Raw genomic sequence first — 243793 nt, forward strand, 5'->3', positions numbered from 1 at the left:
TGGAGGCTCCCATTAAAAACAATGTGAGGATGTGAGGAGCCATCAACATGTGACGTCATCGTCAGCGACTTCCGGTAAAGGCAGAGCTTTTCTGTTAGCAACCGAAAGTTGTGAACTTTATTGTGGATGATCTCTACTAAATCCTTTCAGCAAAAATATGGCAATATTGCGAAATGATCAAGTATGACACATAGAATGGACCTGCTATCCCCGTTTAAATAAAAAAATCTCATTTCAGTAGGTCTTTAAACCATGTTTTGGATTGACTTTTTTAAAATTTCAACATTTGCAGCCGACCACAGACCTCAGTGGATCGTACAAGTTAATACAGTGGTCGTAAAGACAAATGGTGCGTTCCATTTCTACTTTGAAGTTGGAATTTCTGCGTTACTAGTCGGAAGTTCAACTGGAGCGCCCCTTGAGGTCGGATTTCCGACTCGGAAAGTCAGAGCATTCTCACCACACCTGAGTTTGTTTCAAAGATGTCTGGTCTGAATGTAAACATCCGTTATTTCCAGTTCTGGTTATTTTTTGTCGCAGTAAATCCCCCACATGCAACGTATTGCTGTATGTTTATATATGGTAATGTCACTAGTTTAGACTGCATTTATTTATTGTGGTATATACGCTGTACATCGCTAGCTATTGTGGCCGTGTTTTCTAACCGTGTTTGAAAGTTGTACAATGTACATATTTTCACATAATTTGTTTGCATTAAGACAAGGCAAGCGCAAAAATAGCTTTTGTGGATGTGGCCATTTTGGATTTCCGACATCGTAACTGGAAAGCTCACTACTCGGGCGTGACGTCATTCCCAGCTCCGACTTCCCACTTTCTAGGTAAATGGAAAGCAGCTACAGGTCTTCCTGAGCATTAGCACTAGCAGACCAGCGTTGGCAGACGTATGAAAACTATAGTATTTGTGCAATAGTTTGTACCTTGTGGTATTTAAAATATAATCTAAGCAAATGAAGTGCTTTGTTAATAATAGCAACATAATAAAAGGTGATGGGATATGTTGTATTCTTAGTGCTATGGAGGTTTAACAGTCATATTGAGTCATGCAACTAAAAATGAGTCAGACTCGAGGCATAAATTTGGTGACTTTGGACTTAACTTGACAATGTCATCAGAGATCTGTGGCCCAACTTGTACTTTGACAGTAATGAATCGGGATATGATTCTTTAGTTTCGTCCGATGCCTTGAAAATCATTTTGGTAACTGTGATTAGGACATTTGTCCCTGTCGGTTTTAAACAAGTTTATTTTGAAGAGGAATCAAGTCAATCCTTAATGTGTCCGGGGCAGGAATGGAGATGTTCACACATAATTTGCATATTAGTGGAATCGTCAAAGTCAAAGCAACTTTATGGATTATTGTATAACTTCAAATTTTCACTTATTTGAGTGGATTATTATTTTTAGCCTGTGAATTAATGGATCACTATGAGGACGGTAGATGAAGCGCCTTAGCAGTGGTCGTGAGCTAAGTGGCGTTCTAAATGGGTTGTACTTGTGTAGCGCTTTTCTACCTTCAAGGTACTCAAAGTGCTTTGACACTACTTCCACATTTACCCATTCACACACACATTCACACACTGATGGAGGGAGCGCCATGCAAGGCGCTAACCAGCACCCATCAGGACCAATGGTGAAGTGTCTTGCTCAGGACACAACGGACGTGACGAGATTGGTACTAGATGGGGATTGAACTAGGGACCCTCGGGTTGCACACGGCCACTCTTCCACTGCGCCACGCCGTCACCATATAACTCTTATTAGCGTGTGTGACTTTGAGGGACAGTTCAGGTGTTACGTCTTCGGGGGAGCATAGCTGCGCTGGTAGCGTTCCTTCCGAGGCAGAGGACAAGCAGGAGTAGTGTGCAGGTAAGATTATCCTTTTAAATACATTTTTGTAGGACAAAAATTTCAAAACTGAGGATGCTAGCAAGCGTGGAGCTAAAAAAAAAAAGTAACCAAGGGTAAAAAACGAGGAATTCTGGTGTGTACAAAATTCACTAGAGCGAGGAGAAAAAACAGGGGAACGTAAATTTTTTCTATAACAAACATTGACCCAGTAACTAAAGTCGGATGACAGAAAACTAAAGGGGAGTGATTAACCAAAACATCTGGTGGGAACAGTAATTGGTAAACACAGACAGGTGAGAATCAGTGCCCATGGAAACCGACAGTAAAATAGGGAAAAAGGGAGCACCCAGGAAACAGATGAAAACAGGAAAAACTCCCAAACATAAATCATGCCATGACCCAGGTAACGGGTCATGACATCAGGATGAATTGTGGTGTTACAAACTTGTGTGGTGTTGCTTCCTATCTGTAAATATTACAAGTTGATTTGTTGTTGTGGTTGATATTTTTTCTCCCTCCTTTACAAACTGGATTGCTGTTTTCCAGAGGAGATGGTGTTTCTGCCTTCTCTTCTGCTCGGGTGTTAGCAAGTGTCATGAGCACCTTGTCATGGAGCCATCTTTACTTTCCGTGAATAGGTGCTGTTTTACATCTGTGCCATGTGCCAAAAATCTTGCATATGGGTCCTCTCTAATACCCCAGTTGTGCAAGTTTGAGTTGCAAGTGTGTTATACACAGATCTTAGCAAGAAAGAAGTGTGGAAAGGCTCTAGTCTTTATAGGTCCGACCAGGTGATCTTCTGAGTGAGTTCCCATTTGGTTCAGGCTCCTTGTGAACTTAACTCCACTGCCCTTAACCACTGTCTTTCCTCCTCCAGGTTCCGTACCTTCTCCTGGCTATTCTGACACTGGTACCTGCTTTCCTCCATTGTTGAAAATATGAAGTTCCAAGACCCTGTCTTCCAATGCATGGGGCTGCAATGATGTTACGTAGCTTCAGGGTGTCTTTATCTTGTGCAACTGATGTGTCAGCTGCTCATTTGCATTCTAATCTTTCGATGACGCTTGCACGTCTGATTAGCTCGTCCCGGGAGTCTCTGTACGCCATGTCAAATAGGAAGTTGGAGTTGCCCTGATTTTATGGAGGGACCTAATCCAGTGAAGTTTAGAGGTATTCCCAACCACCATTGATATTCCTCTTCACATCTTCTACGTTTGTCATTGTAACCGCATACATGGTCAGAATCCACATGAGTCTTGGTTAGGCAGCCCGTGTTGATGAACCCATACCTTAAGCTAACCCGGGAGCCCCGATTTTTTTTATCCTCTTTAGCCATTCTTTTTGCTCTTCTGTTGTAGCAACGTTCTTGTCAGTAAGTGAGTTATCAAACCACTTACCAAGGCAATTGTTTGGATACTTCTCTATTGATGGAATCACTTCCCATTGCAAATGCATCTTGAACCTGTTGGTCAGTTTTGTGTTCCTGATCACCATGCTCCTGGATTTATTTGTCTTAAACTTTATTCCGGCCTACAAAGCCATGTGATCCACCCACCTCGCCACCATATATAGGTTGTGGTCGTCACGGTAAGGTCGTCCATGTAACCTCTTATTGGGGGTTGTTTTATGCCAGAATTCATTTTTGGGAACCTGGCTTCTTTCTTTGCAGCCTTTATTAAAAGGTTCATTCCCATGACGATCAGGATTGGGGCTGCCAGTTACAATGCCCTTTTAGAGACTTTGCTACTGAGTTGTAAAGTTGGCTGTCTTGAGTTGTAACCGGATTCCACTTAAATAGCTGGTAATGATTTACTTGTTGTGCTGAGGGATGTAGTAGCATTTTAATGCTGTGTGGATTAGAGTGTTAGGGCTTGATCGGTAGGCATCAGCCAATCCAACCAGATAATAGTCAGATTTCGTGAGATGGCTTTGGCCTCCCAGATCATCTGACTGGGAAATCCAGTATGGTCCTGGCATCCAGAGAAGCCTGTTATTCCACACGTTTTATGGACATCAGTTTCAATGTACCCATTCTCTGTCATCCACTTGGCCAGCATAGAAAATAAGATCTTGCCTTCTACACATGGAAGTGAGATTGTTTTGGACCATTAAATAGTTGTGGGGTTGTCTTCCTTTGGTATGAAGCAGCCCTCTGTCTTTTCCCAGTATGATGGAAAGCTCCCCTTTCTTCACACACTCGGATATAGCTTCCACAGCATCCGCAGGAGTTTTGGGCATGTCTTGTATACCTTGTAGGGCAGTAGTTCTCAATTGGGGGTACTTGAAAGTATGCCAAGGGGTACGTGAGATTTTTTTTTCAAATATTCTAAAAATAGCAACAGTTCAAAAATCCTTTATAAATATATTTATTGAATAATACTTCAACAAAATATGAATGTAAGTTCATAAACTGGGGAAAAAAATACAACAGTGTTGACAGCTAGATTTTTTGTGGAGATGTTCTATAAATATTGATATTAAAGATTAATTTTTTTGTGAAGAAATGTTTAGAATTAAAGCGCTTGCTGAAATCAGATTTTCTTATTTAAACAGGGATAGCAGGTCCACGGTGGAAGCATCCGACGGTCAGGGGCGGCCGGTGGGAGGAGGTAAGACAGTCGCAGCTGCCTCTTTGACAGGTGCAGGAGGAACGACGCAAGCTCTCCGCTCATGTCTATGTACGGTAAGAGCCGACTTATTACCACAATTTTCTCACCGAAACCTGCCGGTTGACATGTGGTAGGGAACCATGTTCGCTTGACCGCTCTGTTCCATAATAAAGCTTCACCGTCATCTTTTGGGAATGGAAACAAGGAAACACCGGCCGTGTTTGTGTTGCTAAAGGCGGCCGCAATACACCTCTTCCCACCTACATCTTTTTTCTTTGAGGTCTCCATTATGATTTGAACAAATTGCAAAAGATTCAGCAACACAGGTGTCCATAATACTGTGGAATTATGCGATGAAAAGAGACGACCTATAGCTGTGAACGGTGCTGGACCAAAATGTCCTCTACAATGCATGACGTCACGCGCATGCGTCATCATACCGCAAAGTTTTAGCATGATACTTCCGCGCAAAATTTAAAATTGCAATTTAGTAAACTAACCCGGGCATATTGGCATATGTTGCAATGTTAAGATTTCATCATTGATATATAAACTATCAGACTGCGTGGTCGGTAGTAGTGGGTTTCAGTGTGAATGTGAGTGTGAATGTTGTCCGTCTATCTGTGTTGGCCCTGCGATGAGGTGGCGACTTGTCCAGGGTGTACCCCGCCTTCCGCCTGATTGTAGCTGAGATAGGCGCCAGCGCCCCCCGCGACCCCAAAAGGGAATAAGCGGTAGAAAATGAATGGATGGATGGATAGATTAGATTAGATAGTACTTTATTTATTCCTTCAGGAGAGTTCCTTCAGGAAAATTAAAATCTTCAGCACAATCCCATTCTAGATCAGACAAACATTACAGGGAGACAGAACAGGATTGCTGACGGGTCTGCCGGCTTCCAGCGCCCCTTACAAAAAAGGTGAGATACTGGTAAACAAGAGGGGGGGAATGGGAAAAAAAAATAAAAGATGAAAATAAAATAAATTTAAAAAATCGGTCTAAGCCTGGGCCCTGGAGAGGGGGTCCAGACTGAGGGCAAGGGGAAAAAAAACAACTCATAGCCATAGTACACATCCCTCTCACATGTGTGTAAGAGGGAAACATCAAAGAACACAAAGGACATGAAAGACATTAAAGCAGCGGATGCAAGCAGTCACTTCTACATACAGCTATGAATAAAAAGTAAAAGAAACATACACTGTGGTGGCCTCTACGGTGTTCCACGCCATTGTCCGCTGGGGTGGGGGGAGCATTGCCAGAGACAGAAGCAGACCCAACAAAGCAACCAAGAGAGCCGACTCCACTCTCGGTTGCCAACCAACTCTCGGCCAGTGTCCAGTCCGCATGGGTGAGCGAGGATACGTCCAAAGAGACCGAGGTGTCCGACACCTGCTCACCGGCGCTCAGTGCCAGCTCCGCAGTCCTGTCTCTTCATCCGCATCTCCTCCAGTCTCTCCAAACTGACTCTGGTGTGGCAGAGACCCAGCAGCTGGTCTCCATAGCCTATAGGCTCCCGGGAGGCAGGTCCAGAAGTCCACAAAAAAAGCACCGCAGAGGTCACGAAAAAAGCACCGCAGAGGTCACGAAAGTGCCACCCCTTGTCACACAGTCCTATAGGGTCCCAGACCAAAAGGCAAAAACATATAATAACCCATGAAAACAAGAGGGAAAAACAAAATGATGACACAAGAGCACAGAGCTACTGCCAAGAGCAGCCACTACAGCGGCGCCATCTTGGAAAAAAAAAATGTAGGCCTTTAAGTTCATGAATCCAGATGGATCTCTATTACAATCCCAAAAGAGGGCACTTGAAGTTGATGATTACTTCTATGGATAGAAATATTTATTTATAATTGAATCACTTTTTTATTTTTCAACAAGTTTTTGGTTATCTTATATCTTTTTTTCCAAATAGTTCAAGAAAGACCACTACAAATGAGCAATATTTTGCACTGTTAATAAATCAGTGCAAAATAAATCAGAAACTGATGACATAGTGCTATATTTGATTTCTTTATCTCTCTTTTTTTTTTTTTTTTTCACCAAAAATGCTTTTCTCTGACTAGGGGGTACTTGAATTTAAAACATGTTCACAGGTGGGTACATCACTGAAAAAAGGTTGAGAACCACTGTTGTAGGGTATATCACCTGGGCCGTAGGCAGATCCCACTCGGGATGGGAATCAAAAACTGGTTCTGAACAAAGGGTATCAATTACTTGAAATCCCTTGCCAATTTTTCAAACGACTCCCTTGGCGATGCCAGTGGTTGGGAACTGAGGTGGGTAGTAACGCGCTACATTTACTCCGTTACATCTACTTGAGTAACTTATGGTATAAATTGTACTTCTAAGAGTAGTTTTAATGCAACATACTTTTACTTTTACTTGAGTATATTTATAGAGAAGAAACACTACTTTTACTCCGCTCCATTTATCTACAATCAGCTCGCTACTCGCTACTGATTTTTATCGATCTGGTAATGCACGCTTTGTTTTGTTTTGTCAGACGGACCTTCAAAGTAGGATCCATCACATGCCTGCGTTTCACCAATCAAATGCAGTCACTGATGACGTTTGACTCCGTTTCACCAATCAAATGCAGTCACTGGTGAGGTTTGACTCCGTTTCACCAATCAAACAGCCGGGCGGTCACATTTAATCATGCACACTTTTTTATTTTTTTTTTATAAACCTTTATTTTTAAATTTCAACATTTACAAACAGTTGAAAATGATAATCAAAGTAAGAACAAAAACAGTATAAAAAACGTCCAAAACAGCGCCAGGGGGTTGTAAATTCAAAGTTACTAAAATAGAATGCAAAAAATCTATATATATAAAATAAACAGTGCAAAACTATAGGCTCACTCAATCTCAGTAAAAAACTTAAATCTGGAACACAGCTTCGTTTTCACAGCTTTTTGGTTGTTACAGGTAAAGTTTTAATGTAGAGTTCTAAATCTTTTTTAAAGGCACAAAAAACAGGTCGGGTATTTAAAAACTTACATTTATGAATATACAACTTAGCCAATATTAGAATGAGGTTACAAAGGTAAAATTCATTTTAAAAATGTTTTTCAATACAGTGTAAAACCAAATATATATTATTTAATGTATATTAGTTGCTAAAGAGATATTCCTGGCTCTGAATTTGTTCATTGCTACTTCTATGTTTTTGTGCATTACTTGTTGCCATCATCATTAAACGAACAGGTTACTCATTAGTTACTCAGTACTTGAGTATTTTTTTCACAACATACGGTACTTTTTATTTTTACTATAGTAAATATTTGGGTGACTAATCCTTACTTTTACTTGAGTAATATATCTCTAAAGTAACAGTACTCTTACTTGAGTACAATCTCTGGCCTCTACCCACCTCTGGTTGGGAATGTCATTATGCAATGTGCGCACCCTGGCAGAACAAAGTTTGGCTACATTTTACAAGAAAAAAATTTCAGCTATACTTGTAAAAATTGCAAGGTTGCTATTTCATCAAGAGCAGGACATGCTGAAATGTTGGCGACACAGCATGCAATGACTACAAATGAAAGTTGCGTTTTTGAACTGCGTCAATCTCATTCCAGCAGCAGTAACACAAGCACGTCATGTACCGTAAATGCAACAGGTACTAACTTACCACCTATCAACACAAGCACGTCATGTGCCGTAAATACAACAGGTACTAACTTACCGCCTATTACGTTAGTGCTGGTATTTGTTAAATTGAAATGAATGTTTTCTCATTTTGCTGAACAAGACGAGAGACAAATTCTGACTGGCTCCGACACGGCCAGTAAGTGTTCGCTCTAGTTCATGTCTTTCGCCTGGCTCTAACTTCTCCTGTCACCACAGAAGGAAATACCTAATATAGGCAGGACAGAGGACAGACAAAGAGTGAGTAAGTTTGTGGTCAAAAGCTTCCAACCACATTTTCCCTCAGTCATTTACATTATACAGTTGAAACACATATAATTTGAATATGGTGTATAAGTCCATTCATGTCAGCAATTTAACTTCAAATGTGAAATTAAAATGTGATATAAAATCATGCAAAGTGAGATATTTCAACCATTTATTTATTATAATTTTGATGATCATAGCTTACAGTTTTTGAAGACCCCTCATTTTCTGATATTTTCAATTCAAGGTTTTCATGAGATGTAAGTCATAATGATCAAAATTACATCAAAAGAAGGCTTGAAATATCTTGAATTGCATGTTGTGTATATAATAGTTTCGCCTTGTGAATCTAAACAAACCAGTATTTATATCATATCTATATCATATCATATTTTAAGTTCACCAGTATATTTTCTGGGGAGGTGACACCAGATTTCTAAGTTTTGAAAATGTTACTAAATGTTAATATCTTGCGTGATTTCCACACCTGTTTTATTTTGTAAAATTTTACAGAAGAATATTGTGTTTATTTTTAAAAGTTGTTTTTTTGTACACTAAGTGCCTCTTAAAACCTTGGCTTTGTAAGGCCATGTTACCTTCAAACTAAACAAAATTGATGCTAATCCACATTTTTATTTTTATTTTCCAAATAAGAGTTGATAAGAGAACCAATAAGGAACAGAATTGTTCGGTGGAATCAAAAGTGGAATCTGAAATGGAAAAATCATTTCAATTCCCATCCCTAATCACCACTTCTAGGACTTCCCTCAAAGATGCTTCACTGGTGTTGAGCCTTTTTTCCAGGAATTTTTTGCTGTTGATGTTTTGGTTGGTGTTCAAGACCTGGTTTCTGGAGATGTCATTGTGAGTCTTCCTTAAAAACGCCTCAACATCTTCTCTGGGGCTGGTCAGTCTTCCGAATTTTGCTTCACCCAGCAGTGATTTGGTCAATCAGAATGTTTTTTTTTTTTTGTTAACTGATCTTCTGTACTCCCCGTCCTTCCTCTTCTTCCGAGGGCTTTCAGCTCTTTGAAGTCTGCAGATTATTGATGCCCTCTTTTCATCATATAAGGCTCCTTTGAATTTCTTGGTGAGCATTCTGATTTCTCCCCGCAAACGATGGATTTGCCTTTCTCTTCTACTGGGCAAGTGTGCAGATTATTCTGTTTATTTTCTGCTCCGTGTTCCCTGTTAGTTTAGCTTTGGGTATTTTGTTGAGATCTTGGTGGAATTTTGGTTCCATTCCTTGTTGTTCCTTGTTGGGCTATTATATTAGCTCTCTTCCAGGGTGGGGTTGGCTCTCTGGGGTGGTATCAGGTGGTTCCTGCCAAAGTTTTGAGGTGACACAGGTGCTAAAAGATCTCTAGTGCTGCAAGTGATTCTTTTCTGGAGTTCTCTTGTGTCTCACCAGGTGCTACTGCTGTGCGCTGCACCTGTGATCCCTTCTTGCCAGAGTTGGTTCTGCTTTGGTGTATCTTAAGCCCTCTTGTTTTCTTGCAGGTGTTTCCGCAGTGTCACTTTATTTACAACGCCTCTCTAGTCAATGTTGTTTTGGTGAGCCTCATCTATGTCGATAAATCATTTCGGGCCTTTACCGTTGTGTCCATACTATTGAGTCTCTCATCCTGCACCCCCCCCCCCCCCCCCCCCCCCTCGAGTGACTGTGGTGGTATTGCTCTGTATTACTTTATCAAGCTTGCGTTGGTGCCCTCTTGCGAGTGCTTTGCCAGAGGTTGCTAACCTCCTACACCCATCAAAGATTGTGATTGGAGACTTCAACAGCCACTGCGCACAATGGGGATATGCTAATAACAACGCAGATGGCGATGCATTGGAGGCATGGGCAGAAATAAACCAGCTAAATCGGATCCGTGATGTCAAACAACCAAAGTCATTCAACAGCAGGCGGAAAGCAGGATACAACCCTGATATAGTGTTTGTCAGTCATAACATCACCAGAGTCAGCAAGAAGCAGGTATTGGAGCCCCTGCCAAAAACCCAACCCCGTCCCATTGGCATTACAGTCAACGCTGCAATCACCCCACTGTCCCATTCTGGAGAAGATTCAACTTCGGGAAAGCGAACTGGCCTAGCTTCCAAGAAGACCTCAAAAGGAAGATTGCCTATCTCCCAGCGGACCTCAAAAGCTATGATAACTTCACTAAGCTCGTGCACCAGGCAGCCCGAAAGAACATCCCAAGAAGCTGCCGCACTCAATACATACCTGGACTTGATACCCATAGCAGCAAACTATATGAGCAATACCAACAGCTTTATGAATCGGACCCCTTTGCTGAAAGCACCATCGAAGTAGGTGAGATCCTCATGACTTCCCTATCAGAATGGCGCCAAAGGAAATGGCAAGACCTGATGGAGACAACTGATATGGCGAAAAACAGAAAAAAAGGCATGGAGCCTGATTGAAAAATCCACAACGACCCGTCAACACAGCAACAGCATACCACCACTGCCAACCAAGTTGCTCATCAGCTGCTGCTCAATGGAAAATCTAAAACTAAACAGCCAAGACTAACGGTAAACCAACTTCAGTACTCCTAAACCACCGGACTGACTGAGCCGTTCTCCCCTGAAGACCTAAATACCAGCATCAATGCCCTTAAGACCGGTAAAGCCGACAAGTGTCCAAAGTGCCAAGACAAAATGTTCACTAAAGAGATCAAACCCTTTGGATCCTCGACTTAATGAACAACTGAATGCTGACAAGAACCATCCCAAAGCTCTGGAGAAAAAACAGAATTATAGCTCTTCTCAAACCGTGAAAAAGATCCATCACATGCAAAAAGTTTCTGCCCAATCTCCCTGCTATTTCACCCATATAAACTCTGAGCCTAAACCTCAACAGGCTGGCCCCAGCTGCTGAACCTGCCATCATCCCCCAACAAGCTGGATTCCGACCTGGCAAATCCACAACAAGCCAACTTCTGAATCTCACCCAACATATTGAGGATGGGTTTCAGAATGGACTGGTAACAGGTGCCGTCTTTGTCGATCTGTCTGCCGCGTATGACCCAGCACTGAACAGCACCTGCCGCTTGATCACTGGTTGCTTGAAGCCTACCAACCTGAACAACCTACATCTCCTCACTGGTATTGCCCCTGCAGATATGAGATGGGAAATTGCCAGCCGAGTAGAGTTCACAAAAGCTACCAGTGATGAACGCCACCTCCTCTATAGACGTGAACCCTCAGCCCAATGTCTGAAGTCAAGGAGAAGCTTCCTTAGCAATGTCCAGCCCCTAATAACATCTCGAGAAGAAACTAGACTCCAGGTATGGACACAAAGACTAGAGAAAGACCCCCCTCCTATTGACATGGGAATCCCCCCTTCTGAAGAAGACACTAAACCGCCTGAGAACAGGAACAGGGCAATCAAAAGTTGCTATGCCAGATGGGGCTACGAATCCGGCCCAACCACCTGCGAATGCGGAGCAGAGGACCATGCGAAGCAGCACTGCCTTGTCTGTCTTCTGTTACCCAACCAGTGCAGCTTAAAATAACTCCCAGAGTTCTTTTAAGCTGCAGAAGACTTTTAAGATGCAAAAAAATGTGTAAAGAAATGGGAATCACATGCTTCAAAGACACAAAAAGAAAAAGAGGCACTATAGAGAGCCTACTGACCAACTGCATCTCTGTCTGGACTGGAGCCTGCAGTGCCTCAGACTCGAAGTGTCTGAAGAGAGTGGTGAAGACAACGGAAAAGATCATCAGGATTCCTCTTCCTCCTATCCAGGAGATCGCAAAAAGCCGTTGCCTGACCAGGGCTCAGAAAATCTGAAGAGACTCCTCCCACCCCAACCAAAGACTGTTTTCACTGCTGTATTCTAGAAAGAGGTTCCGCAGCCTCCGTAGCAGAACCTCCAGGTTCTGTAACAGCTTCTTCCCTCAGGCCATAAGACTCTTAAAAACGGATAACTTGCTGGAATATAAAGATAATATAGCATATTGTTCTTTTATCCTGCACTACCATGAGCTAATGCAACACAATTTTGTTCATATCTGTACTGTAAAGTTCAAATTTGAATGACAATAAAAAAGGAAGTCTAAGTCTAAGAAGTCTAAGAGACATATACTGTACGTAAAAAATAAAAAAATAACTTAAAAAAATATATATATTCTGTCGAATTTTTACAAAATCATATGTTGAAATTACACAATAATACAACATTTAATAACATTCGATATTAACTCAAATGCTGCGATGAGGTGGCGACTTGTCCAGGGTGTACACCGCCTTCCGCCCGATTGTAGCTGAGATAGGCACCAGCGCCCCCCGCGACTCCAAAGGGAATAAGCGGTAGAAAAATGGATTGATGGATGGATTAACTCATATGCAAAGTGAAATATGTCAAACCTCCAAACCATCCCCTCGGCTATAACGCAAACAACTCCCAGACTGGACTGATGAGTGCAGCCGCCTCCTGCATGTTCACCAATAGGTGATCTTCAGGGAAGAAGGCGATGAGTCTGCAAAGGCACTCCTACAGAAGTCCTACAGACCCATCTGCTGCTCTGCGTCTTACAGTATTTTAAAATATTGGACTAGATGATCCATAGCCGAGCCAGTAGTGGACCTACAAGTCCAAAGAGAACAAGCCGGTTTTATTCGCGAACGGTTAACGGTTGACCAAAGGACACTGCTCTCTCAATATATTGAGGACAGCATCCAGCAAAAAAAGAAGGCAAGAGTACTGTTGCTGGATATTACAGCTGCCTGTAACCCCCTCTTGGACCGTGGTCTCCAACTAAAGCTACTAAAAACCATCCCAGACTGACATACAGCGAAGTTCATCAAGGAAATGCTGATGAACCGCAGCTTTACCATACAGCCCAGCAATGGACAACTGCCTCAGGAGGCTGAAGAATATACTTTTAACATACGTCTGTCCCCGCAGCGATGTTGTTTAACATACACATCGATGATCCACCAGAGACATCTCGGGAATATGGTTACCTGGCCATCGTGATGCGTCTACCAATATGGTACAAACCCCGTTTCCATATGAGTTGGGAAATTGTGTTAGATGTAAATATAAACGGAATACAATGATTTGCAAATCATATTCAACCCATATTCAGTTGAATATGCTACAAAGACAACATATTTGATGTTCAAACTGATAAACCTTTTTTTTTGCAAATAATCATTAACTTTAAAATTTGATGCCCGCAACATGTGACAAAGAAGTTGGGAAAGGTGCCAATAAACACTGATACAGTTGAGGAATGCTCATCAAACACTTATTTGGAACATCCCACAGGTGTGATGGCTAATTGGGAACATGTGGGTGCCATGGTTGGGTATAAAAGCAGCTTCCATGAAATGCTAAGTAACTTACAAACAAGGATGAGGCGAGGGTCACCAATTTGTAAGATAATTGTCGAACAGTGTTAGAACAACATTTCTCAACGAGCTATTGCAAGGAATTTAGGGATTTTACCATCTACGGTCCGCAAAATCATCAAAAGGTTCAGAGAATCTGGAGAAATCCCTGCACGTAAGCGATGATATTACAGACCTTTGATCCCTCAGATGGTACTGTATCAAAAACCGACATCAGTGTGTAAAGGATCTCACCACATGGGCTCAGGAACACTTCATAAAACCACTGTCAGTAACTACAGTTGGTTGCTACATCTGTAAGTGCAAGTTGAAGCTCTACTATGCAATGCGAAAGCCATTTATCAACAACAACCAGAAACGCCGCCGGCTTCGCTGGGCCCGAACTCATCTAAGATGGACTGATACAAAGTGGAAAAGTGTTCTGTGGTCTGTCGAGTCCACATTTCAAATTATATTTGGAAACTGTGGACGATGTGTCCTCCGGAACAAAGAGGAAAATAACCATCCGGATTGTTATAGGCGCTAAGTTCAAAAGCCTGCACCTTTGATGGTATGAGGGTGTATTAGTGCCCAAGGCATGGGTAATTTACACATCTGTGAAGGCACCATTAATGCTGAATGGTCCATACAGGTTTTGGAGCAACATATGTTGTCATCCAAGCAAGGTTATCATGGACGCCCCTGCTTATTTCAGCAAAACTCTTTTACTACGAAGCATGGCTATCTCCCAGTAGTAAAAGAGTGCGGGTACTTTCCTGGCCCGCCTGCAGTCCAGACATGTCTCCCATTGAAAATGTGTGCCGCATTATGAAGCGTAAAATACGACAGCGGAGACCCCAGACTGTTGAACGACTGAAGCGCTACATAAAACAAGAATGGGAAAGAATTCCACTTTCAAAGCTTCAACAATTAGTTTCCTCAGTTCCCAAACCTTTATTGAGTTTTGTTAAAAGAAAATGTGATGTAACACAGTGGTGAACATACCCCTTCCCAACTACTGTACTTTGGAACATGTTACAGCCATGAAATACTAAGTTAATTATTATTTACCAAAAAAAAATAGGTTTATGAGTTTGAACATCAAATATGTTGTCTTTGTAGTGCATTCAATTGAATATGATTTGAAAAGGATTTGCAAATCATTGTGTTCTGTATATTTACATCCAACACAATTTCCCAACTCACATGTAAACGGGGTTTGTAGACCATGGATGATGGCCTAAACCAGGTCATGTGCATCCTGGCATCCTATCTGGGCAAGTAGCGCATACACCTACCTCAGCAAGACATCGTCAGCAAGACAGTGTCAGCAGCTTACCATCTTAACAACAGCGAAGCAAAAACGATACTGGATGCATCCTTTAACACCAAGCACCATACATTTCAACAAGTCCTGCAGTACCTTAATGTATGCCTGGATAGGTCACTCTCTCCTTCAAACAACACCTTAAAGAAGTGACAGCCAAAGTGTCATCAAGGGTCTCACTAGTTTGACGTCTTGCCGGTACTAGCTGGGGTGCATCCGCCAAAGTGTTTCAAATCTCCACGCAAGCTCTGATCTTATCCGCAGATAAATACTGTGCCCTAGCGTGGTGCAGAGGGTTGCATGCCAGGAAGGTCAACATTACCATAAACAACCCTCTTTGGACCATAACTGGCTGCCTGAAGGCCAAGGGCAGGGGAAAGGCGTCAAAGTCTGTGTCCAGGTGGGAGCTTGAAATCCAAGCGGCAGCCAGGGAACCAGAGGGAATACGGATAGACGAGACACAGCTTGTGACCCGGAAACGGAGATAGGCTGCTGGAAAACGACAAGGGAACACGAGACAAATGAACATGGAGGGGGAGAAAACAGAGAGAGTGTGTGCATAGAGCTTGATGAGTTGATTTACTGTACTGGAACAGATTGCTACGTTCTGGCCCGGATTGCAGGTTTGCACTGGCTTAAGAAGGCACGGAAGCTCATTAGGAACAGGTGTTTGGATTGCTGATTGAGCCGATTGAATGCAGCCACCTGCTGCAGCCGGATTGGCACGCGTCTAGCATGCGCTTGGAGGTGCGCCCAGCGCAGCGCGCAGATGGATGCGCACTGGGGTGCGCCGGGGTCGTGACATCACACGCTACACACCAACTGATAGTAGATGCAATATTATAGTTTGCACACGCTGTTTAGCGTATTTTATTTGAATCTTAGTAGATTGGATCCTAAGTGTGTTATTCTGTGCGCTTAAGGAATAAAATGCACATCTTCCTTATTAAAGACTTGCTTAAAAGGGCAAATAGTTTTGCACATAGCCCTATTGCACATATAGTTAGCATTAACAAATGTGTTTATGCATAGAAAATTGCACCAGAAAAGCATACATATGTGTACCTATGTATGAAGTATTGTACTTTCTGCCTTGCTCTTGGTGAAGGCGGTCACATTTTTTTCTCCTCCCGTCTTCTCCCTGCTTGCTCTCTTTGTCTTGTCCTGTCTACACTTTTTTAAAGGCTCTTTCTCTACGCTGTCCTCCAAATCTAAACATCAGACATGGAATTGATTTGCTGGACTCTCGACTCAATTGAAAAAAATCTTTTCGACGAGGGAAAGAGGTTCTGGGGAGCCTGGATGCCCTGATGGAACTATTGCTGCGGGGTACATGAGAGATTCCTGGGAGAAATGGAGAATCATGTGCCTCTCAGTCCTTTCCATCGAGGACGTGGAGAATATCTACCTATTTGGAACTGTGATCGGAGGGCACCTGCTGATTGGGCTGGGCATTGCTCTGGTTTATCGTCAAATTCAAGGAACCCAAAGGCTGTTTGTCGAAATGGAAGGCTTGGGTCGAGCTGTGGGATTACAGACTGTGGCGATTTCTGAACTGAATCACAAGATGGATCACATCATGGAAAAGCTTGTTGAAATGGGAAAAATTGAATAATAGAGCAGCCAGCATGAACGAATAGAACAGAAAAGCCATTGAAATGTCTGCTCGCCTGGAAAAACAAAAATCCTAATCTACGATTTGACTCCCTCGGATGGCCTTGACGCTGCAAACAGAAGCTGTTCTGAAAACATCCCCCAAGGACTACTCAATGATGGATGCTTTTAAACTCCCTCCCTCCTCAACGACACCTGGGAGTCGAACTTTGCTTGCAATGCATGCAGAACGGCCCCAGGCCTATGGACACAACATCACTACACCCAAGACATTGAGCATATACACACACCCCACACCTTCACCACAGCTTGATTCCCCTTTCTCGGTGATGGACGGTTGTGTAGCTCTTTTTAGCGGCAGCTGGCCACCATGGCTCCAACCCCCCCCCCCCCGTATTACGTATTTTGCTCATCTTAAGCATATGGCGGCGTATTAATTTCACAGATGTATCACAATGTTTACATTTTGTAAACATTAAGCAGCAGTGTTGGTAAGTCGATTGAGGTGCTGGGACCACAATAGCTGAAAAAAACAAGCGTTTTGTCAATAACAAATCTCTAAAGAACACATTTTACACAGAAATTAGGCTATTTTCAGGAAAAAGTAAATCATGCCTGCGTACAATATCACAACAAATGGCAATCATATGGTTATTGTCAAAGTTAGTTTGTAACGAACCCCAAGATGCAGAGATGGAGGCAGGCATGGTTTAGGAAAATATGATTTAATAAAGATACTAAAACAAGAACAAACCAAAGGGGTAGAACAAAAAGCGCGCACGAGGCGGGTAACCAACTAAGAGAGCTAGCATGGGAGCTAGAAAACAAAAGGAACTTAGCATGGAAGCTACCTAAAACAAAAACGGCCTAGCGTGGAAGCTAGCGGGTAGCAAGCAGGAAAACAGAAGTCGTACTTGTAATACGAAAACAAACTGGAAGCAGGGAAAAAAAAACAGTAAGCTACAAACATCTAACAAATATAGCTTACCGCTACGCTGCATAGACACGACATGGCACGACAAGACAGGAGCGACAATGCCGAAGGAACAATACATGACAATAATCCAGCTCTGACTGGATGGGAAGACAAGTCTAAATAGGAGTGGGCTGATTGACACCAGGTGTGGCCAGGTGCCAATCAGCCGCAGCTAAGGGGACACACCGCTGACAGGAACTAAAGACATGAAATACTACACGCACACACACAGGAAAAACTAAAACACAAACAAACTGTCAGGGGCAAGCCTGACAGTTATTGTCCGTACTATCAGAAAACAAAAACAAAAAGGAACTACAACCAACGCTAGTAATGGTTATACTGTTGAAAATAAGTAGAGCATGTTTAGCAGCCTAATTTTGCGTCCAAAATTAAAGAGTTAAGTTAAGTTAAAGTACCAATGATTGTCACACACACACTGGGTGTGGTGAAATGTGTCCTCTGCATTTGACCCATCCCAAGAGGAGACATTTTACCAAAGTATGCCAATCGGCTACTGTTTCAAATGTTTCAGATTGCCATATAACTTTGTGCATGTAGTCCACAATATGCAAACACGAATGAGGAATTATTTTATCATGTGTTTTGGCTGTCTCCATACGTTTCACATTGCCATGACAGCCGTGCTAATGTTGGAACCCATTCCCTCAGCTAATCAGTGTATTGAGAACAAAATAGGCACTGACACCACCCATATCCACATAGCTTTTATTTGTCAAAAATATAGTTTCCCTGGTCAGTTCAATGACAGATCGACATACAGGCTAACGGAAATATATTTCCCCCGTTAGCCAATATGCCAATGTGTCATTGACCAGGCTAGCATGCTAAGCATTTCTTGCATGAACATACTAGCTTTGTTAGACAAGATCATAGCCTGTATTCGACAATATAGTGTCCATACAAAATGTCCATTTCCATTTATTACAAATCATAAGAAAACATAAATTCTTTACTTCCCTATGAAAGAGGAAATTAGCAAGTTTGGCATCAGATGAAAAATTATTCTCCGCTTTCAATCGTCACCATCTTTCAAAAGCATCCCCGATAAAATCCTCGTTTTGTGCTTGGCTTTGTCATTAATAGGTTGAAATTTAATTTTTAAATGAGCATATCCCGGCTGAGCTACTGTTATCAGTTATAGAGATATTTGAAAATAATATGATTTATTAATGCATTTTGACATATCAGAGCCATTTAATGCCATCCATCCATCCATTTTATACCGCTTAATCCTTTTGGGGTCGCGGGGGGTGCTGGTGCCTATTTCAGCTACAATCGGGCGGAAGGCGGAATACACCCTGGACAAGTCGCAACGTCATCGCAGGGCCAACACAGATAGACAGACAACATTCACACTCACATTCACACACTAGGGCCAATTTTTGTGTTGCCAATCAGCCTATCCCCAGGTGCATGTCTTTGGAGGTGGGAGGAAGCCGGAGTACCCGGAGGGAACCCACGCATTCACGGGGAGGACATGCATACTTCACACAGAAAGATCCCGAGCCCGAGATTGAACCCAGGACTACTCAGGACCTTCGTATTGTGAGGCAGACGCACTAACCCCTCTGCCACCGTGAAGCCCAGCCATTTAATGATTTACATTAAATTATTACAATGGCTCCTTTAAAACAAATGTCACAGAGAACAACAGACTTCCGTTGCTCACCCCATGTACAAGCCACGCCCATCTAAAAAAACTCATCTTCAAACCACTACTTCAGCATGACAACTATCATGGAGGCCATAGCAAAAATATGACCAATTGAGCATGGGGGCTGTGCAGTTTTTTGCGTGGGATTGTCTGTGTGGACTACGCAGAGTCAGGTTAGAGCGGGCGGGCGCTGGCTTTGTTCCGTAGGGGATGGACTAGTGTGGCGTCATGTCGGTCAGGTGTGGTGCGGCTGTTCGCCCGGTTTGCATTTTTTTGGGAAGGTTCTGGAGTGTTTGCAGATTTAAGTCGGGAAGGATAGACAGTCCTAATAACTATAGATTATGTTATTTGGTGCCATCTTAAAGGGGAACATAATCACAATTTCTGAAGGGTTTTCCTTGCCCACATAAGGGCAAGGAAAACTCACACCTAGTGGGACGTCAGTGACAATGATGACCCAGTGGGACGTCGGTGACAATGATGACTATGAGAACCTTGGAGAAGACGAAAGCAATGGATGTCGAGCGGGTCTAACATGATACTGTGAAAGTTCAATCCATAGTGGATCCAACACAGCCCCGAGAGTCCAGTCCACAGCGGATCCAACACAGCAGCGAGAGTCCCCTCCACAGCGGAGCCAGCAGGAAACCATCCCAAGTGGAGGCGGATCAGCAGCGCAGAGATGTCCCAAGCGGATACACAGGGGGGAAGAAATTTACAAGCATGCTAGCTGTTTCACTGTTAGCATGCTGAGATTTTATGTTAGCATCTTATCTAATGTGATACATTAGCAGCTAATTTTTTTGGTTGTGTTGCTTTGCAACCTCTTGAAGTATGCTAGCTCTTCTAACAACACCAACATTTAGCATTTCAAGATATATACTACATTTCAGTCCAGCTTATGCTCTTCCCCTCTCAAACAATTTTAACCTTTAATCTATTTCAACTTTCAAACCATTTCTACATTCCACTAGTATTTCAATTTAGCGCCAGCTCTTCAACATTCAAACCTATTCATTATTCAAACCATTTGAACATTTAAACGATTTCAACATTCAAATTATTTCTACATTCATCCTACATTTCATTAGCATTTCAGTCCAGCATCAGTTCTTCAACATTCAAAGCATCCATCCATCCATCCATCCATCCATCCATTTCTACCGCTTATTCCCTTTTGGGGTCGCGGGGGGCGCTGGCGCCTATCTCAGCTACAATCGGGCGGAAGGCGGGGTACACCCATTCACACTACATTCCATCAGCATTTCAGTTCAACACCCATTCACACTACATTCCATCAGCATTTCAGTTCAACTTCAGCATTGGAGCGTTTACCCCCAATTCCTTGAAGAATTGTCTTATCTCGTTATTATTATTTTAAATTATCAACAGTGCTATAATTGGTATTTTTATTGCTCCATTTGCCAGGAGTTGTGCAATAATGTTCATTGTCATTTATGTGTTATTACCATCTACTTCACAAACTGCTTCCTTGCTATAATTTTCCATATTATATTTGTACAAATCATATTTGCTGATTGTAGTGAAGACTATGACTGGTTTAATATGGATTAGCAATCACTGCAGGGTGTCGGATCAGGACAGCAATTATGCATTCAGGTGAGTGCAGGAGAAATAATAGATTGTCCAAGTCCAGATTTGCAGTTTAAATTGTCTATTGAAGACATGTATGAGTGTTATGTGTGTGTGGCTTGCTATCATACTTGCCAACCCTTCCGGATTTTACAGGGAGACTCCCGAAATTCAGCACCTCTCCCGAAAACCTCCCGGGACAAATTTTCTCCCGAAAATCTCCCGAAATTCAGGCGATGCTGTAGGCCACGCCCCCTCCAGCTCCAAGCGGACCTGAGTGACGTGTCGACAGTCTGTTTTCACGCCCGCTTTCCCACAGTATAAAGTGCGTGTCTGCCCAATGACGATATAGCTGTGGTTAGAAAAATAGTGACAGAGAATAGAACAAAGATGGACATTTCAACCCTTAACTCAACAATGAGTAGATGAGTGTTATGTGTGTGTATATGTGTAAATAAACACTGAAGTTCAAGTATTTCTTTTATTTATTTCTATATATATGTATATATATATATATATATATATATATTTAATATATATATATTAAATATTTTACTCTTAACCACGCCCCAACCACGCCCCAACCACGCCCCACGCTCCACCCCCGACCACGCCCCCCCCCATATGGGGCGGGCGTGGTCCCCCCCCATATGGCGTGGTTAAGAGTAAAATATTTTATATATATATATATATATATATATATATATATATATATATATATATATATGGCGTGGTTAAGAGTAAAATATTATATATATATATATATATATATATATATATATATATATATATATATATATATATATATATATATATATATATGGCGTGGTTAAGAGTAAAATATTTTTTATATATATATAAATGGGGGGGGGGGGCGTGGTCGGGGGTGGAGCGTGGGGCGTGGTTGGGGCGTGGTTAAGAGTAAAATATTTAATATATATATATTAAATATATATATATACATATATATATATATATATATATATATATATATAAATAAATAAAAGAAATACTTGAACTTCAGTGTTTATTTACACATATACACACACATAACACTCATCTACTCATTGTTGAGTTAAGGGTTGAAATGTCCATCTTTGTTCTATTCTCTGTCACTATTTTTCTAACCACAGCTAGATTCTCTGGCAGAGAATAAGTCTAACAAATCTCCTAGCAATTATGGACAACACCTCCCACCCACTACACTCGGACCTTGCGGAGAGAATAAGCACGTTTGGTGGAAGGTTCAGACTCCCAAAATGTAACACAGAACGACACAGGAGGTCCTTCATACCGACAGCCATCAGACTGTGTAATGCATATGTTCCTTGACTGCACTTAAATGTAGAATATATGTAGAATATATTCATATTATTTATATATTATATATACAATATATTACATATATATATTATATTATTTATTATTATTGTTTATTGTGAGCGAACTGTGGTGCTGAATTAAATAAAGTACATTCTATTCTACATTCTATTCTATTCTATGTACAGTAGATGGCAGTATTGTCGTTTTTAAGAGTGTCACAAGTTCACAACATTGGAGCTTACGGCAGACGAACTGCTTTACGGTAGACGAAAATGTGACTGCTGTTGTTGTGTGTTATTACTGGGCTGGGTGTTGCGTCACATTCGGTCTGCATCTTCCTCCTCTGCGGTTCCACCCAGAGGGCCCGCTGACAGCGCACCTGGACACGCCCCCGCGCTCGTCAAGTGGACCGCGCCCACTCTCCGCCGCAGCTGGCCGCAGTCCACACCTGTGACTGATGACGTGAGCTGCTTAAAGGACCAGTGGACCCAGGGATCCTGGCGGGAACTTAGTTCTCTGTTGAAGTACAGTAAGCGATCATCCTGCATTATGCAAATCCTGTTTTCCTTGTGTTCAGTCTCTCCGTGGTTCTCAGTGTCTTTTCCCGTGTCCCCGCAGAACTCTCCGTCACCTGCAAAGTGAGCTGTGCCTCTCACTCTTCCCCGGATCTCCTTTGTCCTCGGGTTGCTTCCTTCGTCCCTCGACTCCTCGCTTCCTTGCACGGACTACCCTGCCTGTCTTGCCCTTATTGGACTGCATCGCGTCTCTCAACACGCACCTCCAACACTTTGGTAAGACATTCCAGTTAACTTACACACATAGCCTCACACCACATACACTTTTGAATCTATAGTTCACATTCCATTCTCTTAGTTCGTTTTCTATTGTTTGATTATTATAGATATGTGATTTAACATTTATATATATATATTAAATCTCTGTACACTACTGCCACCTGGTGTCCGTTTGCCGTCACGTCCTTAGTAAACCATAACAGTAAGTTCCCGCCAAAATTATATATAGGACCTGACGGCTGTTTTTTTTTTTTTTTTTTTTTTTTTCTCTTTTGCTCGTCCCCCAGTGACTTTAGCTCAGCCCCAGTGACTTTTTTCCCCCTTCCTCCTCCCTTTTTGTCCCTCTTTGGATGTCTTTTTCTTTTTCCTCCACCATGGACAATGTTTATAGCCCTCAACACTCTCTCAAGGGACTGTTTGATTTCAATACAGGGAAGGAGGAATTTTCTCGTTGCCTGAACACCCTCTTCCCACCCTTTGTTCCTAAGCCAGCAGGAAGCGTCAGGCATCCGCTTTCGGAAGGGGGGGATAGTACTGGTGGCTGTGCTGGTGTGGGGGCGCAGCGGCACCCAGACAGGCAAACACCTTCCAGACCTATACCATCAGTCTTTCATTTTAGTACTGGTGGCTGTGCTAATGTGGTAGCACAGCTGCAACCAGACAGACTTACCCCTGCCAGAGATATCCCACCTATCTTCCGCTTTTCCCAGCCGCAGCCACCAGTCCCCTGGCTAGCCTCTGAGCTAGCGCCTGTCCACGAGCTAGCACCTGTCCCTAGGCTAGCCTGTGAGCTAGCACCCGTACCCAGGCTGGCCCCCTCATCTCCACCCGCTCCCAGCCTGGCCCTGACCTCCGCCCCTCGGCCGGCAGCCCTGACCGCTGCCCCTCGGCCTGCAGCGCCGACTTCAGCACCTCGGCCAGCTCCTCAGCTGCTCTCCTCGTCTCCGTCTCCAATGACGCCTGCCGCTTCCACGCCGCCGATGACGTCCGCCTATTCCTCTACGCCTCAGACGACGTCTTCTGCTGCTTCCACGCCTCCGACGTCACCTCCTCGTTTCTGGCGAGATGCGCCACGGCGCCATTCGTGTCCGCCTCCACGACGGCCAAGATGGTGGCTGTTCCTTGGTCGCCCGCCTCGCCGGCCTCAGCGACGTTCTACTCGCCGCCGCCACCAGACTCGTCCCCGGTGGATTCGGGGACACCTGGGCTGGCGACCCACCACCAGTTCGCCCCTCCACCCTCCCTTGACTTTTGTTCCTGTTTTTGGGGGGGGGGGTTCGACCTCCAGGACATCTGGAATCTGTCCATAGAGGGGGGATACTGTTGCGTCACATTCGGTCTGCATCTTCCTCCGCTGCGGTTCCACCCAGAGGGCCCGCTGACAGCGCACCCGGACACGCCCCCGCGCTCGTCAAGTGGACCGCGCCCACTCTCCGCCGCAGCTGGCCGCAGTCCACACCTGTGACTGATGACGTGAGCTGCTTAAAGGACCAGTGGACCCAGGGATCCTGGCGGGAACTTAGTTCTCTGTTGAAGTACAGTAAGCGATCATCCTGCATTATGCAAATCCTGTTTTCCTTGTGTTCAGTCTCTCCGTGGTTCTCAGTGTCTTTTCCCGTGTCCCCGCAGAACTCTCCGTCACCTGCAAAGTGAGCTGTGCATCTCACTCTTCCCCGGATCTCCTTCCTTCTCGGGTTGCTTCCTTCGTCCCTCGACTCCTCGCTTCCTTGCACGGACTACCCTGCCTGTCTTGCCCTTATTGGACTGCATCGCGTCTCTCAACACGCACCTCCAACACTTTGGTAAGACACTCCAGTTAACTTACACACAGAGCCTCACACCACATACACTTTTGAATCTATAGTTCACATTCCATTCCCTTAGTTCGTTTTCTATTGTTTGATTATTATAGATATGTGATTTAACATTTATATATATATATTAAATCTCTGTACACTACTGCCACCTGGTGTCCGTGTGCCGTCACGTCCTTAGTAAACCATAACACTGGGAGGACTTTAATGAAACTGCCTAACAATAAACCCACATAAGAAACAAAGAACTCGCCCTTGATCATTCTACAGTTATAACGTCATTGGGCAGACACGCTCTTTATACTGTGGGAAAGCGGGCGTGAAAACAGACTGTCGACACGTCACTCAAGTCCGCTTGGAGCTGGAGGGGGCGTGGCCTCTAGTCTCGCCTGAATATCAGGAGATTTTCGGGAGAGGCGCTGAATTTCGGGAGTTTCCCGGAAAATCCGGGAGGGTTGGCAAGTATGCATTACTTTCAAAACTTGCTGATGCAATGGTGCGTTCAAAGCCCCCGCCAATCAATCAAAAAGGTCATCCAACAAACGAGATTTCTCTACAGAATCTCTTCTCTGGTCAACAAAAGCACCATGAAGATTCTAGCGGGAACTCTCATTCAACCCTATTTCGATTACGCTTGCACATCTTGGTAACCCAGCACCTCCCAACCCTCAAATCAAGACTCCAAACATCCCAGAACAAGCTAATCAGGTTACTTCTAGACCTCCACCCCAGATCACACCTCACTTCTACCCACTTCTCCAAAGTGGGTTGGCTCAGGGAAGAAGATAGAGTAAAACAACTTGCACTGAGCCTAGTCTAAAAAAAATCTGCTACTCCTCCCTGATACCGAAATACATGTCAAACTACTTCCAAAACGTAAATGACCGCCATAACCACAACACCAGGGGGAGCTCCACAAACCATGTTAAACCCAAATTCGATCTAACAAAGGTCTTAACTCATTCTCCTTATATGCCACATCAATATGAAATGCTCTCCCAACAGGCATAACAGAAAGTGCATCTCTATCCTCCTTCAAAACCGTACCACAAGAACACCTCCAGGCAACTACAATCCTACAGTAGACTAACACCCTCCCCAACCACATACCACCTCCCCGGATCGTAAATAAAAACATTTAAATAATCAAATGTATATACTTGTTCTTATACTTTATGAACTCACTATGTTCACTGCTCGCTGTACATATCCTGCCAAGTCAGACCTACACTGTTTGAATGTCCATTTCTCAGATGATGCAATTGTTGACTGAAGTGCTGGTATCAACCAAACATAAGCCCCCCCCCCCCCACCCCCCGCCCCGCCTTATTCCACCCCAGGATTGTAAATAATGTAAATAACTCAATGTATATACTCTGATGATTAACTTGTGTGACTGTATTATGCTGATAGTATATATTTGTACAATTGATGAACGTGGACCCCGACTTAAACAAGTTGAAAAACTTATTTGGGTGTTACCATTTAGTGGTCAATTGTACGGAACATGTACTGTACTGTGCAATCTACTGATAAAAGTTTCAATCAAACAATCAATCCAGTGTAGTAAAAGTGAACTACACTCAAGCAACCCAATGACATAAAAAAACAAGCGTTAACGAGACAGTCTTTTGTACACAGATGTTTTTTTGTTGTTGTCTGTCTGTCTTATCCCCCTATTGTCGACGCAATTTCCCCCTCTATTTTCCTTTTTTTCTCTTTCTATCCCCTCTTGCTTTGGTCTGACTGCACCAAACCTTAAATAAATCCATTTAATAAAGTCAAATAAATATAAGGCAACAAAAGAAGTATCCCACATTTGTCTTTTGTAAAGTGTATCCGTACAGCAGATATGGGCATCTACATCAACTATATGACTTGCAATATGACAGGGCCAAAAAAAACAGCTATTAACAATATAAAACAGAGGGCCTAAAATAACATTTATTAAGCCACAAATACATTGATTGTAAAAAAAAAAAAAGTGCATAAATGACAAGGAGGCATGCAGCATTGCTAACAGTTGCTTTATTTATGATATTCCTCCAAATTATTTATAATACAGTACCTTAAAACAGTGGTTCTCAAATGGGGGTACGCGTACCCCTGGGGGTACTTGAAGGTATGCCAAGGGGTACGTGAGATTTTTTTTTTTTTAAATATTCTAAAAAAAACAACAATTCAAAAATCCTTTATAAATATATTTATTGAATAATACTCCGGCTTCACGGTGGCAGAGGGGTTAGTGCGTCTGCCTCACAATACGAAGGTCCTGCAGTCCTGGGTTCAATCCCAGGCTCGGGATCTTTCTGTGTGGAGTTTGCATGTTCTACCCGTGACTGCGTGGGTTCCCTCCGGGTACTCCGGCTTCCTCCCACCTCCAAAGACATGCACCTGGGGATAGGTTGATTGGCAACACTAAATTGGCCATAGTGTGTGAATGTGAGTGTGAATGTTGTCTGTCTATCTGTGTTGGCCCTGCGATGAAGTGGGGATTTGTCCAGGGTGTACGCCGTCTTGCGCCCGATTGTAGCTGAGATAGGCGCCAGCGACCCCAAAAAGGGAATAAGCGGTAAAAAATGGATGGATGGATGGAATAATACTTCAACAAAATATGAATGTAAGTTCATAAACTGTGAAAATAAATGCAACAATACAATATTCAGTGTTGACAGCTAAATTTATTGTGGATATGTTCCATAAATATTGATGTTAAAGATTTCTTTTTTTTTTTGTGAAGAACTGTTTAGAATTAAGTTCATGAATTCAGATGGATCTCTATTACAATACCCAAAGAGGGCACTTTAAGTTGATGATTACTTCTATGTGTAGAAATCTTTCTTTAGAATTGAATCACTTGTTTATTTTTCAACAAGTTTTAAGTTATTTTTATATATTTTTTTCCAAATAGTTCAAGAAAGACCACTACAAATGAGTAATATTTTGCACTGTTATAAAATGTAATAAATCAGAAACGGATGACATAGTGCGGTATTTTACTTCTTTATCTCTTTTTTCAACCAAAAATGCTTTGCTCTGATTAGGGCGTACTTGAATTAAAAAAAATGTTCAGAGGGGGTACATCACTGAAAAAAGGTTGGGAACCACTGCCTTAATACATGATTAACATTTGAAAATGAAAAATGACTGTTCAGTGCAGCAGTTATTCCACGCCGCACCAGTAAGGGCGCTGCTCTGAAATTGGTAGCTTTTCTCCAACAGCGCTGTAAGTTTATTTAAAGTTAAAACTGTGGTATAAATTATACCATGCACAGTGTGTCGTGATCATTCTTACTATAGCAGATGATCCAGACCAAAGTCTACCCGGGTATGAACCATCATTTTCCGAGTTAATACGAAACTGTGTTCCTCCTTCTACGATAATCATTTCTCATCTGGCAACAATGCAGGAGCCAGTCACCTTACCGGTGTCTTCTTTTTCTCTGCTGGGATTGCACTCAACCTGACAGCCGTAAAAGCGGCGAGTGCTTTATAAAAGAAAATGGCTACAAAACGAGGGGATAAACGGAACATTGACGGCTCGGCTGTGTCGAAGGAGGAACTGGTCGCTAATGCTAAGGACTCCACTGCACTGAACGGTAAATTATATGCCATGTAAAGGCTAACTATCACACACACTCTGGTCACAGGGGGGGAATGTACGTCCACCCGCATGGAGAGTTTACCAGGAATTAAGATGTATTTAGATTTCAATGTTGGAACACAACATGCCAGTTAAATGGAGCTAACCACCTGTTTAAAAGCGTGGTTAGCTTAGCATAAGAAAAAAAACAACCTGTCATTTTGCAATGTAGCTAGCGTGTAGCTGTCACGTGATTATCCTGGCTAAAGAGCATTGTGAAATATCGTCATTAGCTCACGTTCAGTAAACAAAATACTTTTAAATGATTGATTCCATTCAAATACTTTGCTCAAGCTGCCATTCAGATACTAAGCTGCATCTGTCTATTACAGTGGTTCTTAACCTTGTTGGAGGTACCGAACTCCATTAGTTTCATATGCGCATTCACCGAACCCTCTTAGTGAAAAATAAAATGTTTTTTTTATTTCAAGACAAAGTTATGTGTTTTTGCTAACACTTCAGTATGGAGAACATATTCTAAGTAACAAAGACTTAATTTAGAAGTTTTTGGACACTAGGGGAACATATTCTAAGTACCAAAGACTTAATTTGGAGTTATTTGGTTAGGGTTAGCCGGTTAGGGTTATAATAAGGCAATGCCGAATAGGGCATTAATAAGTACTTAATAATGACTAGTTAAGAGCCAATATGTTACTAATTTGCATGTTAATAAGCCACTAATTAATGGTGAATATGTTCCCATACTAAAGTGTTTCCATGTTTTTTTACTGGTGCACAAAATGAACCGTGCGTGAACATCACCTTGTTCAAAGAACAAAACCAACACAGTGCGTAAACTCACAACAAATAACACACCTGCAAATCAGTGTGACTTCTGCTGTTGCCGTATCCGTAATACCCTAATAGGGAGAAGTTTTTATTGACACGATGAATCAGGTGTGTTTTGACCTCCGCCGAACCCCTGATGCCGACTTACCGAACCCCTAGGGTTTGATCGAACCCAGGTTAAGGACCGCTGGTCTATTATCTTGTGATTTACAGTATTTGTTAGTGTGCGGTAATTGGGGTTGCCAACTCCCTGAAGAAATAAAAGAGGACATCCATCCATCCATCCATTTCCTACTGCTTGTCCCTTTTGGGGTCGCAGGTGGTTGCTGGAGCCTATCTCAGCTGCATTTGGGCGGAAGGCATCGTACACCCTGGACAAGTTTCCACATCATCGCAGGGCCGCTTTACATAGTAAAACACAATATCTAAGTTACATTTAAGCCAGTGTGGGTGGCACTGGGAGCAGATGGGTAAAGTGTCTTGCCCAAGGACACAACGGCAGTGACTAGGATGGTGAGAGCGGGAATCGAACATGGAACCCTCAAGTTGCTGGCACGGCCAATCTACCAACAGAGCTATACCGCCCCAATAATATAACTGTTGCTGTGTCAGCATTGCAGCAGTCAGTACATGACGTGTAAGAGGAGAATCAGATCCATCTATAAATTAGTGGTGTCGATATCAAGGCTAGTATCAGAATATGATTGACACTAGAGTGATTAGGGCGATATTATTTTTTTCTGAAAATAATTTTTCTGTTGTTTTTGTTGATGTTTACAAATTCAGGTAGTAATTCCCTGGACACAGAGGGACTTTGAGGTAAAAAACCCCCGAAATTTTGTGTAAGAAAAGCAAAAAATTAACCAGTTTAGTGTAAATGTACCGTTAATACATGTGATCAATATCGGTATTGGTGTCTGTCGATCTCATTCCTCGGTGATCAGCAGCTTAAAACTTAGATCAGGAGATCCGTAGTGTACTGAATTCATGGACGTGTTATCAGGACATTGCTTTAGATCAGTGTTTTTCAACCACTGTGTCACCTGTGTCACGACACACTAGTGTGCCGTGAGGTAGTCTGTTGTGCCGTGGGAGATTATGTCATTTCAGCTATTTGGGTTAAAAATAATTTTTGCAAACCAGTAACTATAGTCTGCAAATAATGTGCCGTTGTTGAGTGACCGTGCTGTCTAGTCGACATGATTTTTTTTTTTTGCCTTTTTTATTTGTGAAAGGAGTGTCATGCTGTCTGGAAATGGTAAATGCAGACGACTGGACTCTTATTCAGAAGAGTCCATGGACTTTGCATTGATTAAACCTTATATGACATGTTGACTGACAGTCTACACTAATATACAGTTCTGTCTCAGAAAATTTGTATATTGTGATAAAGTCCTTTATTTTCTGTAATGCAACTAAAAACATGAAAATGTCATACATTCTGGATTCATTACACATCAACTGAAATATTGCAAGCCTTTTATTATTTTAATTTTGCTGATTATGGCAAACAGCTTAATGCACTCGATACTTGGTTGGGAATCCTTTTGCACGAATTACTGCATCAATGCGGTGTGGCATGGAGGCAATCAGCCTTTGGCATTGCTTCAATAGCGACCTTGAGCTCATTTGTATTACTGGGTCTGGTGTAGGGCTTGGCGATATGGCATTTTTTTAATATCTCGATATTTTAGGCCATATTGCAATACACGATACATATCTCGATATTTTGCCTTAACCTTGAATGAACACTTGATGCATATAATCACAGCAGTATGATGATTTTTTGTGTCTACATTAAAACATTCTTGTTTATACTGCATTAATATATGCTCATTTTAAACTTTCATGCAGAGAAGGAAATCACAACTAAGCCAATTGACCAAAAGTGTTTTTATTAAACAGTTATTAAACAGTGGCACAAATATTCATGTCATTCCCAAAACAGAAAGTGCAAGATTGTCAGAGACATTTTAGGTGTCAAATACAAATGAGCTGCATAATAAGAAATCAAATAGTATTCGTCCTTCGCTATGTGGTAGGTTACTACGGACATTTGTAAATTCTGTTGTTGACTATTTTTTTTATACGGTGTTTATCTGGAAATGTTTGCCTCGGCATTTTGATGGTGTGGGCGTGTGGCACCGAATGGAGATGTTGACATGCGGAATTTCAAACACTCTTCATTCTCTAGCAGGTGACTTTTCAAATGACGCTACTTATTAGCAATGATGCTACTTTTTACAGCAACGCTTCAGCACCACACTTGACAAATTACGGTTGTCTGTTCGACATACTCCCACTTGAAGCCAAACCACCGCCAGATGATGGACTCCTTGCTGTTTTTCTTGGGAATTTATTCTTCCTTCATTCGCACCTTTTTTCTCTCGTATTACCACTCGCATGGCTCCGCTAGCATCACAGCTAACGTTACCCACGCTCCTAGCTCTCTGCTCCGCGAGGGCGTATGCGTATGTGACGTATGTAAGAAAGTGCGCTTGTCTGTGAGAAGGAGAGACAGGAAAGAGCAAGAAGAGCCTGTAATGTAATGCCTGCAGCTAAAAGAAACTGCTTGAGAACGTATACTGGAATATCACGATATAGTTATTTTCTATATCGCACAGAGACAAACCCGCGATATATCGTGTATATTGATATATTGCCCAGCCCTAGTCTGGTGTCTTTCAGCTTCTTCACAATACCGCACAAATTCTCTATGGAGTTCAGGTTAGGGGAGTTGGCAATCCAATCGAGGACAGTAATACCATGGTCAGTACACCAGTTACTGGTGGTTTTGGCACTGTGGGCAGGTGCCAGATCATGCTGGAAAATGAAATCATCATCTCCATAGAGCTTTTCAACAGATACATCTACAATAGCCGTATTCCCATGGTCAAGCCACTCGTGATTACGTCGTGACGAACCTGATTTTCGCGACCGTTGAACGGGATAGTCCTACACACACACGTTCACACAAACGTACACAAACACACACAGGATCACAGTCAATATAGGCGGATTATTCAATGCAGGATTATACCCAGCATCGTTGCTTACCTATTGTTTATTACTGCAGTATCTTGTATCAGACAATTCCGCCATGTTCAATCAAGATAAAAATGCTAACCGCTGATCACCGCGATCGAACTCAAATTAATCACTATCATGATCATGAAATCGCCCAGCCCTAATCGGACCTCCTTAGTTATCTGCCCAAGACCTTAAGGGCTTTACTATGGATGGTATATTGTAAGGCATCCCAACAAATTGGGCAGAGTCCCCCTTCCAGGGCAAAGACAAAGGCAGGAGGACGGGGACAGGGTGGCTCTGTGGGTAGAACGGCCATGCCAGCAACCTCAAGCGTTCATTGTTTGATCTCCAGCTTCTGCCATCCTGGTCACGTCCGTTGTGTCCTTGAGCAAGACACTTCATCCTTGCTCCTGATGGGTTGCGGTTAGTGTCTTGCATGGCAGCTCCAACCATTAGTGTGTGAATGTGTGTATGGATGGGTGAATGTGGGAATAGTGTCAGAACGCTTTGAGTACTGCTATACAAGTATAAACCATTTACCATTTGGTTGGATCAGCTGTTCTACTGATGTCAACACCAGAGGGACCTTTTGGTTTGGCTCTGTAGATATTTTCTGTCTGTAGTTTGACCCAATAGCAGACAAGAGAGTGGTCTGTGTCGCAAACTGTGCTATGAAAGCTCCAGGTTTGGGTTTGTGTCGAATGTCGTCGGTTCGTTCAATGAGCAGGTATACCTGGTTCCGGTGACCAGGTCGTGGGTGTTTACGAGAGACCTTGTGATGAGGTTTAGTCGAGAAGCATGAGTTTGTGATGCAGAGATTGTGATATGTGCAGAACTCAGGAAGACGTTACCCATTCTCGTTTTATATTTTGATATGTGCAGAAATCATGGAGACGTTGCCCATTCTCGTTCTTTTGACCAATTCCATGAAAACCCAAGCATTATGGCCAGGACATGTGGTCTATGCCAACCCTTGTATTGAAGGCAAAGCTGCTCTTGTTCGGGATTTTTTTTTTACTTCGATGTCAAGCTTATTGTAGAATGTGTCCTTTATTTCTTTGGAGTAACTGTGTGTTGGTGTATATCCACACACCATATGAACAGATTTCATGGTTGTTTAGGCAGAGAGTTAATATCTTCTCTGAACCACTTGTAGGTGGTACTCTTGCGCTCAGTAGGGTTTTCTTTACTGTGAACGGCGAAGCCTACTCCATTCCCCTGTTTCAGTAGGAGGGTTGCCCTGCCAGAAAAAGATGTAGTCCCTTTCTGTTAGTGAGCCTGATGAATAGAATTGGGTTTCCTGAAGTTTTGAAATGTCATTTTTTTCTCTTCAGGAGTTTGTTGTTAATGACGACACTCTTTCAAGCATCATTGACGTCAAGGTGCTTATCGGTCAGCCTGTCATATTTATAACTTTCCAGCATCCCAGGCGTAATGCTGGAGTCGTTGCTTGATAGGTTTTGTTTGTTTAGCTTGGTGCGCAAATTTACAGCCCACTTGTCAGAATAAATCCATAAGCTTCATGCACCTAATGATGGGTTGTGGCAGGACAGCGCCTAACTGGCTGGGGGCTGCCAAGCGGGTGGTTGTTGTCCAATAAAATGAAGCATCTCTTTCACCGTTGGAGGCAGCCCCTCGCGCCCAACTTTAGGCAGTCCATGTAGTATGTTTTAAAATCCTGTGTTGCCCAGGCAACAGGGCTCCCCCCTCTGACTCCCTGTCATGACCCAAAGGAATGGAGAACCAATACATTTGGTGTCAATTCAACCACAGTAGTTGCCAGAACAATGCTCTTCGCATTGTCAGAGGCGGGTGTTGTATTTAACCCATAGATGGGGCAGTGGTTAGTGGGTGCCAGGTCGTGTCCACATGCTGCTCCGAGATCCCCTGCAGTTTAGCCTTGGATCGCAAGATTCCAGTTTCCTTGTGTGGCCTTGCAGGAATATTGGTGGTGGAGAGGTTTAGAACCAGCAGGATGAAATGTACTCTATTTGCTTGTCTTTTAATCCCCGCAATGAGGGTTAGCCACTGGCAGTAGCTGCAAGCAGAGCGTACAAGCAGGAGCCACGTGTAGGATAGTGCATGCGGCTTCTTCTTTAACTACAAGCACCTCAACTTGCAGTTCTACCTACCGCACGGGGGCCTCACACTTGGTCCCCTGTCTTTTTCCTAAATAATGCAACCCCTACTAGTGTGTTTTTGCTGTTATTGTTATACATGCAGCCCAAATTGTCAAGTCATCTTTATTTTTGCTGCTACAATTCACAGGGGAAGTTATCTCAAGACGTTGAGCACTCTCCTCCATAAAGTAAAAGCCTTCATGTGCAAGCATTTGAGCGAGGAAAAAAACTCAAACCGAGCCCTTGACTGTGGGGCAGCTGTCCAGTTAAATCACACACTCAACAATAAGTTTCATCATGACTAAGAAGAGAAGCTTATACTATTTTGTAACCATGGAGTAAACACTGTTTTTGTCTCATAACGTATAAAAACAAAATAATTGAGTAATAATTGCCCACGGTAAAGACTTAATGCAAATTCTTCTTTTCTTTGCTCACAGACAGTTGCCCTGCTGCTGGAGGCTCAGCACGTATGTCTCTCCTCATTCTACTGGCTGTTTTCACCTGCTCAGCCTCAGTTATGTATCTGGTCTATAGGAACTTCCCGGAGCTTCCCGAGTAAGTAGTTTCATGTTGTCATGGTAACCCATCAATCAATCAATCAATGTTTACTTATATAGCCCTAAATCACTAGTGTCTCAAAGGGCTGCACAAACCACCACGACATCCTCGGTAGGCCCACATAAGGGCAAGGAAAACTCACACCCAGTGGGACATCGGTGACAATAATGACCCAGTGGGACGTCGGTGACAATAATGACTATGAGAACCTTAGAGAGGAGGAAAGCAATGGATGTCGAGCGGGTCTAACATGATACTGTGAAAGTTCAATCCACAATGGATCCAACACAGTCGCGAGAGTCCAGTCCAAAGCGGATCCAACACAGCAGCGAGAGTCCCGTTCACAGCGGAGCCAGCAGGAAACCATCCCAAGCGGAGGCGGATCAGCAGCGCAGAGATGTCCCCAGCCGATACACAGGCAAGCAGTACATGGCCACCGGATCGGACCGGACCCCCTCCACAGGGGAGAGTGGGACATAGAAGAAAAAGAAAAGAAACAGCAGATCAACTGGTCTAAAAAGGGAGTCTATTTAAAGGCTAGAGTATACAAATGAGTTTTAAGGTGAGACTTAAATGCTTCTACTGAGGTGGCATCTCGAACTGTTACCGGGAGGGCATTCCAGAGTACTGGAGCCCGAACGGAAAACGCTCTATAGCCCGCAGACTTTTTTTGGGCTTTGGGAATCACTAACAAGCCGGAGTCCTTTGAACGCAGATTTCTTGCCGGGACATATGGTACAATACAATCGGCAAGATAGGATGGAGCTAGACCGTGTAGTATTTTATACGTAAGTAGTAAAACCTTAAAGTCACATCTTAAGTGCACAGGAAGCCAGTGCAGGTGAGCCAGTACAGGCGTAATGTGATCAAACTTTCTTGTTCTTGTCAAAAGTCTAGCAGCCGCATTTTGTACCAACTGTAATCTTTTAATGCTAGACATGGGGAGACCCGAAAATAATACGTTACAGTAGTCGAGGCGAGACGTAACAAACGCATGGATAATGATCTCAGCGTCTTTAGTGGACAGAATGGAGCGAATTTTAGCGATATTACGGAGATGAAAGAAGGCCGTTTTAGTAACGCTTTTAATGTGTGCCTCAAAGGAGAGAGTTGGGTCGAAGATAATACCCAGATTCTTTACCGTGTCGCCTTGTTTAATTGTTTGGTTGTCAAATGTTAGAGTTGTATTATTAAATAGAGTTCGGTGTCTAGCAGGACCGATAATCAGCATTTCCGTTTTTTTGGCATTAAGTTGCAAAAAGTTAGCGGACATCCATTGTTTAATTTCATTAAGACACGCCTCCAGCTGACTACAATCCGGCGTGTTGGTCAGCTTTAGGGGCATGTAGAGTTGGGTGTCATCAGCATAACAGTGAAAGCTAACACCGTATTTGCGTATGATGTCACCTAACGGCAGCATGTAGATGCTGAAGAGTGCAGGGCCAAGGACCGAACCCTGGGGAACTCCACACGTTACCTTAACGTAGTCCGAGGTCACATTGTTATGGGAGACACACTGCATCCTATCAGTAAGATAAGAGTTAAACCAAGACAGGGCTAAGTCTGACATACCAATTCGTGTTTTGATACGTTCTAATAAAATATTATGATCGACGGTATCGAAAGCAGCGCTAAGATCGAGGAGCAGCAACATAGATGACGCATCAGAATCCATCGTTAGCAATAGATCATTAGTCATTTTTGCGAGGGCTGTCTCCGTGGAGTGATTTGCTCTGAAACCGGATTGAAAGGTTTCACATAGATTGTTAGACGCTAAGTGTTCATTTAACTGCTCCGCAACAATTTTTTCAAGGATTTTTGAAATAAAGGGAAGGAGAGACACCGGTCGGTAGTTTACCATGAGGTCAGGATCGAGGTTAGGTCTTTTAAGAAGAGGATGAATAACCGCTTTTTTGAATGCTTGGGGAACAGTGCCCGAGGAGAGTGATAAGTTTATAATATTTAGCTATACACTGCAGTGGATTTGTAGTGAGATGTTGTGGCCCTGTGACCTATAACGTGTCCTACATATATTGTTTTGTGCACTTTCTCTTTAAGCAGGTGACACAAATAAGGTTGGTTAGAATGTAGCACATCCAAACAGGAAGACTGGCATGAACTTTAAAACAATATTGTCACTAGTGAATGAAAGGGCCTGATTTTTTAAAATCTACAAATATATAATTACCCGGGCTTTCAAACGACTGAAATACACGAAAACAATACATTGTTAACTAAAAATTAATCGTGATTCTTAGCAGATACATATAATATTTCATCAATAATTAAGTATCCCAATTTTCAAGTTTTTAAAATTACCGAATGATTTGTTTGCTGTAAAGACATATTTAATAAACATTATGTTTTTTGAAACAGCTCAACTCAAACTGGACTTAAACACACTTTTAATGACAATAAAAAGAAAGACCTGCAGTGCGTTGGTGTATCCCCGACAGAATTGTAATTCCTCAGTAGGAGCACTTGCTTACAGAGAAGAGGAGCTACTATTCTGTTTTCAGATACCAGTTTAGCGCATTAATAACACAAAATGCGGACCGTTCCGATCATGGTCTGATTGTCAGAGATATATGTTAATGTGATTAATATTTTTCCCTGAAAAAATGCTTATTATATTCTGTACATTACATGTTGTACAAGTTCATATTATTCGTATCGCTGCATGACAAAGTTGTAACCTTCTCCAGGGTTTCCTTTAGATGCTAAGATACCTGTGGTGGTGGGTGTGCGGTTAGGGACGTGGTCATCATGACATCTTTGTATAGTCTGCATAATTTGCTGTAATGATATGATTTTCTTTAAAAAGGCGAAAAAATGTATACAGAACATTTATTTAAAACAGATGTAATTGTTATTAAGTAGTATTAACATTAACACATATCAAATTATCGGCCCATTTCTAAATGACCTTTTCTGTCCAAAATTTTGGAGAAATGTGTTTTGGTGCAACTGCAGCCTTTTTTAGATGAAAATGGCACTTACTATCGATGTCAGTCTGGATACAAAGCTTTGCACAGTACTGAATCTGAACTTTTAAAGGTTTTCAATGATTTGTTTAATGTCTGATTCTGGAAGCTCTGCCATTTTTGTGCTTTTAGATCTTACAGCTGCCTTTGACACAGTCGACCTCACAATTCTTTTAGAGCGCCTGAGAGACTGTGGGCATTAGAGGGAATGCGTTAGAGTGGTTCAGATCCTACCTGTCAGAAAGGTCCTTCTCTGTCAGGCTGTCGGACGCCACCTCTTCTTCTGCTCCGCTTTACTGTGGTGTCCCCCAGGGATCTATTCTAAGCCCCATCCTGTTCGCTCTTTATCTCCTCCCTCTTGGAGAGATTTTTAGGAGGCATGGAGTGTCATATCAATTTTATGCGGACGACTTACAAATTTATATGCCGATTTCAAAAGGCCACGGCCCCCTGATACCCCTTCTCAACTGTCTATGTGACGTCAAGGCTTTGTTAGTCCAGAATTTTTAAATAATGAATGAGGGAAAAACTGAAATTTTAGTTTTCGGTCCAGCCCTAACTGACTTGGGACCATTGCAAAATTATGTGCGTCCCAAGGTCACCAGCCTTGGCGTCACTATAGGCAGTGCTTTTAAACTTGACAAACAAGTCAATCGTGTTTTTATCATCTTCGCCTTTTAGCTAAGGTAAAACCGTTTTTATCTTTTAACCTTTTTGAACAAGTCGTGCATGCTTTTATTTTAAGTCGCCTGGACTACTGCAATGCACTTTATGCTGGCAGTAGCCAAAAAGCTCTCTCCCGGTTACAGTTAGTCCAGAACGCGGCAGCATGACTTTTAACAGGGGCCAGGAAATGCCAGCATATAACCCCAATCCTTGAGAGTTTTCACTGGCTCCCTGTTAATTTTAGCATTGATTTTAAAATATTGCTCTTTGCTATTAAAGCTGTACATGGACTTGCACCTCATTATATCTCAGACCTCATCCAAATTTACAATCCTGCGCGCGCTCTGAGGTCCGAGACTCAGCTCCAGCTCGTGGTGCCCAAGACCAAACTTAAAACCAGGGGAGACAGGGCCTTCTGTGAGGTCGGCCCTAAACTCTGGAACACTCTGCCCCTCCATATTCGAACTGCTCCTACAGTGGAGTGTTTTAAGTCTTTTTTAAGACCCATTTTTATTCTCTGGCTTTTAACACTACGTGAGTTGTGTGGTCCTCTTTTGCCCTTTGTGTTTTAAAATTTTGTTTTCCATTTACTGTTTTATTTGGTTTCACCCATAAAATCGTTTTGAATCACATTTATTTTATATTGGTTTTATATGTATTTATTTAAATTTTTTGTTTTTATTCAGTCATTGGTGGAGCTTAGGGTTGTATTTGAATGTTGTCTTTAATATTTTTTTGCAGCACTTTGGATACATTTTGTTGTTTAAATGAGCTATATAAATAAAGTGGTTAGGATTGGATATCAGGGTTTCCTGCAGTGCCTTGTTGTTAAGGTGACCACCTTAACAACAAAGAGCCCCTGCCTAAACTAAAGTCTTAATTTTGTTATTTTTGTAAAAAACAAATAAAATAAATTAGGAAAAATATTTATTTTAATTTTTGAGTCTGAATGTTGTCTGTCTATCTGTGTTGGCCCTGCGATGAGGTGGCGACTTGTCCAGGGTGTACCCCGCCTTCCGCCCGATTGTAGCTGAGATAGGCGCCAGCGCCCCCCGCAACCCTAAAAGGGAATAAGCATTAGAAATGGATGGATGGATGGATTTATTTTAATTTTTTAAATTTTTAATTTATTTATTTTTTGTCCTGTCCAGCTTCTCAGGTAAATCATATATCAGCTGTTCAGATTTAGTTTACAAAATAAAATAGAATAGAAAGTACTTTATTGATCCCTGGGGGAAATTCAGCACCACAGTTCACTCACAATAAACAATAATAATAATAAGTAATATTTGACATATATTTTATATATAATACAGTTGTGATCAAAATTATTCAACCCCCACACAATTTTGGTGTTTTAGCAAGTAGGACATTTATTCCGTATTTTGTTTATTGTCATATCAAATAAAGATGCATTAAATAGACGAATGCAAAATGAATTACAATATTATATTTTGTAACATACCAAACAGTGTCATTTCTCTTGAAATATCTCATTGACAAAATTGTTCAACCCCTTGAAGATCATAACTCTTAAGAACAGAATTTGAATAAGGTCTTTTCAATCAGGTGTTGAAAACACCTGTAGATGTGATTAGAACCATAACGAGCAACAATTAAACTGATTGAAAAAGACTGTGACGCTCAGCTTCTTGTAGATGGTCAATGGTGTATTTTCAACATGGTTAAGTCCAGGGAGTGGTCAAAGAAGTCAAGAGAGGAGGTAATTTCTCTTCATAAGAAAGGATATGGATATGAGAAAATAGCAAAGACATTACACATTCCAAGAGACACAGTTGGGAGCATAATTTGCAAGTTTAAAGCTAAAGGCACAGCGGAAACACTACCTGGGCGTGGTAGAAAGAGGATGCTGTGTGGAACTGCTGTCTGGTATTTGAAGTGTACAGTGGTGAAAAACAGCTGAGGAACTACAACACAACATTGCAGAGGGGGGAACGCAGGTTTCATCCCAGACAATAAGGCGCACACTACGAGATGAAGGCCTCCATGCCAGAACTCCCAGGCGCACCCACTTCTGACTACAAGGCACAAGAGAAATAGACTCCAGTATGCCAAAAATCATCTGGACAAACCTCAAAGGTTTTGGGAAACTGTTCTATGGAGTGATGAGAAAAAACTGGAACTCTTTGGGCCTATGAATCAACGTTATGTCTGGAGGAGAAAAAAATGAAGCTTACAAAGAGAAGAACACCTTGCCTACTGTTAAGCATTGTGGGGGGGTCAATCATGCTCTGGGGCTGTTTCTCTGCCTCAGGTACCGGGAATCTCCAGCGCGTTCAGGGGATTATGAATTCTATTTCCTACCAGGATATAATAGCTGCAAATGTCATGAAGTCAGTGACGAAGCTGAGGCTTGGGAGACGTTGGACCTTCTAACAGGACAACGATCCCAAGCATACCTCCAAATCAACATCGGAGTGGTTGCAGAAGAAGGGCTGGAAGACTCTGGAATGGCCTTCACAGTCGCCAGACCTAAATCCTATAGAAAACCTGTGGTGGGACTTAAAGAAGGCAGTTGCAGCAAGCAAGCCCAAGAATATGAATGAACTGGAGGCCTTTGCCCAAGAGGAATGGGCTAAAATACCTGTAGATCGTTGCAAGAAGCTTGTGTCCGGTTATGTATCACGTTTGAAGGATGTAATTACTGCCAAAGGGTGTTCTACTAAGTACTAAAGATGCATGTAACTAGGGGGTTGAATAATTTTCTCAATGAGATATTAGGAAAAATTTCCTTTTTTGGTATTTCGTAAAATACAGTGTTACAATTTAAGTTGCATTTGTCTATTTGACACATTTTTATTTGATATGACTATAAACAAAATACGGAATAAATGTCCAACTTGCTAAAACACCAAAATTGTGTGGGGGTTGAATAATTTTGATCACAACTGTACATTAATCATTAGTAATGTAGCAGCCTAGTTTTGAATGGCAGGGTCCCTGCTATCACATGTTGATAAAAATATAACATCTACATAATAAAAATCAACTACAGGCTTCCCAAATGCTGTAATAAATTAAGCATGATGTGTTGAGCATATGTCAGCATGTGGTCAGACTTTTGAGAGACACCACCTTAACTAACAAATATTCTGGGGGAAACACTGAATGTTATATCATATTGTTTTGCTCTATGTTTAATTGTTACTGTTTTTTGTACATTGTACTTTGTTGAGAATTTCTCAAGTGTCGAGACTTATAGTGACTTTTTCTTTATTAAAGACGTATTGCAACAAATCTAGCATTATTTTCATTTTTTTTTATAGACTGTACTCGTGTTTAGAGAGTCTACTTCTGTCCCTCGATGTCCCTGACGAAAAACCAGCTACAGCGAGCATAACGTCACACTCGCTTTGTACTGCTGCTCCAGTTGAACTTTCTGTCCGTAAAAGCCACCACTGTCCTCTTAATATTTACACGTTTTGTAGATCACTGTTCGCGGGATATCTGCGATACACCCAAGTTACGTCTACATCGCAGACATGCTGACTATGCTCCAGGCAATCGTGTGCGTCTTGTTTGTCACAACTTCCAGTTTCAACAGTGCTGTTTTCAGTGATCAGTGTTTTTTCCGGCAGCCGAATTTCGGTCCATCAGTAGTCAATGCTGTTATCACCCATCCATCCATCCATGTTCTGCTGCTTGTCCCTTCTCGGGGTCGTGGGGGTGCTGCACTCTATCTCAGCTGCACTCGAGTGGAAGACGGGTTACAACCTGGACAAGTCGCCACCTCATTGCAGGGCCAACACAGATAGACAGACAACATTAACACACTAGGCCCAATTTAGTGTTGCCAATCAACCTATCCACTGGTGCATGTCTTTGGAAGTGGGAGGAAGCCAGGGTACCTGGAGGAAGCCCACGCAGTCACGTGGAGAACAGGGGCGTCGCCAGACATATTTCACTGGGGCACGTGCCCCACTGTTGATCTGCAGTGCCCCAGTAAAAATTTCACCAATAAAAAAAAACGCTTCAGAGTTTTAAATCGACATAACATAGACAACAGCGCACATACTACTTAGTATGGTAATTGATTGCTACTGTATTCACTCCACGAAACAATGAGCACATGGCTACTTAATATGGTAATTTATTCACGTGTGGATCGAGACCTGGTTGAGAGAGAGAGAGAGAGAGAGGCGATGCGAATCACTGCGTGAGGTAGGTAACGTTAGCCAACAACAATTTGTTAATTACATTATTTTGATTTTGATTTGACTCAAACTGTAACTCCTAGATGGATATCAGAAAGTTATTCGCCCACAGCAGGGAAAAAGAAGCGAGGAATGAGCGATGTAAGTGAAGTCCTAGCTAGCTAAGCAACATCATTGTCTCAAGTAGATGCTAAGTTAGCTAACGTTATTCCTTGTATCAAGACAAACATATTCATTTGCTGTACGAGCTGTCGGGGGAATTTCCAATCAACATGAAAAATCATGTTGGTTATTGTCCGCTGGTTCTGCATCAATGATGATTTGGAGTAAGCATGTGTGAGTTGAGTGCTTCTCAAATGGTTTATCTTCAGGAAGAAAAACATTTTTCCATATCATCAAGTCGTGAGTCAATTTTTAAATCATTCAAGTTTATTTCACAGAAAAATAGCACAGTAGACTTGTCTTGTTAATCGGTGTGACTTTGACTAAATAATCTTGTTTTGTCACTAGAAAAATGGCTACAGCTAAAGCATCTGGTTTTGTTTCCAGAAAAAATAGTAACATTTCTGTATTTGTTTTCAGAAAGATGGCTGAAAATATCGGGTTTTGTTGCCCCATTTAAATTTTAAAAAAATATATATTTCCATGTCTGTCCTGAGTCCTCCTCCAACTTGTTAGTCGGTTTGCCTTCTGCTAAAATACCCACTAATAGTCACTAGAAAAATGGCAAAAAATATCTGGTTTTGTTGCCACAATTTGATTTTTTTGTCCCTTAACTTTTTTTTTTCCATGCACACATCTGACTGCGACTCACTGAAAATGACGCACAATCCACTTTTATGTCACGACCCACCAGTTGGGAACCACTGGTCAACTGTATAACAGTTACTGTAATATTTCCATGTCCGTCCAGAGCAGGGGTGGGGAACCTATGGCTCTAGAGCCAGATGTGGCTCTTTTGATGACTGCATCTGGCTCTCAAATACATCTGAGGTGACATTACTTAACACGATTAGTAATGACTAATTCCGCCAGTAATCGGTGTTAAAAATAACGTTTATCATATAAAACATTCTTATGCATTTTAATCTATCCATCCGTTTTCAACCGCACCTGTTCAATCAGTCACATCAATGGTAAGAAGTCCATTCATCTATTCTCTACCGCTTGTCCCTTTTGGGGTCGCGGGGGTTGCTGGAGCCTATCTCAGCTGCATTTGGGCTGAAGGTGGTGTACACCCTGAACAAGTCACCACCTCATCGCAAGGCCAACACAGATAGACAGACGACATTCACACTCACATTCACACACTAGGGCCCATTTAGTGTTGCCAAAGAAGTATTTTATTTATTATTGATTAGCTTCAGAATAAAAATGATATAAAATATAAGACTTATACTCTAAAAATGTAGGTCTTACTTAAAAAATGCATGCATTTAGTTGTATTCAGTTTTAAAACATATGATACGGCTCTCACGGTAATACACTTTAAAAAATTTGGCTTTCATGGCTCTCTCAGCCAAAAAGGTTCCGGCCCCCTGGTCCAGAGTGATTTACCACTTTGCAAAAATGCAAACGAGACGTTACAGTTTACTTCTCAGAAAATGATTCCCTGAACAGACACACAACAGTTGTTCATTTATTCTACTACTGTGGCTTTATTGTTTTGTGTATATTTTATAGTTTAGTGTATCCGAAATAGGATTAGCCACATTGCCATAAATGGAAATTAAATAATATAAAAGAACCCAGAAATGTAGGGGTGCTTTATTTTTTGTTGTACTTTTGTAGATGTTAAATTTGTTTAAACTTGTTAAATTTGATGTTAAATTTTTGCTTTTACCAGTAGCAGTTTAGAAGTCTGGAGTAAAAAAGTGCACAAGTAGGTCAAATGCATTAGTTAATTTCAGGTGGCTAATCAAAGATCCATACAACATAATCTGATATGATATCACAGTTTAAAGCACTATTTATGTATTTTTTTATGATAAGTGCTAAAAATGTTTTTGCTTGCGCGCTTTGCACGCTCACATGAATTATTTGTGCCCCAGGTGTGCCCCAGTACAGTATTAGGTCTAGTGACGCCCCTGGTGGAGAACATGCAAACTCCACACAGAACGACCTCGAGCTCGGGATCGAACCCAGGACCTTGGTATTGTGAGGCACACATAACCCCTGTCGCACCGTGTTGCCCCAGCTGTTAACATAAGATTCTCAGTATAAGTTCAAAATAGCGAGCATTGGATTTTTGGCTACAATGCATTTTATTAATTGAAATAGTTTTCACATACAAAACCCAAATTTTTTATGGTCTGGTGGTCATGATTTTGCCGTGGCGGAGCGCCACGTTCAGTTACATTAGGGGAAACCCTGTTCTTTGATTATTAATAAAGCGTAATATGATGTACATTTTGTGATTATATAACAAACCCCGTTTCCATATGAGTTGGGAAATTGTGTTAAATGTAAATATAAACGGAATACAATGATTTGCAAATCCTTTTCAACCCATATTCAATTGAATGTATTACAAAGACAAGATATTTGATGTTCAAACTCATCAACTTTATTTTTTTTTTGCAAATAATTAACTTAGAATTTCATGGCTGCAACACGTGCCAAAGTAGTTGGGAAAGGGCATGTTCACCACTGTGTTACATCACCTTTTCTTTTAACAACACTCAATAAATGTTTGGGAACTGAGGAAACTAATTGTTGAAGCTTTGAAAGTGGAATTCTTTCCCATTCTTGTTTTATGTAAACAACCTTGTGCCAACATATCTCTCCGACCTCCTGCAGCCTTACTGCCCCCCTCGATCCCTAAGATCAGCCGATCAGCTGCTACTGACGGTCCCTGACACAAGGCTGAAGCTTAGAGGTGACAGAGCTTTCGCCGCTGCTGCTCCCAAGCTCTGGAACGACCTACCGCTGAGTGTTGGACAAGCCTCCTCTCTTCCTGTTTTTAAATCTCTCTTAAAAACATACTTTTATTCCTTGGCTTTTAACACTGAGTGATATCCATCCTGCTATGGCGCCCGATTATACACCTGCTGTGAACCTGTTTTTATGTTTTATTTATTTATTTTTTATCATTTTCTGTTTGTGTTGTGTTGTTTGCTCGGTCCTCGTATTATCTTTTAACCTGCCCATTGTACAGCACTTTGGCTACCCCTGTGATAAATTTTAAATGTGCTTTATAAATAAAGTTGATTTGATTTGATTTATGTAGAGCTTCAGTCGTTCAACAGTATTTTACGCTTCATAATGCGCCACAAATTTCGATGGCATACAGGTCTGGACTGCAGGCGGGCCAGGAAAGTACCCGCACTAATTTACTACGAAACCACGCTGTTGTAACACGTGGCTTGGCATTGTCTAGCTGAAATAAGCAGGGGCGTCCATGATAACGTTGCTTGGATTAGAACATATGTTGCTCCAAAACCTGTATGGACAATTCGGCATTAATGGTGCCTTCACAGATGTGTAAGTTACCCATGCCTTGGGCACTAATACACCCCCATACCATCACAGATGCTGGCTTTTGAACTTCGCGCCTATAACAATCCGGATGGTTATTTTCCTCTTTGTTCAGGAGGACACGACGTCCACAGTTTCCAAATATAATTTGAAATGTGGACTCGTTAGACCATAGAACAACTTTCCACTTTGCATCAGTTCATTTTAGATGAGCTCGGGCCCAGCAAAGCCGGCGGCGTTCCTTGGTGTTGTTGATAAATGGGTTTCGCTTTGCATAGCAGAGTTTTACCTTGCACTTACAGATGTAGCAACCAACTGTAGTTACTGACAGTGGTTTTATGAAGTGTTCCTAAACCCATGTGGTGATATCCTTTACACACTGATGTCTGTTTTTGATGCAGTACCGCCTGAGAGATCAACGGTCCGTATTATCATCGCTTATGTGCAGTGATTTCTTCAGATTCTCTGAACCTTTTAATGATTTTACGGACCGTAGATAGTAAAATTCCTAAATTCCTTGCAATAGTTCGTTGAGAAATGTTGCTCTAAACTGTTGGACAATTTGCTTACAAATTGGTGACCCCCGCCTCATCCTTGTTTTTGAATTACTTAGCATTTCATGGAAGCTGCTTTTATATCCAGTCATGGCACCCACCTGTTCCCAATTAGCCTGCACACCTGTGGGATGTTCCAAATAAGTGTTTAATGAGAATTCCTCAACGTTATCAGTATTTATTGCCACCTTTCCCAACTTCTTTGTCACGTGTTGCTGGCATCAAATTCTAAAGTTCATGATTATTTGCAAAAAAAAAAAAAAATGTTTATCAGTTTGAACATCAAATATGTTGTATTCGTAGCATATTTAACTAATTATGGGTTGAAAATTATTTGCAAATCATTGTATTCCGTTTATATTTACATCTAACACAATTTCCCAACTCATATGGAAACGGGGTTTGTACAAAACATATTTTTGTATTGTAAGCCATTTTTTAATTTCGTGAGTGCAGTTGGACAGCATGTGACGCTTTTATTTTGAAGCTGGAAATGTAAGATTGGTTGAAGAAGAGGTGTCTCGAAATGTTTTGACGGCCGACAAAAAAATTTGTCTTTCCTTTCCGCTGAGCTTGTATCCCATCTCACTAAACCAGTTGCAGTAACAATCTACCGTATTTTCCGGACTATAAGTCGCAGTTTTTTTTCATAGTTTATACTCAGAGCGACTTATGTGGGAAATTATTAACACATTACCATAAAATATCTAATAATGTTATTTGGCTCATTCACGTAAGAAAGAAGACGTATAAGATTTAATCGGATTTAGCGATTAGGCGTGACAGATTGTTTGGTAAACGTATAGCATGTTCTATATGTTATAGTTATTTGAATGACTCTTACCATAATATGTTAGGTTAACATACCAGGCACTTTCTCAGTTGGTTATTTATGCATCATATAACGTACACTTATTCAGCCTGTTGTTCACGATCCATCATTCAATGGAATGATGGATGGATGGATGAAAGCTCAATGCAATCGTGGATGAAAATGGTTTTCTCTTGTCAGGAGAATGATTTGCCATGGCTTTAGACCTGGACTTTCCATAATGTACTATTTTTTTTTGTTCTATTGTTTTGGCTATTTTTTCCTGCTTGTTGCTCAACAGTAACTGAGCGCAGATTATGAAATTGACATGCAAGTAGTTTTTTGCACTTTATATGTTCTTTATTGCTGCAATAACTATGACAACTTGTGGTATTTTTCAAAATTTTTTTATTGTATTACTTAGTTATCATTTAACTTGTATGATTGAAGTATTTCAATCACCTGTCTGTTTAACTTAAATGTCACAAAGATTCCATAAAAATGAATAGGCTTTCTTTTTTCTTTTAAAAAATTTTTTGCATATTGTTCATTTTTTTACGTACTGGTTTAGGCACCAATTCGGGCACCATTTCACTACCAGCACTGTTTTTAAAGAGACCATAGGGTACTAGTATTTCTTAAAATGTAAGTGTCACCATCTGTGCTTTTGGAAGCCACAGCTAGTTTGTATTTTATTGATGTTGTGAAATGTTCTTTTTTTTTTTAGTGATGAAATGGAGAAAATCAAGATCCCGAAAGACATGGATGATGCTAAAGCGTTGGGAACCGTGTTATCCAAATACAAAGACACTTACTACAGCCAGGTGTTGCTGGCCTACTTTGCAACATATGTTTTGTATCCTCTGGAAAAAAGTCAATTAATTGCAATCCATTTGTTACCCTTTTGTACCATTTTCCTTATTATGTAATATGGCAACACAGTTATGTCATGAAATCTGTGCAAGTCTGTATAATGTTTGATATCGTTAACATACAATTTACCTTAACACCTCGTTCAGCCTACAGACCTTTGCAATACCTGGATCCATTTTCCTCAGCATCCTGTCTGGATATCTTTACCCATTCCCCCTAGCTCTTTTCTTAGTCTGCCTGGTGAGTAAAACATATTCCTAGTATACTATAATTTTCTTTTTGGATTACTTTTAAACCCATGTTACTGGGTAACAATGGATCTATTTAATAGGTCATATTGTGTGTGTTTGGTGAATTTTAGATCTTAACAAGCAGTAATGTATTTTTTGGAAAGTTTCTGCAGATTATATAGTATTGTAAAGGTTTGACAAATGTATTCCTTTTTTCATTATCAAACAGCTGAGGGAACTAATTTTCCAATCTTCACAATAAGTTGTAACTACACTGTTTACAGTAGAACACAAAAGTAAATTTCAGCAATTAAACTTCAAATGTGAACCTTATATTTGATATAAACTCATTACGTACGAATTGAAATATGTCAAGCTTTTATTTGTTATAATTTTGATCATCATGATTTACAGTTTTTGAAAAACCAACATTTTCTGACATTTACTATTTGAGGTTTTCATAGGCTGTCAGCCATAATCATCAAAATTATATAACAAAAAAAGAGATTTTTGAATTAATCCTTATTCTTATTTTTAGCGATTCTTAATAGTTAAAAAAAAAATTTAAAATCTAATTTAAAAAAATATTAAAGTCGTGGTCAAATATTTACATAAACTCATGGCTGTCTTGAGTTTCCAATAATTTCTTTAACTATTATTTTTTGGTGATAGAGTGATTGGAGCACATACTTGTTTGTCACAAAAAACATTCATGAAGTTTGGTTATTTTATTAATTTATTAGGGGTCTACTGAAAATGTGACCAAATCTGCTGATTCAAAAGTATACATAAAGCAACATGCATTATTAATTTTTGTCAAGTAGAAAAGTTACAATCAAATTAAATTAGCTTCATGGCATGGCTTCTTAACTTCATGTGAGTGATTATGATTGACGGCACCTGTTGACCTCTCTGAGCCCATTTAAATAGGGCTCATGTGATGCAATCATTAGACTCGGTTAAAATTGCAACAATGGGAAAGTCAAAGGAACTCGGCACAGATCTGAAAAAACTAATCATCGACTTGAAGTCAGGAAAGTAACTTGGAGCCATTTCAAAGCAGTTTAAGGTCCCAAGAGCAACTATGCAGACAATTGTTCGTAAGTATAACGTGCATGGCACAGTTTTGTCATTGCCACGATCAGGAAGAAAACACAACCTATCACCTGCTGCTGAGAGAAAATTGGTCAGGATGATCAAGAGTCTACCAAGAACCACCAAAAAGCAAGTCTGCAATGAATTGGAAAGTGCTCGAACACAGGTGTCAGTGTCCACAGTCAAGGGATAGGCTACCATTTAAGAAGGAAGCCCTTGCACCAGAAGTGACACCTTAAGGCTCATCTAAAGTTTGCTGCTGATCACATGGACAAAGATAAGACCTTCTGGAGGAAAGTTCTGTGGTCAGATGAAACAAAAATTGAGGTGTTTGGCCACAATACCCAGCAAGATGTTTGGAGGAGAAAAGGTGAGGATTACTTTCAATCCCAGTAACACCACACCTACTGTCAAGCATGGTGGCGGAATTATTACACTCTGAGCCTGTTTTTCTGCCAATGGAACTGGTGCTTTACAGAGAGTGGATGGGACAATGAAAAAGGAGGATTAAAGTTTAAAAAAAGTTCAAGTACCAATGATTGTCACACACACACTAGGTAGGTGTGGTGAAAAGAACCTCTGCATTTTACCCATCCCCTTGTTCACCCCCTAGGAGGTGAGGGGAGCAGTGAGCAGCAGTGGTGGCTGCACCCTGAATCATTGTGGTGATTTAACACCCAAATTTCAACCCTTGATGCTGAGTGCCAAGCAGGGAGGTAATGGGTCCCATTTTTATAGTCTTTACTATGACTCGGTCGGGGTTTGAATTCACGACCTACCGATCTCAGGGCGGATACTCTAACCACAAGGCCACTGAGCAGGTTACCTCCAAATTCTTCAGGACAACCTAAGATCATCAGCTGGGCGCAGTTGGATATTCCAACAGGACAATGACCCCAAAAACACGTCAAACGTGGTAAAGCACACAACACCGTGCAGCAAAGCGTGCGAAGAGGCGTGCTCGCCAAGCCACCCCTGCTCCCCCCCAGCACCTCCTTCACATGTCCGGTCTGTAACCACAACTGTGGATACAGGATCGGACTGCTCAAACATCAGCAGACTCACAAATAAAAGAAGAATGTCATCATTGAATCGATGGACAACCATAAGCAAGTAAACAGTGTGTATGTGTGTGTGTGTGTGTGTGTGTGTGTGTGTGTGTGTGTGTGTGTGTGTGTGTGTGTGTATATATATATATATATATATATATATATCTGAATTTAATCGAATCGTGTGGTGCCCAAAGATTCACAGTCCTATTATGATCTTATGTCATATATTAGTTTTACCTTGTAAATCTAATTGCTGGTCCTGAATAAACAAAGCTTTGCACCAGTTTCTATGTACAGTTGGGATCAAAATTATTCAACCCCCACACAATTTTGGTGTTTTAGCAAGTTGGACATTTATTCCGTATTTTGTTTATTGTCATATCAAATAAAGATGCGTTTAATAGACAAATGCAATAAGAATTACAACATTATATTTTGTAACATACCAAACAGTGTCATTTCTCTTAATATCTCATTGACAAAATTATTCAACCCCTTGAAGATCATAACTCTTAAGAACAGAATTTGAATAAGGTCTTTTCAATCAGGTGTTGAAAACACCTGTAGATGTGATTAGAACCATAACGAGCAACAATTAAACTGATTGAAAAAGACTGTGACGCTCAGCTTCTTGTAGATGGTCAATGGTGTATTTGCAACATGGTGAAGTCCAGGGAGTGGTCAAAGAAGTCAAGAGAGGAGGTAATTTTCTTCATAAGAAAAGATATGGATATAAGAAAATAGCATAGACATTACACATTCCAAGAGAACACAGTTGGGAGCATAATTTGCAAGTTTAAAGCTAAAGGCACAGTGGAAACACTACCTGGGCGTGGTAGAAAGAGGATGCTGTGTGCATACAGTGGTGAAAAACCCCCGGGTAACAGCTGAGGAACTACAACAGGACATTGCAGAGGGGGGAAGGCAGGTTTCGTCCCAGACAATAAGGCGGGCACTACGAGACGAAGGCCTCCATGCCAAAACTCCCAGGCGCAACCCACTTCTGACTACCAGGCACAAGAGAAATAGACTCCAGTATGCTAAAAATCATCTGGACAAATCCCAAAGGTTTTGGGAAACTGTTCAATGGAGTGATGAGACAAAACTGGAACTCTTTGGGCCTATGAATCAACGTTATGTCTGGAGGAGAAAAAATGAAGCTTACAAAGAGAAGAACACCTTTCCTACTGTTAAGTATGGTGGGGGGTCAATCATGCTCTGGGGCTGTTTCTCTGCCTCAGGTACCGCGAATCTCCAGCGCGTTCAAGGCATTGTGAATTCTATTTCCTACCAGGATATATTAGCTGCAAATGTCATGAAGTCAGTGACTAAGCTGAGGCTTGGGAGACGTTGGACCTTCCAACAGGACAACGATCCCAAGCATACCTCCAAATCAACATCAGAGTGGTTGCAGAAGAAGGGCTGGAAGACTCTGGAGTGGCCTTCACAGTCGCCAGACCTAAATCCTATAGAAAACCTGTGGTGGGACTTGAAGAAGGCAGTTGCAGCAAACAAGCCCAAGAATATGAATGAACTGGAGGCCTTTGCCCAAGAGGAATGGGCTAAAATACCTGTAGATTGTTGCAAGAAGCTTGTGTCCGGTTATGTATCACGTTTGAAGGATGTAATTACTGCCAAAGGGTGTTCTACTAAGTACTAAAGATGCATGTAACTAGGTGGTTGAATAATTTTATCAATGAGATATTAAGAAAAATGTCCTTTTTTGGTATTTTGTAAAATACAGTGTTACAATTTAAGTTGCATTTGTCTATTTGACACATCTTTATTTGATATGACTATAAACAAAATACGGAATAAATGTCCAACTCGCTAAAACACCAAAATTGTGTGGGTGTTGAATAATTTGGATCACAACTGTATTTAGTACCACCTGTAATTGTGTTTTCAATGCATTCAGAAATACTTGGCGAAAAATGCAGCTGTCACTCTATTTTTGTTTCATGACAGTGCTCTGGTTTGGGGGCTTCCTTTTGCTACATGCTGTCCTACTTGGTAGGCCGACCCATGGTCTACAAATATCTCACAGAAAAAGCCCAAAAGTGGTCCCACCAGGTAAGGAAAATCACTATTCAAATGGATTTGAAGGAACATTTTAAAGCCAGGTATATTAAATTTTCGTACAAGACCTGCTGAATAGGCCAGCATTGAAACGGAATTGGAAACAACATTCAGTTTTCCTAATGTAATCGGGGCTACCTACTTCACACACATTATTATAAAAGTGCCATCATATAAAACATATGTACAAGTCAAAATGAAACATTTTCACTCAATTATTGTTCAGATCATATTTGATGCGCAAATGCAATGAAGCGACATTGTAGCAATGTGGTTTGGTTCAACATCTAAATAACATCATTGTTTGGAACAGTCTTCAACAGTGTTCGCCATTTGTGGCTAGTACATTTATTTATGTACCGTATTTATCGGACTATAGAGCGCACCGGTTTATAAGCCACACCCACTAATACATATATATATATATATATATATATATATATATATATATATATATATATATATATATATTAGTCGGACAGGACTATAAACCGCAGATTTATATGTTGTGAAATTAATTATTTACACAGAAAGATATTGTAAATGTTTATTTACATACCTAAATTATTTCCAAACTGTGTCTTTAATACGGCAGTAAAATGACTGATCAAACAAAACAGAAGTCATCGTCATGGACCCACTAATTGCGGAAGCTAACTCTCAATCACCTAGACAGACTCAATAGCTGTGTCCCAATTCAGGGTCTGCATTCTTCGAAGGACCCAACCTATGCGGTCAACAAAGCGTGGGTCCTAGCGAGAGTCCTCCAGCTGTGGCTTGAGCGAAATTAATAAGGACAGTCTGCCTATGGGACACTTCCCGGTCACGTCACTTGTCCCCGCCCTTACATTTACGTCACGAATCTGCTGCTCAGTTGCATAAGGTTAGAAAATGGCTAACTTAATAGAAGAATGTCGAATCATTTTGTGTTCTCTTGGTCCTTTACCTTATTTTTTTTAATAGCTACCGGCACCGTCAGATTTTCCTGCGGTTAGAGACGACCGATCATGGAGATGTGTCACGTGTTGACAAGCATTCCAAAGCTGTTGTTCCTAATTATTAGTTAATGATGGATTTATTTTCATGCTGGTTGAAGTAGAACATGTACCTCACAGTCTATCTATACAGCAACACCACACAATCTTACTTTATTTACATGGGATTCACAATTGATGTACTGGTAATTTTCTAATTTTGTCAATTTGGTTGCATTATAGCCAGTAATAGTAAATATTGGGATAGCATAACATTATTATTATCATATAATTACTTTCAATGAAGGCAGAGAAAATTAATCACTACAGTTTCAGTACATGAGTTTATTGATTCGTATCTGTTGTAAAAACAATTTGTTTTTGAATGATCATCCAAACTGGTATATAAGTGTTTTGTGTCATTTCTTTTTGGTCATTTGTTGTCCAAGTCCTCCTTGATTATTCTGCACAGCAACAAAAACAGAAAAGTTAAACACTAGATCATAATAATTATTAATAGAAGTAAACATTTTCAAATAACATGCAAATGTATGGAAAAAAACAGTAATAACTAATATCGGTATATTAATGAGACGTTTACAATACGTTAGTCTAGCCAGACATTAATATAACATAATTAAGTCAAGTTATTGAAGTCTAAAAAAGTAAATTAAAATAGGTCAGGCTTTACTTGCTAACGTTAAAAAAATCTCCAGGCACCAAGCTGTCTTCAATGGCTGGATGTATTGCATTCTCTCAGGGTAAAGAGAGGAGGCAAGAGCACAGAGGACGCGCAACATTACGATAGTCGAGGTCTCATATTTAAACAAAAATGGATATCACTACTGTCACCTCTGCTGGACTTGTCTGCTTTTAGCTGTTTTAAATTAATAAACAAAGATATATTTAAAAATTATAGTCATTCTTTCCGGTCCGCACAAAGCCGCGCCATGTTGAAGATATTTTACACAGTTGTGAGCGCAAAAAGGTTCTTGGGATATACAGTTGTGATCCAAATTATTCAACCCCCACACATTTTTGGTGTTTTAGCAAGTTGGACATTTATTCCGTATTTTGTTTACAGTCATATCAAAAAAAAAAAATGTGTCAAATAGACAAATGCAACTTAAATTGTAACACTGTATTTTACAAAATACCAAAAAAGGACATTTTTCTTAATATCTCATTGACAAAATTATTCATCCCCCTAGTTACATGCATCTTTAGTACTTAGTAGAACACCCTTTGGCAGTAATTACATCCTTCAAACGTGATACATAACCGGACACAAAATTCTTGCAACGATCTACAGGTATTTTAGCCCATTCCTCTTGGGCAAAGGCCTCCAGTTCATTCATATTCTTGGGCTTGCAGGCTGCAACTGCCTTCTTCAAGTCCCACCACAGGTTTTCTATAGGATTTAGGTCTGGCGACTGTGAAGGCCACTCCAGAGTCTTCCAGACCTTCTTCTGCAACCACTCTGATGTTGATTTGGAGGTATGCTTGGGATCGTTGTCCTGTTGGAAGGTCCAACGTCTCCCAAGTCTCAGCTTCGTCACTGACTTCATGACATTTGCAGCTAATATATCCTGGTAGGAAATAGAATTCATAATGCCTTGAACGCGCTGGAGATTCCCGGTACCTAAGGCAGAGAAACAGCCCCAGAGCATGATTGACCCCCCACCATGCTTAACAGTAGGCAAGGTGTTCTTCTCTTTGTAAGCTTCATTTTTTCTCCTCCAGACATAACATTGATTCATAGGCCCAAAGATTTCCAGTTTTGTCTCATCACTCCATAGAACAGTTTCCCAAAAACTTTAGGGTTTGTCGAGGTGATTTTTGGAATACTGGAGTCTATTTCTTTTGTGCCTTGTAGTCAGAAGTGGGGTGCGCCTAGGAGTTCTGGCATGGAGGCCTTCATCTCGTAGTGTGCGCCTTATTGTCTGGGATGAAACCTGCATTCCCCCCTCTGCAATGTCCTGTTGTAGTTCCTCAGCTGTTACCAGGGGGTGTTTCACCACTGTACGCTTCAAATACCGGACAGCAGTTGCACACAGCATCCTCTTTCTACCACGCCCAGGTAGTGTTTCCACTGTGCCTTTACCTTTAAACTTGCAAATTATGCTCCCAACTGTGTCTCTTGGAATGTGTAATGACTTTGCTATTTTCGTATATCCATATCCTTTCTTATGAAGACAAATTATCTCCTCTCTTGACTTCTGTGACCACTCCCTGGACTTCACCATGTTGCAAATACACCATTGACCATCTACAAAAAGCTGAGCGTCACAGTCTTTTTTAATCAGTTTAATTGTTGCTCGTTATGGTTCTAATCACATCTACAGGTGTTTTCAACACCTAATTGAAAAGACCTTATTCAAATTCTGTTCTTAAGAGTTATGATCTTCAAGGGGTTGAATAATTTTGTCAATGAGATATTAAGAGAAATGACACTGTTTGTTATGTTACAAAATATAATGTTGTAATTCAATTTGCATTTGTCTATTTAATGCATCTTTATTTGATATGACAATAAACAAAATACGGAATAATCGTCCTACTTGCTAAAACACCAAAATTGTGTGGGGGTTGAATAATTTTGATCACAACTGTAAAGGGCGCAAAGTGTACACGGATGCAACCTTTCTGCTAATGGCAGAAAAGGACACATTTGTCGGCAGCATTCAAAGGTCACTTGGACCTTTTTTGAATTGGGACCGCGATGACGTCAGCACCCCACAAATGCGCACTTCGATGGATATAGACCCTAAATTGGGACACAGCCAATATCTAAACAACATTTTGACCAAATAACCAACATTACATATTATGTAGACCACAAGGAAGTGGTTTAAATGTAAAAAAAAAAAAAAAGTGCTATTTGAACCCTTTAAGTTTGAGGTAAGAATTTATTTTTTTCAGCAAAAAACTATTTATTCTTGGAGAAAATGTTGACTTTACAAAGCCATTATTTGTCATCTGCCTGATTTTGATTCGCAGGTTGACAAACACAGAGATCATTTAATCAATTACATCATTTTCTTGAGGATAACGCCGTTCCTTCCCAACTGGTTTATCAACATCACCTCTCCAGTCATCAATGTGCCCTTAAGAGTTTTCTTCATCGGGACCTTTTTAGGTAAGTGTTTATGATTCCTGTTATTAGCTGCAATCTTTTTTTCATTGAGAGGGTTGATAAAGTCACCTCTGTTGTTCACAGGTGTGGCGCCGCCATCTTTCGTAGCTATCAACGCAGGTACAACACTGTACAAACTGACCACAGCCGGGGAGGCCGTGTCCTGGAACTCTCTGGCTGTGCTTGGCGTCCTCGCTGTGCTTTCCATTTTGCCTGTCTGCTTCCAGAAAAAGCTGCAGCGGAAACTGGAGTAGCTCAGCCCGGGCTGATCCCATTCCTCATAAAACTCCCCCTCCAATAACTCTCAAGTCCTTCCACTCAGGAGCATACATCAAGTTGCTCTTCCTTGGTCACAACTGCTTGATGTCTGGGTGGGAGGTTCTCCCCCTGGTGATATGATAAACATGCCTCGACCACACGGTCCACACAATGTTGGTTTGTTCCTCATGTTTGAACTGGCCACAGTGCACGCATGTTTGATTTTTTGTGAATTATTTGTCATACTCTTTTTTTTTTTTCTTCTTCTTTTTTAAGGCACTTTGCAACAAATTGTTTGGTCCTTGCTAGACAGTTAAAGGCACTGCTTGTAGTATGTTGGATACCATTGATATAGTATTCAGCCTATGTTCCTATACAATCATTTTTAATAGGTGATGGTATTACTGCAGGCCAGCACGGTGTAACAGGTGTGAGTGCATGTGCCTCACAATACGAAGGTCCTGAGTTTTCCTTGGTTCAATCCCGGGCTCGGGATCTTTTTGTGTGGAGTTTGCATGTTCTCCCCGTGACTGTGTGGGTTCCCTCCGCGTACTTCGAATTCCTCCCACCGCCAAAAACATGCACCTGGGGATAGGTTGATTGGCAACACTAAATTGGCCCTAGTGTGTTAATGTGAGTGTGAATGTTGTCTGTCTATCTGTGTTGGCCCTGTCATGAGGTGCCGACTTGTCCAGAGTGTACAACGCCTTCCGCCCGAATGCAGCTGAGATAGGCTTCAGCAACCCCCCGCGACCCCAAACAGGACAAGCGGTAGAAAATGGATGGATGGTATTACTGCTTCCAAAGCACATCATTTCACAGTAACGTTCACTTCAGTGGAATTCAAGATCCTGTTTGCAGCCCCTAAACATTCACTCACTGTCATTTTGTTGTTTTTTTTCACAGAAAAAAGCAAAACCTCTGTCATTGTCACTGATGTGTTGAAATTGAAGTTTATTTTTTCGATATCATATCTGGTGCTTGCTTCATAAAAAAAGTAATTTTTAGAGGAGGAAGGGAAGGTGTACAGTGAGGTAAAAAACACACCTTGACTGAGATATATTTACCAACTTTTTATTTTTATTTTGTAAGAGTTTTTGACTTTTACCTCTTAAATATGCCTGGATCTGTTGCCAGATAGTACCTTTTTTCTTCCAAGTAATCTAAGTTGTGGTTGGATTACAAAACTCAAAACTAAATATAAATATATAAAACAAAATTAAATGTTCCCTTGATTTAAATGATTTTGAATGAAATATGTTGAATTTTGCAAAAAGGGATGACTTAGCTCGGTTGGTAGAGCGGCCGTGCCAGCAACTTGAGGGTTGCAGGTTCAATTCCAGCTCCGCCGTCCTAGTCACTGCCGTTGTGTCCTTGGGCAAGACACTTTACCCACCTGCTCCCAGTGCCACCCACACTGGTTTAAATGTAACTTAGATATTGGGTTTCACAATGTAAAGCGCTTTGAGTCACTAGAGAAAAGCGCTATATAAATATAATTCACTTCACTTCCTGACTGTATTTAAATAGTTTATATGCGTCTGTCTCCATCCTCTACAATGCGCCTGTACAAATGTGTGCCAACAGACTCAAATATTGAAGTCTGGAAGGTCTAAACTTTGTCCAACTAAGTAAAAATGTTTTTTGCCGTACTGCACAATGTATTCAGTAAATATGTACACACAGGCAAAGTGTTTTTAAATGACAGATTTTCTTAAGTATTTGTAATCTATTTATTTGTAGCATTGTCAGACTTTTTTTATTTCATTGATTTTGGTCTATCAAATGTCTTAAAGCTATACAGTTTTCTGCTAACTGCTGAAATATAATTCCCCAAATAACACATGTTGAATGATGACAAATACACAGATCACATAATGCACCAGTTGTGTATAAACATGCAAATGTATGAGACTTTGTTCTGATAAGTTTTCTTCATCTGAACTTTGAAGTTTGTTTTGTTTCTCACTGGACTGGCTCTGAGGGTAACTGTACTAAACAGGGTTCTTCCTTAAAGTAGGACATTGTTTGAAATGGGAATTAATGTCTTAAATAAAATTCTGCAACAAATTGGCAAGACTGACGTTTTTTTGTCGTTGTCATCGTCAGAATTTTTTTGAAGTTCAAGCATGTTAAGCAGAAATCAATCCCCAAACCCAGTAGCTCTTCTAATCATCTCAAAAGTAACATTTCAATCAATCAATCAATGTTTACTTATATAGCCCTAAATCACTAGTGTCTCAAAGGGCTGCACAGACCACCACGACATCCTCGGTAGGCCCACATAAGGGCAAGGAAAACTCACACCCAGTGGGACATCGGCGACAATAATGACCCAGTGGGACGTCGGTGACGATGACTATGAGAACCTTAGAGAGGAGGAAAGCAATGGATGTCGAGCGGGTCCAACATGATACTGTGAAAGTTCAATCCACAATGGATCCAACACAGTCGCGAGAGTCCAGTCCAAAGCGGATCCAACACAGCAGCGAGAGTCCCGTTTACAGCGGAACCAGCAGGAAATCATCCCAAGTGGAGGCGGACCAGCAGCGCAGAGATGTCCCCAGCCGATACACAGGCAAGCAGTACATGGCCACCGGATCGGACCGGACCCCCTCCACAAGGGAGAGTGGGACATAGAAGAAAAAGAAAAGAAACGGCAGATCAACTGGTCTAAAAAGGGAGTCTATTTAAAGGCTAGAGTATACAAATGAGTTTTAAGGTGAGACTTAAATGCTTCTACCGAGGTGGCATCGCGAACTGTTACCGGGAGGGTATTCCAGAGTACTGGAGCCCGAACGGAAAACGCTCTATAGCCCGCAGACTTTTTTTGGGCTTTGGGAATCACTAATAAGCCGGAGTCCTTTGAACGCAGATTTCTTGACGGGACATATGGTACAATCCAATCGGCAAGATAGGATGGAGCTAGACCGTGTAGTATTTTATACGTAAGTAGTAAAACCTTAAAGTCACATCTTAAGTGCACAGGAAGCCAGTGCAGGTGAGCCAGTACAGGCGTAATGTGATCAAACTTTCTTGTTCTTGTCAAAAGTCTAGCAGCCGCATTTTGTACCAACTGTAATCTTTTAATGCTAGACATGGGGAGACCCGAAAATAATACATTACAGTAGTCGAGGCGAGACGTAACAAACGCATGGATAATGATCTCAGCGTCTTTAGTGGACAGAATGGAGCGAATTTTAGCGATGTTACGGAGATGAAAGAAGGCCGTTTTAGTAACGCTTTTAATGTGTGCCTCAAAGGAGAGAGTTGGGTCGAAGATAATACCCAGATTCTTTACCGTGTCGCCTTGTATAATTGTTTGGTTGTCAAATGTTAGAGTTGTATTATTAAATAGAGTTCGGTGTCTAGCAGGACCGATAATCAGCATTTCCGTTTTTTTGGCGTTGAGTTGCAAAAAGTTAGCGGACATCCATTGTTTAATTTCATTAACAAATTTCATTTGTTTTGTTTTACATTTATAATAGCAGTTACGAGTAGTCCCTGTATTTTTCATTTGAATACTAAAATGTGTTTATTATCTTTGCAAATACCTGTGAATGTATTGCACTGGGCTGTCCCCACAGATCCTCCCATTATGTAATGTATGGAGAAGATGCCGCGAGAGGGCGACACCTTCCCCCTCTCTGCCTGCCTGACTTGCATGCGACACTGACCAGCAAATTTGGTGAATTAAGTCTATGGTTTGCGCAAATCTACATTATCTTTCAGGAAGAGGACGAAGTCACATTCATCCATCCATCCATTTTTTACCGCAGTTGGATGAAAAAAAAATGCAATTACGTTCTGCAGCCATTGTCAAGAAAATGATAGTGGGAATTTCGCAATAAATGATCGAAACAATCCTATGGTTAATTTGAACATGATTAGACAAACTTGATAGACAATTGGTCCGCCGGCCACAAAACGGGTTTCAAGTAGAACCGCAATAATTGAATTATTTATTTTAGTTACTTAAGTTAAATACTTTAAAAATAGAATGTGAGGTTACAGCACACTTGACATTAAATAATATAATAATCATAGTTTGAGTTTGTGCCAAATTTGAGGAAAACATATCAAATAATTATTGAGATATCGCTTTAACAATGTGCGAAGTTAAGACAAAATAATAAAAAATATATATTACAAAAAAAAACAAGACCTGTTGTGACAACACATTTTTTTGTTCATGTAAATATCGTTTTATACCATATTGTGTACAGATTCTGAACTGTAATGCAGTTTTTGTTGTATTTCCATTTTTCGGCATTATTCGATATTTTGATTGTTGTCAGCCATTTTGGGCCAAAGTGTTCTTTATTTTATTTTATTTTTTTTAACTTCCTTTTATAACATAGTATCCACTGAAATGTTTAATGTACAAGACATCATTGTCAAGCAAAATGTACCATGTTTATGTCTAATTGTACAGGTTGCTATTCACTTACTTTAAAGCATGGGTGTCAAACTCTGGCCCGCGGGCCAAATCATTAGAGCTGGCCCGCTGGTGTTATACAGTGTCGGTGCCGCTGTAACACCGCATTCACCGCTAATACTCATACTTGCCAACCCTCCTAATTTTCCCGGTAGACTCCCGAAGTTCAGTGCCCCTCCCGAAAATCTCCCGGGGCAACCATTCTCCGGAATTTATACCGATTTCCACCTGGACAACTTTATTGGGGGCGTGCATTTAAGGCACTGCCTTTAGCGTTCTCTACAACCTGTCGTCACGTCCGCTTTTCCTCCATACTAACAGCGTGTCACATAATATTTGTGGCTTTTATACACACACACACACACACACTCACAAGTGAATGCAATGCATACTTGGTCAACAGCCATACAGGTCACACTGAGGGGTGGCCGTATAAACAACTTTAACACTGTTACAAATATGCGCCACACTGTGAACCCACACCAAACAAAAATGACAAACACATTTCGGGTGAACATCCGCACCGTTACACAACAGAACAAATACCCAGAAACCCTTGCAGCTCTAACTCTTCCGGGAAACTTCCAGCAAACTGACCAATAATTAATGTTTTATTCATGCCTTTTCTCTTGCTACTTCAATGCTTGAATGTTTGGTTTATTCATTATTGTTATTTTATTTTCGAATGTATTAGCCTGTGGGAAAAAAATTTATATTTACCTCAGAAGATTGCAAATAGAAAAAAAGGCATAACATTTTTATTTAAATTTTATTTGATATGCCATTGATATTCTTCACGGTGGCAGAGGGGTTAGTGCGTCTGCCTCACAATACGAAGTTCCTGCAGTCCTGGGAGAGAAGTTAAGTCCCTACCTTTAGTCAAAAGTGATTTATGACCCCCCATAAAACAATGATTTATGACCCTCAAGGTCAAAGGTCAATGATTTATGAGGGGTCAAGTTCAAAGGTTAATGATTTATGAGGGGGTCAAGGTTAAAGGTCAAGGTTAAAGGTCAGGTTCAAATGTCAGGTTCAAATATCAAGGTCAAGTGGGTGTGGCTTACCCGGAAGAGGGTGGAGTTAAGACCTGCGGTGGGAGTGGTTAAACCAGGAAGAGGGTGGAGTTTTAAACAGAAAGAGGGCAGAGTTAAGACCTGCGGTGGGAGTGGTTAAACCAGGAAGAGGGTGGAGTTAAGACCTGACAGGGAACAGAGGAGGGTTCAGTTTTTTTAAGAAAGCAATGTCATCTGAGCAGCATGTGACCATATATTTGATAGTTTAAATGTTTACGATCGTTTGAAACAACTTCCAGATTTCGATGTATTGATGGCTGGGAATGTTACGTGTGGAGATGTGGACACACACACACACACACACACACGCACACGTAGAGGAGGGGTACAAAAGGGCGGTGTAAGGCTTAGTCATTATTTGGAGCTTTATACGTTAGCGTAAAGACTTTGTTCGATTCGGTCATGATTAGTGAAACGCCTGTTTCGATTTATAAAAATAATAAAACTTACATTGACGCTCCGCAAAAAAGTCGAGTGTTTCTAAATCGTATTCAGATGCCGCCGACCGAGTCTTTGCGTGAGAAATGGGATTTGGATGCGTACGGGATGGAGGGATCTTTTGGATTTGTATTCAGATACGAAATGGGTGATATCTGCTTATTTCAGCTAAAAGAAAGAAGAGACGGAAGCCCTTTCTCGATATTTTCATCGTTATCTACCGTGGATTGGGAAGTTTTTGGTGAACACGCACACACACGCACACACACGCACACACACGCACACACACACACACACACACGCACACACGCACACACACACACACACACGCACACACACGCACGCACACACACGCACACACACACACACACACACACACACACACACACACACACACACACACACGCACACACACACACACTTCACACACACACACACACACACACACGCACGCACGCACACACGCACACACACACACACACACACACACACACACACACACACACACACACACTCGTACGCACTGAAACAACTTCCGTACCTCACGAAAACATATTTAAACAGATGGAAAAAACTATCGCAGAACACAGTGTCACGTAGCAACTGGTCTTTACGGTCGTTTGAATCAACAGGTCAGTTTGGGGGACAAAAGGAGGGTTCAGTTTTTACTGACTTCCCATCTGACAGTTTAAATGTTTATGACCGTTTGAATCAACAGGACACGCACGCACACACACACACACGCACGCACACACACACACACACACACACATACACACACACACACACGCACACACACACACACACACACACACACACACACCATTACCTCTGCTTTACCATGTTATTAGACATTGGTTTAACTCCATTTAAGCATTTAAACGTTAAAAGCATTGCACTTGTACGACGTTGTAATACTTTTTTTTTACCAGCCGATGACGACGAAGTGAAAGACGATGAACTTTGCTTAAACGGTCTTACAAAGTTGGAAGATGATTATCGAGGTGTGTTTAAACCTTCGAATTATTTAATATTGTGTGTATTCATTATTTTGTTTTATAGAGGATTTGCCGTAAGATCCTAACGCGATCGTTTTAACACAATCGCAGTCTGGTGAGTCAAATGATTCTCATTTTACAAGAAAAAAAACATGCGGTATACAATACATATATACATATATTTACTTACATCTCCGGCTCGCTCGTCTCCCTTAAAGCTGGCGGGTCCGTCAACGGCCGTTCCAGGCAGAGGAGAAGGCTTGATTGCGCCAAAGACTCCAGACATCGAATCCTTGCTCCGAGGGGAAATCATCGAAAACGACGGTGAATGTCCGACAGGCACCCGCTGTAAGTTTTTCTCGTTTTCTGTAAGCTTTTTAAGATTCTCAGGAGCTTTAAAGAGCTCCTCTCATTCCAATGTCTTTCGCTCAAATGAATTTCGCGCCTAAGGGGAATGGGCGGGGACTGATTCCGGAGGTGGGCGGTTGTTTCCGCCAAGCAACCTTCTGGTTGAAATGGAGTGTGGATCAAGATGGATCCCTACTTTATATTCTTTTATTTAACCCAATGTTTTTTAAATACGTGTATAATGCTTTATATCCTATGTGTTGTGAATTCCATCCTACAATATCTTCCAAGGAACCCAAAGAAATGTTACCACACCTCCCGCTTTATTTATTCTATAGATTACCTGAACTATTTCATAAACTAAATCTTGTCTTGTTTCTGATGCTATGTTTTTTTATGCTCATCAATGCACTGTTGGACTGCGAGCACACAACTACTTTCCTTGCTTTGTTTTCCTCTATCCAGTTAACTGCCATATAAATTGCTACCAATTCCCCCGTAAAAACAGATAGTTTATCACTGATTATTTTATTTAATACTATGTTTCCTTGTGGGATAACTGCTACAGCTCTTACCTTTATTTTTTTTATATAGTTTTTGATGCATCCGTATATATCATATCTCAATCCATTTTTCTATCCGGTAACTATTTAAATTTCTATTCTTTAGTAATTGCATGTTTTCTTTTGGGTTATCAAACATCCACGGTGGTATTGCAGGCATTGGTACTGTAGGACTAACTTTAATATTGTCAATTTTAACTTTATTACATATGTCTCCTATAATCCACCCAAAACTATTCTTTTTTTGTTTTCTCTTTTTCTTGGCAGATTGGTAGCACTGGACAAGTCGGATATCCTTGCTTGGATCCTTTTAAAGTTGCCCGATAAACTGCTGAGAGTTGATCTCTCCTCTTGTCCAAAGGTTTTTCGTTCATTTTTACTTGTAATACTGGCACTAGGGTTGATGTAGTAGCTCCACAACATAACCTTAAAGCCTGTGACTGGATCCGGTCTATTTTCCCAAGTCATGTTTTTGAAGCAGATTGGTAAATAATGCATCCGTAATCAATAACAGATGGAATTAAAGTTATAAATATATACATGTATTGTTTTCAACGTCAACCTATCAGCCCCCCAATCATTACCCCTCAAAGACCTCATTATATTTAACACCTTTTTACTTTTTCCCCTATTTTTTTTATTTTCCGGAAGGAACACTCCTGAAGGAATAAATAAAGTACTATCTAATCTAATCTAATCAAATCTATTTTGCTGATGTGGGTTGACTAGTTCATATTTTTATCAAACCATATTCCTAAATATTTAAATACTTGTACCTCTTCTATATTTTCACCTTAGAGTTTTTATTTGGAGCTTGTTTGGTACTTTTGTCTTTGTAAAATGTATGACTTTTGTCTTTCCAACAGAGAATCTTAAACCTCAAGCCGTTCCCCAGTCTTGAACATTATTTACCACTTTGTTAGTTTTTTGATTATTTCTTTTGACTCTAAATAATATACTAGTCTTTCATTAATCTTTTTTTTTTTTCCATTACTTTTCCCCAAATTTATAATTTCCTGCCTCTTCCGGGTCTTACCCTGACTTGCATATTGGAATTGTTACCGCTCATTTTCCCCTCTGCCGGTCATTCTCCTTCTTCATATATCCTGTCATATCATTTCAAGACCACTTCTTTGACGATGCCACCTAAGTTTTTGATCATTTGATAACCCGCTAGGTCTTTCCCCGGTGACGTATTTTTAACCTTTTTCAAAATTCGAACCATTTCATTCAAAGAAAATGTCATATCCATAGTGTTGGTAAAGCTATATTAACGTTGTCTTCCATCATTTCCCCAATATTTAAACTCATTGTTTTTTCTCTCTTTTGTTTTTCCACATTTCTCAAATTATCATTACTGTGCACTTCAACAAATGTTTTTGCTAAAGGTTCTGCTGTTTCTTTACCCGTGACTACATCTTCTTTGATAAATGTGGCACATCATCCTCTTTACCCTTCATTCCTATCTTTACGAATCGTTATATATCCTTTTATTATAAAGTTTAATTTTGGCTTCAGCCCTGTTTCTTGAATACAAATTATACGTGGTTTAGTTTTCATATTTTTAATACATCCCTTTAATTCATGTTCGGTTGCTATCAAACTTCTGGCATTCCACCGGACCATTAACAGGGTGTTGGAATGTGGTAACATGACTCCGTCACGTCTACTCTCCGTAGTACAGCTTGCACCCGGTACCAAGATAGTTCTTTCAACAACTTTGATGCTGCTTTGACAATTATTTTGATCTTCTCAGTCTTATTTTTACTTTCATTTTGTATCAAAGCTGAGTTGTGCTCTCTGGTTTATTTTGCAAATGAACCGACAGAACATGATCATGTACAAGACTCGCCTACCCACAATGCACTGCAACCCAACGCTCCTGGTCGGATGTTTTTTTCGGGGTTCATGGAGAGATGCGGTAAAGAGTGGTAGCCAAGACACACGGTCACACACGGTCACACACGGTCACACACGGTCACACTCGGCAATTATTTTGACCTGGGGAGCAGATATAGAGGAAAAAATGTGTCTGGGGGGCCGGGATATCTGATTTTCAGGTACAAAAAACTTCACAATGACACAAAATAAACACAACAGTTAAACCTCACACTAAAAACAAGACATTGACTTGTACGTTCAAAAGACAGAATAGAACAAGTCAAGACATGCAATGCCATCTACAAAATGTTATGTAAATGTTAGTCATTACACACGCGGCTATGGTTTTGATGTATTTGTTACAGACATGTTTACATCAAGTAACATCACATGGTTCCATTTGCACCTTTCAACAAATCTGAAAAGGAATATTAAGAAGTAAAACTTATATTTAATCCTACCTCTTCTCCGAGCACACGGTGACCGTACATACGGGTCGAAAAATGTTGACCTAATTCAGCATTTCTCAAAGTGTGGGGAATAGAGACATGACAGGTGGGGCTCGAGGAAAGGGAGGAAATTTTTTATTTTTGATTTTTTTTTTACTATGCTTTCATTTTCTATACACACTGTAAATCACTTTGTGATTCTGTCTGTGAAATCCGCCGTATAAATAAATGTAAATTACTTATTTTTCCTGTAGGCTTTAAATTTCTCGGCAGGAGCGAAAGTTTGACAGACATAGCAACAGTAACTTTTGCAGGCAGGGCTAAGAGGAACAAACTTTCGCGCGGATGGGTAGCAGGCTAATGTGCGAACCACAATTACACAAAATGGATACATTTGCAACTCGCACCTCAAAGGTCTGCGGAGAAACAAAAATATGACGGGTCTAATCAACCAAAAAGTCAACCTAAAAGAAAATATGGCGAAGGGTATCTTGCTCTTGGATTCACAGCAGCGGAGGTGGGGGCAGAGGAGAGACCCCTGTGTGTTCTTTGTTTAAAACGGCTAGCAGCAGACAGCCTGAGACCCAACAAAGCAAAGAGACAACTCGAGACCACACATGATGCCCAATAAATTGTTTTGTTGGGGCGATGGGGGTAGGTGGGCCTTGAGTCTAAAGTGCTGATGACAGAAAAAAAAAAAGTTTGAGAAGCCCTGACCTAATTGTACGGATCTCACTTTAAACGGCAAACCGATCATTTAAATGTTTTCACTTTGAATATGAAACGAGGAGTAAAATGTACAATGTACAATATTATCAATTATTTCACAAGGACATGTTTTAAGGATATTGTACAGTATAATTAAATCTAAAATGAATGTGATCACTTTCAGGATCATTTTATTTTTAGCCAGTAAACAACTGTTATGTACTTTTGAATCGGGTTTTCCCCTTTAAATAACAAAAATTATAGAATTTTACAATATTCATTATTATTAAATATTAAATGTGCCAACTAGTTTTACGGCATACATCATTCCCCCTTTACCCATTTGTTAAAAAGACGAAAGTTGATGCGAACGCCTACGTGCTGTCAGAAAACTAAAAGAAGAAGAATGCCTTTGTGCAATTACTGCTATCCTGGCACAAGTTATAAAACAAACAAAGTTACCAAATTTTTTGTCTGAGGAGACAAAACGAAAAAGAAAGAAAAATAATAAATCAATCAATAAAATGCATCAGTCAAATAGTACAGGCAACTTCGTTAACATGGAGCCACAGACAATTTCATTCAAAAAGTCCCAATTGCTAACATAAAGATACAACATCAAATAAAGGTAAAGAAGGCCTAGTAGGTAATTACAACAAGAGACAAAGTATTAAAAATGTCGGTCCAATAACTGCACAGGGATGGGCAGAGCCAAAACATGTGTAGCAAGTAAGCTGGAGACTGTTGACACTGAAATAAGGCTATATGTGGCACAGATACAAGATTTATAAACTCTACTTAAAGCCCCACTTAAGAATTTTCAGTTTTGGTTTATATTGGCCGCACCAGTGAACCAAAGCGATGGCGTTTTCCCAAAAGGAAAACCACATTTACCATGAGGACTAGCGCATATAGCGTCCAACTGACACGATAATGCCACAATGATTCTGTATTACTGAACTTTCCACAGTAGGAACCTACATTCGTTTTCTACCACTTATTCCCTTTTGGGGACGTGGGGGTCGCTGGCGCCTATCTCAGCTACAATCGGGTGGAAGGAGGTGTACACCCTGGACGAGTCGCCATCTCATCGCAGGGTCAACATAGATAGACGGACAACATTCACACCAACCTACATATTTTACTCAAACCTTATATTTGCAGTTCGAAGTCACTGCATTGTTTTTTCCTTGTACAGTTCTTTTGAGTTTGTTGCGTGGTTGGTCAGTGTGGAACTGCAAAGTATCGCGCTGGTGGGTATTTATTGCTACCACACAAATTTCCAGTAGCTAAAATTAGTATTATTATTCTGATTTGAGCATTGAAAGTCACTTACTAGTTTAGCAGGAACAGATCCAAAGCAGCATTGGTCTAAAATCTCTTGTCTTTTGACCTCACGCAAGTTAGTGAAAGTCGTGCCATTGTTGATCCTTGATTGTCCCTCCCTTTTTTTTTTTTTTTGAAAACCCGATTCAAAAGTACATAACAGTTGTTTACTGGCTAAAAATAAAATGATCCTGAAAGTGATCACATTCATTTTAGATTTAATTATACTGTACAATATCCTTAAAACATGTCCTTGTGAAATAATTGATAATATTGTACATTGTACATTTTACTCCTCGTTTCATATTCAAAGTGAAAACATTTAAATGATCGGTTTGCCGTTTAAAGTGAGATCCGTACAATTAGGTCAGGGCTTCTCAAACTTTTTTTTTTTTCTGTCATCACCACTTTAGACTCAAGGCCCACCTACCCCCATCGCCCCAACAAAACAATTTATTGGACATCATGTGTGGTCTCGAGTTGTCTCTTTACTTTGTTGGGTCTCAGGCTGTCTGCTGCTAGCCGTTTTAGACAAAGAACACACAGGGGTCTCTCCTCTGCCCCCACCTCCGCTGCCGTGAATCCAAGAGCAAGATACCCTTCGCCATATTTTCTTTTAGGTTGACTTTTTGGTTGATTAGACCCGTCATATTTTTGTTTCTCCGCAGACCTTTGAGGTGCGAGTTGCAAATGTATCCATTTTGTGTAATTGTGGTCCGCACATTAGCCTGCTACCCATCCGCGCGAAAGTTTGTTCCTCTTAGCCCTGCCTGCAAAAGTTACTGTTGCTATGTCTGTCAAACTTTCGCTCCTGCCGAGAAATTTAAAGCCTACAGGAAAAATAAGTAATTTACATTTATTTATACGGCGGATTTCACAGACAGAATCACAAAGTGATTTACAGTGTGTATAGAAAATGAAAGCATAGTAAAAAAAATCAAAAATAAAAATTTCCTCCCTTTCCTCGCGCCCCACCTGTCATGTCTCTATTCCCCACACTTTGAGAAATGCTGAATTAGGTCAACATTTTTCGACCCGTATGTACAGTCACCGTGTGCTCGGAGAAGAGGTAGGATTAAATATAAGTTTTACTTCTTAATATTCCTTTTCAGATTTGTTGAAAGGTGCAAATGGAACCATGTGATGTTACTTGACGTAAACATGTCTGTAACAAATACATCAAAACCATAGCCGCGTGTGTAATGACTAACATTTACATAACATTTTGTAGATGGCATTGCATGTCTTGACTTGTTCTATTCTGTCTTTTGAACGTACAAGTCAATGTCTTGTTTTTAGTGTGAGGTTTAACTGTTGTGTTTATTTTGTGTCATTGTGAAGTTTTTTGTACCTGAAAATCAGATATCCCGGCCCCCCAGACACATTTTTTCCTCTATATCTGCTCCCCAGGTCAAAATAATTGCCGAGTGTGACCGTGTGTGACCGTGTGTGACCGTGTGTGACCGTGTGTCTTGGCTACCACTCTTTACCGCATCTCTCCATGAACCCCGAAAAAAACATCCGACCAGGAGCGTTGGGTTGCAGTGCATTGTGGGTAGGCGAGTCTTGTACATGATCATGTTCTGTCGGTTCATTTGCAAAATAAACCAGAGAGCACAACTCAGCTTTGATACAAAATGAAAGTAAAAATAAGACTGAGAAGATCAAAATAATTGTCAAAGCAGCATCAAAGTTGTTGAAAGAACTATCTTGGTACCGGGTGCAAGCTGTACTACGGAGAGTAGACGTGACGGAGTCATGTTACCACATTCCAACACCCTGTTAATGGTCCGGTGGAATGCCAGAAGTTTGATAGCAACCGAACATGAATTAAAGGGATGTATTAAAAATATGAAAACTAAACCACGTATAATTTGTATTCAAGAAACAGGGCTGAAGCCAAAATTAAACTTTATAATAAAAGGATATATAACGATTCGTAAAGATAGGAATGAAGGGTAAAGAGGATGATGTGCCACATTTATCAAAGAAGATGTAGTCACGGGTAAAGAAACAGCAGAACCTTTAGCAAAAACATTTGTTGAAGTGCACAGTAATGATAATTTGAGAAATGTGGAAAAACAAAAGAGAGAAAAAACAATGAGTTTAAATATTGGGGAAATGATGGAAGACAACGTTAATATAGCTTTACCAACACTATGGATATGACATTTTCTTTGAATGAAATGGTTCGAATTTTGAAAAAGGTTAAAAATACGTCACCGGGGAAAGACCTAGCGGGTTATCAAATGATCAAAAACTTAGGTGGCATCGTCAAAGAAGTGGTCTTGAAATGATATGACAGGATATATGAAGAAGGAGAATGACCGGCAGAGGGGAAAATGAGCGGTAACAATTCCAATATGCAAGTCAGGGTAAGACCCGGAAGAGGCAGGAAATTATAAATTTGGGGAAAAGTAATGGAAAAAAAAAAAAGATTAATGAAAGACTAGTATATTATTTAGAGTCAAAAGAAATAATCAAAAAACTAACAAAGTGGTAAATAATGTTCAAGACTGGGGAACGGCTTGAGGTTTAAGATTCTCTGTTGGAAAGACAAAAGTCATACATTTTACAAAGACAAAAGTACCAAACAAGCTCCAAATAAAAACTCTAAGGTGAAAATATAGAAGAGGTACAAGTATTTAAATATTTAGGAATATGGTTTGATAAAAATATGAACTAGTCAACCCACATCAGCAAAATAGATTTGATTAGATTAGATTAGATAGTACTTTATTTATTCCTTCAGGAGTGTTCCTTCCGGAAAATAAAAAAAATAGGGGAAAAAGTAAAAAGGTGTTAAATATAATGAGGTCTTTGAGGGGTAATGATTGGGGGGCTGATAGGTTGACGTTGAAAACAATACATGTATATATTTATAACTTTAATTCCATCTGTTATTGATTACGGATGCATTATTTACCAATCTGCTTCAAAAACATGACTTGGGAAAATAGACCGGATCCAGTCACAGGCTTTAAGGTTATGTTGTGGAGCTACTACATCAACCCTAGTGCCAGTATTACAAGTAAAAATGAACGAAAAACCTTTGGACAAGAGGAGAGATCAACTCTCAGCAGTTTATCGGGCAACTTTAAAAGGATCCAAGCAAGGATATCCGACTTGTCCAGTGCTACCAATCTGCCAAGAAAAAGAGAAAACAAAAAAAGAATAGTTTTGGGTGGATTATAGGAGACATATGTAATAAAGTTAAAATTGACAATATTAAAGTTAGTCCTACAGTACCAATGCCTGCAATACCACCGTGGATGTTTGATAACCCAAAAGAAAACATGCAATTACTAAAGAATAGAAATTTAAATAGTTACCGGATAGAAAAATGGATTGAGATATGATATATACGGATGCATCAAAAACTATATAAAAAAAATAAAGGTAAGAGCTGTAGCAGTTATCCCACAAGGAAACATAGTATTAAATAAAATAATCAGTGATAAACTATCTGTTTTTACGGGGGAATTGGTAGCAATTTATATGGCAGTTAACTGGATAGAGGAAAACAAAGCAAGGAAAGTAGTTGTGTGCTCGCAGTCCAACAGTGCATTGATGAGCATAAAAAACATAGCATCAGAAACAAGACAAGATTTAGTTTATGAAATAGTTCAGGCAATCTATAGAATAAATAAAGCGGGAGGTGTGGTAACATTTCTTTGGGTTCCTTGGAAGATATTGTAGGATGGAATTCACAACCCATAGGATATAAAGCATTATACACGTATTTAAAAAACATTGGGTTAAATAAAAGAATATAGAGTAGGGATCCATCTTGATCCACACTCCATTTCAACCAGAAGGTTGCTTGGCGGAAACAACCGCCCACCTCCGGAATCAGTCCCCGCCCATTCCCCTTAGGCGCGAAATTCATTTGAGCGAAAGACATTGGAATGAGAGGAGCTCTTTAAAGCTCCTGAGAATCTTAAAAAGCTTACAGAAAACGAGAAAAACTTACAGCGGGTGCCTGTCGGACATTCACCGTCGTTTTCGATGATTTCCCCTCGGAGCAAGGATTCGATGTCTGGAGTCTTTGGCGCAATCAAGCCTTCTCCTCTGCCTGGAACGGCCGTTGACGGACCCGCCAGCTTTAAGGGAGACCAGTGAGCAAGAGATGTAAACGGAAAATCTGTAAGTAAATATATGTATATATGTATCGTATACCGCATGTTTTTTTTCTTGTAAAATGAGAATCATTTGACTCACCAGACTGCGATTGTGTTAAAACGATCGCGTTAGGATCTTACGGCAAATCCTCTATGAAACTAAATAATGAATACACATAATATTAAATAATTTGAAGGTTTAAACACACCTCGAAAATCATCTTCCAACTTTGTAAGACCGTTTAAGCAAAGTTCATCGTCTTTCACTTCGTCGTCATCGGCTGTTAAAAAAAAAAAGGTATTACATCGTCGTACAAGTGCAATGCTTTTAACGTTTAAATGCTTAAATGGAGTTAAACCAATGTCTAATAACATGGTAAAGCAGAGGTAATGGTGTGTGTGTGTGTGTGTGTGTGTGTGTGTGTGCGTGTGTGTGTGTGTGTATGTGTGTGTGTGTGTGTGTGTGTGTGCGTGCGTGAGTGTGTGTGTGTGCGTGCGTGTCCTGTTGATTCAAACGGTCATAAACATTTAAACTGTCAGATGGGAAGTCAGTAAAAACTGAACCCTCCTTTTGTCCCCCAAACTGACCTGTTGATTCAAACGACCGTAAAGACCAGTTGCTACGTGACACTGTGTTCTGCGATAGTTTTTTCCATCTGTTTAAATATGTTTTCGTGAGGTACGGAAGTTGTTTCAGTGCGTACGAATGTGTGTGTGTGTGTGTGTGTGTGTGTGTGTGTGTGTGTGTGTGTGTGTGTGTGTGTGTGCGTGTGTGTGTGTGTGTGTGTGTGTGTGTGTGTGCGTGTGTGCGTGCGTGTGTGCGTGTGTGTGTGTGTGTGTGTGTGTGTGTGTGTGTGTGAAGTGTGTGTGTGTGTGCGTGTGTGTGCGTGTGTGCGTGTCCACCAAAAACTTCCCAATCCACGGTAGATAACGATGAAAATATCGAGAAAGGGCTTCCGTCTCTTCTTTCTTTTAGCTGAAAACTGAATACGATTTAGAAACACTCGACTTTTTTGCGGAGCGTCAATGTAAGTTTTATTATTTTTATAAATCGAAACAGGCGTTTCACTAATCATGACCGAATCGAACAAAGTCTTTACGCTAACGTATAAAGCTCCAAATAATGACTAAGCCTTACACTGCCCTTTTGTACCCCTCGTGTGTGTGTGTGTGTGTGTGTGTGTGTGTGTGTGTGTGTGTGTGTGTGTGTGTGTGTGTGTGTGTGTGAAGTGCGTGCGTGTCCACATCTCCACACGTAACATTCCCAGCCATCAATACATCGAAATCTGGAAGTTGTTTCAAACGATCGTAAACATTTAAACTATCAAATATATGGTCACATGCTGCTCAGATGACATTGCTTTCTTAAAAAAACTGAACCCTCCTCTGTTCCCTGTCAGGTCTTAACTCCACCCTCTTCCTGGTTTAACCACTCCCACCGCAGGTCTTAACTCTGCCCTCTTTCTGTTTAAAACTCCACCCTCTTCCTGGTTTAACCACTCCCACCGCAGGTCTTAACTCCACCCTCTTCCGGGTAAGCCACACCCACTTGACCTTGACATTTGAACCTGACCTTTGACTTTGACCTTTGACTTTGACCTTTAACCTTGACCCCCTCATAAATCATTAACCTTTGAACTTGACCCCTCATAAATCATTGACCTTTGACCTTGAGGGTCATAAATCATTGTTTTATGGGGGGTCATAAATCACTTTTGACTAAAGGTAGGGACTTAACTTCTCTCCTGGGTTCAAATCCAGGCTCGGGATCTTTCTGTGTGGAGTTTGCATGTCCTCCCCGTGAATGCGTGGGTTCCCTCCGGGTACTCCGGCTTCCTCCCACTTCCAAAGACATGCACCTGGGGATAGGTTGATTGGCAACACTAAATTGGCCCTAGTGTGTGAATGTGAGTGTGAATGTTGTCTGTCTATCTGTGTTGGCCCTGCGATGAGGTGGTGACTTGTCCAGGGTGTACACCGCCTTCCGCCCGATTGTAGCTGAGATAGGCGCCAGTGCCCCCCGCGACCCCAAAAGGGAATAAGCGGTAGGAAATGGATGGATGGATGCCATTGATATTCTTTATTATTATTTGAAACTGGATTTTGCATGTCAACAAAGTTATATAAGCCTTGTTTGTTCAATATTTAATGCAGAACTTGTTTGGGTCCCTATTAAAAGGTTAATTTGTTCAACCTTGGCCCACTCTGTATTTGAGTTTGACACCCCTGCTTTAAAGCGTTTTAAAAATTATTTTTTTTTGTATATGTTTCACGCTGAGATCATTATCCATGCGTTTGTTACGTCTCGTCTCGATTACTGTAATGTATTATTTTCGGGTCTCCCCATGTCTAGCATTAAAAGATTACAGTTGGTACAAAATGCGGCTGCTAGACTTTTGACAAGAACAAGAAAGTTTGATCACATTACACCTGCACTGGCTTCCTGTGCACTTAAGATGTGACTTTAAGGTTTTACTACTTACGTATAAAATACTACACGGTCTAGCTCCATCCTATCTTGCCGATTGTATTGTACCATATGTCCCAACAAGAAATCTGCGATCAAAGAACTCCGGCTTATTAGTGATTCCCAAAGCCCAAAAAAAGTCTGCGGGCTATAGAGCTTTTTCATTTCGGGCTCCAGTACTCTGGAATGCCCTCCCGGTAACAGTTCGAGATGCCACCACAGTAGAAGCATTTAAGTCTCACCTTAAAACTCATTTGTATACTCTAGCCTCTAAATAGACTCCCTTTCTAGACCAGTTGATCTGCCGTTTCTTTTCTTTTTCTTCTATGTCCCACTCTCCTTTGTGGAGGGGGTCCGGTCCGATCCGGTGGCCATGTACTGCTTGCCTGTGTATCGGCTGGGGACATCTCTGCGCTGCTGATCCGCCTCCGCTTGGGATAGTTTCCTGCTGGCTCCGCTGTGAACGGGACTCTCGCTGCTGTGTTGGATCCGCTTTGGACTGGACTCTCGCGACTGTGTTGGATCCATTATGGATTGAACTTTCACAGTATCATGTTAGACCTGCTCGAAATCCATTGCTTTCCTCCTCTCCAAGGTTCTCATAGTCATCATTGTCACCGACATCCCACTGGGTGTGAGTTTTCCTTGCCCTAATGTGGGCCTACCGAGGATGTCGTAGTGGTTTGTGCAGCCCTTTGAGACACTAGTGATTTAGGGCTATATAAGTAAACATTGATTGATTGATTGATTGATGGTTTGAATTCAAATTAAAGTATACCAATGCTAAACTACTTTTATCAAATGTTAGGTATATGTATTCATGTCAATTTGTTAGAGAGATGCTGTTTCCAGAATGAATGTAAATACATTTACAAGAAAAAACAGCTGCAGAAGATTTTCGTTTTTTTGTAATTCCCATTTTTATACCTTTATGGCTCTAAAAAAAACTGCCAGGATATTTTGTGGAGAACTTTAAACCTAATGTCCACAATGGCATTGTCTATGCAAAAATGCAAAAAAAAAAAAAAAAAAGAGTTGTGCCCAGACGTGGGAATGAAAATCACTTTCTAGCCACTTTTTCCTGGTTCACCTTAAATTGCGAAGTTGGTTAGTTATACCTTAACCGGAAGCATAGTGAATTTGATCAAAATAAGATTTTACTTTCCGTTTCAAAATTGTGTAATAAGTTCATGTTATGTTTCAAATGTCACTTGGGTGTTTTTCATGCGACTCATAATGGCGCATTTGCCTTGTATTCGTGTGTTTGAGGAATGTATGCAGTGCAACAAAGGGGCCAAGGGTGTTTTATTTCGGAGGGCCTAAACAGGAAGTATGTTGGCATTACGGAGTGGTAAGTAAAAGGCTATCTCTGTGCTGTTTGCTGGTTGTGATTTAGTGGTTCCACAGAAGCGCCGAAGGTGTCATCCGTAATGGCAGAGACAAAACACTTCTTCTCCTTCACCTAATATGCTCCCTGTGGCGGGGGAAAGGGAGCCACCGGACCAGTCTCAATATGACCACCGGCATCTGCCCTGTCTCCTGTCGGTTCGCAGATTATTTTGTGGTCTGCGGACTCGACACCGAAAGCGGGCTGGAACCAGACGAACTCTCCGGTGAGCATATTAGCCGACCATCGGCGACATTCTGGGCCCATCGTTGTGCTACAATTGAAATAATTTGAATATTCGGTCAGCCTTTGAGAACAACTTTGCCGATGTTTCGTGTATTTTCCCTCCAAACGAGCACATTGTATTGTTATTTACCATGGGATATGCTGCTAATGGTAATGCTACAGGCCTGACTGGGTTCACGTCCACTGCCTTGTTTGTTTGCAATGCTCGGCACAAGATTACTGACATCTTGTGCACATGCAGCCTCGCGTCCTGCGCCATCAAATAGAACACTTACTCCTACTTGTACAAAACATGCATTTCATTTATGTTTGGATGTACATGATGTGATATCTCAAATGAATACGTCATTGTCAGTGGGTTACCAATGAGTTACACTGTAATAATAAGTTCCTGCTTATGATGTATTTGTTTAGCAAGTTGCGGTAAAGAACATCACGTGGTTACATTTGCACAATTCAAAATATCCGGAAAGGAGTAGGAAAATGTATTTCACCGTATAATTATTCTGTAGTTCACACCGTAACTTTTGTATATGAACATCACGTTTCCGCTCTGTAATAAGAGAAAGGCGAACACAAATAATAACAAGAAAATAAAAAGCAAGCACATTGAGGCTACATACATACTGACCTGTATCTTGACTGGATTGCACACTTCATAATCAATCCCATGATATGCATTAAAGGCCTACTGAAATGAGATTTTCTTATTTAAACGGGGATAGCAGGTCCATTTTGTGTGTCATACTTGATCATTTCGTGATATTGCCATATTTTTGCTGAAATTATTTAGTAGAGAACATCCACGATAAAGTTCGCAACTTTCAGTGCTAAGAGAAAAGCCCTGCCTCTACTGGAAGTCGCAGACGATGACGTCACAAGTGTGGGGGCTCCTCACATATTCACATTGATTTTAATGGGAGCCTCAAACAAAAAGTGCTATTCGGACCGAGAAAACGCCTATTTCCCCATTAATTTGAGCGAGGATGAAAGATTCGTGTTTGAGGATATTAATAGCGACGGACAAGAAAAAAAAAAAACGCGATTGCATTGGGACGAATTCCGATGTTTTTACACACATTTAGTAGGATAATTCTGGGAAATCCCTTATCTTTCTATTGTGTTGCTAGTGTTTTAGTGAGTTTAATATTACCTGATAGTCGGAGGGGTGTCTCCACGGGTGTCTTGACGCCAATGTCTCAGGGGAGTCGACGGCAGCTATGGACGGCACAAGCTCAGCTTTTCTCCGGTAAGAAGCGACTTTTTAACCTTTTTTTTCTCACCGAAACCTGCTGGTTGACATTCGGTCATGATTAATGTTCGCTTGACCGCGCTCCGATCCATAGTAAAGTTTCACCTTCAGGAATTTTAAACAAGGAATACCGTGTGTTTGTGTGGCTAAAGGCTAAAGCTTCCCAACTCCGTCTTTCTACTTTGACGTTTCCAAAATTATTGAACAAATTGCAAAAGATTCAGCAACACAGATCTCCAAAAAACTGTGTAATTATGCCGTTGAAGCAGACAACTTTTAGCTGTGTGTGTGCGCAGCGCTCATACTTCCTAAAAACCCGTGACGTCTTGCGCACACGTCATCATTACACAACGTTTTCAAGACGAAACTCCCGGGAAATTTACAATTGCAATTTAGTAAACTAAAAAGGCCGTATTGCCATGTGTTGCAATGTTAATACTTCATCATTGATATATAAACTATCAGACTGCGTGGTGGGTAGTAGTGGGTTTCAGTAGGCCTTTAAGTGTTGGTTATAAATGAATGTAATGTATTCTGTATTATATCAGAGTGTGGCATACGCTGGTGTTCTTTTAGAGTCGTTATTGTTGACTCACAAAAGTCTTTGTAAATTGCCTTTTATTTCCTTGTCGTGGAAATGACGCATCTTTAATATTTGTCTGGTTCCTCGGGTTCTACATTGAACCTAATGTAGATTTTCATGTAGCATTTACAGCTGGCACTCCAAGTGCCCTACATTTTCCTCTGCTTCTTCAACAGGTATGTTTTGTTTGCGGTCTTAGTGTTGCTTTTTCTCAGAAGTTCATTGATGTAGACTTTTGTTCCTTGCATTTTGACTCTTGTGTCTCAGCAATGCCACCTTTTTTTTTACTGGTGAGCTTTATGAGGATGACCAGTGTGGTGTTATTCCTGCTGTCCATGTTGTTGACATCCACCCCATTTGATTGCAGAAAGTCGGCCACCGGGGCTTTGTTGAAGCGGCAGCATTTTGTCCTCCACGGTTATCAGCTGCTCTGACATTAGGCATTTGTGTATTTTGAAGCCCAGTCATAATCATATTATTTCACTCAGACAGATTTCTTCACTTCCTGGCTTTGATATTCTGATCAAGGTTTTATGTATTTATGGTGAGTGCTACTGACAGTTCGAACAATATCAACACAATATTTAAAACAGTAGTTTTTTATTTTCCATTGCATAACATTGTTTAATTAAAACAATGTCAATAGTTCACAATATGATAGATTGAATAAAATGCCTTTATTGTCATTATACATCAGCACAATGAGATTAGAGCTTCACCAACATCAGTGCAGAAAAGCAAAGAATAACTAAACAAAAAACACTATTCGCTGCTCGTTTAAATCTTTTGTTTTTTCCCTCAAAATCCTACTTTGTCCAGGGAATTATTCCCTGAGTTTGTAAACATTAACAAAAACAATGATTTGGAGAAAATAAAAGCATCAATTTGATCACTCTAGTATTGCTCATATACTAGTACTACCCTCGCATCGACACCACCAATTTATGGATCGATCCGCCTCTTATGTTGTCCCTAGAGTGTGAATGATGAGGTGGCGACTAGGCCTATCCCGCCTTTTGCCCGAGTGCAGCCGGGCTAGACACTAGCCACCCCTGCTTCCAGGAGGGAGAAGCGGTAGAGAATGGATGGATGGATTGACCTCTGAGTGTGACAATGCTGACACACCAACAATTGTTGTTATATTCTCTCTAAATTCTCATTTAGAGAGATAGGGGTATATAACATGTTTAACCTTGTCATCCAGTGATAATAATACTTGATTAGTGATTATTATTAGTTTAGGGAAGCACACTGTGTACTAACGCACATGATAAGCTGCTAGCCGCTTGTCAGCCGAAGAGGATCAGCGCTTGTGATTTGCATTAAAATGCATTAATCGGCAAAGGCCTATAACATAAGTTTTTACGGAAACCAGGCCAATACCGCTCAGTGGCTGATCTATCGCACATCCCTAAATGTTGATCATTTTGCTTTTTTAAGACATTAACTTTATTTTCTAGCCCAACCCCTTTTATGAAGTGTTTCAGTGTAATTAATCACTTCCTTGGATGTGTTTTGAAAAGTATGTAATGTATTTGTGTCTTTTGAGCCACGTAGCTACAGTATATCGTTCAGCTTTCGGTAAGCCTGTCTCCCATATTATTCAACGTCATACATTTTTTGTAGACTACCCAATTCTCCATTTTCTCCCACATCCTGTCCCTCTGTTGTCAAGGTTCAAAGTTTTTAAATTTGGAAGATTAGCGATGGTTAGCTTGTCTCGCAAGCAATCTTTGGGAGTCCAGAATGTTTATTTTTGTTAGGGGCAGTTTTCTCCGCTTACTTCTATTTAAGCATTGGCTCTTTGTTTTTTCATAATACAGTAATCCTGCTTAGTAAGTGATTTATTAAGAACATTCTATGAATCGTAAATCTATGTCTAGCATCATTCATTAGGCCTGCATTTCTATTCATAGTGTTTGTTTTTTGGTGTTTACCTCACCCTATTGGAAGACTTTTCTTATTACACAAATATTTTCTCAATCTGATGTCTTCTGCATTTTATGATTCAGTTCCGCTGTAAATCAATCTTAACAAAGTGATGGAATATTTTGTTTGTGCGTGGTGTATGTGTGTGTGTGTGTAGACAGTAAACTGATAAGGGGTTGACTGGCCATAGTGCCATAAAAGATGCCCAGCGATACTACAAATACTGCACTGGAAATACTCGTGTAAAAATATTTAGGATGTGACTCAACAAAGAGTCATGTTTTAACTGAATAAAACTATTATTAATTATTCTTAAACAATTATGTTTTCTGTTTAATTAAGACCTCTGTCATGGTTAATTTTCAATCGGAAATTAGTAATGTTCCGGACCAGACTATCGCGCTGCTCCTCCATTAACGTGCTCTTCAACAAGACTACATTTGCTGGGCCAAATAACCGGAGGTTCTTCCATCGCAGCAGGCCCAGTGTCGGTAAGTTTCGAGGCAACGCTCGGTCACTGTCAGCTGATTTAATATGTGTCTACTATCCGCTGTGGGCTCCAATAGGAGCCCGTGTGAGTAAGTTTCGCTTTGCACCATTCCGCTAATGTCAAACAAGCTAACAGCAACAAACAAGCTACCACCTCTCTTCCACGACTCTTTTACTGGTCACTGCTGTTCTTTTTATCTCCCCAGTCACCATTACAACCTCAAACACACTCACCTCAAGAAGTGGACATAGCACACTGTGGATAATTCTCCTCTTGCTACTTCCTGGCTGCTCCATTCCCGATGCTCCTCTGCGCTAGCTAGCGTTAGCGTTGGCATCCTTGTACCGCTCTTCACCCAGATCATGCCACCGCTCCACTTCACCTCGGACCTTCACCGCCGCCCGTGTCCTTCATCTGGCGCACCCTGGCATCACAATCCTCCACACAGTCGCTCTGGTTGCATGTTTAACTACAACTACATGTCGCCAAACTCCATCCCCTTATTCTAATCCTCTCGTCCTCAGCCTTTTCATTACGTCATCACAACAAACCACACGTCAGCTTGCTCCCGATCCTCTCAGCCAATCACAAAGCAACAGTGCCTGAAACTGGCTCTTCTCAACGCACGCTCACTAAACAATAAAAGCCTGCTTCTCAATAAATTTATAACGGACAATAATCTTGATTTCCTCTGTTTAACTGAAACCTGGCACAAACCCCGGCACTATTTCTCTTTAAACTAAACCACTCCCCCCAATTTCACATACATGGAGAAGGCTCGCCCTGAGGGGTGGGGAGGTGGAGTTGTTACAGTTTATAGAAAGGACATAAAAACAACCTCCATCTCCATTCGTGACGTTCCCTCATTTGAACACACTGCCTTCAAACTCTGGTCCCACTCCTCTAGTCGCCGCTGTCATATATTGCCCCCCCCCCCCCCCCCACCCCCAAGCCAACCCCCACCTTTCTCTCCGATTTTTCAGATTTTCTGACCCAGCTTTGTGCCTTTTCCCCATCTGTTCTCCTCCTGGGTGATTTCAATTTTCATGTCAACGACACAAATAATAAACCTGCTTCTGAGTTCCTGGATCTACTACACTGTCGCAACTTCACACAACATGTGAACTTCCCCACTCACACCCTTGGTCACACCCTAGATCTCGTCTGCTCCTCTGGCCTCACAATAAATCACCTCTCCAGTCTTAACATTATCATTTCAGACCACCTGGCTATAATTATGGACATCAACATTCCCGTCCCCCCTCCCAAAGACTCATGCAAAATATCCTTCCGGAACATCAAATCCATCTCCCCCTCTGCTTTCTCAGCCCCCCTCACCACCATGATGTGGACCTCCGCTCCCCCGCTACCTGACAACCCCTCTGACCTGGTGAACTTCTACAATCACACACTCTCCTCCTGTCTTGACCAGTTAGTTCCCATCAAAACAATAATTGTCACTTTCACACACTCAGCACCCTGGTACACCCCTAAACTCCATTTAATGAAATGCCGTAAACGCCAACTGGAAAGACTCTACAAGAAAACTGGTTTAACTGTCCATCACCAAGCTTACACTGATCACCTCCACCAATACACAGATGCCCTCAACTCTGCTCGATCCACTTATTACTCCGACCTGATACACTCTGGCTCTTCCAACCCCAAAGCTCTCTTCTCCACAGTAAATAAACTCTTCAAACCAACTGACAATATCTCAAACACCTTCAACACTACTAAATGCAACGCCTTTCTATCATTCTTCCAAAACAAAATAGACACCATTTACAGCAACCTGATTTCCTCCGCCACTCCCTCCTCCTCCCCACCTGCTTCCCCCCATGCACCGCTCTGCCCCTGTCTCACTTCTCTCCTGTTTCCCCAACACAGCTATCCAAACTCATGGTGGGCATGAAAAGCTCCACCTGTGCTCTGGACCCCATCCCATCCACTCTGGTTAAAAACTGTTTCCCACCCATTTCCTCAGTCATCATCAACATCATTAACTCCTCCTTCAGCTCTGGCTTAGTCCCTGACACCCTGAAACTGGCCGCTGTCACCCCCCTCCTCAAAAAACCTGGACTTAACCCTTACACCATGAGCAACTTCCGGCCTATCTCCAACCTTCCCTTCCTGTCCAAAATACTGGAACGTGCCGTTGCCACTCAACTCAAAACTCATCTCACTTCCAATGATCGGTTTGAACCATTTCAATCCGGCTTCCGCGCACGTCACAGCACTGAAACAGCCCTTCTCAAAGTCACCAATGACCTCCGCCTCTCCTCAGACTCCGGCCACCTTAGTATTCTCCTCCTCCTTGACCTCACAGCAGCTTTTGACATCATCAGCCACACCATCCTCCTTTCCCGCCTGGAATCATCCCTCAACATCACCGGCTCTGCCCTCTTCTCGTTGAGTAGATAGTAGATAAAAGCAATACATCAGTATAAACAACTGTACCTCCTCCACTGCCCCTCTGTCACAAGGTGTCCCCCAGGGTTCGGTGCTTGGTCCACTTCTCTTTATCCTGTACATGCTCCCCCTCGGTAACATCATCCGCCGCCATCACCTCCAATTCCACTGCTACGCAGATGATGTCCAGTTATACATCTCCACGAAATCCATCTCCTCTCTCCACCCTGACCAACTGCCTCACTGAAATCAAATTATGGATGCCCTGCAACTTCCTCAAACTCAACTGTGACAAATCTGACATGCTCATCATCGGCCCCAAATCCCTTACCAAAACTGCTCACAATTTCCACCTTTCTGTCGACAACTCCACTCTGTCCCCATCCTCTCACATCCGCAACCTTGGAGTCATTCTGGACAATAACCTCTCTTTTCAACACCATGTCAACCACATCACAAGAATATTGCCCGTCTCTGTACATCCCTCTCCTTCTCCGCCGCTGAAACCCTGATCCATGCCTTCATCACCTCCAGACTTGATTACTGTAACAACATCCTCTATGGCTCATCTTGCAAAACTCTCAATAAACGCCAATACATTCAAAACTCTGCCGCCTGCCTGCTGACCCACATCCGCTCCCGTGACCACATCACCCCAGTCCTCCAGAAACCACTGGCTCCCCGTTTCTCACCGGATCCACTTTAAAATCCTCCTCCTCACCCACAAAGCCCTCCACGACCAGGCTCCCTGCTACCTCACCAACCTGCTTCACCACCATACCCCTTAACGCAGCATCCGCTTCTCTGATGCCAACCTCCTCTCCCCACCACTCAGAACCAAGCTCCGGACCTGGGGTGATAGAGCCTTCTCCATTGCTGCTCCCACCCTCTGGAACATTCTTCCCAAACCCATCCGTGACTGCCCAGACCTTCCCACCTTTTAAAAGCCTTTTTAAAACACACCTCTTTAGATCTGCTTTTAACCTGTGATTAGTGTTCTGTGACTTGTAATGTCCTGTCTTATAATTGTCCTGTGTTATGTATTTTACAACGTACTGCTTTTATATTTCCTGTATTCTGTATATTACTTAAAACTTTTTTATATTTTAATTATTTTTTTATCCTGTAAAGCGTCTTTGAGTGCTCAGAAAAGCGCTATACCAAATAAAATGTATTATTATTAGTATTATTATTATGTTCTGTGTGTATAAAACATCAGTCCTACCCCTCTCTTATGTTTTTTTTTTATCAGAGAAAGTACGGAGTTGGAGTAAAGTTGCTTAGTTGACAGTGTAACTCGGCCTTGGCCTCACAGTAACTATGCCAGAATTAGCTACATTAGGTAAATGTCATCTGTTTCATCTGATTAGTTTTTTTTAAATAATTTTATACAAAGTCCAATTAATGTCTGTGCGAAAAAGGACCAACTTTATAAAGGTTAGAATTTTGCCAAGTGTAAGATGCAGTGTACGCAGTACACTAGTTTTTGATCAAATAAAAGCAAAACTTGTTTCGATTTATATCTTTCATTTATATTCTTTTTTTTTATTAAAGAAAATAATTTGAAAAAATTGTTCATAAATTTTTTTGGGGAAAAAATCAGTTTATTTTTAGGCTATATGCCCAGGCCTAAGTGAAGCCGAGGTTCACTTTATAGTTTCTGGTCTTCCCCTTAAAAAAGGCAATAATTACTAATAATCAAACAATTTTGTGGTTAGGCAGTTTATAAAGTGGCAGATATGTCAATAGTGATGTCAAAGCAGCCAATAAATTCCACAAAGAGGAACAAGATACAGTACAGGGCTGTGTGGTATGTTTAACTTAAACCAGAAACCCGTTATATTACATAGTGCACCTCTTATCAAGGTTCAAGTTTTATTTGTCACATGCAGACTACACCCCAGTAAAATGTTTTTTCCATGCTCTTCAGATATTGCGTACAGTGGGTTCCAAACCACTTCCAAAGACATGCACCTGGGGATAGGTTGATTGGCAACACTAAAATTGGCCCTAGTGTGTGAATGTGAGTGTGAATGTTGTCTGTCTATCTGTGTTGACCCTGCGATGAGGTGGCGACTTGTCCAGGGTGTACCCCGCCTTCCGCCCGATTGTAGCTGAGATAGGCGCCAGCGCCCCCCGCGACCCCAAAAAGGGAATAAGCGGTAGTAAATGGATGGATGGATGGGTTCCAAACACTAATTGCAGAATCTAATACACTAAATACAAAGAAATATAATTATTGAATAGCTCTGATGTACATTAATTACAAGACAGTTAAGTTGCACAATAAGTCACAGAAGTTATGGTAGAATTATCAGTACAAGTAGAAGTACAGTAGTCAAATACAGTAACACTGCAAGATCAAATACTGTAACGGTATATACAGTATGGGAAGTAACAAATATGAAGGTGTCAACAGTTCTTTGGCAGTTGAGTAGTGACAGTAGTATGAACTCTTTATACTCTTGTTTTTACATTATTTACAATAATTGAATGAAAAGTATTGTAGTCCGGTAATTACATTGGTAAGTAAAGTGTTTTTACATAATTTTTTTTACATTATTTACAGTCATTGAATGAAAAGTATTGTAGTCCGGTAATTACAGTGGTAAATAAAGTGATCTTGTGCGTGCGGTTTTGTGCAATTGTGATGAGTGTTAATCAGCGGTGCAGTTGAGCAGTCTGATGGCTTGGGGATAGAAGCTCCTACTGACTCTCTCCGTGTTAGCCTTTACACTCCGGTAGCGCTTGCCTGACTGCAGCAGTGAGAAGAGGCAGTTGCTTGGGTGGCTAGAGTCCCTCACAATCCTCTTGGCCTTGGATCTACACCGCCTGGTGTAGATGTTGCAGATGGTTGGGAGTACACCTCCGATGGTGTGCTCGGTGGATCTGGCCACTCTCTGCAGTCTGTTGTGGTCGTGTGCGGTGCTATTCCCATACCAGGAGGTGATGTTTGCAGTCATAACACTCTCTGTTGTGCATGAGTAGAAGTTTCTGAGGATCTTGTGCTTTAGCTTAAACCTCCTCAGTCTCCTGACGAAGTACAGACGCTGTCGTGCCTTTTTCACCACTTTGTCTGTGTGAGTGGTCCAGGACAGGTCTTCTGTTATTGTCACTCCAAGGTATTTGAAGTTGGTCACTTTCTCGACCGGCGTCCCTTCTATGCTAAGGGGACTGTAGTTCCTTGCCTCCCGTCTCCTAAAATTCACTATGATCTCCTTGGTCTTGCTGACGTTCAGGGCGAGGTGGTTCTCCTGACACCACAGTGCCATGTTCTTCACTTCACTCAGGTATGACGTCTCATCGTTTCTGGAGATCAGGCCCACCACACCTGTGTCGTCTGCAAATTTCACAATGGAGTTGGTGGTGTTTTTAGCCACACAGTCATGTGTGTAGAGTGAATAGAGGAGGGGGCTCAGAACACAGCCCTGGGGGGCACCAATGTTGAGGATAATGGGTGATGAGGTGCAGTTCCCTGCTCTCACCACTTGTGGTCTGCCTGTCAGGAAGTCCAGGACCCACTGACAGAGGGTTGAGTTCAAACCCAGGTCCTTGAGCTTGATGACAAGTTTGGATGGGACTATGGTGTTGAATGCTGAACTGTGGTCTATGACCAGCATTCTCACATAGTTCCCCTGCCTTTTGTCCAGGTGTGTCGTGGCGGTATGCAATACGTGTGCGATTGCATCGTCAGTTGACCTGTTTGGGCGGTATGCAAATTGCAGGGGGTCAATAGTGGAGGGAAGGGAGGAGCATATGTGGTCTTTGATTAACTTCTCAAAGCACTTCATGGCTATGGAGGTGAGGGCTAAGGGGCGGTAGTCATTGAAGCAGGCTGGGGCAGATTTCTTTGGAACAGGGACAATGGTGGATTTTTTCAGACAGGTGGGGGTGACGTACTGTTTAAGGGACTGATTGAATATGTCTGTGAATACCGGTGCCAGTTGGTCAGCACAGACTTTTAGGACACAACCGGGGATGCCGTCTGGCCCTGTGGCTTACCTGGTATTCACCCTCTTAAAGGTTCTCCTTACGTCATGTTCTGTTATTCTAAATGCAGAGTCACCATTGCCGGTGACCATACCCTCTTTTAAGATGCCATTAAGGCTGCCGTTTCAATTTGCAGCCTCAAACCGTGCATAAAAGGTATTTAGCTCATTTGCCAGGGAGACCTCAGCATTCACCATGGGAGGGCTGCCTTTATAGTCTTTCATGGTTCTCATTTCTTGCCATACAACTCTGGAGTCACCCTGCTGAAATTTAAACTCCATTATTGCCCTGTATCTTCCCTTTGCCTGTTTCACTGCGCGCCTGACGTCATAGCACGCTGCCTTGTACGCGTGCATGTCGCTGGTCGCGCGCAGGCTGAGGTGCGCGCATTCAAAGCCTCTCGGACCGATCTATCAACCCAGGGTTTCTGATTTGGAAAAACCCGTACTGTGGTTGTGGAGACTATTTCCTCGACCAGTTTGCCAACAAAATCCAGCACAGTGTCTGTATATTCGTCAATGTTGTCTGTGCCCTCGCGAAACACGCTCCAGTCTGTGCAATCTAGCACATCCTGGAGCGCGCACTTGGACTTCACAGACCAGCGCTTGACTTCTCGCGTCACCACAGGGTCGCGCTTCAAACTTTGTTTATACACTGTTACGAGCAAGATGGCGGAATGATCTGATTTACCGAAGGCTGATAAAGACTGTAACTTATAGCCACATTTGAATTGCGAGTAGCAGAGGTCTAATATATTATCGCCTCGGGTAGGACAGGTCACGTGTTGGTAAAACGTTGGTAATACCGTTTTAAGTTTCGCCTTATTAAAGTCCCCAGCAACCACAATAGCAGCATCAACATGATCTGTCAGGAGTTTGTTTACCTGGTTGTAGAGCTCAGAAAGCGCAGTTTCAAGATTGGCTTGGGGCGGAATGTGTACACCGGTGAGTATGACTGATGTTAGTTCCCTTGGTAGGTAAAACGGACGGCATTTGATGATGAGAAACTCCAGGTCCGGTGAGCAGTGTTCCCTTATCTTCTCCACACTGCTCGGTCCACACCAGTGTTTATTCACCATAAAACACACGCCTCCACCTCTCGATTTCCCCGACGACTCGTTCCTGTCGCTCCGGTACACAGAGAAGGGCTCCAGGCTGTTAGCGTGGTCTGGAACCTCCGGTGTGAGCCAGGTCTCAGTGAAACACAGGACGTTACAGTCTCTGATGTCCCGCTGGAACTTAATCCTCGACCTGATGTCGTCTAACTTGTTCTCAATTGACTAGACTTATAAATTGCTGTATATTTCAAATGCAGTTTTTTTTATATTTGGTTACTGTTGGCACAAAAGCCAGAGATTGCAAAATGGGTATGGTGTCAGTGTGTTATTTTGTTACCTGTTACAACTTTTAACACAAGGCGTGTACCCTCCTGTATTGAAGTGTGCTGATGGAAATAGGGCTTGATTTGTCACACAATAGGGGAGCACGGTGGAAGAAGGGTTAGTGTGTCTGCCTCACAATTCGAATGTCCTGAGTAGTCCTGAGTTCAGTCCTGGGCTGGGGATCTTTCTATGTGGAGTTTGCATGTCCTCCCCGTGACTGCGTGGGTTCCCTTCGGGTACTCCACCTTCCTCCCACTTCCAAAGACATGCGCCTGGGGATAGGTTGATTGGCAACACCAAATTGGCCCTAGTGTGTGAATGTGAATGTGAATGTTGTCTGTCTATCCGTGTTGGCCCTGCAATAAGGTGGCGACTTGTGATGATGAGGATGTGTACTCTGCTTTCCGCCCAATTGTAGCTGAGATAGGCTCACGGGACCCCGAAGGGAATAAGTGGTAGATAATGGATGGATGGATGGATGGATTGTCACACAATTAAGTATGGGTGGGTATGAGATTCTGAGTCATTTTCAAATATTATAAAATAACATGATGAAAGTGGAACATATACCGTATTTTTCGGAGTATAGGTCGTTTGGGAGTGTAAGTCGCACCTGCCGAAAATGCATAATAAAGAAGGAAAAAAACATATAGAAGTATAAACGTATATATGAGTATAAGTCGCATTTTTTGGGGAAATTTATTTGATAAAACCCAACACCAAGAATAGACATTTGAATTGCAATTTAAAATAAATAAAGAATAGTGAACAACAGGCTGAATAAGTGTACGTTATATGACGCATAAATAACCAACTGAAAAGGTGCCTGGTATGTTGACGTAACATATTATGGTAAGAGTCATTCAAATAACTATAACATATAGAACATGCTATACGTTTACCAAACAATATTCCACTTCTTATCGCTAAATCCCATGAAATCTTATACGTCTAGTCTCTTACTTGAATGAGCTAAATAATGTTATTTGATGTTTTACGGTAATGTGTTAATAATTTCACATATAAGTCGCTCCTGAGTATAAGTCGCACCCCTGGCCAAACTATGAAAAAAAACTGTGACTTATAGTCCGAAAAATATGGTATACTTAAATTATGTAACAAAAAAACCCTAATTGTTTCTTTATAACTAATAGTAAAGTGCAATTTTTGCCGGTAATCTCCTGTTGCTAAATCTGCAACTCAAGTCACAAATCGTTCAAAGTGTTTTCTTTATAATAAAAAAAAAAAAATCCAAATGAATACAATCACTGTGTTGGTTTAATAAGACCACAAAATAAATATTGGTTAAAAAAGACACTTTTTGAAAGATTCATAAAAATAAATAAAAGTTGACCGTTGCTTAAAATTTAATCTCGACATGTTTTACAGACTTGTTTACAATTGATGAGTGAGTGTTTTTAATCTTTAAAGTGTCTATATTGTTTTTATTAATTTGCTGTGTTAACTTAATTTTAGCATTAAAGTAAAACCTAACATTATGCCTGTGCCCCTTTTCTCTGATCGTGTCATGTTAGCTGCCTGGTGTTAGCCATCTTAGCATGCTATTCCTTCTTCAGTAACAAATTAATATTTGTTTCACTAGTAATGATAAAACTTCACCTTGAATTTAGTATGTATTCTCTTTTCTTGCTGCCAGGTCCGCAAGCACGTTTAGCACGTTGGGCGATCTTCATTATTCATTCAGCATAAGAACTGTGTGCTGCAGGAGGGGCTCTGATGCAACTGTAAATTCTCTTACAGTACCAGTAGAGTGCAAAAACAAGTTGCCTCTATATTGAAGCTACTATCATATATATCTGATGTATGACTCTCAAAGTTTGTGAGTGAATAGATATGGTCAAAATAGTCACATGATCGCGTGACGTATAGAATCCTTTCCCCACCAACAACAATGCTAACCATGCAGACTTTGTGAGAGCCAACAACAATTACTTTGGGAAAAATTATGATCCAGAACTTTATATTGTTGAATCCTGAATATAAGGAGGATGAGATACAAGTTTTAGAAGCTCTGCTAATAAACAGATCCAGCTCTAGTGAAAATTCTAAGCATCATGTAGCAGTATTGCTAAGTGCTAAAAGAGAAATTCAAACCTGATAAAACAATACCTTCCTGTACAATGTCGGCTCTCACTGCAATGACGTCTAATAGGATGTTATTTTCTTCTTGTTTATTTTTTAAATGTTTTTATTTTTTATTTATTTCAGGCGATGGCATAAAATAATAATTAAAAAAAAGAAGTACAAAGTTAACAACACATAATAATATAAATTAATACAGTGCAAAAAGTAATGTATAGTATGCAATGCATGATTGTCCAGTTTTGCCTGAAAGGGAGTGGGAAGATGATAATTTATTTAATCCCACCCCCCAGTTCTGAAGTTCCTGCAGTCCTGGGTTCAAATCCAGGCTCGGGATCTTTCTGTGTGGGGTTTGCATGTTCTCCCCGTGAATGCGTGGGTTCCCTCCGGGTACTCCGGCTTCCTCCCACTTCCAAAAACATGCACCTGGGGATAGGTTGATTGGCAACACTAAATTGACCCTAGTGTGTGAATGTGAGTGTGAATGTTGTCTGTCTATCTGTGTTGGCCCTGCGATAAGTTGGCGACTTGTCCAGGGTGTACACTGCCTTCCGCCCGATTGTAGCTGAGATATGCGCCAGCGCCCCCCCCGACTCCAAAAGGGAATAAGCGGTAGAAAATGGATGGATGGATGAGAATGTCAGACTATTTAATTCAGAAAGTCTGTAGGTTAGCTAGCTCATTTAAAATATCCTAAACTTTTTTTGGACCCTGCCTTTTTTTTTTTTTTTTTTAAGAAAGGATCGGAATCGAGAATCGTCAGAAATCGGAATCGAAACAAAGAACCGGAATCGAAATTCGGAATCGTTTGAATTCAAACAATACCCAACCCTAGCGTGAGCGTGAATTGTTTGTGGTGAGTCAGTATGCAAAGTGGTTAAAGTTGAAGTGAGAGTGTTGCTACCACAGCAACATCACAAACACTAAACAGTTGCTTTTCAAAGAAACACCCCCCACGCACATTTCCTATTTTCACTTTAACAATGAGGTTCCTCTCTAAATTCATGCAAATCAAAAGATGTTGACCTCATTTGCAACTGCTGTTGCATATGAATGTAAAAATAACATGGCGGTCTAGTCCATATTAGCCCTGCAAGATCCCAGACTGGCAATTGCACATTGAAAAGGCCTTTTGAATGCAGAATAGGTGCTTTTAAGAGTGCTAACCTTGCAATAGTAGACTGTGAAAATGCTTGCATGCGAGTCTCACTGGTCTTTCATTAGCTGTACATCGAGGCCAAAATATGAAGCCGGATTTTTATTTGGAGTGACAAGAGAGCTGTTTTGAGAAAATGTGTCACTTGTCTTCAGCCTCTCAGACAAATATGCTACTAGCTTCATTTAAGAAAGGATTTTAATGTTGCGGTACCACTAAATTTGATGCATATTTGGCTCTTAAAGGGGAACTGCACTTTTTTTGGAATTTTGCCTATCGTTCACAATCATTATGAAATACATGACGACGGATGGATTTTTTTTTATTGCATTCTAAATATTAAACAAATGTAAATAAAAGTCAGCGTACAGAATGGCCAAGGGGACCTCCACTAGTCCGCCCATAAAATGCGATGGCTAATCATTCAGAAAGCGCCAACAATACTCCCATTTACATTTCTTGACTTGATATTAACCAAGAATGAGTGAAATTGTTATTACAAGCTCTAACGCAGACAAACTATTTATAGCGGCAACGTAATCACTTCCATGTTTGATGTTTACATCATTGAGTGGTCTGCTGTTTCCTCGCTTCCTTGATCCCTGTAAGTTTATTGTAGATCATAAATCATGCACCTCATCTGGACATGAGACGTCTAAGTAGGTACTCCGACAAGTTGGGACACTTTGACAGCCAGTTTAGCACCTGGAACTTTCGAGGAGGACACAAAAAGCGTTTGTTCCCTCGCACCTTCGCCGCCTCCAACCTGTTTATTCCCGAGGATTAAGAGATATTCTTCATCTAAATGAGAATACATGAACGTTTTAACAGTTGGCATCCTAATGAATGTAGACATTGTACAGTATGGGATGTTTTATTAATATTTTTTGCTATGCTTAAATAGATCAAAGTATATAAATATTACATTTTATTATAAATGTGCCAGTTACTACATTACTGTTACGATTTGGTGGGCGCATTGTGATGCGCGGAGGTGTCGGCCCCAAGATGCCAAAGACGGGAGCAAGCAGGAGTGGAGGTAGGAACCAGATTTAATAATAAAACACAACTAAACACTTGACAAAGGAAAAGAAAAGGCGTGCCTCCGCACGGAAAGCTAAATGCTACTTGTAGCAAGGGTAGAGTTGAAAAGTCCGCAAGCAGCGCGAGCTGAGCGCGCGGAAAGCTAAGCTAAAACTTAGCAGAGTGAAAACAATGAGGATAAGCAATCGTAACTTGTTGCGTGAGCAAACGAAACAGCCAGGCTGAACTAAGGCAACAGGTGGGCTTAAATAAAGAGAACGTAATAACAAACCGGTGTGTGGACGGAGCGTGCAGGAGGAGCAAATTAAGTTGTCATGGTGATGAATGTAAATAAGGAAGTGCACTAACAAAACGGGATCGGTAGAGTCCAAAACATGATCAAAACATAGTAGGACAATACAAAAGGGGACTAGACATACTAGAAATGTGTGATCCGGAAGCCGGATCACGACAATTACATATATACTTATATCATGTGTATAAAACCCTAATGGAGGTGTTTGGATGTGTTTTTATGGGCTCAATAGGCAGAATTGAATGGCTCCCATAGGATCCATTGTAAGCATTGATTGATTGATTGAAACTTTTATTAGTGGATTGCACAGTACAGTACATATTCCGTACAATTGACCACTAAATGGTAACACCCAAATAAGTTTTTCATCTTATTTAAGTCAGGGTCCACGTTAATCAATTAATCAGCAGCCTTTTCATCAAATGTATTTAATATTTGGAACGCCTTAAAAAAATGAATCCCTCGTCATGTCTTTCATAATGATTATTGACGATAGGCAAAATTCCCAAAAAAGTGCAGTTCCCCTTTAATTTGGGAGGTAACGATATTGCAAATACTAATATTTTTGTTTCAAAATGTTTGTAATAATGCCGTGGCATGAGATGGTATCAAACAAGATTTTGTAGTACTCCTGTCAGTATCTATTTTGGTCTGTAACTATTGACTGTGCCCACTTGAGAAGTTAACTACAGCCCCTGCACAGTGCGGGCGAGTATAATGGAATCTCCTGCGAAGTTCAAATCAGAAGTATTAACGTATTTCGGTTTTACGTTGAACACAAAACAATTATTGATTGATCACCGGTCCAATGAATTAGTAGACGAGCAGTTATTTCTTCATGGTATGACTCCTTTTTAAAGGTACGCGGACTTGCAAAAACAAGTTTTCACACACTGCAATGTTGACAAGATTTAGGAGAATACGACTGATATAAGAAGCCATCGATGAACCGTCATCCGGAAAATATCCCTAATGTGAAATCAAAACATGAATCATGACAGAACGCTCTTTTAGTCTTCGGTCTTCTGCTTTGTTTGCGTCCAGTTGATGAAGTGTGACCAAAGGTCTTCAAATGGCACACCTTTGGAACGCCTCATTCTAACATTGGATTAAAATAAATGTCAAAAGTTAAAACAAAATAAAAATTGTCAAATTTTAGATTGGGTAAGTAAAGACTCAAGGTATGGAACTTTAGTGTATCACAGTCCATACCTTTTAGAGTTTTTATCCGGAAAGCATGTTTTTGGGGAAAAACAATGTTCAATGCCAGCTTTATATTTAATTGGTGTAAATGTTTTTAGATGTTTTAGCTAAGAAGTCTTAGAATTAGATACGGTTAAGATAAACAAATTATGATGTTGTACTCGTAGGGATGCACAATTTTTCGAATTTTGACCTTGATTTTGATTTTTGCCTCTCACTATCATAAAAATATCATAATCGGAAAAAAACAATTAATGGGCAGAGCAATGTGCATGCAAATACCTGAGTTTGTAACGTTGATGAGGAAGAGTAAACGTATGAGTGAAAAAAGACCTTGTCTACTAGAAGTTTGGGATGTTACTATGGTTGCTACTTTCTATTTGACACAGCGCTAGTATGCCTAATCACGACACATCGAAAGGAATCACAGAATTTACATATAAAATTGAATATGCTGTTAAAGTAGAACTGCACTTTTTTAAATTTTGCCTATCTTTTACAATCATTATGAAAGACATAACGATGTATCACCCCGCCTTCCGCCCGATTGTAGCTGAGATAGGCGCCAGCGCCCCCCGTGACCCCAAAAGGGAATAAGCGGTAGAAAATGGATGGATGGATAACGATGTATGTTTTTTTTTTTTTTTTTACATTTCAAATATTAAATGAATGCGATCAGTTTACAATGGAGCCTATGGAATTCTGCCTATGAAGCCCTTAAAAAACATCCAAACACCTCCATTAAAGTGTTATATACATGATATAAGTATGTATGTAATGTACTCACAGGCGCATTTATAATTACAAAAAAGATTGAACTATTTTGCTCATTGTAAGCATACATGGCACATTATTAACATTAAATTTGCTGTTTTTTCAACATCAATAATTTCTACTCACTGCAGACTTCATGAGAGACAAAATGCAGAATCCAACATCACTTACCATATAATGTCTGCTGTAGGCGGACTTTTATTTACTTTTATTAAATATTTAGAATGCATCAGAAAAAAATCCATCTGTCGTGATGTCTTTTATACTTATTGTGAACGATCAAAAAATGTGCTGTTCCCTTTTAAACGCAAAATATCACTGAAATTGGGGTGGCACAATTTTGGCTAAAATAATAATCACTTTTTTTTTTTTAATCAAAACTGAAATTTATTTTAGTAGGTAAAACAGTGCTGAAGGGGTTGGGGGTGTTGAATGGAATACGCCATCATGTAATGTGTAATTTGAATGTATGTGTCTTCTTTTACATTTTTAGTATTATTGTTAGCTGTATTTTTGAATTGTAGATGTTTTTTTCGGTGCCATAAAAAAAACAAAAAACAACCACGTGTGGCTCGCGTATCGTCGTCATTTGGACGCTTGACCTAATCATACATTCGATTGTTTGTAGTGTAAACATGTAGAATAAATGACAAAATACAAAAATATAGTTATTTAGTGTCACAAACTCATGTAATAGAGTTTTTCAACGCGCAATTATATTTTCGCATTCCCTGGATTCATATACGCATGTGGAGAATTCCAATAGGGAGCATGTCTTCCAGGAGTGATATGTTCGCATTCGATGGAATAGTGTCTTCAAACTTTATTTAGCATTATGGTTAGCTGGCAATCCTGCTAGTGCAACTCTAAGAAGACAAGCTGAGTAGCGTGTTGTGCAAATGTCCGAAGGCGTAAGAATGTGTTAAAGATTGTAACTGGACCGATCCATTGAGAGTTTAAGCAAAAATATGTCCCAGAGAGGGCAGCACTGTGGAACAGCGGTTAGTGCACGTACCTCACAATATGAAGGTCCTGATTAGTCCTGAGTTCAATCCTGGGCTCGGGAACTTTCTCTGTGGAGTTTGCATGTTCTACCCGTGACTGCGTGGGTTCCCTCCGGGTACTCTGGCTTCCTCCCACCGCCAAAAACATGCACCTGGGGATAGGTTAATTGACAACACCTAGTGTGTGAATGTGAGTGTGAATGTTGTTTGTCTATCTGTGTTGGCCCTGTGATGAGGTGGCGACTTGTCAAGGGTGTACTCCGCCTTCCGCCCGAATGCAGCTGATATAGGCTCCAGCACCCCCCGTCACCCCAAAAGGGACAAGCGGTAGAAAATGGATGGATGGATGTCCTAGAGAAATTAACTATAAAACATTGAAATCATGCCATGTCACATTAACTGTTAATTCAAGTAATAACTTTCTGACATGAAAAAACACAAATAATGTTTAACAAATACTTACTTTTCAATATCAATTCAAAACAAAAAAACTGTGTGGTCAATAATGAAAAAGTCTAATAAACAAGCTTCCCCAACAACACCTCGATCAGTGCAAAAGTTCGGCCAGAAAAAATAAATAGTAGTGATACCTCTTACATCTAATACACAAGCTTCATGCCTGACTTCCCAGCGTGCCGTCACTTTACAGCCTGCTTTCAATTCAATGAGATGACAAAACATTTTAGCTGGTGTCGATGTTATTGGCAACACTGACACGTATAGCAATGAGTTAATCATGGACAAGAAAACAAACGGCAAGAAGTTATTAGAAACTTTCCATATTGTTTGACAGTTTCGCTGTTGCATGTTTCCTCCTGTCAGCAGGTGAGCGAAGGAGCGACTAATGACATGGCGATGTGTTGCGCTTTCAAAATGAAAGCAACCAATATAACAATCAAATATTTTCTCCTCCGCTGTATTCTTTTTGGATGGAGCAAATGCAGTTGTCTCCAATATTGTCCACACCTGTGTCTGCCTAATAACATCAGTGCGGTTTTAAACACACGCTGGGACTCCACGGAAGTGAAGCAAGTAAAATGAAGTGATCGGCTGCAGCAACCCCAGGGAAATGTTGTCAACATTAATAATAGTAATAATGTTTCAGTTGGGCATGGTGATGGAGTTTTGTGCTCATACTGTACACTAAGGCCTCTGGCGTGCATGGGTACGCTTCACAGGGCTGTTCTCGGCGGTTGCGAAAGTGCTTGTTTTCATCCATCCATCCATTTTCTACCGCTTATTCCCTTTGGGGTCGCGGGGGGCACTGGTGCCTATCTCAGCTACAATCGGGCGGAAGGCGGTGTACACCCTGGACAAGTCGCCACCTCATCGCAGAGCCAACACAGATAGACAGACAACATTCACGCTGTGTGAATTCTTGTTTTCATATGGTTTTTAAATGTTAATGTTGTTGACCATGGCCCTGCGATGAGGTGGCGACTTGTCCAGGGTGTACCCCGCCTTCCGCCCGATTGTAGCTGAGATAGGCGCCAGCACCCCCCGCGACCCCACAAGGGAATAAGCGGTAGAAAATGGATGGATGGATGTTGTTGACCATCACTCTCATTTAGTTGTGACAGCCAAAATTGTGATGGCGATTAAATTTGATTAATTGCGCAGTGCTAACTGAAGTATTGTCATTGTGAGGAGAAAGAACATTTGTTTGTTAAAAACTGTTAATTCACCCCCAAAACAATCAACTGTGCCGTCCGTCCTGGACTAAACAATGTTGAGATGGCCACCTGACACGATGACTAAACTACGAAGAACAAGAACAATCCATACACCCACCACACATCTCATCTGCTTGTTGTTTTAAATGACATCTTCAATGTAAGATAAATATACAAACAGGACAGCAGTTGCAACTACTGGGCTTTTTTTGTAGCCTCAAGTCAGCCTCATGTCTTCTCGACACTCGTCAAGCTCAGAACAACAGCACACTTCCCCCCTTTTCAATATTAACGCTGGACGCAAGATCCAGTCTGACTGGGCTAACAAAGTCAAGGTTTCAAAAAAGTACCTTACACAAGCATAGTGTACTTAAAGCACTGATTGATACATTTACAAAATGTTTATGGTTTGACCTAAAATAGTCATAATTGTCCAAAGATTTATTGCGCCAATAAAAGTAAGGATTTTTGCAGTTAAATCACTAACATTTTATTAAATTGTATTTTCCACACAAAAATCACACTATATGGTGGTAAAATATGTATAGAAGGTTAAAAAAAATAATAATTTTAACAGAATTTCATTGTTTTTCCATTTTGCTATTGTTATTGTTGTTAATATTATTGTAGTTTTACTTGTTTTTTATTCATTACTAATTTATAGGGATGTAACAATATCAAAACCTTATGGTGTGATATGACGGGGAAAAGGACACTGCATGATATTGAGTTATATGTAAAAAAAAAGACTTAAAAAGGCCATAGTGTGTAAAATGAACTGAAAGGAATGTTTATGACAATCACACTTACTGTAATTGAACACAACCATAATGTTAAAATGTTCTAATCATATTTAATAATACAGACAAAGTATTTTTACGTGCAAAGAATTGTGCAGCAACATCCACTTTTACTCTCTGAGAAGCAGTGCCCTCTACAGTTTACATTTTTGCTATCAGTTTTGAAAATGTTGTTTCTCAGAAAAGTTAAATCACATTTTAACTTTTAATAATGTAAGTGTCAGTGTTAGTTTGTGACAAACCCCAAGATGCAGAGAAGGAGACAGGCATTGGATAGGAAAACATGGTTTTAATTTAAACACTAAAACAAAACCAAACAATAGGGTACAACCAAAAGCGCGCACGAGGCGGGTAACAAACTAAGAGAGCTAGCATGGAAGCTAGAAAACAAAAGGAACTTAGCATGGAAGCTAACAAAAACAAAAAGGGTCTAGCGTGGAAGCTAGCGGGTAACGAGCAGGAAAACAGAAGTCGTGCTTGTAATATGAAAACAAACTGGAAGCAGGGAACAAAAAACAGTAAGCTAGAAACATCTAACAAATAGAGCTTACCGCTACGCTGTAAAGACACGACACGGTACGACACGACAGGAGCGACAATACAATACAGAAGCGACATGCAATACATGACAATAATCCAGTACTGACTGGAGGAACAAAGTAGGTACACATAGGAGTGGGCTGATTGACACCAGGTGTGGCCAGGTGCCAATCAGCCGCAGCTGAGGGGAAACAGCGCTCAGGGAGAAACACAGGAAACAGACAAAATAAGAGCGCTGACAGGAAACACTACACACACACACACAGAGGAAACAAAGACAAATGCAGAGGGAAAAACTAAAACATAGACAAACTGGGCTTCACGGTGGCAGAGGGGTTAGTGCGTCTGCCTCACAATACGAAGTTCCTGCAATCCTGGGTTCAAATCCAGGCGCGGGATCTTTCTGTGTGGAGTTTGCATGTTCTCCCCGTGAATGCGTGGGTTCCCTCCGAGTACTCCGGCTTCCTCCCACCTCCAAAGACATGCACCTGGGGATAGGTTGATTGGCAACACTAAATTGGCCCTAGTGTGTGAATGTGAGTGTGAATATTGTCTGTCTATCTGTGTTGGCCCTGCGATGAGGTGGCGACTTGTCCAGGGTGTACCCTGCCTTCCGCCCGATTGTAGCTGAGATAGGCGCCAGCGCCCCCCGCAACCCCGAAAGGGAATAAGCGGTAGAAAATGGATGGATGGATGGATGGATAGACAAACTGTCAGGGGCAAGCCTGACAGTAAGTACTTCACAAATTGACGTTTATCTTCGCTGGCTTCATCTTTTCAGGATGTTGGTAGTTAATCAAGTAGCTTTGGTGTGCAACAAGTGTCTCGGCATGGCACAACTTGACCGAATCTGTTTTGGTTTGAAACACTCGAGACACATGGGGAGCGGATTTAAAAAATAAAAATGAAATCCTCTACATAGTGGAACATACTTCACTTCCTGCTTTCTGTCTTTTTTCTTCACGCCCCGACAATGCGGACCTACACCGCGCAGAGGATTCTAGAAGATGAAGTTTATTTTCTGAACCGTCAAAGTAAAAGGCCCAAAAAAAATCTACACAAGTTTTCATTTGATACTGCCACGTGTCACAGCGTTATTGAGATGATTTTGAAACCGTAATCCCGCGGTTTCTTAGAAACCGTTACATCCCTATTAATTTATATCCGGGATTTCCTTTGAATTATATTCAAGGTTTAGTGTTGGTTGTACAATAAATACTCATGTTTTCAAATGAATGAATAATCGTGTTAGTAATGGTGATTTCAATATCAAACACAATTATTATTTTTGCAATAATCATCCAGCCCTATCTTTTAGGACTGGACAATTAATCAAATTGTAATTTCGATTTTGATTATGGCTTCTCACGATTATGAACAAACAATAATCGAGAAAAAAAAACAACGTGGATGAAAATTCTTTAACTTGTGACGGTGAAACAGATGAGTGAATGTGTGAATAAAAGACATGTCTACTAGAACTTTGGGATGTCACCATGTTTGCTGCTTTTTATCATACACAGTGCTAGTATGCCTAATCGATCACTAAACTCAACAAGAAAGTAAGGCCACATGATTTCCGCTTTAATGTAACCGTGGACAGGGTCAAATACTTGGCAAATAAAATGGAAGTTGCTGATAAACGCAAAATAATGTCAGGGAAATTGACAAAAATGTAAGTGAAATTTCGTTTAAATGAAAATATTGTGTTCGGCAGCGCTCATTTATCCCCGACACACTCAACTTCCCTGTTTTAAACTAAACAATGTTAATATGGCCTCTCGATACAGCGAATAAACTACAAAGCTAACAAGAACAATCCATACACCCACAACACATCTCATCTGCTCATGTTGTTGTGAACGACATCATCAATGTAACATTAATGTACAAACGGATCAGAAGTTGCATTTTGGAGGTTCTGATTTTTTTCTCCACAGCCTCAAGTAAGTCGGCTCTTTACCCGTCAATAGAGAACAACATAACGTAGTGTGCCCCACTATTATTGTCGGTCTGTCTGCGCAAACAAAACAAAGGTTAAAAAAAGCCCTTTGCACAAGCATAATGTACTTAAAGCACTTATTGCTACATTTACACAATTATACTTTGACCTAAAATATAGGTCACAGTTGTCCAAGGATGTATTTCACCAATAAATGTGAAGATTTTTGCATATAATTCACAAACATTTTATTAAATTAAATTTTACACCAAAAGGCACACTTTGTGTTGGTAAAATAAGTGTAAAACGTAAAAAACACAATTTAAAGCCATTTAAACGGAAAAACTTAATTTTATTGTTTGTATATTGCTTTTGTTATTTAAATGTATTGCTATTATTATTTTACTTGTTGGGGTTCATTTGTTGCTAATTTATATCCATGTGTTTAACTATATTTAAAGTTGAGTTTTAGTGTTACAATAAATACTCATATTTTTAGATTAATGAATAATCATGTAATTAATCTTGATTACAATATCAATATAAAATAATTGTGATTACCTTTTTTGCCATCGTGATTACTATTTTTGCCATAATATTCCATGCTACTAGCTATGCACACAGAATAAGATCTGGGCTCTGATCACACACATTTTACTTACAGCACATTAATGCTTTTTACTGTTAAAGCAGGTTAGAAAAAATAGGTGGGGGCTATTATTGTCGATTGTTTCAGTTTGAGTCAAAGAGAGGAATGGTGTGGAAATTCCTGTTAGTAGTACATTCTGTTATCTGACCCCCTAAAAAAATCCCACAGGTACTCCTGTATCAGCATCAATGCAGTGCACCTGCAATGGAGTGACAATGCCTGCAACTATGGCTACAGTATTGTGAAGCGTGTGATTCAAACCTTGCATTTTTATGTAGTTGTGTCACACAATTGTGCTGGAACATTTATGGGGCTTTGGATATACTGTCTTGATGTGTACTCTCCAGCCCTTGAGTTTTAACCCATGAAATATAACTTTGTCAAATATGGTGGTCATTTAAAAAACATGCGCTCTTTATCCACCATGACTATTCATACTGTCCATATTCACTCTGCGTTTAGGAGTACAGTATTCTCTTCAAACTGTACAGCATTTTAAGAAGAAAAAAAGGGGCTTATTCATGTCGATTGTCTCAGTTTGGGTCAAAAAATGGAAATGGTGGAGACATTTCTGCTGTCTGACCCCAAAAAAATCCCACAGGTGCTCCTGTGTCAGCATCACTGCAGTGCACCAGCAATGGAGTGATAATATCTGCAACTATATGTCTTTCAGTCTCCGCTGGCAACATGTTTTGGGCTTCGGAAATATTGTCTAGATGTGTACTCTCCCTGCACATTTCCAGCTTTTGACTTGTAACACTTGAAATATACACTACCTTTGTCGAATACAGTGGTCATTTAAAAGCTAAGTGTTCTTTTTTCACCATTACAATTAATACTGTCCATATCCACTGTATGTTTTGGAGTACAGTCCATGCATCCTCTTCAAGCTGTACAGCATTTCAAGTAGAAATAAAGGAAAATAAGCAAAAGGCCGTACTGAGGACATATTGAGGAAATGCATGTGTTCAATGTAGCCTGGTAGTTTTTGTCATCTTTACATAACTTCATGATCAGGGACTCTTGTAGAATTACTTAGATCTCTTTACATTTTTTGATAAACATTAGTACCTTTGTTTGGGTAAATAGCTGTTTTATTTGTGGCCTCACTTGGAAAAATATTCATTGCTGCACTTCAAATATAAAGCTAACGCCAGCAATCAATTAGCAGAGTGTTTCATACGTGCAGCCCTCCTGGAGCCACTGTATTCCAAGTAGGGCTGGGCGATATATCGATATACACGATATATCACGGGTTTGTCTCTGTGCGATTTTGAAAATGACTATATTGTGTTATTCGATTTCGAGTATATGTTCTCAGGCAGTTGCTTTTAGCTGCGGGCATTACACAACAGGCTCTCTTCTGTCTTTCCTGTCTCTCCTTCTCACAGACAAGCGCACCTTCTTACACACGTCACATACTGTCACGTCATATGTCACATACAGTACGTATACGCTCTTGCGGAGCAGAGAGTTAGCAGCATGGGTAACGTTAGCTGTGATGCTAGTGGTAATACGAGAGACAGAAGGTGCAAATCTGGTAACAAATGAAGGAATAATTAATTCCCAAGAAAAACAGCCGGGGGTCCATCGTCTGCCGTTGGTTTGGCTTCAAGTGGGAATATGTCAAACAGACAACCGTAATTTTTCAAGTGTGGTGCTAAATAAAGCGTTTCTACCAAAAGTAGCATTACTGCTAATATGTAGCATCATTTGAAAAGTCACCGGCTAGAGAATGAAGAGTGCTTACTCCGCATTTCAACATCTCCATTCGGTGCCATACGCTCACAAAATCATGCACAAAAGTGCACTTTATTTGTTTTAAACTATTGTTATGGCGTTCTGTACAAAAAGTGCACTTTAATTTAGTGTTATTTTGATATGTCATCTTAGTGAGATCCTGCACAAAAGTGCACTAATAGCTTGTTTTAAAATGTCTCTGACAATCTTGCACTTTCTGTTTTGGAAGTGACACGAATGTTTGTGCCACTGCTTAATAACTGTTTAATAAATACAGTTTTGGTCAAATGACTTAATTGTGGTTTCCCTCTCTGCATGAAAGTTTAAAATGAGCATAGATTGATGCAGTATGAACAAGAATGTTTTAATGTAGACACATAGAATCATCATACTGGTGTGATTATATGTATGAAGTGTTCATTCAAGGGTAAGGCAAAAATATCAAGATATATATATCGTGTTTCGGGATATGGCCTAAAAATATTGAGATATTAAAAAAAGGCCATATCTCCCAGCCCTAATTCCAAGTTCTCTTAATGTTGCAGTTAGTACCAGAAGGTGTGCTTCCCAGGTAGTCAACTAATAAATAATGGGTGTTTAGAGAAAATAGTATCAGGGATTAAATGAGGTGTCTGGGTTCATAAGTCCCTCAATGATTTTGCAATGTTGCGATAGCACCAATTCACGCAAATTGAATCAATCCCCACAATTTATGCTCGGCCTCGAAACTTTGTCTGATGTACTTAATTTTCTCGTACGTTTTGGCCTATCACCGTCATTTTTGCCAAACAAATTTGTCTCTGAGCTTTGCTTAAAAACACGCATGTCAACTGTTTAATCAATTTATCTTTGTAGCTTGTGTAGATGAAGCAGGATCAGTAACCAAGTAACAACTCTTTACTGCTCAAAATGCGCAATTGTCCTCCCCCCGTATAGCTCACACCTACTTCTGAGTTACTTATGCATGCTAAGCTTTCTGGATAATGTGGTATATAAACATTTAGTAACACACTAGGTTCTGACTTCCCTCTTTATTGATGTAACTGTTATTTGTCCACGGTAAGGCAAGTAAGAACATGTTCTCCTTTGACCTAGTAAAGGGGGAGCATTTACATGACCGAGATGTTGTGTGATGATAATCTCTCTTTCATGTACTAACAAATATTACCACTATAGATGGCTTTCAACAAAATGCTCTTAACGTGCTGGGATAAATGTGTTGGAACATAAATGAATGTTTAAGACAGACAAACAAACAATTTCTAAACATAAAATAAACATGAAGAATGTTTACTTGTGGACGGCAGAGCAGAAATCATCAAAGGCTTCCTTTGGTTTCTCTCTGTAATCATAATTAACTATTACTAATAATACCGGTAATTAGAATTAAAAAAGTGCAGTAATTTGAGCTGTGGATATTTGCTTTTATTGCCATTTAATGTCTATTTTCAAGTCTGTGTTCTATTAAATGAGTAAAACATCAATACAGCATTTTCCGATTTTTGTTGCAATCTTGTGCTTTTTTAGGTTTAAGGTTCCAAGGAACACTTGTAACCTTGTAGGGGAACTGCACTTTTTTTAATTTAATTTTGACTTTAACAATTTTCCTTTAGCAAATTAATAAAATCACAAATTGATTCAATGTTATTGAAAGAACACCTCAAGGCATTGCAACTTTTGTTGTAAAGTTTTGAAAAAAAATGCCACAAAATCAGCCATTTTAGGCCATAACAACCACAAAAAAAGGTCAGAGAAAATCCTGTAGGGACTTATTATTAAAATTAAAATAAATAACCGAATTGTTCTTTTGGCACATGGTGACCTCGATTAGCATATGTTTGACCCGGCTGCATTATAATGGGGCATGTTCACATGCTGGCTCTGCTTATTCAAATGCAAATATCCTTTAGAATTCCACTAACAAAACACTCTTCAGCTTTCCTCAGCAAACCAATGAGGATGACTGGCTCAACAAATGGAAGTTATCAGGGGATTACATATTTCTGTGAGTCTGCAATTACTTGGACCTAGTTTGGAAATGTTTTATGGGTTTCTGAAAATCGCTGGAGAATGTCGTGCATCTTGACCTTAATATTTCAGATGGTTTGTTTTACACAAGCCTCAAGTTTGTTTTACCAACCTACATGGGAAATAGTGATAACAACTGTTTGGTATCTATTATTCTTAAAATATGCCTATTCTAAAAGACTACATTTTTAATGCCAAATCGCTTGCCGACGACAGGATTTCAATGCCGTTTTTGAACTTCTCAAGGAGCTACATCTCAAAAATAAATGCTGTTCTTGCACTCAAAAACTTGCTGAACTGGTGGCCGACACTTCTTCCGCACATGTCCTGTACCCAACAAGCCTTGCCTGCCAGGGCGATGTGGTACTTCTCACCTGGTTTTCCACACTGCAAAGCCCGCTGGTGGCCTCCAAAAATATAAAAAAATGTGCATTTTAAGTACAGCCGCATTTGTGTGGACATCGCCCAATTAGTCTATCGGCCTTGTGAGTTAGCATAGCGGCTCTTCTGATGTGTTCTCCACTTCTTTAAACTAGGAACAAACTAGGGACGGCGTGGCGCAGTGGGAGAGTGGCTGTGCGCAACCCGAGCGTCCCTGGTTCAATCCCCACCTAGTACCAACCTCGTTGTGTCCTGAGCAATACACTTCACCCTTGCTCCTGATGGGTGCTGGTTAGCGCCTTGCATGGCAGCTCCCTCCATTAGTGTGTGAATGTGTGTGTGAATGGGTAAATGTGGAAGTAGTGTCAAAGCGCTTTGAGTACCTTGAAGGTAGAAAAGCGCTATACAAGTACAAGCCATTTATCATTTAACAAAAATGTGTCAATGCTAATGTTGTCCCGATACCAATATTTTGGTACCAGTACCAAAATGTATGTTGATGCTTTTATAAATAAAGGAGACCACAAAAAATGGCATTATTGGCTTTATTTTGACAAAAAATCTTACAGTTCATTAAACATGTTCCCTTTTGCAATTGTGTCCTTAAATAAAATGGTGAACATACTAGAGAACTTGGTCGGTTGAGGTGGGCGTGGTTGTTAGGGGCGGGGGTGTATAACGTAGCCTGGAAGAGATGCATGGGATTCTGTGTATTTCTTCTGTTGTGTTTATGTTGTGTTACAGTGCGGATGTTCTCCCGAAATGTGTTTGTCATTCTTGTTTGGTGTGGGTTTACAGTGTGGCGCATATTAGTAAGAGTGTTAAAGTTATTTGTATCACATCCATCAGTGTAACCTGTGTGGCTGTTGAACAAGTATGCCTTGCTTGATTTGTGCAACCAGGGGTCGCATGCTACATGTGACCGGCTGGCACGCAGATAGCATGGCGTTAAGGCGGGCGTGGCAACATGTTCAAGAGAACTTTAAAAGCATTGTCACCACGACACGGCCTCAAAATAGTAGTGTGGGTGTTAATCAGAGAATGCTAGCCCAGGGATATTACTGGGAAAAGCACTGAAATCCGGACAATCTCCCGGAAAAATGTTGAGGGTCGGCTAGCATACAGCTGAGCCACATCAGAGTGATGAAAGAGCCTCATGTGGCTCCTGAGCTGCGTTGCCGACCCCTGATCTACAAACATACACAGAATTGCTATTGTGACATCTAGTGGACACATTCAGAACAGCCGTTTCTTTCATTCCAAAATTTCGCCTCATTTTTATATTTAGCAAACTCATCCTGCGGACCGGATAAAACCTGTTCGCGGGCCTGATCCGGCCCGTGGGCTGTACGTTTGACACCCCTGGTTTAGAGTCTTCAATTAACCCAGTGCTTCTCAATCATTTTCTGTTATGCCCCCATAGGAAGAGGAAAATATTTTGTGCCCACTCCAATCTCCACTGTGACTAGAAATAGTATTGTTTGTTTATGAAAATTTGTATAACTATACCTTTTGCGTAAATTTTAAGTATATTAACATTTAAGGAAACAACACACCGACCTTTCCTTGTCTCCCACCGTGGTTACACTGAAGCCAAGTGCTACGTACGCTTCGTCATATTCTGGTACGGAAAAAAGCATGTTCCCCAAGGTCACACGCCGTGGGGGCCCGCCCCACTATTTAAAAAAGGACTGTAATAACCTAACATGGATATTTTTGGGGAATGTGGGAGGAAGCCGGAGTACCCGTAGAAAACCCACGCACAGGGGGAACATGCAAACGCCACACAGAGATGTCCAAACGGAGATTTGAACCCAGATCTCTGACTATGTGGCCTACATGCTAACCACTAGGTCACAGTGTGGGTTTGTTCAGGTTCCATGGCATGCTTTTTTTTGTCTCATTCTGTGTCTGCTCTTTAATAACAATGTAAATTTTCTGTCACTGTGAAGGCACACATTTTTCCCATCAGGTCAAAGCATTTAAACCGGCATCTTCCTGCCTACAAGACTGTCTTTAAGTTGTCGAACGCAATGTTTGCAAGCAGATATATAGTTAGCTTGACTTTTAGGCAACCTTTTAATGTCAGTGGGACATTCTGTTCTTGTTTATATGGCTTGTTTTTTATGCTGTTTTATGCATTTATATTAAATCGGTCATATTTTGATTTTAATTTACATTTAAAACACTCCCTTGTGGCCTGGATAACCTGGAAAGTGGATGCTTTGGTCAAAATGTCGCATCAAATTTGCTTTACAGACCTTCAAGCCCCTTTTTTGAGTGTCCCTTCAAAACGAGCGCTTTGTGGGCAGTCTTTTATTTCATGCAAATTACCTCCTCCATGCCTACAAAGCCACATCACAAACATACTACAGTGTTACCTTAACTTAACTTGGTTCTGTGGCTGAGCTTTTAACTCAAATCACTTGTATATACAATAATGTCTCCCATTGAAATAATTGAAATTAATTTACAAAACCCAAAACCAGTGAAGTTGGCACGTTGTGTAAATTGTAAATGAAAACCGAATTCAATGATTTGCAAATCCTTTTCAACTTTTATTCAATTGAATAAACTGCAAAGACAACATACTTAATGTTCGAACTAAGAAACCTTTTTTTTTTGCAAATAATCATTAACTTATAATTTAATGGCAGCAGCAAAACATTGCAAAAAAGTTGGCACAGGGGCATTTTTACCCCTGTGTTACGTAGCCTTTCCTATTAAAACCATTCAGTAAACGTTTGGGAACTGAGGAGACCAATTTTTGAAGTTTTTTAGGTGGAATTCTTTCCCATTCTTGCTTGATATACAGTTTAAGTTGTTCAACAGTCTGGGGTCGCCATTGTGGTATTTTAGGCTTCATAATGCTCCACACATTTTCAATGGGAGACAGGTGTGGACTACAGGCAGGCGAGTCTAGTACCTTTACTCTTTTACTATGAAGCTACGCTGTTGTAACACATGGCTTGGCATTGTCTTGCTGAAATAAGCAGGGGCGTCCATGATAACATTGCTTGGATGGCACAATAGGTTGCTCCAAAACCTGTATGTACCTTTCAGCATTAATGGTGCCTTCACAGATGTGTAAGTTTCCCATGCCTTGGGCACTAATACACCCCCATACCATCACAGATGTACGTTATTACCTTTTATCAGCCACTTTTATGAAATATCTTTCTATTTAAACGCATGAAACACTCAAGAAGAGAACAACAATATGGCATTTTCTGCTCAAACTTTATACTCACTCTCACTTTTTTTATTGCTACGATTAAACTGGTTGATCATCGTGTGGATTAAGCCGCAAAGAATAAAAAAGGGCGTTGCGTCATATGCAACCCAGTAATAGAATGTATTTTAATAACTACTGTGGTTCTTTTTTAAGTAACCTCAATCCTGACCTCATGGTAAACTACCGACCGATGTCTCATCAATTCCTGGATATGGTCGTAATTATACTGAATGCACTGGGCATAATAAACACAACATTATTAATATTGCTACTACGGATAATTTGATCAAAAATTCCCTAAAACAGCCCACTACCTATAATATAGGTTTTTTAAACATAAGATCATTGTCTCCCATAACGTTGTTAGTTAATGATATCATCAGAGACAACAATCTTAACGTCATCGGTCTCAGTGAAACCTGGCTTAAACCAAACGACTTTTTTGCGCTAAATGAGGCATGTCCTCCTAACTTTACACATGCGCATATTGCCCGTCCGCTTAAAAGGGGTGGGGGGGTCGCACTAATATACAACAAAAACTTTAACCTTAGTCCTAACATAAATAATAAATATAAATCGTTTGAGGTGCTTACTATGAGGTCTGTCACACCGCTGCCTCTACACCTGGCTGTTATCTACCGCCCCCCAGGGCCCTATTTGGACTTTATCAATGAATTCTCAGAGTTCGTTGCTGATCTAGTGACACACGCTGATAATATAATCATAATGGGGGACTTTAATATCCATATGAATACCCCATCGGACCCACCGTGCGTAGCGCTCCAGACTATAATTGATAGCTGTGGTCTCACACAAATAATAAATGAACCCACGCATCGCAATGGTAATAGGATAGACCTAGTGCTTGTCAGGGGTATCACCGCTTCCAAAGTTACGATACTCCCGTATACTAAAGTATTGTCCGATCATTACCTTATAAAATTCGAGGTTCAGACGCATGTTCGTCAAACTAATAATAATAATAACTGCTATAGCAGCCGCAACATTAATACGGCCACAACGACAACTCGTGCTGACCTACTGCCCTCGGTAATGGCACCATTCCCAAAATATGTGGGCTCTATTGATAACCTCACTAACAACTTTAACGACGCCCTGCGCGAAACCATTGATAACATATCACCGCTAAAGTTAAAAAAGGCTCCAAAAAAGCGCACCCCGTGGTTTACAGAAGAAACTAGAGCTCAGAAATTATTATGCAGAAAGCTGGAACGCAAATGGCGCACGACTAAACTTGAGGTGCACCATCAAGCATGGAGTGATGGTTTAATAACTTATAAACGCATGCTTACCTTAGCTAAAGCTAATTATTACTCAAATCTCATCCACCGTAATAAAAACGATCCTAAATTTTTGTTTAGTACGGTAGCATCCCTAACCCAACAAGGGACTCCTTCCAGTAGCTCCACCCACTCAGCTGATGACTTTATGCAATTCTTTAGTAAGAAAATTGAAGTAATTAGAAAGGAGATTAAAGACAATGCGTCCCAGCTACAACGGGGTTCTATTAACACTGACACGATTGTATATACGGCGGATACTGCCCTCCAAAATAGTTTCTCTCGTTTTGAGGAAATAACATTAGAGGAATTGTTACAACGTGTAAATGGAATAAAACAAACAACATGTTTACTTGACCCTCTCCCTGGGAAACTGATCAAGGAGCTCTTTGTATTATTAGGTCCATCAGTGCTAAATATTATAAACTTATCACTTTCCTCGGGCACTGTTCCCCTAGCATTCAAAAAAGCGGTTATTCATCCTCTTCTTAAAAGACCTAACCTCGATCCTGACCTCATGGTAAACTACCGACCGATGTCTCACCTTCCCTTTATTTCAAAAATCCTCGAAAAAATTGTTGCGGAGCAGTTAAATGAACACTTAGCGTCTAACAATCTATGTGAAACCTTTCAATCCGGTTTCAGGGCAAATCACTCGACGGAGACAGCCCTCGCAAAAATGACTAATGATCTATTGCTAACGATGGATTCTGATGCGTCATCTATGTTGCTGCTCCTCGATCTTAGCGCTGCTTTCGATACTGTCGATCATAATATTTTATTAGAACGTATCAAAACACGAATTGGTATGTCAGACTTAGCCTTGTCTTGGTTTAACTCTTATCTTACTGATAGGATGCAGTGTGTCTCCCATAACAATGTGACCTCGGACTACGTTAAGGTAACGTCTGGAGTTCCCCAGGGTTCGGTCCTTGGCCCTGCACTCTTCAGCATCTACATGCTGCCGCTAGGTGACATCATACGCAAATACGGTGTTAGCTTTCACTGTTATGCTGATGACACCCAACTCTACATGCCCCTAAAGCTGACCAACATGCCGGATTGTAGTCAGCTGGAGGCGTGTCTTAATGAAATTAAACAATGGATGTCCGCTAACTTTTTGCAACTCAACGCCAAAAAAACGGAAATGCTGATTATCGGTCCTGCTAGACACCGAACTCTATTTAATAATACAACTCTAACATTTGACAACCAAACAATTAAACAAGGCGACACGGTAAAGAATCTGGGTATTATCTTCGACCCAACTCTCTCCTTTGAGGCACACATTAAAAGCGTTACTAAAACGGCCTTCTTTCATCTCCGCAATATCGCTAAAATTCGCTGCATTCTGTCCACTAAAGACGCTGAGATCATTATCCATGCGTTTGTTACGTCTCGCCTCGACTACTGTAACGTATTATTTTCGGGTCTCCCCATGTCTAGCATTAAAAGATTACAGTTGGTACAAAATGCGGCTGCTAGACTTTTGACAAGAACAAGAAAGTTTGATCACATTACGCCTGTACTGGCTCACCTGCACTGGCTTCCTGTGCACTTAAGATGTGACTTTAAGGTTTTACTACTTACGTATAAAATACTACACGGTCTAGCTCCATCCTATCTTGCCGATTGTATTGTACCATATGCCCCTGCAAGAAATCTGCGTTCAAAGGACTCCGGCTTATTAGTGATCCCCAAAGCCCAAAAAAAGTCTGCGGGCTGTAGAGCTTTTTCATTTCGGGCTCCAGTACTCTGGAATGCCCTCCCGGTAACAGTTCGAGATGCCACCTCAGTAGAAGCATTTAAGTCTCACCTTAAAACTCATTTGTATACTCTAGCCTTTAAATAGACTCCCTTTTTAGACCAGTTGATCTGCCGTTTCTTTTCTTTTTCTTCTATGTCCCACTCTCCTTTGTGGAGGGAGTCCGGTCCGATCCGGTGGCCATGTACTGCTCGCCTGTGTATCGGCTGGGGACATCTCTGCGCTGCTGATCAGCCTCCGCTTGGGATCGTTTCCCGCTGGCTCCGCTGTGAACGGGACTCTCGCTGCTGTGTTGGATCCGCTTTGGACTGGACTCTTGCGACTGTGTTGGATCCATTATGGATTGATCTTTCACAGTATCATGTTCTCATATGTTCTCATAGTCATCAGTATCATCAGTATCACAGTATCATGTTCTCATAGTCATCATTGTCACCGACGTCCCACTGGGTCATTATTGTCACCGATGTCCCACTGGGTGTGAGTTTTCCTTGCCCTTATGTGGGCCTACCGAGGATGTCGTAGTGGTTTGTGCAGCCCTTTGAGACACTAGTGATTAAGGGCTATATAAGTAAACATTGATTGATTGATTGAAGTAATGTAATAATGTACAGCATTTACCTTGAAGAGTGGACTTTGACGGTATCCCCTTCCAGCTGCTTCTTCGTCTAACACACCATCAGCAGATTCTCTATATTTTTATGGATAAATGTCCTCTGTTTAGATATTCTAACATTCATAGCTGGCGTTCGACTCATTCTTCTTCAGTATGGTGCAGACTAGCAGTGATACGCTCGAATTGCTTTGCCAAGTTCGTGACACGTCCAGTCATGTTTGATTATTAGTATTATCAATTTGTTCTTCACAGCACTGTCCTTCACGCACACTTTCTTCCTTCCCATGGTTGGAAAAACAAAGTTATGTGGATCTCCTTTACACCCCTACTATTAAATGTAGTTTTGGGCAAATACTTCTGTGTATTGCCCTCGGACTAGGGTGGACCTCTAAGCTGAACTCTGTGCTTCAATGTGTGGCCGCATGTCTCGCTGGGTCCTGCGTCACAAAACGCAAAAGTAAAGTAGACACCTCGTATTGTCTTTTTAAGTGAGGCAAGAGGTTGGTGTAGTGACATGTGCTGGTTAATACAACCAATCACGGAGCCTTTTAGCTCATGGGTTTCACTGTGGACATATTTTTTGTTTAGACTATAAACAGACTGCCAAAAAAATTAAAATGGTGCACCCACTCGAACGTCCACCGATAAACATTTACAACGTATGGAGGTATCTGCTGACATGGTAACAAGTTGCAATATGTCACAAGTCGGGGCTAAGGTCAAACCGCTCATTTGGAATAAGGTAACATTATTTCATAAATATCTTCTTAACGTCTTTATGGTGTAAATGAAAATTTTCGGCACCTGTGGGATTTTGAAATACATAAAAGGGTCTTAACAGGCAAAAACGTGGGTTTTGTATTAAACGATCCCTTTGAAATAGCTGTTTACATTCACGTGGCTGGTACGTCAATGTTGGTTTGCAGTAAGCACAGTTTATTAAAGGCAAATTATGCGTTATCCGAGACATTTGTAATGCACATGGCTTTTATCCCTAACCTTTTTTCACATTTAGTAATTAAGACAAAACACCTGATGGGAGAGATACAATTTCTGTATTCTTAAGCAAAGATTTAGTTGTTCTTTTCTGAGTGAAACTGTTGAGAAATGCCACAGAAGGATGGTGCGTGTATGAAGAGAGGAGTGGGTGGTCCCTGGATTAAAGATAGTGTGAAACTGAAAGATTGGTAATGTTTTCCTCCCACTTCTATCAGTAAGGGTGCATTTTTTTGCCAAATTTCACCCATTTATTCACAGCTCATGACTAGATATGTTTGCGTTAAGGTGTCCTAATTGTTACACAACTGTTTTCACAACAGCAAACTAAATAATTTAATAACATTTAACTTCCACTGTTTTTTCTAGCTAAAAGCCCACAAAATAGCTGTAAATATTTGACTGTTTTGTGTGTTATTATGAAACTATCACATTGAATAATTTGTTCAGAGAACCACAGATGGGCACCTGCCAAATGACTCAAAACCAACCTTGTGGTTGTTCTTTGAGAGTGGAAACTACTTGAAGTGAAGCATACAGTATGAAAGTAAACTGAAGCTGAGAGTTACAGCTGACACCTGTATAGCCTTCTATGAATAATTAAAAACACGTGCTCAGGTCATCTGTTGTGTATCTTGTTTCAACATGATGCAACTAATGACTAACATGCTGGGCAGAAACATTGCAACTGTGTGTCAGTCTTTTACTGCTACATTTGACCAAGTTTTTAGCAAAAGTAGAGTCTAAATATCCTCCAGAGAACTAGTGTCTCAGGAGGAAACCTGATATGCAATTTGTTTTTTGAATAACTGGAAAATTTTTCCTGAACTCTGACTGAAGAAAAATACCAAAAACAAATCTTCTCTGCAGAATACGCTAGTTCGTAGAAGGGTAAACTGAAAAAAGTGACTTTTTGGTGCTGTAAACTCTATTAGAGTAACTGTCATAATTTATACCTAGTATTTTTAACATTCAGTAAGAACTAGAGTTTCTTAAGTAAAATTAAACATTTTATTAACGTAATACATGAATTATGGGGGAAGAGTATGTGTTACTTATTTTTCCTCATACTATTTAAATGTTTAATAGTTGTACGTACATAAACTTAAAAATATTACATAAACTTTACTCTGAAAATCTAGTGTTTTGAAACGCATGCACGACGACGCATGCGCACAGCACAACACACTCTGGCCGACTGGCTCTGCTCCGGCCTTTAGAATCACTTCACAGAGCACTGCAAGGTGGCATTATGGGTAATTCTTATCTTGCGTTTATAATGTGTTACAGAGTCGATGTTCTCCAGAAATGTGTTTGGTGTGGGTTCACAGAGTGTGGCGCATATTAGTAAGAATGTTAAAGTTGTTTATACCACAACCGTCAGTGTAAAAGGTATGGCTGTTGACTAAGTATGCAGTGCAATCTTGTGTGATAAGGAGTGAAACACATGCGTCCTTCCTGCACGCACACAACATGGTGTAAAAGCGGGCGCGGTGTCTTGCTGTAGAGCAGTGGTCCCCAACTACCCGGCCGCTGAATAATTTTGTATTACATTTTTTCTCATCAGACTCAGTTTTATACTACATGTCATTAATAAGCGCATGGGTGAGAAGAGGTTTTAAAATGATTAGCGCCCCGGCGGCTTTTCAAAGAAATATGGCATATAAAATTTACTTTAAGTTTTGAGTAAAATGATGTTCCTGCTGATGAAAAACAAGTAAGACTTTATCTAATTTGTTTAAATAATTATAACTTAAAACTTGGATGTAATTAAGTAACTGTTACTTGATATCATTCACAACGGTTATGTTATATGTTAAGTAGAATTTACTTGATACTGGCAAGTGAGTGTTACTTGATATTGCAGCATTAAATTTTACTTAAATCATTTGCGTGCAAATACTTACACTAATTTTTTCAAGTAAATCTTATGAGTTATTTTTTTCAGTGTATTAAGACCAGGGTAAATATTTGTTATACAAAATTAGATATATGTTTTATATTTTTTTAGATTAAAAAATGACACATTTTTGTTGGGTGTAACCAGATTTTTTTATATGCAATAAATTGATGAACATCAGTGATTAGTCTGTTTTTTTTATCATTGTCATATTGAGAGTCATGCTACAACTACACTTCTATTTCCAATCAAAACTGATTACCATCTTCTTTTCACAATCAACCCTTCACATTTAGCTCCCTCAGTTTGTTTCCACAGTGTAGCTGTTAATACCACGTTGATAATTTATGCACATTTATTTATGTGTCATTAACTTGCATAAGCCAAAAAAACCCGCCGTTTTCCAGTTGCTTCTTATGATAGCAGCATTTCTGTCCGACGTACAGCTGTTATGTAATTTTAAGATTTATGTTCTGACTGTCTTTGGTCCAGGTTGGCATTTGGGGTGTGGAAGAAAATTCTCTTCATCATAAAGATTTACAGGTTTAAGGGTTTAATAAACCTGTTGGTTGGTTGGATTATTCACTGTCTCTGAGAACATTTTAGACTGAGATGTTAATTAATTAGGCTGGTTGTGAACGGACTTAGACCCACTTACACATCTGTAGTCAATCGCAAGCTTTTCCATCCATTTTAGAATTACAATAGAGAGTAAATTAAATCAAAAGGGTTGACTGCAGAGATCGGCCATCTCTTATGATTTTGTGTGACCACTGATTGTAATGTGAGTGGCTTATCAGCAACCCTAATTTAAATTTCAGACTGTTGAAAGTAAAAGTGTTTCAATGAAATAAATCAACTGAATCTACGACAGCTGTCCCCAATTTATCGCTGTTAATTTAGTCCAGACCTGACAGTGGTAAATTTATTTCCACAAAGTGGGAAATAGTTATGAATCAAAAATGTTCATATTTTCATAGCCACGGCATAAAAATCGGTTTATGACCTTCTGAATACTTTTTCTTTAAATTATGACAGCCCTTTAGACATGAAATAACACCCACAAATTACCTTTACACTAGTTTAATCGAATTTAGTAGACATAATAGAGAATGAGACATATGGCTTGATCTAAGATTCAAATGCCATGCTTTATACAGTGTGTGCACACAAAAACATTGCGTGCACTATTAGAAAAGCTTGGTTTATATTCTTGCGTTACGTATCGTGCATAATCGACGCCGTCTTGCCCTTGCGTTTAGATTTGCTAAGGTCAGACATGTTTAGTAACTTTACCAGTGGCAGTAGCTCGACGAAGGTGGTGGTGTGTAACTGGCAACCTAAATGTGACACACTCACAGACTTTGTAATTGGTCAAACGGCGGGACATTGAAATGAAAACAATAACAAGATTTCGGGGCTGTTAATTTAATTTTGAATGGCTGAACTACTGTTGTCAGTTTTAATATTTGAAAAGAACATGATTTATTAATGCCTTTTCACATATAAGGGCCATTTAATGATGACTTGACATGAAATTATTACATATGGAACCTTTAAGCGTGTTGCGTGTGATCTACTAAGCCTGCGTGTACAGTTGATAACTAGTGCAGACCGCTTTATTTAAATTGTGTTTTTTGTGTGTACTGCGCGGCCACCATGGTGACACTCATTTACTGCACATTCATGTTATCATGCTTCTACCTGTGACATTTTAAAACAGACAGTAGACTATTGTGTACCACTTTTTATGGACATTTTAGTAGAAGTCCTGCATCTACGATGGAACCCACTTTTTTAGCTCGCTGAAGGTGTGCTCCTGGAAGATACTGGCACGAACTGTTAGCGAGCGCTGGCAGGTTCCAGGGGCAAGAAAAATTATATTTTTTCCTATTAATTAAAAAAAAAAGATCAATTTAAAAAAACAAAAGACGGCTGACACCCAAACACATCCTTTGAATTTGTTTTAATCAGCCCATTAAGTTGGTCCAGCAGCTATAAACTTATATTTGTGAATAGACAATATTTTATTTTTGACAGTCCATATACCAATAAATCTGATTCTGATGTTGATAAACATACGTAGGATGGAGCTGCAGCCGATTGCCTCCTTTCTCACTCCCATTTCTGCCAGCATGTGCATCCTTTCTATCAATAATAAGAATGCAAAACAGCGGCTGCAGAACCGTTTTAATCTTAACGAATCATGCTGCGAGTGCTAAAAAAACTATATTTGCATGTTCTCCTCCCTGTGTTGTGGCCGTTCTGATGCTCAGCCTGTATTCTGCATATTCATGAAGACTGAAACGCTGAATGGATTGCGTCACTTATTTTACTCACTTAAGAGACGCAATCCTCTGCACACAAGCCTAATAAATCAGCTTTGTGTCTGCTATCAAGCATATATTTTAATACATGTAAACCTTTAGTACAGGGGTGGGCATTACGTCGATCGCAAGTTACCGGTCGATCGCGGAGGGTGTGTCAGTCGATCGCAAGCCAGGCATTAAAAAAATTGACATAAAAATGAGCAATCATCAATATTCACATAGACTTCACTTTCGTCAGTTGTTTGACATTCTCGGCACCCGAGGATCTTGTGAGATGACGCTGGTTGCTGCGAGCTCATTATTAAGAAAAAAATCACTGACAGGACGGAGAGAAACACTTTTTATTTCAACAGACTCTTGGGCCGTACCTGTTATTAAAACTCTAAAGACCGACTGCACAGTTTCTGTCTTCACCATAAAAGACCTGCTTCATCCTGCCTGTGCTAACAAAATAAGAGTCTCAGAAAGCTAACGTGCACAAGCTAGCAAGCTACGGAGTTTGATTCCAATGTATTTCTCCCCCGCCCTCAGCGACCGCTCCCTCTCCTCTCTTGCCCACATTCTCACTGACGTCACTCACCTGCTGCCAGACATTAAAGGGCCACATACATATGCTACTCTCATAACAAAGTGTTTAAAAACGAGTATGCAATTTGGACAAATGAGATGCCAAATCCAACCACTTTCATGTGGTATTGGACAGAAAGGAGGACTTTTTTCTCCTCCATTTGAAAATGCGGACGTTATCAGCACCACTGTCTGATTCGAATAAATGCAAGTCATCAGATTCAGGTAATATACCAACTTATATTCTTGTCTTCATGAAAGAAACTAATCTATATGTGTTAAACATGCTTGTATTATCATTAAACACCATTAACTTGTTAACAAAAATGTCTCTTTCATAAATAAATAAATATAAATTATAAATATGAATGAGGTAGATCTCCTCGATTTGGTCAATTGAAAAGTAGCTCGCCTGCAGAAAAAATGTGGGCACCCCTGCTTTAGTAGATCAGGGCCATAGCGTACTGATTTTAAGAGCCATGGGCTCAACAAGTGGCACATACTACTGAAGGATTGATATTTTTAGTTCATTCAGCTATCCATATGCTTGAAAATGTTTAATTAAGGCGGAAATTATGTAAAATATGCCTCTGCGACAGATTGAAGTCGCAAACTTTGAAACATAATGTGATAAGGAACGACTACACTCCCAGTCTGATTTTAAAGTATATGTTCAAAGTAAAAATAATTAATATAGAAATACACCATTCCAGGGTCAAACTGTCACAGTACAAGTGAAATAACCTTTATTAACTGAAATTCACAGTAGGTCTGAGGTATTGGAATATGTGTGACAGCATGCATGACAATGTTCTTTTGGAAATGAGTATTACAAAAAAAAAAAGCAAAGCATATGTCAATAATTTAACTTATGATTCTTGTGTTTTTAGTTAATTGTAAATTATATGACCTCGGACGGATTTGTTTTCAGACGGGGTAATGTACTATCTCACTGTCAAATATTACCCTGATTCACCTTCAAAATTAAGAATTGGAAACAGTTTTGTCATTTCTCTTGCTGTATCACCATCATTGTGTTCGCTCGTGAAGATACTACAGCACAGATTTTATGTAATAATTTCAAGTTGCAAAAGTAAAGTGCCTCAGCCTGTGAGCAACTTCATTGCCTCTATTACTTTTGTTATTGTGGACATTTTAGATTAAGCAACAGATTGGAAAACAACATGAATTGCTTTACCTCAACGCACCAGTCATGAAAACACCATTCAAATAACAGCATGTATAGATTTTGCTTCTTTTTTTTTTCTTTTTCTCAGATTTTCTGAAACTGAACTTTGAGAAAAACACTACCTCTGTCACAGGTCTTTTGGTTTTTGCATTTTGAACTTTAGAACAAATGTTTTGCATGGACAGCGGAATGCTTTTCAAGTCCAGAAAGGCTTTTTTGTTGTTTAGATAACCTCAGTAAGCCCCAGCGCTGCAGGGTCGGTTACGCAACAGCAGCCTTCTGCACATGTCAAAGCCGTGACACTCCACTGATGCACATATTAGGGACATTTCATTGTACACCTTGACATGATTTTGCTTGCTATTACAGGGGCTTGACATGTTGTCTTATGTTCCATTTATTAGGTCACCTTTATCACCTTACCTTGTGTGTTTATACAGACTAATTCAATAATCCGGAAAATAAATAAATATACCTGCTGTTGGTAAATTGCATATCTTATGTACTTAATACACTTTATGGAACAATTTTGTCCATTGATTTAGAGTTGTAGGCAATAAATGATTGACAGAATTATTTCATGATCTCCACCGAGGTTACGTTAACCCTTCATGTTTGTTGTTTTGTTTGCAAGTTGGGGAAGGCAAAGATGCATGACCCACAGCTCTGAATTTCTTGAAATCATCATTGTTAGCAATTTTTTTTTTACGTTTTCTTACGAGTTAGAAAGGCATGAAAAAATGTAAACAAATGATCTTGTCTTACACAGGGATTGTGAATGATAGGCAGGATTCCAAAAAGTGCAGTTACCCATTTTCAGGGCAAAAGTAGTTATTTGGACAATTTTACATGTACCGATACATTGAACTCTGAGCTTTATGACTGAAATGAGCAAAATAATCAGAATATAAAAAGTGTTTTTGTTCTGTTTGCAGTCAATCAAACTTTAGCTACATAGCACTTTTCATGCTCAGGCAAGTTGCAACACGACATGCTTTAGACCACTAAAAAAAAAAGAAAAACACACCTGCACATGCATATCACGACAATGACAACAACAAAACAAGGCATTGCACCTTTGAATTGTCCAATTAATGTAATCTAAAAGAATATATATATTTAACCTATTTTAAAATATATGTAAAAATAAAATAAATAAAAAACATAAAATTGTGAGAATAATAGTATTAATAATAGCAATAAATAAAATAGAAAATTATTAAGAACCAAAGGAGTTTACAATGATCAGTAAAAAGCCTGATTAAAAATATGTGCCTTCAACAGTCTCTGGAGTCCTGAGGCTCTCTTGCAGGCAATTCCGCAGGTATTTGTTCTTACTTTAAGTAATATATCTCCGATTTTGATATAACTTTTGCAAGGTATAAGCTCATATCTCTAACATAAATAGTGCCTCCTTAATATAAAAATTAAAGCATTTTTGATCCATATCAAATATTTAATTTAGTTAAGATATAGTTCATTTTGTCAACTGTGTGCACTGACATTTTTACATGCAGACTTAGGGATTATTTATTTTTCGCATTTATATACAAAACTCAAAACTAGTGAAGTTGTCATGTTGTGTAAATGAAAACAGAATACAATGATTTGCAAATCATTTTCAACCTATATTCAATTGAATACACTGAAAAGACAAGATACTTAACGTTCAAACTGGAATACCTTATTTTTTGCAAATGATAGCTCATTTGGAATTTGATGCTTAGAACATGTTTCAAAAATGCTGGCACAAGTGACAAAAAAGACTGAGAAAATTGAGGAATGCTCATCAAACACTTATTTGGAACATCCCACAGTTGAATAGGCTTATTGAGAACAGGTGGGTGCCATAGTTCAGTATAAAAGCAGCTTCTATGAAATGCTCAGTCATTCACAAACAAGGATGGGACGAGGGTCACCACTTTGTGAACAAATGCGTGAGCAAATTGTCGAACAGTTTAAGAACAACATTTCTTAATGAGCTATTGCAAGGAATTTAGGGGTTTTACCATCTACGGTCTGTAATATCAGCAAAAGGTTCAGAGAATCTGTAAGAAATCACTGCACGTAAGGCCAAAAAACATCATTGAATGCCTTTTACCTTCGATCCCTAAGGCAGTACTGCATCAAAATGTGACATCAGTATGTAAAGAATATCACCACATTAGCTCGGGAACACTTCCGAAGACCAATGTTTGTAACTACAGTTTGTCGCTACATCTATAAATGCAAGTTAAAAACTCTACTATGCAAAATGAAAGCCATTTATCAACAACATCCAGAAACCCCGCCGGCTTCGCTGGGCCCGAGCTCATCTCAGATGGACTGATGCAAAGTGGAAAAGTGTACTGTGGTCCGACGACTTCACATTTCCAATTCTTTTTGGAAACTGTGGACGTCATGTCGTCAGGACCAAAGAGGAAAAGAACCATCCAGGCTGTTATTGGTGCAAAGTTCAAAAGGCAGCATCTGTGATGGTATGGAGGTGTATTAGTATCCAAGCCATGGGTAACTTACATATCTGTGAAGACAGCATTAATGCTGAAAGGTACGTACAGGTTTTGGAGCAACATATGTTGCCATCCAAGAAACGTCTTTTTCATGGACGCCCCTGTTTATTTCAGCAAAACAATGGCAGGCCACATTCTGCAAGAAGTTACACCAAACGTGGCTTTGTAATAAAAGAGTGCGGGTACTAGACTGGCCTGTCTGTAGTCCACACCTGTCTCCCATTGAAAATGTGAGGGGCATTATGAAGCGTAAAATACGACAACGCAGACCCCGGACTGTTGAACAACTTAAGCTGTACATCAAGCAAAAATGGTAAATAATTGAACCTGAAAAGCTTAAAAAACTGGTCTCCTCAGTTCTCAAATGTTTACTGAGTGTTGTTAAAAGGAAAGGCCATGTAACACAGTGGTAAAAATGCACCTGTGCCGACTTTATTGCAATGTGTTGCTGCCATTAAATTCTAAGTTAATGATTATTTGCAAAAAAAACAACTAGGTTTTTCAGTTGGAACATTAAATATCTTGTCTTTGCAGTGTATTCAGTTGAATATAAGTTGAGAGGAATTTGCAAACTATTTTATTCTGTTTTTAATTATGATTTACACAACATGCCAACTTTACTGGTTTTGGGGGTTGTAATATTTGAGATACCAACATGGGTTTTCCCTTGTTAAAACGCTGATGAAAGGTTAAAAGGTTAGTCCAGTTAAGATACGTTGTCATCCATGATCATCCATTTTTTTGGTTATTAATTTCTGTCTCATCAGCAAAGTGTTGTCGTGAAAATGTAATTTAATATGCAAGTGTTGTGCGTGGTGTGTAGAAGAAAAGGAAACCCTAACATGCACACTTTTTGACTATTTCCGTACATCATAACGCCACAAGGTTGCGTTTCGTGCCATAACAGGAAAAAAAGTAACCCTGAAGTCTACTGTGGCGTCAAGATTTGAGAAGTGATGTGCTCCCCTGCTGCAACCAGGCTTATAATGATGTTTTTTTGTTTGTTTTATTGCTGTGTAGCTTTATGCCAGTATATAGAGGCTACTAAATTCACAGATGGGGCCAAAGGAAAATTGGCGGGGGCAAATGAAGGTAACCTTCCACCCACACACTGTACCCCTTCCCTCTTAACCCGTGCTTAGCTTTAACCCCCTAACCTTTTAACCTGGCACACGTTTGGAAAACTCCTCAGCAGCCCCTTTTTTCATTTTGCGTCATACTCCTACTTTCTTGTTATTTTCTCACAGTGTAAGGACTTGCCCTTTCTCTTTTGCAAACTCTTCAGTTAAATGTTTTCCTCCTGGCTTTGCCCTCCTCCTCCCTCACGTCCCCAAGCAGCGGCTGAACAATGAGCTTATGTTTGACAATCACTGCTTCTGTATTCTGTGCAGGCGCGCAAAAACATATTGCACACATTGCACACATTGCACTTCCACACTGGTGATTCCAGTGCTGCCTGCGCTGGTATTGCCTGGTCAATGTTTACTTTTCTCCTACACTCTGAATGAACTGCCTTGGTGTGTGCATCACTTCTGCTTCAATCTGGGTTCAAATCAGCTCAATTTGAGCTTTTTCTTGATGGATGGTTTTGTGTGTTTCTGTGTATTGTCATTAAAGCTGTCACAAAGCATCTGAACTTGTGGATGCCATCTCATTCTTTAATCTATTGTCATTAATGTTTCGATCTGGCTTATTTTTAGCTGGGAATGCAGATGGCAGCTTTACATGACACAATACTGTCTTCTTTTCTAGACCAATATATGCTGATTTCGGAGTTGTGCCTGCTACTTATCAAGCATTTTCTGTGCCACCTCTGCCTACGTTTGGGGTTTTTTGTGCTGACTCTTTATCCTCAGTTTTCACTTCCTCTCTTTCTTTCCTCTTTGCCTTTTCAGGTGAGAATTTTGAGCAGAGTCCTCTAAGGAGAACCTTTAAATCCAAAGTTCTTGCACATTACCCCGACAATGTCGAGTGGAATCCATTCGACCAGGATGCAGTTGGCATGGTAAGATTAAAAAATCAGCTACTAAAATCATTGCTTCATCCTCTGTCAAATGTGGGAAATTGAAAATGTTTGGAAAACTTTTGTAGAGTTCATAGAATTACAGCATTAAGTGTGTTTCAATGCACTAAATTCTTTAGATTTCTCAAATAATTCAGCTCAAAATATTCTTTCTTAAAGGGGAACTGCACAAGTTTTGAATTGTGCCTATATTTCACAGTCCTAATGAGAGACAATAACACATCTTTCTTTTTCATGTTTACTAACTCGTAAATAAGTCTGCTTACAATGGAACCTACAGGAGCCATGAAGTCATGACGTCATTGTGTATATTCCGACCATAAAACAGACTTAAAAATATTAAAAAAGCGCTAACAATACTCCATTTATATTTGGTGATCCTAATATTACCCAAGTATTAGCAATATTAAATATTATAAGCGCTAACATTAAGGATCTCCTATAGCAGTGCATTGATCGAGAAGTACAGTAGCTCGTGGAAGTTAATTCTAGATAATTAATCATGCATGTCGCCTTGATAGTAAAAGGATGTGGCCATATACCGAGAACTTGGTCTTCTTTGACAGCCAACTTAGACCCGGATATGGCAAAAAAGACCCAAAAAGACACTTGGTTCCACCCCTTTTCGAGGATTATAAATGATTGTCCATCTAAACTGGAATACATAAACATTCTATTGGTCGGTTTCAAGTGAGAGCAGACATTGTATAAAGAGTGATGTTTAATTAAGTTTGTGGGTTCTAATTAAGTGTTATGATTATATGTTGTTCAAGGAAATGGTTGTTGGAAAAAGCTAACGTTGTGATGCGTTTCTGAAATCAAAGCGCTGCCATATGCTTAAAATTAACATCCCTTCATTTTCTACCGCTTGTCCTTCTCGGGGTCGCAGGGTGTGCTGGAGCCTATCACAGCTGCATTCTGGCGGAAGGCAGGGTACACCCTGGACAAGTCCCCTCCTCATCGCATACATATATATATATATATATATATATATATATATATATATATATATATATATATATATAGATATACTTACAGTGCGTATATAAAACGTTGATGGTGGTGTTTGGATGTTTTTTTAAGTGCTTAATTGACAGAATAGACTCCCTTAGACTCCATTGTCGGCTGACTTTTGCTAACATTTTTTGCGAGTTAGAATGCATAAAAAAAGAAAAGCATGTGTTCTCGTCTTACATAAGGACAAGAAAAACAAAAAAGTGCATTTTCCCTTTAATCACATGGAAACCCCTCAATCTGATTGTGTTTGGCTTTTGAAAAATCGTAATAAAACACCTACATTATGCAATTAGAAACCAGTTTTCTCTGTGATTTAGGCGTTATCAATGCGCCAATACCAAGAAGTTGCTCTTTACTACATAGTTCACAGCAAACAAGAACAAGTCTGTGGGATATAGAATAGGAAATAAGACAATATTTTCAATTATATTATATAAAACAGGGGCATCACGGTGAAAGAGGGGTTAGTGCATCTACCTTACAATACGAAGGTCCTGGGTTCAATCCTGCGCTGGGGATCTTTCTGTGTGGAGTTTGCATGTTCTCCCTGTGACTGTGTGGGTTCCCTCCAGGTACTCTGGCTTCCTCCCACCACAAAAGACATGCAACTGGGGATAGGTTGATTGGCAACACTAAAAAAAAATTGACCCTAGTGTGTGAATGTGAGTGTGAATGTTGTCTGTTTATCTGTGTTGGCCCTGCTTACTTTCCATTAGGGAAGTAATCAACCTGCTGGGGGTGGAGAATGTTCTTCAACTCTTCAGCTGTGCGCTGCTCGAGATGCAGATACTGCTCTACTCGCAGCGTAAGTAGCACATCCGCTGCATTTGCACTCACTCAGTGTTTGTTTTATGGTCCCATCAGTACTCAACATGGTTTTATACAATCTGCAGCCACAGCATATGGCACTAAACAATTCTAATAATGGAATATTTGTTGTAAAGTGCAATCATAACTGCTCAGTTTTGACTGATATGTCTGAGGTGGCGACTTGTACAGGGTGTATCCCGCCTTTTGCCCGATTGTAGCTGAGATTGGCGCCAGCGCCCCCCGCGACCCCGAAAGGGAATAAGCGGTAGAAAATGGATGGATGGATGGATGTTTACAAAGAACATACAAAATATGTGTCATGATGCCAGCACACCCTTGGCCGGAGGAGAGAATGGTGGAGGAAAACATCTTAATAGCCATATTTTGACACTAAAATTGTTTTTATTCATTATGGAATTAATAGAGAGAACAAAAATTGTGTATGTTTCGTTAGTTAGTAGACAACAATAGATAGCTGTAGGCCTACTGAAACCCACTACTACCGACCACGCAGTCTGATAGTTTATAAATCAATGATGAAATATCAACATTGCAACACATGCCAGTACGGCCGGTTAAAAACATCGCGGAATGATGACGCGATGATGACGCATGTTTGTGACGTTATTGGTTGGAGGGGACATATTAGCCCAGCACCACTTACGGCTAAAAGTCGTCTCTTTTCATCGCGCAATTACACAGTATTTTGGACATCTGTGTTGCTGAATCTTTTGCAATCTGTTCAATTAATAATGGAGAAGTCAAAGTACAAATATGTAGGTGGGAAGCTTTTTAGCCTTTAGCCACACAAACACACGGTGTTTCCTTGTTTAAAATTCCCGGAGGTGAAGCTTTACTATGGATCAGAGGCGGTCAAGCGAACATGGATCACGACTACATGTCAACCGGCAGTTTTCGGTGAGAAAATTGTGGAAATAAGTTGCCTCTTACCGGAGATCAGCGGAGCCAGCGTCTTACTGCTGCCGTGACTTCTCTCAGAGACTCTGGCGTCAAAACACCCGTGGCCACACCCCTCCGACTTTAAGGTACTCTTTAACTCACTAAAACACTAGCAACACAATAGGCAGATAAGGGATTTCCCAGAATTATCCTAGTTAATGTGTCTGAAAACATCCGAATCGCTCTCACTTGCCCTCTCCTTTTATAACATTTTTTTTTTTTGTAAACGTTTTATTTTTTTATTTTTTATTTTTCCAGGTCTTCACTCTAAATTTCCTCATCCGCGAATCTTTCATCCTCGCTCAAATTAATGAGGAAATTGTCGCATTCTCGGTCCGAATAGCTCTTGCTGCTGTTGGCTCACATTATAAACAATGTGAGGACGTGAGGAGCCCTCAGACCGGTGACGTCATCATCTGCTACTTCCGGTAAAGGCAAGGCTTTTTTATTAGCGACCAAAACTTTATCGTCGATGTTCTCTACTAAATCCTTTCAGCAAAAATATGGCAATATCGTGAAATGATCAAGTATGATACATAGAATGGACCTGCTATCCCCGTTTTAAATAAGAAAATCTCATTTCAATAGGCCTTTAAGACAGCGTCGATCTCAATCATTCAGATTATCCACAACATTGCTGTTCATACTAAATTTACTGATGTAAGAAAAAAATGTCCACATACAACAATTTAGCCATCATTGACATGTAAATCAATAATTAAAAATAATTCACTGCATAGTTTCTGTTAATAGTAAATAGTCAAAGTAGTTGACTAAAATAGCAATCTTTTTGTATGTCTCGAATGGTCATAATAACAATATGTGTCATTTAAACACATTAAAACATTACCAACAACATAAAATAGTTGAAAAAAGTTGAAGATATCGGTTAGATCCGGAGATTGAAAGCTGTTAGCGGTATTTATAATCATGTAGCCTTCTCTTCTTGTATTTACATTCCCACCTAGCTAAACACTCTAAAAAGACCACAATTACCCAGTTTCCGCCCACAGCTTTTTCTTTTCAGCTTGTGAATAACATGGTAAAGAGCGGCAGGTTGGTCCTCCACGGAGGTTGGCGTGCTGATAACGGCTACGTGCCAGAGAAAATGCTTTTCAATTGCATAATGTAGGTGTGTTAATCCGATTTTTCAAAAGCCAAACACGTTCAGATTAAAGTGTTTCCATGTGTTTAAGAAAGCTTATTTTGGGACAAATAAATTGAGAAATCAGATTAATTTATTGCATGGAAACAACCTAAGTCTGTCACTAGCCTTGTGGTGCATCCGCAGTTTAAAATCACAAGACTTAAACAGACATGTAGCTACAATAATCAAGAATAAAAGAATAAAAGAATAAATAAAAGAATAAAAGAATAAATATTATAAAAGAATAAATATTATGCATACAGTGCAACCGAGGTTGCACTGTATGCATAATATCTTTTTTTAATTTGAATAGTACTAACAAAGGGCCGTGCAGGGAATACATTAGCACAAATATTTTGATTTTAACAGTGCTGAACCAAGTGTTCTATTTTCTGGGGTGTGCTTTTTTGGAATGCTAATCAACCTTAAATCTGGCTGTATCCAATTACTCATCTGACAAGGAAAAAGACTGTTTGTTACTCTAAGTTTTCAAAATCCCCTACTTTACAACCTCAACACTTTTAATCTCAAATCTCATTTTTCTTCTGTCTTCCTGCAGCTCTGCATGCCAAAGGGTCTTGCTTTCAGGACACAGGTGGACTCTCGGGAGCCGCAGTTCCACTCCTTTATCATCACTCGAGAGGACGGCTCCCGGACTTATGGATTTGCCCTCACTTTCTTCGAAGAGGTGACCAGTAAACAGATCTGCAGCGCCATGCAAACTCTTTACCACATGCACAATGCAGAGCAGTACGACATCTTGCACACAGCCACCTCCTCTCGTCCACCCGAGGAACAGCCGCGACTCCACCACTCCCACCATCGGCCCGTCCTCCACGCAGCGCCCGCTATCTCCCGTCTGCAGCGTTTCAATTCATATGACATCAGCCGAGACACGCTGTACGTGTCAAAGTGCATCTGCTTGATAACACCAATGGCCTTTGCCCAGGCCTGCAAAAAAGTGCTGCAGCAGCTTCACCAGGCTGTTACCTCGCCCCATCCCCCACCCCTCCCGCTGGAGAGCTACATCTACAACATCCTCTATGAGGTGCCCCTGACACCCTCCGGGCGATCCCTAAAGTTTTCAGGCGTCTATGGGCCTGTGGTGTGCCAGAGGCCCAGCACATCAGAACTGCCACTCTTTGACTTTTCCATTAGGGAAGTAATCAACCTGCTGGGGGTGGAGAATGTTCTTCAACTCTTCACATGTGCGCTGCTCGAGATGCAGATACTGCTCTACTCGCAGCGTAAGTAGCACATCCGCTGCATTTGCACTCACTCAGTATTTGTTTTATGGTCCCATCAGTACTCAACATGGTTTTATACAATCTGCAGCCACAGCATATGGCACTAAACAATTCTAATAATGGAATATTTGTTGTAAAGTGCAATCATAACTGCTCAGTTTTGACTGATATGTCAGAAACGTGTTTTTTGTATGGAGGTTGTAGTTTGCATTTTAAGGTTTCCAGTAAATGAAAGTGACTCAAGGCTCTGGCAAATCTCTGCTATACATGTTGGAGCCACTTGTCTAAGAGGTTACGTAACCTTGTAAGTGTCCATTAAAGAAGGACAGTCTTAAGTAGCAGCCTGTATAACCCGAAGAACCTTACCCATCTCATGCTAGTCTGCTGTTTGTACAGTGGGATGCTGATGCATTTATTGTATACACATTAAACTCGTATGTCAAATTTAGAGACACCATCCCCTGTCGCAGCAGTAGTTTCTCATGTGGGAGAGTATGCTATTTGCTGAGCGTAAGTAGTGTGTGTGCTAGATGTGAACTGGTGTTTGGATCCATTACAATGGCATGAAAGGGCAAATGGTTTATAAAACACCAGGACACACTGGGTGAGAGGCTCTTAAGAGGAAAAGCTGTGGTGTTGCTAGGCAACCTCGAGACAGGGAGGATAGCCATGATGCAGGATGATTATCATTGGTTGGAGGTGACATCATGCCCTCTCCCCCTTGGGAGAGCTGCAGAACGTGTGAAGGGTGTCGATTGGCAGTATTCCACAGGGAAGAACCAAGGGATAGTTTGGAGGAAACATTGCACTTAAACACACACACACACACACATTGAGGAATGTGATGCTTTACAAGAAGACAACTTTGAGGCCTTGAAATAAAGCCGAGATTTGCAACCAGCCACACAACATCTCTGCCATGATCTCTTGAATGACTTGCTCCAAGACAGTGTTTACCCAATCTCTCTGGGGGAACATTGTCCTCTCTAGGTCATGGGTCAGCTAATTTGTGACGGTCAAATAAAGTCACATTTTTCGGGTCATTTCTGCTTTTTAACTTTGGCAAGGGACACGAGGAGTCATGTGTAGGACATATGTTCAATATTTGAAGTGGTGCAATGTATCGCAGCCAGCAAGTAGCTCCTTAGTTTCAATTGTGTGTTTCCTGCACAATCTTGTTTTAGTTTATGTGGTTTGAATGTGATACGCACAAGCATCACGCCACTGAATGGTGATAGGAGAGTTAAGTGTTAAACGTAAATATGCTATTTAGAGTGTGAAATGTAAAATGTGCTTTTCATTTCTTCAAAAGTACATGCCCTCCACCATGTAATATGATCCCATTCATAGATAACATTACATGGTTGAGCCTTGGTCACCTGCAAAATGATTTTTTTTTATTTTGGGTGCAGATGAAATTCAGCATCTTGTTAATCATTTATAAAATTACAGCCTGATCTAATGACTACACATAATAGAATGTATTTCATGTGGATCAGATCCGAATGAAGTGCGGTTTGAGAGATTTTGACTAATAACACAAAGCAAATTCAATTTAAAACAAAATGTGATTTCCATTTTGAGTAACAGGGTTTTATTCAGTGTATGGGATCTTCCCAAAATGTAATCAGAACACTACCTGCAAAGTCTACCTACTTACTCATCATACCATTTCTGCGGTGACACATCACAAAATGTTGACAGGAAGCTGTTCGCACAATGAAAACCCACATTGATGACAACATAACCTCTTTAAGACACTGCTTGTTTATGACTGATACTATCAAAAATGTATTACTGTAATTCATCAATTATGGCAGGGCAAAACTCTAAAATCTGTTTATTCTCCAGATATGTGTATATTTTGAAACCTGTAACTGAACAAACAAACTAAGGGGAATTTGTTGAGTTTAAAACACATTAGCTGTTGCAAAAAATGGAGAAAACCCTTTTATTTTTTGCAAGGAAAATGATTTTAGTGCACTGGTATGTGGAAATGTAAATTATAACTATTACCTAATGAACAACAGGTATTTTTTTTAAATATAACTCTAATGTTAAGTTGTTTTTTCCCACAATCCTTTCTATAATTTGTGGATGTCTATCCATTTAACAACTGCCACCATGAAGCAGTCTATTAGTAGACACCAATCTAATGAACCGGCACAACAGTTTTACGTCTGTTTGATTGTCTAAATATTGGTTTTGATTATTTTTTTGATTGCCCAGCCCTAATTAACAATTTGTTGCATTGTTGCGGTTGTATTTTGTAGTTTTGTGAAACTGTACTGCATCACACTTTTTGGTAATATTTTCTATGTATACTGGATCACATTACTTGTGTAGATGTACAAACCTCGTTTCCATATGAGTTGGGAAATTGCGTTAGATGTAAATATAAACGGAATACAATGATTTGCAAATCCTTTTCAACTCATATTCAAGTGAATGCACTACAAAAACAAGATATTTGATGTTCAAACTCATAAACTTTATTTTTTTTTTTCAAATAATAATTAACTTAGAATTTCATGGCTGCAACACGTGCCAAAGTAGTTGGGAAACGGCATGTTCACCACTGTGTTACATCACCTTTTCTTTTAACAACACTCAATAAACGTTTGGGAACTGAGGAAAATAATTGTTGAAGCTTTGAAAGTGGAATTCTGTCCCATTCTTTTTTTATGTAGAGCTTCAGTCGTTCAACAGTCTAGGGGTCTCTGCTGTCGTATTTCACGCTTCATAATGCGCCACACATTTTCGATGGGAGACAGGTCTGGACTGCAGGCGGGCCAGGAAAGTACCCGCACACTTTTTTTTTATTTTTTTTTTACGAAGCCACACTGTTGTAACACTTGCTGAATGTGGCTTGGCATTGTCTTGCTGAAATAAGCAGGGGCGTCCATGAAAAAGATGGCGCTTAGATGACAGCATATGTTGTTCCAAAACCTGTATGTACCTTTCAGCACTAATGGTGCCTTCACTGATGTGTAAGTTACCCATGCCTTGGGCACTAATGCACCCCCATACCATCACAGATGCTGGCTTTTTAACTTTGCGTCGATATCAGTCTGGGTGGTTCGTTTCCCCTTTGGTCCGGATGACACGATGTCGAATATTTCCAAAAACTATTTGAAATGTGGACCCCTCAGACCACAGAACACTTTTCCACTTTGCATCAGTCCATCTTAGATGACGTTGAGCCCAGAGAAGCCGGCGGCGTTTCTGGATGTTGTTAAAAAAAGGCTTTCGCTTTGCATAGTAGAGCTTTAACTTGCACTTACAGATGTAGCGACGAACTGTATTTAGTGACAGTGGTTTTCTGAAGTGTTCCTGAGCCCATGTGGTGATATCCTTTAGAGATTGATGTCGGTTTTTGATACAGTGCCGTCTGAGGGATCGAAGGTCACGGTCATTCAATGTTGGTTTCTGGCCATGCCGCTTACGTGGAGTGATTTCTCCAGATTCTCTGAACCTTTTGATGATATTATGGATCGTAGATGTTAAAATCCCTAAATTTCTAGCAAACGTTGTTCTTAAACTGTTTGACTATTTGCTCACGCAGTTGTGGACAAAGGGGTGTACCTCGCCCCATCCTTTTTGTGAAAGACTGAGCATTTTTTGGGGAGCTGTTTTTATACCCAATCATGGCACCCACCTGTTCCCAATTACCCAGCACACCTGTGGGATGTTCCAACTAAGTGTTTGATGCTTATTCCTCAGCTTTATCAGTATTTATTGCCACCTTTCCCAACTTCTTTGTCACGTGTTGCTGGCATCAAATTCTAAAGTTAATGATTATTTCCAAATAAAAAACCTTCATCAGTTTGAACATCAAATATGTTGTCTTTGTAGCATATTCAACTGAATATGGGTTGAAAATGATTTGCAAATCATTGTATTCCGTTTATATTTACATCTAACACAATTTCCCCACTCATATGGAAACGGGGTTTGTACCTAATATAGATGCCAGTGGGGGCATACTTTGTAAATAATGTTGAAGTCACCATTTAGTCCATTCCCCAATTAAGGTCATGTGTATTTGTCAAAAGGACAAGGGGCTCATATTAGTATCCTAATTTCCCTCCCAAGAGGATAAGCTAGTTTAGAGTGATTGGGCTTGTCTTATAAACTAATGCATGGCCAAAGGAATGGAATTTATTTTCATCGCCATAAGAGGGAAGGCAATGCTCCTCCTGCTGCTGCAGAGCCGTAGCTGTCAACAAGATGAAACAGGAATGTGGATGAGGAAAACCAGACACATACTGTTCTATTACTACGTGGCCCGCTTGATTGGAGTGTGAACTATGAAGCAGTCCTGATGTGTGAAGTCATGAAAAGGGAATTTGTCTGAGTCAGCGTGTCAGTTGACTTTGGTTGATACAGTTCATACACTGAGATCTTCTCAAGGATACTATTCTGGAGGTGTTCTTAACACATCAAGTTATCTGCCTGTACTGACATTATAACCTTTCAAAACAAGCTATGTTTTGGTCATTGTTAGTAATCTGGGTTGCACAAAAAAAAGTAACTCAGCTAAAGTCTTAGGTCACCATCTTGTTTTTAACAGTGCTTTAATGACCATATGACCAGAATATGCACAAACTGTACAAACACTAAAGTGTGTTAGTTTACGGACTACTTTCTAGTATTTGCAGGATGAATTTAATAAATAGACATTCATAAAAGCTACATTATAAACCCCATTCCACCAAAATCCAATAGCCTAATCCTTATGTTATGGCCTACCCCTAAAAATAAAAGTTTTGCAAATATCATGGGACATGTCATTCTCAGGGTCTAAAAATTTGTATAAGAGAACATACGTTGGTAAAGTTTTGCAATTTATCAATCCGGAGAGGAGTTTTAATGCTATTTTTAATTCATGAATATTGATGAACTAATCTTATCAAACAGCTGCCAAGCATGATATCTTAACCTATCAGTAATTATTTTACTGATATTGAAAATACTTGATTCAAAAAGGGACTGACCACTGATAAGTGGTGGCTTTCAGAAAGGTTTTTCTAGCCCAGGAAGCCCCCCAACTACCTATTCACCCCGCCTACGCTCCACCCAAGGAAAAAAAAAATTCAAGTCTATGCAGCACTAGGACTGCTCTCACTAGGGTGCCGGTCTACTTGATAAAAATAATAGTTCAGTCGCTCACTCTTTGTTTGTGTGCCTCCTACAGATTACCAAAGGCTGATGACTGTAGCCGAGAGCATCACAGCCTTAATGTTCCCCTTCCAGTGGCAGCATGTGTATGTTCCCATTCTGCCCGCCTCTCTCCTCCACTTCCTTGATGCACCTGTGCCGTATCTAATGGGCCTGCACTCGAATGGACAGGATGACCGGACCAAGTTAGAGCTACCACAGGAGGTAATTACTCACTTTTACGTTGCCCTAAACACAACTCCACAATACCAGTGTATTTTACCTTTATAAGCAGAGACACACACGGCCAGTACCAGCTTTGCACAATGTATTGTGGTACGTCACATAATATTGTGTGACGCTGAGTACACTGATTGTGTTCAGTTGAGCTGTATGCTCAGGCTTTAATTTGGATCTTTGAATAACTTTCTCTGCCTGATGGAACATTTTGTACCGAACATTGTATCCAAGTGTGATGTGGAAAATGTATGTTTCCTCCTTACACTGTGTCTGTGTGTTGATAATAAACATCAATTTGCCTTAGACCAGGGTTTGGTTGCTTGATTTTAGTGATGTACCAATCACCATTTTTGGCCTCGCAGATCTGATTTTTTGGCTTCAGATTTGATATAGGGTTGCGGGATATAGATAGATAGAAAGATAGTACTTAATTGATTCCTTCAGGAGAGTTCCTTCAGGAAAATAAAAAAATGTATAAACGATATACAATATAAATGATCAAACGTGGCCAACCACAGACCTTTCAATACTATCGTATCGTGATAATGCTTGGTGATGACGCATTCTCGCTGCTTTGGCAACGACAAGCAGACGACCGCGCTCTTAACGCACTGTTGCGTCCTTGCTAACGAGCTCGAAGCTAAAACAAACATTCTTAAGCCGTCTATGCTAAGCTCGAGCTTTAAAAATGTAAACAAAGGTGGGTTGATTGATACAAATATTGACAGTAATGATACCAAATATAATATCTGTATATGGTCGTTACAACTGGGTTTATATCGATACAAAACTCTTATTTTGCTTTTTTCTTGCGTCACAATATTTGAGAGTCAACAGTAAGAAATAATTTGAATATTTTCTGACAATGTGTTTTTGTCTGATTATAATTTTGATCAAAAGTTTATTAATTCAATGATTTTGAAAATGTTTTGAGTATCAGCATTGGTATGGCAAGTAGTGCCCCTGTAATTACTTGGTATTGGGTCAATACCAAATTTGTGGTATCGCTCAAAACTAATGTAAAGTATTTAAAACAACAGAAGATGAGAACTACATTTTAACAGAAGTGTAGCTAGAACCATGTTACAAAAAAAAGTAACCAGATATTACCAGTAAATTAACAAGTAGATTCATAATAGTTTTGAAAACATCATACAACTGGAAATGATGCAGTATGTTATCGCATTTGTCAGCAGGTAGTGAATGCTCAATACTATTTTTTGAGCAAATTAAAGTGGATGGTGCACAAAAACTAAACAAAAACTATGTTTGCCTCCAATTTAAATAATTTGGCCTGTGCCCTCAAAGCCTTAGTAACAAAAATGAGAAAAAAATATTTTGTGATAATAAAAAATATTGACCTAATTACTGTAATATCGACCATATACTGATAATATAATTCATCTTGTTACTATCGATATTGTTATCAATCCACTCCCTTTTGTTTACATTCCAGAGCTCAAGTTGAACAGTTAACTTCTTTATTCATCTTTCTGTGTGTAGTATATGTAGCATGTTGAGCTCGTCATCTTCCTGTAGTCTTCTGTTTTGTAACCTGTAAGAAACGTTTATTTTCTGCCATTGAGGCGACTATTAGAAATACTACTGTTTTGATTATGTTATTCGTTTATAGATTATGGGGGATGGATAATAACCGCGACACATTCGTTCTCGCTTGCTCTTAAATTCTAGCCGGTGTTCGAGATACCAATCCCTCCTGGAATTCACACACGCAACTCCTACATGTTTGTAACAAGGTAATACAGAAATGTTAGTGTGTCTCCCTTAGCGTGCATCCCTTTAGAAATATTCTTTTACATGAGTACAATCTTTAGCTTGTGAACACCAGGACACAGCTGAGGTAAGCTCGTCAGCTGATATTCGATTTGTTAAAAAAATACTTATATCAGCTACCAGTCCTATCTGGTGATCGAGATCGGGACATCTCGACTTGATTTCTTTCACACTGATGTTGTCATGGATAAGACCAAGTTCTAAATTTTACTGTAAATTGACTAGAGAACATTTGCCCTGCTGATAAAACAGTGGAACTGAAGCCAAACTTGGACACACAAACACTGCTTCATTGGCCCCAAAACAAAACCCAATTTATCAAAACGACAGAATGAAACAATGGATTCCGGTATTGGAATGGGACGGCGTGGCGCAGTGGGAGAGTGGCCGTGCGCAACCCGAGGGTCCCTGTTTCAATCCCCACCTAGTACCAACCATGTCACGTCTGTTGTGTCCTGAGCAAGACCCTTCACCCTTGCTCCTGATGGCATGGCAGCTCCCTCCATCAGTGTGTGAATGTGTGTGTGAATGGGTAAATGTGGAAGTAGTGTCAAAGCGCTTTGAGTACCTTGAAGGTAGAAAAGCGCTATACAAGTACAACCGATTTATCATTTATCATTTATTGTCACAGCCGCTTCATAATTCCTATACATATATATATATATAAATATATATATGTATATATGTATATATATATATGTATATATATATATATATATATATATATATATATATATATATATATATATATATATATATATATATATATATATATATATATATATATATATATATACACATATATATATATATATAGTAGTAGATCCATCCTTGGAGGTAGAACCCAGCTAGTTTGACCTCCAATTCGGAATCTAAATGACTGGAGCTGTTACGTCAGGCCTGATGCACTTTTGTATTATTTCCCTGAGTTTATGGTTATTTCCTGGTTAGCGCCCTTATTTCAGTTCTACTTCCTGTCTGGCTCCCTCACTAATTTTAGCATGGGAATTTAAAAATGTTATTGTACAGGTACTGTTTCAAGTAACTTTTTAACACTCTTTAATGTTTACCAGTGGGAGAAGAAGTTAACTGCTATAAGTAGTAGAGCTGGCTTCAACTGTAGATATTCATAGTTGAATCTGATCTTTAGATTTTGCCCATAGTCGACGATCAGTTGAATGTAGGGGCTTTTTTTTTTCTTTTTCTTTTGTTGTTGTTTTTTTTATTTTTATTTTTTGAGGAAAACAAATGATGATTACTGACTGGTCTCTAGGGTTCAGTATTGTCACATGGATGTGCTCTAGCACTTCCTCTGTGATATTTTAAAGTTAACAAACCTACAACTTATATAGAAAGAATACAGTCTTTCATTTAAATGAACAAAACAAATATCTCATTTGCAACTTTTTTCCCCTCAAAAAAGGCTAAACCACAGTTTGTGGGTTTTTTGGTTTTTGATGCAGCACCAAGAGGATATCAAACTTGACCAAATAGAGAAAGTAAAAATGTGACAAAGTTTCTTTATGTAAATCCGTGGAAGGATCATCACCTTTGCAAAAAGAGAACTTCACTTCACACTTACGCCGTTTCCAATTCCCGGCGAGTTCCGTGTCTGACAGCAGAGCGACCCAATGAGCCTCAATCACATCCAGCGTCTAGAAAAAAGTTCCCTACACTATTAATAAAATAGTAAAAGTAAATTGAAGAAATAATTGTCTCTCTTGTGTGCAGACAAATAGTTTTTATATAGTAAGAAATGTGGGGGGCCAAAACACAGCCAGCTGTTCTAAACTTGTCAGACCAGGAGGCAGCGACTGCTCTGAGAAAGGCTGAAAGTGACAGCGGAAACTGTTAGCAGGTGTGAGTGAACTCTCGCTAAAAAATAGTTTAAATATCTGCTCGTGTTGGACAAAAAGTCATACACAAACACAAAATAAATGATCTGGTTTACTTGAAAAATACACATATTATGTTTTCACGGCAAATTGTATTTTACATATTTTACGTCATAATGGTTGGTTGCAGACATGAAGTCTACTTGACAAGGGTTTTCAAAAGTAATTTTACGTCGTTGACACAAATGATGAGGACATGCTGATTCTGGAGGTCCAACATTTAAGAATTATACAAACCCCGTTTCCATATGAGTTGGGAAATTGTGTTAGATGTAAATATAAACAGGATACAATGATTTGCAAATCCTTTTCAACCCATATTAAGTTGAATATGCTACAAAAACAACATATTTGATGTTCAAACTCATAAACATTATTTTTTTTTGCAAATAATAATTAACTTATAATTTCATGGCTGTGACACGTGCCAAAGTAGTTGGGAAAGGGCATGTTCACCACTGTGTTACATCTTAAACAACACTCAATAAACGTTTGGGAACTGAGGAGACACCTCTTTGAAGCTTTTCAGGTGGAATTCTTTCCCATTCTTGTTTTATGTACAGCTTAAGTTGTTCAACAGTCCGCGGTCACCGTTGTGGTATTTTAGGCTTCATAATGGGCCACAGGTGTGGACTACAGGCAGGCCAGTCTAGTACCCGCACTCTTTTACTATGAAGCCACGCTGATGTAACACGTGGCTTGGTATTGTCTTGCTGAAATAAGCAGGGGCGTCCATGACAACGTTGCTTGGATGGCAACATAAGTTGCTCCAAAACCTGTATGTACCTTTCAGCATTAATGGTGCCTTCACAAATGTGTAAGTTACCCATGCCTTGGGCACTAATACACCCCCATACCATCACAGATGCTGGCTTTTCAACGCTGGAAAAATTGAAGCGCTAAATACTCTCCAGATTCACTGTAATTTGACACTACTGTGCAAAAATACAAAAGACACAGCATGTTCACAGTATGGTAATGATAATATTACATTTAGTATTGAATAACAATTATTCTAATACACAAAGCGGGCTTCACGGTGGCAGAGGGGTTAGTGCGTCTGCCTCACAATGCGAAGGTCCTGAGTAGTCCTGGATCTACTCAGGACTACTCGGGATCTTTCTGTGTGGAGTTTACATGTTCTCCCCGTAACAGCGTGGGTACCCTCCGGGTACTCCGGCTTCCTCCCACTTCCAAAGACATGCACCTGGGGATAGGTTGATTGGCAACACTAAATTGGCCCAAGTGTGTGAATGTGAGTGTGAATGTTGTCTATCTGTGTTGGCCCTGCGATGAGGTGGTGACTTGTCCAGGGTGTACCCCGCCATCCGCCCGATTGTAGCTGAGATAGGCGCCAGCGCCCCCCGCGTCCCCAAAAGGGAATAAGCGATAAAAAATGGATGGATGAATGGATACTCAAACTGCAAGTACCAGCATTACTTTTCGCTCATTGAAACCCTGCCTTCCTCCCAAATGCAGCTGAGATAGGCTCCAGCACCCCCCGCAACCCCAAAAGGGACAAGCGGTAGGAGATGGATGGACGGATGGATGGAAATTAAAGACAAGAATGTTTATGTATAACATGCACGCCCTGGAAGAAAACGTTTATCCACGTCTTCCTCAAGCAACTCTAATAGCACCTCACGTCGTCAACACATGCCAACGTGACACCTGTTCCTGCTGCTAACCAAACTCCAAAGTAAATGCAGCCAATTGTTTTAATCAGATTCATCACATTTTGGAATTTGGATTTATCATGATTAATCACAGATGATTACTCTCTTGCATAATTAAAATTATATTTCAGAAAAGACCCCGATATTTGTAAACTCATGCAATTTATTGTCAAAATGTCATGCAGGAATGTTTGAAAAACTTTTACTGGGGTGCATGTCATTTATTTGCCAAAAACTTGCTAACAGTTCTATCTATATGTTTTTCAGGCTGTATTTACACAAATGTTTGTTCGTTTCTTTTTACCAAAGTTTACATTTTTGGTACCGTATTTGGTTTTGTACTTTCAATATTTAATGTTGTTACTTTATGGAATATGATATTGTTATACATTATTTATATGCATATCATATGGCACACTGCAACCTATTTTAGAGTTCAGATAAATGCCAAATGTTGTAAAATACTGCAGATAGTGTTTTTATTCTTCAATCCTTTAATATAAACATCTTTGATGTAAAGATGTTATTGAACGTAAAAAAAAATTGAATAAAAAAAAGTAAGATCACAGTTACTTAAAGTGTAAATTACTCTTTTGGAAAAGTAATTTGTAACGGTAACTAATTACTTTTTTAAGGTAAGATGACCAGCACTGGCTCTTACGGGTTACAACTTCCGAATATTTGTTGTGTTCATTATGTAATTGGTGTTTTTGCTGTGTGGCTACTAGGCCTAAGGAAAGGCAGTTTCACTTTTTGCATTCCGGCATGTACTTTTCTCCAGATGTTTTATGCCTTGACCCTTTATTGTAAAACTTGTCTGATTACTCAAGGAAATTTCTAGGCCAGCTTTTTCTTTTAGTATTGTGTCCGAGTGTATTGTCCTCCCTCTTTTACAACACATGCGGGCTAATGAAATGGTACATTACATACACGTTCACTTTGTAGTTTTCCAATCAGCATTTCCACTCTTGAGTTTTTTTGTTTATAGTATTAAAGGCACTCAAGCCCAGAATTGGTCACTGTCTCATATTCTATTCCATTTCTCCCCAGGCCAACTTGTGTTTTGTGGACATCGACAACCATTTTATAGAACTTCCAGAGGAGTTGCCGCAGTTTCCCAACAAATTAGAGTTCATACAAGAGATCTCAGAGGTGCTAATGTCCTTTGGTGTCACACCGGAAGGAAACCTCGACTCTGACTTCCAAGTTGAGCACAGAGGCCTGCGATCAGTCGACGTGGTCTCCGACAAACGCAACGGCAACTTGGCCTCACCTCTAAACTCCTACCTGCTGAGGGAGAATAAAACAATTGCAAGGCTACAGGCTTTGGTCAAGAGGACAGGTGTCAGCCTGGAAAAGGTAAGATTTGATTGTCAGGCAGATGTTTTTTTAAAGGGGAAGTGCACTTTTTTGGAATCAGTATGAAAGACAAGACAACAGATATTTTTAATGCATTCTAACTCTTAAATGAAGTCTGCTCACAATGGACCCAATTGGAGGTCCTCTATGCCGCCCATAAAACCCAAAAAATAACCATCCATAAACTGCCAACAATACTCCATTTAAACTTTGCGACTTGAATATTAACCAAGTATTTGTGATATTGTTATTATAAGTGCAGACGCAGAAAAACTATTTATAGCGGATCCAGGATTAAGAGCTTGTGTTTTGATATGTTGATATCAATGGCTGGTGAGCTGCTAACTTGCCTTGGTGCTTGTGAAAGTTTATTTGAGATCATGAATCATGTCTCTCACCTTGATAGTTGAAGTATGAGGACACAATCCGAGAAGTTGGTACACTTTGACAGCCAATTTAGACATGGCGATGGCGAGAAGACAAAAAGCTTGGTTCCACCCCTTTTTTTCTTTGTGAGGATTGAGTCATTCTTTGTCTAAACGGGAATGTAACAACATTCTATCAGTCGGCATCCTATTGACAGCAGACTTTGCACAGTTAGTGATTTTTGTATGTTTATTGGCTCTCATTAAGTCTGCAGTGAGGACAAATCAGGGATGTTGGTAAAGAAAAGTGAACATTGTAATGAATTTTGAAATTAATGTGCCACGTATGCTTATAATTAGCAAAAATAGTTAAATATATTTTGTATATTATTAACGTGCCTGTTCCTACAATACATACATACTTACATCATGTATATGTATACCAGGGGTGGGCATTACGTCGATCGCGATCGACTGGTCGATCTCGGAGGGTGTGTCAGTCGATCTCAAGCCAGGCATTAAAAAATATACATAAAAATGAGCAATCATCAATCATACCAAGACTTCACTTTCGTCAGTTGTTTGACATTCTCGGCACCCGAGGATCTTGTGAGATGACGCTGGCTGCTCCGAGCTCATATTTCAGAAAAAAATCACTAACAGGGCGGACGCAGAGAAACACATTTTATTTCTAGAGACTCCGTACCTACTGTCAAAACTCCAAAGACCGACTGCACAGTTCCTGTCTTCACCATAAAAGACCTGTTTCCTCCTGCCTGTGCTAACAAAATAAGAGTCTCAGAAAGCTAGCGTGCACAAGCTAGCAAGCTACGGAGTTTGATGCCAATGTATTTCTCCCCTGCCCTCAGCAACCGCTTTCTCACTTGCTTGCCTACCCGCACACTCACTGACGTCACTCACCTGCTGCCAGACATTAAAGGGCCACACACATATGCTACTCTCATAACAAAGTGTTTAAAAACGAGTATGCAAGTTGGACAAATGAGATGCCAAATCCAACCACTTTCATGTGGTATTGGACAGAAAGGAGGACTTTTTTTTCCCTCCATTTGAAAATGCGGACGTTATCAGCACCACTGTCTAATTCCAATCAATGCAAGTCATCAGAATCAAATACACCAACTTATATTCTTGTCTTCATGAAAGAAAGGAATCTATGTGTGTTAAACATGCTTGTATTATCATTAAACACCATTAACTTGTTAACAAAAATGTCTTTTTCATAAATAAATAAATATAAATTATAAATAGGAATGAGGTAGGTCTCCTCGACTTGGTCAATTGAAAAGTAGCTCACCTGCAGAAAAAGTGTGAGCACCCCTGATGTATACCTACTCACACTTAACCTATTTTTTTATGTTTCTCTTTAATATTCATGGTTTGTCTACCCATGGGTTTGCAAACTTGAGAAGCTGAACTGAACACACAGGTTCCAGTCTCTTTTGCTTGCCTTCCTTGTACCTCAGAACTCAAACCTGTGTGCACATTCACTGTCTTACAGACAGTCAGAAATTATAGAACTATTTTCAAAAATGCTCATTTTTCCCACTCCAGTGTTAAAAAAATCTGAGGGAGCCACAACCTGCTCAGTGGCCTTGTGGATAGAGTGTCTGCCCTGAGATCGGTATGTCGTGAGTTCATATCCCAGCCGAGTCATACCAAAGACTATAAAAATGGGACCCATTACCTCCCTGCTTGGCACTCAGCATTAAGGGTTGGAATTGGAGATTAAATCACCATAAATGATTCCCGGGCACCGTTGCTGCCCACTGCTCCCCTCACCTCATAGGGGGTGATCAAGGGTGATGGGTCAAATGCTGAGAATAATTACGCCACATCTTGTATGTGTGTGACAATCATTGGTACTTTAACTTTAACTTTAAAACCCTAATCGAGGTGTTTGGATGTTTTTTAAGTGCTTTATAGACAGAATAAAGCGACTCCCATAGGCGCCATTGTAAGCAGACTTTTGATCGCATTTATTTACTATTTAGAATGCATGACATAAGAAAAACATGTGTTCTTGTCTTACATAAGGATTGTGAATGAAAGGGAAAATGTGCAGTTCCCCTTTATTTTTGTTTTGTTTTTAGAATCACAAATCCCCCCCGAACGCATAACTAATTGTGTTGCAAAAATAATGTTGTGCAGCTCTTATTTACATTTAGGATAACAATTACCGTCATATTAAAACAGAAATTGTTTGAAAGTCTTGATTGAAAAAATATATATTTTTAAACAGCAGGCACCAAAGGTTAACACAGGAGGGAGCAATTTCATCACTCCTACAAGACACACAATTGTAGTTCAGACTGAGCTTTACATTGACACCACAACTAAAATATGTGTTGTACTACTGTCATACTTTAGGAGTAAAGCGATGAATAAAAAGTCCAGATAAAGGAAACAATGAATATGAATCGTCATGTACTACATGTACAAATGAGTGGTCCCGGAAGTGTAGTACAATTGTTAGCATACAACAGAATTTGATACACAATTGTACTACACTTCAAAAATGTTGATCAAACCATCAGATTCAGAACCATGGCAGTAATGACATACTAGAGAATAGTATATTAGCATTGATGTTATGTTGAAGACTAGAGGATGTTTCTGTCCATTAATCGGACGTTTCAATTACCAAATAGGCACATTGCCTGTGATTAGTTTTCAATTGTGAGTTTGTTAGCATTCCTAGTGTTTCACTTAGGCAGCAAAGCATGGCTTTGTTATTTGAACTCCTTTTTTCTGGCATCTGTACAAAGGAGCTTCTGACACCTATTGATAAGTGCTACAGTTATAATTGATCAATGCAGCCGTGTTTTTGCTTCCACATGGGTCTGTGCTCATCAGTTGGAGGTGAGAGAGGATGCCGGTGGTAAAAAGGAGTCACGCTTTCATTGTGATGAAGAGGAGCTGAAGATGCACCAGTTCAACATCCATGTGCGCGAGGTGTTTGCCAACCGCTTCACTCAAATGTTTGCCGATTACGAGGTGTTTGTGATCCAACCGAGTCAAGACAAGGAGTCCTGGTTCACCAATCGAGACCAGATGCAGAACTTTGATAAGGTTCGAAGTTTCGGATCATTATTACTAGTGTTGTATAGTTGAAGGCATAACCCTTCATAATGAATTGTCTTTGTGTATGTGTGTGTAGGCCTCTTTCCTATCTGACCAGCCTGAGCCCTACCTGCCTTTTCTGTCTCGCTTCCTGGAGACACAGATGTTTGCCTCCTTCATCGACAGTAAGATCCTCTGCCATGAGGATGAGGAAAAGGAGCACACACTGAGAGTGTTTGACGGTCGAGTCGATAAAGTTCGGATGCTAAATGTCCGCACACCCACTCTGCGCACTTCTATGTACCAGAAATGTACAGACATCGAAGAGTCTGGTAAGCAATTTGGACAGAAGGAATCTAGATAAAAAAATGGTCAATGAACAAAACCAATACAATAGACAGGACATTTTCTTGTAATTATTTAGATGCATTTTGAAGGTGTTTGTGAGACAGACTGGTTGTATATGTGCCACCACAATTTTCAGTAAACCTGCACAATCAAATCAGATCCAGTGCAAGAGCTGTTTTAAGACATTCTAATAAATTATATCATGGTATACATATTTAACTGTGTGAAAAGGGCAAAATATTAGACACATCTTTAATGATAATTCACTGCAGAAACAAAATATTAGATTAGATTAATGCCTCTCAAAACTAAGCATTATTATTTGTAAAGGCTAACTTGACCGTCTCTTGTATTGTGTCTACTAATTTGTGCGGGTGTGTTTTTACAACTAATTGGCCATAACGAAGTCAATGTAGGAACTAGGGTTGTCCCTATACCAATATTTTGGTACTGGCGGTACCAAAATGTATTTTGATAGTTTTCGATACTTTTCAAAATAAAAGGGACTACAAAAGATAAAAAAGTTAACAAAAAATCTTACGATACAACAAACATACAGTTCTTATTGCACTCAAAGAACAATTTTGAGGGATTAAAATTAAAAGGCATTAAAAACATTAGGCTTTTCTCATTGCACTCAAAGAAAAATTTGCAATTTTATATATCATATATAGCTTGGGGCTGTATATAATATATAAATGAGCTCGGGATCTTTCTGTGTGGAGTTTGCATGTTCTCCCCATGACTGCCTTGGTTCCCTCCAGGTACTCCACCTCCAAAAACATGCACCTGGGGATAGGTTGATTTGCCACAGTAAATTGGCCCTAATGTGTGAGTGTGAGTGTGAATGTTGTCTGTCTATCTGTGTTGGCCCTGTGGTGAGGTGGCGACTTGTCCAAGGTGTACCCCGCCTTCCGCCCTAATGCAGCTGAGAACCTTGCATTAGGGCGGATATTAGACCCGCGACCCAAAAAGAAACAAACGGTAGAAAATGGATGGATGGATATATAGCCTGCCATAATCCAGGATTAGGTTGGAATAAAATGGAATGTTTTTGTGACATATTAAATGCGTTGTGATTTATTGTTGTCACTCTTGGTATGTGCTTTAAGACAAATACAATCATTAGTAAATACTAAAAACAATATAGTGGCTACAACTACACAGATAAGACATGTAGCAGGTAAAACACACATTAAGGATAATACGCAAATTGTTTCAATTTGTTACAGAATTTAGTGATTTCACTTGCATTAGTTTGCGCTACATGTGCGGTTTTGACTCTGCTAATATTTGGTATCAGGCCAAGCAGCTGTGTGTGTTTCTACGTATCTGCATGTGCACAGCAGGGTAGCTGGTTAAATATATTACCTTTAAACTCCTGTACAGGTCTGAATGCTTATTTAAATATTTACCTAAGGTGGAAGCGCAGGTGGTAATGCTGCTTTGCCACCAATGGTGAGGAGTGTTTTAAAGCACTGCTTGTAACGTGGCACCTTATCACCTTTATTGATAGTTTTGAAGCACAAATACCTCTATATTGCGCTTCACGCACAATCTTTATTAACCAGTAGAATCGCCTTTATTTGCCATTTTCCTTTCCTCACTGTTTCTGCTTGTGAGCTCCGTGAGTGTGTGCATGCTGACACACTCAACATGCTCTTCAGCTCTGTACGCACAGCAGCGTATGGATGAAAAAAATAAGTACCATACTGGTTTTTTTTCAAAGGCAGTATTGTACCGTTTTCAATTCATTAGTACTGCGGTACTTTATTAGTACCGGCAAACCGAACAACCTAAGTGGGAACACAATGTTTCTGTTCACAGAGAAGGCCATTGAGGCGAGAGTGATGAAGATCGACCACACAGCTCTGCTTCCGCACCTCCTGGACATGAAGATCGGCCAGGGACGTTATGAGCAAGGCTTCTTCCCACGACTGCAAACTGATGTGCTCTCCTCTGGGCCCACTAGCAACAAGTGACTATTTTACACGGCCTGCGTATTCTACGGATGGGTCCTTGTTTCTCAGTTGATTGTTTATGTAATGCTTTTCTATGTTCCAGATGGACCAAGAGGAGCGCCCCTGCCCAGTGGAGGAGGCGCGATCGTCAGAAGCAGCATGCAGAGCATCTTTATTTAGATAATGACCAGAGAGAGGTTAGCATACTACTAGTAATCCGCATTTGACACCTTTAGTTTCGTTATTTCTGTTCATTCTGCTTGACCTTTTTTCACTAAATTTTTTTTACCTTTCCCCACATGTTTGCCCCATTTTTCACCATCTCTATGGTCACTGTGTCTTATCTTGTTTTTGTTTTGTTTGCACTCATGCTCGCACACTCTCAGCATGTAGAGTGTTTGTTTCCGGAGCTGCAGCTCCTGCTGTTTCTTGACCACTACTGGCACTTGCAGTCCTTCAAGCCCTGTCTAAAGTCGGTGACTGTGGATGTGGTATGTGCTGGTGCTCTGTGAGGCCTTCATGCTCAGACCACATGAGCTGCCCATGTGGTCTTCCTCTCTTCCAGCTTCCTCCACCATAAGACCAGCTTTGACTGATATTTTGTTATACAAGGCTGGCTCATTTAAAATAAACAGTCTACCCCGCCTTTCGCCCGAATGCAACTGAGATAAGCTCCAGCACCACCCGTGACCCCGAAAGGGACAAGTGGTAAAAAAATGGATGGATGGATGGATGGACATGCAGCTCAAATGATGGAAACCTTGCTGATTGAAAGTGAGAATCATTTATTTGGACGTCATTTACACTCCAAAAAAATAGAGATTGCGTTATTCCCAATATTGCGTTTTATTTACATTTTTATTTTTTACCCTTTTCTTTTCAAAAACGTTATGCGCATAACTCGGCTGCCTAAACCTGCTTGGTTGATAGTGCCACCATGTGACATGACATGAATGGTGGATTGTGCTCCTACATCCCAGAATGGGGCGGGCACTATCCACCAGTACTTTTGGACATTACTGGGTTGATATTTTGTTATTTTAACATATTGATTTTTCATTTCTTCTTTCTGGAGAGTTTCATACAAATTTACTATGTAAGTTTTTAAGTATGCAATAAGTTGGTGAAAAACAACGCAATACACTCTCGTGGTAAAAAATTGGGGGTCCATGGCGCAATCGCTTAATATGGAATGTCAAGTTATATGAGACTGCACTATATCGAACTTTGAGTGTATGTAACTTGGAAATGGCAAGTTGTCCTGTTTTAGCTCATTAATTGGCACCAGATAATCTTTGTATACAAAGCAATCTTGTCACGTTTGCATTTTACACTTTATAAAATGATTACAATTTAAAATGTGAGTAGTCTGATCTCCCTGGCCACTTCTTAATGTATGCCTGCAGAATCTACGATCCAATGTAAGAGCTCTATAAAAAAAATGAATCTACGTCCACAAATGGGTCTGTTCTCCCATGTGCTGATGTGGAAAAAAAGGTGCGCAACTGCACACATTCTGGCGGCCCCGCATTCTCTCCCTTGACTTAAGTCTTTCTGTGCACATATCTAAGATGCACAATTCGGGTGATGAACCTTTACATGTAGGCTTTCTCTGTCAAATGCCTCAAGCATATTCTCCCATCAACTTCAGTAGTTTTGTTCTTACGCACTTCTGAGTCTGGAAAATGTCCAGCGCCCCGAGAAGGTGAAACATTGTACATCTATCCATTTTCTACTGTTTGTCCCTTTCGGGTTCGTTATATTGCACCTAAAATTTGTATGCTGTGTACACCACACATAATAACATGATAAAATAAACTTCCAAAAATGAATCACATCTAATCTGATTGCTTCAATTGACACACCTGCAAGCAACCATGGATATAAGGATAAAATAATCATAATGACACTCTAAATTAATGATAAAAAATCAAAATGCACATTGTTATCTTGGGAGCGTGACCACTGTGGAAGGCAACCAACCGTGTGCATATGGGCCGTGTTTGAACATCTTGGTACTAACAGATTTTCAATGCATCCGGCCAATAATCTTTGAACTGTGTGACTATTAAATAGAAAATATGTGAATAATGTAGAGTGGAACCTCGATTTACAAAAGTAATTATTTCTTGAACATGGTTCGTGTACCGAAAAGTTTGAATATTGAAGCAGAGTTGCCCATAACAATCAATGTAAACATGAATAACTGCTTATAGTCTCGACAAACTTAAAGCTATACAGCGGGACTGTGAGACTTTGGACTTATTTAAAGTGTTTCTGATCACACAAAGTGATCTCTAAAACAGGGTGGTACAGCTCCGACTGGCCCAAGGAATCACAATTGCCAAAAGTGCCGTTTGCTGTCGAAGCTCTTCGAAATGGCCGCGCCCGTGTGTACAGGATGTAAACAGAATGTGAGGTAGTAGACCTCGCCTCTTCAACATGGCTGTGCCTGCATGTAGTGATGAAATCAAAATGACATCCATCTATCAATTTTTCTACCGCTTGTCCCTTTTGGGGTCGCGGTGGGTGCTGGAGCCTATCTCAGCTGCATTCGGGCGGAAGGCGGGGTACATCCTGGACAAGTCGCCACTTCACCGCAGCAAAATGACATCCATCAATGGCTTCAACCGCCATGCAAAATGAATGAATGAAGCGGTTGTACGCCAAGACATGGTTCACATACATAGGCATATTTAACGCAATGTAAACGTTCGTAAACCGAAAAGGTCGCAAAAAGAGGCGTTTGTAAATTAAGGTACCAATATAATGTTTTATCAATTTATTCTAATTAGTTTTTACCAGTTAATATCAAACTGCCATACTCCCCTGCACAAGCACATACACTCGCACACAGCTCTGAAGCGTCAAGGCAAACATTTTTTCTAAACAGAACTATTAACATCATTAATAACTTCAGAGTAGTTATAATAAGTGGAACAAAGTTTAATCCATGCATTATTATGCAGCCAGGTAGAAGACTTTGTAGCTTGCATACACACACTGCATCACCATGGCAACACACGTTCGTGTGACAGCGCAGCCTGGATTGATACAGCCTTTTCAAATTTAAAGCAATATTTTTTTTCCATGGATTTCAATGACATTCAGTGTTGGTATAACTCCATGTTCCATGATTTTCACACAACCTAGAAATACGGTGCCACGGCAAATTATGTCTCGTTAGTAATGAGTCTGCCTTAATTCACGACTTTAGCATATTTGCCTACCTTACACGGTTCGCGTGTCCGCATGCTGGATGGGAAAATATAAATAAGAGGAACGTGTGAAACTTCAAGCCTGTAAAAAACAGGCAAACAGGGCAAAAAGGCCCACTAAATGATTCCTACTGGTACTCTAGATTCAATTCAAATTACTATTAACAGTTTCAATTAATCTGACTTCATCATTTAAGCCTGATTGTACTGTTGGACAGGTTATATGGAATTCATATGAATATTTATATGAGTTTGTAAATTTCTTCCAGGGGATTAATAAAGTGTTTTTGATTCTGTAATACAATAATGGACAAACATTTACCTAGATTTTGCTTCAATAATATAGAATACAATAAAAAGCAATAATTGAAATGATAAAAAATCATAATGCCTTGTTTATTCAATTAAGTTAACTTATTTTAGGGAAATGTGATTTCAAAGTAGTGTTTCTAATACTTCCACCTTGCCTAAGTGTTAAGAGAGCTCTGGGGTGTGTGTTTCAAAGGATAACTTTAAGGTTTCTTTGGCACAGTTTGAAAGACTTGCTTTAAATGAAGTCTCCGTTTAAACAGAAATACATCCAAGAGGCGCGGAACTTGGGAACAACCATCAGACAGCCTAAACTGTCCAACCTGTCCCCGTCTGTCATTGCGCAAACAAACTGGAAGTTTGTTGAAGGGTTGCTTAAAGAGTGCAAGAACAAGGTTTGTGCAGGATTTCGCTGTTATTTGTTTTTTCTGATTGCTAGCTAATGGAAGTGTCAACATGCCTCTTTCCTTACAGACCAAACGCATGCTCGTCGAGAAGATGGGTCGCGAGGCAGTGGAGTTGGGTCATGTGGAGGTTAGCATCACTGGTGTGGAGGAGAACACTTTGATTGCCAGTCTGTGTGACTTGTTGGAGAGAATCTGGAGCCATGGGCTGCAAGTTAAACAGGTCAGACAAACAACAGCAACAGCACTGCATATATTTCACCTAACTCTTCACCAACTGATTGTGTCCATGCAGATGTTAAACAGCACTACATTATTTTCACAGTATTCAGATCCATATTTTGTTTCTGTTTTCAGGGTAAATCTGCCCTGTGGTCCCACTTGCTTCATTACCAGGAAAGCAAAGAGAAAAAGAGTGCAACCCCAGCTGGTTTAGGACCTCCAGGTATAGGAAATGCTGACATTTGTAACAAACTGGAGCCAAAACCTGAATTTGTGTTTTATTTCTATCTTAGGTTTTATCCATGATCCTGAAAGACGGAAATCTGATGGTGGGTCTACGATGCCACCTCTTAAAGTGTCCCTGATCCAAGACATGAGGTGAGGAAGACTGACTTGTATTTCAGTTAACGAATTAATAAGATCGCAATTCGTTTATCAATAAAACTTTTTTTAAAATATTAAAAAATATTCCCTGGAGATATTTTAATTGTAATGATCTTCAAAGCCAAACACGACATTCTACTGAGGAAGCATCTCTAACTGTTACCGTTAGGGCATTCCAGAGTCCTGGAGCCCAAATAGAAAATGCTCTATAGCCCGCAGACTTTTTTGGGCTCTGGGAATCACTAATAAGCCAGAGTTCTTTGAATGCAGATTTCTATCCGGGGCATATGGTACAATACAATTAATAAGATAGAATGGAGCTAGTCCGTTTAGTATTTTATACATAAGTAGTAAAACCTTAAAGTCACATCTGAAGTGCACAGGAAGCCAATGCAGGTGAACCAGTCTAGGCGTACTATGGTCAAACTTTCTTTTTCTTGTCAAAAGTCTAGCAGCCGCATTTTCTACCAAATGTAATCTTTTAATGCTAGACATTAGGAGATCCGAAAATAATCAATACAGTAATTGAGACGAGACGTAACGAATGGATGAATAATAATCTTAGTGTAGGTGGTGGACAAAATGGGACAGATTTTAGCGATATTACGGAGCTGAAAGATGGTTGTTTTAGTAACACTCTTAATGTGTGACTCAAACGAGAGAGTTTCGTCTAAAATAATTATTTACCGAGTAGCTTTGTGTAATTGTTTTGTTGTCAATCGTTAAAGTGGTATTATTAAATAAGTGTCTGTAACTAGCAGGACCGATAATCAGCATTTCCGTTTTCTTAGCGATAAGATGCAAAAAGTTGCTGGACATTCATTATTTTGATTTCATTAAGACACGTCTCCAGATGACTACAATCTGGCATGTAGCAGTGAACGCTAACACCGTAATTGCAGCAGCATATAGATGCTGAAGAGTACAGGGCCAAGAACCGAACCCTTTCAGCCCTTTTAAGGGGACGGGCAATATGTGTACTTGTATAGTTAGGAAGAAATGCCTCGCTAAGAGGAAAAAAAGAGATCAATGACTTTAAGATCGTTGTCTCTAATAACCTCATTGACTAAAAGCGCTTTAGAAGACTGATCTGATGTCTAAATAGCCCATATTATAGTTTGGGGACGGTTTTGAGGCATTTTTGTTAATGGTATTCGTAGTACTGATATCTATAACGTTACGTCTATTTCGCTCTAGTGCGCCTTATATATATTAAATCATATCTAGTAATTAATATGGTGGGGATCTTGAAAATGTTTGCTTGGTACTGCGATAGATTTATCCATTCATCCATTTTCTACCGCTTGTCCCTTTCGGGTTTTGGGGGGTGCTGGAGCCTATCTCAGCTGCATTTGGGTGGAAGGTGGCATACACTCTGGACAAGTTGCCACCTCATAATGATTCATAATTAGTTACCTCAGTAAAATGCATGTCTACCTCTAGCACAGTCACTACAGAAATAAAACGTTATGTGAGTTATATATTATTCTACAAGAAATGCTCTGTGTGCAGGAATTTTGTAGCCTGGCACTGGTTAGTTGTAGCTTAACTAACTCATCACCCGGGCTGACAGGCACAGTAGATCCCTGTGTTTCAACCAGTAATCTATGTTTCTAGAAAGACTGATGGCACTTTTCCGGTTAGGGTGAAGGCCGTCTCTCCTCAGCAAGCCTAGTTTGCCCCAGTAAGAGGGCCAAATGTCAATTAACTTGTTAAGTGAGAATAATCTCTTATATCTCATCATGGTTTCTCGCCGGCAAGGGGCCCGAGACAAGTACGAGATGTCGAGACATCTTTCTCGCGAGATCACAAATCCTAGCTATGTTCCTCTTTGTAATCTCCGACTGTCTCATCCTAATGTCATTGGAGCTGACGTGTACAACTATGTTTGCATAGCTAGTGGTGCAATTAGCCTGTCGTACGTGTTTACTAGACCTTTTGCTAGTCGGGCCCCAGGACTACACTTAATTACGGCTGGTTTACGAAGCTGTATGTTCCGTGTGATGGAGTCTCCTATGACCAAAGTGTAGTGTCTGGTAGACTGTGGTGTAGGACTAACCAAGTTATGAAATTATTCTGCTCTAACTGGCAGACTGGGCCCTCTAGCAAAGCCAACTTATATAAGGGAAAGGTGCACAAAGAACGGGAAGCCATACCCACCGTGTTTCTTCCACCGAGTCAAGTTCTTGCTGTCTTCAGAGCAGAGTAACTTTGGATTGAGACTATCTTAGCTTCGCTAGCTTAGCAACCAGCAACCTGAAAGTGAGGCAGTGAAACAGACAGTGGCTGCTTTGTAAGTTTGATAAGATTAGTAAATGTGTTGGTGAAAGAATAAAGAAAGTTGTAAAAAAATTATAATGACACAGAAAGATAGCACTTAGCTTTTTGAGCGGCAAACATCAGCGGCGGCAGCAAGAGCGAGCAGACTAGCTAGCTTCTGTGTCAGCATGAAACGCGTCTGAGTTTGTAATGCACAACAAATTGCAATAAGACACCAATCTGTACTGACTGAAAAACATGAACATTTATATTACATCCATCCATTCACCCATTTTCTACCGCTTATTCCCTTTGGGGTCACGGGGGCCGCTGGTGCCTATCTCAGCTACAATCGGACGGAAGGCGGCATACACCCTAGACAAGTTGCCACCTCATTGCAGATTTATATTACAGTATCTGTAAATTATTAGACCTCGTTTCTTGTATTCTTTGTACACAGCTAGCCAGACAGCGTATGTACTGTACTTGTAATAACACACATGATGTGCTGCCTGTATCATTATCGATATAAAGTGTGACTCACTCGATGGACAATTGCCTCTTTGGTCCAGCTGGCCAGGGATGTTTTTTCGGTTGATTATGGGTAAGCATTCCATTTATTTCAAAATGGCTTGTCTAAAAATAGTCGTCTTCCTTGTCTGTTACCAAGTCTGCCATGATTAGAACACATGCATGTTTGATTCTAAAAGGGGTTATTGCCAGAAGTCAGACATGCGCTCCTATGGAAACGGAAATGAATGCGCCGAAGTAGTACTACCCGCAGTGATTAAAATGACCAAAATACGGTAAATGTTGTACATATTACATATTAATACGAACATGTCTGTTATTACATTATATATGTACTTGCAGCGTGTATGTAAAACAATGATGGAGGGTTTTGATGTTGTTTTAGAGGGCTTTGAAAGCTACAATGGTGACTCTCATTAGCTCCATCTTCCAAGCGTTTTTGTCATCCTTAAAATCCTCCACCAAGAAAAGACCTGTATTCATGTCTCTCATGACGATTGTGAACATGGGCAAAATTCTAAAAAGAGTGCAGTTACCCTTCAAGTCAATGTTATGACATTTTAGCTAGTATTGGTGTTATTGAACACTGACAAAGATAGCAGTTAAATAAAAGACTTTATAAACAAGTTGGGGCAACAATCTCTACACATTGCCTGCTGCATGTTTCCTCATGTCATTAACTCGCAGTCACAGCAGCTGAGTGAAAGACGCTATGTTAGAAAAATGAGAACAACCTCACATATTTTTTTTCCTCCACTGTATACTTTTAGCGTGGGACAAATGCATCTCTCTCCAATATTGTCCACACCTGTCGCCGTGTATTAACAGCAGTGCGCTGTGAAATGCACGCCGAGACCCTAAGCTACGAAAGTAGGCGAGAGAAATAAAATCAAACCATGCGATTGGCTCTGGAGCAAGGTCCATGTAGTTGCTTTTCGCCCTGTTTTCTCAAGCCAAACAGGGCTATTGCACAAACGCTGCTGCGACTCTGTTTCCAGGAAATGAGCAGTGTTGCCTAAAATGCAATAATAATTGACGGTTTTTCAATAATTAACATTTTTAAACCGTGTTACTAACCGTCTGGATTTTTACCGGAGTTTTATCATATCATTGACCGTTACACCCCTAGCTGTCACCAAGGGTAGTGTTTGTTTATGTGGCAGGAAGGTGCGTGCATGTGTGTGTGTGTGTGTGTGTGTGTGTGTGTGTGTGTGTGTGTGTGTGTGTGTGTGTGTGTGTGTGTGTGTGTGTGTGTGTGTGTGTGTGTGTGTGTGGTACTTATTACTTCCAGCCTAATAACCACGTGGGCCCTCCGGGTCAAGTCAGTGTCTCACACAAAGCACTGTGCTACTAGTAAGGCGACCCCCAAACTAAATGTTGACGCCAAGACTCTTAGCATACTCTTCACTCATAATGGAAAAAAAAGATGTCCTGCATCCCTTAATTAATTAGTAATCTATCCCTTCGTCATGATATGGAGTAGATGTTTTCCTTCAAAATAATAACAATGTTTCAGTAAAGTTGATAATAGCGCAATGTCATAACTAGGGGAGAAATCCCAGTAATATTTGACTCCTTTGCCACGGAGATACCGCGTGCAGAGGAAAGTGGGTTAGTCAAATGTCAATGTTGGGGACAGGAGAGGTGGATTAAGGGGCGTAGAGTAAAAGGCGTTGGAGGAGACATAAGCGTCTCTCATAGAGCAAGCAAGCTTATGACACAGATGGAGCGGAAAGGAATGTGTCTGGATGTTAGAGACTTGATAGTGCCTTGCAGCAAAACAGGAACACACGCACAAACACACAGGAAGTCACAGACAGACATCTTTCCAAACATAACTACTTTGGATGCCTAATATATGTATTAAAGGTATGCTACAGTATTGTATTGCCACATCTTGACTTAGTGTGTATAAATCCCCAAACTGTCTTGAAATAATGGCTTCATGATGATCCTGTTTTTTGTACAAATACCTCACCTCCTGACCTTTGACCTTGTGGTTTGATTTCCAGACACATTCAAAACATAAGTGAGATCAAGACCGACGTGGGCAAGGCCAGAGCTTGGGTTCGCCTCTCCATGGAAAAGAAGTTACTCTCCAGGCACCTGAAGCAACTGCTGTCTGACCTTGAGCTTACAAAGTGAGCAAGACAATGCACCAGCAGGGCTCCAATTTTACGGTGTACTTTTGTTAGGCCGTACAAGTGAGGGCACAAGCAGATTTTCTCAAATTTGTTATTAATTCATGATTGTGGAGGAATTTCTAACTTAAAAGAATTAGGATCCACTTATTTGTAATGAATGAGCACTAGTGCAAAGTATCGCACAGCAGTCCATTGTTGCATAAATAATTTACATTCACAAGCACTTCATAATTTATATGGTGGATAGTGAACTAGGTCAGGAAGGTTTCTGTCTGCCTTGCTGACCCTGCAATGACATGTATTTACTTTCAATAGTAATACAATTATTTATCAATTTTCTCAAAATAAACAGCAATATCTCTACTTTTTATATTTGAATTTAATCTTGAAAAAATGTAGATTTTTAAATTATTCTGTTTTTAACCCACTTTAGGAAACTGTACAAGCGATATGCATTCCTGCGTTGTGATGATGAGAAAGAGCAATTTCTATACCATCTCCTGTCCTTCAATGCTGTGGACTACTTCTGTTTCACCAATGTCTTCACCACCATCAGTGAGTCATGCTACTGCACATCTGGTTTTGGTGTTGATTCTGCTTGGATTGACCAATACGTGTCTCATTTTTCTCCCAGTGATCCCATATCATGTGGTAGTGGTTCCCAGTAGAAAGCTGGGTGGCTCCATGTTTACAGCCAATCCCTGGGTGTGTGTATCTGGTGAACTGGCAGAGACAGGTGTTCTGCAGGTGCCGAGGAACACTCAAGAGATCACTTTTGAGGTGAGCTACCTGTCCTTGTGTATTTGGGGTCTTCATATAAATTTGAAATCAATCCATGGAGGCATGGCGGAGATATTTATAAAACAATGTGGCCTTCCTTTAGGGATGTCTCGGTATAAAAATGTCTTATCATGGTTGTTGTGACCAAAATGATCACGGTTATCATTATTATCGCTGTATTTTTAAATGTGCTCAAAATTTTCTAAAATGTCTTATACTGAAATCTTTTAACCAAGTTTTATTTAAAAAAAAACACAAACAACACATTCAAAATTATTACCTTTGTGATGAAACATTGTAGATAAAAACAGTTTCATGGACCTCAAGTAGAAATTGAATATGCATATCAAAGCAACACCATCATCGTAGACAAGTAAAATGGCAGAAAAATGAATAAATAAAATAAATCTGAAAATTGTGCAAGATGGCGCCTGATGGCCATAAAACGTAACTGCACGTTTTGTACATATAGATAAAAAAATAGTGTTCATAGTTTTGTTGTCCAACAAAAATAAACAGGAGTGATACCTCACACATCCATCCATCCATCCTTTTTCTACCGCTTATTCCCTTTGGGGGCCGCAGAGGGTGCTGGCGCCTATCTCAGCTAAAATCGGGCGGAAGGCGGCGTACACCCTGGACAAGTCGCCACCTCATCGCAGGGCCAACACAGACAGACAGACAGACAGACAGACAACATTCACACTCACATTCACACACTAGGGCCAATTTAGTGTTGCCAATCAACCTATCCCAAGGTGCATGTCTTTGGAAGTGGAAGGAAGCCGGAGTACCCAGAGGGAACCCATGCATTCACGGGGAGAAAGATCCCGAGCCTGGGATTGAACCCAGGACTGCAGGACCTTCGTATTGTGAGGCAGACGCACTAACCCCTCTTCCACCGTGAAGCCCACCTCACACATCGAATACACAATTTTCACAGCCTGCGTTCAATTTGATGACAAAACGTTATAGCAAGTATTTTTTATTTGAACACTGATACAGTATGCAATTAAATAAAGGACAAGTGAGCCTCCCAGTAAACAAATTAAAGACTTTATAAACCAGGTAAGGTAACGTTTTCCAACACGTCGCCTGCTGCATGTTTCCTCACGTCATTAACTCTCAGTCACATCTGATGGACACTGAATTGAGAAAATAAAAGCAACATCAAATAGTTTTCGCTGTATACTTTTAGTGTGAGACAAATGCGTCCGTCTCCAATATTGTCCACACCTATCGCCATCTAAAAACAGCAGTGCGCTCTTTTTATTTATTTATTTTTATTTATTTATTTATTTTTTGTCCTGTCCAGCTTCTCAGGCAAATCATATAGTTGATGTAGATGCCCATATCGGCTGTTCAGATTTACTTTACAAAAGAGAAGTGTAGGATACTTCTCTTGTTGCCTTATTTGAATTTGACTTTATTAAATGTATTTATATTATCATTTGGCGCTGCCGGGCCGGAGCAGGAGTGGATAGAAAGAGAAAAAAAAGAAGACAGAGGGGGAAATTGTGGGGATAAGAGGGGGATTAGACAGAGAGACCAAAACAACAACAGCAAATACAACAATAACAACAACAACAATAGAACAACACCAGCACTTAAATGCGCACCGAGACTCCACGGAAATAAAGCGAGGGAAAATGAAGTTGAACACACTGACAATGTATACAGAGTTCGGTCTTTGTCCCATCAGACCAGACTATGGTTGGAGAGTATTTCAGCTGCATTTTGGCAAACTTTTTACGAAGGAAAAGCTTCCATATGGCCACTATACCAGTCAGGCCAGATTGGTGAATTGCTGCAGTTATGGTTGTCCTTCTGGAAGGTTCTCCTCACTCAAGAGAGGAATGCTGGACCTCTGACAGAGTGACCATCCGGTTCTTAGTCACTTACCTAAGACTACGATGAATGCCGAAATGTACTAGGGCTGGGCGATATGGCCTTTTATTAATATGTTGATATTTTTAGGCCATGTCACGATGCACGATATATATCTCGATATTTTGCCTTAGCCTTGAATTAACACTTGATGCATATAATCATAGCAGTATAATGATTCTATGTGTCTACATTTAAACATTCTTCTTCATACTGCATTATAATATATGCTCATTTTAAACTTTTGTGCCGAGAGGGAAGTCACAACTAAGTCAATTGACCAAAACTGTATTTTATTAAACAGTTATTAAGCAGTGGCACAAGCATACATGTCATTTCAAAACAGAAAGTGCAAGATTGTCAGAGACATTTTAAACCAAGCTATAAGTGCACTTTTGTGAATGACGTCACCAAGATGACATATCAAAATAACACTAAAATGAAGTGCACTTTTTGTACAGAACGCCACTACAATAGTTAAAAACCAAGAAAGTGCACTTTAGTGCGTATCACACAAGATATTTCAATAAATGTTAAAAAGTTAGTTTCTCATAGTCATCATTAACACTGTCACCGACGTCCCACTGGGTGTGAGTTTTTCCATGCCCTTATGTGGACTCTGTACCGAGGATGTCGTTTCGGTTTGTGCAGCCCTTTGAGTCACTTGTGATTTAGGGCTATAAAAATAAACATTGATTTATTGATTGATTGAAATAAAAATGAGCTGCATAATAAGTTCCTGCGGGGGTTATCTTCTTCAGTTGTTGACCTTTTTTTTTTTATAAACGGTGTTGATGTGGAAATAGTTGCATCGGAATTTTTTTGGTGTGGCACATGCGGGAGATGTTGATGCAGAGTTTTAAGCACTCCTCATTCTCTAGCGGGTGACTTTTCAAATGATGCTACATTAGCAGTAGGTGCTACTTTTGGTAGCAACGCTTTTGCCGCATAAATGTTGAATATATTCCCGCATTAAGCCAAACCACCGCCGGACGATTGATCCCTTGCTGTTTTTCTTGGGAATTAATTGTTCCTCCATTTGTTACCAGAGTCGCACCTTCTCTCTCGTTTTACCACCCGCACCTCACTGTTAGCATCGCAGCTAATGTTATCATGTCGTTACTTGTCTGCTCCGTGGGAGCGTGTGACGTTGCACACGTGGTAGTATGTGACGTGTGTAAGAAGGTGCGTTTGTTTACGTCTCTGTGAGAAGGGGAGACAAGAAAGAGTGGGAAACGCATATAGTGTAATGCCCGCAGCTAAAAGCAACTGCGTGAGAACATATACCGTATTTTTCGGAGTATAAGTCGCTCCGGAGTATAAGTCGCACCTGCCGAAAATGCATAATAAAGAAGGAAAAAAGCATATATCAGTCGCACTGGAGTTTAACTTGCATTTTTGGGGGAAATTTATTTGATAAAACCCAACACCAAGAATAGACATTTGAAAGGCAATTTGAAATTAATAAAGAATAGTGAACAACAGGCTGAATAAGTGTACGTTATATGACGCTTAAATAACCAACTGAGAGGGTGCCTGGTATGTTAACGTAACATATTATGGTAAGAGTCATTCAAATAACTACTATATAGAACATGCTATACGTTTACCAAACAATCTGTCACTCCTAATCGATAAATCAGATGAAATCTTATACGTCTAGTCTCTTACGTGAATGAGCTAAATAATATGATTTGATATTTTACGGTTATGTGTTAAGAATTTCACACATAAGTCGCTCTTGAGTATAAGTCGCACCCATGGCCAAACTATGAAAAAAGCTGTGACTTATAGTCCGAAAAATACGGTACTCGAATATCACGATATAGTCATTTTCTATATCGCACAGAGACGAACCCGCGATATATCGAGTATATCGATATATCGTCCAGCCCTAAAATGTACTGAGACATCATGGATGAAAACTGCCCAAAGATAGGTGTGCCTAGCTTGTGTAATCGTATTCAAAAAGGCTTGAGGCTGTAATTGCTGCCAAAGGTGCATCAACAAAGTATTGAGCAAAGGCTATGAATATTTATGTACATTTGATATATTTTTTTTTATTTATTAATTTTTTTTTTTATTTGCTAAATAAAAAAAATTAAAATTTCACATGGTCATTATAGAGTATTTTGTGTCTAACTTTAAGGACAAAAATTAATGTATTCCATTTTGGAATAAGGCTGTAACATAACAAAATGTGGTATAAGTGAAGCGCTGTGAATACTTTCCGGATGCACTGTATACTGTCAATGTTGATCATCTTGGCGGTTGCCTCCATGTTGATGGCATGAAGAATTTGTCTAAATTGAAGTTGGAAGATTTTTTTTTTTTAATAATAAATCAAATTCTCTATATGCCATGGTTCACAGAATGAATTGTATATGCTCATTCTTTTGCAGTGCCAGAACCTTGGTAAGCTGACCACAGTGCAGCTCGGCCACGATAACACAGGTCTCTACGCTAAATGGTTGGTGGAGTGTGTCATGGTCCGCAACGAGATCACAGGGCACACATACAAGCAAGTGCACTTGTTCCGTCAAAAAAAATCACATGGCTTTGACCTAAATTAGAAAACTAATATAAATATTTTTGACGGTTAGGTTTCCATGTGGCCGGTGGCTTGGGAAGGGTGTGGATGACGGCAGCCTGGAGAGGATCCTGGTAGGAGAACTGATGACACCCAGCACAGAGAACGATGAAAGGATGTGTCGCACACCGCCAATGCAGCAGTCGCCAGGGATGATGAGGAGATTTGTTACCATCTCACCAAACAGCAAGCCAAGTAAGCAACAGAAATGAACACGGCTCAATGAACAGAAGCAAAACATCCATCAAACTGCCAACAATTTAATTTGTTTATCATTTGAATAAAAAAACCTGAAAAACAAAGAAGAGCTGGTCTTTGTTTAATCCAATTTATTCAGTTTTGGATTTTTTTTTCAACTTGTGCACCATTTTTGTTTTTTGCAGTCGAATTTCAAGTTGTTGAAATCCTACATTTGCGATCTGTTAAATGTTTTTGCTGTAATGAGGGAACCAAAAGATCAAATGCCTTTTTTGTGATTTTGTCAGCCAGTCATCAGTACTGTGCACTTTTCCCTCATGCAGAGTTAAACACCGGTCAGATCCAGGAGGGGGTGGGCGAGGCCATCAATGGAATCGTGAAGCACTTCCACAAACCGGAAAAGGAGGTGAGACACGGTTGTCTAGACAGGCCCTGTAATGTCATTCTATTATTCATTATAAAGCTTTGAGACGTCGACAACAATTTCTATCCTGAGCCGTTAAGTGATCTTATTCAGATTGTTGAAAAAAATTAAGAAGTTTAAATATTGGCTTTTTTAAACCCGCGTATGATTTGACTGACGCAGAATGATACCAAATAATATGCTTTGTGTATTATCCATCCATCCATCCATCCATTTTCTACCGCTTATTCCAGGACTACTCAGGACCTTCGTATTGTGAGGCAGACGCACTAACCCCTCTGCCACCGTGAAGCCCGCTTTGTGTATTAGAATAATTGTTATTCAATACTAAATGTAATCGTTATTATTATCATTACCATACTGTGAACATGCTGTGTCTTTTGTATTTTTGCACAGTAGTGTCAAATTACAGTGAATCTGGAGAGTATTTAGCGCTTCACTTTTTCCACATATTATTTTACAGCCTTCCAAAATGGAATAAATTCTTTTTTTTCTACAAAATTCTACGGACAATACCTCATAATGAAATTGTTAAAAGTTTATTCATTTAACAAGTGTATCCAAAGTAAAACAATACATGTACGTGATAAGTATTCACAGCCTTTGCTCAATACTTCTGTGTGGACTGACCAACATGTGGTGCAAATGTTAGACCGGCTGTGCCTGCAACTTGAGGGTTTCAGTTTCGGTTCCAGCTTTTTCTGATGGGGCGTGGTTAGCTCCTTCCTGACATGGCAGCTTCCGCCATCAGTGTGGGAAAGTATGTGTGAATGTGAAGTACAATGTAAAGTGCTATGGGTTTTGGGAGGGTTTTTTGGATTATTTTTTTACCACTCAGGCAAATCATATAGTTGATGTAGATGCCCATATCTGCTGTAAATAATTGCTTTGCAAAAGAAAAGTGTGGGATACTTCTCTTGTTGCCTGTTTTGTATTTGACTTTATTAAATTGATATATTTATTGTTCGGCGCAGCCGGACCGGACCATGAGTGGATAAAAAGAAGACAGAGGGGGAAATTGCGGGGACAAAACAAAGAGAAACCAACAACAAAAACAAAAGTAACAACAACATCAGCAAATATGATATGCAAATTTAAAGCAAAATAAGCAGTTAGTGAAGTAGATAGTAATACCACGGAAATGACAATGAACATTATTGCACTACAAATGGAGCAATAAAATACCACTATTGCTAATGACAAATATGAATAGTTAACTGTATCAACATTACAATTGTTTTAAATGCAACAATACATAAATGTAACAAATAGGAGATGGAACATTCAGCAACTTACCCGGCGGAGCCTCACCCTGAGAGAAGGAAAAAAAAAAAAAAGAAAGAAAGGAGGAGCTCACAGACACGCTACTACACCAGCAGCATGCCACACGACACACTCGACCCAGCAGGCCCTCACCGGCATCCGAACGCAGCAGCTTGGGATGCCGAAGCCTTAGAGGCAAGCAGGCTCCGACGGCTACACCAGACCCCAATGTCCAAAAAGTAAATAAATAAATAATAATAAAACATTTTTAAAAAGCCTCGGAACCCCCCGTCCACAAAGAATCAGATGCAGCGGATAGGATTGATTGAAATTGATTGAAACTTTTATTAGTAGATTGCACAGTTCAGTACACATTCCGTACAATTGACCACTAAATGGTAACACGTGAATACGTTTTTCAACTTGTTTAAGTGGGGGTCCATGTAAATCAATTCATGGGTGCAAGCATTTTAACCTGCTTGCTTCCTGTTCGGACCATATGAGCTAGGCCCCACTAGTACACACGCACACATCAAAAGGATAACGTTATTAGAAAAGCAATGTTTGAAAAGGTGTAGGATTTCACTTACCGGTTCAATATGCATGCACAACGAACATACATGTTTACGAAAGACATCTGTGATTGAGAGCCATAACCGCGAGTCATTTTAGTTTGGCTGAATGACAAGTTTTACAAAGTATTTAATTGTGACAAATGTATAGACCAGTGGCGGCTGCTAGTCTTTCAAGTAGGAGAAGCTCAATTTCAGCAACTCTCTGAATACCAGGACAGTTTCCAATAAGAGATTAAAAAATATTTATATATTTGATAAGGCACGCATTACTTAAAGGATTGTTAAAACTGCTAAATCAACTAGGAACAACGGAATGAGACTTGAAAAATGCTCTGGCAGTGGTTTATATTTCAAGATCGCTGATTCGCTCATTTTGTTGTCAATCAAAAAGGGATTCAGTTCAGCATCCAGAGCAGCAAATGCTAAGCCCACTTTCAATACACTTTCAGAGACATTCGGCGTCCGATGGGCCGGACAAAACCAAGCATTTAAATGGTGAATATGATAACTGCTGTAAAACTCTAAACAGTTACTTTTACCGTTTTAAATTATTATTAACGAAACTGAACTCTAATAAATTCACAGACTGAGCTTGCTACTTAAAAGCTAACATGGAAACAAAAGACATTGACCTATTTCACCAATATTTCAAACAATAAAAGCTCAGCCATTAAAATTAATGAAAACTAAAACACTCAGTGAAATACACAACAAGCAATATAGTAGGTTTTATAACAGTGTCTTTATTTGTTTTAGTTATTTTAAACAGAAAGTACTTGGTCAAAAGATTTCAGTGTGTATATATAAATACTTTTTGAGCATATTCAACGTTACTGCAATAATATCGATAACCTTGATCATTTTGGTTACAATTACATTGATGTCACATTTTTGTATCATTACATCCCCAATAAATAGTGTTAAAACACTTAAATTATAGCAGTAGGTAAGTATGTGCAAACATTTGAGTGGTACTGTAAATTTAACCACAACATTTTTGTCTTTTGCTATCAATGTTGTTGTTGTAAACTTTGCAGTAACAGTATACACGTCATTACAGAACTACAATGGATTTTAAATAAATCAATAAACAAATCCGTATGTGATTAAAATGTGGAGTTACAGGTTTGGTTTAAAAGGTTTGACAAATATATTACATTTACCATTTAAGAATTACTGCTACAAGTACATTTATGTAAACAATATCCATTTCATTTTCAGTAATTCAACTGACATAATTGTAGCATGTATCATGTATCATGTTTATTACATATGATGTAATGATGCTTTAATCTACAGCAAATTGTTTTCATTAAAGTGTTAAAATAGTGCTTATACAGTATATTCAGTGTGTTTGGATACACTCAATCCAATATTGTACTTGTAGCTTTTCTGAATGGTTCATTTTTGTTACAGCTTTTAAATTAAAATTTAAGGTCTGCACTTCAATTACATGTCGACTAATTTATTATTATTGTTGATTTATTTCTTTTCCATTGTGATGGTGTACACTGTAAAGGCAAGATCATAAAAAAATCTGTCTGTCACTGTCCCAATACTAGCTATGTTTACAAACAATAACATTGACAGCAAAGGATTTCAGTATTACTGTTTTTAAAATGTTGTTAATTTTGAAGTACCACTAAAATGTTGGGAGCCATTACTTGTGTTTTTTTTGTTGGTTTCAAAACTTTTTATTTGGAGCCCACTGCAAAATGTACCTTTAAGTTGTTAATTGGGATTATGATAGATGTTTTATTAAAAATGTTTTTTGAATGTTTTGTTAAAATCGGATCTGTTGTTTCTCTTCACAGAGAGGCAGTTTGACTCTTCTGCTCTGTGGGGAGTTTGGTCTCGTCTGGGCTCTGGAGCAGGTGTTCCAGCACGGTTTCAAATCACCTCGACTTTTTAAAAATGTCTTCATCTGGGACTTCTTGGGTAAGAGCCACCATGCCTTTTAAAAAAAATAACATTTGAGTTATTTATTTTAAATCATCAAAGCATTAACTTTCTTTTAATGATACGCAACAGAAAAGGCACAAGTGTACTTTGAAAGCGCTGAGCAGCGGGAGGTGAATCCGGATGAAAATTGGCAAAGCAGAGTATGCCACTTCTGCCGCTTCATGCGTGCAATCAACAACACATCGCGAAACATTGGCAAGGATGGAAAGTTTCAGATGCTCATTTGTCTGGGTGCAAGGTAAGCAGGAAACATCTGTTTGTAGTTCAATTGAAAAGGGTTCCCCTTCTGACAAACAAAGCAAAGCACCGTTATAACGCTCTTACTAAAAAAAATAATGCCTGATAAAATGCTCTGATCCTGGTTATAACTTTAGTAGTACTTCAGAATCCTAACAGCATTACTACATATTTTAATGACTCTACAATGTTTTATCAAAGATAATAGCGTTCATGCTTCATTTTTGAAAATGGTACTTAAATGATAGACATACAGGTGCATTCACTCTACTACTTTTGTTGTTACTCTTAGGGATCACTTGCTGCATCACTGGATCGCGCTGCTGGCAGACTGTCCAATCACTGCTCAGATGTACGAGGAGGCCGCACTGATCAAGGACCGCTCACTGGTCAACTCTCTAATCCGAGTGCTCCAGACTCTGCAGGAGTTCAACATCACCCTGGAAGCATCGCTCATCAAAGGTGTCGGCATCTAAACCAAACCATCTCCACAGATGAGCATAGCCGTACCAATTAAAAGTGAACCTTTTATATGCAGGAAAAGACTCTTTACAGACAACATATTTGGCTTATGTTCAAGATACTGTTATATTTGCCATATACTGTATTAAGTGCAATGAGCCTTTTAAAATATGTTGTTTTTATCCTCAATGATGTGGTCATATTTTGAACATGTTTTCTATTATCCACCATGTTTTTTTTCCACATTATTGACAATGACCCTCTTGTGCTATGTTTTATCGAAAGCTAAATATTTTCATTGTTTAAGTAAACTGCTGACTATGGCTATATTTAAAGGGATGTGGAGGTTCAGAACAGTTAATATATTTTGTCAGAGAAAAACAGTATTATTTTGTAAACTTCGTCAAGTTGCTTGCTCTGTTGTCAACTCAGATTCTAATGTCATAATGCAGAGTTTAAAGCAAATGTAGATGTATGCTTTATAAGTATGTATATGACAGGAAGGGAGAATTGAACTCTGGAATTTACAAAGGAATTCAAAAGTTGTTTACATTACAGCTTTTTCTTATGAAATGTATGCAGATCTTATATGTGAAATACCTTTGTACCAGGAAAAAGTGTTCTTCTTGCATGATACTGACAGTTCCCCAAAATGGAAAATATCTCTGAGGGGATACAAAATAATGTTATTTCTTCACCTCCAATTCCACAAGAGATGTGTGGTCCAGCTTTATGTTTAAATAAGTTAGAAACGACAGCCTTGATGTAAATACTTCCCTCCAGCCCTCCCTGAACCATCATCCAAGCCTTTGTACTCCTGTCACTGTCTTGGGAGAGAATGTATGTCGACTACTTGAGATAAAGGATGCTTGTCTGCTGTAGCCATCTAAATTGGGAGCCAAAATTAGTACTTTTATTGTACCCCATCTCATTTTGTTACGGTTTCTTGCTATGCATTTTCTAAAGCAGAAATAACTCCCCGCCCCAACCCCACACCCGCCTACACCCTGTAAAGCCTTTATCAAGGTCACTTTAGGCCATATCTCTCACAATGAACTTGACTGCGCAGAGAAAGATATTTGATAATTGAAGGACTTTGTTTTCTGTGCCAATAGTGTCTGGAATGAACTCATACATAAGCATCTTGCAAGATATATATTTTTGTTTTCCAAAACAGTTGTACATTTATTGGCATAGCTGTATAATGTAGTGTTTACTAAGTAAGATACCTTGTACAGTGTAAAATATATAAAGAATAAAACATCTGTAATGCACTTTGTTTTGTTTTCTAAATTCATTTAGTTTAGATTTCGTATGAATATAGCATATTTTAGAAAAGTATACATTTTTGAAATTATTTAACCCGAGGTTAAATAATTACTAAAAATAATACACGAAAAATGACCATTTTTTAGCAGTGATTTTAAATATTTTGTTTGTAGCGGTTTTTAATGCGCACTTTTAAAATACATGTTGGTGTAAATATGACACATTTCTACAAAAGTAAACGTTCTCGTCGAATGTTTGTTCCAACTTGGCCTATGTGAGCCTTTAAATATATTTCCTTTGTCAGCCAAGAACATGTAAACAAACTCGTTCGCGCCATGTCAAATGGGTGTTTATCTTCAGAGGGTACACCTAGTGCATTGTGGGTGTTTGAGTTTCAAATGTCTCCCAACAGCAGTCATCAAGAGCTGTCTTCCTGCTAGTTCACTACGACTCCCAGCGTGCCGTATCCTCCTTGCTCGGACGCGATTGGTCGACTCAGTTTCAAACTATACGGCCGCACGCCTTATATGGCCAACGTGAGCTCGCGCTGTTCATTCTGTGTTTTTATGCTAATCACATTTTAATGGCCAGCTGTATGCAGTCATAGTAAGAGCATGCGCAGTGTATGACAAGAAAACGGCGAATATTTTTTGAAGTTTTTGTTCGGTAAGTCTCAGTTTTGTTCTTATTTATTGTATGGGTACGACGGTGCTATTGTAATTTGTGTGGAATGAACAAACCCGCATTGAATGTTTAATGTTGACTCGTAGTTGTGAGTGTGACGCACAAAGAGCGGCAGACAACGCGGCTGAATGGCAGCATGGCGCGGTCATGATAGCGCAGCGAGCTAGCTAGCATGCTAACGGCTAACAACAATGAACCATATTTGGCGCTCTAGCGGGCAAAAGTTTGAATTTAAAGGGAGGGCCTCTTTTAACGCGACATTCGCCTTTTACAAACACTTGAAAACTTGAGCGGGCAATGCAAAGTGAAACACAATTTCACCATGGTATAAAGAGTGTTTGATGTATTTCAACGAATAGCCCGGTAGCTTTTTGTTTCTCCGTTTGAGAGACGTGACTGACTTGCTGTCTGTTAGGATTGCTACTTTGTAATCGAACAGTCACACGGTAGATCACTGATCAATGGATGTGATTAATGTTCGAACATTTTTAACACAGTGATGTTATTTGTTTTTAGAACTCGTTTGTGAACGCGTGAAGCTTTAAAGCAGTGGTCACCAACGCGGTGCCCGCGGGCACCAGGTCGCCCGTAAGGACCAGATGAGTAGCCCGCTGGCCTGTTCTAAAAATAGCTCAAATAGCAGCACTTACCAGTGAGCTGCCTCTATTTTGTTTACATTTAATTTATTTACTAGCAAGGTGGTCTTGCTTTGCTCGACATTTTTAATTCTGAGAGAGACAAAACTCAAATAGAATTTGAAAATCCAAGAAAGTATTTTAAAGACTTGGTCTTCGCATGTTAAATAAATTTCATTAAAGTTTTTACTTTGCTTCTTATAACTTTCAGAAAGACAATTTTAGAGAAAAATACATCTTTAAAAATTATTTTAGGATTTTCAAACACGTACATTTTTACCTTTTTAAATTGCTTCCTCTTCTTTCCTGACAATTTAAATCAATGTTCAAGTTTTTTTTTTTTTTATTATTGTAAACAATATAAGTACATTTTAATTTAATTCTTCATTTTAGCTTCTTCAAACTTATTATGATTAAAATTAAAAAAAATATTTTGGCAAATCTAGAAAATCTGTAGAATCAAATTTAAATCTTATTTCAAAGTCTTTTGAATTTCTTTTAAAATTTTTGTTCTGGAAAATCTAGACGAAATAATGATTGGTCATTGTTAGAAGTATAGCTTGGTCCAATTGTATATATTATAACAAAGTGCAGATTGGATTTTAACCTATTTAAAACATGTCATCAAAATTATAAAATTAATCTTAATCAGGAAAAATTACTAATGATGTTCCATAAATTCTTTTATTTTTTTCAAAAATATACCAATTAGCTAGTTTTCCCTTTTTATTTTTTCCAGTTTAATTTTAAAGAGTCGAAATTGAAGATAAACTGTTTCAAAATTAAATTTTCATTTTTTTCGTGTTTTCTCCTCTTTTAAGCCGTTCAATTAAGTGTTTTTTTCATCATTTATTCTCTACAAAAAACCTTCCGTAAAAGGAAAAAAAATGTAGGATGGAATGACAGACAGAAATACCCATTTTTATATATATATATAGATTTATTTATTAAAGGTAAATTGAGCAAATTGGCTATTTCTGGCAATTTATTTAAGTGTGTATCAAACTGGTAGCCCTTCGCATTAATCCGTACCCAAGAAGTAGCTCTTGCTTTCAAAAAGGTTGGTGACCCCTGCTTTAAAGTGTCAATATATTTTTTTTATTGTATAAAGTGGTCTGAGATGCGTCTATTTTTTAAGCGCCATTTGAAGGTTAGCAGTGTTGGCTGTCATTTTTGCACTAAATGCATTGTTGTCAAAAGGTCTGACTCGTCCAGTGGATTTCACGTCTGCATCGAGCTCCCAGGAAGACTATGTTTGGCTTTCACAAGTCAAAGATCTACCGGAGTAACGACGGCTGTTGCATCTGCAAGACCAAGTCCTCCAGTTCGCGGTTTACAGACAGTAGTCGATATGAAGAAACGTTCAGGCTCTGTTTCGGGTAATGCCTGATTCCTGCAAATGAGTTTTGATTGCCTTCTACATATTTAAGCATGCACATCTTGCACAGGCTCTCAGAGGACCGCGTCGGAGACATCTGCAATGCCTGTGTGTTGTTGGTGAAGAGGTGGAAGAAACTTCCCAATGGCTCCAAGAGGAATTGGAACCATGTAAGTAATTATTACCCTCTTCTCAACTATTTATTTTCGTGCTCCTTTTGCAGTGCAAATTTTTTCTGGACCTCATAGGTGGTGGATGCCAGAGCTGGACCAGGGTTCAAAGTGACAAAACCCAAGAAGATCAAGAACGGTGATGGGAAGAAGAAAAGCAAGCTGAAGAGGCTTCACAAGTTAAAGAGGCAAAGTGAGTATCTCATCTATTTATTGACTTGCACTTTTGAGTGTGCAGATCGGTCAGCATCAGCCAATTGTCGTGAAAAGTAACATCGGCCAAGCTGATTAATGGCCAATCCTAAATGCTGTTTCTCCCTGGCTGATAGCGACTAGCAGCTAATTATCAGTCTCCATACAGTGTGGAGAAGCTCTCTGAAACTGTCAATACTCTACGTTACACAAATAAACTGCATTTCTTAGGATTTTACAGGGTTTCCCACAGATTGGCAATATACTTGTGGGGAGGCGTGTGACCGGGGCGTTGTCAATATGTCATCAAATAATTTGCATAATCAGCGATGATGCATATATTTTCTTAAGTGCTAAAATATGTTATACACCTATTTAAAAAAACAAATCTCTGTTATTAGTAATTAGTATTAAATAAGGTTGCACAATATACTGGTACTAATAAAGTATCACGGTACTTATCAGTTGAAATCGGTTCTATACCCAGGCATCTGATTTTTCCTTCTGTAGTCGGAAATCTGTCTTTTTTTTTTATCTCTGTAAATATACAAAAAAATTATTATTTTTTTTCCCCGACCTATGTGTGTTAAAATCTTGATCTGTCTCTTTACCATACCTGCCAACAACTATGGTTTTCCCCTAATGAGCATGGTTTTTGATAATCCAGTGTTAAAAACTACCGTTTTCCATTAAGTGTGTGCGTGTGTGCGTGTGTGCGTGTGTGCGTGTGTGCGTGTGTGCGTGTGTGCGTGTGTGCGTGTGTGCGTGCGTGCGTGCGTGAGTGAAGTAGCGGCTCACCACAAGTGAATTAATGGAAAACACTGTGGTGATGCTTTTTTTTTTTTTTTAAGGCTAAAAAAAACTTATTAAATTTGAAAAGAAATCTGTATTGGTAATTTTTTTCCTACTCTATTGTTTTGCTTTGTTTTTCAATTGTTTATACCATGTTAAACAGGCTGCACTTTGTGAAGTGTTCAAGTTTCTAGAAACTTCTCCAATCATTTTTTGTGACTTTTTCTTAATTAAAAACAACTTTCAACAAATGTAGCATCTTTCTGTGGGGTTATTAGAGACTGTATGGTGTTTAGAAACTCATTGCTTCTCCTACTTGATGTCTGTGCTGAACAGCAAGAGCTGCAGCAAGCCTCTACTGTTCCAAAAACTCACTGACTTTACCGCTGCTGATCCAGCCGCATTTCCATTCAATGAAAGAGCACCACTGTCCCCTTAATTACTTTAAATATTATGTTTATAATCTTAATAGCATAAATAGATAAATTGTACAACTAATACAGTACATGTGATAGGTATCGGTATTTATGTCAGCAGATCTCATTCATTTATGATAGGTAGCCATAATACTCTTTTTTTTTTTTTTTTAAAGATAATTTTTTATCAACGTTATGCACGCCCCTGCTTATTTCCGCAAAACAATGCCACGTGTTACGACAACATGGCTTCATAGAGTGCGGGTATTTGATATTGTATTCTGTTTTTATTTACGAATTTACACAATGTGCCAACTTTTACTGGTTTTGGGGTTTGTAGTTACATAAAGAAAAAAAATATGTTAAAGACAACAAAACTGTGTAGCAAGATGAACATTCATCTTTTTTCTACCGCTTGGCCCTGCTGGGGTCGTGGGGGTGCATTAGGGGCTGGAGCCTATCCCCGCGGCATTCGGGCGGAAGGAAGCGTACACCCTGGACAAGTCGCCAGCTCATCGTGGGGCAGACACAAACAGACAATAATTCAAATTCACATTCAAACACTAGGGCGGATTTAGTGTTGCCTTTCAACCTATCCCCTGAACCAAGGTATGTGAAATGTCCGTCTAAACGCGGAAATACGCATTTTTAAGCATTCATTTTCACGTTAATATATCACTTAGTATTTTTTTTCGATATTTCATTTGAAAAACGCAGAACGTTCGCCTTTCCGGAGGTGCTCTTTGCCTAAACGCCGCACTTCGAGCCACAGCGTTGTCTCCTGTCTACTTTGCTGCTAATCTCCAAAGACTATTAGTTCTGAACCAGTTGTATTTCTAGAGTATTTATTAGTAACCATTTAGAAGGTATATTTTTGACATGACCGATGTAAACATAGATCACAACAGCGGAAGTATATACCCGAGGGGGCGTGGCTGAAGGATAGGGTTGCCGAATGGGAAACATTTTATGAGTTCTTTGCATGCATGGTATAGAATTTCACATTATATTTTCAATTTTTATAGTGTCAGTAAATTATTTAATTTAAAATTCTAAAAATTATGTGTTATATTACATGTACCACATCTAGTTACGTCCTCCGAGCTGAAAACATTTTGTGGCGTACATCAAGGATTAATACTGGGGCCCTAATTGTTCAATCTCTCTATAAACGACACTTGTAAAGTTACAAAGGACTCAAAGTTAGTATTATTTGCAGATGATACAACTGTGTTTTGTTCAGGAGAGAACACACAAAAGCTAATACCAATAATAACAAAAGAAATTAACAAAATAAAAAGATGTTTTGACAGAAACTGATTATCTTTGCGTCTCTCTAAACTAAAATAATGCTATTTGGTAATAGAAAAAGGGAAAGTCCAACACAATTAAAAATAGATGGAGTAGATACAGGAAGGGCAAAAGAAAATACATTTTTGGGTGTAAAAATAGATGAAAATGAACTGGAAATCTCATGTAAAAAATATACACCATAAAGTAGCAAGGAGCACGTCAAGGAATAAAGCAAAATATGTTGTAGACCAAAAATCACTTCATAGTCTTTACAGGTTGCTACTGTTACCATATCTGAGTTATTCTGCAGAAATATGGGGAAACAACTACAAATGTGTGCTTCATTCACTAACGATGTTACAAAAAAGAGAAATTAGAATTATACATAATCCTGAATATTGAGAACATACGAACCCTTTATTGAATCAAAAATATTGAAATTCAACGATTTGGTGCATTTGCAAACAGCTAAAATGATCTACAAAGCAAACTAACCTGCTCCCCAAGAATGTACAAACCTTATTCTCAACAAACGATGAGAAATATAACCTTACAGGAAAATCACATTTATAACATTTGCATGCCCGTACAACACATACAGCATATCTGTATGTGGAAATAAATTACGGAATGGATTAACCAAAAAAATCAAACAAAGCACCAATATGATTCAGTTTAAGAGACTGTTCAAACTACAAGTGTTCACAAAGTATACAGGACAATAATTATGATGAACATCTTGAACAGTTTTTTTTTATTTATTTATTTTAATTTAATAAATTTTTTTGAGGTAAAGATTTATGTATTTAATATTCAGTGTTCTGTTACAGAGAAATCACAAGACAACAAGAAAATTGGATACAATTGTTATGGTATGAAAAGGGGTAGGATTAATTAAGCTCAGCTTTTTCCTACTCTTTTTTTTTTTCGGATGTGCTGTAATTAAACAACTGGAAATATGTGATCCATTATATTGTGTCGTATGCATGTTCAAAATAAACTGAAACTGAATTGAACATATGAGTGTCAACAATACAGCCAAAAGAGGTTGGTAGATGAGAATTAATCAAAAGGTGTAATATAGTGTAGAAGTGCCCCCAGCCATCCAATAGCAGGAAATGTAATTTGAGTTGCGGGGTGTGCTGCAGCCTATCTCAGCTGCATTCGGGCGGAAGGCGGGGTACACCTTGGGCAACTTGCCACCTCATTACAGGGCCAACACAGATAGACAGACAACATTAACACTCACATTCATACACTAGGTACAATTTGGTGCTGCCAATCAACCTATCCCCAGGTGCATGTCTTATTCATTATGTAAATCAAACAAATAGGATGGCATTAGCTACCTACATAGACTTTTACTTTGTTTCTTATTGTTCCATTTTACAGTGCAAACTTTTCACCATGATGTAGTGTGTATTTTTTTTAAATGATCCCAAACCCTCTCATCTTCTCCGTGCCCTTGTCTTTCTTTTACTTTGTCGTTTTTCTGGGCCACCTCTTTATCGGCACTCCACTAGTACCGCCCCATGTCCCCTCTTCCGACACCACGGACACTCACACACTACATCACCGACTTTAGAAGCTGCAGCGCCAATAGGTGCACTAATCTTGTGCATACTTGCCAACCCCCCCCCCCGCTTTTCCCGGGGGACTCCCGAATTTTAGTGCCCCTCCCGAAAATCTCCCAGGGCAACCATTCTCCCGAATTTCTCCCGATTTCCACCCGGACAACAATATTTGGGGCATGCCTTAGAGGCGCTGCCTTTAGCGTCCTCTCTCACCTGAAAAGGAGAATATAATATATGTGTCCGTTATCCATAGGTTTATCTATAACCCATAAAGTAGGCAGGCACGGAGCTATTTCTCAGCGCGTGTTTATTCCAGCCGGCACGTTAATACACTGACACACAACATCCGGATTCCCATCATGCATTGCTTCAAAACTACGGCAAATAGTAATGTCCAAAAACATAACAGACAAAGCAGAAGAACGAAGAAGAGACATGGCGACGACGAGTAAGAAGTACGCTTGCAAGTTCCAAAATGATTGGAAGGGGAAGGGGTATGTTGCCTGCAATTTTTGTAGATCAGACTTCTCCGTTGAACCCGGTTGGCCGAACGGATATACTCATTCATGAGTGCCTCTGGTAAACATTTAACTATTTAAGTTTTGCTCACATTTGCTTTATTTTATTTAGACTCGCCGAGTTGGTGCTTTTCAAAACTTTTGTTTAAGAAATACAAAAAAATATCAAGATAATATTTAAATGGGAAATAAACACAAGTATATCAAACACACCTTTAACGGACTGATCACTGCAAACTCATGCATTCTTCGATTGTGCGCCCTTGGGCTACAGTGTGTGCCACATGCTTTTCTTGTCGTTTCGTAAAATCTTGCACTCTTTTCCCTTTTTTAATTACCTCTCGAAGAACTCTGAAGAAACTTTTATCCTTTTTGCAATTTGAACGATTCGTACAGCCAAAACACAAGCATGGGGCATTTTCCTTTAAAAAAATAAAAGGCTAAATGGCACCTAGTACCCATTGAAAAAAGAGCTCTCTGGTCCACCACGCTTATTCATTGGGCGGGGACGTAAGCCGGACGTGACGTCCGTAACATCAAGCAATAATTTACAGATCTAGTCACAGCCTTTTTGAAAAGTGAAATAATTTAGCAACAATGCTTCTTTGCTTTCTAAATAATACGTATTTGAGTATTTTAAATTGAGATAAAAGTATCCTCATATTGCATAATTGTGCCAGATCTCAGCTCTTTACCAAGTGTTTTGATTTCGCTCTCCAAGCAGACTCTGACGCTCACAGCACCACCTCCAGTGTGTCTCCTGCCCAGTCGCCCAGTTATAGCAACCAGTCAGATGACGGCTCAGACATCGAGTCCAAACAGAGGCGCTCCTCTCCTTCCATCTTCTCTTTCTTGGACCGTTCTTACTGGAAAAGGTAAGAAAATGAATATTAATTATTTAAAGGTCTACTGAAACCCACTACTACCGACCACGCAGTCTGATAGTTTATACATCAATGATGAAATCTTAACATTGCAACACATGTCAATACGGCCGGTTTAGTTTACTAAATTGCAATTTTAAATTTCGCGCAAAGTATCCTGTTAAACGTTGCGGTATGATGACTCGTATGATGACACGTGCGCGTGACGTCACGGATTGTAGCAGACATTTTGATCCAGCACCGATCCCAGCTATAAGTCGTCTGCTTTGATCGCATAATTACACAGTATTCTGGACATCTGTGTTGCTGAATCTTTTGCAATTTGTTCAATTAATAATGGAGACGTCAAAGAAGAAAGATGTAGGTGGGAAGCGGTGTATTGCGGCTGCCTTTAGCAACACAAACACAGCTGGTGTTTCCTTGTTTACATTCCCGATAGCTGACAGTGGAGTTTTACTATGAAACAGAGCGGTCAAGCAAACATGGTTCCCTACCACATGTCAACCGGCAGTTTTCGGTGAGAAAATGGTGGTATTAAGTCGGCTCTTACCGTAGTTATGAGCGGAGAGTTTGCTGCGTTGTGCCTCGTGCAGCTGCGGACTCTCTTTCCTCCTCCCACCGGCTGCCCCCGACCGTCGGATGCTTGCACCGTGGAGGAGGGGGGGAATCTCAGCCCGACTGCCTTGCCTTGTCGAGAAACGTGGCTTCCATCAAAGACTGGTTGTCACCACACCCATCTGACTTTCAGGTACGCCCATATAATCTCACTAAAACAGTAGTAACACAATGAGCAGATATGGGATTTTCCAGAATTATCCTAGTAAATGTGTCTAATATCTGAATCGCTCCCACTTCCCTCGTCTTTTTTTTATTTTTTATTTTTTTTAGTCCTTCACTCTCACTTTCCTCATCCACAAATCTTTTATCCTCGCTCAAATTAATGGGGAAATTGTCGCTTTAATCGCGCACATCATCTGCTACTTCCAGTACAGGCAAGGCTTTTTTATTAGCGACCAAAAGTTGCGAACTTTATCGTCGATGTTCTCTACTAAATCCTTTCAGCAAAAATATGGCATTATCGCGAAATGATCAAGTATGACACATAGAATGGACCTGCAATCCCCATTTAAATGAGAAAATCTCATTTCAGTAGGCCTTTAAAAGATGAACAGAGAACGGTTTTGAAGGCATTTATTGGTGGCAAGGATGTTTTGGCTCTTCTTCCAACCGGTTTGGATTTGCCAGTGTCGCTCTCATCAGCGTCACGGGTTGATTTTGATGTGAGTGTTATAGAACTACAAAAGTACATTTCATTCATTAACTGTGTTGTAAAAAAGAACAGCTAAAACATTACATAATGTTGGATATCGAGAAACCCAAAAACGTTTTTTTTTATAATGTGATGAATTTGCAAGCGACGGAAATGATGCACAAGGCAAACTATAATCAGACATCCAAGAATGTACAATAATTATTTTTAAAAAAAAAAGAAGAAATATAAACTTGGAGAAAAATGTGACTTAAAACACTTGTATGCACGCAAAACACTTAAAACATTTAGTATCTCAGTATGTGGAATTTAATTATGGAATGGATTAAGCACTGAATACTAATATGATCCAGTTTTTAAGAAACTGTTCAGCCTAAAAAATGTTGTTTACATGTATAAAGACATAATTCTGATGTAGATTTTAAACTTTGTTGAAAATGAGATAATCATGTTCATCTCACTATGTTAATTACAATTTATTTAAATTTTTATTCTTGAGAACATTTAGAGTTAAATTGTGTACGAATAGAGTTAGTGAACCAATGTTAGTAATTGCCATGAAATGAAAAGGGGGTAGGATTAAATAAACTATTTCTTCCTACTCCTTGAGGTAAAGAGAAACTGGAAATTGTGATGTATTATGTGGTAACTGTAAGCATGTTCAAAATAAACTTAAATCCTAAACCATACAAATTTTGTTTTAATGTTCTACAAAATTTTCTTTGGACAGTAAAGTAATGTTGAATACTTCAATAATAAATACAATTAAAACCTAGTAATACATTCAACATTATCAAATAAAATACACAGCAAAATGTCGTAATTATCACAGCAAAACACAACATCCATCCATCCATTTTCTACCGCTTATTCCCTTTCGGGGTCGCGGAGGGCGCTGGCGCCTATCTCAGCTACAATCGGGCGGAAGGCGGGGTACACCCTTGACAAGTCGCCATCTCATCGCAGCAAAACACAACAGTGCATGCGCAAAAGACTACTTGCTTGTGTTCTAATGTTTAGAATTCTGGGATTCGTGAATGCACCTCTCTCGCTGTGATTGGTGCACAGCATCGTGAAGAATATTGTGTTGCTGTTGGAGCAAGCACTACGGCACGCGGAATTCTACAATAAAGTTTATTAAAAGGGCCAGATTCGATGGACTTCTGTCAGGGACGCTACATTACTTGGAAGACGTTACATGCATGATATCCCCTTTCTGGTGTGATGGTTGAGTCTACATTAATTTGACTCTGATAACAAAATTAATGTTGCATCTTGTCCTCTGTAGGCAAAAGGTGTGCTGTGGGATCGTTTACAAAGGCCGCTTTGGAGAGGTGATTATTGATCCTCGTCTTTTTAAACCCTGCTGCAGTTCTAAAAAAAAAGAAGACTCTGGTGTCCACACAAGTTCCTTCACACCTTCCAGAAACACATCCGCCACAACTCCCAAAGGAAATGAAAGAAACTTGGTGATGGCTCTTGTTTAATCCTCCATAGCACTCACCTGGATTTGTCTCCAGTGGCAGACTTCCCTTCTCCTTTCTTCGATAATTTTTTTTATGTACCTTTACATGTACAATTACGGTTTCATATGGTTTATTTTAACTTTTGTATAGTGTTTTTTTATTTGTATTTTTTAAATAGAAGACAGAAAAACAAACAAATCTTGAGGGCATTAGTTTTATTTATAGGTTGAGGTGAAACATTATTTTGGTTACCTAAATGATCCATGTTTTCTAAATATATTGTCACTTTGATACATATCAATAATGTTGTATTTGCATTTGAAAAGAAAAACACACCAGCTTTTTTCTAGTACAGTACCAACTTTTTTTGTGTGTTGGAGTTGATCCTCCACGTGTTGCTGCAAACTGTTATATTGTTCTGGTTCACATGTGACTTGTTAGGGGTTTTAGGACACAAGGGGCAGTTGGCATCAGCAGGGATCATTAGGCCAACTCTCCTAAATGAATGAACTAGATTTTATCATATTTTTCTAGAGAAAATGTTTGTGATGTTTGGACAGATGAATCACGACATCACAACTTTGAAACACTCAATTTGAATTTAGAGCACATTGAACTGAATAGATGTGAATAGAAGATGCATGCAGTATGTTTCTCTGCCTTTTGGAGGGAACATCAATTATTTCTTTTGTACAGTCACCAATGAAATTATGTGTAATGCTGGAAACACCCACCCCCACAAACAAACACACACACCCACACATACACACACACTAATTTTGTGAAAACCGTTTGGGCCCATTCAATCTTTTCCGTTTACAGCCATGGGAAACCATTACTTGTGTACAGAGAGGGCTTTATTTACCTTAAACCCAGTTTTCCCTTCATTTGAGGTTTTTTTTCTCCAAAAATGGCTGAAGTACATTCCAAGCTAATCAGTATTTGAATATGTAAGAAACATTAATACAAATTGGGGGAAATGTCTAAGTGTATGATTCCTAAGGTTCCAAATGTCATGCGTAGTTCAAGACGTGGTGATAACTTTTTACTGAATGTTTTCGTCTCTGATCTGCTTTCTGCTTCAATTGTCAAAAGTTCAAACTATGCAGACGTTTTGAATGTGTGTATTTCTGTTGCTGTTGGCAGCGTTAAATGATGGATTTTGATTCAACCAAACTGACTTGTATAAAGCATCCATTACCATTAATTTTTGTCCCAAATATGTCTCATGTTTGCCATTTTAGTGATGCTCAGGTTGCACCATGTTACCCAATAGTGCATGCATGCTGTCTCAACTCTAAACCATCTCAGACTGTATGAATTTGACAGTTCATGTTCAGGAATTAAGCTTGGCGTTGCAGGGTCATTTTAAACCCAATCAGGTTCTCAATAAAAGGAGAATTGTTGTCTCCTTTTAAACTGCTTAATAAGCTTATTTTTCGACATATTTTTCAAGGTTCATTTTTGAAAATGAAATGTGCCTTAATGAATTACCTGACATTGTCTTAATGATTCTCGTGTAATTTATATTTATTTATTACAATCTTTTTTTTTACCTGAGGTAGTTTGTGTTGAGCCTTTCAGAATGTTATTGCGCACTTCCCTTGAACTCCCAAGTTTGTTTTTATGATGGGTGTTTTGTATACTGTACCCCCAAGTAGAGCTGTACTTGTATAAGCTAAATAAAACTTTGCTATTGGCGTGTGTGTGTGTGTGTGTGTGTGTGTGTGTGTGTGTGTGTGTGTGTGTGTGAACCGCTAGATGGCATCAGAGAGCTGATGACAAAATGGTATCAAACCACCTTGTTGGTATTGCCTCAATCACAATTTTTTTTCAATTTTGGCTACATATAGAAGGTCCACTCTTTGACTTACAGGCGCCATAAAGTGCCCCCACTAATAACTTTATTATCAATATATTTTTCCACCTTTCCGTCCCTTGTATTTAATTTTGGGGGGAAAATAAAGTTACTAACCTGATCAAATACAGATATCAAGTCAACGGTCACTTGCTGTATTGTCTTTATGCTTGCTGTTTTTCCGGGTTATGGTTAAAACAGCAATATGATGTTTTAAGTATGTGACTGTTGCTAAGCAACCACGTTAGGCCAGCCGCGTTTTACATTTACAGCTATATTAGCACACAAACTGTTGCCATCACACAGCCCCATCATTAGCTGAAGTTAATATTTGCACTTCTTGTGTACTACTATTTTATAGCTGATTTGCGAAGAGCACCCTACGGAGTTTAAAACATCAAGTTAAACTGCCCTCACACCGGACAGTAGACTGGTTACTTTCAAAATAAAACCCTCCAGGCGTCTCATACTTGACAGGTGTTTTATATCGTGTTAATGTTACTTCCGGTCTTCTGCTAGCTACCACTTTAACTTGACACTGCTCCGCTTCAAAGGCGATTCATCTCCCTCCCGCCCCACTCCTCTCACGTGGACGCGCACACACGCACGCCCTCATTCTCGGTCCCTCGGGCACACACAAACACACACACACTCACACAGAGGCAGACACACATTCACTATTACTCACTCCTTTCTCTTTTCAAAAGCCCCTTGTGAGGTAGATTGACAGGCTAGAATGAAAATGAGCCGGACGCTCGGTCACGACTTCAGTGCGTACGCGTCCTTATGAGGAGACCTCGAAACTTGGATCTTATCACCATGGGAGCTGTTTGGGCTACAAGAGACTTTTGTTTGTTTTTGCTCTTGTTAAATAGTCGCCAAAGTGCTGCTCTTCCAGAGATTCGAGGTGGGACTATAGCGCGCGGGTGTGTGTGTGTGTGTGTGTGTAGCGCGCGGGTGTGCGTGTGTGTGTGTGTGTGTGTGTGTGTGTGTGTGTTTGAGACAGCTACTTTACGCACGCTTTCAGGAGTGCGCTCCTGTTGCCATTTGACATGTTTACCTCATGGATGTTTTGCTAGCCAGCAATACAGGAATCACTACATGCTTTTTTTTTGTTGTGTTACTCGAATACTTCTACTGCCAATAGTTGTCTGTTAATTGAATCCGCTGCCTTGTATCCTAGTGTGTATGTGTGTGTGTGTGTATGGTTTCCAAGCAGACCCATGTGCTGAGGGGAGTGATGGCTGTCACATTGATGCAATATGTCAGACGACCCTGCAGGGCTCATACAAGTGCACATGCAAAGCAGGCTTTAAAGGGGATGGCAAGCACTGTGAAGGTAATCCTGCATCTACTGTACTCCCTCTTGGCTGTCCACTGGGATTCATGTGCCGCTTACTCCCCAATGCAGACACTGATGAATGCGACCCGGAGTACAATGGCGGCTGTGTACACGAGTGCAACAATATACCGGGAAATTATCGCTGCACTTGCTATGATGGTTTCAATTTGGCCCACGACGGCCATAACTGTTTGGGTAAGATCACGAAAGTAAACAACGACGCCGCTTTTGATGGCAGACTTCACATTTGTGTTGGCTCTTAGAGAGGTTTCTCACACTGACCCGGGAGTTCTTTCCTTGCCTCACACACACAGAAATTGTAACCTAATACAAATAGTTTTGGTTTTGTCTCATAAGACGGATAAATATTTATGTCTGAAAATGAATCGAGGAAGAGAAAAGAAGGCTTTGTTTATGTTTGAGGCAAAGAGCAAAAAAACCCAATGTGATTGATTTACATGCGCTGAGTGAATTGAACAAATAGGTGTAAACACTCATGCAATGGCTCCGCTGTGGATGTAGATGTGGACGAGTGTAAGTTCAACAACGGTGGCTGCCAGCACACTTGTGTCAACACCATGGGCAGCTACGAGTGCCGCTGCAAGGATGGCTTCTTCCTCAGCGACAACCAACACACATGCATCCACCGCTCTGTTGGTGAGTACACAACACACACACATACGCACACAACTTTGAAGCCAAGTCAGATATGCGTGTGTGTAAGAAATTATCCCACAAATTTAAAACCAGTGAGGCCCAACGCTAGGCCTACCTTAAACTAAGGGGGGCCTGAGGGAGTTTTGCCCCGGCTCCCCAAACCTCAACACCTCAAGTCTTGATTTTACTCAACAGAACAGCAAAAATGCAAACTTGTCATCCATTTTAAAAATAACTATGTTCATGAATACATCCCTTTTGCGGCGGGTGCATGCACGACTGTGCTTTTAGCTTAAGAGTCAGCACGCTCGCCTCTCAAATAAGCAACCTGGTTTTGTTAAGTTAAAGTTAAAGTACCAATGATTGTCACACACATACTAGATGTGGCGAAATTATTCTCTGCAATTTACCCATCACCCTTGATCACCCCGTTGTTCGGAACAAAGTAAGCGTGCACAATCTCTACAGTAAGCAGAACTGTCTGTGATTGACAGTTATCGACACAATCATTGTTTTTTGCAATCAAAATCTGGGGCCCAGGGAAGCCCATGCTGACAGCTCCAAGCTGGCTTCCTTCACCCTGCTTCTCATGTGTCTTGCTGTGGGAAAAAGGATGTGTGGGACAAAATAAGTTAGTAAGTGCAACACTTGCCCCTGCACGGCCTGTGTCACACGTCACACTGAAGCGCTTTTGTGCTTGCCGCTCCATCGGGCCCTGACAGGCCTTTTAAATCCCGTGGAGAAGACCACTCAGCTGTGACCCATCCTTACAAATGCTGCTCCATATCTCATTTTCCAGCTGGGAGCACACGGTGTTTCACTGCTTCAACTCTCAATATACATGTTAATTAAATGTACAATGTACGCTTTTAAAAAAGTAACACACTGGTTAATGTTTTTGGATCGCTCCAAAGCGTCAGAACAATCAGTCGCACTTTTAATCCCTCGGTATGAGGGCTGTTGTAGAGCTTCATTGTGCTTCCTCTCTGCATCCCAGAGGGCCTCAACTGTATGAATAAGGAGCACGGCTGCGCCCACATCTGCAAGGAGACGCCAAAGGGGGGTGTGGCCTGTGAGTGTCGACCGGGGTTCGAGCTGGCCCGCAACCAGAGAGGCTGCATCTGTATGTGTGACGCCGCTCTACATCGCACACACACGCACACATTAGATGGCATACTATGTGTTTCATAGTTACATGTTGTTGACCCCCGTAGTGACGTGTATCCATGGCAATGGGGGGTGCCAGCACACCTGTGAGGACACAGAGAGCGGCCCCATTTGCAAGTGTCACATCAGGTACGCCCTGCAGCCTGACAGGAGGTCGTGTGTTGGTAAGCCTTTTTAGCCTTTATTCTACGTCATTCACACGTGAACTGTACACACTTTGTTGCATAGGAAGTGCTTTAACAAGATGGCTGTATTCCATTAGCAACATACTGCAGGGTACTACCTGTATTTCTAGTAGTACCTCAACTTTAGAGCATAATTGGTTCTGTGACGGAGCTCCTAACCCAGAACACATGCTTCTCAAATCATCTTTTTCATCATCGTTTTAAAGCTTGGCAAGGATAGGTTGATTGGCAACACTGAATTGGCCCTAGTGTGTGAATGTTGTCTACCATGAATTGATTATCGTGGACCCCGACTTAAACAAGTTGAAAAACTTATTCGGGGGTTACCATTTAGTGGTCAATTGTACGGAATAAGTACTGTACTGTGCAGTCTACTAATAAAAGTTTCAATCAACCAATCAATCAAAGTCTGTCTATCTGTGTTGGCCCTGCGATGATGTGGTGACTTGGCCAGGGTGTACCCCGCCTACTACTCGAGTGCGGCTGGTATAGGCTCCAGCAACCCTGCATCCCTAAAAGGGACAAGCGGTAGAAAATGGATGGATGGATTGTCTGTTGGCTGTTTTATAACATTTTATGTTATGTTTTCTTTTAGTACACATTACATTCGGTGATAAATTGACTTTGTCTTCAGATACAAAATCTGGCTTATATTTTACTTTTTCAGTGCAATTTGTATATCCATCCCATCCATCCATTTTCTACCGCTTATTCCCTTTTGGGGTCGTGAGGGGCGCTGGCGCCTATCTCAGCTACAAACGGACGGAAGGCAGTGTACATCCTGCACAAGTCGCCACCTCATCGCAGGGCCAACACAGATAGACAGACAACATTCACACTCACATTCACACACTAGGGCCAATTTAGTGTATCATTGTCACGAATACAGTATGATGATATAATTTAAAACAATTAAACATTTTTTCATAAAAGTAAAGTGGGACCTCAGTTTTTGTACGATCAGACAAAGAACTAATCGTACTAAGTAAAAGCTATTTTTCCCATTATCAATAATGTAAATCCAATGAATCCGTTTTAGACTTCCAAAAAAATAACACAAAACACATCTTTTTGATATTAGGCGAAGTTGAATCACAGATAAATGACAAATTAAAACATTTACAATCACTTTTAACTTTTGATTACTCTTGTTGGCAAAGACGATGACGAGCAAAGAGTAGGGACGAGCGGGGGGAGCCACGCAAAAAGGTATTTCTTAAATTTAAAAGTGTTTCTTATCTTTTTTGTCAAAGTGCTGACAACTTTTTTTGTCACCATGGTGGATTATTATGAAACTGTACTCAACAAAAAAGGACAGCGAATTAGTCACCAGCGCATGGAGTAGGCACTTGATTCCGTGGAACGACACACCAGCAAATGGTTTGTTATGTACAATGTTTGACCGTACGATAAGCGAGACAGTAAACAAAAACCGGGGCAAACATTTTAATCATTATTTAGAATAATTGGGGTGTATGAAAATTGAGGTAGCACCGGAGTGGAACCCTGATTTCTGAGTTAATGGTTCTTGTACAGGGATCAGGAATAAAACATTTGTATATTGAAACCAATGTTTCCATAAGAAACAATGTAAACCTGAATAATGGTTCCTGCCTCAACAAAAGTCTGTATTTTTGTTTGGTTTGTACACTTTCAACACAATATAAAGCACTATGTCAACCTGACATAACAAGAGGGTGATGTATCAACTTTCTTTTTTAATAACAAATGCCAAAACAAGTAGCTGAACTGTTCTCATTTGCAGCCGCCCTGCAATGCACACGCACACACACACACACACACGCACACACACACACACACACATACACATACACGTACACACGTACACACACACACACTCACACACGCATGCACGCACACACACTGTCACTAGTCCTGTGGTGCACTCACAGTTTGAAGTCACAGAACTCCTTAACTTTAACAACCAGGTCGCTACAATTATTAGGAATAATAAATAAAATCCACTTTACCTTGTCAGTTAACCTTCTTTGCGTGCAGCGGAAGGGAATGGGTGGTGTTACTTCCTGAATGTTTCAAACCACACATTGCTTGTCCATTGCTTTCTTTTGACTCACATAGAGCAAGTAAAACTATGAAAATGTGGTAAAAAAGCTAATAAACACCTAAAAACGCACAAAGTAGCAATTAGCACGGTAGCTAAAAACAGCACTCAATGAGCACGGAGATCAATCAGCCCGCCCACAATGGATGTGCTGCCCGCTACAAAATTCAGGCAAAGAATGGTTGGATGAATGTTCGTACATTGACACAAGGTTCCCACAACGTTCTATTCTGTTTGTGGTTCATTAATGGAAAAGTTCATATAAATTGCAAAGATGTTAATAAGTGTTATGTTCATTGCTTTATTGCTAACAAACATCACAAAAAACTGGAAATTGAGCCACCAACCTTGTAGTTGCTACTAAATAGGTGGTTCAATCAATCAATCAATGTTTACTTATATAGCCCTAAATCACTAGTGTCTCAAAGGGCTGCACAAACCACTACGACATCCTCGGTAGGCCCACATAAGGGCAAGGAAAACTCACACCCGGTGGGACATCGGTGACAATAATGACCCAGTGGGACGTCGGTGACAATGATGACTATGAGAACCTTGGAGAGGAGGAAAGCAATGGATGTCGAGCGGGTCTAACATGATACTGTGAAAGTTCAATCCATAATGGATCCAACACAGTCGCGAGAGTCCAGTCCAAAGCGGATCCAACACAGCAGCGTTAACCTTTAAATACGATTGTAAGTCCCACATTATACATTCATGCTATGCCGACTGTGCAGTGGAGGTATGTATGTATTACATACTTTTCCAAAGATACCAAATATGTCAAGACTCATTTAGCTGATTGTGTATGAAGTTATGCAAAAGCCATCCAGAATATTTCCATTTGGTGGAATGGTGCAGCTATGAAAACAGAAATTTTGAGTGGGTCTGAGGATCTTTTCCAACCTCAAACCATACACAGGGGGAGAAAGAACAGGGTAAAATTGCTTGTTGAAATAGTTTTGGAGTGTGTTTTGTCATAGTTCTTGTCAAAATAGAGCAAAAAAGCCGACCACAAGTGGAGGGGGGGCACAGACCGGGGGTCAGCTTACTTTCAAACTTTATTTCTTTAGTCAAGCAGGGCTTATTTTGATGAATGAATGAAAACACAGTAGCGAGTAGGTTATGAGGGATAGGATCAGGCTGCAGATATCGGGTGATGTCTTTGCGTCAATGTGTGTGTGTGTGCACGCGTGTGTGTGAGGTCCAAGCATATCAGTGCAGTCTTGTCTCAAGATCGCTTCTCCTGATGTGCTGCCATACCTGCTCACACACTAAGCCGAGCACAAGTGTCAACATGCTGCATGACGACACAGCGACATCAGTCTGATTCTGCTTTGTGTCGCAGAACGGGACGAAGCCACCACAGACTCGTCGGACCACAACGCCACGTCCTTCGCTGAGGTGGACAAACGTGTCAAGAGGAGACTTCTAATGGGTAATATAGGCCACTAGAAGCCAATCTATTAGCCCTGATGGCATGCGGAGCTGCCAGGAAGTGCAGGGCATTGAAGAGGCGAATGACTAGTAAACCAGAGCATTCCTCAGCCTTTTGAGCAAACTGTGAAATGACTGCACACTCACTGTCTCGCCCACTGCTTCTCCCCTGAAAAATATGCATTTGTGACAGTGTGGTACATTTCACATTTTCCTTCCATTTGGGAAGGCTGGAGTGTGAAGACTTTGTGTTTGCCACTGATTTTCAGGCCTCTGTGTACATGTAAGTGGTAACATTTTGGATGAATGTATGACTAGCATATAATCCAGTGCTAGTCTGGCCTCTTTCAACTTTATAAGCATCCACAAAACAAACGATTTAATTCCCTTCCCCCTCTCCCATAGGAAGCATACTGTACAATAATGCTTAAATTCTCACAAGTACATGCTGGCAATTTAAAACCCTTCATAGGCTATTAGATAAATACATGTTTGACTGTATATTGTAGTATGTAGTACTGTGCATAGTGGTTCGGAGTTGCAGTTACTAAACACTTCATTAGGTACAGCTAAACACTTTTTATGTTTAAAACAATAATAAAGTTCACTATATACTATACCAGGAGTTTTCTACTGAGGGCCTCACGCTGAAAAATCAAAGGATGCAGGCGCTTTTTGGGAGATTTTCAATAATGATACTGAATATAGATATTTTTTCATTTTTTGCATGTCAGCTTTGTTTGATTGGCGTCAACATTTCAAGTTTTTCTCAATACATTTCACCTGTTTGCCCTTTTATTCCACTTTTATGTTTTGTTTTTTTTGCAATAGTTTTTTAAGAATTTTCCGCAAGCCGCAAAAAATTAGCAATGTGTCGCAAATGGCACTTTGTTGCGGTTGTAGTAACGATTAGTTAAGCTTATTTTAGATAGGCGCCAGCGCCCTCCGTGACCCCCAAAGGGAATAAGCGGTAGAAAATGGATGGATGGATAGATTTTAGCCGTATGGGTGGAAGTAAATATTACAATCATCACTCAATACACAACTACAACCACATTAATAAACAAATTGTCAGAATAGACTCAGTTTTATTTGGATCATGATGTTGAGAACCTAACATGAACTTAAGGTATGCCATTAAAAAAAAGTCCTGTTTATGTCAACTTTCATGTGATCTTATAATTAGATCATAATTGGTTTGTTAAACAACTACTGTAGTACAAACAATTGTACATATAACAAATCATAGGCAATTGGAACATATGTGGTAGAGCACTTTGTGAATGTCTAAAGCCAAACCTTTCTAGATGTTGGTCAATAGAATTTTCCATATCGTTGGACAAGCATGTGCATCCAGTAAATGTGTGCGCAGGCCTTTGCTTGTCTTTCACATTTCCTCTTGCTTTTATTTTCTTTTACTTCAACAAGTTTTTGTATTATTTCTAAACAGGGCTTTCATCTTTTATGGACTACATTTGCCTTGTGCTGTCATTGCAGAGACCTGTGCAGTCAACAATGGGGGGTGTGACTGCACTTGTAAAGACACATCCACGGGCGTGCGCTGCACCTGCCCAGTTGGTTTCACGCTGCAGCCAGATGCCAAAGCATGCAAAGGTCAGTCGTCCATCCAGAGCCTCCGCAGAGCGAGCCTCAGAACCAATCACCAACCATGGATCTGTCTCAGCTGCATGCCATTCAGCATGTCATTTTGCTGAGAAGCTGTGTTCTTCTCTGTAGACATCGACGAGTGTGAGCTTCAAAATGGAGGCTGTGATCACTTCTGCAGGAACACCATCGGCAGCTTTGAGTGCAACTGCAAGAAAGGCTTCAAGCTGTTGACCGATGAGCGGTCATGTCAGGGTACAACTTGCATCCCCCTGCTTCGTCCAATGCATGTTGTGACATAACTTCCCAGTTAGTTCCTTCCTTAGCAACAGAACTCAAAAAGATATGGGTGGATTTAGATTACATTTTACGGAGATGTGAGGAATGGAATAAGGAATTTGATTTTAGGGGCGATCCGTATCATTTCCATAATGAAATCTTTGCCTGTATGTGTATGCCAGCAGTCCTATCTCCACCCACAGAGACAAAGGGAATGGATGACTAACAAGAGAGTTCACTCTTTTTGATTATTTGCAAGAGAAACCTCTTGCAGTCTGTTTGTGAGCTACAGACAAAACAAAACAGACATGCGATGACATAGCAATTTTTCTATCCTTCAATCGATTAATTAATTATTCGCTAAGGTTTTGTTAGTTAGTTAGCAACTTAGCTCAAAAAATATTCTGATGAAACTTTCAGGAACTGGTAGAAATTGAATAAAAAGGAAGTAGTTAGATTCTGGGAGTGATCCAGATCATCGTCTGTATTCAGATTTTTTTTCTAAGTATTTGTTACATTTGGGAGATAGGGCCTGGCGGAGTTATGCGCTCTTTGAGTGCTTTTCTTGTTATTCATACATTGGTTATTGATTGGGTTCACTTCATACTTAAAAAAGGCATAGTGGTGCCAATCACAATGTAACACTATCCTATCATAACTCTTGAAAACAGTATTGGAAGCTGGAATTACTTTCCAATACAATCCTTCCTGGGATGCTGGTCAAGCTTTGTTTTGGAAACAAATTTTCTATGAGAACTACTGTACATAGAAATTTTCTGTTCCAGCGTCAATCTGACACTGTCATAAAAACTTTATTAACTGTACAGGCAATTTTTAATGTTAATTTTAACAGTCTCAGCTGTCATACAGCGGTTAATAGTAGTCTGTCACTGTCAATATTACAACATAAACACCACACGTGATATCGCACATGGCAAGGTATATAAATTGAATTTGTATTTTGATTTTGACACCAAAAAGGGAATAAGCGGTAGGAAATGGATGGATGGATGGATTTTGATATTCGATTTTTCATGCATTCTTTATTTTATTGCTGTATAAATATATAGAAATATGTTTTTAAAACAGGCTTTTTATTAATGAACATATTCAATATGCAAAAACCTATAAAATATACATGTTTTAATAGAACATAAAAAATGATATTACAGTAATTACATTGTATGTTTTTTTGTCATGCAAAAGATAATACTTATATTAATTACTATAATCTACTATTTACTATAATTACTGATATTATAACCCATCAAGGGGTTATTTAATAATATTCTAAGTAGTCGCTTTCGTTGCATGTTTACCCCCTCTTCATGCGAGAAATTATTAGGTAACATTTTTTGTTCCGAGGCAACTTCATGATACACACACTTGTAATTAAATGTCATCTTTAATAGTACTCCATCAATTACATTAGCTGTTAATGAAACCATGAATAATAACCTATTTTATTTATATGCTCGCATCACAGTGGGTCTCGCGATAATGATTGACTTGCCTGATATGAGTTGCATGGACCATATTAGCCTGGGTTCAGTCCCCACTTGGTGACAGTGTAAATATGAATGGTTGTTTGTATGTACTCTTCCTGTATGTGTTCTGTGACTGGTGACCAGTCCAGGGTATACCCGCCTATCAACCAAAGTCAGCTGGGATAGACTCCAGCTTTCTGATTAGTGTTAGAAGACACATGACTGATGGATGGATCGTATGCTCATTTATTAGCATTTCATCTATACATTCAGATTAAGAACCATACACCTTTGTATATTCTAGATTGTATAAACTGTAGGATTTTTTACTTTTCCAAAGCAAGCAGACATAATCAAATCTGTTATATTTATGTCACATGAAATGCGTTTTTTTAACTGAACCTAAATGTACAGTTTCTCAGTCAAACTTCACTACTTTCCACTCACCTGTAATTACTATCAAAGCCAATGCTTGCAGCACTTGATAGCTGATGTAGCACACCCTGCATGGCACTCCCATTTGTGGGCTGCATCAGGATGAAATACACCTGAATGTGTGTGTGTGTGTTTTTTTGTGTGGGGAAATCCCTCCTGATGCCGTGCTATTATCTCATGTGCTTAATTGTGATTACAGATATAGACGAGTGTTTCTTTGAGCGTACGTGTGATCACACATGCGTGAACTCCCCGGGTAGCTTTCAGTGTCTGTGCAACAAAGGCTACACCATGTACGGACTGGCCCACTGCGGAGGTGAGAGAAGATAAAAACGCGCATCTATGTGTACACCTGTGCAATGTAATGACCTGTAATACAAGCACTTGATCAAACATTCTGCCTTGAAAATATATATTGAATGTTGTCCCTGTCAGAGGGCTGTTTAATATATTATTAGAAAAGGTGATCCATTATTAAAACTTTCTCTCTCACTGTTTTTGTCAGATATAAATGAATGTAGCATGAACAATGGCGGATGTGAGCAGGGTTGTGAGAACACCCAGGGTGGGTTTGAATGCTTCTGCAACCCCGGCTACAAGCTGCACTGGAACAAAAAGGACTGCATTGGTAAGTCTTCTGCATGAACATTATTTTCCCTAACTGTGAAACCTGTGTGACATTTTGGAACGGGTGTGGGATAAAAACAGGAGATACTTTGAATTCTGTTTTCTTTTCTCTTGTATTCTCACTCACTCGGTTTCTCGTCTGCACTCGTAAAACAATCAGGAGCCTGGCTCTGGTGGCTGGTCAAATATGATGTTCCTCTTCCTCCTTTGCTCCTGTCCAACGTGTTCCTCTTTTTACCGTGGAGTTTTATTGTGGTTTCTATCTAGAGGCAGAGGGTTTGCCAGCTGCGAAACCCACCTATAAGCCTACGTTGAACTGTAGCAAGCAGGAGGGAGCCGACCGCTGCTTCCTGACGTGCCAGTCCCAAGTTCATATCAGCAGCGGTGAGTTGGTTCAAGCGCATTTACCAACACAGTAAAACCTCTCAGGCCAAACTAAACTCATTTCACCATTGGAATAATTAGAAATAGCAATAATCTGTTCCAAGGTCAAACATATTTTCTTCTCTTAACCTGATATCATGCATGATAGTGGGCTGAACTCCTAAGTTGTGTGCTCTGCAAGCATATTTTCCAGCAAATTTTAGTTAAATTCATATTCTATGACCTCACTGTAATTTGAGGTTTCACTGTAGTTGACTTTTGGCCTATCCTAATCCACTTTTATGTGATTTGACAATTCTCCTCCTGTTTTCTCGGCGTGGCATCTGAGCCGTGGCCAACTTCTCAAACACTTCATACAGCTTTTGTATATTGAAGCTATCATCACACATTTAATCAATCTTCGCTGGGAAATTGACTATTTTAATTTCCCTCTAGTTTGATGTTCAACAACTTACTGTATGGACAAAAGTATTAGAACATGCAAGTGTTACACCAACAGAAAAATAAAATGATGCGAGTATTGGTGAATGATGCTCTAGCAATATTTTGTTGTTATTTGCTCTGACAATACAGAATTGAATTGAGAAAATGAAGGAAAATTTGCAGTTTTTTCCTCTTTTTCCAGCTCAAAGAGCTTCTACTCGTCTGGGGAGACTTTCCAAAAGTTGTAAAAAACCGACGAACAGAATAGGTTTTTTCCCCCAAAATTCCCCAAAAGATAAATAATTAAGATTGAAGTGTTAGTCCAAGTTGTGTTTTACTAATTCATTGATGAATAGGTGTACCCCAATACCTTTGTACTTATAATTGCAGCTATTGTAGTGATTGTGTGCTTGGACATCATGATAAACAACATTACATTGGATCAAGTAAAGACACATTATAATGACCTAATGCAGTACAGTGTTTTCTTAAACAACAGCCTGTCTTGTCTTGAACATGATGAAAACTTACAAAACAGAAACACAATTAGTTAATCCGCCATGGGATTTATTGTGCAAATAGTCTTTGCAGAGAGATGTGTCGTGTTCCTACATGCTGTTCCTTTGCTTTAGTGGCCCTAACTTTTGTCTGTGGCGGTCGACGTGTCGCGGCCTCTTGTGTCTGTGTGTGCGTGTGTGCGCGTGTGTGTGTGTGTGTGTGTGTTTTCAGGGACAGAGGATTCCTACATCGTGACCTGTGGAATGCCTCTGCCCTGCTTGGCTGACGCACAAAAGAACAACAGTGGCTCACATTGCTTCGGCAAGTACAAAACAATCTCTGAGGCAGATGGAGATTCTCATCGTTGAGCCGTTAGGATGTTTTCACCGGATGTTTAGGTGGATCCAAATGACAGCATCTCCTCTACTGTGCAGGTTCAGAGACGTCCGGTGTTCCTCGCATTAAGACCACAGCGACGTTCAAGTCGGGCACCACAAAGTGCAACTTAAAAAGAAGCCAGGAGCGACTGAAGGAGGGCTTGAACTCGGCACGCTCAGGTACACAACAAGTGGTGTATTTTGTTATCGTGATATCAAACAAGTAATTCTTCAAGTCAGATTTATCACACGTATGGAATTGTGATTAATCTTCATTATTCTCCGTAAATTACTTAATGGCATCATTTAAATTAACTTAAGAAAAAGACCCCAATATTTTAACGTAATGCAATTTTACAGTAAAATTGTCATCTTGGAACATTTTTTAAATGTTTTACTTGAATCTGAGTCATTTATTTGCTCAAAACCTGGTAATGGTATATCTAAAGTTCCGTCGGGGTGTTATATTAGGTGAAATTTGTCAGGGGCACACAGTCTCCTCAATCATCTTTGCACTGACACGCGCCGCCTCTCAGGTAACCTTCTGCAACTAAGGTAAAGGGAGATGTGGGGTCAAAATAAATTGCGAGATTAATATGCTGTTATAGAATACATAATAAATGTGATGGATTATTGTGATTAATTGCATTAGTTAACTTTGACAGCCATAATTTACTTTGAACATGCTTGACAGTAAGGGACGTCACATGTTTATATTTGCACAATTCAGCATGTACGAAAAAAAGGCGGACGAAACAGAATTAATTTATTCCTACCCCTTCTCCACATCTTAGCGATTACTGATAGCCTACTCACCTCCTATGTCATTCATGAACCATGTCAACATTTTTCTAAGTGGGAAAGAAATGGATTAAAATGAGTCATGTAAAGTTTATAGAGTTTGTAGATATCCTGTTGACTAACAAATATTAAGTACATAAATATGTAAATAAAGAGTCTGACGGACAAGTCGTGTAGTAAAAAAATAACCAATAAATAAGTGTAAGGTAAATGGAAAAACAATACCTTAAATACAATTGTCCTAATTTATTGTGGTTAATTGGTTCCAGACATTTCCACAAAGTAGGAATCATTTATTATAAATCGATTATGTTCATACCTAGAGTATAAAAAACATTTGACTACCTTCTAAATATGTTTTTCAACATTATGAGACCCCTGTAGACAATAAATAACACTCTTTAGTAACCTTTACACTCTTTTAATTCATTACAGCAGTGGTTTTCAACCTTTTTTCAGTGATGTACCCCTCGTGAACATTTTTTTAGTTCAAGTACCCTCTAATCAGAGCAAAGCATTTTTGGTTGAAAAAAAGAGATACAGAAGTAAAATACAGCACTATGTCATCAGTTTTTGATTTATTAAATTGTATAACAGTGCAAAATATTGCTCATTTGTAGTGGTCTTTCTTGAACTATTTGGAAAAAAGATATAAGAATAACTAAAAACTATTTGAAAAATCAACAAGTTATACAATTGTAAATAAAGATTTCTACACATAGAAGTAATCATCAACTTAAAGTGCCCTCTTTGGGGATTGTAATAGAGATCCATCTGGATTCATGAACTTAATTCTAAACATTTCTTCACAAAAAAATAAATCTTTAACATCAATATTCATGGAACATCCATCCATCCAGCCATCTTCTTCCGCTTATCCGAGGTCGGGTCGCGGGGGCAGCAGCCTAAGCAGGGAAGCCCAGACTTCCCTCTCCCCAGCCACTTCAACTAGCTCTTCCCGGGGGATCCTGAGGCGTTCCCAGGCCAGACAGGAGACATAGTCTTCCCAACGTGTCCTGAGTCTTCCCCGTGGACATGCCCTAAACACCTCCCAAGGGAGGCGTTCGGGTGGCATCCTGACCAGATGCCCAAACCACTTCATCTGGCTCCTCTCGATTTTTAGGAGCAGCGGATTTACTTTGAGTTCCTCCCGGATGGTAGAGCTTCTCACCCTATCTCTAAGGGAGAGCCCCGCCACACGGCGGAGGAAACTCATTTCGGCCGCTTGTACCCGTGATCTTATCTTTTCGGACATGACCCAAAGCTCATGGGAATTTAGATCGACAGGTAAATTGAGAGCTTTGCCTTTTGGCTCAGCTCTTTCTTCACCACAACGGATTGGTACAACGTCCGCATTACTGAAGACGCCGCACCGATCCCGCCTGTCGATCTCACGATCCACTCTTCCCCCTCTCGTGAACAAGACTCCTAGGCATTTGAACTCCTCCACTTGGGGCAGCGTCTCCTCCCCAACCCGGAGATGGCACCCCACCCTTTTCCGGGCGAGAAACATGGACTTGGACTTGGAGGTGCTGATTTTCATTCCGGTCGCCCCACACTCAGCTGCGAACCGATCCAGTGAGAGCTGAAGATCCCGGCCAGATGAAGCCATCAGGACCACATCATCTGCAAAAAGCCGGAACCGCTCAACGGCTTGACTGCGCCTAGAAAATTCTGTCCATAAAAGTTATGAACAGAATCGGTGACAAAGGACAGCCTTGGCGGAGTCCAACCCTCACTGGAAATGTGTCCGACTTACTGCCGGCAATGCAGCCCAAGCTCTGACACTGATCGTACAGGGAGTGGACCACCACAATAAGACAGTCGGATACCCCATACTCTCTGAGCACTCCCCACAGGACTTCCGGAGGGACACGGTCGAATGCCTTCTCCAAATCCACAAAGCACATGTAGCTGGTTGGGAAAACTCCCATTGACCCTCAAGAACCCTGCTGAGAGTATAGAGCTGGTCCACCTTTCAACGACCAGGACAAAGACCGCACTGTTCCTCCTGAATCCGAGGTTCGACTATCCGGCGTAGCCTCCTCTCCAGGACACCTGAATAAACCTTACCGGGAAGGCTGAGGAGTGTGATCCCACGATAGTTGGAACACACCCTCCGGTCCCCCTTCTTAAAGAGAGGGACCACCACCCCAGTTTGCCAATCCAGAGGTACCGCCCCTGATGTCCACGCAATCCTGCATAGTCTTGTCAACCAAGACAGCCCCACAGCATCCAGAGCCTTAAGGAACTCCGGGGGGATCTCATCCACCCCCGGGGCCTTGCCACCGAGGAGCTTTTTAACTACCTCGGCAAACTCAGCCCCAGAAATAGGAGAGCCCACCACAGATTCCCCAAGCACTGCTACCTCATAGGAAGACGTGTTGGTGGGATTGAGGAGGTCTTTGAAGTATTCCTTCCACCTATCCACAACATCCGCAGTTGAGGTCAGCAGAACACCATCTGCACCATACACGGTGTTGACAGTGCACTGCTTCCCCTTCCTAAGGCGGCGGATGGTGGTCCAGAATCGCTTCGAAGTCGTTTTCCAGGGCTTCCCCGAACTCCTCCCATGTCCGATTTTTGCCTCCGCGACCGCTGAAGCTGCACACAGCTTGGCCTGTTGGTACCTATCCACTGCCTCCAAAGTCCAATGAGCCAAAAGAACCCGATAGGACTCCTTCTTCAGCTTGACAGCATCCCTCACCGCTGGTGTCCACCAACGGGTTTTAGGATTACTGCCCTGACAGGCACCAAACTACCTTGCGGCCACAGCTCCAACCAGCCGCCTCGACAATAGAGGTGCGGAACATGGTTCGCTTGGACTCAATGTCCAGCACCTCCCTCGTGACATGTTCAAAGTTCTTCCGGAGGTGGGAATTGAAACTTTCTCTAACAGGAGACTCTGCCGACCGTCACAATGCGTTTGGGCCTGCCAGGTCTGTCCGGCATCCTCCCCCACCATCGGAGCCAACTCACCACCAGGTGGTGATCGGTAGAAAGCTGTGCCCCTCTCTTCACCCGAGTGTCCAAATCATGAGGCCGCAAATCCAATGACACAACTACAAAGTCGATCATGGAACTGCGCCTTAGGGTGTCCTGGTGCCAAGTGCACATATGGACATCCTTATGTTTGAACAATAGTGTTTGTTTTGGGAAAACTGTGACGAGCACAAAAGTCCAATAACAAAACACCACTTGGGTTCAGATCCGGGCAGCCATTCTTCCCAATCACGCCTCTCCAGGTTTCACTGTCGTTGCCAACATGAGCGTTGAAGTCCCCGACAGAACAAGGGAATCACCCGAGGGAGCACTCTCTAGTACTCCCTCGAGTGTACCCAAAAAGGGTGGGTACGCTGAACTGTTGGTTGGTGCGTAAGCACAAACAACGGTCAGGACCCGTCCCCCCACCCGAAGGCATAGGGAGCCTACCCTTTCGTCCGTTGGGTTGAACTCCAACGTGCAGGCTTTGAGCCGGGGGGAAACGAGAATTGCCACCCCAGCCCATCGCCTCTCACTGCCGGCAACGCCAGAGTGGAAGAGAGTCCAGCCCCTCTCGAGAGAAGTGGTTCCAGAGCCCTTGCTGTGCGTCGAAGTGAGTCAGACTACATTCAGCCGGAATTTCTCCACTTTGCGCACTAGCTCAGGCTCCTTTCCCCCCAGTGAGGTGACGTTTCACGTCCCAAGAGCTAGCTTATGTAGCCAAGGATCGGACTGCCAAGTGCCCTGCCTTCGGCTTCTGCCCAGCTCAGATCGCACCCGACCTCTATGGCCCCTGCTATGGGTGGTGAGCCAATTGGATGGGGGACCCACGTTGCCGCTTTGGGCTGTGCCCGGCCGGGCCCCATGGGAACAGGCCACAAGGCGCTCGCCATCAAGCCCCGCCTCCGGGCATGGCTCCAGAGGGGGGCCCCGGTGACCCGCGTCCGGGCGAGGGAAATCTGGGTCCTCGATATGTCTTCTTCATAAAAGGTCTATGGAACATTCCCACAAAAAATCTAAATGTCAACACTGAATTTTGCATTGTTGCATTTTTTTCACAGTTTATGAACTTCCATTCCTATTTTTTTCAAGTATTATTCAATAAATATATTTATAAAGGATTTTTGAATTGTTGCTATTTTTAGAATATTTTTAAAAATCTCACGTACCCCTTGGCATACCTTCAAGCACCCCCAGGGGTACGCGTACCCCCATTTGAGAACATCTGCATTACAGTACTGCAGTGGCCACGATACTGAACTTCACATATTGATTGGTTTGGGCTCCCCTAATGACCAATATTACTGTAGCGTTGACATTTTTAGTTCTTTTAGCCCTTTATATTGTTGAAATTGCTCAATTTCAGGTACACATGTTAAAGAACATGCTTTAAAAACATCTGAGATGTGGTGAACCTGCAGTATTTGAAGCATGATGTAGCGAGGGGCGACTGTTATAGAACATTGATAATAATAATGTGTTTTATATATTTTCAAAATTATATTTATTTGTTATGTTATTTATTTCATTCAAATATATTATGCACTCAAATGTGCTTAATGTTATGTTGACATACTCTAGTCATTCGTGTCCTATTGTTTTTCCTCTTCAATTTCATTGAGTTTGTTCCATCATTTTGAAAATAGTTAATTTGTAATGCTTATAGATGGTTCTGTAGTGCTCTTCATTGAATTCAATATACATCAAAATGTATTTTAACGGGCAGTCACAATAAACTTAATTTTTTATGTATTTTCTGATTGTAGGATAATACAATACTAAGGGGTGCTCGAAAACATCGATTCACATCCAAATCGAAAATCCTATATTTTCGATTCTAAATCAATATATAATTTTTAAGAGTAGATTAATATTTTTTGCTATTTTTTGTTTCAAAATACATTTTTGAATGCAAAAGCATTAAACAAGTATTGATACTATCGCTTTTATTAATGTTTGGTATTCTTCTTTTATAGTATTGTATTTGTATGTCTCAATTAAATTGCTTTGTAAATTTCGATCAGAAGTATTGTAAAGCTAGGATTGGCTTGGATTGGGGTCTCTACATTTTTTAAAATTAGACTGATTAACATTCTGTGATTTTTGTGGAAAAAATATCTTTAAAAAATGTAAAGACGCTTTTTAGGCCAACTCTGCGCATATAAGTTGTATGTCAGCAGTTAAGTGGAGCTTTTGTAACCTGTTTTGAAAAGGTTTTATTATAATTTATATACTGAATAATACATTATGAAAATTGTGTTGAAACGATAATCAATTTTGAATCAAACCGAAATCAAATCAAATCATGTAGTGCCCAAAGATTTTCACCTCTATGCAATACGTGGTATCTACTAAATGCATATGTCATAGAATACATTACATTTTTTCACTTTTTTATCAACTGTGAGTTTGAAAGCAAACTAATGATGACCTAACACTACAGTACAACATACTGTATAATAAAAGTAACGCTATAAAAAGAAAAAAAGTACTCCAATAGTTCATGTATGGACAAATATAGAGCGTATATTAAAAAAACAATTCTTCATATAAAACTAAGTTACATCTTTGTAAGGCATCATCTCAAGAAGATTAAGCAGACATAGCCGCTTCAAAACGAACCCAAAACCAGATGCGAATGTGAAAGAAATGCGTGGCTGAAATTATGTGGTTTGTTTGGAGTGTCTCAGCGCATCGCTTTGTCTGCCAGTGACAGGCATGAATGGAATTAGCAAAAGCCTTCTTTATGGTCCACTATGAGCGCAGCCGTAAATCAAATTAAGTATGAATATTTTGCTTCTTCTGAAAGTCTTCTGTGCGGTGCTAAATCTAGCACAGTCTTACGACATAATGGCAGCTATGACATCCCATTTTATCAAAATTTCCAGCCCGTTGAGTAGGGCACTCAATTATTGATTGTCTCGCAATTGATGATGTTCCAAATGTCCACAGGCAGCAGGTTTCTCTTCACGGAAAACGTCCAGTTCAGCTACGTGAGCCTGCGCTGCACCTCGTCGGCGCAGCGAGGGCGCAGCCGCCACGGCAGGAAAGCGGCCGACGAAGATGGCTCATCCATCATGGCCGAGTTTGAGCTGGATGTGAACCTAGAGGAGGTAACAGGTTGGTCTCTGCCTGCCTGCCTGTAGTCTTTGCTTCTTCAGCTCCTCTTTTTTTGCTGTTGTCTGTCACAACCTCAAACTGTTAAAGTATCTCCTGTTTTGACTGTGCTGTGATGGTGTTGGGCGCCGGGTTTCAATGTTTCATGGTCTTAAGAGTGTTTGTCTACATGCACGTCTATATTTACAAGGCATGAGTGCACATTTCTCTACACACAGAGGTGACATCTTTCCTCCCCCTCTTGGAGACAGTTGTGGTATCTACTTCTTCTCTCAGCAGAGAGCTGCGACCTGAACTGTGTGCGTCGTCGCTCTGAGAAGAGGCTGAGGAAGACCATCCGCACGCTGAGGAAGTCCATCAACAGGGAACAGTTCCACCTCCACTTTGCAGGCTCCGACTATGAGCTGGCAAAGAATCTTGCTCAGCCTGCAGAAACACCAGGACGCTGCGCAGCAGGACAGGTGCTGGCGGGCAGGAGGTGTGGTGAGTTTGTTTTTTCTTTCTTTTTTTGGGGGGTTTTGTCCGTTTTCCTATAAAGTTAAATGAAGATGACTCTCGGGGGACCAGGCATCCTTTTTCCACGGACCAGTTAGGAGTTTTAAATATTTGGGTATTCCTTAACTCACTTTCGTAATCTTCCAATTCTTTAGTCCCTTTCTTGTTTTTCTTGCGATGTAAGCACTTGACACACTCAACAGTAGAGTCCACAAATCAATGGACGCTTCCGACATTGCTGTTGTCATGACCCACAAGCTTTTGTCAAAGATGGTGGACGAGCAGCTATCACTCGCTAAAATTTTGGACAAAATGTGCATATATTTTCTTCCTGATGCTGGAAATCTGTAACAGCGATCACTTAGGTGAGAGATAATCTACTTTGTCAAAGGCTATATTCATGAAATTTGTGTTTTGGAACGCAGAAATTTTGATGTGCGTGTTAATGTGAAGTACAAAACAATTTGCCACTATATAGACTAAGACGACACATTCAATTTTCCTAGGAAAAGATAAAAGAGTCCTGATGCTATCATTGTTAATAACGCTAATCACACTAATTGATGACCACATTAAAGGACAGAAGGTACGTAAAAACAATTGACCTCTTTGCCATTCATTAAAAAAAAAAAAAATCTTCAGTAGGCCTACATACATACAGGGCCTCTGGGAAGTATTCACAGTGCTTCACCTTTTCTACAATTTGCTGGTACAGACTTTTTCCAAAATGGAATTAATATATTTTTTTTACCTAAAAATTCTACAAAAATACCCCAAAAAAAACATTGTGAGTACGTTTTTTCTTCTTTGTTTTTTTCAGAAATGTCTGCAAATGTATGTTTAAAAAAAAAAATCACATGTACATATATATTCACAGCCTTTGCCATGATTCTCAAAAAAATTGTTCAGGGATATCCTGTTTCAACTGATCATCCCTGAGATGCTTAATTCACGGCTTAATTGGAGTGCACTTGTGGCAAATTCAGTTGGTTGGACATGATTTGGAAAGGCACACACCTGTCTATATACAGTATAAGGGCCCACACTTAACAGTGCATGGTAGAGCACAAACCAGGAATGAAGTCGAAGGAATTGTCTGTTGACCTTTGAGCAAGGATTGTCTCAAAGCACAAATCTGGGAAAAGGTGCAGACATCTGCTGTCTTGAAGGTCCGATGAACACAGTGGCCTCCATTCATCTGTAAATGGAAGACGTGTGGAACCTTGTGTCCCTGGTCAGGGAGGTGACTAAGAACCCGATATAGCATATTTCTGTGGAGAAAGGAGAAAACCTTACAGAAAGACAACCATCTCTGCAACAATCCACCAAACAGGCTTGTATAGTATAGTGACCATTTCTTCATAAAAGTTTGCAAAAATACACCTAAAATACTCTCAGACCATGAGAAACAAAATGATTTGGGCTGATGAGACAAAGATTGAATTATTTGGTGTGAATGCCGGGTGTCATCAAATGTACTTCTAATGTATATACTTGTTCTTATGCTATCTGAACTCACAATGTTCTCTGCTGGCTGTACATATCCTACTAAATAAGACCTACACTGTTTCAATGTCCACATTTCTCTGTTAATGCAATTGTTGATGACTGAAGTACTGATATCAACCAAAGCTCCTCATCCCACCCCCCGGATTGTAAATAATGTAAATAATTCAATGTACATACTATGATGATTAACCTGTGTGATGACTGTATTATGCTGATAGTATATATTTGTACCATGAATTGATTAACGTGAACCCCGACTTAAACAAGTTGAAAAACTTATTGGGGTGTTACCATTTAGTGGTCAATTGTACGGAATATGTACTGTACTGTGCAATCTACTAATAAAAGTATCAATCAATCAATCAATCAATCAATCAATGATTGGAGGAAACCAGCCACTGCTCATCTCCAGGCCATTACCATCCCTACAGTGAAGTGTGGTGGTGGCAGCATCATGCTGTGCAGATGTTTTTCAGCAGCAGGAACTGGGAGACTAGTCAGGATAGAGGGAAAGATGAATGCAGCGATGTACAGAGACATCCTGGATGAAAACCTGCTCCAGAGTGTTCTTGAACTTAGACTGAGGCGACGGTTCATCTTTTAGCGGGACAATAACCCTAAGCACACAGCCAAGATATCATAGGAATGGCTTCAGGGCAACTATTTGAATGTCCATGAGTGGCCCAGCCAGAGCCAAGACATGAATCCCATTGAACATCTCTGGATATATATCTGAAAATGACTGCGCACCAACGCTTCCCATCCAACCTGATGTAGCTTTAGACGTGCTGCAAAGAATAATGGGCGAAACTGTCCAAATATAGGTGTTCCAAACTTGTAGCATCTTATTCTAAAATACTTGAGGCTGTAATTGCTGTCAAAGGTGCATCGACAGAGTATTAAACAATGGCTGTAAATACTTATGTACATTAGATTTATTAGTTTTTATTAGTTATACTTTTCAAAAAGCTCTAAAACAGCTTTTTCACATTGTCGTTATGGGGTTCTGTGTGTAGAATTTTGAGGACAAAATTTTACTAATTCCATTTCGGAAGGCTGTAAATTAACAAAATGTAGAAAAAGTGAAGCGCTGTGTCCACTTTCCGAATGCACTGTTGGCCTCCGTGTCACTGTCAAAGCAAACAACTCCAGTAGTATATTATGCTACCTCTTTTTGTTTCACATTCATAAGAAAGTGATATGTTTCTTCATTAGGCGTACGTGTAGTCGAAAATCCCAACAACTACTAGATCATCCATCTATCCATCCATTTTCTACCGCTTGTCCCTTCTGGGGTCGCGGAGGGTGCTGGAGCCTATCTCAGCTGCATTCGGGCAGAACACCCTGGACAAGTCGCCACCTCATCACAGGGCCAACACAGATAGACAACATTCACACACACATTCACACACTATGGTCAATTTAGTGTTGCCAATCAACCTATGCATGTATTTGGAGGTGGGAGAAGCCGGAGTACAAGAAGGGAACCCACGCAGTCACGGAAAGAACATGCATACTACGCACAGAAAGATACCGAGCCCAGGATCAAACCCAGTACCTTCGTATTGTGAGGCCACCGGGCTGGCCACTACTAGATCAGGGATTCTCAATTATATTTTGTTACACCCTGTGAATATAATAGGTATAATTTTTTCAAAGTTATAAGTACACCTCCGCATAATAGTGAATCGCCATTAACATTCAAGAAAACAAAAAGGGAAAAAGAAAGAACTATAGATCAACTTACAACAAAGAATAAATTACATTTTTTTTCGTCTGTCACAGAAGAGAAGTGCATCAATTTACCTGAAATTAAAAAAATCCATATTTAAAGTTTTTTGACCGACTTAAACCATTTGATATTGAAAAATACAACTAAATAAACTCAATAAATAATAAAAAGATCAAATTTATCAGCAACATTAAATCAAAAGCACAATGTATAAAAAAAAACAAGTTGTGCTGATTTTTTTCATCAAAATGAGGAAGTCAAGATTAATGGCTACAATGAGCACATTATGTAGTCAACAGCTTTTCAAAGTGGGGTTTGAAGCATGATACTGCATTATACTAATAAATGTTCTCCGGGGCCTGATCCGCTGTTTGAGAAGAACTGTAAATTTTACTTTCTTGTAAACAGCAAGGTAAATTGTCGAATGCTTTTTATTTATGGACTTTATGCTTTAACTATTTCCATTCATCCATTCATCCATTCATTTTGTACCGCTTGTCAATCTCGCGGTAGCAGGGCTGCTGGAGCCTATCCTAGCTGCATTAGGGCAGACGGTGGTGTACACCCTGGACAAGTCGGCCCTAACTATTTCAAGAAAGTTAATTTTGCATTCAATTACTAATTTAACCTATAAACTGTTGATCTTCTTCATGTTTATCAAAGATATTTCTCGTCGTTCTGTAGTTATGGAAATGAGGAGTTGTGCTCCTTCCAATCTCCCTTGATGTCATATTTCTGCATTACAAGTGCCCCATGAACACCTAAGAACTGGAAAAAAAAGGACAATCCTACTGATTTTTAGAATTCCCAGCAATCTGATTGGTTGGAATACTCAATATGTTTGACAAGCCAAAGTGTGTTTTTGCTGTCACAAATACACACTTTCATCATGATAAATAAGATATTACACTTGACCTGTTAGAACCACAACCTGAAATGCTTTATACTTAAGAAAATCATCAGAGCAACTGAAATAATGAAGAAAAAATATATCTGTTGCTGCTTTGATTCAAACATCTCCAAGGTAACACCAAAAACAGATAATACACCTGCACATACCAGAGCTGATTAAGGACTCTAGTGCACTGTTGCATGCAGAGAAGAAGAAGAAAAGCAAAATAAACACACTTAAGCATGAATTCACAGCCGTGCAGGATGTGCAAACTTAAAATTATTCAACCCCCAACTGTAATTTTTTTTTATTTAACCTTGGTGCAGTATGCAATAAACCAACAAAACAAGAACAATCCAACAGTTCAACACAACTAAATATTACTAATGGTTCAAAGACATGCACCTGAGCATAGACTGATTGGCAACACTAAATAAGCCTTAGAGTGTGAATGTTGTCTGTCTTTCTGTGTTGGCCCTGTGATGAAGTGGCGACTCCAACAGCCCTGCGACCCCGAAAGGGACATGCGGTAGAAGATGGATGGATGGATGGTTACTACCCTGTACATAAATACAATGGGGGTTTAATAATTTGGTGTGAACTTGAATACAACGCTGATATGATGGGAATGACATTCCATTCCACATGAAATTAACAATTTCCTCTGATAAAGGTATAAAGGTATCTACTATACAAGCATTTTTTGGAACAATTTAACAAACCCTTCAAAGTTATTGCTATCTCAGAAACATGGATGGATGCTAAAAAAGGAATAGATTTTTACCTAGAAGGGTATAACTAAATTATATCAACGTAATCAAAAAAGTGAAAGTTAAAGTACCAATGATTGTCACTCACACACTAGGTGTGGTGAAATGTGTCCTCTACATTTGACCCATCTTCTTGTTCCACCCCCTGGGAGGTGAGGGGAGCAGTGGGCAGCAGCGGTGGCCGTGCCCAAGAATCAAGAAGAATTGAGGGGGATTAGCTGTGTACGTGATGAAGAACCTAAACTACAAAGTGGTAAAAACTATGTCACTAGCTAATGATAATATCTTAGAATGTATAACTATTGAAATATGTCATGTAAAAAGCAAAAACGTACTGATCAGTCGTTATTATTTATCCAGCCATCCATTTTTTACCGCTTGTCCCGTTCTGGGTCGCGGGGGTGCTGGAGCCTATCACCGAAGTCAAACATTGATACATTTGAGAACTGGATTAAGGCAACTTTTACTGAAATCAGTCAAAAAATAACCTTCTTATGTGGAGACATTGACCTCTTGAACCCTAACAAACAAAAGCCCATAGATGACTTTGACACAATGTAGCCTGAGTTTATATCCTAAAATTACAAAGCCAAGCAGAACCTCAGGACACAGCGCCACACTTATTGATAGTATTTTTACTAATGATTTTGATAACAATACCTCAAGTGGCCTGCTAAAATCCGACATCAGTGATCATCTGCCAGTTTTCATAATTACGCAAGAAACTACAAGGAGAGGAACATGGATGACAAAAATACTTCTCAAAGAATATGTACAGAACAAAGTATGACAGCTTTCAAAAAATCTGAGAAATCAAAGTTGGGACAATGTCTACAGTGAAAATGATTTAGATGAGGCATATGGTATTTTTTTAATACCTTCTAGATGCTTTATGACATACACTGTCCATTGAAACAACTTAGTAAGAAGCAAAATAAAAATAATCAACCATGGATTAAAATAGGACTGAATAATGCTTGCAAAAAGAAGAATACATTATATAAAATACTTATAACACAAATATTTACAGAAGCAGAAAACAAGTACAAAACGTATAAGAAAAAGCTAACTAGCATACTACGAACATGTAGAAAATAATATTACGATCAATTATTGGACCAGAACAAAAACAATATGAAATCAACATTTAGGGTATCCTAAATGGCATTATTAAAAATGGTCCTAAAAATGATTATCCCAGATACTTTGTAACTAATGACAATGACAGTATGAATGTAGCACCGGGTAGTTGAAAGCTTCAATAATTACTTTGTGAATATTGAACCAAATCTGGAGGAAAAGATTCCCGATCCCGAGTCAGTAGAGGACTTGAATGACACCATAGTTAGAACCCCCAAGTCTATGTTCCTAGGAGGAGTGACAAAAGAGGAAATAATCAAAATTGTGAAAAAACGGTAAATCCAAGACCTCAACTGATTGCAATGAAATTGATATGGAAACATAAAAAAGGTTATTGAAGGGATTTCAGAACTGTTAACATATATCAGCAACCTATCATTTCAAACAGGCAAATTCTCATATACAATGAAAATAGCAAAAGTTGTACCGATGTATAAGACTGGTGACAAACACCAGTTTACAAACTGCAGACCCTTTTTCTCTACTTCCACAATTTTCTAAAAATATTGAAAAACGGTTTAACAAATGGACAAATTCATGCATAAACATGAAACACTCACAGACAACCAATACGGATACAGAGCCAACATTTCAACATCTATGACATTAGTTGAAATAAGAGATGACAAATGCAATAGATAGTAAAAAAATGTGCTGCAGTGTTTATGGATTTAACAAAATAATTTGACGCAATTAATCATAATATCTTAATAAACACATTAGAAAGGTATGTAATTATAGGATTGTTCTTGAACTGGGTTGGATGCTACTTAACCAACAGGAAGCAATACGTGAAAATAGGCCGCTAAAAATATTTTCTGGTGTACCTCAGTGATCAATACTCGGACCAAAATTGTTCAATCCTTATATAAACAACATTTGTAATGCTCCAAAGGACTTAAAGTTAGTATTATTTACAGATGATACAACTGTGTTTTGTTCAGGAGAGAACCCACAAAAGCTAATACAAATAATAACATAATAAATTAACAAATTAAAAAGATGGTTTGACAAAAACTGATTATATTTGAATCTCAGTAAGACTAAAATAATGCTATTCGATAACAGTAAAAAGGAAAGTCAAACACAAATACAAATAGAAAGAGTAGATATTGAAAAGGTAAAAGAAAACACATTTTTGGGTGTAATAATAGATGATGAAATGAACTGGAAATCTCATGTAAAGAATATACAACATAAAAAAAGATGTTCTAGATCAAAAATACATGTTCTATATTCTCTACTGCTCGCTAGTGTTACCATATCTGAGTTATTATGTAGAAATATGGGGAAATAACTACAAATGTGCGCTTCATTCACTAGCGGTGTTAAAAAAATGATCAATTAGAATAATACATAATGTTGGATATAGAGCAGTGGTCCCCAACCTTTTTGTATCCGCGGACCGGTCAACACTTAATAATTTGTCCCGCGGCCCGGGGGGGGGGTGTCCTTTTTTTTTTTTCTTTTTTTTTCTTTTTCTTCTTTGTCATGAAAAAGGGACGTTTTTGTTATGAAAAGGGGAGTTTTTTGTGGTTGGTGCACTATTTGTAAGTGTATATTGTGTTTTTTATCTTGATTTAATTTAAAAAAAAAAAAAAAAAATTTTTTTTTTTTTTTTATAAAAAATTATTTGGCGGTACCAATCGGGCCACGGCCCGGTGGTTGGGGACCACTGATATAGAGAACATACAAACCCTTTATTTATTAAATCACAATTATTGAAATTCAACGATTTGGTGCTTTTGCAAACAGCTTAAATTATTTACAAAGCAAACTATAACTTGCCACCCAAGAAGATACAACAATTCTTCTCAACAAAGGAGGAGAAATATAACCTTAGAGCAACATCTAATTTAAAACATTTCTATGCTTGTACAACACTTAAAACCTTTAGTATATTGGTATGTGGAATTAAATTATGGAATGGATTAACTAAAGAAATCAAACAAAGCACCAATACGATCCCGTTTAGGAGACTGTTCAAACAAGTGTTCACAAAGTACACAGAATAATTATGATGAACATCTTCAACCAGTTTTTACTTTTATTTGTGATGTTGTTTTGTTTTGTGGGTTTTTTTTGGGAGTGTTTTTTTTAGATTAAGATTATCTATGTATTTAATATTTGTTTACTTACTATGGTATATTATTTATTTATTATTTATTTATTCACTGTTCTGTTACCAAAAACAAGGAAATGGGATAAAATTGCTATGGTATGAAAAGGAGTAGGATTAAATAAGCTCATCTTCTTCCTACTCCTTTTCGGACATGCAGCAATGAAACAACTAAAAATATGTAATACATTACATTGTATCGTATGCATGTTCGAAATAAACTGAAACTGAACTGAACTGTCTGCAAATATAAAATTACATAAAACATTCATCCATCCATGCATTTTCTACCCCTTTCACTTGGATAAGGGCCAACTCAACTGTGCAGTTGAGTAAATAAACTATTGGGTGAAATACTGTCATTAAAATGATGCTCAATTAGAGACTATTATGCTTTGTGGTAAGAAAAGTGGTTCCTGTTTGGACACATTATTATACAAATATTATTGCTGGTCATATTGCAGTCTTCTTATTGATATTATAGAGACGGGTTATTAGACTAAATTGGTTGTGGGTGTGGGGACCCAGCCTTCTCCCTTCAATATTATTATTTTGTATATATTTTCAATGTACGGCTGTGCTATAGCTTTGTACTTTACCCCTAAAACATAAAACGTAATCATGAATAAATTCATTGTCACAAATAAGAACTTTTCAAACTACCTAAAGTACTCAATGTAATTTTTAACAACACCACTTTTGTGTTTTTAGCAATCTACTGCAAAAATGTTTTGTTACACCTAAGGTTTGAACTAAATTTGCAGGGTGATTGCTGTCAGTTAAAAAGCACAGCTGTAAACTGACATCACTTTTCTGTCTATGTTCTTCCACTTCTCAACACTTTGATACTTTGCCTCAATAAATCCTTTTTACAAGAGGTTTCTTTTCATTTACAAGGGGAGCTGGTGATATATATTTACAAGACTGTCATTTTTGGTGTCGTTATATGTAGTGGTACCTCGGTTACTGTTACGGTAGTAATCCATTCCAAAAGGTCAGACAAAGACCAAATCCTTAGAAAGCCAAAGCAATTTTCCCATAATAAATAACGTAAATACAAGAAATCGGTCCTAAATTATTTACACAAAACATATTTTTTAGATAAGCTATAATTTTACATTCAGAAGCTCATGAAGTACAGCAAATGCGGACCAATTACGGTCTTAATTGGTTTTGTGACAGAGCACTTAACTGAAAACACTCAAATCAATTGTTTAAAAAATCAATTTAATTGATATCTTGTCCCTCTCCAAAACGGCATCATTTTAACATGTAACATGCTTTTTGGTAATGAAAACTAACTTTTAAATAAGAATAATACAAGGTTATGTACTTCTAACAACTGTAGTAGTTTTATTAAATACAGTTGAACCTCGATTTACGAACTGTGATCAACCATGTTCTTGAACATGGTTCGCCAACCGAAACTTTCGAATTGTGAAACAGATTTTCCCATAAGAAAAAACGCAAACATGAATAATTGGTTCTCGCCAAAGTCCCTATTTTATATTGAAAATGCACACTTTGAAGACACTAGAAAGAGTATGTATACTGTATATGCATCAACATACCATACCAAGCTCAACAATCTCTTTTTAATCCAAACACAACAATAACAACAGCCAGCTTGACAGTCAATGCGTCCACACAACCACACACACACATATACACACTTACTTGCTTATGGTAGTCCATCGTATCCGATGATGACTTCCACTTCTTCTATTGGTGGGTTTTGAGGTGACTAAAAAGTCCAATACGAGAGCCACATGGTCTATTGAAATGGGGGCATATGAAGATAGTGTTTGTTGTGGTCTTGGCTGCAGGGCTCATCTTCCTCCTCTGGCATTTCCCTTCCCTTGCTGCTCTTCTCTCCTCTTCAAAATGTTGAAGGCCTTCATGACAAAGTTGCCTCCAGAGAGGGCGATCTGAGGTGGAGCTTTCCAGCTGTGTGTGTTGTATTCCACACCTCTTGAGAGTTATTTTCAGTTGGTCCTTATATCTCCGCTTTTGGCCTCCTGCAGATCTCTGGCCATCATGATGAAGTTGACCATACAGCAGTTGTCGCGGAAGTCTATCAACAGGCATTCTGATGGTTTGGCCGGTCCATCGCAATTGGTACTTGAGAAAAGTGGCCTCCATGCGCTTGGTACCAGTTTTGCTAAGGACTTCGGTGTGTGGCACACGATCAAGCCATGTCCCCCCCAAGGATCCACTGGAGACATTTGATGTGAAAGTTCTCCAGCTGTTGGATGTGGCGGCGATATAGGGTCCAAGCTTCACAGCCATTTAATAGTGTGGAGGCACAGATAGCTTGGTAGACTGCCACCCTGGTACGTATGCTGAGGTCTTTGTTCACATACACCCTCTTACGCAGTCGACCAAAGAGGCTGAGGCGGACCTTATTCGATTTTGAACATCATTGTCCATGGTGCAGTTTTCAGAGAGGATGCTTCCAAGATATTTGAAGTCAGGGACTACTGCTAGGGGCTTGTCATCGATTTTAAAGACAGGTGATGGTGGTCGAGTTAGCGGAGGGGAGTTCCACTGGCAGAGTACTTCCGTCTTTACAGTGTTCACAGTGAGACCCAGTCTACTATAGGCCTTCACAGCAGCTGTTAACGTCGCCTGCAGAGCCTCTGATGTATGTGCCACGAAGGCACAATCATCAGCATACTGTAATTCCACAATGTTCACAGTTTTGACCTTGGTAGCTGCCTGCAGTCTTCTGATGTTAAATAAGCTTCCATCCAACCTGTAATCCACCAACACACCACTGCTTCCCTTAACTTCTTTGTGCAGTAGCCAGGTGACACTCATGAGGAAGATGTTGAATAGCACAGGTGCAAGGACACAACCGTGTCTGACACCTGTGGATACCTTGAAAGGCCTAGACTCCTGTCTTCCTGTTTTTACCTGAGCCATCATCCCCTCGTGGAAACTTTGCAGAATGTTTACAAACTTCCGCGGACAACCAACCCTGAGAAGGACCGCCCAGAGCAGGTCTCCGTTGATCGTATCGAAGGCCTTTGATAGGTCCACAAACGCCATGTACAGATCTTGATGTTGCTCCCGACACTTCTCTTGTAGCTGGCGTGAAGTGAAAATCGTGTCCACAGTGCTGCGATTTTTCCTGAAGCCAGATTGAGACTCAGGCAACAGGTGTTCTGTTATGCTTCGTATGAGTCTTGACAGCATCACTTTGGCAAGAACCTTCCTGGCAGCAGACAGGAGGGATATTCCTCTACTATTGCCACAGACAGACTTCTCACCCTTCCCTTTATATATGGTTACGACATTTGCATCCCGCCATTGTTGGGGGACTGCTCCGCGCTTCCATATATCAGCAATATAGTGGAAAATTGCTCTGGTACAGAGACAGGCTCCTTGTTGTTCTTAAGTGACCTAATTGCAGCCCAGACTTCAGAGAAGGTTGGCGGAAGATCCAGTTCTTCAATAGTTGGGTAGCGGGGCAGCTCATCCAGCACTGCCAGATCAGAGGTGGCAGGTTGGTTTAAAAGTGTCTGGAAGTGTTCCGCCATCTGTCCACAACTTCTTACTGGTCCTTTATGAGGGTTAAACCATCAGCCGACTTCACAAGTGAGAGAGAGGAGTTCCTGGGGCCATGGATGGTTTTCACAGCATTATAGAAGTTGTGCATGTCGTTCTTCACTGCAAAATTTTCTATTTCTTGAGCCTTGTCAGTCCACCAGTCATTTTTCAGTTTTCGTAGGACAAGCTGTACCTCCTTCCTTGATGTTCTCCAGTGCTGCTTTAGCCTGACAGATGTAGGGTTGTTCAGGGCTGCGTTATGGGCCTTGTGCATGGTGTTCAGTATGGTCTGATGGATTCTGAGTTTTCGTCAAACCAGTCCTGATACCTCCTACGGCGGTAGCCAATAGACTCGGCTGCAGCCTCATAGAGCTTTGAGCTAAGCTTGGTCCAGTTGTCATTAACACTGCGTTCAGGGCTCAGTAAGGGGTCGAGTTCCTGCAGCTTTCCTGCAATGGAGGATCAAAGGCTGTTCCGGGCCTCGTCTGCTTCAAGTTGGGCACAGTCCAACCGCTTCTTGCCAGTTTTTCGGAGACGAACAGGGGGACGTACTGACGCTCGCAACTTGGAGATAATAATGCAGTGGTCAGTCCAACAGTCAGCACCTCGCATTGCGCGGGTGATGTGCACGTCCTTGGTGTCCTTGCGTCTTACGATGATGTAATCCAGTAGATGCCATTGCTTGGATCGTGGGTGCATCCAGGAAGCCTTGTGTTTATTTTTCTGTTGGAAGATTGTGTTGGTGATTTTCAGGTCATGCTCAGCACAGAGACTGAGTAGCCTCATGCCATTGCTGTTGACCTTCCCGATACCATGCTTCCCAATCACTCCTTTCCATATAAGGTGGTTTTCCCCACCCTTGCATTAAAATCACCAAGCAGGAAGATTTTGTCACTGCTAGGGATGCGCTGTAGGGCCTCATTTAATTCCTGGTAGAAACGGTCCTTTGCCTCATTTTCGGATGGTAGAGTTGGCACGCAGGCACTGAGGAGAGTTGCCTAGCAGCATAAGTCTTTCACTTATGCTGGTAGGTGTTTCAGTGAAACTGGGTAGCAGGCTGTTTTTAATTGCCAAACCAATACCATGGTGATGCGGTCCTTCTGTAGGGTAGTCCTTCCAGAAAAAGGTATAACCCTGGCCTTCTTCTTTTAGGGATCCCTCATCCAGAAGTCTGGTCTCACTCAAGGCGGCGATGTGAATTCCATAACGTCTGAGCTCCGCAGCAACAAGCGCAGTTCTTCTTTACGGCCTGTCAGGATTGTTGTCCAGGAGGGTTCTAATGTTCTATGTAGCCAATTTCAGGGGAACTTGTTTATTTTTTGTTTTTTCGACCGCGGTAGTGGAATGTCCCGGTATGTGCGGTATCCTACCCAGGATGTGAAGAGTGGGCAATGTTTAGGCCACCTTTTCTAGGCGTTCCCCCAACTTTCGGGTGAGCAGTGTGGCTCCTAAATAGGGCTGCTCAGTTATACAGGGGTCTTCCGAAATCAGCTGCCACTCAATTCCCAGCTGATAGCTACCAATATAGCCCTGCATCGCTGACGTGCAGGGATCTAACTAGAGGCTCCCAGTTCATTCTAACCTGCCCCCGTTATCAGACATCCTGACGCAGTCAGACTTTGTGCTTTAGAATCCAATTGCTGTTCTGGATCCACCAAGGTCAGAAGCAGAGACCTGTGTGGTGATACTTTTTAAGTGCCTCTGGGGGTGCACAGTTCCCAGCCGCACTATCTTCGCCACAAAGAGATGGAGCCTAGTGGCAAGGGGGAAACCCAGGACAACCAGCACCTCTTCACAGCTGCAGGAGGCCGCCGGAACCATCAGTCTGTCGTGGCCCGCCTACGTCTGCCTCCATCACAGTGCTTTTCTCTCAGGGTGTGCTCCCCTAGCCTTTGTCTTCCTGGAATTACCCGCAAGGCAGCAGGTCGATCCCCTACCTTTTAGCCTGAAGTCGCAAGACTCCAGTTACCGTGTGCTGCCACGAGGTGGCAAGGTGAGGGGTCTTGGTGATGGAGAGGCTATGTACTGACCTCGGAAGGCTTACGCACTCGGCTTCCTTTACCCAGCTGGGTTGGTCAGTGGCAGGAGCTATGCGTCACATGCATCCCTACATGCAACGTCTCTCTAGCATGCTGCACTAGACGCATCACTACACCCTACGAGCCAGGCCCGCTAATACACACACGCACACACACACGCGTGCACATACACACGCACACACACACACAAAAAGTCCCTTTGGTGCACTTTAAAATGTTACCAAACATGTTGCTACAATAAAAAACAAAAAAGGTAAATCATTTTACTTTGTGTCCTTGAATATTTGTGGCATTTCTTGAACAGTCTAGGAGTGGTTAGCAAGCATAGCGTCAACCCCCAGCCACCACTAGCTTTGCGTTAAATCTAGCAGTGTGAGGCAGTCCTCTATTGACTGCATTCTCCTTCGCTGTAATAAAGGTCCACTCTGGAATATTTTTCTCCAAAAGTCTGGTCTCATCACAATTAAAAAGATAGTTATGAATTAAGTCCAAATTTTAGTAAAGGTTTTGACACTTTGAACACAATATAAAGCATTATACAATACTGTACATTAAACAAACACAACAAGGAAGTGATGGATCAACTTTCTATTTAATAACAAAGCCAAATCAACAATGAGCTGATGCGCGCATACAGTCTGTCACTAGCCCTCTGGTGCACTCAGTATTTGAAATCACAAAACTCCTTAACTTTAACCTCGAGGTCGCTACAATAATTAGGAATAAAAATGAAAATCCACATTACCTTGTTGCCTAATCTTCTTTGTGTTCAGCCAAAAAAAGGGAGAAAGGGAAGAGGGAGACAGTGTCGACATTGCTGTGGATACTTCCCGAGTGTTTCAAACCTCACAATGCTTTTCCACTGCTGTAATAGGACTAAAAACAATTAACAAGCACACAAACTATTAATTAGCACAGTAACTAACAACAGCACTGCTCTGCCGACTGGTCCATGTTCTGCAGACACACAATGGGTGGATAAAATGTGCGTACACAAAGACAAGGTTCATACAACAAAGCATATTTCTATTTGGTCTGTGGCTTGTAAATGGAAACATTTGTATAATGTGTCAGTTAATTATATCCTCTTTTCTGCTTTTGCTAAAGCCTCCCTGTATATTGCTTTGGGTGCTATTCCTGCAAGTCTGTGTAGGCTGTTAAATGGTGTTGGGCGCAGGAATCCTGTGATGATCCTGCATGCTTCGTTCAGCTCTGCGTTTACTTTGTGTGCATGGGAGGTTTGGCACCACACAGGTACGCGGTCTGCTGTAGCGCAAGGGCGGTAGTCCTGATTGTGGGTTTGCTCCCACGTTTTGAGTTTGCCAGGTTTTTTAGAATAGTGTTTCTTGTACTGACTTTCTTTTTTAAGGTTTTGATATGTTCGTTATAGGTGAGGTTCTTGTCTATGTATGTGGTACAGAGGAGGGAGATTATGCGGTAGCTCTTGGGGTTTGTCGGGTCTTTATTGGGTTTTAGATGAGTAATATTCTTTGCCAGTTTTTGGGGGTGTTTGAGGTTGTCAGACAGTTGTGGTAAAAAGCTTGCAACCATCTGAGAGCTTTTGGTCCAAGATACTTCAGGAATTTATTTGGAATTCCATCTATTCCTGCTGCTTTGATTGATTTTAATTGGTTAATTTATTTTTTTAATTTTAGTAAGTGTGAAAGGTTCCAGTTGAGTTCTGTTGTCTGGTTATAGTTATTGGGGAAGTTTTTTCCTCATATACTGTATATTGTTTTTCTGGTGCGGTTTGTAGGAGCTGAGGGTAGCACGGTGGAAAAAAGGGGTTAGTGCGTCTGCCTCACAATACGAAGGTCCTTAGTAGTCCTGGGTTAAATCCCGGGCTCGGGATCTTTCTGTGTGGAGTTTGCATGTTCTCCCCGTGACTGTGTGGGTCCCCTCAGGGTACTCCGGCTTCCTCCCACCTCCAAAGACATGCACCTGGGGATAGGTTGATTGGCAACACTAAATGGGCCCTAGTGTGTGAATTTGAGTGTGAATGTTGTCTATCTGTGTTGGCCCTGCGATGAGGTGGCGACTTGTCCAGGGTGTAACCCGCCTTCCGCCCAATTGTAGTTGAGATAGGCACCAGCACCCCCCGCGAACCCAAAGGGAATAAGCGGTAGAACATGAATGGATGGTTGGATGGTTTGTAGGAGGTTTGAATAGAGAATCAGTCGATGGGCAATTTCTTTGGGTGTGACTGCTGAGATGCGTTGTGGGGGCTGATTTATTGAATGAAATTTTGATACGGTTTTCCATGCAGCTTTGTCATATTTGTGTTCTCGATGCATTTTTGGCATCTTGCACGTATTTCTTTGTTGAGGAGGCTGAGAAGCGAGTTGCGAAGGTCAATTGTGTACTGATTGAAGGGATTTTCATTGTATAATCTGCTGTATTCTTACATTTGTCGCACTTTTTATTACTATGATTTTTATTTAGGGCTTCACGGTGGCAAAGGGGTTAGTGTGTCTGCCTCACAATACGAAGGTCCTGAGTAGTCAGGGTTCAATCCCGAGCTCGGGATCTTTCTGTGTGGAGTTTGTATGTCCTCCCCGTGAATGCATGGGTTCCCTCCGGTTACTACGGCTTCCTCCCACTTCCAAAGACATGCACCTGGGGATAGGTTGATTGGCAACACTAAATTGGCCCTTGTGTGTGAATGTGAATGTTGTCTGTCTATATGTGTTGGCCCTGCGATGAGGTGGCGACTTGTCCAGGGTGTACCCCGCCTTCCGCCCGGTTGTAGATAATATAGGCACCAGCGCCCCCCGCGACCTCAAAGGGAATAAGCAGTAGAAAATGGATGGATGGATGGATTTTTATTTAGCAAATGTTTTACTTTTTATTCGACCCCTTTCAGTGTATTGCTTTTTGCACTATTTTGTTCAGCTCATTCATTGTTTATGTTCTTTGTTTGTTTTCTGTTTCTGTTGCTCTATGCTTTTTTTACCTGTAAAGCACTTCGGTTCAATTTAAAAGTTGTTGTAAACGTGCTATATAAATAAAATTGACTTGACTTGACTTACATTACATTGTGCTTGTTTAATGAGTTAATCTGGGTACATATTTTTTACGGCATCTTTTTAGAATGTGTCTTTTAGCAGCCTTCTATAGTAAGTTAGTTAATACATTGTAGTTGTTAACTACACTTTCTTTGCTGGTTTTTGTGTTCTCAATTTCATTGGTACATTTTTGCCAATTTGCTTTCTATCAATTAAATCTTGGTAGGTCTTTAGTAGTCATTGTTTTCAGCGGTGGTTGAGATTCTACTAGGATAGGTTTGTGTTGGGATTTTGGGATGTGATCTAGTTCTGTCCTTTTGAAATTGTTTGATTTTGCTGATAATATTAACACCAAGTCTGGATTGTAGCCTCGTCTCCACCTTCCACTTAAGAAGGTTGGTTTGCTCTTGGAGTCATAGAAGAATGTTAGTTCATTCGCTGAGGCCCAGAGTTGAGTTTAGTTGAGTTTGAGTTTATTTCGAACATGCAAGCATACAACATGATACATCACAATTTCCAGTTTCTCTTTTCAACATGTTCGAAAAGGAGTCGGAAGAAGCAGATCTTATTTAATCCTACCCCTTTTCTTTTACATAACAGTTGCTAAAACTTTTGTTCACTTCCTGTTCTCAATGTATTCACAATATACTCCATAAGTAATCACAATAAAAATAAATAAATAAATAATTTAGAGAGAATGATTTCCTCTCCACTTTGATCTTCTTGTTTGTACCCCCAGAATGAACTGTGGCTGTTAACATCTCCCAGGACTAGTGTGGTTTTTGTTGTTACTTCAGAATTGTGTGGCCATTTGATTTGTTTATTTGGAGGTTTGTATACAGAGATTATATCAAAATGTGATGTGTCTATCTTCAGAAGCTCCATGTTTCCAAGGGGCGAGACCTCCATTTTGACAACAAGTGCCTTGTCTCTCACAAAGATAGAGCTTCCATGTGTCCGGCTAGGAATGTCCACTGCGTGGTGCATTCCAGGGGTTGCAGGTGGGCAAGAGTCTTGGTGGGTTTCTTGCAGGCAAATTATGTCTACTTCTAGCTGAGCTAGGATGCTTGCTTCTCCTATCAGAAGCCTTCTATGTTGATGGTCACTATCTTGAGGTCTTTCTTTGAATTAATTTTAATGCCGTTGCAATCGAGGCTGGGGGTTTGTTCTTTTACCACTCGGATCTTTATTCTAGACGTTGGTTGTCTGGTTCGTGATGTTGGAATTGGTCTTCTTTTCGGATTCCATGGCCATGAGGAGGACGTTTCCAACTTGGTCCCTTGCACAGCATTAGTCCTTGTTTTGAAAGACACAGATACTGGGTTTTGAATCCCGATCACAGTTTATACATTTATGTTTTAATGATGTTTTAAATTGTTATTTTGCACCAAAAAAATACATGACTGAACGATGTCATTTGCATGAATTCATTTTAGTACAAAACAGGCATCAAATTAAATTTAGGTTTGATGAAAACATTGTAACAACCATTTCACATAAATACAGAAGTGTGGAAAAAAATGTGTAATAAGGGTCTCAAAATAAAATTCTGCTTCGGGCCCCAGTTTAACCTTGAGCAACCTTGTATTAGCTAATGCTAGTGAGTAAGTCCGGATATTTTGGGTGGATCTTTCCGGTTCACTGATGGGTGCTGGTTAGCGCCTTGCATGGCAGCTCCCTCCATCAGTGTGTGAATGTGTGTGTGAATGGGTAAATGAGGAAGTAGTGTCAAAGCGCTTTGAGTACCTTGAAGGTAGAAAAGCGCTATACAAGTACAACCCATTTATCATTTATTTATTTATCATTTATCTATCTCTTAAATGGGGCCACATTTAAGTTGAGCTACTGTATATGTAAATGATGAATGTAAATCCTTTATTGAAGACTCCTGTTGGTGAAGATGGCAATACGCGCAAAAGGAGGAGGTGAGGGGACAGCCCTCTTTGCACTTTAATACAAATTCTTCCCAAAGTCACCTTCTTTATCGAAGTGCTGTCCCATGCAACTTTTTGTGGCCCTAGAGTTGCTTATTTTGAAGTTGTACTCAATAAAAAAAACGCACAAAGACACAGTCAATCATTAATCACACTTGTCTGTTGCCAGACGTTTAACAAAAACAAGGGAAACTTCTGGTGAAAATTTTCGATGAAAACTAAATCATCTGAAAAGTGAGGTTTATCACTGTACTGTACTGGAGGGGCATGCTGCAACTATCTTTTTCCAACACTAACTTGAAATGATTAGGTACTCTAGGTCAAGAAGTTGTATTTATTTGATATCTTGACATATTTATTGAAGTGCTGCAACTCTTTAAATTATGTTTTCTTAAGCTTTCAGTAATAGCCTTAACACTGCATGAAGAGTGTGTTGGCCATGGCAGGGTGTAGACATGTCATCTGGGAGAAAAGAGGAGGTGTATGGTGTGAGTGGTGGTGGGCTGACTGAAAGGCATTCTTAACCTCCAGCTCTTTTAAAGCAGCTATATTTTTCCCTCCTCCACCCCCGCCTTCCTGCTCTGGCTTAGCTCTGCAGTTTGATCCTTTTCAGTTTGCCCACTCCATTGAAAAGCCCGTTTGGGGCCGAGAGGAACTCCACAACGCAGCCTCCAGTGCATTCGGAGAAACGTGCTTTTCACTTCCTTTCTGCTGGCTCTGCGGTGTACTCGCCTTCATTTGTATTCACAAGTCGCCGTTTTCTCTCTCTTTTTAATCTGCTTTTGTCATGATCACTTTTCATTAGAATGACTGGCGTGTTAAAAAAAAAAGAGGTGCAGTTCTTCCATGTTTGTTTTAAGACGTTTAGGAAGTACTGTTGATTCAAGCTGGCACTTTGAGTGTTTTGTGTCGCCCCCACCGCGCCCCTCTTTCTGCATCCAAAGTGCCCCCCAGCTGGGGCCACTTTGCATGACCCCCAGCCACTAAACTGCTAAAGAGAATTGACTTCAGCCACACCATGGGAATCAATTAGCATCAGCTGTTTGGGCCAGGGCTTGATGGGCGCGAGCAACGATTGGGTCGAGCAGAATGGGGGGATTCAGAAAGCTGACCCCTTTTATTGGGTTCAGCTCCTTACCACTGTGATACCCGAGTGTTTTCCTATGTCATCAAGTAGGCAAAGACTGAGGGCTTGAATAGAGGTGAAAGGTCTTTTAAACCTCTTTGGGGCCATCAATTGGAGGACTCTATAGAAGCGGTCTCTGCATTTGAAAAGCTTCAAGGTTTTTTCATTATTTCCCTCTCACTCTGTCTCTTCTCTCACAGCTTCCCTCTGTCAAATAAAAGCTGTTCCAGAACAATGCGATGATGGCTCCTCATGCTCTTTCAGAGAAAACAATGGTACTCCCAAAAATTGAACCGCTCTTCAGAGAATTATATATATATTTTTTCTTTAACTGCAAAATTGAACAATTTGCTGAGCCGCACATAATGAATTAATCCCTTTGTGAGCTTCCGCTTCCAGGCTGCGTCTGAAGCACAGTGGAGCTTAATGGCTCATTGATTTATTCTCTCAAGTCAAGTTCTTAAGACTATCAAGACAGTCAGTCCTAAATTAATTACAGGCACATCTCTGAAGGGGAGGAACCAAAGCAACGTCCCTTTAATTAAGCTTTTAAGAGATAAGAGAGAAACACTCTCTTTGAATTACTTGTTTGCTTTCTTTTTTTTTAAGGCGGCAATAAAAGTAATTGGGCGACGCACAGCAGCCGTGCTCCATCAAGTAGTAGGAGGTGTCAGAGGCAGCTGTGGAGAGAAGCTTGCCGCTCTTTTGTCTCACCGCTTTCTACACGAATGCATTGGGCGGGAGTTTTGCACCGGGTTTAAACGGCCTGCCACTTTTAGATGGCCCCGACAGTTGTGCGTTGATATATGTAACGGTTTCTTGCGTCACTTGTTGCCTAATGTGAGGGAGAACATGCATACCTGTACTCGGTGTGTTCATGTGTAAGAGGATCATGCAGAAAGTATTAGGAGCTTGGTCAATGTTTGCTCTCGTCGATTACTGGTGGTTTAGGTGGAACTTATATCTTCAATGTGAGTAACGGCCTGAACATGATGGAAACCTGTTCCACATAGTTGCATTTTTATTTGCAGTTATTGTTGTTTTTCTGTCAAACAAAATGCACTTGTGACGAACAGGTTGAGTAATGCATTTTTAGTGAAGGAAAAACATGAATACACCTCTTGGTAAATTTTGCAAAAAAATTGCGATTCGATGTTTGTTTCATTTATGATTAATTTTGGGAACTTTGCTGTCATACCAGCAAGCACACACATGAGATGGCGTGAAATTTAGTACTCGAGATCCCTGATTTAGCCCAAAAAGTTCCACAAGAATGATCGTATGTACAAAATAATGTAAATACAGTAGGACAGTGGTTCTCAACCTTTTTTCAGTGATGTACCCCCTGTGATTTTTTTCTAATTCAAGAGCAAAGCATTTTTGGTTGAAAAAAAGAGATAAAGAAGTAAAATACAGCACTATGTCATCAGTTTCTGATTTATTAAATTGTATAACAGTGCAAAATATTGCTCATTTGTAGTGGTCTTTCTTGAACTATTTGGAAAAAATATATAAAAATAACTGAAAACTTGTTGAAAATTAACAAGTGATTCAATTATAAATAAAGATTTCTACACATAGAAGTAATCATCAACTTAAAGTGCCCTCTTTGGGGATTGTAATAGAGATTTATCTGGATTCATGAACTTAATTCTAAACATTTCTTCACAAAAAAAAAAATCTTTAACATCAATATTTATGGAACATGTCCACAAAAAATCTAGCTGTCAACACTGATTTGTTGCATTTCTTTTCAGTTTATGAACTTACATTCATATTTTGTTGAAGTATTATTCAATAAATATTTTTATAAAGGATTTTTGAATTGTTGCTATTATTAGAATATTTAAAAAAAAATCTCACGTACCCCTTGGCATACCTTCAAGTATTTTGTTGAAGTATTATTCAATAAATATTTTTATAAAGGATTTTTGAATTGTTGCTATTATTAGAATATTTTAAAAAAAATCTCACATACCCCTTGGCATACCTTAAAGTACCCCCAGGGGTACACGCACCCCCATTTCAGAACCACTGCAATAGGATATAAATAGAGTAGCATAGATTAATTGGAAAAGATTACCAATTAAATTTGTAATTTGTTTAAGTTATTTTAAATCATTTTGTATTTCCTTTTGGCCAAAAATAAAACATGTTTTTGCAGAAAACACACCTGAGTTGGCTTTAGATGGCCACCATAGTTGTTTATGTTATGCAGTTGTTATGATTTATTTGTTTCAGACATGTTTAACAAGTTACATTAAAGAACATAACATATGTTAGATTTGAACAATTCAAGATGTGAGAAAATTAGTAGTAAGATGTCACAATACGAAGGTCCTCAGCAGTCTTGGGTTCAATCCCGGGCTCGGGATCTTTCTGTGTGGGGTTTGCATGTTCTCCCCATGACTGCGTGGGTTCCCTCCGGGTACTCCGGCTTCCTCCCACTTCCAAAGACATGCACCTGGGGATAGGTTGATTGGCAACACTAAATGGGCCCTAGTGTGTGAATGTGAGTGTGAATGTCTATCTGTGTTGGCCCTGTGATGAGGTGGCGACTTGTCCAGGGTGTACCCCGCCTACCGCCCGAATGCAGCTGAGATAGGCGCCAGCGACCCCAAAAGGGACAAGCGGTAGTAAATGGATGGATAGTTCATTTATCGTTCACACCATAACTTGTGCATGTTTATATAAGGCTCACTTGAATATGAATAAATCTCAATCCATCCATCATCTTCCGCTTATCCGAGGTCGGGTCGCGGGGGCAACAGCCTAAGCAGGGAAACCCAGACTTCCCTCTCCCCAGCCACTTCCTCTAGCTCTTCCCGGGGAATCCCGAGGCGTTCCCAGGCCAGCCGGGAGACATAGTCTTCCCAACGTGTCCTGGGTCTTCCCCGTGGCCTCCCACCGGTTGGACGTGCCCTAAACACCTCCCTAGGGAGGTGTTCGGGTGGCATCCTGACCAGATGCCCGAACCACCTCATCTGGCTCCTCTCGATGTGAAGGAGCAGCGGCTTTACTTTGAGTCCCTCCCGGATGGCAGAGCTTCTCACCCTATCTCTAAGGGAGAGCCCCGCCACACGGCGGAGGAAACTCATTTCGGCCGCTTGTACCCGTGATCTTATCCTTTCGGTCATGACCCAAAGCTCATGACCATAGGTGAGGATGGGAACGTAGATCGACCGGTAAATTGAGAGCTTTGCCTTCTGGCTCAGCTCCTTCTTTACCACAACGGATCGGTACAACGTCCGCATTACTGAAGACGCCGCACCAATCCGCCTGTCGATCTCACGATCAACTCTTCCCTCACTTGTGAACAAGACTCCTAGGTACTTGAACTCCTCCACTTGGGGCAGGGTCTCCTCCCCAACCCGGAGATGGCATTCCACCCTTTTCCGGGCGAAAAGGGTGGAATCTCAATAAGAAAATGAAAATCAAGCACATTGACATTGAATAAACAAACTCGTCTAAAAATATTATGAATAGTACACTTAATTATTAATCCATGCATGACATGCATAAATAATAATGTATTGTTGATAATGATTGAATAGTATTTCTCACTTCTATAATGTGTTTTTGATAAGCATTTCATGTCCTTGTGCTGTCTTTCGAGCCTACCTACTGTATTTCGTTCAGCCGAGCACACATTTTGTTCAGTCTGTTTTCTATTTCATTTAACATTATTTTTACTTCTACCATGACCCCAGGTTGTTTCCCGTTTGCCTTTGTTGTGGTTTTTCTGTTGAGATTCTCCATCTGTTTATGCGCTCCCTTCATTGTTTACCTTTGGGTACTACACCAAATTATTTAGGGGGGCTCAAGAATGTTTTAGGGGGGCTTCTGCACGCCAATGGATGGAACACTGATTATTTTCACCTGCCTATGATTGGTGATCATTATCAATAATCAGAGTCAGAGCTTTAAATGCGAGTGTCACCCTGCCTTCCTCGCAGGTCCATTGTTTGCCTTTGTATTTTTAATAGCTCCACGGTCATGCTTTATTTTGGTATTGTTCAACAGTGAGACTTTCACTGAGGCTTTCACCGACTAAAGTCGAAAATTAAAGCCGGCGAAATGCAACTAAACACAAAATGCTTTCTGAGAAAGCAGAGAACCATCCCAATATTTTCTGGATCCCTTAGTAAAGTCTCAAACATCGACTGGTCGATCTCAATTGTCAGGTTGGCAACTCCTGATGTACAAAGACATTGTGTATTCATTGATGCGGCTGCTGAGTAGTAGTTATTTCTGTAGTGCTATCTGTGGGATATTTGTTGGGTTAAGATAAGCAGCAGTTTTTTTTAAAAAGGTTTAAAGGCTCTACCACACAAAGTAATGGTTCCTTCTTCAACAAAAGTTGGATCATGACACTGATTAAATATTTACCTGTGTCAGGAAGTTGTGTTATTGTTGCCATTGGTTTGTCTGTTAGCAAAATAACTCAAAAGGTTATGGATGGATTTTCATTAAAACTTTCAAGAAATGTCTAAAATTGGATAAGCAAAAACTAATTGTAGTTTGGGTCTGATACAGATCATTTCTGCTAGGTTACCTTATGAGCCTCTACTTTTGTGCATGGGCGTGTGTGTGTGTGTGTGTGTGTACGCGTGTGTTTGTGTGTGTGCGTGCGTGCGTGCATGCGTGCGTGTGTGCCTGCGTCCATGCTAGTGGCCCTGCTTCCCCCCACAGAGAAAGAGAGTGGACGATAGACAAGAGTCATTCCGCTATAAATAGCTCAAAAAGTTATAAGCAGGTTTTTATCTAACTTTCATAGAAAATGTCCAAAATGGGATGAGGAACAAGTCATTACATTTTCAGGCTGATCAGGAACGGTTTTACCACAGTACCTTAAGTTTATATTACTCGCTTTAACTTCTGAACTCCCATCAGACACAAAGGTAGTGGATGACTGACAAGAGGCTTCACTTTGTTTCTTTCATTCCACTATAGAATGCTCAAAATGCCATGGGTACATTTTGATGAAACTGTTAAGAAATGGAATAAGGATCAGGTGAATACATTTTGGGGCGGATCTGGCTAACCATCTGGATTCAGGACTTGTTTTTACTATTGGCAGGTAGGGCCCGGCAAAGGTCTGCGCTCTCAGAATGCTTTTCTAGTTGTCCTTTTAAATAATCTACAATTATCATTCTTTGTCATGTAAAATGTGCTGCAAATTACAGCATGATTCAAAGCTAGCTTAGTTGAGAGTCCTGTTTGATTCCAAAGGGGAAACAACTGCCGCTGATGAAGTCTGGCTTGTTTAAATTTTATGTTCTTGTTACACACTTGAAGTGCTGTGTTTATGGTGTAAATCTGCAGTGTTGTCAGGTCTGTTTGATTTGCGTGGCCGCGGGGCATCCGGGTTTATTTGTTGTCTGGCTTCCCCTCTCATGGCTTTTGCGGCGGGGCGCCCTATTGACACGCCATTCACTGATCTGTCCTTTAAATAGACGTTAATTACAAGTGTAGACAACATTAAGCTTTGGGTCTCCTAAAGCTTTGTTTTTGTTTGGTGAGGAGACAAGTCATACACCAGCCTGGGTACATAATCACCACCATGCCACATTACAGGGCTATTTTTACCTCGGCAGAGTGCATTTTTCTGTCCACGCAAGACAAAACACTCACCTTCCAGAGACATGCGGAATAAACACACGCATGGCAAAACAATGCAACTTTTATTTGTTGAGTCCAACTGCAGGTTTTTTCACTGATATGATAAATACCAATGTCACTCCCCCACCTGTCCAATAGTGAGCTGCAGTGTTGGCACCTTCTACGATGGCGACCAGGGGAGGTGTGTGCTGTGTCCAGCTGGTACCTATCAGGATGAAGAGGGACAGATGACTTGTGAAGTCTGCCCCGGACCTGAAGGAAGGGAGGTCGCCAAAGTGGCTGGAGCTCGGAACCTCTCAGAGTGCGGAGGTAATATAGAAATGTACAGTAGCTCCGAACAAGAGGACGTTCTGCACTGCTACTCTGTTACATTGACATCAAATTCACGTGACATTTTCTAAATAAGAGCAGACGCACGATCAAGGAAAGTTTCAGAAGAGTCCATACTCTGTGAGCCGTATAACAGTCAGATAAAAATATAATTAATATTATATTATTATTATAATTATTATTAAATGTAGGAAAAAAGCAGTTAGGGCAAACCTGGTTATACGTTAATTGTTTCTCAGGATGAATTAACTTATTTTTATTGGAAGTTTGCTGTAAACAAACAACTCATAGGTTATGCAAATGTGAAAAATAAGTGATAGTAAAATAAATACAAATTGGTTTTGGATTGGCGCTACTTTGAAATAATAATAATAAATAAATAAATAACAATATGATATGATTAATATGATTTTTTTCTACTGCGCACAATATTTTGTTGGTTCAACTTATACACAATATATAATATAAAAAGTCTAGATTTAATTTTATGAGTGCACAAGAGCGATCTACTGCGGAAATGCGCACAAGACAGAAAAATATGTTTAGTTGATGGAAGCCCACCACATCATTTTATGTGGTCTGCAAAAGCCTTGAAAAAATATGCTTCAAAACACATTTCTTTTTTTTCTTTTTTTGCTAAATGTATTTGTTTTTTACATTTTGACAGAAACACTGTAATGAATGCAAATTCTAAACTTGAATGTGATCTGATGATATAATAAGATATTCCAGAATTGTTTTTGTTATTAGAAATCCCAAAACATCTACTAAATTATCCATCAATTTTGTTAGTAAAATAATAAAATAAATGCATAGGCAATTGTGTAATAATATCATGAGGCGATTATACATCTATATCCATATGATATCTATGTATTGACCGTGGCAAGCTGCCCTCTGAGGGTTAGCCAGAACTGTGATTTGGCCCTCAGTGAAAACGGGTTTGAGCCCAGTCAGGCTACATGTAAATTACTTGTGGCGCCCCCTATGGGTTTTACTTAAAATTATTTTGAAGATATGCTACCGTTGTTTAAATATCATTCTTAGAGAAATGGTCATGACTTGTAGGACCTTCAAATCACCAGTCCTGCCCTTGCCTCTGCTGGATGCTTTTGCTTGATAGTGGCCATGTTTTTCCAACCAATCTCGCTCAAATTGTACACACATGTGCTTGCCAATCCTCCAAGGGTGTGTACTAAGTTTTGTGGTGATTCAGCTAAACACCCTAAAGTTACAGTGGGGGTTTTGTAGAGCTCATCAAACTGTGTGAGAAATGGGGTATACATTTAAATTTCACATATGTTTGCTTTGAATGCTGGCACCAAACATAAGAATGTTCACATAGAAGTGTTTTTAAGATCATCGTCAGATAATGTCTGTGAATTTAAGTTTATGTTTAAAAAAAAAAAAGTTAGGCAACACACAATAAGCTGCTTGTAACTGACTTTTTCATGATAAGGAACCACACAAGATGCGATAGTGCCTCGATAGCTCTGCTTTGTGTAAAACCAAAAAAGCTTAGATGTGAACTTTCAGAAGTGAATCAAAGCCACCATATTTTGGTCTCCATTCCTGTCGTTATCACACTCAGCGTGTGGTGTGATGCCAGAGCTTAAATCCACATCTCCACCGTAACAGACTAAACAAGTAGATTTATCTGTACACTCTTTGTATTAGTCCCCTAGCAGACACAAGGTGTGACGGGATAGGAGAATAAAAACATCCCTGTTGCGACATCTCACTCCTAACAAACAATGTTAAGTCATGGTGTGTGTGTGTTCAGGTCAGTGCACCCCAGGTCAGTACTCTCATGACGGCTTCACCCCCTGCATGCCGTGTCCACTGGGCTCATACCAGCCAGAAGTAGGACGCACCACCTGCTTCCCTTGTGGAGGTAACCTGGTCACCAGGCGCAGCGCTGCTGTCACCTTTCAAGAGTGTGAGACCAAAGGTGTGCAAGCTTTTTTATGTTGGTATTGCTCTCACTGATTACAAAGACAACTATGATGTTATTTTTAGTTTGTTGCCTTTTTACAAAATCTAAAAAAAATACACTTTGATTTTTAAATATGACATTTTGGACACCCTTGTAGTATTTGAATACCAGTAACTATTTTGTGTGTTCAAATGCTTATATATGCGGTCGTGGTCAAAAGTTTACATACACTTGTAAAGAACATAATGTGATGGCTGTCTTGATTTTCCAATAATTTCTACAACTGTTATTTTTTTTGGGATAGAGTGATTGGAGCACATACTTGAGGGTCACAAAAAACATTCATGAGTTTGGTTCTTTTATGAGCTCCTTATGGGTCTACTGAAAATGTGACCAAATCTGCTGGGTCAAAAGTGTACATACAGCAATGTTATTTTTTGTTACATGTCGCTTGGCAAGTTTCACTGCAATAACGCACTTTTGGTAGCCATCCACAAGCTTCTGGTTGAATTTTTGACCACTCCTTTTGACAAAATTAGTGCAGTTCAGCTAAATGTCTTGGTTTTCTGACATGCCCTTGTTTCTTCGGCATTGTCCTTATGTTCTCAATGGGGTATAAGTCAGGACTTTGGTAATGCCATTCTAAAACCTTAAGTCTAGCCTGATTTAGCCATTCCTTTACCACTTTTGACGTGTGTTTTGGTTCATTGTCCTGTTGGAACACCCAAGTGTGCCTAAGACCCAACCTCCAGGCTGATGATTTTAGGTTGTCCTGAAGAATTTGGAGGTAATCCTCCTTTTTCATTGTCCCATTTACTCTCTGTAAATCACCAGTTCCAAATGCAACAAAACAGGCCCAGAGCATAATTCTACCACCACCATGCCTGACGGTAGGATTGGTATTCCTGGAATTAAAGGCCTCACCTTTTCTCCTCCAAACATATTGCTGGGTATTGTGGCCAAACAGCAACATTTTTGTTTCATCTGACATTACATGGGTTGTCATTTGAAACGGAAATTGAGCTGTTTGGCCACAATACCCAGCAATATGTTTGGAGGAGAAAAGGTGAGGATTACTTTCAAATTTTTCAAGACAACCTAAAATCATCAGCCCGGAGGTTAGGTCTTGGGTGCAGTTGGGTGTTCCAACAGGACAATGACCCCAAACACACATCAAAAGTGACTTAAGTCAGGACTTTCAGTCAACGTGTGGACAATGTTGAAGAAACAAGTCCATGTAAGAAAACCAACAAATTTAGTTGAACTGCACTAATTTTGTCAAGAGGAGTGGTCAAAAATTCACCCAGAAGCTTGTGGATGGCTACCAAAAGCACTTTATTGCAGTGAAACTTGCCAAGGGACATGTAACCAAATATTAACATTGCTGTATGTATACTTTTGACCCAGCAGATTTGCCCACATTTTCAGTAGATCCACTATAAATTCATAAAAGAACCGAACTTCATGAATGTTTTTTGTGACCAACAAGTATGCGCTCCGATTACTCTATCACAAAAAAATAAGAGCTGTAGAAATTATTGGAAACTCAAGACGGCCATGACATTATGTTCTTTACAAGTGTATGTAAACTTTTGACCACGACTGTATATATGTATATATATATATATATTTTTTTTTAAATCTTTTTTAATTTATTTAGCTCTGATTGAACACAATAAATTATGACAAGCTGTTATGCTACAACTGCTTTAGGTTGAACTTGGTCCCCTCCAAAACACTCCTGGACTAATTCTTTGTTAGGAATTAGAAGAAAATCTGCCCTACAGAAGACAAAAAGAAATTAGAAATAGTCTGTTCCAAGGTCAAACTGTTGCCATCATTAAATTGTCATTAAATGTATAAGCATTTTTAAGTAAAACTTAATATCGATACAGTAAGATTCCATAAAGGTATAAGACATAAAGCTATGACAACATATTTTAATTATAATTATGAATAATCTAATTTTATAGTTACGTCAACCAAGTGTATAAATAGGTAAACCAACGTAAAACCAAAAAGCAAATCCAAGATTCTACTCATTGTCACTTCTGTTGCCTCTTGTTGAGGCAGCTCCTTCTTTTGGAATAAGTGATGCAATAATACAAATGTCTCATGCATGACAGCTGTAAGAACTCTGATGTTTTGTGCAACCTGAAGTTGGAATTGTACATATTTAGATTTAACCTTTAGAGGTTTCACTGTATTCCTCTATGGTAAAATTTCTGTTTACAGTTTTTTCTTTATTAGCCTGTTTTTTCTATAACTGTGAAAATGATGCAAACTGCACGCATCTAAATAGACATACCCTTTACTAGTATGAAAGTACATGTTTGAAAATTTGTTTTGCCAATTTTAATGTAATCGTTTCTGATTTTAAAAAAATTATATTAATATTAAATAACTAAATTTTGTGAAAGTATTACAAAATATAAAAAACTTTTTTTAAATGCACATTTGTGTTGTGAAATATGAATACAATATTTTTTTAAATTTGTAAAAATAAGTTCAAACAAACATTTTGATGAAAAATAGAACTGAATTATACAATATTGTCATACTAATAAATTCTTACAAGCTATAGCGCCATATCATGTTTTATTGGGATCTGAGCCAGATTGTTATTTGAAGCATTTATCTATTTTTTTATTTAAAATACTTACATGCGTGAATCTCCGGCAAATCTTATTAGAACAGTGAGTAATTTGTCGTGCTTGCATAGGATTTTAATTCAGTGGCGGACCTTGCGTTTCCCACCTAGGCCTTCAATGATATCCGACTTCAATAATTACCTCTTAAAATACCATCACTTATATCACCGCATGACCATTGCTGGAGAAATACTATACAGAAACACACCCACGCACGACTGGGCATTGATCCACCTCAACAGTGTACAAAACAGGTACAAAAAACATATTAAAAGTGACTGCGTGGGTTCCCTGCGGGTACTCCGGCTTCCTCCCACCTCCAAAGACATGCACCTGGGGATAAGTTGATTGGCAACACTAAATTGGCCCTAGTTTGTGAATGTTGTCTGTCTATCTGTGTTTGCCTTGCGATGAGGTAGCGACTTGTCCAAGGTGTACCCCACCTTCCGCCCGATTGCAGCTGAGATAGGCACCAGCACCCCCCGCGTCCCTGAAAGGGATAAGCAGTAGAAAATGGATGGATGGATGAAAAATAAAATATTTGAACTCCCTATATGTAGCACCCCTTCGAGGTGGTACCGCTCGTTGTCGGCTTTTTCGAATGGAAATGACGAGCATTTCCCCGTTTCATCGCCAGAACAGTTGAGCTAGCTTCCGGGGTTGGCCGACATCGTCTCACAAGATGTAATTTCTCTTTAAATATCCTTTTTGAAAATGGCCTCGCAAGTATATATCGGCCAACGTTTTGTTCTCCTTCTCTGCTATCCCGGTCTGGCTACGGTGCAACACTTCCTGCTAAATTGAAACTTGTAATTGGATACTCACTTTGGAATGACAAGTGAGTATCCAATCACAGTCTCGTTAACATCAGGCACTTAGGGCTACTGTCAACAACTTGTGATGTGATTGGCTATCGCAACTGTCTATCAACTCTATGTGTTTTCAAATTCATCAGGGAACGGTCCTGGTGAGTATATAATCACAGGACGCCTAAATGTCACATTCAACGTGAGGCCATCTGGAAGGCCTTACCGACAACAACTCGTGATCTGATTGGCTATTGCAATTATCCATCAACTGTATGTGACCGTTCACTTACAGTGCAGGGACGCCCGCATTGTTGATTTTGAAGGCCTCGGGCAGATATCATACAGCATGGCAACATAAGCTAGCTGACTTCTGATTGAATACAAACTAAAACTAAAAACAACAGCCCTGGAAGGAGCATAATATGACATTAAGACAATATGAATACTTTTGGATATTCAGGGAAAGTAAAAAAAAAAATATTTTTATCTTTAATTATGATCATGATTTCTTGTTATGTTAGGCCAGCAGAGAAGGCCTTGCTGCCCCTGACGCCACACCACTGTTTGAATTAGATCCAGAGAATTAGTTATGGATCCATAGTAACAAAGTCTTTGTGATTTTAAAAGGTGGTATATATTTTGTTAGAAGTGTACATTTGGATGTAATTGTTGGGAGTTTTCATAACTTATGTATGAATCTAATAGAAATCGATGACCAACATCCATGTTTTCGTCCTCGTAGTTCAGTGCTCTCCGGGCCATTACTACAACACAACAACGCACCGCTGCATCCGCTGCCCCACGGGCACGTTTCAGGTGGAGTTTGGCCAGAACTACTGTGTCTCCTGCCCTGGAAACACCACCACCGATTTTGACGGCTCCACAAACATTATGCAGTGCAAAAGTATGTTTGTACACCATAAGTTATCTTGATAGATTGCTGAAATGGCATGTGGTTTTACAGACAGACAGTGTGGAGGCGTGCTTGGAGATTTCACCGGTTACATCGAGTCACCCAACTATCCTGGGAATTACCCCTCCAACGTGGAGTGCACGTGGACCATCAACCCGCCGCCCAAGCGTAGGATTCTTATTGTGGTGCCTGAGATCTTCCTGCCAATTGAGGATGAGTGTGGAGACTACTTGGTCATGAGGAAGAGCTGTTAGTGTCAATTATGAGTTACATTTGCACAATCTGATCACATCTAGAAAAAAATGTATAAAGTTAATAAAGCATAGTTTGAAAGGTATAAGGTAGTAGTATTCAATCTACAACTGCCACACGCAACATAATGCGCAATTAATAATAATGATCTCAAATCTTTAACATTAATTTCACAGCTGTCTCCAACTCTGTGACCACCTATGAAACGTGTCAGACTTACGAGCGTCCCATCGCCTTCACCTCCCGCTCCAAGAGGCTGTGGATACAATTCCGATCCAACGAGGGTAACAGCGGGAAAGGCTTCCAGGTTCCTTACGTTACGTATGATGGTGAGCAGTGACACAACAAAAAAATTGATTTCCTGTCCCATTAATTTAATGTTGTCTAGGCTATATGTATGCAAATTTCTCTTGTTACACTCAGACGCTCTTTATGGACTTTTTTTTTTTTTTTCCAGAGGACTACCAAGAGTTGATAGAGGACATAGTCAGGGATGGGAGGTTATACGCCTCAGAGAATCACCAAGAGATTCTAAAGGTATGCACATAATCATTTTTGGAATTACATTTTTTTTGCTTGAAAATACCAGAAATCACAAGGCAATTTATTCATAACATCAATTTTTGAAAAAATCAAATTTCTCTGTATTTGAAGAAGTGTGTACTGCCCTCTTTTGGAAAGTAGTAGAATGACAAGTTCCAGCTGATAATGCCATTGTTTGTGAGTGGCAGTTGATGCTTTGTACTTTGAACTTACGTTTCAACGTTGCGCTTTTTAAAACCGGGGTTCTTATAGTAAGCAGTAATCCAACATAACAAACGTGATGGGTGCAGTACATTTTCTAACGTCCTAACTAGGAACAGGTTCTGGATTCTGTACATTTGCAGGTACGACCACATTTTGTTGGTTTTGCCAGGTATCGAACAATTCACATAAAATCAAACTTTGCCAGTATTCGATGCCTTTGTTGCACGTGATGCCATTTCTGGTTGCAAAATAAACACCTGTGAGGAAACAAAGCAAGTGTGCCTGCTGTAAAATGCTCTAATGGAAAGTGAGGCTCCCCTTTTCCAAAATGTACTAGCCTGATGGATTTGTCATATCCACGCTACTGGCAATTTTAATACCTGCAAATTTGGTAATAAAAACTTCAACCAACATGCATGTTACAACAGCAAGTGTGAATTAAGTACAATACGTACAGTACAAACACTTTGTAGGGCTCAACAGAAGGCTAGACTGACAGTCAGCTTCATTGCAAAAACAATTTCCTAGCTCGGCAACAAACGGTAGCCTATACACACCATCTAAGGTTTTGAAATTACAACTGCATGCAAAGTCTACCATAAACGTAATACTTGTAAATGAGACTAAGAAATGTAATGACTGTAAAACAATTGGAAAGCACAGTTAAAATAATAGGCTCATTTTTAAATGTTACATTAAAAAAGGAGATTGTATTATTGAATTGTTAATATATATTAACACACACATGAGTAGCAAATATTGATACCGGTATCAGTTACCAGGTACTGTGTTGGTTCAAAAGTGAAAGGTACCCATCGTTAGTCTTAAGATATATTCATTATTCTGTGTTTTCCCTCATGTTTAATTCTTCACCAGGTTGTTGGCCTAAACACAACACCGGCTGACAAAGTTATTATTCAAGTTTAGCTTTTGGCAATGTTGAGCATTGTTCACATGAGGTTGAAAACATTCTTGCATATCTGCTTCGCTGTGCAAACCACAAGAACAAGTATGTTTTGGTTTGGACCAGCACCGAACCTCTGCCCTCTCCTGAGGCCGACCACAAATTCAAAATGAAGTAACCTGCAATGTTGCTCTTCCATGAAACCAACATTTCACATTTCAGTACTCAACCACCACAGTCATGTTAATTTTTGCTGGACTAAATATTGTCCCACAAATTATTACATGTAAACGTTCCTATTATCAGTGTTATTTTGAGACCAAATTGAGCGCTAACATATACATTATATATAATAATGATAACAATGCAATTAATTCTTACAAATGCAATAAACTTGGATTTCTTGTTAGTATTTTTTACTTTTGTAAATGTAAGCTCAAAAACTTAGTTTTGTTGTTTTTTGATGTTGCCATCACTTCCCAACAAATTGTTTATACTGGCTCATCTCACTTGCTGGGGGGGGGCTACAAATGGGTGGAAGGCATGGTTCACCCTGGACAAGTCGCCACCTTATCGCAGGGCCAACACAGACAGAGAGACAACATTCACACACTAGGGCCAATTTAGTGTTGCCAATCAACCTATCCCCAGGTGCATGTCTGTGGAAGTGGGAGGAAGCCAGAGTACCCAGAGAGAATCCACGCAGTCACGGGGAGGACATGCAAACGCCACACAGAAAGATCACGAGCCCGGGATTGAACCCAAGATATTTTTTCCTCACAATTTTTGTTAACTCGCAATGCTTGTCACCAAAAATTCGCAACTAGTGAGGCTCTCTGTCCGTGCATCTTGTGTTGTAAACTAGCAGCCCGCCTTCGCCCACCGAGACAAAGATTGTGGATGACTGACAAGAGGATTGACTCAGTTTGTTTATTTCTGCCATTAAATAAACATGTTTAATGCTGAGAGCGATTTCACAAATTGAACCCTCTTATACTCTTTGTCAAAGCAAGAGACAAAGAAAACAAACACTCAGACATAGGATAAGATAGGCCAGGGGTTCTTAACCTTTTTGACCCGGCGGCCCAACTTTTCCACGACCGAGGGGTCTGAGGCCCACTCAATTATTAACAGTGAAATGGTCACCTTACTCTTGATTTTAATCGTATTTAATAATTATATGTTACCTGCTTACAGTCTAACAGGACAAATCTTTTGAAATAATATTAAAGCATGGGTTAATGACAAAGATTATTATCAAGGCTTGGATCAGGCTTTAACAAAAATAAATCTTAATTTTACATACTATTATGCAGTACTAAAATAAATACATTCTAACTTAACTAATAATAATATGTATGTTTCTTAAATAAACTAGCAATAAAATTCAAGGTGCAAATGACAATACAGCTTCCCCACTTTAGTCATAATTTTTGCACTTAAGAAACTTCTCTTCTATGATTTTAGCTCCAGACTTCTTCTGTTTGTTTATATTGTCATTACTGCCACAAGTGGTGGAAAAGTGTATTAAAACTGAGTATTGCTGCAGTCTATACAGGCCACAGCTGAGATTTTGGTGGTCAACTCGGGGGCGCTCTCAGCGTAAAAATGGGCCAGTGGCCCTATGTTTAAGAAACACTAGCAATTTATCAATGACTGCAAAAGTATTTACAGTATTTTTCAGATTATAAATCGCTCCAGAGCATACGTCGCACCTGCCGAAAATGTATAATAAAGAAGGAGTATTAAATCGCACTGGAGTATTAAATCGCATTCTTGGGGGAATTTTTTTTGATAAAATCCAACACCAAGAATAGACATTTGAAAGGCAATTCAAAAAAAATAAATAATAGTGAACAACAGGCTGAATAAGTGTACGTTATATGACGCATAAATAACCAACTGAGAAGGTGCCTGTTATGTTAATGTAACATATTATGGTAAGAGTCATTCAAATAACTATAACATATAGAACATGCTATACGTTTACCAAACAATCTGTGACCTCCTAATTGATAAATCCCATGAAATCTTCTTCCTCGATGTCGCTTCTAAACAACTCTGCCAACTTCAAAGGTATGCGCCGCTTTTTCGTCGTTTTCTGCTGCATATTTCACTACGTCCAGTTTGTAATCTGCAGTACATTATTTCCTTTTCGGTCCAATTTTTGTTCAGCCCTTCTCAGTTTTTATAAGTTACCGCCAACGATGAAATGATCCATTTTAATAGCTACGGCAGTAGCATATAGCAGTTAGCATATAGCAGTTAGCATTCCATGACCCACAATGCACTTCTGCCATGACCCTTCCCCGCCGAATTCTTATTGGTCGACGTGTGTGTGACGATTGCTGACATTTTCTTCGTCTCTTCCGCGAATGAGATAAATAATATTATTTGATATTTTACGGTAATGTGTTAATAATTTCACACATAAGCTGCTCCGGAGTATAAGTCGCACCCCTGGCCAAACCATGAAAAAAACTGCGATTTATAGTCCGAAAAATACGGTAGTTGATTTCCATTTATTGTTTAATTAATTGATTTATAGGCACTCAATATAAAGGTATCCAATACAAGAGCTCTATCACAAATTGGGTGTTTATTGTTGTACTGTAGATGGTAGTGCTACAAAACAGCCCTGCATCATACTGAGATCTATTGTAAATGTTTCGCCTACCTCAAAAAAATAAGGTCACTATCATAGCTTTCATTAGAACCGGATGTGATGAAATGTTTAAAACTGATTTTAAAATATGTTTCCTTACTGCAAGAGGCATATAACATGTTTTCTAGTATGAAAAATGGGCATTTTTAGGACTCATTATAAATGCGTCCTTTATTTTTCATCATTTGTGGAATGGTGAGGTTGGGCTTGGAATTGAATTCCCACAAATAGTGCGGCTGTATTGTACATCGTAACTCTGCACTAGTCCAGTTTAATGCCATTTAACAGGAGTTAGTGGGACATAATAGAACACAACTGTAAACATCACTAGCATAGCTTACAGTGCTAACATTACACTCACATTTTAACAGCAACATCAGGCAAGGTTAGCTTTATTGCTGAAGAAAAAATAAATTATTAAAATTATAGCTTTCACATTTGTTGCTGACTGATCAATAGTTTTCAGAGCTGCAGCCTTACTTTAAGATGTGTGCCAAAGCCTTTTCCTTCATGAAGTGGTGGACGTACTGTATACTAATGTAACTGGTATATTTTTCTAGTCAGAGGTTGGTCAGAGGTGGTATCATTTCCAAGGGAAAGAAACAAATAAATGAGGGAGATGATTGATTTTTCTCTCAATTGGTGCTTATAAACATCCTTTTTTTTGGCGTACCGAAATATGATGAAGTATATGAAGCACTTGGCTTCACTGTAATCACGGTGGGAGATGAGGAAAAAAATGTTATTAAGCTGACAATGTTATGCAAGGGTATAGCGACCCCAAAAGGGAATAAGCGGTAGAAAATGGATGGATGGATATACTATTTATAGTCATGGTGGAAAGGGGAAATATGTTCTTCTTTGTAGGGTGGACATAACAGAAAATATTTGAGAAGCACTGCTCTGGGGTCACATACAGTATATATAATATCGTACTGTAAAAATCAAGGTTGTCCTTCCCTATATGCAGGTCACACAATGTGTGTAAGGCCCCACACACTGTGGGGGTCCTGGTTTGCGAGGAAAGGAACGTGCAAAATATCAATTAACAAATCACATTGCAGCTGCAAACATATTCCTACCTCCTTCCTGCTCCGTCATTGATGATAAATATAAAAGCAAATTTCCTCAAACATTCTAAATGATGCACTTTGTCAATGTCAATTTCCCATGAATTTGTTTTAATACAAAAGATGAATTAAAATCAATAAAATTTTGATTAAAAAAATAATAAAAAATGGTCCCCTATGAATAAACAGTATGATTTTTTTTTTGGAATGGGATTGCTCAAAATAAAATTCTGCTCAGGGCCCCAATTTAACCACGAGTGGGTGGCTTTGTTTAGAACATTATTACGGACTTTTGCCAGGAATACATGCAACTTATGTTTAATATGTGTTATTTTGCGCTAAAAATAATAATTATTTAACAATGTATTTCCCATATATTTGTTTTAGTACAAACATGCATCAAAATAAATTCAAGTTTGATTATAAAAGTATAAAAATGCTATCAATCCATTTTATAACATTTATTCCCTTTGGGGTCACGGCGGGGCGCTGGTGCCTATCTCAGCTACAATCGGGCGGAAGGCGTCATACAGCCTGGACAAGTCACCACCTCATCACAGGGCCAACACAGATAGACGGACAATAGTCACACTCACATTCACACACTAGGGCCAATTTAGTGTTGCCAATCAACCTATCATCAGGTGCATGTCTTTGGAGGTGGGAGGAAGCCGCAGTACCTGGAGGGAACCCACGCAGAAAGATCTCGAGCCCGGGATTGAACCCAGGACTACTCAGGACCTTAGTATTGTGAGGCACATGCACTAATAGCCCCTGTTCCACCGTGCTGCCCCAATATAAAAATGGATTCACAAAAATTCTGCGCAGGGTCCCAATCTAACCAGGGACGACCCTGGTTAAAACATTATTACAAAAGTCAATTTTGCTTATTTGTGGACCTCCTAATAATAAAAAGTTTCATTTTGAATGCATCTTCTTTGTTTTTCATGTGTTTTCCATTTTCTCATTCAGGACAAGAAGCTGATGAAGGCCTTGTTTGACGTCCTGGCTCACCCACAAAACTTCTTCAACTACACAGCGCAAGAATCAAGAGAAATGTTCCCCAAATCTTTCATCCGTTTCCTGCGTTCCAAAGTCCTGAGATTCCTGCGTCCTTAGTGAAGTGCTGAATGACACTCTAAATTCAAATAGCTAAATACAAACCACAGTTTTAATATTTTCTGTAGTTCTATGCTTAATAATCAAGTGGATTGCACGCCTGTGGAGAAATGAAAGAAAAGAAAGTCGACTTGTACATTCCAGCCTCAGAAAAGCATCAGGATCACTTTTACCACTTTGTAATAAAACAAAGCAACTACATTAACTTCATAGCCTCATTTTAGATGCATATTATAAATCTCAATATGATGTTTGAAAGCAGTATTTTCATCTTAGCTGCATTCATCTTGCTAAAACTGCTTATGAGACTTTTGCTAATACCATGCTGATAAGAAGTGGTATTGTGTATATAGAGTGTGTACTGTATGTACTGTGTGTAGTTTTAACATAGTGGAGGTGGAGTGACAGCGACGCTTTGAGAGGAAAGAAACAATGATAGCACAAATGTTGTTCTTGGGAACTTTAGCACTACGATGAAAGTAGTCAAACCACAAAAAGCAATTATCCCGATGAATGTTTTGTAAATGATGTAAAAAGTTGTAGGTGAAATTCAATGACTTGTTTGACGATGTAATACTGCATCTCTTATTCTTAGAGGTTCAAATTTTTTCAGAAAAAACGTTTTCACTTTTCGAAGAGAGTGAAAAGAAATTGTCGTTTAAAATTATGGCACCCCCAAAATGACACATTTCTTCTTTTGAATTATTATTTTTATTGTGAACCAACAACCAAAGACAGCTGTTCACTCTTTTGACAATTGAGGACATGTTTCTGAGTAACAGTAATATGAGGTAATGAAACGTTTTGTAAAAATAGAAGTGAGCTACTCACCTGCCTTTGACCATTTGTGTGTGTGTGTATATTTTTATGGGTTTGTACATCTACTATGCTGTAAATAAAGATAGAAAACCTTACAATATTATTGTTTTGCATTAATTGTAATTTTTTTAAATTGTCACTTCCATCCTCTAACACTTGCTCATAAATGTTTGAAATATATATATGCTGCAATACTTTTGATTTGGTTTGAGGTTTTTTTTTTTGGCATTAATTGACTGTACATGGGCTTCACGGTGGAAGAGAGGTTAGTGCGTCTGCCTCACAATACGAAGGTCCTGCAGTCCTGGGTTCAATCCCAGGCTCGGGATCTTTCTGTGTGGAGTTTGCATGTTCTCCCCGTGAATGCGTGGGTTCCCTCCGGGTACTCCGGGTTCCTCCCTCTTCCAAAGACATGCACCTGGGGATAGGTTGATTGGCAACACTAAATTGTCCCTAGTGTGTGAATGTGAGTGTGAATGTTGTCTGTCTATCTGTGTTGGCCCTGCGATGAAGTGGCGACTTGTCCAGGGTGTACCCTGTCTTCTGCCCGATTGTAGCTGAGATAAGCGCCAGCGCCCCCCGGGACCCCAGAAAGGGAATAAGCGGTAGAAAATGGATGGATGGATGGATGTACATGCCTAATTAATTTTTTAAATAGAATTATTTAGGTCAATCCAAAAGACAATAACCACATTAGGGATGTTACATTCGTGAACGAGTTGATTCTTTTGAGCAGCTCTTTCAAGTTTGGTGGTCCGAGAAATGAGAAATGATTCGCAATTGCAAGCCATTTTTTTGAGAGCAATTTTTTATGCACATGGAGATACAGTGTCACTAGGCCGGCAACTGGACTAG

General features: G+C 40.1%; 4 protein-coding genes and 1 long non-coding RNA gene across 16 annotated transcripts; 4 read left to right on the forward strand and 1 right to left on the reverse strand.

Moving 5' to 3' along the window:
• The first annotated feature begins 28017 nt into the window (after window positions 1–28017).
• On the forward strand, window positions 28018–59417 carry tmem41b (transmembrane protein 41B). 2 transcript variants are annotated; one of them, XM_061883040.1, is made up of 8 exons: window positions 28018–28168; window positions 28251–28439; window positions 34863–34980; window positions 48378–48506; window positions 48670–48763; window positions 52869–52973; window positions 56954–57092; window positions 57174–59417. In XM_061883040.1, the coding sequence occupies exons 2-8, from the start codon at window positions 28343–28345 to the stop codon at window positions 57341–57343; spliced, it is 852 nt and encodes a 283-aa protein (XP_061739024.1). In that variant the 5' UTR covers window positions 28018–28168; window positions 28251–28342; the 3' UTR covers window positions 57344–59417. The 2 variants fall into 2 exon arrangements, with proteins under 2 accessions (XP_061739024.1, XP_061739033.1); XM_061883049.1 differs by lacking the exon at window positions 52869–52973 and having other exon boundaries at window positions 28069–28439.
• Window positions 59418–77394: 17977 nt separating this feature from the next.
• Window positions 77395–169777, forward strand: dennd5a (DENN/MADD domain containing 5A). Of its 6 annotated transcripts, XM_061883059.1 has the most exons (24): window positions 77396–77770; window positions 124589–124660; window positions 125464–125573; window positions 130085–130772; window positions 135970–136157; window positions 142588–142896; window positions 146139–146354; window positions 146443–146677; window positions 148521–148671; window positions 148758–148851; window positions 149041–149145; window positions 152445–152576; window positions 152656–152808; window positions 152943–153030; window positions 153101–153185; window positions 157994–158122; window positions 158559–158680; window positions 158760–158905; window positions 163195–163313; window positions 163396–163577; window positions 163904–163986; window positions 167657–167780; window positions 167874–168042; window positions 168334–169777. In XM_061883059.1, exons 1-24 carry the CDS (start codon window positions 77671–77673, stop codon window positions 168515–168517), a joined length of 3984 nt encoding a protein of 1327 aa, XP_061739043.1. In that variant the 5' UTR covers window positions 77396–77670; the 3' UTR covers window positions 168518–169777. The 6 variants fall into 6 exon arrangements, with proteins under 6 accessions (XP_061739051.1, XP_061739043.1, XP_061739076.1 ...); XM_061883067.1 differs by lacking the exon at window positions 124589–124660 and having other exon boundaries at window positions 77395–77770; XM_061883075.1 differs by lacking the exon at window positions 149041–149145 and having other exon boundaries at window positions 77401–77770.
• LOC133540514 (uncharacterized) lies at window positions 159945–165339 on the reverse strand. Its single transcript, XR_009803655.1, has 2 exons — window positions 165301–165339; window positions 159945–164012 (listed from the first exon to the last, which is right to left on the reverse strand). It is a non-coding gene; the product is annotated as an uncharacterized LOC133540514 (long non-coding RNA).
• A 429-nt stretch (window positions 169778–170206) lies between the features above and the next one.
• sinhcafl (SIN3-HDAC complex associated factor, like) lies at window positions 170207–182744 on the forward strand. Its single transcript, XM_061883165.1, is given in 8 exon segments — window positions 170207–170438; window positions 172292–172470; window positions 172540–172639; window positions 172718–172832; window positions 178146–178299; window positions 180867–180954; window positions 180956–181030; window positions 181033–182744. Coding segments are annotated over 7 exon segments (693 nt in total). The 5' UTR covers window positions 170207–170438; window positions 172292–172342; the 3' UTR covers window positions 181066–182744.
• Window positions 182745–183476: 732 nt separating this feature from the next.
• Window positions 183477–243041, forward strand: scube2 (signal peptide, CUB domain, EGF-like 2). Of its 6 annotated transcripts, none has more exons than XM_061883113.1 (23): window positions 183477–183809; window positions 184086–184241; window positions 184314–184439; window positions 184767–184901; window positions 185899–186024; window positions 186116–186232; window positions 189685–189774; window positions 191271–191387; window positions 191511–191633; window positions 193779–193895; window positions 194085–194207; window positions 194474–194590; window positions 195743–195832; window positions 195946–196068; window positions 202624–202791; window positions 203065–203271; window positions 228862–229032; window positions 230837–231004; window positions 235192–235353; window positions 235414–235611; window positions 235791–235943; window positions 236072–236151; window positions 241973–243041. In XM_061883113.1, the coding sequence occupies exons 1-23, from the start codon at window positions 183689–183691 to the stop codon at window positions 242117–242119; spliced, it is 3135 nt and encodes a 1044-aa protein (XP_061739097.1). In that variant the 5' UTR covers window positions 183477–183688; the 3' UTR covers window positions 242120–243041. The 6 variants fall into 6 exon arrangements, with proteins under 6 accessions (XP_061739097.1, XP_061739106.1, XP_061739112.1 ...); XM_061883122.1 differs by having other exon boundaries at window positions 203068–203271; XM_061883128.1 differs by having other exon boundaries at window positions 183478–183809; window positions 184119–184241.
• The last annotated feature ends 752 nt before the right edge of the window (window positions 243042–243793 follow it).

Source organism: Nerophis ophidion, linkage group LG02, assembly GCF_033978795.1.
Source record: "Nerophis ophidion isolate RoL-2023_Sa linkage group LG02, RoL_Noph_v1.0, whole genome shotgun sequence".
Lineage (NCBI taxonomy): Eukaryota > Metazoa > Chordata > Actinopteri > Syngnathiformes > Syngnathidae > Nerophis > Nerophis ophidion.

Excerpts from the sequence above, each read along its gene's own strand:
- tmem41b (XM_061883040.1), top strand. The coding sequence starts at position 28,343 with ATGGCTACAAAACGAGGGGATAAACGGAACATTGACGGCTCGGCTGTG. Across the intron at positions 48,507-48,669 it reads TACTTTGCAACATATGTTTT|CCTACAGACCTTTGCAATAC; the intron begins GTATCCTCTGGA and ends CACCTCGTTCAG. Across the intron at positions 48,764-52,868 it reads CTCTTTTCTTAGTCTGCCTG|TGCTCTGGTTTGGGGGCTTC; the intron begins GTGAGTAAAACA and ends GTTTCATGACAG.
- dennd5a (XM_061883059.1), top strand. The coding sequence starts at position 77,671 with ATGACCACCGGCATCTGCCCTGTCTCCTGTCGGTTCGCAGATTATTTT. Across the intron at positions 148,672-148,757 it reads TCTGGGCCCACTAGCAACAA|ATGGACCAAGAGGAGCGCCC; the intron begins GTGACTATTTTA and ends TCTATGTTCCAG. Across the intron at positions 158,681-158,759 it reads CAATGTCTTCACCACCATCA|TGATCCCATATCATGTGGTA; the intron begins GTGAGTCATGCT and ends TTTTTCTCCCAG.
- scube2 (XM_061883113.1), top strand. The coding sequence starts at position 183,689 with ATGAGGAGACCTCGAAACTTGGATCTTATCACCATGGGAGCTGTTTGG. Across the intron at positions 191,634-193,778 it reads CGATGAGCGGTCATGTCAGG|ATATAGACGAGTGTTTCTTT; the intron begins GTACAACTTGCA and ends TTGTGATTACAG. Across the intron at positions 235,612-235,790 it reads CTTGGTCATGAGGAAGAGCT|CTGTCTCCAACTCTGTGACC; the intron begins GTTAGTGTCAAT and ends TTAATTTCACAG.